This window comes from Bufo bufo, chromosome 1 (genome assembly GCF_905171765.1).
Source record: "Bufo bufo chromosome 1, aBufBuf1.1, whole genome shotgun sequence".
NCBI classification, from domain to species: domain Eukaryota; kingdom Metazoa; phylum Chordata; class Amphibia; order Anura; family Bufonidae; genus Bufo; species Bufo bufo.
This window is the reverse complement of record NC_053389.1, coordinates 192,977,049-193,265,406: the sequence shown is the minus strand read 5'-3', so window position 1 is coordinate 193,265,406 and position 288,358 is coordinate 192,977,049. Positions and strand designations below refer to the sequence as shown.

Below are 288,358 nucleotides of genomic sequence, written 5' to 3'. Positions count from 1 at the left end.
GATTCGCCATATTCGTTCCAAGATGGCGCGGCGTCTTCATGCTGAAAGACAAAGAAATCAAGAAACGCCCCCCCAGGAGCGCGAAAATGAGAAATACGCCCCCCAGAAGCAGGAAAATGTGACTACACCCCCTCGCTTCAGGAGCGGGAAAAATTGAGCCTGCCCACCATGAACTTTCTATTGTCCACCAAGGTGATAAAGTCTCCACCCCTTGGGCTGCACCCTCAGAACCTACTATTTGCCAGGAGAAGGAGGAGAACAAGATGGCCTATCCAAGACCAAGGTGGAATGCCACGTCCATCGCTGGGGAAGAAGTATACCCAGAATAACCCATGCAGATCCGGGTCTCTCAGCTAGTACAGAGACGCGGACCCTCAGCTCTTGCTGTCCGACAGGAGGCCGTGGATACCCCTGCTGCAGTGACGCTACCTGAGCTACCGGAGATGCCTGAGGAGAGTGAAGAAGTCCCGGTTCCTGACAGCGGTGTCCCAGATTTGGTCATCGAGTACCAGGAGGCCGTGGATCCCTCCGCCGTGTATAGCGCACCGGCAGAAGTTGAAGAACCTGTCCGGATGGAGGTGGATGTGATACCCGCTCCCGCAGAGGACGTGGCTGATGTCACGCCATCAGTGAAGGAGAAGCCTGTGTTTCAGATGGCGCCTGAACCCGGAGAGGACCAGCGGAGGACACTGGAACGGGCCATGTCATCAGGTAGGAGCTACCCCGCTCCCTGAGGCCCAGGCCCGGTCCATGTCCGCTCCACCGCCACGTCCAGAGACCCCATCACCGCCAATCAACCTGAGGCCTACCAAGCCACAGCCACCTACTGGTGCGGTGGAGGCGGCCAGGGATTCCACTCCACCGCCCAGCTACAGCCAGCTCAGCAGCCTCAATCCAGAGGTACCCCACGAGATCACCGCATTTGCCCAGACGGCGTGGGAGTACAAGTCAGCCGTAGAGGAATGGGTGAAGGAAGTACTTGACCACCCCCAGTCTGGAGATCCCGTCCTGACCAGGCGTACCGGAACCGTCCTATGATTCTCTGTTGAAAGAGGTGTGGGTTTTCTCCAGGATAACCACTCAGGAACTGAGGTATTTGTGGGCCGCAGATGAGTAAAGCGCCACTATTTGCCCCAGGAGAGGCACAATTTATACATTGGGGACCAGGTGGAATACACCCCCATGCGGTCCGTCCAAGGATTATTTGCAGCCGGCGTAACTCTGCTCCAGAAACCTCTCTCCCCTGCCATCACCCCAGAGACCTGGCAGGAAGATCCAGGCTCTGCAGCAAGGACAAGATGCCTGCAGGAGACCCCAGATGGCCAGCTGGTATTCAAAGAGAAAGCAGAACCAGCCCCTGCACCCTTGATTCCTGATTTGTCACCACCACCAACCCTGAGGGTAGGACAAATTAACAACTCTGTGTTAACCTTCAACCCTAAGGTGCAACCATGTTTTATACCCCCCTATGTGCTCCCATGGAAGCAGCCCCAGACAGCTGCTCCAGCACTCCCTGAGCCACTGAAGCCAGAAGTGTTACCCCTTCCTGCACCGGCTGTGGATCCCGGTCTGCAACAAGCGACGGCTACATTCTCCAGGTTGGCTGTACAACCAATACCCACAGTCACCGGTAGAGGTCGCTGGCGTACTACCATCAACACCACTCTTAGCCACCAGCAGAGGCAAGATGTTCCTCTCATGAGGTTCAGCAGCTCCAGCAGTGACGAGGAGCTGGACACCTATTTGTAAGGTGTCCCCATCAGAAGAAAAAATCAACAGTGACTTTGTTCTGGGAGCCACTCCGTGGGCTGATACCTGACGGGTGAGGACCTGTTGGCATGTTGTGTGCTATTTTAACCGTTTGTGTTCCAGGTTGCCATTGTTGTCCTCATCCAGATGGTCATGTCAGTAAGGACTCCCCCCATCAGCACTTAACCCCCTCAACTCCAAGTTGAACGTTTTATCCCCTTTCTCAGGTTACCTGATAGCCTGCTGCTATTAACATTCTAACCCTTTGGATTACAATTGACTCTTTTGCCCTGTGGATTGCAAAGGAACTTTTATTCAGTTTCCAGAGGATTCTGCAACTTCAAGCACTTCCAGGAATACGGACTCAATTTATTGTTGAGCCTATCCCTTGCACTTATAAGATTGCACTATTTTATAAAATGTTTTATTGCAACATAAAAGCTTGCACTTTATAACTTATGTCATTGTAACCAAATTACAAATGTTATGTAATGTTCAAGATATCCTGCCCATTGTGTGTGTTATCCTTCCAGGTGCCGCAATGTGAATTTATGCACTGTTCAGAATGATTGCACTTACCATTGCACTTAACAAAAAATGTAGCAACTTACTTAAGTGTGCCTTTTTACAGCTCTTGTTCTCTCCCCCCTTATACGGACTGTCATTATACGGACGCTATACACCAATGGCCTACACCCGGTGAAGTATACCCATAGGTACCCAGGGTAGGACCAAATGGTAAGTCCTGACAGGTCTAGTTATCACACAGGTACCCCTGCTGCATCGGGAATCGTTAGAAGCCCTAGGCTGCTCCTTCCCGCTTGTTAAATGTTCCGGATTGTTCCCATCCGGAGGTGTCTCATTTCCAGGAGCGTACGGGATTAAAGACCCTCCTCCTGTGACATTGCCAGAAGACATGGAGACGACGCATACCTCCCCTTCTGAGCCTTTTTGCCTAAGGTAAGGCGCCTCAAGCCTTAGAGCCACAACTTAGCTTCCTCAAAGACATCATAGTAATCGTGCTATAAGCCAAATTTCTTCAGGCTATGATGCAGGGAAGGGAAAACAGGATAAAGCCACCCTTCTATTTGCGGGCTTTGCATTACACAATGGTGGGATTACAGAGTAAAGACACCCCCATGCTTTCTTTGATGTTTAAAGGATCCAGAACATACAAAGTCAGTCAGTAATGTTTGCTTAGTGCAGTATTTAGGTTACCTGGTTATACCAAGATAAGGAAACTGTGTGTTGGACACCTTATGCTAGCGGGCAGGAACCTCGAGGAAACCGTTAAATTTTTTGTCTGTGTAATGTCTTATGTGTAAATTCATGCAGCACGTTGTATTAATTGGGTACCCAGAGCTTATTCCTCCACCGCCTATCTTGCACCGAGGACGGCTTCACTTAAAGTAAGCGGGTATGTAACATCCCAGAATATGTCACTAAACTCTGTCACCCAGCTTCATGATGTTAAGATGTGAATGTGTTAATATCCTGTGTAATGTCACTGTGCATTGCCATGTATTTGTCTGTATTTTATGTATTTGCTGTAATTTCCATGTACACCAGCAGGTGGCAGCAGTATGTAGCAGATAGTCAGTAGGAAAGTGTCATGGTCTTACCTTCTTTTGACATGTGCTGGCGGCCATCTTGGTTTCTGGGTTTCTTGTAGCCTTCCACCCTGCGGCTCCTCCTTCCCACTGGGAGGAGCTGGATGCCTAGCTCATATATATAGGAGGTCTGTGGCTTCAGTTCCTTGCTTGGTCCTCTTGTGTTCACATGCTTCTAAGACTGCTGCTGCTTCTGGTTCCTGATCATGGCTTCGTCTGACTACCCTGCTGGTTCCTGATCCTGGCTTCGTCTGACTACCCTGCTGGTTCCTGATCCTGGCTTCGTCTGACTACCCTTCTGGTTCCTGACCTCTGGCTTCGCAAAGACTCTGCTTGGTTTCACCATCCGTTTGGACTTTTGCTTTACAGCTTTATTTTCAATAAAGCCTTCTTATTTTCACTTATCTCTTGTTGTACGTCTGGTTCATGGTTCCGTGACATTAGGACCAAGCCATGAATTCTGACGGTACAGGGCCATCCTCGCTACCCACGCTGGTTGCCAGACTTGATCAGCAGGATCACCTGTTGGGTCGGTTCGCTGTGGCGTTGCAAACCCTGCTTGAACGCACGGCTCATTTCGCTCCCGTTGCCGATGGGTCGGTTGTCGCTCCTGGGCTCGCTCCTACTGCCGCTCCGGTTGTTGCGCCAGAGTCTACCCCGACACCTGTTGTTGCGCCTGCGGTGTTTCGGGGTATGACCGGTTCTGCCCCTCTTCCACAGCGCTTTGGGGGAGAGCCAACTCAGTGCCGAGGTTTCCTTAACCAGGTGGGCATTTATTTTGAGTTGCTGCCACATGCCTTTCCCACTGAGAGATCAAAGGTGGGCTTCTTGATCTCGCTGCTCTCGGACAAGGCCTTGGCCTGGGCCAGCCCTTTATGGGAGAACAACAATCCGGTGGTTGCCGAGTTTTCCGGTTTTGTTGCTTCTCTTCGGAAGGTATTCGATGTGCTGGCTCGTGCTGCCTCTGCTGCGAAGCTCCTTATGTCCATCAGACAGGGTTCACGATCCGTAGCTGAATACGCCATTGAGTTTCGTACCCTGGCAGCAGAGGTGGGCTGGAATAATGAGGCTCTGGTCGCTGCTTTCTCTCATGGTCTCTCGGATGCCTTGAAGGATGAGGTTGCAGCTAAGGACCTACCAGTTGAGCTCGAGTCTCTTATTTCTTTCCTGATTTTGATTGACACCAGACTCAGGGAGAGACCTTCCTTTAAGGAGAACCTGCGGAGGTCTTCTAACAGATTGGTGCCTACGTTTGCTGTCCCACCCGTGCCTCCCTCTCCTCCCACGCCTCCTGGGGATGACTTGCCTGGGGGTGAACCCATGCAGCTGGGGTTTGCTCGCCTGTCCGAGGGGGAGAGGGCACTCCGGAGACGCGAGGGCCGATGCATGTACTGTGGTCTCGGTGGGCATTTTCGGTTGGCATGTCCGAACCGTCCGGGAAAAAGCTCGTACCTGAGATCCTGTCGGGGGCAGATCTTGGGTGGAGTCTCCTCGTCCCCGGTTTCCCATGTTGACAAACCACTGATCACTGTTGTCCTCTCCTGGGTCGGGGGCTCGGTGACGACCCAGGCGTTGGTGGACTCTGGTGCTGGTGGTTTGTTCATTGATAGTGTGTTCGCTGCCGCCAATTCCATTCCTCTGCAGGCTCGAGGTTCCCCACTGGCTCTTGAGGCGATAGACGGCAGACCCCTTCTGCCGCCACACGTGACTCATGAGACCCTTCCAGTGGGGATAGCCATTGGTGCCGTTCACAGAGAGTCGGTCTGCCTCCAGGTTATTTCGTCTCCACACTACTCGGTGGTCTTGGGGTACCCCTGGCTCCAGAAGCATAATCCGACTTTCGATTGGAGATCGGTCGAGATCCTCTCGTGGTCACCGCAGTGTGGGGCTAGTTGCATCCATGGGTCTGTCAAGTTGCTGTGTACTTCCTCGGACTCTCTGTTGCCTCCTGAATACGAGGAGTACCGGGATGTATTCGATAAGGTGCGCGCGGTTGCCCTACCTCCGCACCGCCCATACGATTGTGCCATAGAGTTACAATCTGGTGCCGTTCCTCCTCGTGGCAAAGTCTATCCACTGTCGGTAGCGGAGAATGAGGCCATGGAGGAGTACGTGAGGGAGGCGCTTTCACGCGGACACATTCGCAAATCTTCGTCCCCGGCAGGGGCTGGATTTTTCTTTGTGAAAAAGAAGGGCGGTGAGTTGAGGCCTTGCATCGATTACAGGGGTCTCAATCGCATCACGATCAAGAACGCTTACCCGATACCCTTGATTTCCGAGCTGTTCGATCGCCTTAAAGGGGCCACGGTCTTTACCAAACTCGACCTGAGGGCGGCATATAACCTGGTAAGGATCAAGGCGGGCGATGATTGAAAGACCGCGTTTAACACCAGGACCGGTCATTACGAATCCTTGGTTATGCCCTTTGGGTTGTGCAATGCGCCCGCAGTCTTTCAGGAATTCATCAACGATGTTTTCCGTGACCTGTTGCAGCAGTGTGTGGTGGTCTATTTGGATGACATCTTGGTATATTCTGAATCCATGGAGGCCCACATTCTGGATGTCAGACGAGTGTTGCAACGGTTACGAGAGAACAAGCTGTTCGGTAAGCTTGAGAAATGCGAATTTCACCGATCCCAGGTAACCTTCTTAGGTTACATCATTTCCGCTGAGGGGTTCTCCATGGATCCTGAGAAGGTTTCGGCTGTCTTACAGTGGCCCCAGCCCAGTGGTCTTCATTCCCTGCAGCGCTTTTTGGGCTTCGCCAATTATTATCGGAAGTTCATCAGGGACTTTTCCATGCTGGCCAAGCCTCTCACGGATCTGACCAGGAAGGGCAGTAATTCCCAGGTCTGGCCGCTCGAGGCCATCCGAGCTTTTGAGGCCCTAAAGTCCGCCTTTGTGTCGGCTCCGATTCTGTCGCATCCCAACCCTGGGTTGCCCTTTGTCCTCGAGGTGGACGCGTCTGAGACGGGAGTAGGCGCCCTTCTGTCTCAGCGTAGAACACCAGAGGGTCCTCTGCTTCCTTGTGGGTTTTACTCCCGGAAACTGTCTTCCGCGGAGTGCAACTATCAGATTGGTGACAGGGAGTTATTGGCCATCGTGCAGGCCCTTAAAGAATGGAGGCACTTGCTCGAGGGTTCGGTGGTTCCGGTTCTCATCCTGACGGACCACAAGAATCTGACCTACCTTTCTGAGGCCAAGAGATTGACACCACGTCAGGCCAGATGGGCTCTGTTCTTGTCACGTTTTAATTACGTGGTCTCCTACCTACCCGGTTCCAAGAACATCAGGGCGGATGCCTTATCACGGCAGTACTCCGAGCTGTCCAGGGAGGAGTCGATTCCGACTTCGGTCATACCTCCGAATCAGATCCTGGTCGCCATTCGCACCAGCCTGACCTCTCCCCTGGGTGAGCAGATTTTGGCGGCTCAATCTGGTGCTCCCTCTGGGAGACCCAACGGCAGATGTTTTGTGCCTGAGGAGTTGCGCACTCGGTTGTTGCGAACCTACCATAACTCCAAGACCGCGGGGCATCCTGGAAAGAATCAGCTGTCCTGGGCTGTTTCACGTCTGTTCTGGTGGCCTTCCCTACGTTCCGACATCGCCGCATATGTAGCGGCATGCTCCGTTTGTGCCCAGAGTAAGTCCCCTCGGCACCTTCCGTTTGAGCCTTCTGCAACCCATAGCCACCGGGGAGCGCCCATGGTCACACCTGGGGATGGATTTCATTGTGGACCTCCCTGCATCCCGAGGCCATACGGTCATTCTCATGATTGTGGATCGGTTTTCCAAAATGTGCCACTGTGTTCCTCTCAAGAAGTTACCCTCTGCACAAGAGTTGGCCACGATTTTTGCCAGGGAGGTCTTCCGGTTGCACGGTTTGCCCAAGGAGATTGTGTCGGATCGGGGGAGTCAGTTTGTGTCCAGGTTCTGGCGCGCCTTTTGCTCCCAGTTGGGGATTCATCTCTCCTTCTCCTCGGCCTACCACCCTCAGTCCAATGGGGCCGCAGAACGATCCAATCAGGCCTTGGAGCAATTCCTTCGTTGCTATGTCTCCGATCACCAAGACAATTGGGTTGACCTCCTGCCTTGGGCTGAGTTTGCCAGGAACACGGCGGTGAACTCTTCCTCTGGGACGTCTCCCTTCATGGCCAATTATGGGTTCCAACCTGCCGTGTTACCGGAGGTATTCTCTCCCCAGGATATTCCGGCTGTGGAGGATCACCTTTCCGTCCTACGTGCTTCTTGGGTACAGATCCAGAAGTCCCTTGAGGTCTCTGCGCAGCGCCAGAGACTCCAGGCTGATCGCAGACGAGCGCCTGCTCCTTCCTACCAGGTCGGAGACCGTGTATGGTTGTCCACCCGCAACCTCAACCTTCGAGTGCCCACTCCCAAGCTGGCGCCTCGCTTTGTTGGTCCCTTCCGAGTGCTTCGCAGGGTAAACCCGGTAGCCTATGCCCTTGCGCTTCCTCCTGGCATGCGGATCTCCAACGTGTTTCATGTCTCCCTGTTGAAGCCACTGGTGTGTAATCGTTTCACTTCCTCGGTTCCTCGGCCTCGTCCGGTCCAAGTGGGCAATCGTGAGGAATATGAGGTGAGCAATATCCTGGACTCACGCCTGGTCCGCGGTCGGTTGCAGTTTTTGGTCCATTGGCGTGGTTATGGTCCAGAGGAGCGTTCCTGGGTTCCCTCCGCAGATGTCCATGCTCCTGCCTTGCTCCGAGCCTTCCACGCACGCTTCCCTCAGAAACCGTTTTGTGCTCCGCGGAGGAGGGGCCCTTGAGGGGGAGGTACTGTCATGGTCTTACCTTCTTGCTGTTCTCCTTCGTTTGACATGTGCTGGCGGCCATCTTGGTTTCTGGGTTTCTTGTAGCCTTCCACCCTGCGGCTCCTCCTTCCCACTGGGAGGAGCTGGATGCCTAGCTCATATATATAGGAGGTCTGTGGCTTCAGTTCCTTGCTTGGTCCTCTTGTGTTCACATGCTTCTAAGACTGCTGCTGCTTCTGGTTCCTGATCCTGGCTTCGTCTGACTACCCTGCTGGTTCCTGATCCTGGCTTCGTCTGACTACCCTGCTGGTTCCTGATCCTGGCTTCGTCTGACTACCCTTCTGGTTCCTGACCTCTGGCTTCGCAAAGACTCTGCTCGGTTTCACCATCCGTTTGGACTTTTGCTTTACAGCTTTATTTTCAATAAAGCCTTCTTATTTTCACTTATCTCTTGTTGTACGTCTGGTTCATGGTTCCGTGACAGAAAGTTAGTATACCTAGACTGGAATAGACCATTCCAGCCTAGCTTCCCCCCATCTGAGGAGGAGTGGAATGTTCCCACTCTTACTTCAGAGGGAGGACAGAAGGTTCTAGGCAGTGTATGCGCAGTGTGCACCAGCCCCCCTGTTGGGGTAGGCTGTGTGTGAATAGGAGCTCCCAGAGAAACAGGGATCCCAACAAAGGATTCAGGCTTAACCTAAAGCCCAAAGCAACATCCCCAGCCTGAGTTCCTTACCTCAGCTGGATGACAAAGAAAGCAGCCAACTTCAGAACTACTAGATCTCCAGGAAGAAACCACCATTCCCTGCGAGCAGTCCTGTAAGTACAGATTCCAAATACAAGGAGAAGATAAGTACCTCCATAGCTAGTCAGGCCCATACCAAGCAGAACCCAAGACAGAGCAGAAGACAGATACCTGCCAGATCTATAGGCGTATGTTCAGATGCAGAATATATAGATATAATTCCTGCCACATATTGCCAACACCTGCTGGGACCCCAAGACTATTGCTGTATAATTGTATGGATCTAAAGCTGCCACTTATAACATCAAGTAAAGACAAGTTGGACCCTATTATCTGTGTGGAATCCCATCATTCCTCAGTTACTCCTATTTGCAGCACTCTCAAATTTATTGCATGTGAGCCAGGATACAGGAGTCTAGCCGTACTAAGGTAGGAGACACCGTTGACATTACAATATCTACCACACAGAGATAATATCCCCCTCTGGCATTCCTCACCTAGTACGTGTGCTCATAACATCTTAAAGGGCCCTGTTACAGTACCTGCGCAAGCTGCAATTGGCGTCACGAACTCAAAACTATTAATATTGCGCCAGTGTGCATCTGTCCCAATCCGGCTTACTGCATATTCATAGTGAGAGGTTTATACACAACTAGAGTACAGCTGTAATTGAAACAAATCTGCATCAGTGCTGGAGGGTGGGGGTTGGTCAAGCTTTTGAGCTAATGTATAATATGGAATTATAGTTTTTGATGCACAGAATGGGTTTGTAAAAGATCAGAAATTTTGTGTGCAAAACTGCATGACAGCCACGTGTTACTGTACACTGAGCTCACTTCACATGGCTCTCTGATTCCCCAGCAGGGGGAGGGGCCTCACAGACACTGCAGGCTGCCAGACTGATGAGTCATACTCTTCACATGAACTAGCATGCAAGGACTGAGTTCTCAGTGTGATGTCATAAGGAGGCGTGGCCGGCTTTCACTCAAACTGCCTAAGCCCGCCCAGCCTTAGCTGCAGAAAACCAGGAAGTGAACAGCTAGCTGGCAGCAATTGAGGATAAAGTAACAAGATGAGAATACCCCTTTAAGACCCTTGTTTTTACCGGCATATGATAAAAGGAGATTTTCAGATCTTCTGAAGCCCACAGTTCTGTCCAGATAAATTCTTAGGATTCTAGGGATGTCCAAGGTATGCAACATTTCTTCTTCTGGAGATGATGGGGAAGGACAGAAGACTGGTAAAGATATTGTCTGGTTAGTATTCCTGAAAGACTGATCTTTTGGTACAAAGGTCGGAAGGAATCTTAGCAGGACCTTGTCCTGAAGAAGCAATATATATGGCTCAGAGGCCCCCAGGGCCTGAAGTTCTCCAATCCTTTTGGCCGAGGTAATGGCCAACAAAAAGGTGACCTGTAGGGATAAAAACCTAAGGTCATCACTTTCCAAAGGTTCAAATGGGGAAGAACATAACCTCTTCAGAACAATAGATAAATCCCACTCAGGGATTGGTCTCAAGATGCTAGGTTTAAGTCTCTCGGCTCCTTTAAGGAACTTCCTGATTAGGGGGTCTTGAGAAAGAGATCTACCAAGACAGGCAGATAAAGCAGAGATATGGACTCTGAGTGTAGATGGGCTTAGACCCTTGTCCAGACCATCTTGAAGAAACTGTAAAATAGCTGAAAGAGGAGGATCTTAGGCTACTACCTCTTTATCAGCACACCATTGAAGGAAGAGCTTGTTTATCTTGGAATACTTCTTATTTGTAGATTAGTGTGAAATTGTTCTCAAGATCTCCGCTGAAAACCCTCTAGCTTCTAGTAGGGACCTGTCAATCTCCAGGCTGTCAGACTGAGTCTCCTCAGATCTAGGCAGAAACCTGTGTCCTGATACACTAGGTCCTGCATTAGGGCAAGTCTCCAATATACACCCTGACTCATCTGCATGAGCTGGGTGAACCAAGACCTCTTTGGCCAGAATGGAATGATGGCAATCACTGAGGTCTGGTCTTGCTTGATTTTCATCAATACCCTTGGTATCATGGAATTTGGAGGGAATACATAAGCCAGCCTGAACCTCCATGGTATGGACAGAGCATCTATCGCTACAGGATTGTCCTCCTTGTAAAGGGAGCAGAACCTGTTCACCTTGGCATTTAGTCGACTTGCCATCAAGTCGATCTCTGGAGTTCCCTAGCGCTGGGTTATCTTGGTGAAGATGCCCTTGTTCAGCGACCACTCGCCTGGAACTGGAAGGCCTTGACTCAACTATGTTGAGAGCTCCCCTGATATGAACCGCCGTTAGGTGGTATAGGTAGGTCTCTGCCCAGGAAAGAATTAAACTCACTTCTCTGAGGAGTAGTTGGGATCTTGTGCCTCCCTGTCTGTTGATGTAGGCGACTACTGTCATATTGTCGGTACGAACTCTCACCTCCCTGTTGCGGATAAGAGGAGAAAAGTGACTGAGAGCTAGACGGACTGCTCTCAACTCTCTCATATTGGATGAGAGAAGTTACTCTTGAGGACTCCAAGTAGTACCTTGTATTGGATTCTCCTCCATATGGGCTTCCCAACCTAGAATGGAGGGAGCTGTGGTCAACGTGATCCAACGAAGTTGAATCAAAGACCTCCCATCTGATAGATTCTTCCACTACCTGAGTGAAGAACGGTGGACAGGGAGTGCGTCTTGTTCAAACCCCTGGAATTGCGATTCCAAACCGCTAACACTTCCTCTTGGAGGGGACGTAGATGCCACAAGGCCCAAGGAACTGCCTCTGCAGACGCTGACCTGTGGCCTAACATCTTCATAAGAGTTCTGATGGAAACTCGTCTGGGTACCAGAAAGAACTCTGCTGCTCTTAATACACGATCTTTCCGCTCCGGAGAAAAAGAAAGAGTCATGTGATCGGAATTGATCACAAAACCCAGAAATTTCCTTGTGGTGGAAGGAAGAATTTCTGACTTGTCCCAAATTATAAGCCAGCCTAGGCGTTGAATAGTTTGAAGAGCCATCTGAAGATGAGATTGCAAGACGTCTAGAGTGGCAGCTTTTAGAAGCCAGTCGTCTAAGTATGGGACGATTTCTAGTCCCTGAAGCCTGAGCTGGGTGACAACCGGAGCCACAATCTTGGTGAATGTGTGGGGGGCGGAGGAGATGCCAAAGGGCAGTACAGCAAACTGGTAGTGCTTCACCACACCTTTTATGGACTCAGCAACTCTCAGATACCTTTTGTGTGCTGGATCGATGGGAACATGAAGGTAAGCGTCCTTCAGATCTATGGTGACTATAAGGTCTCCGGGATTCATAATATTGATTACTGAGCGTATGGTCTCCATCCGGAAGCACTTTTGCCTGATAAAGCGATTCAGATGGCGTAGGTCGATAATCATACGCCAATCGCCCGACGGCTTTGGGACAAGAAAAATCGGGGAATAGACCCCTCGACCCCGTTCGCGAGGAGGGACCTCCTCTAGAGCTCTCTTTTGGACTTACTGGAGAACAGAGTCCTCCATGACTAGCTGCTTGTCGTGGGCAAGGGGTTTTGTCAGGATAAACTTCTCCTGAGGGGGGGAAATAAACGCGATCTTGTACTCGGATGTCACTACATCCAAAACCCAGGGATCCGGAATTTCTTGAAGCCAAAAATTCTTGAACAAAATTAAACGTGCTCCGACTGGATGAGGATTGGGGAATAGTGCCACGTGCAGTGGGACTGGAGGGGGTAGGGGAGGGTGACTTGTAGAAGGCTGATGAGAGTCATGGGTCAGCCTTGCAGTCTTTCCCGCGACCTCTACCGCGTGGCTCTCAGAGCGTATTTAGGACCTGGAAAAACTCTGATATCTTCCTCCTCTAGCTCTTCCTCGGCTTCGAAAGGCCTGTTGTGGAAGGGACTTCCCTTTTTTGTCAGCCAAGATCTCCATCAAGCGATCAAGCTCGGACCCAAACAATCTTCCGGGCTCATAGGGGAGACCACAAAGGTTTAACTTTGAGGTGTTGTTTGCCACCCATGGACTGAGCCAAAGGGGGTGTCTACTGGCCGAAGAAAGAGCCATTGTCTTGGCTGCTAGCTTAAGTTGTTGAGGTGCAGCATCGCATAGGAAGTCGATTCCAAGGAGGAGGTTCTTGAATTGGTCCAGGACATCATTTCTGGCAATACTAGATTCTAAATCGGATTGGATCCGAAGGACATGGGCGCAGATAAAATTTTCTACCTCACTAGATGCGATAGCAACTGATGCTGAGGCAGCTGCGGCGGCATAATTGCACCTAAGGGTGCATTCTGCTTGTCTGTCTAGGAGGTCCTGGAGATTACTGCCATCATCGGATGGCACAAGGGTCCTCTTAGAAAGTTTAGATATTGCCATATCGACTTTCGGAGGCGGTATCCAAAGATCAGACTCTTTTTCCTGCAAGGGAAACATTAACTTGAATCTCTTGGTGAGAACCGGACCCTTTTCAGGGTATTTCCACTCAGTTGTCATTAGTTTCCTTAGAGACTCGTCCACTTTAAAGGCCCTTGGCCCCCTGGAGGTGGACTCTGGAGCTTCCCCTTGCTCAACATCCTGGTCTCTTGACCTGATGGAGCGTAGTAGACGTTGAGTCTTTTCAGCCGGAAAAAGAAGAGGAAGAGGAATTATCCACGACCGAAACAACCTCTTCGGACATAGAGACAGGACCAGGAGAGGCATGTCTAGGTCTCTTACCAAAGACCATAAATTCCTTCATCCAGGAAAACATATCACGGACTGTAGGCTCCGTATTGGGAGGCATGGGCCGACACCCAGGGCAACGGTGGAATTCATACGAATCTGGCAATGGAGTGCCACAATTAGAGCACACAAGATGCTTTTGTTTTTGTGTAGATTTCCCATGTCCGGAACCTGGAGATGTCATACTTAAGACAGAGTATAGTACACTAGCAGTATACAGTAAGGATACAGAATAGCAAGCATACCGCAAGATGACCACCTGACTCTAAGCAACAATGCTGAGCTAGGCAGACTGGCTTTAAATAGCTAGAGGGCGGAGAAGATGACCTCTTACCTGGAAGTGAGGTCAGAAGGAATGATCCGTCTCTAAGAGCCCTATATCTAGAAATAAATATTTCTGGCACCTGCCTCCTGTCCTCAGACACGCAAAGAGGATAGGAGGTGAAGAAAATACAACCCTCATGGCCGTAAGTGCCGTGCGCCTGCCCGGAAATCGTCAGATGACGCATTTCCGGGTCGCGGCAGGAGCGCCGGCTGCCCGGAGCGTTGCAAGACGCTAGAAACTCCGGTGCGGCCGGCGCAAGAAGGACCGGAATGCCATCATGGCACCCACCGAAGGAGGAGATGCCCAGAGGGCATCCAGAGCAGGTACCATAAAAAAAAAGAACGGCAGTAAAATTAAAAAAATATATAAAAAGACTCTAGCTTGGGAGTCTGGCCTGTCCTAGGTTCACAGGACAGAAAAAAAAAAACTCCTGCCAGGGCAGGGAGTCCTATATAGGGGTGGGTTTAATTAATTAATTAATTAATTAATTAATTATACTTGGCAGTAATTTTCTTTTTTCAACAAAAATTCCGCCTGTCCTGACCGGCTTCACAGGGGAGGAATCCCCACTTGTGCTGCTGGTTAGGACAACAAGGAATGAGTTAGGTTTCCTACATGAGTTTGTGTATTAAATTTCTGTTACCATTTATGGTGTCATATTCAATACATTTCCTGATGGCTATGATATAGTCAAATGTAATAGAAATTTTTTTTGTTTTATTTTTACACTTTAGATTCCTGGCAACCGGCAATTCATTTGCTTCACTGCATTTTGAGTTCCTGCTGGGCGTCTCAACCATTTCCAGGATTGTTCGTCAAATGTGTCAAGTTATTTGGCAGCAACTCCAGGCCACGTTGATGCCAGAGCCCAAGGTAGATGATTGGCTGAGAATCGCTGAGGGCTTTGAACGTGATGCGCAGTTCCCAAACTGCATTTGGGCAATGGATGGCAAACGCATCCGTCTGAAGAAGCCGCCTCACTCAGGGTCGCAGTTCTACATCTGTAGTGTTTTTAGCTTTGGCTGACAGTACCTACAAGTTTATTATTGTTGATATTGAGGCCTAGAGGAGCATCGTAGATGCCCACATTTTCAGAGCTTCTAGAATGGGTGATTGGCTTCAAGCCAACCAACTTTCCCTCCCAGAGCCCAGACAGCTGCCAGGATCTGCAGGACCACCGGCTCCATTTGTAATAGTGGCTGATGAAGGGTTTGCTTTGACACCCTATGTCATGCGACTCTTCCCCAGATGCGACATGGATGACAGCAGACGTATATTCAACTATTGAAAAATACAAATGTGATAGCACTCTACATCCAGCAATTTGCCTCCATGCTGGATGAGGCATTGGTGTACATTTTGGCCAAAGCGTAGTAAGCCACTCACCACGTCAAGGTCGCCCCTATTTGAGTGGTCCCTAACACTAGTTCCTACCTGTTTATGGGCCATGACAGCCACACAAAATCCAGGGAATGCAGGTCAGCGTGCACGCCAAGCACACTCTCTGCTTTTAACCCCGTCCGGTGCCATTACAGCTTTCATCGGATCCAGGGATGCAAGTACCAACATGCACGCTGAGCCCACCATATACTTCTCTTGGAGCCAAATGGCTACTGGTAGGTTCTATATAAGCAGACTCAGTTTTATACTGACTTTAAAACCAGCCTCCAGGACAGATTGACTGGTCAGGTGTGCAATGACTCCAAGGAGATCGCCACGCCTCCAATATATACTCACTTGGTGAGTGGCTTACTACGCTTTGGCCAAAATGTACACCAATGCCTCATCCAGCATGGAGGCAAATTGCTGGATGTAGAGTGCTATCGCATTTGTATTTTTCGTTTGTATATGTATTTCGCCATAGTGATGTGCACCACATACAGGTTGTGCTGACCCAATTCCCCACATTTTTTCTTTGTAGTATATTTTGGAGGCGTGGCGATCTCCTTGGAGTCATTGCACACCTGACCAGTCAATCTGTCCTGGAGGCTGGTTTTAAAGTCAGTATAAAACTGAGTCTGCTTATATAGAACCTACCAGTAGCCATTTGGCTCCAGGAGAAGTATATGGTGGGCTCAGCGTGCATGTTGGTACTTGTATCCCTGGATCCGATGAAAACTGTAATGGCACCGGACGGGGTTAAAAGCAGAGTTTGCTTGGCGTGCATGCTGACCTGCTTTCCCTGGATTTTGTGTGGCTGTCATGGCCCATAAACAGGTAGGAACTAGTGTTAGGGACCACTCAAATAGAGGCGACCTTGACGTGGTGAGTGGCTTACTACGCTTTGGCCAAAATGTACACTAATGCCTCATCCAGCATGGAGGCAAATTGCTGGATGTAGAGTGCTATCACATTTGTATTTTTCGTTTGTATATGTATTTCGCCATAGTGATGTGCACCACATACAGGTTGTGCTGACCCAATTCCCCACATATTCAACTATTGACTGACAAGAGCCCATCAGTATGTTGAGTGTGCGTTTGAAATACTTACCAACAAATGGAGCGTATTCCTGTCATCCTTACAGATGTCACCAGACAATGCCACCCTGGTTATTCAAGCATGTGTGATCCTGCACAACTTTGTCAGGATTCATGATGCTCCTTCAGATCTTGGAGTGGACCAAAATCTGACAGCTACATCTGTTGGATATGAGCTGCCATAGACAACTTGGAATGGCTGTTTCGGGAAATGTATGCCGACTATTTCTTCAGCCCTGAGGGGGCATTGCCATGGCAAATGGATGCAGTTCATGGCAGATATTGATGAATGCTAGACTCTGGGCATCTTAGTTAAAAAATTAAAAAAAAGACCCATGTGCTAGATCAGGGATGGGCAAACTCAGCCCTCCAGCTGTTTTAAAACAACAAATCCCATCATTCCCTGCTGTAGGCTGGGGTATATAGTAGGCAGATAACATGGCCAATGTAATCATTTTATCTTGTGTGCCAGCATATTGGCCATAAGAACATTTGCCAATAAAGTGACCATATGTTTGAATGAAAAAAAAAAATTATATATATATATATATATACACACACCCTCTAATACCTCATTAAATGTAAGGGGTTGTTTGACATCTGCAAATAACAGTTTAATATCATAAACGTCATACCACCAGCCAGTTACTAATATATGGTTATTAAAAGGGGTATTCTCATCTTGGTAATCATGTTTCATCCTGTGTGTAAAACTGCAGAACAGCCACATGTTACTGTACACTGAGCTCACTTATCACAGCTCTCTGATTCCCCAGCATGGGGAGGGGCCTCACACACTGCAGGCTGCCAGACTGATGACTCAGTCTTCACATGAACTAGCACGTCAGAACTCAGTGTGATGTCATAAGGAGGCGTGGCCGGCCTTCACTCTAGCTGCCTAAGCCCGCCCAGCCTTAGCTGCAGAAAACCAGGAAGTGAACAGCAGAGTGACTGCATGTGAGGACGAATTAGCAAGATGAGAATACCCCTTTAACCATATGGTTTCCTTTGATGGCAGCCTTATTTTCTAATTCATATCATGCTCGTTTCCATTGGAAACGACCAGCCACCAACCCATCAGTGGTGGTAGTGCTTGAACACTAGACGAAGAAACGATGGCTCGTGCGCTCCCATGGTCCCGGCCACTAAAGACGCCTGCGCTTTATCGTCTAGTGTTAAGTCACTACCAGCACTGATGGATAGCAGGGTGTTTATACCTTTGAAATGAGCAATGTATAATGGTTTATAATAACCATACAGCATAGGAAGCAATATAGCTACTATCATTCTTAGTAATCTGCTTATATTAACTTTATCACATAGGAATTTAAAATTGTATACGTTATCCAGCCCCTTAATTTAGAAAAATGGGCTTATATATTACCAATTTGTCATTTTTGTTCTTTCTCAGGATGAGAAGTGTACGTAGCAAACCATGGATGTCCTTGAATTCACAGAAATGGCTCAATATATTATAATGTTTAAATGTACAAGTGTATGTGCTAATAAAAAGTATGTGTTTGTTATGACAAGTCTCATACAATGTTTTAATGTAATATACTTAGGTTGAATACAGTAGCCAATAAATGATTTAGTGTAAATAAGTTTTTATAATACAAACCGGATTCCAAAAAAGTTGGGACACTAAACAAATTGTGAATAAAAACTGAATGCAATGATGTGGATATGGCAAATGTCAATATTTTATTTGTAATAGAACGTAGATGACAGAGCAAACGTTTAATCCGAGTAAATGTATCATTTTAAAGGAAAAATACGTTGATTCCAATTTTCATGGTGTCAACAAATCCCAAAAAAGTTGGGACAAGTAGCAATAAGAGTCTGGAAAAAGTAAATTTGAGCATAACGAAGAGCTGGAAGACCAATTAACACTAATTAGGTCAATTGGCAACATGATTGGGTATAAAAAGAGCTTCTCAGAGTGGCAGTGTCTCTCAGAAGCCAAGATGGGTAGAGGATCACCATTTCCCACAATGTTGCGCAGAAAGATAGTGGAGCAATATCAGAAAGGTGTTACCCAGCGAAAAATTGCAAAGACTTTGCATCTATCATCATCAACTGTGCATAACATCATCCGAAGATTCAGAGAATCTGGAACAATCTCTGTGCGTAAGGGTCAAGGCCGTAAAACCATACTGGATGCCCGTGATCTCCGGGCCCTTAAACGACACTGCACCACAAACAGGAATGCTACTGTAAAGGAAATCACAGAATGGGCTCAGGAATACTTCCAGAAATTATTGTCAGTGAACACAATCCACCGTGCCATCCGCCGTTGCCAGCTGAAACTCTACAGTGCAAAGAAAAAGCCATTTCTAAGCAAGTCATTTCTGATCCACAAGCTCAGGCGTTTTCACTGGGCCAGGGATCATTTAAAATGGAGTGTGGCAAAATGGAAGACTGTTCTGTGGTCAGACGAGTCACGATTCGAAGTTCTTTTTGGAAATCTGGGACGCCATGTCATCCGGACCAAAGAGGACAAGGACAACCCAAGTTGTTATCAACGCTCAGTTCAGAAGCCTGCATCTCTGATGGTATGGGGTTGCATGAGTGTGTGTGGCATGGGCAGCTTTATAACTTAGAAAAATTTCTAAGTGTGAAAGTAGCCTGAACGGATCCGTCCAGACTTTACATTGAAAGTCAATGGGGGACGGATCCGTTTGAAGATTGAGCCATATTGTGTCATCTTCAAACGGATCCGTCCCCATTGACTTACATTGTAAGTCTGGACGGATCTGCTTGCCTCCGCACGGCCAGGCGGACACCCGAACGCTGCGTTCAGGTGTCCGCTTGCTGAGCGGAGGCTGAACGCCGCCAGACTGATGAATTCTGAGCGGATCCGCGTCCACTCAGAATGCATTAGGGCTGGACGGATGCGTTCGGGGCCGCTTGTGAGCCCCTTCAAACGGAGCTCACGAGCGGACACCCGAACGCAGGTGTGAAAGTAGCCTAAAACAAATAAAATAATAAATCAAACAGCTCCCTTGTAAAAGGGCCTTGTCCATGCCTTGGAGGCGCACCTGTTTCCCCTGGTGGGCCAAAACCACTGGACACTCATAATAAGGCCTTTCTTGACTGAGCAAAGGCTGGGAAAAAACAGCCTGACTTTGCCCTTGACTAGTTGAACTAGGGCCTGGTTGGGGGGGTATATCTCCAGCCAATGCCCGATGTTTCAGTTGGTCCACATATTTCACCAACTCCAGAGCATCCATCTTGGTGTCCATTATAGTTAAGACCAATGTCACCACATTAGCAAAGATTTTGCTCATCAGAATATTTTTTTATATATGGAGCAAAGGCTTATAGAAGGCACTCCTCCTTTGATTCATCTTTTTTTCTGAAGATACTCGAGCACATGCATCTCCAGGCTCGTTGTCTCCCATCCCTTCTCGCTCGTGGCCTCGGCTGGAGTGGCTCTGGGCTGGACGGCACATTCTTTGGTGGCTCGGGATTGGCAGCCTCTTCAATTAGCTCCTGGCGTTGGGACTCATGGGCCGGGATTCCTTGTCCCGCTGGGAGGTGGAGCCCTGCTGGCTCATCTGGGTTGGAGGAGGACTCGCCGGCAGCCTCTGGATGAAGGTTGTCCACAGTACTAAAAAGGAGAATGACAAACATTTAAATAGGGAATTACATTATGTGCATATACACATAGGTTCCAAATTACATTGCATGATACAATAATACAACACAATGTAACTTACCTACTTAGCTCCAGAACTGGAGCAAGAAACTACAACTGTGCAGTGTATAAGAGGGTTTTTTTCAGGGCACCGTCCCCATTGTGGCCCTTTAAGAGCATTTGTTCCCTGCAGGACTGGTCACGTGTTTTCACTTTGTTGACTGTAAAACAAAACATACAATTCACTTATTGCTCGCTTATTCAAGTACACAAAATGCACAAACTTATGACTAACTGCATCCCACATTATGGCACATAACTAGTTAATAGTGTTTAATTATAATGACAAGAAAAGATTCAAACTTGAAATGTGCTTACAGAGGGACAAGAGGCACGTCATAACCAGAAACCGACATCCAGAAATAACGCAGCCATCACTTAGTACAGGAGAGAACATGCAGTGAATAGAAAGCACATGGCTGCCATCAGACGCACTTTACAGATGGGTCACACTATGGTGGCACAAAATTCATTTAGGACATTATATGACAGTTGCTGGCTGAAACATACTCCGTCATGCTGATATATTTACCCTATGATGGTGGCCATTATATGGATATGGAATGCCGCTGATTGCCAATTTAAAATCACCTAGACATTCTGCTTTAGGCTACATTCACACTGCCGCTTCTGGGTCCGCTTGTGAGATCCGTTTCAAGGCTCTCACAATCGGCCCAAAACTGATCAGTTTAGCCCCAATGCATTCTGAATGGAAAAGGATCCGCTCAGAATGCATCAGTTTGCCTCCGTTCGGCCTCCATTCCGCTCTGGAGGCGGACACCAAAACGCTGCTTGTAGCGTTTTGATGTCCTCCTGACGATGCGGAGCCAAACGGATCCATCCTGACTTACAATGTCAATGGGGACGGATCCGTTTTCACTGACACAATATGGTGCAGTTGAAACCGGATCCGCCTCCCATTGACTTTCAGTGTAAGTCAAAACGGATCCGTTTGCATTATCATGAACAAAAAAATAAAACATTTTATTTATTTTTTTGTTCATGGTAATGCAAACGGATCCGTTCTGAATAGATACAAGCGTTTGCATTATAGGTGCGGATCCGTCTGTGCAGATACCAGACGGATCCGCACCTAACGCAGGTGTGAAAGTAACCTTATATGCAAACATTAAAGATCTGCAAAAGTTGGCTTACCAAGGCCTGCGTGTTTGCTTTTTGGGCATCCTTCCCTCTCGGAGGCGCAGATGGTACGAGTCACCTCCACCCATGACCAGTCTTTCCGTACCCAGTCACAGAAGTGATCAGACCGGGTATCCCAAACCTCTGGCCGTTCTTGTATTAAATAAGTCGCCTCCTCTATATCTAATCGGGGCATATTGGAAGCTCTGCTGTGACCTACTAAACACTGCACCTGTCTTCAAAACTATTTACAAACTGAAACCACAGCAGGGATCCGCAAAAAACATGAAATACAGAGGCATTGCGTGTTTTTTGCAGACCCATTGACTTGAATGGAGCCACAGACTGATTTGCGGACAATAGGACATGCACTTTTTTGCGGAGCGGCCAAGCGGACAGACACAGAATGTACACGGAGTGATTTCCGTTTTTTTTTGGACGGACCCGTTGAAGTGAATGGTTCCGCATACGGTCCGCAAAAAAACCAGAACGGAAATAAAATACGTTTGTGTGCATGAGCCCTTATCCTGCTACCTACCTCCCTTTCCTAGAGTGCTTGCTCAGTGAGCAGCAAACGCTTTTCCAAATTGTCAACATTTCTCACTGTTGAAACTCGCCCGGTTAGATACATGATATACGATTCAAAATTGGCAAAAAAATACAATCTAGTGCAGTGATAAGAATCTGACTTACTGTAGTCCCCACACCCTAATTACTCACCTGTGCAACACCCTGAAGAAGGAAGAGAAAATAATGTAATCACAGTATACTCTCAGCTGCTATGAAATAGTCACAGTGTATAAACTAGACTACACTGCTCTGTGGCTGCAGCACCAATAACTTGGCTTCTTAGACAGGCAGGGCTCTGGGCTCCTTGTGACATTTGGAGTTACTGCATATGTAGCATGTGGGAAACAGATCACAGGATGGGATGGAATGTATGAAAGTTATGTGGCAATGTGCAGAATTACTTTAAGGGTACTTTCACACCAGCGTTATTCTTTTCCAGTATTGAAATCCGGTAAAGGGTCTCAATATTGGAAAAAAAACGCATCAGTTTTGTCCTAATGCATTCTGAATGGAAAGCAATCCGTACAGGATGCATCAGGATGTCTTCCGTTCCGTCCCTTTTACGGTTTTGACCGGACAAAGTACCGCAGCATGCTGTGGTATTTTTTCCAGCCAAAATCCCAGAACAATACCGCACTTGCCGGATCCGGCATTAATTTCCATAGAGATTTTCCAGTCTGTGCATGGGTCGGGATATAGGAGAAGCTGGTTTCGCTTTTGATGTTTGAATTTTTTTTTATACCGTATCCATTATTCCGGATGAGACGGATCCGGTATTTCACCTTGCGCAATTACGTCACCAAAGGTCCTTTTGCAGGTCCTGAAAGAAGACGCAAGAAGAGGATGCCGGCTGCGCGATCAAGTGGAACAGGTAAGTAAATTTTTATTTATTTTTTAACCCCTCAATCTACATTTTACTTAGCATTCTGTATTAAGAATGCTATTATTTTCCCTTATAACCATGTTATAACCAAGGGAAAATGATACAGGGAATACACTTTAATGGGGTCCGGGGTTGCTTTCATTCCTATCATCTCCTAGCAGCCATGCGTGAAAATCGCACCGCATCCGCACTTGCTTGCGGATGCTTGCGATTTTCACACATCCCCATTCATTTCTATGGGGCCTGCGTTGCGTGAAAATCACTGCTCATCTGAACAGTCCTATTGAAGTGAATGGGTCCGGATTCAGTGCGGGTGCAATGCGTTCACCTCATGCATAGCACCCGCGTGGAATTCTAGTCCGTGTGAAAGAGGCCTAACTGAGCCATGCCACATGAATCACTCCCACAGTCAGTCATAGGCGATCACCCTGTTGGATAGTTGGTATGTTCTGCAGAGAGGATCAGATATGAGGGCACCACATCTGGCTGTGCTGTGTAGGCAATGCGTTTCGCTGTGTAGTAGTGGAGCTTTTGCTGGCACTGTCATGAGGCGCTGTTCTGGGGGCAGTATGGTTGTATTATGGGGGCACTGTGGCTGGTACTGTTATTACTGTACTGTACAGCATATCAAAGGTCATTGATCCCTCTAAATACCATTAACCCCTTCAGGACCCTGAGATTTTCCTTTTTTGCGTTTTCGTTTTTCACTCCCCGCCTTCCCATAGTCCTAACTTTTTTACTTTTCCATTCACATAGCCTTATGAGGGCTTATTTTTGGCGGGACAAGTTGTAATTTCTAATGGCACCATTTACGGTTGCATACCATGTAGTAGGGAGCGGGAAAAAATTCCATATGAGGTAGAATTGGGAAAAAAACGCAATTCTGATAAAGGTTTTTATTTATTTATTTTTACACTGTACACTATGTGGTAAAATTGACCTGTTATCTTCATTCTCCAGGTCAGTACAGTTACAACGATATCACACTTGTATAATTTTTCTTGCGTTTTAATACTGAAAAAAAAATTAAAACCTTCGAGAAAAAAATATAACCATATTCTGACCCCTATAACTTTTTTGTAGTTTTTTGCGGGACGATCTGTTCTTTTCAGTGATACCAATCTGAAGTGTGTGCGACTTTTTGATCACTTTTTATTAAAAAAAATTATTGGGTAGTTAAAGTGACAAAAAATGGCAAATTGGCTGTTTTTATTTTTTTTCCTGTTACGCCATTTGCCGCATGCCATTAATATTGTTATATTTTAATTGTATGGGCATTTTCGCACGTGGCGATGCCCATGATGTTTATTTTTTTTATTGGTTAAGTATTTTTATTTTACGGAAAGTGCGGTGATTTGAACTTTTAAGTCATCTTAAAAAAGTAACTGGCAATCATTAGATTGCCCATTGTGTTCATTGATGGCTATATAGCCATCATTAAAGGGGTATTCCCATCTTATTGATCATAGTTTATACAAATATTTTTGTGCCAGTAATCATCTTTCTAATTATGTTATTAAAAAATTCCTACCGTTCTTCATAAATTTACATGATTCCTCCCTCATTGTTTAGTTCAGTCTCCCATGGATACGGCCACCTTTCGCCTGCCGCATCCATGGGCCAAGCTTGCGCAGAAGAACTCTGGCGATCCAGTGGCTGGCCTCCATTGCAAGCGTGAACGAGCACGCTCCGGGCGGCCGCGCATGCGCAGATCTGTATTCCTTTGTGCTGCATCTAATTCTAAACGCGGCACAAAAGAATATAGATCAGCGCATGCGCGGCGGTCCGAACAGCTCTGTATGCAGCACGGCAGTAGGGGGAGAGAATGGTGGAGAATCAGCGGAGGAGGAGGGGAGCTGTCCAGGCTTTCAGCGTAGAGCAGCGCTGCCCGGATCTCCTCAGTGAATGGTGAGGAGATTGGGGCTGGGCTGCTGTGTATAACTGTGCCGGACCCCTCCCCTTCTTTCAATTTCAGGATGGCCGAGCGGAACCCCATGCCCCCATTGATGTCGGCCGTTAACTCCTAAGGGCTCATGCACACGACCGTATGGCTTTTTCAGTGTTTTTCATCCACTTGATCGCGCAGCCGGCATCATCTTCTTTCTTCTTCTTTCAGGGTCTGCAAAAGGACCTTTGATGTCGTAATCGCACTCACCACATAGTAAATGCTGTGACGTCAGCGCAGGTCCTTCTGCAAGAAGATAGAAGATCCTTCTATCTTTATTCAGCAGGACCTGCGCTGACGTCATCAAGTGGATAAGGTGAGTTAATTTTATTTATTTATTTTAACCCCTCAATTGACCTTCTGCTAAGCATTCTGTATTAAGAATGCTATTATTTTCCCTTATAACCATGTTATAAGGGAAAATAATACAGTGAATTTACTTTAATGGGGTCCGGAGTCGCTCAACCCGATCCTCTCCTAGCAACCATGCGTGAAGATCGCACCGCATCCGCACTTGCTTGCGGATGCTTGAGATTTTCACACAGCCCAATTCATTTCTATAGGGCCTGCGTTGCGTCAAAAACGCAGAATATAGAACATGCTGCGATTTTCACGCAACGCATGTGATGCATGAAAATCACTGCTCATCTGCACAGCCCCATTGAAGTGAATACTGTAAAACAAAACATGCAATGCAACAGCTCTCTGCAAACCAAAGTACGAAAATGGATAACAATTGCTAGTGCTATACTTATAAATTAGAGATGCTTGGCAAATCATTTTGTACAAAATTATTTGAGCCCGTCTGCCGCACGTCAAGGCGATCTCTGTAAGACGGGAACATAACACTAAATTCTACCTGTTATGTGCCATGACATAACAGGTAGAATTTAGTGTTAGGAACCCGTCTTACAGAGATCGCCTTCACGTGTGGCAGACGGGCTCAAATAATTTTGTACAAAATGATTTGCCAAGCATCTCTAATTTATAAGTATAGCACTAGCAATTATTATGCATTTTTGTACTTTATTTGGTTTGCAGAGAGCTATTGCATGTTTTGTTTTACAGTGTTGTTCTCAGCCATAGCAAAGTGTCCCTGCGCATTGGGATGTGCTTACTGACCCCCCTTTTTCTTTCCATTGAAGTGAATAGGTCCGGATTCAGTGCGGGTGCAATGCGTTCACCTAACGCATTGCAACCGCGCGGAAAACTCGCCCGTGTGAAAGGGGCCTTAGGGTGAATAGGAGAAGGAGCCCATGTACTAGGCCCCTAAGGGGGCTAATAGTTATAAAAAGAAAGTGAAAAAATAAATAAAACACCAATATATTAAAAGTTTAAATCAACCCCCTTTTCCCACTTTTACAGATAAAAATATATAAACAATAAAAAAATTTACTTATTAGGTATCACCACATCTGAAAATGTCTGAACTATTAAAATATTTAAAAAAATTCCTGTACAATGAACACTGTAACGAAAAAAAATAATTTAAACACGTGATTCTGCATTTTTTTGTCATCTTGTCCCCCAAAAAAATTTAATAAGTGATCAAAAAGATTTACATACCACAAAAATGCTACCAATAAAAAATACAGTTCATTTCGCAAAAAATAAGCCCTCATACACTTCTGTAGACCGAAATATAAAAAAGTTATGGCTGTCAGAATATGGCAATGCAAATAGTTTTTTTTAAAGGTTTTTATTTTTTTTAAAAGTAGTAAAGCCGCACTCGTATTGAGAACGATAGGTCATTTTTAGCGCACACTGAAAGCTGTACTGTCAAAACCCCAAAAACCATGACGGAATTCTGTTGTCGTTTTTTTCAATTTTGCCACATCAAGAATTTTTTTCCCGTTTCCAATACAAGATATAGTAAATTATATGAAGGCATTAAAAAATGCATCTTGTCTCACAAAAAGTAAGCCCTCATATAGCTGAACGGAAAAATAAAAAAGTTATGGTTATTGGAATGTGGGGAGGAAAAATCCAAAATGCAAAAATGAAAATAGGACTGCAGCTTACCTGACTGAAACCTATTTGTGATGTCATAGAAGCTCGGCTGTCTAAAGCCCCACTTGTGATGTCACAGCAGCGTACCTGATGGACATGCAGTTGTTAAGTCACAGCAGTTTACCAGTCTGAAATCCACTTGTGATGTCACTGCAGCTTACCTGATAAAAAGACACTTGTGATGTCACAAGTAGCTTACCTGACAGTAGCTTACCTGACTGAAACTCATTAGTGATGTCACAGCAGCTTACCTGTCTGAAACCCACTTGTGATGTCACAGCAGCTTAGATGGCTGAAACCTACTTGTCATGTCACAGGTTCTTACCTGACTGAAACCCACTTGTGATGTCACAGTAGTTGACTTGACTGAAACCCACTTATGATGTCACAGTAGCTGACCTGACTAAAACCCACTTGTGATGTCACCGTTGCTTACCTGACTGAAACCCACTTGTGATGTCACAGAAGCTGACCTGACTGAAACACACTTGTGATGTCACAGTAGCTCCCCTGACTAAAACCCACTTGTGATGTCACCGTTGCTTACCTGACTGAAACCCACTTGTGATGTCACAGCAGCTGACCTGACTGAAACCCACTTGTGATGTCACAGATTCTTACCTGACTGAAACCCACTTGTGATGTCACAGCAGCTGACCTGACTGAAACCCACTTGTGATGTCACAGAAGCTGACCTGACCGAAACACACTTGTGATGTCACAGTAGCTCCCCTGACTGAAATCCACTTATGATGTCACAGTAGATTACCTGACTGAAACCCACTTGTGATGTCACAGCAGCAGACCTGACTGAAACCCACTTGTGATGTCACAGTAGCTTACCTAACTGAAACCCACTTGTGATGTCACAGCAGCTGACCTGACTGAAACCCACTTGTGATGTCACAGCAGCTTACCTGACTGAAACCCACTTGTGATTTCACAGTAGCTTACCTGACTGAAACCCAATTGTGATGTCACAGCAGCTCCCCTGACTGAAACCCACTTGTGATGTCACAGCAGCTTACCTGACTGAAACCCACTTGTGATGTCACAGCAGCTGACCTGACTGAAACCCACTTGTGATTTCACAGTAGCTTACCTGACTGAAACCCAATTGTGATGTCACAGTAGCTCCCCTGACTGAAACACACTTGTGATGTCACAGTAGCTCCCCTGACTGAAGCCCACTTGTGATGTCACAGCAGCTTACCTGACTGAAACACACTTGTGATGTCACAGTAGATTACCTGACTGAAACTGACTGATTGTCACAATATCATAACTGATGGTAACAGAATTGAGATATCACAGCAGCTTAGGGTACTTTCACACTTGCGGCAGGACGGATCCGACAGTCTGTTCACCCTGTCGGATCCGTCCTTCCGCTATTTCGCCGTGCCGCCGGACCGCCGCTCCGTCCCCATTGACTATAATGGGGACGGAGGCGGAGCTCCGGCGCAGCACGGCAGTACACGGTGAAAGGCAGCCGGACTAAAGGTCCTGCATGTCCGACTTTTTAGTCTGGCGGCCTCTCACCGCGAACTGCCGTACTGCGCTGGAGCTCCGCCCCGTCCCCATTATAGTCAATGGGGACGGAGCAGCGGCACGGCAAAATAGCGGAAGGACGGATCCGACAGGGTTAACAGCCTGTCGAATCCGTCGTGCCGCAAGTGTGAAAGTACCCTTACCTGACGAAAATGTACTTGTGATGTCTGCATTACCGTAGCAATATTTACTGAAAGTATGGTAGTAATTTTGGTATTGCTGTAGTTTTATTCAGCAACAGTTTTGAGGTATTGTTCAGTCACAGTATGATTGTATTATTTACTCACTGTATGGTGGTATCATGTAATAACAGTATGATAATGTTATTTATTCACGGTATGGTGATATTATATAAAACAGGATGGTGGTGTTACCTAGTTACAGCATGGTGGTTTAACTGGGTCAGTGTATGGTGGTATTATTCAGTTACGGAATGGTGCTAATGTTTAGTCACTGTATTCATTATAATTTGGGGCTAGGTCTAATCTGTATATACAGATACTAGATTCTGGTATAGCAGTGTGAGAGTATGTGAGACAGTCCACACCACTGAGCCCCAGGGCCTGGCTGTGCACTGCATTGTGGAAATGTCACTGTGAGCGGCATTTACCTGTATTCATTGTGCCACTGATGATTATTTTACAGCATTATCAATGATAAATAATGGTTTTAGTGTTGATCTTCTCCTTTGTTAACACTGACCAATTATCATGTCGATGGCTGAAAAACACACAAAGCATTCCAATAATTTCATACTGTAAATGGATCTTTAACCGCTTGCCGCCACGCTAACGCCGAAAGGCATCATTTCTGCGGCGCTCCCAGGTCACACTAACGCCAATAGGCGTCATCTCGCGTGAGCCGAGATTTCCTGTGAACGCGCGCACACAGGCGCGCGCGCTCACAGGAACGGAAGGTAAGAGAGTTGATCTCCAGCCTGCCAGCGGCGATCGTTCGCTGGCAGGCTGGAGATGTGTTTTTTTTAACCCCTAACAGGTATATTAGACGCTGTTTTGATAACAGCGTCTAATATACCTGCTACCTGGTCCTCTGGTGGTCCCCTTTGTTTGGATCGACCACCAGAGGACACAGGCAGCTCAGTAAAGTAGCACCAAGCACCACTACACTACACTACACCCCCCCCCCCCCCGTCACTTATTAACCCCTTATTAGCCCCTGATCACCCCATATAGACTCCCTGATCACCCCCCTGTCATTGATTACCCCCCTGTCATTAATTACCCCCCTGTAAAGCTCCATTCAGACGTCCGCATGATTTTTATGGATCCACTGATAGATAGATCGGATCCGCAAAACGCATCCGGACGTCTGAATGAAGCCTTACAGGGGCGTGATCAATGACTGTGGTGATCACCCCATATAGACTCTCTGATCACCCCCCTGTCATTGATTACCCCCCTGTGAAGCTCCATTCAGACGTCCGCATGATTTTTACGGATCCACTGATAGATGGATCGGATCCGCAAAACGCATCCAGACGTCTGAATGAAGCCTTACAGGGGCGTGATCAATGACTGTGGTGATCACCCCATATAGACTCTCTGATCACCCCCCTGTCATTGATTACCCCCCTGTAAAGCTCCATTCAGACGTCCGCATGATTTTTACGGATCCACTGATAGATGGATCGGATCCGCAAAACGCATCCGGACGTCTGAATGAAGCCTTACAGGGGCATGATCAATGACTGTGGTGATCACCCCATATAGACTCCCTGATCACCCCCCTGTAAAGCTCCATTCAGATGTCCGCATGATTTTTACGGATGCACTGATAGATGGATCGGATCCGCAAAACGCATCCGGATGTCTGAATGAAGCCTTACAGGGGCATGATCAATGACTGTGGTGATCACCCCATATAGACTCCCTGATCACCCCCCTGTAAAGCTCCATTCAGATGTCTGCATGATTTTTACGGATGCACTGATAGATGGATCGGATCCGCAAAACGCATCCGGACGTCTGAATGAAGCCTTACAGGGGCATGATCAATGACTGTGGTGATCACCCCATATAGACTCCCTGATCACCCCCCTGTAAAGCTCCATTCAGATGTCCGCATGATTTTTACGGATGCACTGATAGATGGATCGGATCCGCAAAACGCATCCGGACGTCTGAATGAAGCCTTACAGGGGCATGATCAATGACTGTGGGGATCACCCCATTTAGACTCCCTGATCACCCCCCTGTAAAGCTCCATTCAGATGTCCGCATGATTTTTACGGATGCACTGATAGATGGATCGGATCCGCAAAACGCATCCGGACGTCTGAATGAAGCCTTACAGGGGCATGATCAATGACTGTGGTGATCACTCCATATAGACTCCCTGATCACCCCCCTGTCATTGATTACCCCCCTGTAAAGCTCCATTCAGATGTCCGCATGATTTTTACGGATGCACTGATAGATGGATCGGATCCGCAAAACGCATACGGACGTCTGAATGAAGCCTTACACGGGCGTGATCAATGACTGTGGTTATCACCCCATATAGACTCCCTGATCACCCCCCTGTCATTGATCACCACCCCTGTCATTGATCAACCCCCCTGTCATTGATCACCCCCTTGTCATTGATCACCCCTCTGTAAGGCTCCATTCAGACACTTTTTTGGCCCAAGTTAGCGGAATTATTATTTTTTTTTTCTTACAAAGTCTCATATTCCACTAACTTGTGTCAAAAAATAAAATCTCACATGAACTCACCATACCCCTCACGGAAACCAAATGCGTAAAATTTTTTAGACATTTATATTCCAGACTTCTTCTCACGCTTTAGGGCCCCTAGAATGCCAGGGCAGTATAAATACCCCACATATGACCCCATTTCGGAAAGAAGACACCCCCAGGTATTCCGTGAGGGGCATATTGAGTCCATGAAAGATTGAAATTTTTGTCCCAAGTTAGCGGAACGGGAGACTTTGTGAGAAAAAAATTAAAAATATCAATTTCCGCTAACTTGTGCCAAAAAAAAAAAATTTCTATGAACTCGCCATGCCCCTCATTGAATACCTTGGGGTGTCTTCTTTCCAAAATGGGGTCACATGTGGGGTATTTATACTGCCCTGGCATTCTAGGGGCCCCAAAGCGTGAGAAGAAGTCTGGTATCCAAATGTCTAAAAATGCCCTCCTAAAAGGAATTTGGGCACCTTTGCGCATCTAGGCTGCAAAAAAGTGTCACACATCTGGTATCGCCGTACTCAGGAGAAGTTGGGGAATGTGTTTTGGGGTGTCATTTTACATATACCCATGCTGGGTGAGAGAAATATCTTGGTCAAATGCCAACTTTGTATAAAAAAATGGGAAAAGTTGTCTTTTGCCAAGATATTTCTCTCACCCAGCAAGGGTATATGTAAAATGACACCCCAAAACACATTCCCCAACTTCTCCTGAATACGGCGATACCACATGTGTGACACTTTTTTGCAGCCTAGGTGGGCAAAGGGGCCCATATTCCAAAGAGCACCTTTAGGATTTCACAGGTCATTTACCTACTTACCACACATTAGGGCCCCTGGAAAATGCCAGGGCAGTATAACTACCCCACAAGTGACCCCATTTTGGAAAGAAGACACCCCAAGGTATTCCGTGAGGGGCATGGCGAGTTCCTAGAATTTTTTATTTTTTGTCACAAGTTAGTGGAAAATGCTGATTTTTTTTTTTTTTTTTTCATACAAAGTCTCATATTCCACTAACTTGTGACAAAAAATAAAAACTTCCATGAACTCACTATGCCCATCAGCGAATACCTTGGGGTCTCTTCTTTCCAAAATGGGGTCACTTGTGGGGTAGTTATACTGCCCTGGCATTCTAGGGGCCCAAATGTGTGGTAAGGAGTTTGAAATCAAATTCTGTAAAAAATGACCTGTGAAATCCGAAAGGTGCTCTTTGGAATATGGGCCCCTTTGCCCACCTAGGCTGCAAAAAAGTGTCACACATCTGGTATCCCCGTACTCAGGAGAAGGTGGGGAATGTGTTTTGGGGTGTCATTTTACATATACCCCTGCTGGGTGAGAGAAATATCTTGGCAAAAGACAACTTTTCCCATTTTTTTATACAAAGTTGGCATTTGACCAAGATATTTATCTCACCCAGCATGGGTATATGTAAAAAGACACCCCAAAACACATTCCTCAACTTCTCCTGAGTACGGCGATACCAGATGTGTGACACTTTTTTGCAGCCTAGGTGGGCAAAGGGGCCCATATTCCAAAGAGCACCTTTCGGATTTCACAGGTCATTTTTTACAGAATTTGATTTCAAACTCCTTACCACACATTTGGGCCCCTAGAATGCCAGGGCAGTATAACTACCCCACAAGTGACCCCATTTTGGAAAGAAGAGACCCCAAGGTATTTCGTAATGGGCATAGTGAGTTCATAGAAGTTTTTATTTTTTGTCACAAGTTAGTGGAATATGAGACTTTGTAAGAAAAAAAAAAAAAATCATCATTTTCCGCTAACTTGTGACAAAAAATAAAAAGTTCTATGAACTCACTATGCCCATCAGCGAATACCTTAGGATGTCTATTTTCCGAAATGGGGTCATTTGTGGGGTGTTTGTACTGTCTGGCCATTGTAGAACCTCAGGAAACATGACAGGTGCTCAGAAAGTCAGAGCTGCTTCAAAAAGCGGAAATTCACATTTTTGTACCATAGTTTGTAAACGCTATAACTTTTACCCAAACCATTTTTTTTTTACCCAAACATTTTTTTTTTATCAAAGACATGTAGAACTATAAATTTAGAGCAAAATTTCTATATGGATCTCGTTTTTTTTGCAAAATTTTACAACTGAAAGTGAAAAATGTCAGTTTTTTGCAAAAAAATCGTTAAATTTCGATTAATAACAAAAAAAGTTAAAATGTCAGCAGCAATGAAATACCACCAAATGAAAGCTCTATTAGTGAGAAGAAAAGGAGGTAAAATTCATTTGGGTGGTAAGTTGCATGACCGAGCAATAAACGGTGAAAGTAGTGTAGTGCCGATTTGTAAAAAAGGGCCTGGTCTTTAGGGGGGTATAAACCTGTGGTCCTTAAGTGGTTAAAGAGGACCTGTCACCACTCATGGCATGTCTGTTTTAGAAAATATTTGTTTTCTTTGTGAAACAATTCTACAGGGTGGGCCATTTATATGGATACACCTTAATAAAATGGGAATGGTTGGTGATATTAACTTCCTGTTTGTGGCACATTAGTATATGTGAGGGGGGAAACTTTTCAAGATGGGTGGTGACCATGGCGGCCATTTTGAATCCAACATTTGTTTTTTCAATAGGAAGAGGGTCATGTGACACATCAAACTTATTGGGAATTTCATAAGAAAAACAATGGTGTGCTGGTTTTATTCTTTCATGAGTTATTTACAAGTTTCTGACCACTTATAAAATGTGTTCAATGTGCTGCCCATTGTGTTGGATTATCAATGCAACCCTCTTCTCCCACTCTTCACACACTGATAGCAACACCGCAGGAGAAATGCTAGCACAGGCTTCCAGTATCCGTAGTTTCAGGTGCTGCACATCTCGTATCTTCACAGCACAGACAATTGCCTTCAGATGACCCCAAAGATAAAAGTCTAAGGAGGTCAGAACGGGAGACCTTGGGGGCCATTCAACTGGCCCACGACGACCAATCCACTTTCCAGGAAACTGTTCATCTAGGAATGCTCGGACCTGACACCCATAATGTGGTGGTGCACCATCTTGCTGGAAAAACTCAGGGAACGTGCCAGCTTCAGTGCATAAAGAGGGAAACGCATCATCATGTAGCAATTTCGCTTATCCAGTGGCCTTGAGGTTTCCATTGATGAAGAATGGCCCCACTATCTTTGTACCCCATATACCACACCATACCATCAATTTTTTTGTTCCAACAGTTTTGGAGAGATCTATCCAATGTGGGTTAGTGTCAGACCAATAGCTGTGGTTTTGTTTGTTAACTTCACCATTCACATAAAAGTTTGCCTCATCACTGAACAAAATCTTCTGCGTAAACTGAGGGTCCTGTTCCAATTTTTGTTTTGCCCATTCTGCAAATTCAGTGCGCCGATCTGGGTCATCCTCGTTGAGATGCTGCAGTAGTTGGAGTTTGTAAGGGTGCCATTTGTGAGTAGCTAATATCCGCCGAAGGGATGTTCGACTAATGCCACTCTCCAGTGACATGCGGCGAGTGCTACGCTGTGGGCTCTTGCTGAATGAAGCTAGGACAGCCACTGATGTTTCTTCATTAGAGACAGATTTCATGCGTCCACATTTTGGCAAATCCAACACTGAACCAGTTTCACGAAACTTAGCAAGCAGTTTGCTAACTGTAGCATGGGAGATGGGTGGTCTCGTAGGGTGTCTTGCATTGAAATCTGCTGCAATGACCCGGTTACTGCGTTCACCAGACATCAACACAATTTCTATCCGCTCCTCACGTGTTAACCTCGGCGACATGTCAATGGCTGTAAACAAAGAGAAACTTGTAAATAACTCATGAAAGAATAAAGTTACGTTAAAACCAAGCACACCATTGTTTTTCTTGTGAAATTCCCAATAAGTTTGATGTGTCACATGACCCTCTTCCTATTGAAAAAACAAAAGTTGGATTCAAAATGGCCGACTTCAAAATGGCTGCCATGGTCACCACCCATCTTGAAAAGTTTCCCCCCTCACATATACTAATGTGCCTTAAACACCAACCATTCCCATTTTATTAAGGTGTATCCATATAAATGGCCCACCCTGTAGAACATTGTGTGTTGTTCCTCTGTTATTCCTCCTGAAAATGTATGACTAAATTGATAAGTTGTAGGTGTTTCCCTACACACTGTCCAATCAGTGCCAGACTGTGTAAGAACAAAGGAAGCCATAACACCCAGTTGCTAATTTATTTATAAATATTCAGGAGGAATAACAGAGGAACGACACAACACAGAGTTAGGGCTTATGCACACAACTATATGTTTAATCCGCATTCGATACTCATTTTTTGCGAATCTGATGTGGGCCCATTCATTTTAATGGGGCCACAAAAGATGTGGCTAGAATACCATGTGCTGTTGGCATCAGCGTGTCTGTTCCGTGGCCCTACAAGAATGATAGAACATGTCCTATTCTTGTCCTTTTTGCAGACAAGAATAGGACATTTCTTCAGAATTTAAAAAAGAAATGGCGGCATGCACTTGGCCAGGATCCATGTTTTGTGGATCAGTGATTTGCAGACAGCAGAACACGCCAGTGTGCACGGGCTCTCATGAGAAAAGATGCTCCAGAATTGTTGTTTCATTGAGAATATAAGTATTTCCTCAAACAGATGTCAGGAGAAGTGATAGGATAATGGTAGAATATTTATTCATTGTACTTATAGCACCATGTGAATACAGCCCTGCCAACATCCGACGAGACGCCTGTTTGTCTGCATTAGTCACCTATAGTGCTATACAAAACCTCCACCGAGCCTTCAATCTGTCTGCAATAATTCAGTGTTATCTAATATTGCTATGTACGCCGTGCAGTTAATCGCAGCTTATAATCATCGCCTTCAAGGCCGCAGCAGTTAATCAGGTGGCTGACATTCACTTCTTCATCGTAACCATTTCCAGGCTGTACCCTCATATAATAAAATACAATAAAAGGCTCCATCCATGTAATGTGGGGGGCACAGGATAAGCTGGTGGTGGCAGAGGTCTCCCAGCACTATTCATCACTGAGATGTTCTGCCATTTGGGCCTCATGCACACAACGGTTTTTTTTGCGGTCCGCAAAACGTCTTTCCGTTTTTCCGTGATCCGTGACCGTTTTTTCTTCCGTGGGTCTTCCTTGATTTTTGGAGAATCCACGGACATGAAAAAAAAAGTTGTTTTGGTGTCCGCCTGGCCGTGCGGAGCCAAACGAATCCGTCCTGACTTACAATGCAAGTCAATGGGGACAGATCCGTTTGACGTTGACACAATATGGTGCAATTGCAAACGGATCTGTCCCCCATTGACTTTCAATTTAAAGTCAGGAGTCCCTATTAATATACCATCAGATCTGAGTTTTCTCCAATCCGATGGTATATTTTAACTTGAAGCGTCCCCATCACCATGGGAACGCCTCTATGTTAGAATATACCATCGGATTTGAGTTAGATCGTGAAACTCAGATCCGACAGTATATTCTAACACAGAAGCGTTCCCATGGTGATGGGGACGCTTCAGGTTAGAATATACTAAAATAACTGTGTACATGACTGCCCCCTGCTGCCTGGCAGGTGCTGCCAGGCAGCAGGGGCAGACCCCCCCCCTCCCTCCCCCCCTGTATTTAAATAATTGGTGGCCAGTGCGGCCGGCCCCCCCTCCCTCCCTCCCTTCCTTGTATTTAACACAATTGGTGGCCAGACCCCCCATCATTGGTGGCAGCGGAGAGTTCCGATCGGAGTCCCAGTTTAATCGCTGGGACTCCGATCGGTAACCATGGCAACCAGGACGCTACTGCAGTCCTGGCTGCCATGGTTACTTAGCAATTTTAGAAGCATTATACTTACCTGCGATGTCTGTGACCGGCCGGGCGCTCCTCCTACTGGTAAGTGAAAGGTCTGTGCTGTAAGGAATGCGCCGCACAGACCTTTCACTTACCAGTAGGAGGAGCGCCCGGCCGGTCACAGACATCACAGGTAAGTATAATGCTTCTAAAATTGCTAAGTAACCATGGCAGCCAGGACTGCAGTAGCATCTTGGCTGCCATGGTAACCAATTGGAGCCCCAGCGATTAAACTGGGACTCCGATCGGAACTCTCCGCTGCCACCAATGATGGGGGGTCGGTCATTTTAATTAGGGGGGGGAGGGAGGGAGCGGGGGCCGGCCGCACTGGCCACTAATGTGTTAAATACGAGGGAGGGGGGGGGGGGCGGCCGCACTGGCCACCAATGTGTTAAATACAAGGGAGGGAGGTAGGGGGGCCGGCCGCACTGGCCACCAATGTGTTAAATACAAGGGAGGGAGGGGGGCCGGCCGCACTGGCCACCAATGTGTTAAATACAAGGGAGGGGGGCTGGCCGCACTGGCCACCAATGAATTAAATACAGGGGAGGGAGGGGGGGCCGCACTGGCCACCAATGAGTTAAATACAGGGGGGGAGGGAGGGGGGGTCTGACCCCTGCTGCCTGGCAGCACCTGCCAGGCAGCAGGGGGCAGTCATGTACACAGTTCTTTTAGTATATTCTAACCTGAAGCATCCCCATCACCATGGGAACGCCTCTGTGTTAAAATATACTGTCGGATCTGAGTTTTCACAAAGCTAAAAAAAGCTAAAAAGCTTTTATGCAGACGGATCAGCGGATCCGTCCGTGTGAAAGTAGCCTACGGACAAGGATGACGGACGCGGATGGCAATCTTGTGTGCATCCGTGTTTTTTCACGGACCCATTCACTTGAATGGGTCCGTGAACCGTTGTCCGTCAAAAAAATAGGACAGGTCATATTTTTTTGACAGACAGGAAACACGGATCACGGATGCGGCTGCAAAACGGTGCATTTTCCGATTTTTCCACGGACCCATTGAAAGTCAATGGGTCCGTGAAAAAAAAACGGAAAACGGAACAACGGCCGCGGATGCACACAACGGTCGTGTGCATGATGCCTTACAGTAATATCTGCAGGTTCATGAAATATGAACCCATACAAGCTGGTAATAAATAGCTGCAATCCTCTGTATACCCTGCTGACCTGTGTGAACCCTGATCCGCCATCTCCAGCATTGTTGCCTCCGTTGACAGTATCTGCATGGAGAACCCTTGCCTTTCTCTGCTTCTTGTCGAGTTTACTTCCCATGTTCTACTTTTCTATGAAAAATGTGTCTTTTAAAGGGAGCCTGTCACAGGGAAATTCACTCTTAAAAGAGGCACATTGGGGCAGATCTACACTTTACACTGTCTAAGGCTACATTCACACGTCAGTATTTTTCTATAATCCGATTTTCTGTCCGTTTTTTGCGGATCCGTTGTTCCTGAAAATGTTTCCGTATGTCATCCGTATGTCATCCGTTTTTTGCGGATCCGCAAAAAACGGAAACATGTATAAATTTCAATTGTGCTCGGATCGGCTCATGCTGAGAGGGTACCCTACCTAAGCCTATACTCCACCCCCCCAACCTAGAAGCAGCAGAGTTATGCCGGAACTGCTTATCGAAGGGTAGCCTAAAGGGGGCTACCCCAATGATGAGACCTGAAAGAAGGGAGGGCTCCTGGGTGGGTTGAAATCGTTCGAACCGACAAGTGGGGGGAGGAGGGCCAGGTTTAAATAGTGAACGCCCCGCCTCCCCTCACACAAATACGGCACTCTTAATTGCCTACCACTTGTGCTCGGATCGGCTTATGCTGAGAGGGTACCCTACCTAAGCCTATACTCCACCCCCCCAACCTAGAAGCAGCAGAGTTATGCCGGAACTGCTTATCGAAGGGTAGCCTAAAGGGGCCAAAAGAACCATGCATAGGAGTTTGAAAACTAGATAACAGAAACTACAGACCAAAACTCGAAAGCCAATGATATTTCGTATAAGGATCCGGGATATTACGCATGGAACACGTGGAACTGCGACGACCCAAATGTTTGATGACATGTACTGGCACCTTATGCATGGACGCCGCTGCTGCCGTGCCCATGCGGAAGGAATGTCCTGTGATCCAGCGAGGACCGACCCCTGAACCTGTCAACTAACCTGAATGTACGTAAGAAAGGCCGCGGTGGTTAGCCGGGCATTGCCTAGTTCGAGTACGGGAGAACATGCCGCTTGGACTAAATACTACGCAGCCAAGCCTTCAAGGCCTGCCCGGACACCATCTGCTGTCCGTGGGAAAGTATCTGACCGCCACTGATTGCCCCGGCCGTGACGTCTTGGACGAGGCCAAGGTGAGGACATAGATGGACCCGCGCTGGATGAGCTGACCTTTCCGCAAGCACCCAGCCAGCGTATTGGTGCCCATGAGCTCGCCTGACCTGAGGAATCCATGGAAAGCCAGGTACAAGGCTGTTTCTACCAGAGCGCTAACCTGCGGCCCGAACGGTTTGCCCCTGCAGTTTGCCTGTCACGGTCTGAACAAGCTACCGGTAAATGGCTGACGCCCATGTCGTTTCACAACAGACATCTTGCGCAAACCCTTCAACGCCGCTTTGATCGGGTGGGCGGAGAAGAGTGACGGTAGGTCCGGATGTAGCCTGTACCAATGGTGCTGAATACCTGCCATGTATAGTTAACAATGCTATAGGACAGGTTTAATTGAGAGTGGCAAAAACCCCGACAAAGCCCAATAGGTGAGTGATAGGTCCCCGGCCAGCAGCCGGGTAGGTGTTCTCATATCTCTGAAACAGGCGCCAAGCTGTCTTGTAAGCCCTCAGAGTGTTACTGGCCAAGGAATTGGCCATCAGTCTCTTAGCTATGGTGAGATGGGAGACTAGTCCCAGCGCAGCTGGGCCTGGTGAGGAATTATTATTATTATTTTATTTATTTTTTACCTCCATGCGTGAGAGACTCTAATGGCGGAGTCCTGTGTGTAAACCTAAAGCGGAGAAGCCATGCGTGAGAGACTAATGGCGGAGTCATATGTGTAAAACTAAAACGGAGAAGCTCTGCGTGAGGGACTCTAATGGCGGAGTCATATGTGTAACCTAAAACGGAGAAGCTCTGCGTGAGGGACTCTAATGGCGGAGTCATATGTGTAACCTAAAACGGAGAAGCCATGCGTGCGAGACTCTAATGGCGGAGTCATATGTGTAACCTAAAACGGAGAAGCCATGCGTGAGAGACTCTAATGGCGGAGTCATATGTGTAAACCTAAAACGGAGTAGCCATGCGTGAGAGATTCTAATGGCGGAGTCATATGTGCCAACCTAAAACGGAGAAGCCAGGCGTGAGAGACTCTAATGGCGGAGTCATATGTGTAAACCTAAAACGGAGAAGCCATGCGTGAGAGACTAATGGCGGAGTCATATGTGTAACCTAAAACGGGGAAGCCATGCGTGAGACTCTAATGGCGGAGACATATGTGTGAACCTAAACGGAGAAGCCATGCGTGAGAGACTAATGGCGGAGTCATATGTGTAACCTAAAACGGAGAAGCCATGCGTGAGAGACTCTAATGGCGGAGTCATGTGTAAAACTAAAACGGAGAAGCTCTGCGTGAGGGACTCTAATGGCGGAGTCATATGTGTAAAACTAAAACGGAGAAGCCATGCGTGCGAGACTCTAATGGCGGAGTCATATGTGTAACCTAAAACGGAGAAGCCATGCGTGAGAGACTCTAATGGCGGAGTCATATGTGTAAATTTAAAACGGAGAAGCCAGGCGTGAGAGACTCTAATGGCGGAGTCATATGTGTAAACCTAAAACGGAGAAGCCATGCGTGAGAAACTCTAATGGCGGAGTCATATGTGTAACCTAAAACGGAGAAGCCATGCGTGAGAGATTCTAATGGCAGATCCGTATGTGTAAACCTAAAACGGAGAAGCCATGCATGAGAGACTCTAATGGCGGATCCGTATGTGTAAAACTAACACGGAGAAGCCATGCGTGAGAGACTCAAAAATGTATTTTTTTTATTTTTTATTTATTTATTTATTTTTTGACTATCAACCACTTAAGCAGCTCCCGTATGGGCACAGCTCTGAGTACGAGCATGAAGAGCATGGTATAACGCAGATCACCTGCACGGACTAACTAACATCCTGTGCCTAAATAACCCCCTTGGAACCTTATGTACGGCCGGCAGCAGGAAGCCAGCCACCGCCTATGATCTGCTCCCCCTGACCGAGCCTAGTACTCCTTCCCCTGATCCCTGCCTACCTAACAGCATGGCGGCCCGTGCCAGACTTTATTGAAGATGAGGAGCCTTACCCCCCAGCCGCGTGGGGAGCTCACGCTGCTCCCTGGCAGAATGCACCAGTGCGGGGGAGCCCCCCTCCTCAGCTAGGGCCGACCCACCGCCGGCTGGACACTCGTACCACGTGGGGAGCAGCGCCACTCCCTGGCAATGTGCACCGGATCAGAGGGAGCCCTTCCTTTACCGTGGGCCCCGGCCCCCGCTGGTTTGAAGAGTGTGCCGCGTGAGGAGCCGCACAGCTCCCTGGCATTGTGTGCCGGTGCGGGAGTGCCCCCCCTCACCTAGGGGCTGGTTATTGTGACTGGAACCCGCTGGGAGACTGAAGCCTAACTGGACATACCTGTGACCGTGAAGGCTGACCTCCCAGGCCGTGGCTGACCCACGTGCGTAGTCGTGACGCAACTACCCGTAGATGCCCACCCAGTGCCTGTAGTTAACGGGAGTGCGACCGAGTCTGTGGATGTGACCGACTACCCCCTGTAGTCGTGAGGGGACCCTACATCGAGAGTAGCGGTAACGGACCATCGCCTGTAGATGTGGTAGTATTACCTCATGAGTCTGTTGACATGAGACTAATGCCTGCAGTCGTGGCTGGTCTTAATAATGAGTCTGTAGTCGTAACGGATTTGTGCCTGCAGTCGTGGCAGGGCTTTAGAGCGGGTCTGTAGTCGTGACAGACTGATGCCTGCAGTCGTGGCAGGACTTTATAACGAGTCTGTAGTCGTGACAGACTGATGCCTGCAGTCGTGGCAGGGCTTTATAACGGGTCTGTAGTCGTGACAGACTGTTGCCTGCAGTCGTGGCAGGGCTTTAGAGCGGGTCTGTAGTCGTGACAGACTGATGCCTGCAGTCGTTGCAGGGCTTTATAAGGAGTCTGTAGTCGTGACAGACCTGGCAAAGCAACATTCCTATCTATACCATTATATATATATATATAAATAATTTTTTTTATTTTTTTTTTTTTACCCCCACCAAAGGCCACGACTGTAGGCGCCACCCTGTAAGAGATGCGCCAGAGGCCTGGACATAATAGTCCACCATCCCCCGTCCCCCAAGCCTATGCAGGAGAAAAGAGGGGGTTGGCCCCCGCATGCACCACCCCTGACTCACCTGGCGGCCATGACAGCCACGAACCCCACAGTATCGTAAGTTAGCCCACCACCTGTGGACCTGAATAACCAAGGACAGACGTGTGAGTGAGCGCACGCCGGCTGGGCGACCCTTCACTCATGCCACAGCTCCCTAGCTAACCACCGGATTATTGTGACTGCGCCCGAACCAACCCCCTGACTGACCGTATGGGCTTACGGGCGGCCCGGCTGCGTGCGCAAAGTGACGTGGCCAGCCCCCCTCCTTGAAGCCCTCTTTATATTTGATCCTTGAACATATTCCAAATTTATTTTAAAATTATTTTTTTTTTTTTTTTTTTTTTTTTTATACTCCTGCCTTAGTACCTAGCCACTGTGCCTGAGCAGAGGAGCCCTGCACCAGGACTGCAGTACCAGTATGGGCCTGTAGGTGTCGCCCTCTATCAGTCAGGACCTGCTGGAGCGCAGCAAGCCAGTGATTCCCTTCTAGGTTAGAATTAACCATTGAAATCCTAACTTGTTATACAGTGCACATGTCTGAGTATCTGCTTATCTTGTCTTGCCTGAGTTTGGCGCAGTAAAGAAGACGAGTTTATTCTGCAGCGGATTCCTAGCCTTGACTGAAAGTCACATGAGCATGTCCACCTTCACTGCCTCGCTAATTGTAATTACCAGGAGACCGTGCATCAGGATCGGCTGTGAGGGATTTGCGCTCCGCCATGTGGAACATTGCATCCCGTGCCCACCGCTATCGACTATTTGTACAGGGAAAGCCGCGGCGTATTAATCGCCTATAGGTTTCGGCTTCCGCCCCCTGATCCTGCAGCTGGACCTCCGCTTACTGATTGCAGCTAATGAATAGATCCCTGTGTGAGCGGACGGCGTTTTCCTCTACGGTGGAACGAATGTTTATGTTCTGATAAGGGAGTGAGTGATATATAACGCTGCGTCGTGGAGCCGACGGCCGGCGTGACCGATGCTCAGGGTATGCGAGCGGACCCGTCGCTGCTGAGCCACAGGTGAGGGGTGCCCGCCTGGGGGACGCTGCATGTGGGAGCGGGGGTGCTTAGCGCAGGGCCTGGAGCGGATCGGGGTGCCTGTCTCGGGGTGCCGGAAGCGATCAGGAGTGCGGGCAGTCTCCAGCGCAGCTGGGGACCGGCGGCACGCTCGGCAGCCCCACATGTTATACATAGCGAGACGGGTGTGCAAGTCACCCTGCCTACCTAATCACCGTAGCGACGAGCCCGACGCAGCCGATCCCCCGATCCCCCGATGACGCACGCCCTTCTCTGGCACCAACCCACAAGCCGATTCGAAATCGTTCGAACCGACAAGTGGGGGGAGGAGGGCCAGGTTTAAATAGTGAACGCCCCGCCTCCCCTCACACAAATACGGCACTCTTAATTGCCTACCACTAAGCAAATAAAGTTGTTTGGATTTCTTGAAAAAAAAAAAAAAAAAATTAAATGTAATTTCCAGGAACGGATTCCGTATAAAACGGATGACATACGGAATGACATCCGTATGTCTTCCGTTTTTTGCGGATCCATTGACTTTGTAGTGTACCCGGATCCGATTTTTCAGGAAAAGAATAGGACATGTTTTATATTTAAACGGACATACGGAACGGAACAACGGAAACGGACAGCACACATTGTGCTGTCCGTTTTTTTCCAGGACCCATTGAAAATGAATGGGTCCAGATCTGTTCCAGAAAAAACGGAACAGATCAGGAAAGAAAAAACGGACGTGTGAATGGACCCTAAGGGTCCATTCACACGTCCGTTTTGGTGTTCCGCATCCGTTCCGATTAAAAACGGAACGTTATGCGGATCCATTCATTTTCAATGGAATCCGCAAATATTCGGAGAGCACTCATGGTGCTCTCCGATTCCGTGATTCCGTTCCGTTCCGTGGGTTCCGTTATTCGGATCCTGGAAAAAAAATATACCCTGTCCTACTATTTGTCCGATTTTGCGTTCCGTCATGCCATTCTAGTCAATGGATCCATCAAAAAATCGGATGACATGCTAAAAGCATCCTCATGTCATCCAGATTTTCGGATCCGCAAAAAACAGGAACGTTTATCTGGAAAGGTAAAAATACTGACGTGTGAATGCACCCAAAGAATAAGTATCACATATACGTATCCGTCTTCATATTAGACAGATTTACTATTCTGTAGCATGGACTTTGTAAGTTTGGAGTATCGTTAATCCTCTGCCATAGTTACACCAAAATAATGTCAGTGCGCCAGTTCTGAACCCCTAGAACCCTTTTAAAGGCAAAGTATAAGACATCATTTCAGTGGAAGCAATAACTAGTCTCCGACTCTGCACATATAATAGCAGGGGCGTAGCTATAGGGGGTGCAGAGGTAGCAGTCGCTACCGGGCCCAGCAGCCTGAGGGGGCCCAAAGACCCTTGTGCTGCATAAGAAGACACTGTTATTATATAAAGTGCATGCAGTTCAAGTTGATCCTGAGGCAGCACAGAGCCAATGTGCTTCCTTGACCATGGCCACAAAGCGCTAAGAGAAAGGGGCCTCAAGCTGAACTTTTGGAACAGGGCCCATGAGCCTTTAGCTACGCCCCTGTATAATAGTAAAAGGAACCAACACAGTTCACACAAGACGTATTAAGCTATAAAATGTTCATAGATTAAAACAGTGGCAACAATCTTCCACACCTTACGTCACCAAAGGTGCTTTTGCAGGTCCTGAAAGAAGAAGCAAGAAGAGGATGCCGGCTGCGCGATCAAGTGGAACAGGTAAGTTAATTTATTTTTATTTTTTAAAGGTGTTGTCCGGATTCAGAGCTGAACCCGGACATACCCTTTTTTTCACCCAGGCCCTCTCATGCTCCGATGCGCTCCTGTGCCCTGCGCTAAATCGCTCAGGGCACGGGCTTTTTTGTTTTCAATAACACACTGCCGGGCGGTAACTTCCGCCCGGCAGTGTGTTCGGTGACGTCACCGGCTCTGAGGGGCGGGCTTTAGCTCTGCCCTAGCCGTTTTACTGGCTAGGGCAGAGCTAAATCCCGCCCATCAGTACCGGTGACGTCACCGGGGTTCCTGTCAGCCCCATGGAGAGACCGGGTACGTCACCGGAAACGCCTAAAAATGCCTTTGCCCTGTGCAATTTAGCGCAGGGCAAAGGAGAGCATCGGAGCATGAACTGCTCCGATGCTCAAGTCAGGGGGGCTGCCGGGGTGAAAATGGGGGTATGTCCGGGTTCAGCTCTGAACCTGGACAACCCCTTTAACACCTCAATCTACAGTTTACTAAGCATTCTGTATTAAGAATGCTATTATTTTCTCTTATAACCATGTTATAGAAGAATCTACAGAACAGCTAACCCAAACCTGAACTTCAGTGAAGAAGTCCGGGTTCGGGTCTGGGTACCACAGTCAGTTTTTTATCACGCGCGTGCAAAACGCATTGCACCCGCGCAAACAAACTGAACATCGGAATGCAATCGCAGTCAAAACTGACTGCAATTGCATACCAACTCGCACGATTTTCCCGCGACGCACCCGCATCCTATCCGGCCCTCACACGCGACGCCCGTGTGAACCCAGCCTTAGGGTACTTTCACACCAGAGTTGTTTGAATCCGGCAGGCAGTTCCGGCAATGAAACTGCCTGCCGGATGCGGCAAACAGTATGCAAACTGATATCCTTTTTTTTTTTTCCGGATCCAGTCAAATACCGTAAAAGGGACGTAACGGAAGACATCCTGATGCATACTGAACGGATTGCTTCCCATTCAGAATGCATTAGGACAAAACGTATGCGTTTATTCCCGATATTGAGACTCTTTACCGGATTTCAATACTGGAAAAAAAATAACGCTAGTGTGAAAGTACCCTTAAAGTAATTCTGCACATTGCCACATAACTTTCATACATTCCATCCCATCCTGTGATCTGTTTCCCACATGCTACATATGCAGTAACTCCAAATGTCACAAGGAGCCCAGAGCCCTGCCTGTCTAAGACCCCTTTCACACGGGCGAGTATTCCGCACGGGTGCAATGCGTGAGTTGAACGCATTGCACCCACACTGAATCCGGACCCATTCATTTCTATGGGGCTGTGCACACGAGCGGTGATTTTCACGCATCACTTGTGCGTTGCGTGAAAATCGCAGCATGCTCTATATTCAGTGTTTTTCACGCAACGCAAGCCCCATAGAAGTGAATGGGGCCGCGTGAAAATCGCAAGCAAGTGCGGATGCGGTGCGATTTTTACGCATGGTTGCTAGGTGATGATCGGGCTGGGGACCCGATCTGTATTATTTTCCTTTATAACATGGTTATAAGGGAAAATAATAGCATTCTGAATACAGAATGCAAAGTAAAATAGTGATGGAGGGGTTAAAAATAAAAAATAATTAACTCACCGAGTCCACTTGATCGTGTAGTTGCGGATCTCTGTCTTCTTCTGTAATGTTGAGCTGCTGGCTAAGGACCTGTGGTGACGTCACATCACATGATCCAATCACATGGTCCCTCACCGTGGTGATGAACCATGTTATTGGACCATGTGATGAGCACAGTGACGTCATCAAAGGTCCTATTCCTGTGCACAGCAAAGAAGAAGACAGAAGAGAAGCCGGGCTGCGCGATCAAGTGGATTAAGGTGAGTTAAATTTTATTTTTATTTTTTTAACCCCTCCAGCCCTATTGTACTATGCATTCTGTATTCAGAATGCTATTATTTTCCCTTATAACCATGTTATAAGGGAAAATAATACAATCTACAGAACACCGATCCAAGCCTGAACTTCTGTGAAGAAGTGCGGGTTCGGGTTTGGGTACCAAACATCCCGATTTTTCTCACGCGCGGGCAAAACGCATTACAATGTTTTGCACTCGCGCAGAAAAATCGCGCATTTTCCCGCAACGCACCCGCATCTTATCTGGGCAAAAAACATGATGCCCGTGTGAAAGAGGCCTAAGAAGCCAAGTTATTGGTGCTGCAGCCACAGAGCAGTGTAGTCTAGTTTATACACTGTGACTATTTCATAGCAGCTGAGAGTATACTGTGATTACATTATTTTCTCTTCCTTCTTCAGGGTGTTGCACAGGTGAGTAATTAGGGTGTTGCTATCCGTTCTGGTTTTGCGGACCGTATGCGGAACTATTCACTTGAACGGGTCCGTCAAAAAAACGGAAATCACTCTGTGTGCATTCCGTGTCTATGTACGCTTGGCCGCTCCGCAAAAAATGAGTGCATGTCCTATTCGCAAATCAGTCTGTAGCTCCATTCAAGTCAATGGGTCTGCAAAAAAAACACGGAATGCCACCGTATTTCATCCGTTTCTTTGGCCAGGCCCTCAATAGCCATGTGCTTTCAGTTTGTAAATAAAGTTTTGAAGACAGGTGCAGTGTTTAGTAGGCCACAGCAGAGCTTCCAATATGCCCCGATTAGATATAGATGAGGCGACTTATTTAATACAAGAACGGCCAGAGGTTTGGGATACCCGGTCTGATCACTACCGTGACTGGGTACGGAAAGACTGGTCATGGGTGGAGGTGACTCGCAATATCTTCGGCTTCAAGTGGGAAGGATGCCCAAAAAGCAAACACGCAGGCCTTGGTAAGCCAACTTTTGCAGATCTTTAATGTTTGTATATAAGGTTACTTTCACACCTGCGTATAATTTTATTTTTTTTGTTTATGATAATGCAAACGGATCCGTTTTGACTTGCATTGAAAGTCAATGGGAGGCGGATCCGTTTTCAATTGCACCATATTGTCAGTGAAAACGGATCCGTCCACGTTGACATTGTAAGTCAGGATGGATCCGTTTGGCTCCGCATCGTCAGGCGGACACAAACGCTACAAGCAGCGTTTTGGTGTCCGCCTCCAGAACGGAATGGAGGCTGAACGGAGGCAAACTGATGCATTCTGAGTGGATCCTTATCCATTCAGAATGCATTGAGGCAAAACTGATCCGTTTTGGGCCGCTTGTGAAAGCCCTGACATGGATCTCACAAGCGGACCCAGAAACGCCAGTGTGAATGTAGCCTAAAGCAGAATGTCTAGGTGATTTTAAATTGGCAATCAGCGGCATTCCATATCCATATAATGGCCACCATCATAGGGTTAATATCAGCATGTCGGAGTATGTTTCAGCCAGCAACTGTCATATAAATGTGATCGCACACTACATCCAGCACTCTGCCCTCCATGCTGGATGAGACATTGGTTTATATTTTGGCCAAAGCATAGTAAGCCACTCACCGCGTCAAGGTCGTCTCATGAGTGGTCCCTAACTCTTGTTCCTACCTGTTCATGGGCCATGACAGCCACATAAAATCCAGGGAATGCAGGTCAGCGTGCAAGCCAAGTACACTTTGCTTGTAACCCCGTCCTGTGCCATTACAGCTTTCATTGGATCCAGGGATGCAAGTACCAACATGCATGCTGAACCCACCATATACTTCTCCTGGAGCCAGATGGCTAATGGTAGGTTCTATACAAGCAGACTCAGTTTTAGGCCTCATGCACACGAACGTTTTTTTTCACGGTCCGCAAAAACAGGGTCCGTAGGTCCGTGATCCGTGACCGTTTTTTCGTCCGTGGGTCTTCCTTGATTTTTGGCGGATCCACGGACATGAAAAAAAAGTCATTTTGGTGTCCGCCTGGCCGTGCGGAGCCAAACGGATCCGTCCTGAATTACAATGCAAGTCAATGGGGACGGATCCGTTTGACGTTGACACAATATGGTGCCATTTCAAACGGATCCGTCCCCATTGACTTTCAATGTAAAGTCCGGAGTCCCTTTTATACCATCAGATCGGAGTTTTCTCCAATCCGATGGTATATTTTAACTTGAAGCGTCCCCATCACCATGGGAACGCCTCTATGTTAGAATATACTGTCGGATATGAGTTAGATCGTGAAACCTCATTTCCGACAGTATATTCTAACACAGAGGCGTTCCCATGGTGATGGGGACGCTTCTAGTTAGAATATACTACAAACTGTGTACATGACTGCCCCCTGCTGCCTAGCAGCATCCGATCTCTTACAGGGGGCCGTGATCAGCACAATTAACCCCTCAGGTGCCGCACCTGAAGGGGTTAATTGTACTATCATATCCCCCTGTAAGAGATCAGGGCTGCCAGGCAGCAGGGGGCAGACCCCCCCCCCCCCCCCTCCCCAGTTTGAATATCATTGGTGGCCAGTGCGCCCCCCCCCCCTTCCTCCATTGTAATAAATCGTTGGTGGCACAGTGTGCGCCCCCCCCTTCCTCCCTCTATTGTAATAATTCGTTGGTGGCACAGTGTGCCCCCCCCCCGCCTCCCCCCCCCCTTCCTCCCTCTATTGTAATAATTCGTTGGTGGCACAGTGTGCGCCCCCCCCCTTCCTCCCTCTATTGTAATAAATCGTTGGTGGCAATCATTGGCCCCCCTCCCTCTATAGCATTTTCAACATTGGTGGCCAGTGTGCGGCCTCCCATCTTGCGCCCCCCCCCCCCCCCCCCCCCGATCATTGGTGGCAGCGGGTTACTAGCAATAGTACAAGATTCATACTTACCTGGGAGCTGTGATGTTCGTGTCCGGCCGGGAGCTCCTCCTACTGGTAAGTGACGGTTCATTTAGCAATGCGCCGCACAGACCTGTCACTGTCACTTACCAGTAGGTGGAGCTCCCGGCCGGACACGAACATCGCAGCAGCAGGTAAGTATTAATCTTCTACTATTGTACTATTGCTAAGTAACCATGGCAACGAGGACTGTAGTAGCGTCCTGGTTGCCATGGTTACCGATCGGAGCCCCAGCGAATAAACTGGGACTCCGATCGGAACTCCGCTGCCACCAATGATGATGGGGGGAGGGGGGGGGAGATGGGAGGCTGCACACTGGCCACCAACGTTGTTAATGCTATAGAGGGGGGGGGGGGGCAATGGGGGGCGCACACTGTGCCACCAACGATTTATTACAATAGAGGGAGGAAGGGGGGGGGGCGCACACTGTGCCACCAACGAATTATTACAATAGAGGGAGGGGGGGGGGGGCGCACTGGCCACCAATGATATTCAAACTGGGGAGGGGGGGGGGAGGGTCTGCCCCCTGCTGCCTGGCAGCCCTGATCTCTTACAGGGGGATATGATAGTACAATTAACCCTTTCAGGTGCCGCACCTGAAGGGGTTAATTGTGCTGATCACGGCCCCCTGTAAGAGATCGGGTGCTGCCAGGCAGCAGGGGGCAGTCTTGTACACAGTTTGTAGTGTATTCTAACTAGAAGCGTCCCCATCACCATGGGAACGCTTCTGTGTTAGAATATACTGTCGGTTCTGAGTTTTCACGAAGTGAAAACTCAGCTTTGAAAAAGCTTTTATGCAGACGGATCTTCGGATCCGTCTGTATAAAAACTAAACTACGGCCACGGATCACGGACACGGATGCCAATCTTGTGTGCATCCGTGTTCTTTCACGGACCCATTGACTTGAATGGGTCCGTGAACCGTTGGCCGTGAAAAAAATAGGACAGGTCATATTTTTTTCACGGCCAGGAAACACGGATCACGGATGCGGCTGCAAAACGGTGCATTTTCCGATTTTTCCACGGACCCATTGAAAGTCAATGGGTACGCGAAAAAAAACGGAAAACGGCACAACGGCCACGGGTGCACACAACGGTCGTGTGCATGAGGCCTTATACTGACTTTAAAACCAGCCTCAAGGACAGATTAACTGGTCAGGTGTGCAATGACTCCAATGAGTCTGCTTGTATAGAACCTACCATTAGCCATCTGGCTCCAGGAGAAGTATATGGTGGGTTCAGCATGCATGTTGGTACTTGCATCCCTGGATCCGATGAAAGCTGTAATGGCACCGGACGGGGTTACAAGCAAAGTGTACTTGGCTTGCATGCTGACCTGCATTCCCTGGATTTTATGTGGCTGTCATGGCCCATGAACAGGTAGGAACAAGAGTTAGGGACCACTCATGAGACGACCTTGACGCGGTGAGTGGCTTACTATGCTTTGGCCAAAATATAAACCAATGTCTCATCCAGCATGGAGGGCAGAGTGCTGGATGTAGAGTGCGATCACATTTGCATTTTCCGTTTGTATATGTATTTCGCCATAGTGATCTGCACCTACAGGCAGGTTGTGCTGACCCAACCCCTTATTTTTTTCAACTGTCATATAATGTCCTAAATGAATTTTGTGCCACCATAGTGTGACCCATCTGTAAAGTGCGTCTGATGGCAGCCATGTGCTTTCTATTCACTGCATGTTCTCTCCTGTACTAAGTGATGGCTGCGTTATTTCTGGATGTCGGTTTCTGGTTATGACGTGCCTCTTGTCCCTCTGTAAGCACATTTCAAGTTTGAATCTTTTCTTGTCATTATAACTAAACACTATTAACTAGTTATGTGCCATAATGTGGGATACAGTTAGTCATAAGTTTGTGCATTTTGTGTACTTGAATAAGCGAGCAATAAGTGAATTATGTATTGTATGTTTTGTTTTACAGTCAACAAAGTGAAAACACGTGACCAGTCCTGCAGGGAACAAATGCTCTTAAAGGGCCACAATGGGGACGGTGCCCTGAAAAAAAACCCTCTTATACACTGCACAGTTGCAGTTTCTTGCTCCAGTTCTGGAGCTAAGTAGGTAAGTTACATTGTGTTTATTATTGTATCATGCAATGTAATTTGGAACCTAGTTGCATATGCACATAATGTAATTCCCTATTTGTGTGTATTTTCAGCCGAGGCCACGGGCGAGAAGGGATGGGAGACGAGTCTGGAGATGCATGTGCTCGAGTATCTTCAGAAAAAAGACGAATCAAAGGAGGAGGAGTGCCTTCTAAAAGCCTTTACTCCATATATAAAAAAATATTCTGATGAGCAAAATCTTTGCTAATGTGGTGACATTGGTCATCACTATAATGGACACCAAGATGGATCCTCTGGAGTTGGTGAAATGTGTTCAGTCAAGAAAAGCCTTATTTGTGTCCAGTGGTTTTGGCCCACCAGGGGAAACGGGTGCGCCTCCAAGGCATGGACAAGGCCATTTTACAAGGGAGCTGTTTGATTTATTATTTTGTTTGTATATTGTAATATTTTGTAGAAAAGGCTGAAGTAAAAGCCATATTTATTTTATTTTTCTTATATTATAAAAACTTATTTACACTAAATCCTTTATTGGCTACTGTATTTATTCAACATAAGTATATTACATTAAAACATTGTATGAGACTTGTCATAACAAACACATACTTTTTATTAGCACATACACTTGTACAATTAACCACTTGCCATCTGGGCCATTTGCCCCCTTCCTGACCAGGCCTAATTTAGCAAAACTGACATATCTCACTTTATGTGGTAATAACTTTGGAACGCCTTTACTTATCCAAGTCATTCAGAGACTGTTTTCTCGTGACACATTGTACTTCATGATAGTCATAAATTTGAGTCAATATATTTCACCTTTATATGAAAAAATCCCAAATTTACCAACAATTTTGAAAAATTCGCAATTTTCAAAATTTCAATTTCTCTGCTTTTAAGGCCTATTGCACACGACCGTATGGCTTTTTCAGTGTTTTGCGGTCCGTTTTTCACAGATCCGTTCCTTTTTTTTGTTTCCGTTTTTCCGTATGGCGTATACAGTAATTACATAGATAAAATTGGGCTGGGCATAACATTTTCAATAGATGGTTCAGCAAAGAACGGAAACGGAAGACATACAGATGCATTTCCGTATGTGTTCTGTTTTTTTTGCGGACCCATTGACTTGAATGGAGCCACTGACCGTGATTTGCGGGCAATAATAGGACATGTTCTATGTTAAAACGGAAAAACGGAAATATGGAAACTGAATGCATACGGAGTACATTCCGTTTTTTGGCGGAACCATTGAAATGAATGGTTCCGTATACGGAACGCAAAAAACGGCCAGTAAACGGGAAAAAAAAACAGCCGTGTGCAGGAGGCCTAAAACAAAGTGATACCTCATAAATTATTTATTACTTAACATTCCCCATATGTCTACTTTATGTTGGCATCATTTTGGAAATGTCATTTTATTTTTTTAGGACATTAGAGGCTTAGTTTAGAAGCAATTCTTCAAATTTTTAAGAAAATTGCCAAAACCCACTTTTTAAGGACCAGTTCAGGTCTGAAGTCACTTTGTGAGGCCTACATAGTGGATACCCCCATAAATGACCATTGTAGAAACTACACCCCTCAAGTTACTTAAAACCGATTTTACAAACTTTGTTAACCCTTTAGGCATTCCACAAGAATTAAAGGAAAATGGAGATCAAATTTTTAAATTTCCCTTTTTTGGCAGATTTTACATTTTAATCCAATTTTTTTCTTTAACACATCGATGGTTAACAGCCAAACAAAACAATATTTATTACCCAGATTCTGCGGTTTACAGAAACACCCCACATGTGGTCATAAACTGCTGTATGGGCACACGGCAGGGCGCAGAAGGAAAGGAACTCCACATGGTTTTTAGATGCCATGTCCCATTTGAAGCCCCCTGATGCACCCTTACAGTAGAAACTCCCAAGAAGTGATCCCATTTTGGAAACTAGGATAAGGTGACAGTTTAATTGCTACTATTTTTGGGTACATATGATTTTTTTATCATTCATTATAACACTTTATGGGGCAAGGTGACCAAAAAATCGGTTGTTTTAGCACAGTTTCTATTTATTTTTACAGCGTTCACATGAGGGGTTCAGTCAAGTGACATTTTTATAGAGCAGATTGTTACGGACGTGGCAATACCTAATATGTATACTTTTTCTTATTTATTAAAGTTTTCCACAATAATAGCATTTTTGAAACCAAAAAATGATGTTTTAATGTGTCCATGTTCTGAGAGCTATAGTTTTTTTTTTTTTTTTTTTTGAGAGATTTTCTTATGTAGGGGCTAATTTTTTGCGGAATGAGGTGACTGTTTTATTGGTACCATTTTTCGTTCCTCTGGGGGACATTTACTTCACTTTATTTTTCTTTTTTTTTTTTCACTGTTTTGATTTCTCCTGTAACTGGGGCTGACATAGTAGCCCCAGTTACAGGGGAAATACACCCCCCCCAGAGAGGCTGTACAACCTCAGAGCAGGGCTGATCGAGGTCTCTGAAAGACCTCACACAGCTCCTGCACTCTCCGGTCCTGGCGATCACATGACCGCCGGGCCGGAACAGGAAGCGCATAGTGCTTCCTGCTTTGTATACACAGCGCTCTAGAAGGCAGGGACACCTGGGCACTGTCCCTGCCTTCTCTCTGGGTTGCCCTGCTGTCACTGACAGCGGGCAACCCGATCAGCAGCTGCACGATTAGCGTGCAGCTGCAGTTTCTGAACGGACGTTCTGGAACGTCCATTCAGAAATAGAGATCCACCTCCCGGACGTTTATATCCTATTGGCAGACGGGAGGTGGTTAAACATTATAATATATTGAGCCATTTCTGGGAATTCAAGGACATCCATGGTTTGCTACGTACACTTCTCATCCTGACAATATGACCTGAAAAAGAACAAAAATGACAAATTAGTAATATATAAGCACACTTTTCTAAATTAAGGGGCTGGATAACGTATACAAGTTTAAATTCCTACGTGATAAAGTTAATATAAGCAGATTACCAAGACTGTTAGTAGCTATACTGCTTCCTATGCTGTATGGTTATTATAAACCATTATACATTGCTCATTTTAAAGGTATAAACACCCTGCTATCCATCAGTGCTGGTAGTGACTTAACACTAGACGACAAAGCGCAGGCGTCTTTAGTGGCCGGGACCATGGGAGCGCACGAGCCATCGTTCCTTCATCTAGTGTTCAAGCACTACCACCACTGATGGGTTGGTGGCTGGTTGTTTCCAATGAAAGCAAGCATATGATATGAATTAGAAAATAAGGCTGCCATCAAAGGAAATAATATGGTTAATAATATACACTGCTCAAAAAAATAAAGGGAACACAAAAATAACACATCCTAGATCTGAGTTAATTAAATATTCTTCTGAAATACTTTGTTCTTTACATAGTTGAATGTGCTGACAACAAAATCACACAAAAATAAAAAAATGGAAATCAAATTTTTCAACCCATGGAGGTCTGGATTTGGAGTCACACTCAATTAAAGTGGAAAAACACACTACAGGCTGATCCAACTTTGATGTAATGTCCTTAAAACAAGTCAAAATGAGGCTCAGTAGTGTGTGTGGCCTCCACGTGCCTGTATGACCTCCCTACAACGCCTGTGCATGCTCCTGATGAGGTGGCGGATGGTCTCCTGAGGGATCTCCTCCCAGACCTGGACTAAAGCATCTGCCAACTCCTGGACAGTCTGTGGTGCAACGTGACGACGGATAGAGCGAGAAATGATGTCCCAGATGTGCTCAATTGGATTCAGGTCTGGGGAACGGGCGGGCCAGTCCATAGCCTCAATGCCTTCATCTTGCAGGAACTGCTGACACACTCCAGCCACATGAGGTCTAGCATTGTCTTGCATTAGGAGGAACCCAGGGCCAACCGCACCAGCATATGGTCTCACAAGGGGTCTGAGGATCTCATCTCGGTACCTAATGGCAGTCAGGCTACCTCTGGCGAGCACATGGAGGGCTGTGCGGCCCTCCAAAGAAATGCCACCCCACACCATTACTGACCCAATGCCAAATCGGTCATGCTGGAGGATGTTGCAGGCAGCAGAACGTTCTCCACGGCGTCTCCAGACTCTGTCACGTCTGTCACATGTGCTCAGTGTGAACCTGCTTTCATCTGTGAAGAGCACAGGGCGCCAGTGGCGAATTTGCCAATCTTGGTGTTCTCTGGCAAATGGCAAACGTCCTGTGCGGTGTTTGGCAGTAAGCACAACCCCCACCTGTGGACGTCGGGCCCTCATATCACCCTCATGGAGTCTGTTTCTTACCGTTTGAGCAGACACATGCACATTTGTGGCCTGCTAGAGGTCATTTTGCAGGGCTCTGGCAGTGCTCCTCCTGTTCCTCCTTGCACAAAGGCGGAGGTAGCGGTCCTGCTGCTGGGTTGTTGCCCTCCTACGGCCTCCTCCACGTCTCCTGATGTACTGGCCTGTCTCCTGGTAGCGCCTCCATGCTCTGGACACTACGCTGACAGACACAGCAAACCTTCTTGCCACAGCTCGTATTGATGTGACATCCTGGATAAGCTGCACTACCTGAGCCACTTGTGTGGGTTGTAGACTGCGTCTCATGCTACCACTAGAGTGAAAGCACTGCCAGCATTCAAAAGTGACCAAAACATCAGCCAGGAAGCATAGGAACTGAGAAGTGGTCTGTGGTCACCACCTGCAGAACCACTCCTTTATTGGGGGTGTCTTGCTAATTGCCTATAATTTCCACCTGTTGTCTATCCCATTTGCACAACAGCATGTGAAATTGATTGTCACTCAGTGTTGCTTCCTAAGTGGACAGTTTGATTTCACAGAAGTGTGATTGATTTGGAGTTACATTGTGTTGTTTAAGTGTTCCCTTTATTTTTTGGAGCAGTGTATTAGTAACTGGCTGGTAGGACGTTTATATATTAAACTGTTATTTGCAGATGTCAAACAACTCCTTACATTTAATGAGGTATTAGAGGGTATGCATATATATATATATGTGTGTGTGTGTATATATATATTATAGGATAGGATTTGCTCCCCTATATACACTGCTCCAAAAAATAAAGGCAACGCAAAAATAACACATCCTAGATCTGAATTAATTAAATATTCTTCTGAAATACTTTGTTCTTTACATAGTTGAATGTGCTGACAACAAAATCACACAAAAATAAAAAAATGGAAATCAAATTTTTCAACCCATGGAGGTCTGGATTTGGAGTCACACTCAAAATTAAAGTGGAAAAACACACTACAGGCTGTCACGAGGGTGTCAAGACCCACGCCTGACTCCGTTATACCCGGGGTCAGGAAGTCACAGCGGTTGGCTGCGCGCTCTATGTAAGATAGGGCTGTTTCCTTATGGTAGCTTTCTGGGTTTGCTTTGCAACCCTTTTTGGCTCACTCAGGGATCCGTAGCTCCTTCTCCTCAGCTGTTCCTTGTCCAGCACTCCCAACCTCCTTATATTCCCCTCTCACACTTCTCTGGTTGCCAGATATAGAGCTTCCTGCCTGGAATTCTATACTGACCCTCTGGAGCTGTGTTGCTGCGTTCTCTGGTAGTTGGTCCAGAACGTTACCCTCCGGATCCCTGTTGGACCTTTGTGGTCTGCTGTGGTTGCCTGCAGCATACGGGTAGGTTACCCGACACTGCTAGAATGTAATGTATGTTTCCCTTTAAGCCAGTTAGGCCTGGTGCAGGCAATCTTTATTCCAGCCAGCAGAGGGAGCCCCCAGTTCAGTATAAATAGGCTAGGGCCTAGCCAGGAAGTGAGTTCAGAAGTTTCTAGAGCCTGAGGAAGCTGAGAGAGAGACAGAGGCAAGTCAGGAAAAGCAAGAGGTACTCAAGACAACAGAGGAGGTACTTGATAGAGATAAAACCAAGGATATACGCCAGAGCTAGGGCATTGGACCTTGGAGAAGAGTTTCTATGTCCCAGGATCAGTCAGGAATAGAGTGCAAGCTGCCTGTACTGCAAGTCCTGTGTTTAACACTCTAAAGTCACCTTGCTATATATCTATTGCCTGCATCAAATGTACTGCAACCAACTGTCTGCAAAGGAACTGCGCTTCCATCTATGTCCATGTATGATGACTACTAAAGTTTGAGTTCTGTTTTAACATCACGTGGTTCCTCAGTTATTCCTGCTATCAGCAAACGGCGTGCCACCGTTTAATTGGCACTGGCATCACGAACATTTCTCATCATCACCTGCCCTTGCAGAGAGTCAGCCGTCTCAGGTTAGTGTCTATTGCACTACAACACCCAGGAACATTTCTACACCTAACTTGAGTACGCTGCACCTCTCTTTTTGCGTCACGAACAGGATACGCACGCTTTCTAGTGCAAGAAGCGTGAACTTTGTGCCTTATACAGTTGCCCTGTGACCAAAGTGACAAGTTGCCTGTTTTATTAAAGTGGACTTTGTGGACTGAAAAACATACCCAAAGTGTGCCTAAAATCTCTAAAAAGCGCTGTGCAGTGTTGCGCTATCAAGAGGAAAGAAATCGCCACACCGAAGTGTGGTTTTATGGACTTTTTATCATCCTGCTTGCTGTCAGTGAATAGACAGCGGATTTTGCTAAAAGATGGCCACCGGCCGCCTGGAGTAAAGTTTCCCGCGCTGCTGAGGACCTTCGTGGGCGGATCCCTTCAAAGACACAGAAAATCCCGCCCCTCGTCATCATCGCACCGCCGCGGCCCGGTTTCTTCTACGTCATCGCGTACTCAGGACGTCCGGAATCTCTCGAGACTTGGACTGCGCAAACCCGGCGATACCGGTAAGAACTTATAACCGGAGGGAAGGGGATTGTTCCGGCTCCTGTAGTCACCAGCGGCCACATCGCAATAAGCTAACATGTCAGAACCGGGAGTTCCCGAGCAGCCGGCCCCGGGAGAGCTTGCGGCTCCTAATCATTCTATAGCCCCCAGCATGATGCCCTTTACCATGCCTTACTATTTCGGGGCCCCATGGTTTCCCCGCTATAAAGGAGAGACCCATACCCTAAGAGACTTTAAAGAAAAGTTGCTGGCATTATTCAAACTGTACCCCATAAATGCCGATCAGCAAATGGAAATCCTGCTAGCGCAACTGGAGGGAGCTGCCTGCAGGGAGGTATTATCCTGGCCTGCTACTGAGCGGAGTACTCTAGAACAGATATTCACCCGCCTCAGGGCCACTTTTGAAACCAGGACTGCCTCAGAGATAAAGATGCACTTCTTTGGCAAGAAACAGAAGTCCGGTGAGTCCCTCCGTGACTATGCCCTATCACTTCAGGAGGCTTTAGGGGCTGTAATTCAGATAGATCCCAAAGAGGCTGATAACCAGGACCAGACCCTGAGGGAACAATTTATCAACGGGGTGTCTAGTGAACAAATAAGGACCCAATTAAAGATGCTGTCCGCCCAGCACCCTAACAGTACCTTTCTGGACTTTAAAGAACTGGCTATAAAAATTCTGGGGTCAGCAGTATCTACGGAGTTGAGCACCCCACCTGAATCATCAGCCTGCAGGCCAAAACCGCTTATCACTAACCGAGCTGAGGCCGGCCAAGCTGTTCAAGTGTCAGCTACCGATACTATTGCCATGCTGACAGAGCAAGTAAATCACCTCACTAAAAGTCTAGAGAAAGTGTGCAGAAAAATAGAGGAATGGGAAAAACCCATAATGACAGAAGAAGAATTCCTGTCACCTCCTAGGCCGTTTCCACCTCCTTACCAAGAGACTCACCCCAGGGATCCTGGGAGGCGTAATAGAGGTCGCAAGCGGCCCGTGTGTACATACTGCAAAAAGCTGGGACACACAGAATCCACGTGCTGGCAGTTAAACGGGCAACCCCTGAGGCTGAGGACCACCCCTCGGGAGGTAGAACACTAGGTCCAGAGGATCCAAATTGGATGCCACGTTATGTAGGATCCCATCCTAAAATCAATATAGAGATCAACGTGGTCCCCTTTGAAGCCCTATTAGATACTGGGTCTCAGGTCACTACTATTCAGCTGCCCGCCTTTGAAAGATTCTGGGACACCAACCAATTGACCCAGCCGCCTGAATCCTGGGTGGAGATTATCGCCAGCAATGGCAAACCAGTAAAGATTCATGGATACTGGGAACCCACCCTGCAGGTGGGAGAAGTAACCTTACCGCAACAGGAGGTGATAGTAGTACAGGCCGGCGACAGAGGAGGACATCCTGTCATTCTAGGCACCAATGTCTTCAAAAACTGTTATTCAGAAGTACTTGCCGTATTACACCAGACTTTGCCCACTGCTTCCTCTGCATCCAAGAGGGTGATTCAAAAGACTATTACGGTGTTAAGTGCCCAGCAGAGGTTTGCTAATGGGAAAGGAGAAATTTGTACTGCCAGGATTAGTGATATTAAGCCTGTGACTTTGCCTCCTAATTCTCAAACTCTTTTATGGTGTCGTGCTGTCCTGGGAGTCCAAGGCCGAGATTATCCAGCCCTGGTAGAACCAATCCAGATGGAGGATTACCCTTATGTGAGAGCTGCCAAGTGCCTGGTGACCGTCTCCCAAGGTAAAGTACCTGTCCGTCTGATTAACCTGAGTGATCATCCTGTTGCGCTTACTAAGCATTGCCGTGTTGCCCAGCTGTCCCAGGTGTCCTTCCAAGACGTCATTCGTCTTCCAGTGACAGAAAAGCCGCCAGCTGCAGTCAGCGGACGTCCGTCGGTGACCCAGCCACAAGTGCCCTGGTGGGAAGAGCTCCATGTAGGGGACGAGACTACCCCCCAACAACAACAAGAAGGGATTATACAGCTTGTCAAAGAGTACCACCAGGCCTTCAGTAAGCATGCTACTGATTATGGAGAGGTGAGTGCCATACAACACACCATACCTACTGGCTCTCATCCTCCTATCAAGGAGAGATACAGACCTTTACCACCTACTTCATATCAGACTGTAAAAGAAATGATCCAAGAGATGAAAGACTCTAATGTAATCCGGGACAGCCGTAGTCCGTGGGCTGCACCCCTGGTCCTTGTAAAGAAGAAGGACGGTGGTATCCGTTTCTGTGTGGATTATAGGAAAATTAATCAAATAACCCACAAAGATGCATACCCACTGCCTCGCATTGAGGAGTCACTAACTGCTCTGGGCTCCTCTGCCTATTTCTCCACATTGGACTTGACCAGTGGCTACTGGCAAGTACCCATGGCCCCTGCAGATAGGGAAAAGACTGCTTTCACTACTCCCATGGGCCTGTTCGAATTCAATTGTATGCCGTTCGGGCTATGTAATGCCCCAGGAACTTTCCAGAGACTAATGGAACGGTGTTTGGGTCACAAAAACTTCGAAACAGTGCTGCTGTATCTAGATGACGTCATTGTGTACTCAAAAACATATGAAGACCATCTGAAACATTTGGCAGAAGTATTTGAAATCCTTATCAAATATGGCTTGAAGGTAAAGCCATCCAAGTGTCACCTGCTCAAACCTGCAGTAAGATACCTGGGGCATGTGGTCAGCGGAGAGGGCGTGCAACCTGACCCTGATAAGCTAGCGGCTGTCCGTAATTGGCCGGTTCCTATTACCGTCAAGGAAGTGAGGGGTTTCCTTGGTTTTGCCGGCTACTATAGACGTTTTATCCCCCATTTTGCTCAAATAGCTGATCCTATCCAGGAGCTCTTGAGGGGGCAACCCAAGAAAAGCCCTAGAACTCCGGTGCCCATTGAGTGGAATGAGGAAAGAGAGATAGCGTTCCAATTGCTAAAAAAGAAACTGACCGAGCCTCCTGTGTTAGGTTATCCAGATTATAGCAAGCCCTTTCATCTGTATACTGATGCTAGCAAACGAGGCCTGGGAGCTGTGTTAGCCCAGATCCAAGAGGGAAAAGAAAGAGTGATAGCATATGCAAGCCGCTCCCTGAAAGGAGCTGAGAAAAATGACCAGAATTATAGTTCCTTCAAACTAGAGTTCCTGGCATTAGTGTGGGCAGTGACGGAAAAATTCAAAGATTATCTAGCCGCCACCCCGTTCATTGCATTCACTGACAATAACCCTCTGGCACATCTAAATACAGCTAAATTAGGGGCCTTGGAGCAGAGATGGGCCTCTCGCCTCGCCAACTATGATTTCTCTGTAAAATATCGTGCTGGGCGTACTAATGATAATGCTGATGCTTTATCCAGGCTTCCCACAGAGACAGCTCCTGATGATGGGCGAGATGCTTGGGAAGATGTAGAGATGCCGGCTTTCTATAACAAATTTGCTCAACAGGATCAGGCTCGAGCTACCAATGACAGAGCTGCAGTTCCTTCACCCTCCAGTAGGCCTGATCCTAAAGAAGAAAGGTGGGTGAAACTACAGTCTGAAAGTAGAGTGCTGGGTGAGTTGTTGGACTTCATTACTAGTGGCAGAGCCCCTGAGAGGATTCGGCGTAAGAGTGCAGATCCTGAGCTCATCAAACTGTGGAGACAGCGCCACCAACTCTTCATACAAAAGGGCCTATTGCTACGGAGAAGCCTAGACCCAGTGTCCAACGAGAGAGTGCACCAGATTCTCATACCCCGACGAGATGCAGGTATGGTGTTGGAGATGTACCACAATCAATCCGGTCACTTTGGGGTCCAAAAGACTGAGGCTACTATCCGCCAGCGGTTTTACTGGGTGGGCATGAGAGAAGACATGGAGAAGTGGTGTCGGGAGTGTGTAGCCTGTGCCTTAAAACGAAGTGAGCACCATGATCAGAGGGCACCACTGAGACCCATTGTAAGTACTCGTCCTCTTGAACTTGTCGCCATCGACCATGTGAAACTGGAGCCTAGTCGCTCAGGGTATGCTTATGCCATGACTATTATTGACCATTTCACTAAGTTTGTTGTAGCGGTGCCTGTGAGAGACCAGACAGCCAAGACTACAGCCGAACTGTTCTGGAAGCACTTCCTCCTGCCCTACGGATGTCCAGAAAAGATCCTCACCGATCAAGGACCTGCTTTTGAGTCCCATCTGTTCCATGAACTGTGCCGCTTACACAACTGTAAGAAGATCTGGACAACGGCCTACCATCCTCAAGGTAATGGATTATGTGAAAAAATGAATCAGACCTTGATAGAGATGCTGAGGGCCGTGCCTCCTGAAGCCAGAGGAGATTGGCCTAATCTGTTGCCACAGCTCATGTTCACATACAATCATACCATACATTGTTCCACCGGGTATACCCCCTTTTATTTGATGTTTGGGCGCCAAGGGACATTGCCTGCTGATCATTCATTGGACATACACGTACCTGATTGCATTAACCCATTACCTAACACCGACTGGGTTGCTGAACATCAAAGGCGATTGAATACAGCCAAAGCCATTGTTCAGGAACGTATGGACTATGCTAGGGACCGACAGCAGAGAGACTATGATCAAGCAGCCCATGCAGAACCCTTGACAATAGGGGCCGTGGTATGGTTAAAGAATAACCGCCGTACCAGTAAACTGGACAGTAAATGGGAGCGAAGTCCCTATGTTGTCATTGCAATCCCAAATGTTGGAACTCACACTTATGAGATCACCCGGGAAGGCAAGGGATCCCAAATTGTACACCGAAACCGGTTAAAGCTCTGCCTGACACCAGAACCTAGTGCCGAGAGTTCTGGATCTGAATATCCTGTGTCAGAGTCAGCAATACAGCCCGAGGATCCTATGCAGGCTGTCAGTAATCTAAGATATGACGCTGATCCCATGCATTGGCTTCTGACACCGTGGCTGAACTTGTTGGTGCCCGCTCCAGCACCTACTGTATCTTCACCTCCAGAAGAGCCGGTTCGAGATGCCCCGGATCCAGTTCCCCCTGTAGTGGATATTGTTGTTCCTGTTGTTCCTGACCAAGGTCTCACTGATGGAGACCCTCCTGTTGTTTCTCTCTCTTCTACCTCGTTGCTAAGGGAAGAAGAGACCCCTATATTTAGAAGGTCTACCCGGATGACCAGGGGACGCCCGCCAGTCCGTTTAGGAGACTTTGACTATTCTGGTGGTGTCTCCTCCCAAACAGTTGCTACTGGTAATGCCTTGCTGGACATTTGTGCGCAAGAATGGACTCCCCCACGTGAGCCCTTGCCTGTGATACACCCACAAGAAACTCCTGGGTAGTTCTGTTATTATACTGTCACCAAAGACAATGGACTAACCTGGTTCACCCTAAGTCCGCTGTGCCAGGTCAGCGGCCGTGCCTAAGAAGCAAGAAGACGCCCCTTTCCCTTGTGTCATTGGTTCATTGAGTTACAAATGTTAAATAATTATTTATTGTATTTATAATGGAATGCATATGTTATGTACCATGTTATGCCGGTTCAGGAAGGTGTGTGAGTACGAGGCCTTACTCACGTTAAAGTCTGGGGGTGTGCAGCATACGGGTAGGTTACCCGACACTGCTAGAATGTAATGTATGTTTCCCTTTAAGCCAGTTAGGCCTGGTGCAGGCAATCTTTATTCCAGCCAGCAGAGGGAGCCCCCAGTTCAGTATAAATAGGCTAGGGCCTAGCCAGGAAGTGAGTTCAGAAGTTTCTAGAGCCTGAGGAAGCTGAGAGAGAGACAGGGGCATGTCAAGAAAAGCAAGAGGTACTCAAGACTACAGAGGAGGTACTTGATAGAGATAAAACCAAGGATATACGCCAGAGCTAGGGCATTGGACCTTGGAGAAGAGTTTCTATGTCCCAGGATCAGTCAGGAATAGAGTGCAAGCTGCCTGTACTGCAAGTCCTGTGTTTAGCACTCTAAAGTCACCTTGCTATATATCTATTGCCTGCATCAAATGTACTGCAACCAACTGTCTGCAAAGGAACTGCGCTTCCATCTATGTCCATGTATGATGACTACTAAAGTTTGAGTTCTGTTTTAACATCACGTGGTTCCTCAGTTATTCCTGCTATCAGCAAACGGCGTGCCACCGTTTAATTGGCACTGGCGTCACGAACATTTCTCATCATCACCTGCCCTTGCAGAGAGTCAGCCGTCTCAGGTTAGTGTCTATTGCACTACAACACCCAGGAACATTTCTACACCTAACTTGAGTACGCTGCACGCCCACCTGGGTGTATGTGTTTGTCTGTATTGTCTGTCCTCTCCCTGGTGTTTCCCTCTTAGTGTCAGTGGTGCGGACTAGCGATCCCACCGGCCCATTCACTATCTAGGGCTCATTCTAGGGAAAGCCAGGGTTTAGGCACGTGATCGCCGCACGGGTGAGGAACCCGTCTAGGGACGTCAGGGCAGTCAGGTGCCAGCCGCAAGGTGAGTCAGGGGTCACCACCTTTCCCTCTCCCTTGAGCAGGGCTTTCCCTTTTCCCTCCCTGTGCGTGATGCCGGTCATTACAGTATATCTGGCCCTTATTTTGTGTAGGTAAAAAAAAAATATATATTTTTTTTACCTACTTAGAATCCAGTATGGATCCAATTGCTGCTCTGTCCAAACACTTTCATGGCCTGTCTTTGGAGGTGGCAGGATTGAAGGCGTCGGTCCTCCAGCAGCAATTACAACTGACCGCAAGCCCAGCGGTTGCTACTGGTAACCAGGTTGTTTCGGAACCCAAGGTCCCTCTCCCTGACAGATTTTCTGGGGGAAGGGACAAGTTTTTGACATTACGTGAGGCCTGTAAATTATATTTTAAACTGCGCCCTTACTCCTCTGGTAATGAAGAACAGCGGGTGGGGGTTGTTATTTCCCTGCAGCAGGGGGACCCGCAGTCCTGGGCATTCTCTTTACCCTCTGATTCCCAGGCTCTTCGGTCAGTGGATGAGTTTTTCGGGGCCTTGGGTCTCATATATGACGACCCTGACCGAGTCGCACTGGCTGAATCAAGTTTACGGAGACTCCTACAAGGAGAGCGGCCGGTAGAGGAGTATTGCTCTGACTTCCGTAGGTGGGCTACGGATACCCAATGGAACGACCCGGCCCTCAGGAGTCAGTTCTGCTCTGGGTTATCCGAAAGGGTTAAGGATGCGCTTGCATTATATGAGACCCCCTTTTCCCTTGATGCGGTTATGTCCCTTTCTATCCGAATAGATAGACGCCTTAGGGACAGGTTGAAAAAAACGGAGCAATTGGTAACCCCTCCCAAGCAGCAGTTAGTCTGTACAGACTTAGACGAGCCTATGCAGCTAGGAGGAACTACTCGTCAGGTCCGTCCTCCTGAGGCTCGCCGTAGGCGTGGGTTTTTTTTTTTTTTTGTGGGGAGAGGGGTCATTTCATTAATGTCTGTCCTTCTTTCCTCAGAAACAAAAGACCGTCGGAAAACTACTAACCCCAGGCTGTGTGGAGGATGTCAGCCGGGGGGTATACGTTTCCTCCATACGAACATCGCAATTTGTATTGCCAGCAGTTATTGTTTTTGGTGTTAAGACGGAGACTATTTCTTTCTTTCTAGACAGTGGAGCAGGGGTAAATTAGATAGATGCCCATTTTGCCCGCACTATGGGTTTGTCTCTCTGTACGCTACAGAGACCTATTCCCATATTCGCTATTGATTCTGCTCCTCTGTCTCAGAGAAACCTCACCCACATTGTTCATAATTTACACCTTCGGGTAGAGGACCACCATAACGAGATGCTTTCATGTTATGTTCTGGAGGGGCTTCCCACTCCGGTAGTGCTGGGTCTTCCCTGGTTGGTAGCGCACAATCCAGTGGTGGATTGGCAGGCCAGGGAGATATCGGAGTGGAGTGAGCATTGCAGAGAAAATTGCTTAAATAGCAATTGCTTAGTCGCCTCCATAACTACCCTACCTACATTTATTTCGGACTTTGAGGACGTTTTTTCTGAAAAGGGTTGTCAGAAGTTACCACCTCACCGTCCTTATGATTGCCCGGTTAACCTTATTCCCGGCGCAAAATTACCCAAGACCAGGTTATATAATCTTTCGGGTCCAGAGAGACAAGCCATGAAAGATTATATCTCCGAGAGCTTGGCTAAGGGACACATCAGACCCTCTCCTTCACCCGTGGCTGCAGGGTTTTTCTTCGTTAAAAAGAAAGATGGGGGCCTGCGTCCTTGCCTAGATTTTCGCGAATTAAATCGGATAACCATCCGAGACCCATACCCTCTTCCTCTCATTCCCGACCTGTTTAACCAGATTGCGGGTGCTAGGTGGTTCTCCAAACTTGATCTTAGGGGGGCCTACAATCTGATTCGTATCAAGGAGGGGGATGAGTGGAAGACAGCTTTTAACACCCCTGAGGGGCATTATGAAAATCTAGTTATGCCTTTCGGTCTGACCAATGCTCCTGCCGTCTTTCAACATTTCATTAATGACATTTTTAGTCATCTAATCGGCAGGTTTGTGGTAATATACCTAGATGATATTTTAATTTATTCGTCTGATCTGAGAACACATGAGGTGCATGTCAGACAAGTACTGCAGGTCCTACGGACGAATGAATTATATGCTAAAATTGAAAAATGTGTCTTCGCCGTTCAGGAGATACAATTCCTAGGTTATTTTTTATCTGCGTCAGGTTTCCGTATGGATCCTAGGAAGGTCCAGGCAATTTTAGATTGGGATCTTCCTGAGAACCTCAAAGCTCTGCAACGGTTCTTGGGCTTCGCGAATTTCTATAGGAAATTCATTAAAAATTATTCAGTTATTGTAAAACCTCTTACTGACATGACTAGGAAGGGGACTGATTTTTCTAAATGGTCTGACGCCGCTAAAGTTGCTTTTTCCTCTCTAAAAGAGAGGTTTACCTCGGCACCTGTACTAGTCCAACCTGATGTCTCTCAGCCTTTTATTGTTGAAGTCGATGCGTCAGAGGTGGGAGTGGGGGCGGTGCTGTCTCAGGGTCCGTCTCCTGGCAAATGGCGTCCTTGTGCTTTCTTTTCTAAAAAACTATCTACAGCAGAAAAGAACTACGATATTGGCAATAGGGAACTATTAGCTATTAAACTAGCGTTTGAAGAATGGCGTCACTTTTTAGAGGGGGCAGTCCACCCCGTCACTGTGATTACGGACCACAAAAATCTTCTGTACCTCGAATCAGGTAAGCGTCTCACCCCTAGACAGGCTAGGTGGTCGCTATTTTTTACCAGGTTTAACTTTGTTATTACCTATCGTCCTGGGGCAAAGAATACCAAGGCTGATGCACTATCTCGTTGTTTCCCTGGAGGGGGTAATGTGAGTGATCCGGGACCCATTCTTCAAAGAGGAGTGGTTGTACACTCTGCTCTGGAGGGGAAGGTGTGAGAGGCCCAGGGGGACGCCCCGGTCTCTTGCCCCTCAGAGAAATTGTTTGTACCGTTGAACCTGCGTTTCGAACTATTAAAGGAACATCATAATTCGGCACTTGCTGGGCACCCGGGTAGTAAAGCAACCTTGGAGCTATTGTCTCGTCGTTTTTGGTGGCCAAGGTTGCGTCAGGAGGTATTGTATTTTGTGTCTTCTTGTTCTACCTGTGCGCGCGCAAAAGTTTCACATACACGTCCTGCAGGGTCTCTATTACCACTCGTCATTCCCAATAGACCATGGACACATCTGTCAATGGATTTTATCACTGACTTACCTTTGTCTGCGGGTAAAACAGTTATTTTGGTAGTAGTGGACAGGTTTAGCAAAATGGTACACTTCATTGCGTTATCCGCACTACCTAATGCTAAGACTCTTGCTCAGGTATTCGTCAGTAAAATCGTGAAGCTGCACGGGGTCCCTTCCGATGTTGTTTTGGATCGGGGTACCCAGTTTATTTCTAAATTTTGGAAAGCTTTTTGTTCCCGTTTGGGGGTACACTTGTCCTTTTCCTCAGCTTTCCATCTTCAGTCGAATGGACAGACTGAGCGTACCAACCAAAACCTGGAGACATATCTAAGATGTTTTGTGTCTGAAAACCAAGAGTTGTGGTCATCATATTTACCGTTAGCTGAGTTTTCCATAAATAATCGTCGTCAGGAATCCACTGGCAAGTCACCATTTCTTGGTGCATATGGTTTTCATCCCCAATTCTGTACTTTCAAAGAGGGGGGGTCTTCTGGGGTTCCCGAAGAGGAACGGTTTTCGTCATCTCTTTCATCGGTATGGCAGAAGGTGCAAGTTAACTTGAAAAATATGGGAGGTAAATACAAATGCATGGCTGATAAGAGACGGTAACCAGGTCCGGACCTAGGAGTGAATGACTATGTGTGGTTGTCTACTAGGAATATTAAATTAAAGGTTCCCTCTTGGAAACTGGGTCCTAGGTTCATTGGCCCTTACAAAATTGTAGCCATCATCAACCCCGTGGCTTTTCGCCTGGAGCTACCTCAGACTTTTAAAATCCATAACGTCTTTCATAAGTCGTTACTCAAAAAATATGTTCCACCTCTAGAACCGTCACCACTGCCACCCCCTCCTGTTGTTGTGGATGGTAATCTAGAATTTCAGATATCCAAAATTGTTAATTCTCGTCGGGTCCGCCGCTCTCTTCAATATCTGGTGCATTGGAGAGGGTACAGTCCCGAGGAAAGAATGTGGGTTCCTGCGTCTGAGGTAAACGCCGACAGGCTAGTTCGGGCTTTTCATGCTTCTCATCCTGAGAGACCTAGTCCTGAGTGTCCGGAGGCCCCTCGTAGAGAGGGGGGTACTGTCACGAGGGTGTCAAGACCCACGCCTGACTCCGTTATATCCGGAGTCAGGAAGTCACAGCGGTTGGCTGCGTGCTCTATGTAAGATAGGGCTGTTTCCTTATGGTAGCTTTCTGGGTTTGCTTTGCAACCATTTTTGGATCACTCAGGGATCCGTAGCTCCTTCTCCTCAGCTGTTCCTTGTCCAGCACTCCCAACCTCCTTATATTCCCCTCTCACACTTCTCTGGTTGCCAGATATAGAGCTTCCTGCCTGGACTTCTATACTGACCCTCTGGAGCTGTGTTGCTGCGTTCTCTGGTAGTTGGTCCAGAACGTTACCCTCCGGATCCCTGTTGGACCTTTGTGGTCTACTGTGGTCGCCCACCTGGGTGTATGTGTTTGTCTGTATTGTCTGTCCTCTCCCTGGTGTTTCCCTCTTAGTGTCAGTGGTGCGGACTAGCGATCCCACCGGCCCGTTCACTATCTAGAGCTCATTCTAGGGAAAGCCAGGGTTTAGGCACGTGATCGCCGCACGGGTGAGGAACCCGTCTAGGGACGTCAGGGCAGTCAGGTGCCAGCCGCAAGGTGAGTCAGGGGTCACCACCTTTCCCTCTCCCTTGGGCAGGGCTTTCCCTTTTCCCTCCCTGTGCGTGACGCCGGTCATTACACAGGCTGATCCAACTTTGATGTAATGTCCTTAAAACAAGTCAAAATGAGGCTCAGTAGTGTGTGTGGCCTCCACGTGCCTGTATGACCTCCCTACAACGCCTGTGCATGCTCCTGATGAGGTGGCGGATGGTCTCCTGAGGGATCTCCTCCCAGACCTGGACTTAAAGCATCTGCCAATTCCTGGACAGTCTGTGGTGCAACGTGACGTTGGTGGATAGAGCGAGACATGATGTCCCAGATGTGCTCAATTGGATTCAGGTCTGGGGAACGGGCGGGCCAGTCCATAGCATCAATGCCTTCGTCTTGCAGGAACTGCTGACACACTCCAGCCACATGAGGTCTAGCATTGTCTTGCATTAGGAGGAACCCAGGGCCAACCGCACCAGCATATGGTCTCACAAGGGGTCTGAGGATCTCATCTCGGTACTTAATGGCAGTCAGGCTACCTCTGGCAAGCACATGGAGGGCTGTGTGGCCCTCCAAAGAAATGCCACCCCACACCATTACTGACCCAATGCCAAACCGGTCATGCTGGAGGATGTTGCAGGCAGCAGAACGTTCTTCACGGCGTCTCTAGACTCTTTCACGTCTGTCACATGTGCTCAGTGTGAACCTGCTTTCATCTGTGAAGAGCACAGGGCGCCAGTGGTGAATTTGCCAATCTTGGTGTTCTCTGGCAAATGCCAAACGTCCTGCACGGTGTTGGGCTGTAAGCACAACCCCCACTTGTGGACGTCGGGCCCTAATATCACCCTCATGGAGTCTGTTTCTGACCGTTTGAGCAGACACATGCACATTTGTGGCCTGCTGGAGGTCATTTTGCAGGGCTCTGGCAGTGCTCCTCCTGTTCCTCCTTGCACAAAGGCGGAGGTAGCGGTCCTGCTGCTGGGTTGTTGCCCTCCTACGGCCTCCTCCACGTCTCCTGATGTACTGGCCTGGTAGCGCCTCCATGCTCTGGACACTACGCTGACAGACACAGCAAACCTTCTTGCCACAGCTCGCATTGATGTGCCATCCTGGATAAGCTGCACTACCTGAGCCACTTGTGTGGGTTGTAGACTCCGTCTCATGCTACCACTAGAGTGAAAGCACTGCCAGCATTCAAAAGTGACCAAAACATCAGCCAGGAAGCATAGGAACTGAGAAGTGGTCTGTGGTCACCACCTGCAGAACCACTCCTTTATTGGGGGTCTTGCTAATTGCCTATAATTTCCACCTGTTGTCTATCCCATTTGCACAACAGCATGTGAAATTGATTGTCACTCAGTGTTGCTTCCTAAGTGGACAGTTTGATTTCACAGAAGTGTGATTGACTTGGAGTTACATTGTGTTGTTTAAGTGTTCCCTTTATTTTTTTGAGCAGTGTATATTATATTCAAATATATGGTCACTTTATTGGCAAATGTTCTTATGGCCAATATACTGGCACACAAGATGAAATTATTACATTGAACATGTTATCTGCCTACTATATACCCCAGCCCGCAAGGCCACGTCCAGGGTCCTCATTGTCTTGCGAGTCCCTACACTATCTAGCACAGGGATGGGCAAACTCGGCCCTCCTGCGGTTTTAAAACTACAAATCCCATCATGCCCTGCTGTAGGCAGACTAGGAATGATGGGATTTGTAGTTTTAAAACAGCTGGAGGGCTGAGTTTGCCCATCCCTAATTTAGCACAAAAAAAAGCACCTAACTAAGATGCCCAGAGTCCAGCATTCATCAATATCTGCCATGAACTGCATCCATTTGCCATGGCAATGCCCCCTCAGGGCTAAAGAAATAGTCGGCATACATTTCCCGAACAGCCATTCCAAGTTGTCTATGGCACCTCATATCCAACAGATGTAGCTGTCAGATTTTGGTCCACTCCAAGAACTGAAGGAGCATCATGAATCCTGACAAAGTTTTGCAGGATCACACATGCTTGAATAACCAGGGTGGCATTGTCTGGTGACATCTGTAAGGATGACAGGAATACTCTCCATTTGTTGATAAGTATTTCAAATGCACACTCAACATACTGATGGGCTCTTGTCAGTCAATAGTTGAATATACGTCTGCTGTCATCCATGTCGCATCTGAGGAAGGGTCGCATGACATAGGGTGTCAAAGCATATCCTTCATCAGCCACTATTACAAACGGAGCCGGTGGTCCTGCAGATCCTGGCAGCTGTCTGGGCTCTGAGAGGGAAAGTTGGTTGGCTTGAAGCCAATCGCCCATTCTAGAAGCCCCGAAAATGTGGGCATCTACGATGCTCCTATAGGCCACAATATCAACAATAAGAAACTTGTAGGTACTGTCAGCCCAAGCTAAAAACACTACAAAAAAATATTGTTTATAATTGTAGAACTGCGACCCTGAGTGAGACGGCTTCTTCAGACGGATGTGTTTGCCATCCATTGCCCCAATGCAGTTTGGGAACTGCGCATCACGTTCAAAGCCCTCAGTGATTCTCAGCCAATCATCTACCTTGGGCTCTGGCATCAACGTGTCCTAGAGTTGCTGCCAAATAACTTGACACGTTTGACGAACAATCCTGGAAATGGTTGAGACGCCCAGCAGGAACTCAAAATGCAGTGAAGCAAATGAATTGCCGGTTGCCAGGAATCTAAAGTGTAAAAATAAAACAAGAAAAAAAAATTCTATTACATTTGACTATATCATAGCCATCAGGAAATGTATTGAATATGACACTATAAATGGTAACAGAAATTTAATACACAAACTCATGTAGGAAACCTACCTCATTCCCTGTCGTCCTAACCAGCAGCACAAGTGGGGATTCCTCCCCTGTGAAGCCGGTCAGGACAGGCGGAATTTTTGTTGAAAAAAGAAAATTACTGCCAAGTATAATTAATTAATTAAACCCACCCCTATATAGGACTCCCCGCCCTGGCAGGAGGTGCTTTTTTTTCTGTCCTGTGAACCTAGGACAGGCCAGACTCCCAAGCTGGAGTCTGTTTATATCTTTTTTTCAATTTTACTGCCGTTCTTTTCTTTAATGGTACCTGCTTTAGATGCCCTCTGGGCATCTCCTCCTGTGCTGGGTGCCATGACGGCATTCCGGTCCTTCTTGCGCCGGCAGCACAGAGTTTCTAGCGTCTTGCGACGCTCCTGCCGCGACCCGGAAATGCGTCATCTGACGATTTCCGGGCGGGCGCACGGCGCTTACGGCCACGAGGGTTGTATTTTCTTCACCTCCTGTCCTCTATGCGTGTCTGAGGACAGGAGGCAGGTGCCAGAAATATTTATATTTTTTTCTAGATATAGGGCTCTTCGAGACGGATCATTCCTTCTGACCTCACTTCCGGGTAAGAGGTCATCTTCTCCGCCCTCTAGCTATTTAAAGCCAGTCTGCCTAGCTCAGCATTGTTGCTTAGAGTCAGGTGGTCAGCTTGCGACATCTTGCGGTATCCTTGCTATTCTGTATCCTTACTGTATACTGCTAGTGTCCTATACTCTGTCTTAAGTATGACATCTCCAGGTTCCGGACATGGGAAATCTACACAAAAACAAAAGCATCTTGCGTGCTCTAATTGTGGAGCCTACAGTCCGTGATATGTTTTCCTGGATGAAGGAATTTATGGACACTTCTTTTACGGAGATTAAGAATGCGGTCTCTGGTAAGAGACCTAGTTTATTTACAAATGCCTATTCAGGCGTTGAACCTATCTTGCCCCAGGAGAAAATTAATACTTCACTTTTATTGTTTCCAATTAAAATCTAAACTAGTGCTCGATACCTTTAATTAAACTTAACTTATTGAACCAAAAACAAAAATGTTAAAAATACAGTCACCACTCCACTATGATATCTAGATGCAGTGAATAGATCAAGAGGCAGATCAGTGCACTTTCTCTCACCCCCGTCACTTAAATGGTAATATACTGCCAGTCAGCTTACAATGCCACTATACAGCTAATCTGAATTGTGGGAGCGCAAAGCCATAACCCACTACGACCTCAGCACACTGAGTATTGCATGTGCTGTCATGCCAATATAAATCCTATTATCAGTGGCCACTGTAAACGGACAAGGCTCAGCTTTGATGCCGTGTCTGACTGCTAATACATTCTAACACTGTTAAGTGAACTAGCTAGACTACTTATAGCTGTCTTGTAGTGGAGTGATTCACTGAATTAAAAACAGAGTCTGGGGGGCAGACTCTTATGAAGATGTTAGGCCACATGTCAGCGTCTGCAGAGGCAGTTCCTTGGGCTTTGTGGCATCTACGTCCCCTCCAAGAGGAAGTGTTAGCGGTTTGGAATCGCAATTCCAGGGGTTTGAACAAGACGCACTCCCTGTCCACCGAAGTCCGTTCTTTACTCAGGTAGTGGAAGAACCTATCAGATGGAAGGTCTTTAATTCAACTTCGTTGGATCACGTTGACCACGGATGCCTCCCTTCTAGGTTGGGGAGCCCATATAGAGGAGAATCCAGTATAATGTACTTGGAGTCCTCAAGAGTAACTTCTCTCATCCAATATGAGAGAGTTGAGAGCAGTCCGTCTAGCTCTCAGTCACTTTGCTCCTCTTATCCGCAACAGGGAGGTGAGAGTTCGTACCGACAATACGACAGTAGTCGCCTACATCAACAGACAGGGAGGCACAAGATCCCAACTACTCCTCAGAGAAGTGAGTTTAATTCTTTCCTGGGCAGAGACCAACCTATCCCACCTAACGGCTGTTTATAACAGGGGAGCTCTCAACATAGTTGCAGATCGCCTGTGTCGAGGCCTTCCAGTTCCAGGCAAGTGGTCGCTGAACAAGGGCATCTTCACCAAGCAAACCCAAGGTCGACTTGATGGCAACTTGACTAAACGCCAAGGTAAACAGGTTCTGCTCCCTTTACAAGGAGGACAATCCTGTAGCGATAGACGCTCTGTCCATACCATGGAGGTTTAGGCTGGCTTATGTATTCCCTCCAATTTCCATGATACCAAGGGTATTGATGAAAATCAAGCAAGATCAAACCTCAGTGATCGCCATCATTCCATTCTGGCCAAAGAGGTCTTGGTTCACCCAGCTCATGCAGATGAGTCAGGGTGTATATTGGAGACTTTCCCTAACGCAGGACCTAGTGTATCAGGACACAGGTTTCTGCCTAGATCTGAGGAGACTCAGTCTGACAGCCTGGAGATTGACAGGTCCCTACTAGAAGCTAGAGGGCTTTCAGCGGAGGTCTTGAGAACAATTTCACACTCCAGGACGGAGTCTACAAATAATAAGTATTTCAGGATAAACAAGATCTTCCTTCAATGGTGTGCTGATAAAGAGGTAGTAGCCTCAGATCCTCCTCTTTCAGCTATTTTACAGTTTCTTCAAGATGGTCTGGACAAGGTCTAAGCCCATCTACACTCAGAGTCCATATCTCTGCTTTATCTGCCTGTCTTGGTAGAGCTCTTTCTCAAGACCCCCTAATCAGGAAGTTCCTTAAAGGAGCTGAGAGACTTAAACCTAGCATCCTGAGACCAATCCCTGGGTGGGATTTATCTATTGTTCTGAAGAGGTTATGTTCTTCCCCATTTGAACCTTTGGAAAGTGTTGACCTTAGGTTTTTATCCCTAAAGGTCACCTTTTTGTTGGCCATTACCTCGGCCAAATGGATTGGAGAACTTCAGGCCCTGGGGGCCTCTGAGCCATATATATTGTTTCTTCAGGACAAGGTCCTGCTAAGATTCCTTCCGACCTTTGTACCAAAAGTTCAGTCTTTTCAGGAATACCAACCAGACAATATCTTTACCAGTCTTCTGTCCTTCCCCATCAACTCCAGAAGAAGAAATCTTGCATACCTTGGACATCCCTAGAATCCTAAGAATTTATCTGGACAGAACTGTGGGCTTCAGAAGATCTGAAAATCTCCTTTTATCATATGCCGGTAAAAACAAGAGTCTTAAAGCCTCTAAACTTTCTTTGAGCAGGTGGGTAAAGGAGGCTATCCGGGTAGCTTTCCTATCTCAGGATTTGGCTCCTCCATCCTTTGTGACTGCCCATTCCACCAGGGCAGTCTCCACTTCCTATGCCGAAAAGAAGCTGATTGCGCTAGACCTGTTCTGTGCTGCCGCTTCCTGGAGCTCCCAGAGCACCTTTATTAGACATTATCCTCTAGACTAGACAGTCTAAGGGAGTGGCATTTGGGCAGTCTATTCTAAGTGCTGCTCTCTCTTTAAAAAAAAAAAAAAAGGGGGGCCCTCCCAATTTGTGTGCTGTACTCCTTGCTAAGTCCCCACTTGTGCTTTTTAACGTAAATTTGTTTTCCCTTAGTCCTAACAGCAGCACACAAATTTCCCACCCTATCTGGGTTATTATTTCTTCTTGCTAAAAAGCACCTCCTGCCAGGGCGGGGATTCCTATATAGGGGTGGGTTTAATTAATTAATTATACTTGGCAGTAATTTTCTTTTTTCAACAAAAATTCCGCCTGTCCTGACCGGCTTCACAGGGGAGGAATCCCCACTTGTGCTGCTGTTAGGACTAAGGGAAAACAAATTTACTCTAAAAATTAACATATGTCACGATGAGCCGTTCCTCTGGGGAAATGCAGCGCCTCATATTTGTGTCCTGGTATGTGATGCCAAGACGCAGAGCCGCTAACAAAATGTCAAAGCTGCTCACAGATATATGACAAAACCCATGAAATATCTCAGGATGCTGTCGCGGATCCATGTACAGCGTGTGGAAGTGGACCTTCTTGCGCCGCTCAGAGACAATTGGGTGAACACAATGCCTCCTCCTCAGTACGCATAGTTGGCTGCCTTTCGAAATTCCAAGAAATAAGCCAGCACAGGAGGACCTTTTCCTCTGAATCGTCAGACATGATCCAAAAGATAGCAGTAGCCAGAAAACAATGCCAGCCAAGCACAGAATTCCAACAAAGCTCTCAATGCTAAAACAAGCTGAAGACAATGCTGTCAAGGCAATCACATGACCATCTTATATAGGGGTGTGAAAAATGGGCCGTGGCTAAAATTTGTAACTCTTTATTGCCTCATTCTTTCGTCCGTATACGAAACCATACGGATATGTTTTGTAGCATAACGGAACAAATGCGGAGACAAAACAGGAAAAAAACAAACCTCAGATACGGAACAACGGATCCATGAAAAACGGACCGCAAAACAACAACAGTCGTGTGCATAAGCCCTAAGGGCTCTTTCACACGAGCGGATGCCGTATGGGTAATCTGCTGCGTGAAAGAATGCCAAACCCCGCTCCGGACAGCAGAGACACAGAGCAGTAACATGATTGATAATGCTCTTTTCCTCTCTGTGACCTTTTTACTATAAAATCACGATGACAACTTTATCTCACTGTGATTTTGTAGTAAAAAGGTCACAGAGGCACAGAGCATTATCAATCATGTTACTGCTCCGTGTCTCTGCTGTCCACAGCGGGGCTTGGCATTCTTTAACGCAGCGGATTACCCACACGGCATCCACTCATGTGAAAGAGCCCTAACAGTTAGAAAGCTAGGTAGAGGGAAGAGTGCCATGGAGGCTAGCCCTATTCTGACACACCCCAACAAGTTTGCAAGGTTGGCAGATGAGGGGGATGTCAGTTCAGGGAGAGCACTGCTGCAGCCAGACACTTCCTCTGCTAATCAGGGGAATGTCAGCTCCAGTAAGCAGGGAACCAGGAGAGCAGGGCAGGCCAGACAGGTGCTGATACTAGGAGACTCAATTATTAGGGGTACAGATAGGGAAAATCTGTCACAAAGACCGGGATCGTCGAACGGTGTGTTGTCTTCCTGGCGCTCGAGTTCGACACATTGCAGATCGGGTTGACAGATTACTGGGAGGGGCTGGAGAAGATCCAGCAGTCATGGTCCATATCGAAACCAATGACAAAGTTAGAGGTAGTTGGAGCGTCCTTAAAAATGATTTTAGGGATTTAGGTCACAAGCTTAGGGCAAGGTCCTCAAAGGTAGTGTTTTCCGAAATACTACCTGTACCACGAGCCACACAAGAAATCAGCGGGAGATTAGGGAGCTTAACAAGTGGCTCAAGAACTGGTATAGGAAGGAGGGGTTTGGGTTCCTGGAGAACTGGGCCGACTTCTCTGTCGGCTACAGACTCTATCGTACGGATGGGCTGCACCTCAATGGGGAAAGGGCAGATGTGTTGGGGAGAAGATGGCTAGAAGGTTGGAGGAGTGTTTAAACTAGGGACTGGGGGGAGGGTAATTACGTTATAGGATGGGAAGATAGTGCAAATAGAGAACGGGGGCAAGGTAATGGGACTGGGGGAGGAATGGAAGGAAGGATTAGAACAATTCAGAAGGAAAGGTGTGGGGTTAAAAAATACATACATAAAATTTGAGATTTTCCTAGCTTGTGACGGAAAATATTGATTATATGAAGACAGGAGGCGAGTATCTTATGCATTAATCCTTCTTTATTAAAGCTCACAGCAGAAAGTACTGTTCAATTTTTTTGTAAATAAACAGAAAAGAAAAGAAAACTGTAGGGACTACACTTCCCAGCAGCCCTAGGTCGAAGCCACTCCCATCTTGGACTCTATAAAAGGGGCTGCCCTCACTCATCTCTTCCTCTTTCTTCGTGTAAGTCCCAGATATCGAAACCAAGTCTATCTCTGAACTTCGTCGTTATCTGATAAACTTCTTCGGCCAGCCGGCCTAACATCTCCGTATCGGAAAATGGCTGTGTCGACAGCAACTGGTCCCAACGGGGACCAACCAACAGAAACAATTCGACCATTTGGTCGTCCGGAAGGTTGAGCATCATTCGATCAACAGGTCGTCTTCATGCCGCTGTCGTGACCTGTTCAATAACCTGAAATAAAATGTAGAATCGTGAACAGGGTTGGGTAGGGAGGGAAGATACTCGCCTCCTGTCTTCATATAATCAATATTTTCCGTCACAAGCTAGGAAAATCTCAAATTATATATCAGACAGGAGGCTCATATCTTATGCAAGTTCAAAGCTTAACACATTAGTACCTTAACAAGGTTATAGTAATAAATAAATGTAATCATCCTAAGACTGACATGGATACATGGTCCTCCGGTCTGAAATAGAAGAGGCGAAAGACTGTCTCGGAAGACCAGTCGGCCGCCATTAAAAGGTCTGTGAGAGAGCCCCCTGTCATGACCACCTTAGTAGCCATGGCACCTCTGGAGGAGTGTGCCCCAAACAGGGTAATGTCTATTCCCGCCATTGCCATGGCTGATCTAACCCACCGCGCCAGAGTGGCGGGGGTGACCGGGTGATGTGGTCTTATGTAGGATATCAGAAGTTGAGATAGCCCCTGTGGTCGTAGCTCCGTAGTGCGAGTCTCGTAGGCCTGTAGGCATCTAACCACGCAGAGCCGTGGGTGTGCAGGGAAATAGGGATAAAACACTGACTGTAGGCCCGTCTTGGTTCTACGGACCACCGTGAATTTCACGCCCTGCGGTGAGAACTGGCGTCTGGAAATGTCCAATGCCCTAACGTCTGAGACGCGTTTGATGGATATTAGGCATAGGAGGACTGTTAGCTTAAACGACAATAATTTGAGGGGTAAGGTATCATTGTCCTCCCAGGTTGAGAACATGTCTAAAACCTTGGAGACATCCCAGGTAGATTGGTACTTAGGGCGAGGGGGTCGTTTGAATCTAATGCCTCGTAAGAGTCTACAAACCAACGGATGTCTGCCGATTGGGAGAGAATCTACCGGGTAGTGGTAAGCTGATATGGCTGACCTGTAGATATTTAGAGAGCTATACGATTTTCCGGATCCGAAAGAATCCGCCAAGTAGTTCACCATGACCGTCACAGGGGCATGTATGGGATCAACCTGCCGTTGATCACACCAACGTACCCAGAGCCTCCAGGCTGATCGATAAGCCGATCGAGTCCCGGGGGCCCAGGCCAGGGCGAGGAGATCTCTAGCCGAGTTTGAAAGGTCATCGTGTGCTCTTGGCACCCCGAAACCAACCACGCCAGGAGGATCAGAGTGCCCTCCTCCACCAGAGGATGTAGGCCTTTGGTCGGATGGGAGAGAATGTGTGGAAGCGGAGGCAGAAGCCTGGGGATATCCAAGGCTAGTTTCAGCAGGAGAGGGAACCATGGTTGCGCTGGCCACCATGGGGTGATCAAAACGACTGTCGCCCTCTGGTTCGCAATCTGCAGCAGTACCTTGGGGATCATGGAGAATGGGGGAAACGCGTAATGCGTCTCCCCGGTCCAGGAGTGTCGGAAAGCATCCACCGCTGCTGACCCTGGGTCCGGTCTCCAACTGAAGAATCGGGGTAGTTGGTGATTGAGGCGAGAAGCGAACAGATCTATGCCCAGGGGACCCCAAAGTAAGTTCAGCCTGACGAATATTGTGCGGTTCAAGCGCCAATCGTTGGAGTCGATGAGGTATCGGGAATTCCAGTCTGCTACAGAGTTGGAAGTGCCCGGAATGTACTCCGCCATGAGGGTGATGTTGCGAGACAGACAGAAGTGCCATATCTCTGAGGCAATATCTGCTAGAATTTTGGATCTGGTGCCTCCCAAGCGGTTGATGTATTGTACCGCTGCAATATTGTCCATGCGTAATAAGACGCAACAATTGGACCTTTCCGTCAGAAAACTCTGTACAGCAAATAAGGCCGCTGAAAGTTCCAGCGCGTTGATATGTAAAAGGGTTTCGTCCCTGGACCAGGTCCCTCCCGTCGAGGTCTCTCCCAAGCGAGCTCCCCAGCCTCGGCGACTCGCGTCCGATTCTATGATGATGTCCGGACGGGAGTTGAAAATCGTTTTGCCATTCCATTCGACGGCGTGTCGAAGCCACCATTGCAGTTCGACCTTGGCCTCTGTGGAGAGCAGTATCACGTCCGCGTATCGGAGACCCTGCCGCAGATGGAGAATCTTCAGTCTCTGGAGGGCTCTGTAATGGAGAGGGGCCGGAAAGATGGCTTGAATGGAGGCCGCCAGCAGGCCTACCAGACGTGCCAGGATGCGTAACGATAAGTGACCCTTGCGTAGTATCGCTCTGATCTCTTTGCGGATCAAAGCCAACTTTGCGCTGGGTAGGCGGAGAACAGCCTGGTTGGTGTCTACCAGGAAGCCTAGGAATTCCATCTCTTGCGCTGGAATAAGAACTGACTTTTCTTGATTGATCAAGAAGCCTAGACTCTGTAATAGGTTGATCGTCCAATCCATGTGACGATAAGCTAGAGTTTTGGAGCCTGCTATGACGAGAATATCGTCTAAGTAAATAATCAGCCGTACGCCCCTGCTCCTCAGTGATGCCACTACTGGTTTCAGGATTTTTGTGAAACACCATGGGGCGGATGATAGGCCGAACGGTAGGCATGAAAATTGCCAAGTGCGCCCCCACCATCTGAAACGGAGTAGGTGTTGGGAGTCCTGATGCATGGGGACGGTGAGATATGCGTCTTTCAGATCCACCTTTACCAGCCAGTCCCCCGGCTGGAGGAGGTCCCGGAGGCAATGAATCCCCTCCATCTTGAAATGTCGATAAGCGACATGTTGGTTTAAATCCCGCAGATTTATGACGGGGCGGTAGCCCCCTCCCTTCTTCTTGACTAAGAAGAGGTTGCTGATAAATCCTGGGGAGAAAGGGTCGACTTCGATCACTGCCCGTTTGGATATCAATTCCCGGAGTTCGTTGTCTATCAGAACAACGTTTTCTTCCGCAAATCGAATCGGGGTAGGTAGGATACCTAGGTTTGGTGGTGACATAAGCTCTATGTGGAACCCTGCAACTGTGTTCAATATCCATGTATCTGCCGTAATCGCAGACCAAGCGTGGATAAAAAACATCAGACGGCCCCCAACAGGTATGTGAGGTAGTGGAATGTCTGCGGTACTCATCGGAGTATGGGCGAGAGCGGGGGTATCCTCTGTGGCCGCGTCCTCTCCACGGTCTACCACGGGGTGGGAAAAAAGGTGCTGGTTGCGCCGTTGTGGTATATGGAGGGGGAGCCTGAGCATATTGTGATTGGGCCGGTCTGTGGAACGGTTTGCCGTTCTTATTGCGGCCGGTAGAACGACCCCTACTTCTACCGGCCCGGGGAAAAACTCTAGAATTTCCGGTTCTCTTAAGAGATGTCTGAGCCTTGTCGAGGCTGTTGAAAAGCCCCACAAACTTGTTTATGTCCTTGACTAGGGACTCCCCAAACAGCATCCCCTCGGCCGTGGGGCCTGGCTCTGTTTCGGCTAAATGTGCTAATTGCGGGTCAAGCCGCATAAGGATGGAACGTCTGCGTTCGATGGAGCAGGCGGTGTTGGCGCTGCCCACCAAGCAGATGGCCCTCTGGGCCCACCCACGTAGTTGGGTTAAGTCGACCGTCTGGTCGTTTGTCACAGCCTGTTCTGACAAGTTGAGGATCTTAGTTAGTGGTCCAAACAGGTCGAGAATCCGATCCTGTATGGACCTAAACGATCGGTCTATCCCCTTTTTGGGGAATTTTCCCGTCTTAATTAGATATTTGGAAAGAATGGGGTCAATGTCAGGTGTCATGACCACCTTCCTTGGGATATGTGGTCGAGGGCATTCCGCCCGTAATTTGTTACGGTTTGACCGCTCAAGGGACCTACGTGCCCAGAACTCTACATACTGGGACACGTGGGGTAACGGGGACCATTCTCCAGAACGGGGGTGGGAGATGGCATCTGGGTTGAACAGAGGTTCTCCCAGAGCGTCAGTTATTTCTTTGCCCTGGTTATCAGGGGTGGCGTCGTGTAGGATCGCCAATGCCCCAGCATCCTCTTCTTCGTCATATTCAGACTCGGAGACTCCGGAGCCGTCCGACTCGTCGGATGAATTATCGTCTGACTCTAAAACGTAAGAGTCTGGTTTGGCTCGTTTAGCGGAGCCGTGCCTCTTAGTTGACTCCCTGCGGCCCAGGGGTTGAAAAGAGTCTGCAGGATGCTTGGGGTGGCAGTCCGTGAGGGGAGCTGCTCTATGCATATTGTTTGCTTCCCCTGCCGGGGAGTCATGTGCCAGCAATGCATGTTTTCTCTTATGCAAGGATTTGCCGCCTTTCATGCGCGGCTCACCGTCTTGTGGCGGCGGTAACGGGGCAGGGATTGTGGCCTGTTGTGTATCGGTTTTTGCGCTAGCTGCAGCCAGTGCCGCTTGCACAGATTTATTTATAATGTCCTGCAATTGGACAGGGCTCAGAAGTTGAGCTGAGCCCAGAATCATCTCATCATCTTGGGTAATAATGGGGCCCCCTTCTGCCATAGTGATACAGAGATACTAATGTTCTTATGGGCACTGTCAGGTGAGAGTTGGAAATTCCTAGTAATAACTAACTGACTAACTGAAAAGGTAAGCAGCTCACTAGCTATCTAATCAGGCTCCTACCTCCGACCACTGGCGTTGACTGACTTGCGGTGGGAGGTGAAGCTAGTGAGCTGGATTATCCATTGGCTGTAGGCTGAGAGGGTCGGTCCGGAGGTCCGCCCCTCCGAGCCCTGCTTAGCCGTGATTGGGCTGCGTGTCCATCTGTCAGAGAAAGAGCGCGAAGGGAACGGGAGCGCGCGCGCACGTAGTAGGCGCGGCTCCTGTGAAGAAGAAGAAGCCGCGCCCAGTGAGTAGTCGACTGCCCGAGCGAGATGACGCTTAGCAAGATGGCGTCATCTCGCGAGAAGCGGGCTCCATGAGGGAACAGAAACGGCACCCCGGAGGGAAGAAAACGTCCGCACAGTCCGAGTACCAATGAAGGTTAGGACGCTGTAAGGGGGGGGGGGGGGGGGGGGGGGGGGGGGGCAGAGCGGTCGCCGGTGACAGCCTAGTAGGTAGTAGAGCGATGTCTACTAGAGTACAGTGTAAACCATAGTGTAAAAGAAAGGTAGTACTTATCTGTCCCGTGAGCAGAAAGAAAGAGGAAGAGATGAGTGAGGGCAGCCCCTTTTATAGAGTCCAAGATGGGAGTGGCTTCGACCTAGGGCTGCTGGGAAGTGTAGTCCCTACAGTTTTCTTTTCTTTTCTGTTTATTTACAAAAAAATTGAACAGTACTTTCTGCTGTGAGCTTTAATAAAGAAGGATTAATGCATAAGATATGAGCCTCCTGTCTGATATATAATCTCTTAATTGTATGTATACTAATGCCAGAAGCCTGACTAAAACTGGGGAACTGGAATTAGTGATGTGTGAGGAGGACTATGACATAGTGTGAATAACAGACATGGCTGGATGATAGCTATGACTGGGCAGTTAACGTACAGTCTGTTTAGAAAGGATCGCCAAAATTGAGAGGGGGAGGGGTCTGCCTTTATGTAAAGTCCTGTCTAAAGCCCACAGTCCGAGAAGATATAAGTGAGGGACATGAACATGTGGAGTCACTGTGGGTAGAAATACATGGAGGCAAAACAATAATAAAATACTAATAGGAGTTTCTTATAAACCACCTCATATACCAGAGTCCATAGAAAATCTACTACTAAACGAGATAGACGAGGCGGCAAATAATAATGAGGTTGTTATTATGGGGGACTTCACTTACCCAGATATAGACTGGGAAACTGAAACCTGTACATCTCATAAAGGAAACAGGTTCTTGGCAATAACCAAAGACAATTTCCTTTCCTAACTGGTTCAGGACCCGACTAGAGGGACAGCCATACTGGACTTAGTATTAACCAATAGACCTGACAGAACAACAGATGTGCAGGTTGGGGGACACCTGGGAAATAGTGACCATAAAGTAATAACCTTCCAGTTGTCATTCAAAAGAGTGTTTCTTTAGGGAGGAACAAAAATACCAAACTTCAAAAATTCAAAATTTAGCCAACTAAGAGAGGCCATAGGCCTAACTAACTGGGACAAAGTCCTCAAAAATAAAAATACAGCCACAAAATGGGATATTTTAAAAAGCATCTTAAAATCTAATTGTGAGAGGTACATACCTTATGGAAATAAAAGATTAATGAAGAAAAAAAACAATGTGGATAAATAGAACTGTAAAGAAAGCAATAAATGACAAAAAGAAAGCATTTAAATCACTAAAACAGGAGGGTAGCGAAGAAGCACTGAAAAACTATAAGGAAAAAAATTGAATATGTAAAAAACAAGTAAAAGCAGCCAAACTAGAGACCAAGAGATTAATTGCCAAAGAGATCAAAACTAACCCTAAAATGTTCTTCAATTATATAAATGGAAAAAAAGTATAAATCTGAAGGTGTCGGCCCTCTACAGAGTAATGAGGGGGAGTTGCAGAGAGCGATGAGGAGAAAGCAAAGCTATTAAATATATTTTTTTTCTCCACTGTATTCACTGAGAAAAATAAACTGTCAGATGAAATGTAGAATGTAAAAGTAAATTCCCTATTAAAAGTGCCCTGTCTGACCCAGGAAGAAGTACAGCATCGTCTTAAAAAGATTAAAATAGACAAATCGCCAGGACCAGATGGCATACACCCCTGTATCCTAAGAGAATTAAGTAATGTCATAGCCAGTTTTGTCCCAATGCATTCTGAATGGAAAGCAATCCGTTCAGTATGCATCAGGATGTTCAGCTCAGTCCCTTTTACAGTATTTGGCCAGAGAAAATACTGCAGCATGCTGCACTATTTTCTCCGACCAAAATTCCGGAACACTTATCGGATTGCCGGATCCGGCATTAATTTCCATTTGAAATGTATTAATGCCAGATCCGGTACCAAGTGTTACGGAAAAACGGATTTGGTTTCCCTGTCTGCGCATGCGCAGACCTTTAAATCTGTGACAAAGATAAATACCGGATCCGTTTTTTCCGGATGACACTGGAGAGACAGATCCAGTATTGCAATGCATTTTTCAGATGGATCAGGAAACAAATGATAACCATTTGCATACGGATTTCCGGATTCGGCAGACAGTTCCGGCAACGGAACTACCTGCCGGATTCTTCTAACGCTAGTGTGAAAGTACCCTTAGAGATGCTATCTTGGAGTAGCCTTAGTTTGCTGTTCAATAAAATTCCTAGGTCCTTTTCCATGTCCGTATTACCAAGTGTTTAACCATTTAGTATGTACGGGTGACTTGCATTTGTCAGTGTTGAACCTCATTTGCCACTTCTCCGCCCAAGCCCCCAATCTATCCAGATCCCTCGGTAGCAGTATACTGTCCTCTTCCGTGTTAATTACTTTACACAGTTTAGTGTCATCTGCAAAAATTGATATTTTACTGTGCAAGCCTTCTACAACATCATTAATAAATATATTGAAGAGAATAGGGCCCAATACTGACCCCTGAGGTACTCCACTAGTGACAGTGACCCAATCTGAGTGTGTACCGTTAATAACCACCCTCTGTTTTCTATCACTCAGCCAGTTACTTACCCACATACAGACGTTTTCTCCCAGTCCGAGCATTCTCATTTTATATACTAACCTTTTATGCAGTACAGTGTCAAATGCTTTGGAGAAGTCCAGATACACGACATCCATTGATTCGCCGCTGTCAAGTCTAGAACTTACCTCCTCATAGAAACTGATTAAATTAGTTTGACATGACCGATCCCTCATGAAGCCATGCTGATATGGCGTTATTTGCTTATTTGCTTATTTCATACTCGCGTTTTGGCTTTCCGTTTGTGAGATCCGCCATGGGCTCTCACAAGCGGTCCAAAATGGATCAGTTTTGCCCTTATGCATTCTGAATGGAAAAGGATCCGCTCAGAATGCATCAGTTTGCCTCCGTTCAGTCTCCATTCCGCTCTGGAGGCGGACACCAAAACGCTGCCTGCAGCGTTTTACTGTCCGCTTGACAAAACTGAGCCAAACGGATCCGTCCTGGCACACAATGTAAGTCAATGGGGATGGATCCGTTTACTCTGACACAATCTGGCAGAATAGAATCCGTCTTAGCTATGTTACAGATAATACAAACGGATCCGTTCATGACGGATGCATGCGGTTGTATTATTGTAACAGATCAGTTTTTGCAAATCCATGACGGATCCGCCCAAAACGTAAGTGTGAAAGTAGCCTTAGCTGTAGAAACCAGTGTCAGGCAGCTGCTGCCAAGGCCAATAAGATAATGGGTTGCATCAAAAGGGACATAGATGCCCGTGATGAGAACATAGTCCTACCACTTTACAAATCACTAGTCAGATCACACATGGAGTACTGTGTACAGTTCTGGGCTCCTGTGAACAAGGCAGACATAGCAGAGCTGGAGAGGGTTCAGAGGAGGGCAACTAAAGTAATAACTGACGCTATTAAAAAAAAAAAGTAATAACTGGAATGGGGCAACTACAGTACCCTGAAAGATTATCAAAATTAGGGATATTCAGTTTAGAAGAAAGACGACTGAGAGGAGATCTAATTACTATGTATAAATATATCAGGGGTCAGTACAGAGATCTATCCCATCATCTATTTATCCCCAGGACTGTGACTGTGACGAGGGGACATCCTCTGCATCTAGAGGTAAAAAGGTTTGTACACAAACATAGAAAAGGATTCTTTACGGTAATAGCAGTGAGACTACGGAACTCTCTGCCTGAGGAGGTGGTGATGGTGAGTACAATAAAGGAATTCAAGAGGGGCCTGGATGTATTTCTGGAGTGTAATAATATTACAGGCTATAGCTACTAGAGAGGGGTCATTGATCCAGGGAGTTATCTGATTGCCTGATTGGAGTCAGAAAGAATTTTTTTTCCCTTTAAGTGAGGAAAATTGGCTTCTACCTCACAGTTTTTTTTTGCCTTCCTCTGGATCAACTTGCAGGATAACTGGCTAAACTGGATGGACAGATCAATTTTTTCGGCCTTATAAACTATGTTACTGTGTTAAGGCTCTTTCACACTTGCGTTCTTGTGTTCCGGCATAGATTTCCGTCGTCGGGGCTCTATGCCGGAAAAATCCTGATCAGGATTATCCCCATGCATTCTGAATGGAGATAAATCCGTTCAGGATGCATCAGGATGTCTTCAGAACGTTTTTTGGCTGGAGAAAATACACCAGCATGCTGCGCTTTTTGCTCCGGTCAAAAATCCTGAAAACTTGCCGCAAGGCCGGATCCGGAATTAATGCTCATTGAAAGGCATTACCGGATCCGACGTTTAGCTTTTCTGAATGGTTACCATGGCTGCCAGGACGCTAAAGTCCTGGTTGCCATGGTAAAGTGTAGTGGGGAGCGGGGGAGCAGTATACTTACCGTCCGTGTGGCTCCCGGGGCGCTTCAGAGTGACGTCAGGGCGCCCCACGCTAATGGATGACGTGTCGCATGGATCACGTCATCCATGCGCATGGGGCGCCCTGACGTCATTCTGGAGCCCCCGGGAGCCGCACGGACGGTAAGTATACTGCTCCCCCGCTCCCCACTACTACTATGGCAACCAGGACTTTAATAGCGTCCTGGGTGCCATAGTAACACTGAACGCATTTTGAAGACGGATCCGTCTTCAAATGCTTTCAGTTCACTTGCGGTGTTACGGATCCGGCGGGCACCTCCGGCAAATGGAGTGCACGACGGATCCGGACAACGCAAGTGTGAAAGAGGCCTTACTCGTCGCATAGGTGAAAAGAAAACTTGTCTAAGGGCTCTTTCACACTTGCGTTGTCCGGATCCGGCGTGTACTCCATTTGCCGGAATTACACGCAAGTGAACTGAAAGCATTTGAAGACGGATCCGTCTTCAAAATGCGTTCAGTGTTACTATGGCACCCAGGACGCTATTAAAGTCCTGGCTGCCATAGTAGTAGTGGGGAGCGGGGGAGCAGTATACTTACAGTCCGTGCGGCTCTCGGGGCGCTCCAGAATGACGTCAGAGCGCCCCATGCGCATGGATGACGTGATCCATGCGACACGTCATCCATGAACGTGGGGCGCCCTGACGTCACTCTGGAGCGCCCGGGGAGCCGCACGGACGGTAAGTATACTGCTCCCCCGCTCCCCACTACACTTTACCATGGATGCCAGGACTTTAGAGTCCTGGTAGCCATGGTAACCATTCAGAAAAAGCTAAACGTCGGATCCGGCAATGCGCCGAAACGACGTTTAGCTTAAGGCCGGATCCGGATCAATGCCTTTCAATGGGCATTAATTCCGGATCCGGCCTTGCGGCAAGTGTTCAGGATTTTTGGCCGGAGCAAAAAGCTCAGCATGCTGCGGTATTTTCTCCGGCCAAAAAACGTTCCGGTCCGGAATTGAAGACATCCTGATGCATCCTGAACGGATTTCTCTCCATTCAGAATGCATTAGGATAAAACTGATCAGGATTCTTCCGGCATAGAGCCCCGACGACGGAACTCTATGCCGGAAGAAAAGAACTTAAGTGTGAAAGAGCCCTTAGGGTACTTTCACACTAGCGTTTTTCTTTTCCGGCATAGGCCTCTTTCACACTTGCGTTGTCCGGATCCGGCGTGTACTCCACTTGCCGGAATTACACGCCGGATCCGGAAAAACGCAAGTGTACTGAAAGCATTTGAAGACGGAACCGTCTTCCAAATGCGTTCAGTGTTACTATGGCACCCAGGACGCTATTAAAGTCCTGGTTGCCATAGTAGGAGCGGGGAGCGGGGGAGCGGTATACTTACAGTCCGTGCGGCTCCCGGGCGCTCCAGAATGACGTCAGAGCGCCCCATGCGCATGGATGACGTGATCCATGTGATCACATGATCCATGCGCTTGGGGCGCCCCTGACGTCACTCTGGAGCGCCCCGGGAGCCGCACGGACGGTAAGTACACTGCTCCCCCGCTCCCCGCTACACTTTACCATGGCTGCCAGGACTTTAGCGTCCCGGCAGCCATGGTAACCACTCTGAAAAAGCTAAATGTCGGCTCCGGCAATGCGCCGAAACGACGTTTAGCTTAAGGCCGGATCCGGATCAATGCCTTTCAATGGGCATTAATTCCGGATCCGGCCTTGCGGCAAGTGTTCCGGATTTTTTGGCCGGAGCAAAAAGCGCAGCATGCTGCGGTATTTTCTCCGGCCAAAAAACGTTCCGTTCCGGAACTGAAGACATCCTGATGCATCCTGAACGGATTTCTCTCCATTCAGAATGCATTAGGATAATCCTGATCAGGATTCTTCCGGCATAGAGCCCCGACGACGGAACTCTATGCCGGAAGACAAGAACGCAAGTGTGAAAGAGCCCATAGAGTTCCGTCACAGGGGCTCTTTACCGGAAAAGAACTGATCAGGCATATCCCCATGCATTCTGAATGGAGAGTAATCCGTTCAGGATACATCAGGATGTCTTCAGTTCAGTCATTTTGACTGATCAGGCAAAAGAGAAAACCGTAGCATGCTATGGTTTTATCTCCGGCGAAAAAAACTGAAGACTTGCCTGAATGCCGGATCCGGCATTTTTTTCCATAGGAATGTATTAGTGCGGCATTAAAAATACGGGAATCCCAGATCTGTCCTTCCGGTCTGCGCATGCGCAGACCTTTAAAAATTAGGAGAAAAAAAATACCGGATCCGTTTTGCCTGATACACCGGAAAAACTGATCCGATATTGCAATGCATTTTTCTTACTGATCAGGCATTTTTCAGACTGATCAGGATCCTGATCAGTCTGAAAAATGCCTGATCAGTCAGAAAAATGACATGCGTTTGCATACAGTTTGCCTGATCGGAACTGCCTGCCGGAATCAAACAACACAAGTGTAAAAGTACCCTTAGTGCCGGATCCGGCATTCAAAATACCGGAATGCCGGATCCGTCCTTCCGGCCTGCGCATGCGAGGACCAGTAAAAGTGTGAAAAAAGATACAAGACGGATCCGTCTGTCCGCATTACAAGCGGAGAGACGGATCCGTCCTTGCAATGCATTTGTGAGACGGATCCGCATCCCGATCCGTCTCACAAATGCTTTCAGTCAGCGGCAGATCGGCGGATCCGGCGGCCAGTTCCGACGATGGAACTGCCCGCCGGATCACACTGCCGCAAGTGTGAAAGTAGCCTTACTGCGCAGTGCACTTTTATTATATATCACAGTATAATATTGCACCCTATTAGAGGCTTTCCTCTAATAGGGTGCAATTTAGCAATTTAAAGTCATTCTTTACATTTTCCAGACCTTCATGGTCTGACAAAACAGTCTCTGTATGGCACATGACGTCAATGTGTGCTTGTTGGGTGCAGCCATTAGAATTTTTGCAGATGGAGCTCATACCAGCACTCACCACTAGGTGGCACAAAACTTTTGCACCTTAATAGTATAGTATAATAATGATACCATTTTTGAAACTGGACTTCCTACAAATATAAGTTCCATCAGATTAATGTTTGAGTTTCAGGTCAAGAATTGCATCCCCAGCTTATTACAGGCACGTTATAGGGGTTGTCCACAATTTTTTATTTTATTTTTAATTCCCCCTTTCCCAGTGGGACCTGTGAAGGGAACTATACTTACCTGCCCCCTGTCACTCGGTTCTTGATCAGTGGGTTCCGGGCTGTCTTGACTGCTCTTTTGGTCCCCTTATGTACACTTTCTGCAAAGACCCGGCATGATTGATGATATGGAGGTGGATTGGTGCTCATTTAAGGTGCCTTTCACAGGGCCCAATGCAAAATGAAAGTGAAATTCACTCTGTTAGCAGCACAGCCCTTATTTACACAGGGCGATGTGCTGCCAACAAATGACGATTTTTGGTGCCATATGAAATATGAGGTCACCCAGAAAACCAGCATTTGCTTGCTCATTTGTTAGCTAATTAGTGGGAACTTCACTTGGGCCAGTTATCAGGAACAAACATTTGTTCGGAAGTTTGTTCCTAATAATTGACCTAATCCTCAGCCAGCATAAAAGGGCCCTGGATCTGATAAGTGTTCTTACACCTTATGGTAGGTTTACAAGGGCCGAGGAGCAGCCAATTATTGGGAAGGAAGCTTTCCTTCCTGACAACTGGCTGCTCGTTCAGTGGGGATGAAGAGCTACATTTCCATGCAGCGATCACCTCCACAGTATAGGAACGAGTGATCGCTGCTGCTATCACCTGTCCTCATACAGCTGCATTGTTTCTGGGCCGCAGAGTGCTGTTCACACTGTACCACCTGCTTCCCAAAAACAATAAGTTACTTGCCTGCTCAAACGACTGTTTCGCCCAATGAACGTGCGTTTCGGTCATTCATCGGGTGATTGGCTGCACCTTTACATAAATTGTCAGGAAGGAGTGTTCGTAGGAATGTCCACCCCTGATAATCTGCCTGACAACTGGGCCGCGTAAACCCACCATTAGACAACTGAGTGCTCACTTGGCTTTGGCCTACAGCTATTCCTCCCAAGTCCCCATATACACATATGCTTACTCAGCAGAATTTGTGCTGCAGTATAAAGCATGATGAAGAGATAAGTGATCATTCTAGAGTTCTTGGACCAGTGTATCACTGTGATAGTCATGTATCCCTACCCGGAGGCATCTGGGTTAGTCTTTTGTGCCCAGACATTACATCTTCAGTGTAACAGCCTCTCCACTTGCTCTTATTAACGTGAATATAAAAGATTGCTAAGTGCTCAAAAGTTAAACCAGATGTGAACAAGCAATGCAAATGCGGAGTTTAACATTTCCCCTAAATGATCTTATGTATTACAGGAAAAAGTTTGCATCACTCTGGTCTGAATGGCATCCAAAACACCAACAACAAAAAAACAAAAAACTTCAAAATGTTTAAAAGGTAAAAGCTCTGGGGAGATTTCTTCTGTGTTCAGATTGAGTGCGATCCAAGTATGGAGAAAAGGTTGTTATTGCTGAGCAGAAATTCCTTCAGTTTGTGAAGTGGAAAAAGTTTAGGAAAACTTCTCGGCAGTATTAAAAATAGCCTGTCACACACATATTGTCTGAATTAGCCAGCACCCCTTGCGCTGCTCCCATAGGAGTGCATACCCCTCCCATTTCTCCTGTAAGACCCTCACCTAAAAACTCCCAATCACAAGACTAGTCCCAGCCCTCTCTGAGCAGTGCCACTACCCCTGCAGCCAGACACTAGGAACTGCAGACACGAGAGCTTTACAACTGAAAGGGGATTACTGTACAGTTCATGGTGCTGCGGAGAAACACAGAGGAGGAAGAATAACATCTCAGGCGCCCAGCCATCTACTAGAGCTTTGTGAGGCCCCCTTGTTTCTACATCCGTACAGAGGTAAGAGGCATCCATTCTTAACCACTTCCTTAGCAAGTGAGAAGGCTCCTGTAAAAAGTTTCCCCATTGTTTTCTATGGCAGGCGAGCCATGTCCTGTATGGGTATGAGACGCAGCTAGTTTATTCCCAAGTGCATAGAACCGCGTCAGTAGCAGTGTACAGAGAACCCAGTGCTTTAAGCCACAGAGCTTACATTCTACACTGAAATATCGCAAACTTGTACCGTAATTATATGACGCAGTGATTTCTACTTTAGTTTTTCTTAGTCGCCGGTTTCTTCCATTATGATGTGATATCGCTTCCCCGTTTATATTAGGTAACTATATTCATAATTATTATTCATTTCATTTACTTTAACGTATTAGGTAATCTCTCTATTAGCAATTTCAGAATACTCATAGCCATTACCCAAATGGCTCCTTTTAATTAAAGATGGTGATGATGATATCAGAATTTGTCTATACCCCCACCTACATATCTATTTGGCCTAAGAAATAGCGTACTGACCATACAGGCAGCCCACGGTATTTGGGCCCTTAAAGAGAGGGGATCCAGAACAGAACAATATGGCTGAATCTATTGATGGGTCAGGAGGACCTGTGCAGAACCTACAATAGTGACAAACATTGGAATGAGGAGTTAGTTTTAGTATCATGGACATAAGATGGGGGGGGGGGGGGTAAACAAGTCCAGGGGTGTAATAATATTAGGGTGCATTCACATGTGTCTGGCAGCCTCATCCCCCAGCATCCCTTACGTTAGTCTATAGGCTCCATAACCAGCCAACCACAACGGCGGAGAACTACACCGGTTTGATCGACATATGTGAACACACCCTTAGCAAACACCAGCAGGGAGCTTCATTTCAGTCTTTCAGGCTCCAAATGTTTCAGTAGTTACTCCGTTTTATCATTTGCATTGCAATGATGGAACTTCACAATAAATTTTAGGAGGTCTGTCAGATTGGTCAGATATAATCATGTTGTTACCATAGGCATATCTTCAAACATCTATGGCACGTCTGTGGCCTCCATAAGAGCCATTAGGACTGGATATAGCGCACTCACCAGTGATTCTGTCAGCAGTTAATACTGACACAAGCTGCAGGTTCCAGTAAAACCACAGTTTTGTGCTGCTCTCTCTGCCGTTTACTAGTATTAGCGTAAGATTTTAGTAGCAGGTAAAGAACGGACTTCCTTTCCACTGTCATTAAATGGACTGACATTTGGCAGGGATAAACATGCAAAGTGATGGCAGCCAAGAGTCTGAAGTCCACAATGTTACTGGCTGCTGCTCCACAGACATTTACAACCCACAATTCTGGCGTTGGTGAAGCTTGAAGTGAATTACTTCATGTAATGGCTCAGTCTCCAATGTTTTGAATCTGTTTTCTTGGTGACGGGTCAATAGTATTGGGAGGAATGGTGGGACTTTATTGACTACATCGGTTGAGTGACTCAGGCAGGGCACAGTTCTCTGCATTTTTAGGCTGGTATTGAGATGGCATTCTGTTTGCTGCTTTGGCTTTTGGAAATTGGAACATGGCAATAGTTAAAACAATTAACTATTGCCATGTACAGCTCCCTTACTCAATGAACACTACCTAGGACCATCTCCCTTTATGCTGGCATTGGGCATTGGGCAGTAAAGCGTGATATTTCCTCAGAAGAGCTGTGTCTGGATATGTAATGTAAGGAAACATAAAGTAACAGGTATAGGATATAACACTCATTCAATTCTAGGAAGGTCTAGTTTATACTAAAGAGATTGGCTCAGTAGGTAAGAGAATGGAGGCGGTAAAGTATCAGCTCATACTTAGAGCTGCAGATCATTTATGTAGTATAGGTAAGGGTATGTTCACACAATGGTTTTGACAGTGTCAAAACCCGCCACATATCCCATGGCAGGAACCATTGTGGTTTCTGCAGTGGGTTTTTACTTAGAATAGTGCGGTCCCGCTCTCGGTTTAGCTCCATTGAATGGAGTGAAAGAGCAAACAGGCTTCGGATGCGGCTTCCTGAGGTGTTTGGGTGGTAACTACTGCACCAAGTATTTTTGGTATGGTCTGGAAAACTGCACATGAAAAATCTTCAGCCACAAAATAGGAGGCGGTTTCAGATCGGATTCGGCGCAGTTTTCCACACTGAATCTGTGCTGAAACTCACACCAAAAGTCAGTCGTCTGAACCTGTCTTGGATTGTAGGTTCATCATAGATTAGCTGATTGTGGACGGTGAGGGTTAGCTTGCTGGGGGTGCCCACTGATATCACACAGCTGGTAACATAGGGAACCCAACCATCTATTGATTTCAATGGTAACCTATGGTAAAGCAGTAAATTACAGGGGACCCACAACTTAACATGTCCTGTTTTGTCATATAGAAAAGGGGGTGTCCAAATGAAATATCTTCTTTTCTTTGGTCTCTAAATATGGCGGTTCAGTGGTTAGCACTGTTGCTGCGCTATGGCGGTTCGCAGGTTCAAATCTGGCCAAAGGCAGCATATGCATGGAGTTTGCAGATTTGTGGGGTTTTCTCTGGGTGTTCTGCTTTCCTCACACATTCAAAACTATAATGACACCAAGAGATTGGCGGCCCTAGTGTGTGTGAGATGAGGGAAATTTGAGTCATGACATTCTCTGTGCAGCACTGTAGTATATGTTAGAACTATATAAAAGAATAATCAGTCTATCAATCTACTGAGTAGTCCATCTTGGTTTACATGGTCTTTCTGCAGAACGAATTGGTCATATATGGGAATTAAATGAATAGGTCTGTCTATTGACACGTCCTGTACGTACAAAGCAGACTGGTCAATTGATCCACAGGGATCCCAGTTACAGCTGTGGTCCTCAAGAACAACAATGGCCTCACCCCCATTGTGATGAGCTTTTGGCAAGAGGAAATGTCTCCAGCTTTCTGCTGGAAAATACCACTTCCACCATACTAGACGTCTGCATTTTGCAGCATTGTTAACTTATACGTTGTTTTGGTTGGAAGAAGAACTGACATGTTTTCAACTACATGGAACATCACTTTTTATGGGTATTGGTGCAGCTGAGTTTACAAGAAAACCACAAAACCAGCATCTAAGTTCAACAAGTAATAAAACTGTCACTTGGATGGAAATACAGACACAGAGGAGGGGGGACGATTGTTAATTGTTAAGATCCCATGTGCATAATTCTGGTCTGGAGATGGTGACATCATCTTATTTATCCAGCCTGCCCTATATACATTCTGAAGTCAAACTGCATCTTCCATCTTTTATGAGTTCTATGTATGTTTACCCAGAGACATTCATGTCCACTGAACTCCTTTTACTCTGGTCTTAATCTGACCCTGGTACAGATTATGAAATGTTCTGGATTTCTGGCTGGTCATAGAAAAGTATAAAGGTGTACTTGTAAGGAGAGGTAACTTCTATGAGGTTCCTCAAAGTCAAATGATTCCATACAATATGGTACTATTAATCAGAGTTGTATTATAATATTCTGCTCCTGGTTTTGGGTTGTAATGGTCTTCAAAATGCTCTCTACAAAGAGTACTAAGGAAATCAGAAGTCAACGTCAAGCAATGAACAGCACATGGGAAAGCAGCAGATGTGTACACAAGTCACACATGTTTGTCAAAGGTCACATTCTTTGCAGAGAACAGAAATAGCCAGACTTCATTCAAAGCCTGAGACTTTCGATTTGACTGCAGTTAAAGGGGCTTTAACATTTTCAAAAACCACAATATGCACAGTTGCATGGTGCCACTTATGTGCTTTACTTGATAAGTGTATGTGCCAACCAATCAGTAGCGGCATCACTTCTCCATACTGATGTCACCTTCACCTAGAGTTTGACTGCCACCGCAACGTGATGAGTTTGGCATGTCATTGCATTAGCTCAGTCAACAGGCTTCAGAGGATGGATTGTCTGTGTGAGAACATCAGGGGATTTGAAGGGTCAAAATGTGAGAAATTATATTTAGCAAAATACATGTTACACTGTTTTTGTTCTTTATATCCCAACATTGGGGAAACTTAAGTATACAGTGCATGCGCAGATAACAGACTCTACAGTACATGCACGGGATTACAGGGCCAGGCAAAGGCACAATGAACATGCCTGTCAATCAAGAGAATGGGGAAAACGGAGGAGCTGCGGTGCATGGAGGGTCAAGGATACACCCGCACCACACTCAAGCCCTAAGTGGTAAGATATCTCTGAAATGGCAATAATCATCAGAATCAACATTCCTGGCAGTTCCTGGCTTCCAATACTTTGGCACAGGTGCTAAACAGAAAGTGAATGTGTCCAACACATGTGCACATAAAGGTTACAGAATCCCTGACTGTTTATAGCATTTTTTTAAATTTCTGTCTAAATTGTCTAACTCCTTTAAATAGAGTCTGTACAGTGAACAACTGGTGGCCAACATTGACTTTCAAAGATATTGACTCTACAATATCAAAAGGTTCATTATGAAAGCAGATCTGTCATTAGACTATACTACACGAGTACAAGTCTGCGCAAATGAGCAATTAGAGAATGCAACGAACGCATAATTATTGCGGAATTGTTGAGAAATGGAGTTCTTTAAAGTTATGCAAATGGGGCCTAATTTAGAGTGAGCCCTTGCCACTTGGTACATCTCTGTGATCTTCACATGATTGACAAGACCAGCCTTCAAAAGAGTTGCTCCCCTCGCCCTGTAGTCCCACCTGCGCCATACAGTATACCCATGGCACATTTGCAGTAGTCTTCTGTGCAGCGGGGCCAGGACACTCTACTGCATATGCGCCGAGGGTGCGCAGGTGCATGATTACAGGGACATGCAAGACACCTCAGGGCGGTCTAGCTCTGCCGAGCGGTGGAGCTAAGGGGCAGCAAATGGAAAAGCACTGCATGTAGTGCACCTTAGACATCTACATCATTTTAAAGGGTTAAAGGGGTTGTCCGGTCATGGCCATGCCGCACCACCGCTGATCAGCTGTTCTGTGTAGCTGCAGCACTTCTCCCATTGAAGTGAATGGGAGTGACAAGCATTGTACACTGCAATATTGACAGTGCTGTGTAGCTCCCGTGCCGACTTCCGGCAACAGAGCTACACAGAGCAGCTGTGGGGTTGTCGGATCCCAGCCGATCATGGCTTATCCTAAGGATGGTTGGACAACCCCTTTAAATTTATCAATAATGCTGCAATAAGTCGGAGTGAGAGTTGGCATTTTACTCAGCTGGAGCAACCCTACCAGGCACTGCGCCTGATCTAATACTTCTGGTGACAAATGCTCTTTAAGCACATTCAGACCAGTAGAAATTTTGTTTGCTTTTCTTCTTATTTTCTTTGTTGGTCTTTTTTTTTAAGGAAAGTTTTGAGTTGCTCTAATGCTCAGCATCTTGTCCTCATGTAATGTGATGCTTTCATGCTGTTAAAATGGTTGTAATGTTATTATGCGTTACGCTTGCCAATTCAGCCATACAATAAAAAAGGAGATATGTAGGTTTCATGGCTGCATTACTGGAACTCGAGATGTGAGTTGAGAACTCAACCTGACCACACAGTTCAATTCATGTTACCCTTTTTAAATGGGATATAAGTAGCTAATCTTTGAGTTGGCGTGGCATTGGAGGCATTCATAAAGTATGTCAGGGAACACGGGACCATAAAAACAGAATATGATAGAGAGTCACGCACTACTTGGAAGAGCCTGAGCTAAAAAGAAATTGACTAGGTCATAGGGCTTTTAACATAGAAATGAGCATCATGAACTCTTTCTGTTCACAAATACAAGAATAGAATAGGAAGTGTTGGTGGGAATTACAGATGAATGTTGAGAGGAAGGTGTCCCACCCTGGGGGTCTTCCCTGCAGGAAAAGATGGTACATTGTGTTCTGTCTGGACTCAAAGCTCTTTCACCCAGAGATCAGCATCCGAAAAGCTATTCAATTAAGCAGTGTTTTGAGGCACTAGGGCATATGTTCCTCTTAAAGATACGCCTCAGGGCAAACCACTTGTTATGTCTAGTAAAGGGCCTAGGGAGTAGGAGCATGACACAGAAAGAGAAATAAAGAGGAAATCAAAGCAAGCTAAGATGATGATAACAAGAAGGTTGTTGTCCCTAGCATGTAGTCAGATTATTCAGCTCTTCAACTAAAGGCTAAATTGAGGGCAGAAAATAGGAAAGCTTTTGGCAATACAAGCCACAATCTCTTTTATCCCTTACTGCCTTATTAATCAAAAGTGGAGAACCACTTTAATGGCTTATGCCAAGATTGGGAAAAGGGGTAGGTCCCATGTTCTCCATTACTCTTATAAGCCAAGGGCAAAAGAGTAGAGGACCATTGTCTATGGTGAGTGACAAGAACATCCATGTCTTCCCTAGACTGATGTAAGAGATAACAACACACATTTGTACGGATTAAGGGATGTCATAGGATCCGCAAGACCGCCATTCCTTCAATTGTAGGGAGTACCAGCAATGAGACCTCCACCGATCAGAGGTGTATGGTGTATCTTATTAATGTGTTATGGATGTTTATTTGTAGAAATTCCATTAAAAATAATTAGAGGGAGTTTCTGGTACTTAGATATTGATGGCCTATCCTCAGGATAGGTTATCAATATTAGATCAGAGGAGGTCTGACACATGGCACCCCTACCAGTCAGCTGTTTTGGGCAGCCTCCAGCGCCAGAACCTGTAGAGTGGATGGAAGGTCCCATTCCCTGTGTAGTTTCTGACACTGGTGTACTGCAGCTCACCTCCTATTCATTTGACCGAACCTTGTGCTTTCAGCTCCGCCCACTGTATAGTTATCTAAACCTACAATAAGCATTGGTGCTATAGCCCATATCAAAATTCATCCACCAAAAAAGTAAACATATATTTCCTTTATTAAATTCAATTAAAATACAAGCAAATGGAAATTAGAGGAATCCACATGATCGTAGGAGAAGAAAGGGTTAAAACAAATAAACCAAATTTGCTTGTATTTTATTTGAATTTAATAAAGGAAATATATTTTTACATCTCTGGCGGATGAATTCTTGGTATTGGCTATAGCACCAATGCTTCTTGTAGGTTTAGATGAAATTTCTGGGTGTGCCCGATTATAGGTCTGGTTGATATAGGATTTACCACTGTATTGTGAGCAACACTGGCGGCTGCGCAAAACATCTGATTAGTGGGTGTACCGAGTGCAGGACCGCATCGATCTGATCTTGATGACTGTCATGAGAATAGGCCATCAATATCTAAGTATCAGAAAACTCCTTTAATGACGTTAAAAATAAAATGTCCAAAAAATCTTTTTTTTGTTTCATATATTTTATTGATTTTTAAACCAAATAATTATATCACAAATCTCCAATTCTCATATTCAAATGAAAACAAGTATATTTTAAGGCAGCATGGTGGCTCAGTGGTTCCACTGCTGGAGTCCTAGGTTCGAATCCGACCAAGGACAACATCTGCATTGAGTTTGTATGTTTTTCCCGTCGTTGCATGGGTTTCCTCCCACATTCCAAAGACATACTGCTTAGGTTGTGAGCACCATTGGAGGACAGCTTGATGCTAATGTCTGTAAAGTGCTGTGGAATATAGCAGCGATATATATAAGTACATACTGTAAATAAAACGAAAGAAACCATCCCATCAAGATCATCTTCCACTTTCTAGAAGCACTTGCCATAGCCTCATTTTTTTACATTTTGTCAAACCTAATTGCATCTAATGTTTCTCCACATTTAATGAAGACTTTCTAGCTCGACCGCAGTGCTCTTCCAGTTATTTGCACGATACACTTTACTAGCTTTATAAACATGCTGAATCAGAGCATTCGTCTTCTTGAAGACTTGATCTAAGTGCATCCCCAAAAGACAACTCTAAGGGGACATTGTAACATCTCTTCCCACTACCTTATCCATCCTTTTACTTACTTCCCCTCAAATCCCTCATCTCACAGTCCCACCACATATACTTTAATGTTCCTTTCTAACCACCTCCCCTAAAACATTTGTCCTCCTCAGTGTTATATATCCTTGCTATTTTACGTGGAGTTTAATAAGCTTTATGATACAGTTTTGACATTTGTTTACTACTTCTACTCAGCTTCTCACTTACATCATTGCATTTCTCCCTTGTCCAATTAATCTCTAAATCCTGCCCCCACTTCAGCATATTTTCTAAGTTATCATCCTGTGAATCATTAATGTCAGCTTCGCCATCATACCTGCATATATCATTTCTCAAGCCATGATTCTTTAGCCTCCCTCTTATTATAAACTTGTTTCACAAAGCCAAAAATCTGTGGTAGCCTAAAAAGTTCTCAAACCGAAACATCCCACTTTGACAAATAGCTTTCAAAATTTCCCAATTTCAAACATTTTGGCCTCATAATTCCCTTCTCTATCTACTAATTAAAATTCTCATTCTTTCATCCTGGTTTAATCAATCGATTTCCAAAAGTATTAATTACTGAAGACCCTACTGTCCTCAAAGTTCCTGTGAGCGCTTGTTTCCGATCTGCCCGTCTAAACGTACCGCAGATCACTCGATGAACAGCGCTCATTCATTGGGTAAAACAATCATTCATGTGTGCAGCTAAATTATCGTTTCTGGCCAGCAGATCGTACAGTGTGAACAGCCGCCTGATGCCCAGAACCAATGCAGCTGCATGAGGACGATCGATAGCGGTAGCCATCGCTCATCTTCATACTATGGAGGTGATTGGCAGCGCTTTACGTGCACTGAACGAGCAGTCAGTTGTCGGGAAGGAACGCTTCCTTCCTGACCATCGGCAGCTGGTCTCATCATGTAAATCCAGCATTACACAGCACAGTCCTCCTAACCACTGGTTCCTTTGCCAAAGCAAAAATAGCTGGTTAGAGGTTACTATTTAGTCGTTAACTCTAGTTTAGCAGTTGGGTGAGAATATAAGGCTTTTAAAGCATTTAAAAGTTTTGTGACAACTCCTACAGAGAACATGGATCCGTTGTAAGCAGGATCACATGTGCAGCATGTGGTTTCCATCAGACAGCGAGATCCTGAACACATCTGCCCGCCACCATGTCTCAGGCCTGTGTTGTGTACTTCCCATTAATGTAAGGGTTTTCCCCATGACCTCTCCATATCCTGTATGTCTGCTTAGTCACCACTTGTATACAAAGTGAAGATAAGTCTTCATGATCCAGCAGCATCAACCAACACTTCATCCATAGATAATATGTAGGCAGTTCACAGCAAACCACAGCTTGTATTCAGGGCAGAAAAGTAACATATTTGATGTGGTCAGCGCATTCATTCTGGTAAACTCTATGGCCATTTCCATTTTGTATGTGAAAATACGATGCATTTCGACTTCAGACCAGCATAACTTTGCCACCCTTCAGAGCAGTTGACTGGTTAAGCATGTGTAGGGGCCCTCTCATAAATGTATGCCCCCCCTTCCTGCATAATAAAGTCAATTATATATACTTGTAGCATCTTTTTTTACAGCTTTTGTCCGTGGGATGTGTGTGTTGCCGATCACCTTAATTTCAATTAGAAGGGGCTGAGCTTCAGTACCAGACACAGCCTATGGACAAGAGTGGCGCTCTTCATAGAAGAAAATAGCCATGTGTCTCTTATATCACACAGTCTCTTAAGTTATCAGGACATCCATTTAAGATGGTCGTTTTTGAATAGGTGGTGCTTTCTCAAAGCATTATGACAAAGTACAAGATGGACATCACCTGTGGGGAAGACATTCTTCATAGCATACTATTATACAGAAATATATAATGATTGTGTGGGCAGGGGCACATTGATCTAAAACTTTGTCATTTTTGATGGCGGATCTCTTTTTTTAAACATTGATTATGTGTTTGTAATTTAATACGGATTGTTGGTGGGACTGGTAAAAATCAGTGTCCTTTTCATAGTGCCATTGCCTTTCACCACTACACCCATACCAGCATGGAGCCCAGACTTTTTCTCTCTTCCATTTTTCAACTCTGTAAAGGACTAAACCAGGGGCGGACTGGGAACTTAAAGTGGCCCTGGAAAAAATGATAAAAGTGGCCCCATTTTCTAGTCGGGTACAAATTAATGGAAGGCAGGGCCAGCAATACCATATTGTGGCACATTATACCACCCCAACAGAGCCAAATACCACAGTCCATCACAAAATGATGCCAGCAGCACAAAATACGTCCCCAAAAACTTCCACTGGATGGCTGTGAGGAGGGCTCAGGCCGCCCCCTGGGCATCGGCCCACCCGGAAAGTTCCCTGTAAGGTCCATGGCCAATCCACCCCTGGACTAAAGGGTGTTGTGACCCTTGCTATTTTTACTGAATTTGAGTAATGAGGTGGCCAGCGGCAGCTTCATGACCAAAGGCATTGCACCTAGAGGTGTTACATTGTGTCCAAGAGTGGTGGGGGTCCCTATGTTAAATAATGAACCTTGACACCATATAACCTTCCCAAGGGATCTCAGAATCTAAGTTCTCTACCAGTATGTCTTTGGAGTGTGAGAGGAAACCCATGCAAACACAGAGAGAACATACAGATGCTGTCCTTGGTCAAATTCAAACCTAGAACCCAAGCGCTGCAAGGCACCTGTGCTAACCACTGAGCCACAGTTAACCTGCTCAGTATTCTCAGTATTGAGAATTGGTAAAATGACAATAAAATCTACATATATGGACCAGAACACCAAATTACGTTAAACTTGTATTTCCTATTCCAGGATTACTGGGGACCTTAAAGCATTTACTGGTTGTGTAGAACATTCAGCATTCTCTGTCTGAAAGGATTCTACCTTAAGCCACGCTGGCTGTCGCACACTTTGAGCTCCAAAGACCCTGAGGTGGGACCGTTAAACTCACATCTGGAATTTACATGAATCAATCCACTTTTTCAGTTTTTATTGCACACATGTGCTGCCAGCAGCGACTCCCTTGGCCAGTCTACATGGAGCCGCACGAGCGCTAGGTTGCGTGCATTGTGTCTCATTCACCTCAGGGCCACACAGATTTCCTGCTGCCTGTAGAGCCCCTGGGACCTCACTATTAGAGGTGCTCGGTGAGGCCTGTCCAGGTTCCTCCCATGTCTCGCTTTATTCTTTGTTACTGAGCTTCCAGAAAGTGCATGCACCTCAGACATTGCGCTGTTCACAAATGCAATTAGAGAGAAACTGGGAAGTTGACAGAAGATAAGAACCAAATGGCCCATGTTGTCTGCACTTTTTCCTCTTAAGTTCAAAATCTCTGACATTTTCTCACTCTTTCTTGAAGGGCAGAAGGTGATAATGAGATTTGGATGGTGGGAAGAAAAGCATGTTATTATTAGTTCTTTTGCCTATATAGCGCCAACTGTCCCACAACTACAATATGCCAGTTCTAAGGGCTGTATGAGACCTGCAGATAGTTGGCTAGATCATCACTAGAGATGAGCGAAGTATTGGAAAATTTGATTCGGCTGCTTCGCCGAATTTTATAAAAAAAATTTGCTTTGTGACAAATTACTTTGCACATTTCTTTGTAAGTAGTGGGTGCAATGACAGGGAGTGGCAATTTCACCCCTTTACGCACCTAGGCTGCAAAAAAGTGTCACACATGTGGTATCGCCGTACTCAGGAGAAGTAGGGCAATGTGTTTTGGTGTGTATTTTTACATATACCCATGCTGGGTGAGAGGAATATCTCTGTAAATTGACAACTTTGTATACATTTTTTTTTAAAAGTTGTCATTTACAGAGATATTTCTCTCACCCAGCATGGGTATATGTAAAAATACACCCCAAAACACATTGCCCTACTTCTCCTGAGTACGGCGATACCACATGTGTGACACTTTTTTGCAGCCTAGGTGCACAAAGGGGCCCAAATTCCAATGAGAATCTTTACGATTTCACAGGGCATTTTTTATGCATTTGGATTCCAAACTACTTCTCACGCTTTAGGTCCCCTAAAGTGCCAGGGCAGTATAAATACCCCACAAGTGACCCCATTTTGGAAAGAAGACACCCCAAGTTATTCCGTGAGGGGCATGGCGAGTTCCTAGAATATTTTTTTTTGGCACAAGTTAGCGGAAAATTATATATTTTTTATTTTTATTTTTTTATTTATTTTTTCTCTTACAAAGTCTCATATTCCACTAACTTGTAACAAAAAATAAAATGTTACATGAACTCGCCATGCCTCTCACGAAATACCTTGGGGTGTCTTCTTTCCAAAATGGGGTCACATGTGGGGTATTTATACTGCCCTGGCATTTTAGGGGCCCTAAAGCGTGAGAAGAAGTCTGGAATATAAATGTCTAAAAAAATTTACACATTTGGATTCCTTGAGGGGTATGGTGAGTTCATGTGAGATTATTTTTTTTGTCACAAGTTAGCGGAATATGAGACTTTGTAAGTAAAAACAAAAAAACAATAAAAAAAAAATCAATTTCCGCTAACTTAACTAAAATAAAAATCTTCTATGAACTCGCCATGCCCCTCAAAAGTGATCTTTTTATAGCGCCGCAGCGATTTTACAGTGTTTTTGCAGTGATCAGAAAAAAAAAATTTCTGTCACTGCGGTGGGGCGGACTGAACGCAAGTGTGCGCACAAGATCAGGCCTTATCGGGCGAACGCTGCGTTTTTTGTAGAGCCTATAGAACATGTCCTATTCTTGTCCGCAATTGCGGACAAGAAAAGGCATTTTCTATATAGTTCTGGTAATGTGCGGATCCGCAAAATGCGGAAAGCACATTGCCGGTGTCCGTGTTTTGCGGATCCGCGGTTTCCGTGTTTTGCGGATCCGCGGATCCGCAAAACACATACGGGCTCTGAATGGAGCCTTACAGGGGGGTGATCAATGACCGGGGGGGGGATCAGGGAGTCTATATGGGGTGATCACCCCCCTGTCATTGATCACCCCCCTGTAAGGCTCCATTCAGACGTCCGTATGTGTTTTGCGGATCCGATCCGTAGATCTGCGGATCCGCAAAACACATACGGACGTCTGAATGGAGCCTTACAGGGGGGTGATCAATGACAGGGGGGTGATCAGGGAGTCTAATATGGGGTGATCAGGGGTTAATAAGGGGTTAATAAGTGACAGGGGGGGTGTAGTGTAGTGGTGTTTGGTGCTACTTTACAGAGCTGCCTGTGTCCTCTGGTGGTCGATCCAAGCAAAAGGGACCACCAGAGGACCAGGTAGCAGGTATATTAGATGCTGTTATCAAAACAGCGTCTAATATACCTTTCAGGGGTTAAAAAAATCGGATCTACTCGCCGCTGGCAGGCTGTAGATCAGCTCGTTTACCTGCAGTTCCTGTGAACGCGCGATCCTGTGTGCGCGCGTTCACAGGAAATCTCGCGTCTCGCGAGATGACGCGTATATCCGTCTAGGAGGAATGAATCGACCGCCTCCGGAACGCAATCCTGCGTTAGGCGGTCCGGAGGCGGTTAAAGGGCTTCTGTCACCCCTAAAACTCATTTTTGGGCATATTAAAATCCTTATTGGACGACTATTCCCTATATAGGGCTCTTACCTTGTTCTGTGGCTTCGTTTCATAAAAAATCGAGCTTTTAAAATATGCAAATGACTTTGCTACCAGCAAGTGGGGCGGTTACTTGCTGGTAGCCGCCGCATCCTCCTTTTAAAAAAAACGCCCCCTCCTCCAGTTGATTGACAGGGCCAGCGAGCGCTCTCCTCCTCCGGCTGGCCCTGTCAGCATTTCAAATCCCGCGCCTGCGCCTTATGTGTCTTCATTCGGAGCAGGCGCTCTGAGAGAAGGACGCTCGCTTCCTCAGCACTTCCTCAGTGCGCCTGCGCCGATGAAGTCTTCTCTTTCGGGTTTAGAGGTGATGTCATCGGCGCAGGCGCACTGAAGGAGTGCTGAGGAAGCGAGCGTCCTTCTCTCAGAGCGCCTGCGCCGAATGAAGACACGTAAGGCGCAGGCGCGGGATTTAAAATGCTGACAGGGCCAGCCGGAGGAGCAGAGCGCTCGCTGGCCCTGTCAATCAACTGGAGGAGGGGGCGTTTTTTTAAAAGGAGGATGCGACGGCTACCAGCAAGTAGACGCCCTACTTGCTGGTAGCGAAGTCATTTGCATATTTTAAAAGCTCGATTTTTTTATGAAACGAAGCCACAGAACAAGGTAAGAGCCCTATATAGGGAATAGTCGTACAATAAGGATTTTAATATGCCCAAAAATGAAAAATGAGTTTTGGGGGGTGACAGAAGCCCTTTAAGGAACTATTACACAGGCAGATCATTGTCCAAACGAATAGCTGCATGAACAGCCAACTGGTCACTGCTTATGATCCTTTGTGTGGTTGTTCACTTACATAATTGTTGGCAGCAGCTCCCCTTACACAGTTTGATGTGCTGCCCAGAGTCCAAGTCAAGCATTTTTATCCCCACCTAAAAGATCGGGGCAACAAATGAATTTTACTACGTTCGATCCCATTTAATAGCTTTTGTAAAAAGCCCATCTTAAATAGATGCTCTGTCCAGATTACTGGAAGGAAGATGGAATGAAGCTTACAGGACATGTTCACCTTTAACCATTTTCTCACGTCATGAGATACAATTGATAGTGGTCAACGAGTTGTGACTGTCACCTAATGCAAGAATGAAGAGGTCGTATGGACATTATAATGTCATTGCTTTCAGAGGAGAAACATCAGCATATTTCACATCCTTTCTGGTAAGCTAAGCTTCTTGTCAGGCCAGGTGCAGATAATTTGTCTTAAAGTTTTTTTTTTCCATGACTAAAGTAAAAAATGAAAATCAGACATCATATAGTACATGGCAATATCTTTCTAACAAATCTAGAACCAGCCCTGTACCTCACATGGATCTAGAGATCTCCCCATTCATTGCTCTGCTAGATTTCTATCACACTGACAGCTCAAGGGGAGTGTCTTTTCTGCTGCAGCTCAGGGGGCGTGTACATGATCTCCCTATCACAACTCAGGAGGCAGATAAAAGATGGAACTGAGCATGTGCGGCCTTCTCAGTAAGCAGGTCACAGAAATAAGAAACAAACAGCAGGTGGCACTATACAGATACATTTTATTGAATTTTATTGAATATTTTATTCAGATCCAGGTGCTGATTTGAAAACTGTATAATATTCTTGTGAGACAACCCCTTTAACCTACTTGCGACCACATTTTGGAGCAATTTACATCAGAATCTAGGTGCATTCCCATGGGATAAGTTATCGTAAGTGAGGCCCAGATGGCTTTGGTTATTTACTATTGTTGACAAATGTATACACGAGCTGTGGCCATGTTGAATATGAAAACCAATGGATGCATGTGTGCTTTTTTGAGTGCAGTGTAGAAAATCTGGAAGGAATTTTCTAACATTTTCCAAAAACATCCTAAAACCTGTAAGAAAGGAACAGAACAATTTGTGGTTTACTTGCCATTACAATTGTCCTCCAGTCCAATAACACTACTCGCTGATGGTCTGTAATCAGCTTGTGTGCAAACTAGACGGTCTAGACCTCCACAACTAGATGGTCTAGACCTCAACAACTCTGCGTCCATAGTGTTATACCATCATGTGCCCACATTGTCCAATCACATTACTTCACTATGGACAAATGCCACTGGGGACTGCAGTGTTCTGACAAAACGGGCATGTGGACATCACTGAGGGCTATTGTATAGCCAGAGAGATGGCCAAAGATGGACACCTTGGGAAGGTTCAAAAATGACAGATGTGGTTGTGTGTGGTGTCCTGTGTTAGCCTACTTACTGGATTTTTGATGAACAAAGAGGGATTTGTATCAAAAGAAGGGCTGTCCCTCTAAATAGATGAAATGTATGATGTTGGGTTCTCACCCACCGAGATAGATTATAATATGTTATTTTAGTGAAATCAGTGGCTGTGCTATAGGGGGTGCAGAGGTAGCTTTCACATCTCGGCCCCTCTATCACAGAAGAAGATGGCAGTATTATAAAGGACACATGGTAGGTGGGGGCCCTCCCTGTTACAGTTTTCTCATTGGGGCCCATGAGCTTTACGTTTTACCTCTAAGTGGAATGTTACGGTATAGGCATTAGATTGAATATACTGTTACACAAGTGTGAAAAAGGCTTAGTGTACTTTCACACCAGCGTTATTCTTTTCCGGTATTGAAATTCGGTAAAGGGCCTCAATACCGGAAAAAAATGCATCAGTTTTGTCCTAATGCATTCTGAATGGAAAGCAATCCGTTCAGTATGCATCAGGATGTCTTCCGTTACGTCCCTTTTACGGTATTTGACCAGACAAAATACTGCAGCATGCTGTGGTATTTTTTCCGGCCAAGATTCCGAAACAATACCTAACTTGCCGGATCCGGAATTAATTTCCATAGAGATGAAATAATGCCGGATCCAGTACCAAGTGTTCTTTAAATTGCTGCATCGCCGGGATACGGTTTTCCGGTCTGCGCATGCGCCGGGATATAGGAGGAGCGATTTTTGGTTTTGATATTTAAAAAAATTTAAATCCCAGATCCGTTATTCCGGATGATACCTGAGGAGACGGATCCGGTATTTCACTGGATCCGTCTAATGGATCCGGAAAACAAGGATTTCCTTTTGTATACCATTTGCCGGATTCTAATAACGCTAGTGTGAAAGTACTCTTAAACAGTGCAATAAAGAAACAAAAGTTGGGGCCTACCATATAAGAAAGGGTTATTTAGCCTTGAGAGCCAGAACAGAAGGATTACGCCCCCTCCCCACGTGCGCCTTGCAGCAGGGATTCTCTCCAATCTTCTGGCATTTCATCCAGAAGAACTAACATCTGGGTTGCATTAAGTTGGGCTGTTTAGGCAGCGCTTGCTTAACTTCTTTCTAATAATATCCCTAAGAAGGCCCTCCGGTGTACAAACAATTGATGGAAAACAGTGCAACATGCTTAAAATAGGAAAAGAATGTTTAATAGCATCGCTCGGGATAACGCTGGCTTTATGAGACAAGAACTTGCTGTCTCCTTGTCCAAGTGGAATTTATGAACAAAGGAAAAAGGGAGGAAATAAATCTAAAAAACATTTCATAAGAAATAGCAATTATTATTATTATTATTATTTATTAAAAGATTTATTCCACATTATGTGGCTCCATCCTCGGGGAGGTACTGTTTCTCACTGAAGAGTTACTTTGGTGATTGGAGATTACTTAGGCAATACTTCATGGGAAAAATGTATGCAAATTAATTTATACCACCCAAAACGGAGACACCCATCAGTACACAGCACTGTTTCTGGGTTCTTGCCCCTCATCAGTACAGAGCAGCACTGAAGTAGTTAACCTCTTCACATAACGAGAGGCACATAATGGGGTTACTTACTATTAATCTGAGGTACTTGGTTTTATCAGTTTGGACCTCCATGTGCCTCACATTAATAGTAAATAACCCCATCAAGTACCTCACATTAACCTGTTTCCCATTATGCGAGGAGGGCCTTGATGGGGTTACTATTAGGCCTAGGCATACAGCGTGTCCGCGATACACGGGCACCAGCCGCGTGCACCCACATCACGGATGCGGACCCATTCACTGGAGATGCGGTACGGAACAGAAGCACGGATCCATTCAAGTTGAATGGGTCTCGATCCGTCCCGGCCGCTGCACGGATGTTGCCCGTGCATTGTGGAATGGAAATTGCAGTCCCCAATGCACGGAACGGCCGTCTGCATGAGGCCTTAATGTGAGGCATATGAATGAACCGCCACATACCTCACATTAATAGTAAGTAGCCCCATTATGTACCTCACGTTAACCCCATGTTGTCCATTATGTTAGGAGGTGCAGTACATGTTGGGATTACTTACTATTAATGTGAGGAACATGGTTTTATCAGTTTGGACCTCCATGTGCCTCACATTAATAGTACATGATCCCATCATGTACCTCACATTAACCCCATATTGTCCATTATGTTAGGAGATACATAAAGGGGTTACTATTAATGTGAGGCACATGGTGTTATTCATTTTAATAGTGACAGCATCCTTAACCCCATGTTGCCCATTATATGAGGTACATAATGGGGTCACTGTTGTGAGGCACATGGTGGTACTACAATAATAAGACCATGTGCCTCACATTAATACAGACATACAGCATGAAGCACATACCGGTCTCCTGCAGCAAGATCCTCCTGGATGTTGTAGGATAAAGAACCTGTGATGATGTCATTGCCATGTGACCAGTAACAAATGGATGTTACTGGTCACATGATGATGACATCATCACAGGTCCTTTAATTTAAAAGCATCCAGCACCACGAGGACCATGGTACGCCCCCCTTCCCCGACAGTCCCCCATCGGGCCACTTGGCATCTCAACTACAACCTCATGGCATCTCGGTATCGAACTGAACTGGGTATCAAAGTATCGAAAAAGTATTGAGACTTTGATACCGGTTATGAACGATCTTTCTTTGAACGTCAAACGTTTTATTTGAAAACGTGCATTGCCGCCTTAAAATCAGTAGCATATGGGCAGTTTTAAATCTTAACTGATTCTGATATATACAGAATGACTTCAACTTTCACATCTGCGTTTTTGCTGGATCCATCATGGGTTCAGCAAAAACGCATCCGGTATATAATACAACCGTCTGCATCCGTTCAGAACAGATCCAGTTGTATTATATTATATTATATCCAGTCGCTAAATCCATTGTAAGTCAATGGGTGCTGGATCCATTTTTTTTTTGTCCAAAAAACGTCTCCGTCTCCATTGACTTACATTGTGTTTCCTGACAGATCCGTTTTGATCAGTATCCCATTACACACTCGAAAACGCAGCTTGCTGTGCTTTGGTGTGCGTCATGGGAACGGAATGCATTTTGGAGCACTCTGTTCTGTTCAGTTTTGTCCCCATTGACAATAAATGGGGACAAAACAGAACATTTTCCTCCGGTTTTGAGATCCCATGACGGATCTCAATAGCGGAAAGGAAAATGCTGATGTGAAAGTAGCCTAACAGAGTAGCCCCTGCTGACTTTATTATTCAGTGGTCTAAGATTTAAAGAGGACCTTTCACCTGTATAAACTATGTTAACTGAGTATGCTGCCATATAGAGCGGCGCCCGGGGATCTCACTGCACTTACTATTATCCCGGGCGCCGCTCCGTTCTCCCGTTATAGGCAACGGTACCTTTGCTTTTTAAGTTATAGTAGGCGGGTCTTCCCTTGTCCTGTGGGCGTCTCCTTCTCCTAGGCTGCAGCGCTGGCCAATCGCAGCGCACAGCTCACAGCCTGGGAGAAAAAAACCTCCCAGGCTGTGAGCTGTGCGCTGCGATTGGCCAGCGCTGCAGCCTAGGAGAAGGAGACGCCCACAGGACAAGGGAAGACCCGCCTACTATAACTTACAGAGCAAAGGTACCGGAGGACATAACGGGAGAACGGAGCGGCGCCCGGGGATAATAGTAAGTGCAGTGAGATCCCCGGGCGCCGCTCTATATGGCAGCATACTCAGTTAACATAGTTTATACATGTGAAAGGTCCTCTTTAAAGAGGTCGTTGGGGCTACAGATGTTTATGACCTGTCCTCTGAGTAGCTCAATATCAAGTCAGTGGGTGTCCAACTCTTGGCACCCCTACCGATCAGATGTTTGAAGGGGCCACAGTGCTCATGTGAGCGCTGCTTCTTCTTCGTTTACATGCACGCTGTCTCCATTGTACTGGCATTGCAGTGGAATTATTCCTTGCAACAGCTGTGATTACACTGCATCACCAGTACAATGTATACAGCACACAGGTAAACATGGAAGAGGACATAGTGGCTTCTTCAAACATCTGATCGGTGGGTATGCCAAGAGTTAGACCCCCACCGATCTGATATTGATGACCTATCCTGAGAATTCGCCATCAAACTTTGTAGCTTGGACAACCTTTTTTACTATAAATGTCTGGGCCCCATCCAAAATCTTTAGCAGGACCTACCACCAAGGCTGGGCTGTTTGGGGGGAAGTTTCCTAAAAGTATTCTAAGGACAGTCCACTTCTAATATTCATGACTCTCCTCGCACACGTCTCCCTGGACTTAATGGCAGCACCTTCATTTTACTTAGTAATAAAACAAGGTAATAGATTGTGAAAATACACAGCGCCTTCCCTGGAAGAGTCTGTCTAAAAAGAAATAATGAAATAAAGAACTCAGGCGAGACGCTGCTGTAAAACGCTCCCAGACAAATTTATTGGCTCCTGGTAAAAACAAAATAAAAGACTTGCCTGGTTTTACTGTATCTTCTACATTGGGGACACAAGTCTGACATTCTATATTTCACTAGAAAGAAAAGATTAAAAGCCAGAGAAGTCATACGCAATGGAAACTAGTGATGCTAGGCAACAATATGACACACATGGGGCCCCATACCACAAACTGGATAGGGGCCACACTTAGTTATTACAACCGGCAACGGCTAGAGATTTCAGGAATTAGAGAGGTACTATTGGTCTACATTAATGGTCTCCTCCTTGTGGCTCTCTAGTTCTTGCAAAACCTCAACTGCTGCTGCTTATTAGGACATGCTGGGGGTTGTAGTTGAAGAAGAACTAGAGGGCCACAGGCTGGAGATCACATATCTATGTTTTTTTCGATGGTACTTTCCTCTATCTTTCTGTTCCTAGCATCTTTTGCTACTTCTCCATAGTCTCTTGATGGTTCTGGATACCCTCAGGTTTTATATAAATAAATTATTGTATAACTATAAAGTTCCACAAGTTTCTAGTATGCTTTACGTGTCAGTTCCTCATAAAACGTTGGTCTTAATCTATTTTCCGGGCACACTGGCATCGGGTACACCTTAATTATAATTATTTTTCAAAATGTTTTCATTAAGTTTCCAAATATCGTAAAGAATATAAAAAATAAACAGTACAATAAGTAGTACTGACATAATCACATATTTGCTGTTATTTGCAGTAATTGCAAATTGGTGAGTCAAAAATGCAAATAAACCATCAAATAGAGACTGGCCTGATTGGTAGGAAATAATAAAGAATCAAAGAAAGGGGTGAATGGGAAAGGAAAGGGGGGGGGGGGGGTAAGGAGGGAAACAGAAGGAGGGAGGGAGAATGAATGTGCACAGACCATCCTGTAAAGACCACCATTTAGAAAAATGGTGCTAGATCAGCAGATTAGGGAAGAGAGTGTGTTACATCCTAGGGTTGGGAATATATTAGGGAATTGGCAGTGTCCCCGCTATAGTTTGGTTTAGGTACCAGTTTGTGTATTGGAAACTGGTACGTAATTTTGCCCTGGTTCTGGTGGGAAGGATCTCAATAAATGATTCCCATAAAGTTAAAAACTTTTTGGCATTAGTCTCTTTCTGTTGAGTAGTTTTCACCCAGTCCATTCGAAATAAATTAGATAGTTTTTGTAAAAACAATAGGAAATGTTGGGTCTGGGGGAGAGCCAGTCGTGCAGGATAGTCTTACATTCCACACTGGGGAGAATAAATAATAGTTTTTTTGCTTCTGGGGTACAAGGGTAAGTTCGGGAGATGGCCAAATATCGCCCTTGAGGGTGTGAGAGGAACAAAGTTTGCCAAGTGGGCAAGGGCTTAATTATTAAGAGGTGCACTCCTCTCAATAATTGTGAGGAGTCAGTGCAGTTCTGTGCTCCAAACTTTGTGACTTTTTGAGACTAGTTTTCTGGCATAAAGGGGTTAGTAAATGTCCGCCTTTGTGTTTTAATTCCTTACCATTTTCAACATCTCCTCCGCCTGTAGATGGAAACATTCTTGTAATTTCTTCTCAAATACTCTTCCTTTTCGCTTTAGTCCTTGGAATCCATTAGTTTTTTATGCATTTTTAGCACAAAAACATTGCTAGTGTGAAATTTATTCCATCCACACGAGAGGTTTCCGTCCAGATGCCGTCCGATTTTACAACAGACAGAATCTGGACTTGTTCATTTCAATGGGTATATGCATGTGAGCATTTTTCACTGACCAACTGTCAGTTCAGAAAATATTGCAGCATGTTCTATCTTCATCAATTTTTCACGCAAGACTGTTCAATGGGTCAGTGAAAAAGACAGCATACGGACGGCATCCGTGTGTGTGCCATTTTTCCCCTGATGGTTTTCAGTAGATTCTATGTGTTATGCTTCAGTTTTTCTTGGCATGCCTGAAAAATACATGAAATTCTGACATCTGTGTGGAAAAAATGCAAGAACTTAACAGATTTTCAGAAAACACTGAAGCAAACAGAAAAATCTGAGGGAAAAATGCCAGTTTTTCGTTGATTGAGTTTAAAAGCCAATTTAAAGGGCTTGTCCCACAAAAATATTCTCCTGTTTTTAAACAAGCACCTGAATCTGAATACTTTTGTAATTGCATGTAATTATAAATTTTGCATAGACACTGAGTTATTCAATAAAATTTATCTATATAGCGCCACCTGCTGATTGTTTTTTTTCTTATTTCTTTGACCTGCTGACTGAGAAGGCCGCACATGCTCAGTTTCATCCTTCACCTGACTCCTGAGCTGTGATAGGGAGAGCGTGGGCACGCCCCCTTAGCTGTAGCAGAAAAGACACTCCCCTTGATCTGTCAGCTTGATATAAATCTAGCAGAACAATGAATGGGGAGATCTCAGGATCCATGTGAGGTACAGGACTGGTTCTAGCTTTGTTAGAAAGAGATTGTCATGTACTATATGAGGATTTAGATTTTTTACATTAGTCATGGGATAACCCTTTCAAGCCTATTTTTCATTAATCTCTGATTTCAGAACAGTTTAAAGGACTTGAACTACTTTCTTTCTATGGTGACTTTATATTTAGATAAGTCATAAATAGATAGATACAGATTTTATACACAGCAGGAAATTTTCAGATAAATAATCATGACTGCCGTTTGTTTAAAAATGTACCGGAAACTAAGTTCATTTGTCTTAATGCTTATCTTTTCCACAGGGGCATTTTCTTCTGGGAGTTTCCCTGTCCTGCGTATGGTTCTGTAGAAAAAAGCTATGGATAGAGTCAGTCTATGATAGGCTGACCATACGTCCCATTTTTCCAGGACATGGTTTCTAGGTCCTCTTTCTGGAACCTAAAAACATTATTTAACTGGGATTTATAAATTACCAAAAATCCAAAAATGTTCAGGATTCTCAAGGGGGGGGGGGGGGGGGCACTCTAGGGTTCCATTACTAATGAACGCTTCCAGCCCCAAGTGGCCTCCTTTTTGAAAACCAAAATAAAGAAGTATAACTCGAAGGGGTTATACCATGATTGATGCAAAAATGAAAATCAGACATAATATAGTCAGACATATAGACATAGCGTATAGACAATGAGGGTCATTTATTTACGTTTTAGATCCCTATAGCTGGCGGTGGATCCGCCGGAGTTATGAAGAGACGCAGGCCTCTTCCTAACTTCAGCGAATCCAGCACCGGTCTAAATGTAAGACAGCTTCCTTGCTGTCTTACATTTAGACCAGTTTCTATGCCTAAAACAGGTGTAGAAAATGATGAATGAGATGGGCCCCTTCCCCGCTCACACAACGCCCACTTTTTAGACGTGAGCGGGGAAAAGTCGAAGATTGCGGCACAAATAACCTTTGAACCGCAATCTGCACCATAAATACGCCTAATATAGGCTTATTTTTGGATAGTAAATGATCCCTAATACCAAAGCTAGAACCATTCCTGTCCCTCACATGGATCCAGAGATGTCCTCATTCATTGCTCCAATTGCTCTACTAGGTTTATTTTAAGCTGGCAGCTCAGGGTGTGTGTTCTTTCTGCTGCAATTCTCCTCCTGTACTTGCTACAGTTTCAAGCTTCAACAGTAGATAGGGCTAGTGGAAGTTTAAGGATGGAACTGAGCATGTGCGACCATTCTAGTAGGTCGATATGCACATTACTATACAGATTAAACACCAGGGGTCGCCATTATTATGAAGTAAAAAGAATATCACGCAACTGGAGCATTTTTGTAACAAAAAGTTAATTACCAAAGTTATTGATTTTTCATGCTAAATTATAGTAACCTGTTACCTGCAGCCTCAATGGCTGCAGTAACCATCTCTGTCCACAGTCGATAGAGATGTATAGTTCTGGAGCCGATTTCCAGCACCAGAGCTACTGTTGATCGTAGGGCTATGGAGTGTTGGACCACCCGCTGATCAGATATTGATGGCCCATCCTTAGGATATGCCATCACTAGTAAAATCCTGGACAACGCCTTTAAGACAAGTCAGCCAGACAAGGGGCATAGTTATTGGGTGTGCAGAGATAGCTACCACACCTGGCCATGGTGCCTCAGGGTGCCTAAACGTGCCTCTGCCTTATTAGAAACCAATATTATAAATGGCACATAGTAGGTCGGAGGGCTTCTTGCATAGAAACATAGAAGATGGATGGCAGAAAAAGACCACCTGGTCCAACTAGTCTTCCCTTATCCTAATTCTTTTTATCTTAGGATAGACTTGTGTATCCCAGGCATGTTTAAATGTTTCCCAACCACATCTGTGGTAGGTTTGTTCTAAGCTTCAACCACTCTTTCAGTAAAATAATATTTTTACATTGGGCCCTGAGAGGTTCAAGATACACCACCAAACCATATAGTCGGGGGGGATGGGGGTGGTTCTGCTGCTGTGAACCCCAGAGATTTGCATGCCTATGAAGAAGAGACCATGAGGGTTTCTGTAATCCTCTGTAATGGCCACTTCTTCTTTGATAGACAGGTTTAACTTTTCTTCTTTGATGGCCAGGTCTAGCATTTCTTCTTTGATGGCCAGGTCTAGCACTGGCCTGCTCCGATTTTTGCCTGGGTACCAAAGGGAAGACCATCACTGACCACACTATCATGTGGCGTCAGACTGACAGGTAATAAAAGTGCATTGTTTAGACCATAGCTTTAGTCCTGTCACTGTGTACATAACCAGCAGCTACAAACAGTGAACTAGCACACCTGGCTCTACTACATCTACACCTCTGTGAGCTGCTTTCCGAATAGGTAGGATTGCTGTGGGTTCTGCTCTGTAAATCCTGTTAGCGTAAATATCACTCAGAAGTAAAGACCTAGATCCTGCAGGCTTGGATTTATAGGCATTAATATAACATATATTACAGCGGCTGCAGGCACTGCTACTAATCCCATAATCCACATCTGAATGGAAATGGTTTTTGTCTTTCCAAGTTACTACTGACAGAGCGCCAGCCTGCATTGGCACAGATAACATCGCTCCCAGCCGCCCCTCCCTGCTCTCAGGGTTAGCCCTAAACAGCTGACAGGGGGATAGGCCGGGGAAATATGCGCAGCGCAGGAAGCGCTGCTCTGGCTTGGGAAGTGACTGCAGTCCGTCATGTCACAACGCCATTGTTCTACCATAATCTCTGCTTGTAGGTGTCAGCAGTTGTTCGGGGGAAAGATTTTTTTTTCTGCCTCTGGTTGGCCAGTGGCTCTGGTTCTTGTTCCAGTGGGATGCTTGGCTGATAACATATCCATATTCTAAGCACGTACATGGAGAACAGTTGTATGTTCTGTGTTGTCTTTACAGCAAATTATGCCAATGATTCAGCTTCTGGGACAGAGCGAAATACTGGTGCACTCATCTGCTGGGTGAAATAATTTAAAGGAAAATGCTGGTTTATAATTTATTATGGAATTTCAAGCATTTGTAAGTATTTCCTTCTTATGATAATATAATAATTATTGGAATTGCTGGAAGCCGATTCCCTGTCGTTGTCCTGCACAAGGAATTTGCTTGAAGTTCCCGCCACTTCCTGCAAAGGCAGTGTCTATGATGTTGCTTGTCGTAGACTTCCTTAATATAGTCCCCCCCATGCCAATTTATTAACCTAACCCCTTTGCCACAATGAAAATGCTCATTGCCCATGGCCCTTCCGCTGTCCCCCTCTTGCTCCTACCAGGTGCCGCCTCAGCTGGCCTCATTGGTGGTGCACCCCCGAGTCCACAATGGAGCTACACAGACGTGTGTCAATTATTTGGAGGCAGGTTTTTTCCATGCCAGTCCCTTTATAGCGTACCACTATTACTGGTGTATGCAACTAAGAACGGAAAAAGGCTTGGATTATTCAATTCGAACTCATCGATGGAAAAAGCCATGCACATGCACTCATTTACATTTCACCCGTGGAGGCTGCTAGCTACAGGACCAGCCTTATGTTGCATCTTCCCTGCGCGGTACTTCGCTTTTTTGACGAATAAAAGACACACAGAGCAGTAAGAGTGGGATCATTTAATACAAAACAAGGATACTGATGGGCACATATGAATATCTCTGTAGGGTAAATCCTGGCGACAGAATCCCTTTAATATTGCATAGATTGTAGTGGGAAGCTGGAAAAAATTCTAAATGGGAAAAAACTGAATTCCGCCACAGTTTTATGGGTTTTTTTCTACAGTGTTCGCTATACGGTAAAACTAACTTGTGCTTTTCATTCTCCAGGTCAGTATGATTACGGCAATATCACATATGTATAGTTTTTCTTGCGTTTTAATACAAAAAAAACTTAAAAAGGATTAATAGATAATTTTTTTCTTTTCATTGCCATATTCTGACCTCCATAACTTTTTTATAGTTATGTCTACAGAGATATGTGTGAGGGCTAATTTTTTGCGACTTGTAGTTTTTGGTATTAGGGTCCATTCACACATCCGTAAGAGTTTTGCGAATATGCAAAACACTGACACCGGCCATGTGCACATGGCCGGCACTATAATAGAAAATGCCTATTCTTGTCCGCTATTGCGGACAAGAATAGGACATGTTCTATTTTTTGGTGGAGCCGCAGCCCGGAAGTTCGGGGCCGTGCAACGGAAGTGCTGATTGGGACAGCACACTGTGTGCTGTCCACATCTTTTCCATCCCCATTGAAAATGAATGCGGAAAGGATCCAGACTATTCATACGGATGTCTGAATGGAGCCTTAATGTAATGATAAGAAGCTTAGTACAAGCTCAGGCTCATTACTGACATGGAATGCCTTCCTCCACCGGGGGGAGGTGTTGCTGCCCATGATGCGCGTGCTTCCAGCTTTCCAGCTTCTCAGATGCTGTGGTCAAATGTGCATTTGAGGGGTTAAATGTCTGCGATCAGCATTACTGCCGATCGCGGACATTAGCCACGGGTGTCCGCTGTTTGAAACAGCAGGCACCCATTAGCTATGACCCTAGCTCTGCTCCATCTTTAAAGACCCGACATCCGCCGTACACGTACGGCAGATGCTGTGTAGGAGATTCATGCTTACTGGGTTTAGTTGTGTATAGTCAATTGCTACCATGATATCTGAGAGGTCTTTACCCTAGAGTGCTGCACTTCCAGGGCCTCAACGGCTTCCCCGCACTGAGATCAAGGGAGCCATTCGGCTGCTTTGGTGGCCTCGAGCCCTCTGAAGGATCCGACACCTGTCACAGCTATTTTCCTATGAAACATAAGGAATTATACAGGAGCACTTCTTTAGGGAGAGATTTGCATAACCCTATTCCTTGTGTGATTTAACTTGCAGGACAGTCCCGCAAAAATCAGGTATGTTGTGAAGTATGCACCCCACTACTCCCACTGTAAATGTGTCTTTTAGTGTCAACCTGTGACTTTTAAGTCTCTTACAGTTTTAGTCATGAGGATGCAGTTATTTTTATAAATGAGTAATCCTCAATGGTCAGTAGGAAACTCCCGTTCTTTCCTTGTTCTTTTTATCCATTGTTCCACAGGGCAGTTTCGGGCTGAACAATACGAGGCTGGCGGCGGTGTGTGTGAATTTACGGATGACTCATACTTCCATACTTACTACTTTCCTTCCTTGTCGTCATATCTTCTTCTTTATTCTCCAGCAGTTCCCTGCGGCTAATTTATAGTTTGTAATGTATAAAATTATCAGTGCTCAAAGGAAAACTAGATGAATAATATTTGTCCTCCGGACAGGTCATCAATATCAGATCAGGGGGGGGTCCAACAACCCTGTTTCAGAAACTATACAGTGGACAAAGTTGTAACCAGAAGGTTCCATCCACTGTGTCGTTTCCAACATCAGCGTACTGCCCCTCAGCTACTATTCACAGCTTCAGAACCGCGGCATGACCACTATACAATGGATGGAGAGTTCTGCTTCCAGCTCCGTCCACTGCATGGTTTCTGGTGTTGGCAGTTGTCTGAAACAGCTGATGAGATATTCAGATTCCTCAACCGAACAGATATCCTAAGGAATAAACGCATCACTATCTAAAGGCAGGTTTAGACAGACCGATGGATCGTTCCTTCCTGACAATCAGCTGCTCGTTCAGTGAAGGAGACTGCTCCATTTACATGCACCGATCTCCTCAACAGTATGAGGACGAGGGATTGCTATAGCGATCCCTCATTCTCATACAGAATCATTGTTTTTATCGGGCGTTTGTATCGGGCGTTTTTAATGGGTGGAAACAAGCAAACGCCCATTTAGGCGCGTTCCCGCTGAAGTCTATGGGCGGGAACGCGCGACAATACGCCCCAAAGAAGCTCCTGTACTTCTTGAGGCGTAGGGCGTTTTACAGCGCGTTCGTACGCACTGTAAAACGCTCAGGTGAGAACCATGCCCATAGGGAAACATTGGCTTTTGCCTGTTGAGCGTAGGAACGCGCTGTAAAACGCTCAGGTCTGAACCCAGCCTTAATTTTCAATTTTCACGTAGGAACACGCTGTAAAATGCTCAGGTCTGAACCCAGCCTTAATTTTCAGATTCCAGCAGTATTTACTGGTCCAGTGTCTTCTTGAGTTTCCAGATTCCAGCAGTATTTACTGGTCCAGTGTCTTCTTGAGTTTCCAGATTGGCAGCTATCTTTGTAGCATGTTATCCTTTTCTTTTCTCTGCAGTACGCGCTCTCTCTTGCGTTGTTACCTTTATTCACGCAGTCCAGCGATCCTTAAGGCGCGTCTACATGCGCCAAGCTGAAGCCGATTCCCAGGAAGGAAGTGTTCCTTCCCGACAGTCGGCTGCTCGTTCAGTGAAGGAGACCGCTGCAATTACATGCAGCGATCTCCTTCATGGTATGAGAACGGAGGAATAACAGTATCACCCAATGAACGAGCGTTTTTCTCTTTAATCGAGTGATCAGCAGCACATTTAGACAGGCAGATTGTTGGGAACAAGCGTTCGCAGGAACGTTCGTTCTCGGTAATCTGCCCAAATATCAGCCTGTGTAAATCCACTTTTACAAGTCCCATGATTCCCTCTGAATAGTGACTGAAGATTGAGTCAATGGGCGTAAATACCATCAGAATGCTTCTTTAACAGCCCCAGCTCCTTCACCCCCCCCCCCTCCTTCTGAGCATTTACTTTATTGGTGTGAGAATAAAGCTAGCCATATACCAGCTAGCTGTTGGCCGAACACTCATTTGATTAGCGCATCTAATGTCGATGGTTAGCTTGACTACCAGGTTGCAGTGAAAAAAGAAACAACTTAACGTTACACTAATTCACCCACCACATCAAACACCAAAATTGATTCAGACCCTAGATCAGACATCTAAATTCCATCAAACTTCAGAAAGGGTCCAAAATTCATTCAGACCCCAGTTTATTCCGACTTCAGACCAGAACAAACCCCTAAGTACTTATTACTTCTCTTGTCTTCTTCCCTTCCAGGCGCCACCAAACTCTGGCCAGCTTGTATGTGCTCATCCTATAAAAGGTCTAATAGCTCTGGCCTCGTTAGCAGATTACTGCATTTCAGGTTCTTGCACACATCACTGGATAATCACCAACAGGGAAATGTTTGCTTCTTGTTTTATCTAATTCTAGGTTTTATGTTCCTTGGTTTGAAGTTTTGACAAATGCAATACCACCCCCTCTATTAATAGTGTCAGAATGGCCCACCAGAGAAAATGACTCTTGAAGGCAACCCCTATATAATCAATAAAGTTTAATCGGTTTTAAATCAAAGAAACAGACCCTGGTGGCAACTGATTGGCTCCAAAGGTAGCCCAAATATTTTTTTTCTCTAGGATCATTGGGGCTTATTATGGCATCAGTGCTTAGGCCTACACAGGATCATCTGGTATTCTGGTGGACCAGTCCAACCCTGTAGGGCCAGGGGGCCTTGATGCACTCACCAAGTCCAGAGGGCCATCCCTTAAGAAATGAGTGGGATGGCTTGTCTATTCTACACTTGCCAAAATATGCTCTAGCAGTATTCCAGTCAGTACAAAACTGCTTTTTTGGACCACTCTCCTGCCTCTGTGGACGCGCACCCTCTGCTGGCATACACACACACAAAGTTGCCCTCACCTGCTGATGTGCATGGTTGCACACCTGAACAACAAATGAAGTTGTCATAGCTGCTATAAGGGAGGTGCTTTGTGATATCTTCGCTCCTGGATGCTGAGGGGCCCATTGTAACACGTGCAGTGTTCACTATATGCAAATTTTCATGGGGGCTGCCATACTGATTTTCTAGTGGCTGCCACTTTGGTTTGCACTTGGACAGTCCAGTTACTTAGCATTGTGGTGAATTGGTTGGATTGCAATGCCAAAGCCAAAAAGGAGGCATACTAGTCTCCAGACAGACACCAGTGCTTGCGGCTGAACCAGAACGCTGGGCTGGATTGTGCTTTCAGAGCCTGGGCCCACTGAAGGTCCTCCTGGTACTCTGCTCGGCCAGTCCAACCCTGATTTTTAAAAGGGCTTTCCAAGATTTTGATACTAATGACCTATCCTCACGATAGGTCATCAGTATCTGATTGGTGGGGGTCCGACACCCCAGACCCTGCAGATCAGCTGTTTGAGAAGGCACTGGTGATTCTGTGAGTGTCACAGCCATCTCACAGCTTACCAAGCACAGCGCCATACATTATTTAGCGGCTGTGCTTGGTATTGCGCTCAGTCCCATTCACTTCAATGAGCTGCGCCTAGGCCATGTGATTGATGAACGTGACATCACACAGCCTAGGAGAAGCTGGCGAAAGCCGATGACAGCTGATCAGCAGGGGTCTCGGGTGTCGGATTCCCACCGATCAGATACTGATGACCTATCCAGAGGATAGATCATCAGTATCAAAATCTCAGAAAACCCCTTTAACCTTCTCCTCCCCAACTGAGACAATTTACCTCCCCTGTAGAATAGTCATGTCAATCCAAAGTTACTGGGATGAATCTGCATTTTTTCTTTAAAGCTGGCCTATAAAATACTGTCCTAAGCTGCTGCAGATATTTTTACAAAGCCTCATACACACAACCCTACTTTTCTTCCGTTTTTAAAATAGATGGCACACTGACCCGATCTGACAATCTCAGCGCAGGTCCTATTCTTTCTGCAGATTTTGTATTGATGGAAGTGAGAAAAAAAAAATACAGAAATTACACAGAAGCTATCCATTTTTCAAGGATTTGTTTTTTTAACAGACCAAAATGGATGTGGCTGTGTGCTTGAGGACTAAGGAAAGCATGCCGGTTACAATGTAGTTAATTTGAAGGTCATCCCACGCTTCTCAAAGAGGTCCTGCAGCAGCTGAGTTTAGTATAATGCAGATCTGCAGCAGGACATAAACATTCCACCTGATGCAGAACTCATATTCTAATTTACAGCAGAGCGTACATTATCCCAGAAATGTGTGCATGTATGATGCATGTTTGGTCTAGTGACCCCTGTATGTTTTCAGTATAATTTCTCATGTGATAAGTATAGAGGTTTTGTTACGTAGTCGGTTTGTGAATGTTTGGTTTTGTATGATTTAGAGGAGCAGCTCCGTCAATTTTTCCTTACCTCCTAAGTAACATAATTTAGTTCATGTTGGGGAGCGGAAAAGGGAGTGTCGTAAAAAGCAATATTTATAGATAGGGCTGAAACAGGATGCCGAGGGCCTGGCAGTGGTGACCTCACTCCTCAACGGCAACGTCTTAGTGTTCTATATAGAATGCTAAGTCTGACCTCACAGCGTGTACATGGCTTATATATATATATATATATATATATATATATATATATATATCCGCACATATTCACATCTAATCCTACACATTAGAATACCCCAAATGTAATAACCTATTTACATTTCCAGCTCCTCATTAGTTAAACATATATGTTTTAACCAAGAGGGAAAAAAAATAATAAGAAAGGATAAAAGAAAATTACTAAGTGAAAATTAAAATGAAGGTAAAAGGAGTCAGTCCCAATTTTTCCCTCTTGTACTCCCTGCATCCAAATCACAAGCTGATGCAGACTGGCAATCTGCCTTCACATTACAGTACATACTGTGGGCATCGGCCTTACAGTATGTTAGGATCCCGGAATTTACTATGGAGGGATCCGCATGGGATTTTGATCATTACAAGTCAGTATGTGAGGGTTTTGGCGGGAGATTTTCCCGCCAAAATTGGTCAGGGTGGCTAAATTTAGCCAGTGTTGCTGGGTGGAGGTCAAGGGTCTGGGATTGGCTAGTTAGGGCACCTATGAAGGGTGGTTGCTGGGCAGATTATTTGTTGATGCCCAGCAACAGTTAGGGCATTGGGTGTTGATTTGTGGGGAGGCGGTTTGTTTGTATATATATTGCGGTGGCTGTCAGTGATTTAGCTGCCCGCCGCCCATTTTTACGGTATTGTCATGACTGCTTTATTAGAAGGAGGGGTAATGTCACTCACTGAAATGGTGAGCGGACGAGTTATTCGGGTATTTAGGCCGAGCTTATGGCTGGTCTAATCTGTGGTATTAAGCTAGATGGTCCGAGCTTATGGCTGGGCCATTATGTGGTTATTGAGTTATATTGGTACATGGTTTTAATGTTTATCTGGTTTAAGCTGTTCTTTAATAAAGCTGGTCGTGGCCAAAATCTTCCACCATATAATGTGTCCACGTGTCTTATTTATTTTGTTTCGGTTTGGGCGATTGGTAAGGGGTTCTGCTGTATGCAGGGTGGTGTATGATCTATAATCCCATGTACCGCACATGCGCCTGTGATGTCTCCAGGACACGAGATTCAGATGTAGCGCAGATGCATAACTACCCCCATAGCAGTCATAGTGCCTGCTATGGAATCTGAACCAACTAGGGCCTGGGCAATCAGGCCTGAGAAGGCAGCCAGCACTATTGCTTATTTATATACATGCACCACCAACCGCAGCAGCAGGGGGCCTGGGCCCAACAGACCCTACAGTCTGACTTGGAAGCTAACGAAAACACTTGAAAGCCCTTCCTTGGGCACGGACGCCTTTGGACCACAAAAGATAGGACATGTCCTATGTTTTGTCATATATTGCGGCTCGTGGACCCATTCCCTTGTGGATAGGGTATAAATTGTTATGGGTCCTACTAGTTCTACTACTAGTTTGATATTTTTAGTGTGCACGGCTACAGTATGTCACTGACACCTTTTTATGGAAATGCTATGTGTCATGGTAATTCCTGCCACAAAATGGCACACCTTCATTAAACACAGCCAGTCACTGAGAAGTGTCTGTCATAACGCTCTCGCCACATCGCATTCCCATATGAAAGTGTCCATGTAGGTAGCCTAATGAAGCTAGATCCCTCTGTCCGCAAACACAGCTCGGCAGCTACATTCTGGGATGAGTTGCTAGAGGATAATTCCTGGAGATCCCATCAAAGCTGTTAGGGATATGTTTGACAACAAGGTTGTGGACTGTTACCAATAGCAACCAGAAGAATTATGAATGCGACTAAAATACAGGCTGTACTGATAGATCAGTACAAGGTTTGTAATACATCGGCACTAGTGCTGATTAATCACATCTCCATCTCGACAAACTAATACTTTGTGGAATGGGGGCGAAAATAGTTCCCAATTTTCTGTCCTTTGTGACCAAGCAGGAGCTGAGAGGCTTTGCTTGCTTCACTCCAAACTTGTTTGAAGCAGTTCCTGCTTAACAAGGTCGGCTGGGTTGTGAAGGGCCTAATGTAATAATGTAAGCAACCTCCACACTTCTCTATGGTCAAGAACTTTCATCCCCTGATCAGCACTCTAGGGGCATTTATTGTGGCAGAACAACACCCTCTCCATAACTTTATTCTGGCTTCAGATACGTTTGCTCATAGACTGTCTGTGATATAAGACTGATGATTATGGCTTATAGCCGATGAAAACTACAAAAGTCAGTATTTCAGAAAATTTAAATATTGTGAAAAAGTTCAATATTGTAGACTGAAGGTGTCACACTCTAATCAGCTAAACAGAAAAAAACTTCTGCAAATGTTTCCTAAGCCTTTAAATGATCCCTCAGTCTGGTTCAGTAGGCCACACAATCATGGGGAAGACTGGTGACTTGACAGTTGTCCAGAAGACAGTCACTGACACCCTCCACAAGGAGGGTAAAGCCACAAAAGGTCATTGCTAAAGGAGCTGGCTGTTCACAGAGTGCTGAATCCAAGCATATTAATGGAAAGTTGAGTGAAAGGAAGGAAAAAGTGTGGTAGAAAAAGGTGCACAAGCAACAGGGATAACCACAGCCCTGAAAGGATTGTCAAGAAAAGGCCATTCAAGAATTTGAGGGAGATTCAAGAGGAGTGAACTGCTGCTGAAGTCAGTGCTTCAGGAGCCACCACACACAGACATATCCAAGACATGGGCTACAACTGTTGCATTCCTTGTGTCAAGCCACTTATGACTAGAGTTGAGCGAACACCTGGATGTTCGGGTTCGAGAAGTTCGGCCGAACTTCCCGTAAATGTTCGGGTTCGGGATCCGAACCCGAACCGAACTTCGTCCCGAACCCGAACCCCATTGAAGTCAATGGGGACGCGAACTTTTGGGCACTAAAAAGGCTGTAAAACAGCCCAGGAAAGAGCTAGAGGGCTGCAAAAGGCAGCAACATGTAGGTAAATCCCCTGCAAACAAATGTGGATAGGGAAATGAATTAAAATTAAAATTAAAAAAATAAAAATGAACCAATATCAATTGGACAGAGGTCCCATAGCAGAGAATCTGGCTTCACGTCAGCAGAGAATCAGTCTCTTCATGCCATAGCAAAGAATCTGGCTTCCTGTCAGCAGAGAATCAGTCTCTTCATGCCATAGCAGAGAATCTGGCTTCATGTCAGCGCAGAATCAATCTTCATGTCATAGCAGAGAATCAGGCTTCACGTCACCCACCACTGGAACAGGCCACTGTCACACATTTTGGCCCCGGCACCCAGACAGAGGAGAGCGGTCCCGTAACAGAGAATCTGGCCTTATGTCAGCGCAGAATCTGTATTCGTGTCATAGCAGAGAATCAGGCTTCACGTCACCCACCACTGGAACAGGCCACTGTCACACATTTAGGCCCAGGCACCCAGGCAGAGGAGAGAGGTCCCGTAACAGAGAATCTGGCCTTATGTCAGCGCAGAATCTGTATTCATGTCATAGCAGAGAATCAGGCTTCACGTCACCCACCACTGGAACAGGCCACTGTCACACATTTAGGCCCAGGCACCCAGGCAGAGGAGAGAGGTCCCGTAACAGAGAATCTGGCCCTTTGTCAGCGCAGAATCTGTATTCATGTCATAGCAGAGAATCAGGCTTCACGTCACCCACCACTGGAACAGGCCACTGTCACACATTTAGGCCCCGGCACCCAGACAGAGGAGAGCGGTCCCGTAACAGAGAATCTGGCCTTATGTCAGCGCAGAATCTGTATTCATGTCATAGCAGAGAATCAGGCTTCACGTCACCCACCACTGGAACAGGCTACTGTCACACATTTAGGCCCCGGCACCCAGACAGAGGAGAGGTTCATTCAACTTTGGGTTGCCCCGCAATATAATGGTAAAATGAAATTAAAAATAGTATTGAATGAGGAAGTGCCCTGGAGTAGAATAATATATTGTTAAGGGGAGGTAGTTAATATCTAATCTGCACAAGGGATGGACAGGTCCTGTGGGATCCATGCCTGGTTCATTTTTATGAACGTCAGCTTGTCCACATTGGCTGTAGACAGGCGGCTGCGTTTGTCTATAATGACGCCCCCTGCCGTGCTGAATACACGTTCAGACAAAACGCTGGCCGCCGGGCAGGCCAGCACCTCCAAGGCATAAAAGGCTAGCTCTGGCCACGTGGACAATTTGGAGACCCAGAAGTTGAATGGGGCCGAACCATCAGTCAGTACGTGGAGGGGTGTGCACAGGTACTGTTCCACCATGTTAGTGAAATGTTGCCTCCTGCTAACACGTTCCGTATCAGGTGGTGGTGCACTTAGCTGTGGCGTGTTGACAAAACTTTTCCACATCTCTGCCATGCTAACCCTGCCCTCAGAGGAGCTGGGCGTGACACAGCTGCGTTGGCGACCTCTTGCTCCTCCTCTGCCTTCGCCTTGGGCTTCCACTGGTTCCCCTGTGACATTTGGGAATGCTCTCAGTAGCGCGTCTACCAACGTGCGCTTGTACTCGCGCATCTTCCTATCACGCTCCAGTGTAGGAAGTAAGGTGGGCACATTGTCTTTGTACCGGGGATCCAGCAGGGTGGCAACCCAGTAGTCCGCACACGTTAAAATGTGGGCAACTCTGCTGTCGTTGCGCAGGCACTGCAGCATGTAGTCGCTCATGTGTGCCAGGCTGCCCAGAGGTAAGGACAAGCTGTCCTCTGTGGGAGGCGTATCGTCATCGTCCTGTGTTTCCCCCCAGCCACGCACCAGTGATGGGCCCGAGCTGCTTTGGGTGCCACGCCGCTGTGAACATGCTTCATCCTCATCCTCCTCCACCTCCTCCTCATCCTCGTCCTCCTCGTCCTCCAGTAGTGGGCCCTGTCTGGCCACATTTGTACCTGGCCTCTGGTGTTGCAAAAAACCTCCCTCTGAGTCACTTCGAAGAGACTGGCCTGAAAGTGCTAAAAATGACCCCTCTTCCTCCTGGGCCACCTCCTCTTCCATCATCGCCCTAAGTGTTTTCTCAAGGAGACATAGAAGTGGTATTGTAACGCTGATAACGGCGTCATCGCCACTGGCCATGGAGTACTCGAAACAGCGCAACAGGGCACACAGGTCTCGCATGGAGGCCCAGTCATTGGTGGTGAAGTGGGTCTGATCCGCAGTGCGACTGACCCGTGCGTGCTGCAGCTGAAACTCCACTATGGCCTGCTGCTGCTCGCACAGTCTGTCCAGCATATGCAAGGTGGAGTTCTACCTGGTGGGCACGTCGCATATGAGGCGGTGAGCGGGAAGGCCGAAGTTACGCTGTAGCGCAGACAGGCGAGCAGCGGCAGGGTGTGAACGCCGGAAGCGCGAACAGACGGCCCGCACTTTATGCAGCAGCTCTGACATGTCGGGGTAGTTGCGAATGAACTTCTGCACCACCAAATTCAGCACATGCGCCAGGCAAGGGATGTGCGTCAAACCGGCTAGTCCCAGAGCTGCAATGAGATTTCGCCCATTATTGCACACCACCAGGCCGGGCTTGAGGCTCACCGGCAGCAACCACTCGTCGGTCTGTTGTTCTATACCCCGCCACAACCCTGTGCGGTGTGGGGCCTGTCCCCCAAACATATGAGTTTCAGAATGGCCTGCTGACGTTTACCCCGTGCTGTGCTGAAGTTGGTGGTGAAGGTGTGTGGCTGACTGGATGAGCAGGTGGAAGAAGAGGAGGAGGAAGCTGAGTAGGAGGAGGAGGAGACAGGAGGCAAAGAATGTTGCCCTGCGATCCTTGGCGGCGGAAGGACTTGCGCCAAACAGCTCTCCGCCTGGGGCCCAGCCGCCACTACATTTACCCAGTGTGCAGTTAGGGAGATATAGCGTCCCTGGCCGTGCTTACTGGTCCACGTATCTGTGGTTAGGTGGACGTTGCGCAGTGCACACTTGATTTTATCGGACACTTGTTTGTGCAGGGAAGGCACGGCTCTCTTGGAGAAGTAGTGGCGGCTGGGAACAACATACTGTGGGACAGCAAGTGACATGAGCTGTTTGAAGCTGTGTGTGTCCACCAGCCTAAATGACAGCATTTCATAGGCCAGTAGTTTAGAGGCCAGGGATCGAGGGTGGCTAGGTGAGAATTTACGCTTTCACTCAAATGTTTGTGAGATGGAGAGCTGAACGCTGCCGTGTGACATGGTTGAGATGCTTGGTGACGCAGGTGGTGGTGTTGGTGGTACATCCCATGTTTGCTGGGCGGCAGGTGCCAACGTTCCTCCAGAGGCGGAGGAAGAGGCCGAGGCGGCGGCAGCAGCAGCAGAAGAGGCCGAGGCGGCAGCAGCAGAAGAGGTAGCAGGGGGAGCCTGAGTGACTTCCTTGTTTTTAAGGTGTTTACTCCACTGCAGTTCATGCTTTGCATGCAGGTGCCTGGTCATGCAGGTTGTGCTAAGGTTCAGAACGTTAATGCCTCGCTTCAGGCTCTGATGGCACAGCGTGCAAACCACTCGGGTCTTGTCGTCAGCACATTGTTTGAAGAAGTGCCATGCCAGGGAACTCCTTGAAGCTGCCTTTGGGGTGCTCGGTCCCAGATGGCGGCGGTCAGTAGCAGGCGGAGTCTCTTGGCGGCGGGTGTTCTGATTTTGCCCACTGCTCCCTCTTTTGCTACTCTGTTGGCTCGGTCTCACCACTGCCTCTTCCTCCGAACTGTGAAAGTCAGTGGCACGACCTTCATTCCATGTGGGGTCTAGGACCTCATCGTCCCCTGCATCGTCTTCCACCCAGTCTTGATCCCTGACCTCCTGTTCAGTCTGCACACTGCAGAAAGACGCAGCAGTTGGCACCTGTGTTTCGTCATCATCAGAGACGTGCTGAGGTGGTATTCCCATGTCCTCATCATCAGGAAAAATAAGTGGTTGTGCGTTAGTGCATTCTATCTCTTCCACCCCTGGGGAAGGGCTAGGTGGATGCCCTTGGGAAACCCTGGCAGCAGAGTCTTCAAACAGCATAAGAGACTGCTGCATAACTTGAGGCTCAGACAGTTTCCCTGATATGCATGGGGGTGATGTGACAGACCGATGGGCTTGGTTTTCATGCGCCATCTGTGCGCTTTCTGCAGAAGACTGGGTGGGAGATAATGTGAACGTGCTGGATCCACTGTCGGCCACCCAATTGACTAATGCCTGTACCTGCTCAGGCCTTACCATCCTTAGAACGGCATTGGGCCCCACCAAATATCGCTGTAAATTCTGCTGGCTACTGGGACCTGAGGTAGTTGGTTCACTAGGACGTGTGGCTGTGGCAGAACGGCCACGTCCTCTCCCAGCACCAGAGGGTCCACTAACACCACCACGACCATGTCCACGTCCGCGTCCCTTATTAGATGTTTTCCTCATTGTTCCCGTTCACCACAATTTTGAGAATGGCAAATTTGGGAATGCTTTTTCAACCCAGAACAAAAAGTCTGCTTTTACGGTCACTACAAATAACTTGACCAGCTAAAACTGTGCAGATTTGGTTGAATAGAGATGTGAGACCTGTTTTTTTTTTGCGCTGTGTGACAGTTATAGGTTTAATCACAGAATGACACTTCTATCAGCACGCTAGCGTGTGTCTTAGGTTTTTCTGTATGACACTATCAATACCTTCAATGTAAGATTTTCTTTTTGGGATAGATTTCAAGTAGGCCTCAAATACCACAAACTAGTTATTTTGAGAATGGCAAATTTGGGAATGCTTTTTCAACCCAGAACAAAAAGTCTGCTTTTACGGTCACTACAAATAACTTGACCAGATAAAACTGTGCAGATTTGGTTGAATAGAGATGTGAGACCTGTTTTTTTTTGCGCTGTGTGACAGTTATAGGTTTAATCACAGAATGACACTTCTATCAGCACGCTAGCGTGTGTCTTAGGTTTTTCTGAATGACACTATTAATACCTTCAATGTAAGATTTTCTTTTTGGGATAGATTTCAAGTAGGCCTCAAATACCACAAACTAGTTATTTTCAGAATGGCAAATTTGGGAATGCTTTTTCAACCCAGAACAAAAAGTCTGCTTTTACGGTCACTACAAATAACTTGACCAGCTAAAACTGTGCAGATTTGGTTGAATAGAAATGTCAGGTCTATTTTTTAGGCGCTGGGTGACAGGCTCAACTTGCCCCTGATGTAATATATGGCCAAAAAATAACCACACTGTTGATGGTTAAATGCACTTGGGTGACACAGGCTCAGCCTGCAGCTGATGTAGTATATGGCCAAAAAATAATCAGACTGTTGATGTTTAAATGCACTTGGATACACAGGCTCAGCCTGCAGCTGATGTAGTATATGGCCAAAAAATAACCAGACTGTTGATGGTTAAATGCACTTCGGTGACACAGGCTCAGCCTGCAGCTGATGTAGGATATAGCACAAAATAACCACACTATCGATGGTTAAATACACTTGGTGATAGCTCGTGCTGGCGCACCACAAGTCACAAAATGGCCGCCGATCACCCCAGAAAAAAAGTGATCTAAAAACGCTCTGGGCAGCCTCAAAAAAGTGAGCAAGTCAATAATAGCACTTCAATGATCCACAGCTGCAGATCGATCACAGAATGAAGTCTTTTGGAGGAGTTAATCTGCCTAATCTCGCCCTAACGTCGCAGCTGCAACCTCTCCCTATACTGATCATAGCAGAGTGACGTGCGGCGCTACGTGACTCCAGCTTAAATAGAGGCTGGGTCACATGGTGCACTGGCCAATCACAGCCATGCCAATAGTAGGCATGGCTGTGATGGCCTCTTGGGCCAAGTAGCATGACGCTTGTTGATTGGCTGCTTTGCAGCCTTTCAAAAAACGCCAAGAAAGCGCCGAACACCGAACCCGAACCCGGACTTTTACGAAAAAGATCGGGTTCGGGTCCGTGTCACGGACACCCCAAAATTCGGTACGAACCCGAACTATACAGTTCGGGTTCGCTCATCCCTACTTATGACCCAAAGACAATTCCTGTTTTTAGATGAAAGTTAATTTTACATTTCATTTGGAAATCAAGGTCCCAGAATCTAGAGGACGAGTGGAGAGGCAAACAATCTAAGATGCTGGAGGTCCAGTGTGAAGTTTTCACAGTCAGTGATGGTTTGAGTAGCCATATCATCTGCTGGTGTTGGTCCACTGTGCTATATCAAGTCCTCCTGTCCATTGTGTCTGTGGCCCATGTAGCATCTCTCAAAAGACAGGAAGTCTTCACATATTAAGGGCCCAGTGTGAAAACTGCAGGATTACGGTATATACATATTTTAAAATATAGATAGTGACATTGAAAAAAAAATAAAAATATGTTTAACATAAAAACATGATCTAAACTATAGGTCACTTTCTGATAACACATTCCCTTTAAAGGGATTGTCCTATCTGGGACCCAATTTTATCTAAAAAATGGGACCTCTTTGCACGCTACCATGAATTTAGAGCAGGCCGCACATGGGTGGCTCTCTCTATTCACTGCTATCTGACATTCAAAAAAAGCCAAGTAAGGGTACTTTCACACTTGAGTTTAAGTTTTCTGGTATTGAGTTCCGTCATAGGGGCTCAATACCGGAAAAAAACGCTTACGTTTTTTCCCCATTCATTGTCAATGGGGACAAACTTGAACTGAACGGAATGCTCCAAAATGCATTCCGTTCCATTTAGTTGCGGATGGGGACGGATCCTTTTTCTCTGACACAATCTGCAACAATAGAAAACGGATCTAGCCCCCATTGACTTTCAATGGAGTTCATGATAGATCCGTCTTGGCAATGTTAAAGATATGTTAAAGATAATACAACCGGATCCGTTCATAACAGATGCAGATGGTTGTATTATCAGTAACAGAAGTGTTTTTGCTGGACCCTTCCGGATCCAGCAAAAATGCTAGTGTGAGAGTAGCACACTCATAGTAGTGAATTGAGAGAGCTGTGCATGTGAGGGGTCCTGTTCTTTAGATAGGCCCAGTTCCCACTTCTGGGATCTCCTATTATCGGTGGATTAACCCCTCATATGCGTATATGGGAGGTTTGCGCTCCCTCTCCTTAGCCATCGAGTTCCCGCGCCATTCCAAGGCCTTGGCGCACAGCATGTACGGAGGCCCATGAGGCCCAGCCCCCAGGATGGCTCTCATAGGCAAACTGTCAGTGTATTAGGCCTCATGCACATGACCGTTGTGTGTTTTGCGGTCCGCAAACCGCGGAGCTGCAGAACACGGTTGGCGTCTGTGTGCATTCTGCAATTTGCGGAACGGCACGGACAGCCTTTAATATAACTGCCTATTCTTGTCCGCAAAGCGCGGACAAGAATAGGACAGGTTATATTTTTTTTTTGCGGACCGTGGAACGGAGCAACGGATGTGCTGTCCGCATCTTTTGCGGCCCAATTGAAGTGATTGGGTCCGCATCCGAGCCGCCAAAACTGCGGCTCGCATGCGGACCAAAACAACGGCCGTGTGCATGAGGCCTTACAGTGTGTAATAAACTGATAGTCAATGCAGTATAATACAGATGTATTGTGCTGCATTGAAACAGGGATCAGACCCTGTAATGTTGAAGTCCCATAGTGGGACAAAAATCAAAAATAATAAAAGTAAAAAAAAAGTGTTTTTAACAATAATTTTTTAGAGTTTCAATAAAAAAAGCCCCTTTCCCATACAAAGAGACATATAAAATTGCAAAAAATAGAATAAAAATAAAAAACAGACATATTAGGTATCATCGCATGTGTAACAACCTGCTCTATACAAATATCACATGATACACCCCGTCTGGTCAACACCGTAATTTTATTTTTTAAAAACACTGTGCTAAAAAAGCCATTTTTTGTCACCTTACATCACAAAAAGTGTAATACCAAGCGATCAAAAAGTCATACGCACCCCAAAATCATACCAATCAAACCTTAATCAAGCGAAAAATGAGCCCCTACACAAGACAGTCGCCTAAAAAATTAAAAATAAATATAGCTTTCAGAATATGGAGACACTAAAAAATAATTTGGTATTGTCGTGTACGTAACAACCCGCTCTATAAAAATACCACATGATCTAACCTGTCAGATGAACATTGTAAGTAACAAAAAATAAAAACGGTGTCAATTTTTTGTTACCTTGCCTCACAAAAAGTGTAATATAGAGCAACCAAAAATCATAACATCAAACAAAACTGCCACCTTATCCTGTAGTTTCCAAAATAGGGTAATTTTTTGGGAGTTTCTACTCTAGGGGTGCATCAGGGGGTCTTCAAATGTGTCATGGCAGCTTAAAATTATCCCAGTAAAATCTGCCCTCCAAAAACCATATGGCGTTCCTTTCTTTCTGCACCTTGCCGTGTGCCTGTACAGCAGTTTACGACCACATATGGGGTGTTTCTGTAAACTACAGAATCAGGGCAGTAAATATTGAGTTTTGTTTGGCTGTTAACCTTTGCTTTGTTAGCGGAATAAAAAGGATTAAAATGGAAAATCTGCAAAAAAAGTGAAATTCTGAAATTTCATCTCCATTTTCCTTTAACTCTTGTGGAACACCTAAAGGGTTAAGAAAGTTTGTAAAATCAGTTTTGAGTACCTTGAGGGGTGTAGTTTCTAAAATAGGGCCATTTATGGGTGGTTTCTATTATGTAAGCCTCACAAAGTGACTTCAGACCTGAACTAGTCCTTAAAAAGTGGGCTTTGGAAATTTTCTGAAAAATTTCAAGATTTGCTTCTAAACTTCTAAGCCTTCTAACGTCCCAAAAAAAGAAAATGTCACTTACAAAATGATCCAAACATGAAGTAGACATATGGGAAATGTAAATTAATAACTATTTTAGGAGGTATCACGATCTGTTTTAAAAGCGGAGAAATAGAAATTTAGAAAATTGCAACTTTTTCTAAATTTGGGGAAAATTTTGTCTTTTTTCTATAAATAAAAATGAAATATTTTGACTCAAATTTTCCACTGTCATGAAGTACAATATGTGACGAGAAAACAATCTTAGAATGGCCTGGATAAGTAAAAGCGTTTTAAAGTTATCACCACATAAAGTGACACATGTCAGATTTGCAAAAATGGCCTGGTCCTTAAGGTGAAAAATGGCAGGGTCCTTAAGGGGTTAATCATTGCTGCAACTACAATTATTTCTATTTATTATACACGATAATGATGTGATAGCTGGAATCTGATTGGTAAATTCCACCATTCTCAAATTTGTCCAAAATATATTGACTCTATGCACGCCGTCTAGGGAAGATGTTTAGAACTTGCATCTTGATTGATGGCAGGATACATGATGAGTTGGCACAATTCTGTACGGTACAGTGCATACACTGTATATACAATGCTTCACTTCCTCATGTCACCCTGACACGTCCTCTTCTGAAAAGCAATGCTGGCTCAGCATTTGCTATAATCATTATTGATAGTGGGTTCGAAGTTAGCTAAGTTTTAATCTGCTCTCTTCCTCCTCTGATAAATTTCATGACCTTTGTGGTCACCATTTGCAAAACTGCTCCTCGGATCATTTGTAAGCACTAAATTAAAGGCGATTAGTCCTGTGGAGCACAGGGAAGGTTCCTCATTGTGTTGATTCTGTATGATTGGTAGTATGTTTAGAAGGATTATACCAAAAAGTGTTTGACATCAAAGCTATCTGTGCCCCTCTCCCAATACAAATATTAATATCATAACAATACCAGGCATTAAAAGGCATTTACCATTAACAGGAGAAGATTATCAAATTTTCATATAGAAGTGAGTTGTGTTACGACACTCTTCTACCCCGCTACTATCTCCTAAGAGCCTTTACCTTGTCATCTGATATGATTTTACATTATGTCATTCACAAATGTGCATAAACTATGTTAAATACAATTATTGTTGTAATTTTCCATGTTTACCAGCAGGTGGCAGCAATGCGTTGGTAAGGAGTTAGCTTCAGTTTAGTATATCGAAGCTGGAATGGTGTGGACTATTCCCACAGCCTACACCCTGGGTGGAGAAGAAAGTTAGTGAGGAGTGTAGCCCACCCCCTGCTAGGGGTAGGGTGTGTGTGTTAGGAGCTCCCGGTTTAGGGAACCAAGCCAGGATCTTGTCTCGGCTGAGACATTGATCACAATCTCTAGCCTGAGCCCTGCAGTCTCAGCTGGATGAAGCAAGCAGACAACCTCCAGCTCCAGGAAGAAAGCATTCCCTGAGAATACAACTGTGAGTAAAGTTCAGAGACCCAGGAGAAGCCATATTCCTCCTCAACAAGTCAGTCCCCATAAAGCAGAAAATATAAAGAAGTGCAGAAGCCAAATTCCTGCCACAGTTTTAGAGCTACAAAGCAGACGTCCTTTCCTGCAAGCTCCAGGTTTATAGAGCAGAAGATTCATTCCTGCCAACCATTGCTGAAAACCTGCTGGGACCTAAGACCAAAGCTGTACCTTGCTTGGATGAAAGTTATCTTCAGTAAAGACAAGTTTGAACTTTACCAAAGGTCTGGATCATAATTTCTGCTACAAAATCCCTTTATTACTCCTACTATCACTACACTCCATTTATTGCCAGGAGTCTAGCCGTACCCAGGTAGGAGACACCGTTGACACCATTATCACTACCATACAGAGACATTACACCACTCTGGCATTTCTAACCTGGGGCGTGAGTTATAACACCTTTGAAGGGCCCTGTGATAGTACCCTGCATATGCTGCAATTGGCGTCACGACAGATACAGAACATTTTAACGACCCGTTCCTGGCCACTGCACATTCGCATCCGCGACATGCCTAATCCGGCAAAATGCCAGCTGTTGGCCAGACAAAAACAATTGCATGCAATGGTTTTTATCTGGCCGAAACCCAGAATGTATGCCGGTAAGCGGATGGATCCCCAATGGAGATCCGGCAGTGAACTGTAGAATCCAGCAATGCCAGATCCGGTGAAATCCAGCAAGCTACTCTCTGCCGGAACAGCCCGTCGGATCTGCTGTGGTATATGTGAGCGTACCCTAAAAAAAAATTGCTTCTTGTCATTGCACAAGTCATCAATACCTGATCGGTGGGGGTCCAAGCACCACAACCTCCTCGTAGTATACAGTGTATATCGGGTTTATTTGCTATTACAGCCCAGGCACATTTATTTGAATGGGACTACGCTGCACGCAGACCATGTGACCCATGAGTGTGACCTCACTGGCCTAGGTAGAGGTTACATCGCATACCATAGCACCGCTGCCTCTTCTAGCAGCTGATCGGATCGGGAGCCAGGAGTCAAACCTCAACCAATCTGATATTAAGGACCTATGCTGAATATAGTTTATTAGTATTTTACAGAAAACCCCTTTAATCAGAGAGCTATTTGCACTAAATATACACTTAGTTTATGGGCTCTGCTTAATATATACGGCTGGGGCATAATGCCTTGTAGGGCTAATCCTGCATTGTGCAAAAAAGCAACTTTTATTAGATATGCATATTAGGGCTTAAAGGGGTTGTCCGAGTTATTTTTTTGTTCTTTCTATGTTCCTAACTAAGCAAATGTAACAGCTTTCCAATTAACTCACTTTATCTCCGGTGGCTGGTTTCTCAGATTTCACTGAGGGTCACATGACCTGTGATGTCAGCTTCTCTCTCTGCTCTGAGTTCACTGTGCTGGCCACGCCCCCCTTCACGTCTACTCTCTGATAGGATTCTTAACCCCTTCAGCTGCACACACTGGGTAGCTCTGCAGGCAGTGAGGAGACAATACTGGGCACTGGATCTGACATACTAGAGAGAGCATTGCACAAGAAGGTAGGGGGAAGATCCTGTGTGTATTAGCAGTGTCATTATACAAGTGGGACTTGTAGTCCTACACTTACAAGTTGCTGTTGATTCTCCCAGCACTCAGGGCAGCTCTTGTATCCACTCCCTTAGCAGTGTCATTATACAGCTGGGACTTGTAGTCCTACACATACAACATGCTGCAGAGTCTCCCAGCAGGCAGACATGTCACTCAGGGCAGCTCTTGTATCCACTCCCTTAGCAGTGCAGGGGGAGGGGCAGAGATTGTTTTTATTGCATGTAAACAAAGGGCCAGAAAAGAACCAGGGAAATGAGGAAATATATATATTTTTTTTTTGCATAAAACTTGCTTAGCTCAGTTATATATCAGATTCTCAGTGCTATATTATTTTTTTTCATAACTCGGACAACCCCTTTAAGTGCACCGAGGGGAGGGCCTTACGGCTAAGCCTTGTTGTGCCCTCCCCCTCCTCATGATTGACAGGGGCAAGCATCAGCAGCATTATACCTGGCCCTGTAATCCTTCACCTTGCACATCTGCAATAGTAACTCTACTGTACATGCGCACAGGAGAGTAAATATACTGCAGATGATTGGACCTGTTAGGATGGTACAACAAGGCTTTGCTGAGAAGCTAAGGTGCACTGAGGAGCCAAACCCTGCCTTTCAGTGCACTTAAGCGCTCATTTGCATACTTTATAAAAGTTTACTTTCTCCACAACGCTGCATCATAGAAACAAATGGAAGGTATGGATTTACTCAGCAGGATTAACCATAGTAGACGTTATGTTGGATTTAAGAGGATTGATCCTGCTAACAGATGCTCTTTAATGCCTCATGCAGACGTCCGTGTCAGTTTTGGATGAGTGGTAACACGGACCGTGTTCAATCCGTGTTTTCTCCCGTGACAGATCCGTGTTGGGTCCGTGGGTCCGTTTTTTGCTGTCCGTGTTGCATCCGTGTTTTACTGACACTGAACAGCTGAAAAATAATTTTCAAAGCATCTCTTCTTAATGATCCGTGAAATACGGATGCAACATGGATAACATCTGTGTTGCATCTGTGTTTTTCACGGACCCATAGACTATAATTGGCGTGAGGGATCCGGGAACACGGACCAAGATAGGACATGCATCCGTGCTGAAAACACGGACCCACGGACCGTGCTAAAACACTTGTGTGAATACACACATTCAAATGAATGGGAACATGTGCTGTCCGCGGAGAACACGTACAGTACACGTACGTGAAACACTGATGTGTGAATACACACATTCAAATGAATGGGGACGTGTCCTGTCTGTGGAGAACACGTACAGCACACGTCCGTGAAACACTGATGTGTGAATGGGGCTTAAATGTGTGCCTCTCACGAGTGTCATGCAGTGGCATCTCTCACCATAGTTTTTTGGAATAGTGCAGTCTACTAAAACAGTTTTTTGCAGTATACCTGAAGTATTCTGCTCAGGTGGAGGCCAAAACGACATTCATTTGTGCACCCAGTCTTAGGCCTCATGCACACGACCGTTGTTTTGGTCCGCATCCGAGCCGTCGTTTTTGCGGCTCGGATGCGGACCCATTCACTTCAGTGGGGCCGCAAAAGATGCGGACAGCACTCCGTGTGCTGTCCGCATCTGTTGCTCCGTTCCGTAGCCCCGCAAAAATAAAATAACATGTCCTATTATTGTCCGTTTTGCGGACAATAATAGGCATTTCTAGAATGGGCCCGCAATTTGCAAAACGGAACGGGCGGCTTCAGTTTTTTGCGGATCAGCGGTTTGGGGACCGCAAAAAACGGAACGGTCGTGTGCATGAGGCCCTAGTCTGTAGCAGTTCCTAAGGGCTCTTTCACACGAGCGGATCCCGCGCTGGTAATCTGCTGCGTGAGAGAGAGCCAAGCCCTGTTCCAGACAGCAGAGACACGGAGCATTAACATGATTGATAATGCTCGTTGCCCCTCTGCGATCTTTTTACTATAAAATCACGGCGACAACTTTATCTCACTGTGATTTTGTAGTAAAAAGATCACAGAGAGGCAACGAGCATTATCAGTCATGTTAGGGCTCTTTCACACCTGCGTTGTTGTCTTCCGGCATAGAGTTCCGTCGTCGGGGCTCTATGCCGGAAGAATCCTGATCAGGATTATCCTAATGCATTCTGAATGGAGAGAAATCCGTTCAGGATGCATCAGGATGTCTTCAGTTCCGGAACGGAACGTTTTTTGGCCGGAGAAAATACCGCAGCATGCTGCGCTTTTTGCTCCGGCCAAAAATCCGGAACACTTGCCGCAAGGCCGGATCCGGAATTAATGCCCATTGAAAGGCATTGATCCGGATCCGGCCTTAAGCTAAACGTCGTTTCGGCGCATTGCCGCATCCGACATTTAGCTTTTTCAGAGTGGTTACCATGGCTGCCGGGACGCTAAAGTCCTGGCAGCCATGGTAAAGTGTAGTGGGGAGCGGGGAGCAGTGTACTTACCGTCCGTGCGGCTCCCCGGGCGCTCCAGAGTGACGTCAGGGCGCCCCAAGCGCATGGATCATGTGATCACATGGATCACGTCATCCATGCGCATGGGGCGCTCTGACGTCATTCTGGAGCGCCCGGGGAGCCGCACGGACTGTAAGTATACCGCTCCCCCGCTCCCCGCTCCTACTATGGCAGCCAGGACTTTAATAGCGTCCTGGGTGCCATAGTAACACTGAAAGCATTTGGAAGACGGTTCCGTCTTCAAATGCTTTCAGTACACTTGCGTTTTTCCGGATCCGGAGTGTAATTCCGGCAAGTGGAGTACACGCCGGATCCGGACAACGCAAGTGTGAAAGAGGCCTTACTGCTCAGTGTCTCTGCTGTCCGGAACAGGGCTTGGCTCTCTCTCACGCTGTGGATTACCCGCACGGGATCCGCTCGTGTGAAAGAGCCCTAAGGCCTTATTCAAATGTCAGTGTTTCCACAGACAGGACACGGATTCACTGAATTCAGTAGGTACATTCACGTTTTTTCCATGGCCTGTGGATCCATGGAAGAAAGAACAGAAGCACGCACTACTTTGTTCTGTTTTCCAGACCGAACACACCCATTCACCCAACATCTATGAGTCTATGAGAACCACTCCCAGCACACGCATGTCATTCATGTTTGGTCTATTTATCACAGACATTGGTGGAATACGCTCTGGAAAGTGGGATGGGATAACTTCTTTTTTTTTTTTTTAACAAAAGTGAGGAATGGATGACAAACAAATGTAAAAAAATAGACACGTGGACCAAAAACTGATGAGGCACGGAGTATTTTCTCACACACAGAAAAAGGACCTGGATGTGTGAATAAGGCCGCAGCTGAGAAGTTACAGGTCTGCAGCTTCTGGATGTAGAATGTTTCCATCCACTGACAGCAAGCTAAAATTTTAAAATCGCAGCTCATGGTGATTAGGGGTCTGATTCATAATGCAGTTGTGTGCATGGGTCCTTTATGTGTATAGTGCAGCGCTTGTGCTTTATGTATACTGTTTGGAAGCCTTATGTACAGTATGCTATAATGTGGGTGCTGTATAGGGAAGCCGGGTGTCCACTACAGAACACCTTCATACAAGGCACCATGCATTTGTGGATATTTAATGAATGTCAGATAACTGCAAGTCCTACCACTGGGACCCACTTCTATCTTCAGAACGGGGTTCTGAAGTGAAGGGAGAGCAAGCCACGCATGCGCGGAAACCCTGAGGTATTTCCAAAAATAGCCAAGCTGGCTCAGCAATTTCGGAAGTTGAATAGTGATGAATGGATAGGTGGCCGGATCCTAGAGTGTGTACCCACACTCATCTAAGGCTACTTTCACATTAATACCATTCAAAGTGAATAGGTGCCGGATCCGTTTTTTTGGGGGTCTGATCCATCTTGCTCCGCATCCCATGGCGGACAGAAAAACACTGCTTGCAGTGGTTTTCTGTCCAGTATCAGAACGCAACCAAACCGGACGGAATGCATTCTGGTGCATTCAGTTCAGTCTAGTTTTGTCCCCATTCATTGTGAATGAAAACTGAAGCGTTTTTCTCCGGTATTGAGATATCCATGGATCTCAATACCGGAAAGGAAAAACGCAGATGTGAAAGTAGCCTACCATATGTGGCATCAATGCGGAGTGGACGTGCCTAGGGCTCAAGAAAATAGTGCACAATAGGGTAGTACGTCCTAGTTTATGGATAGGACAGAAATGCTTTGCGATTAGAGGCTCACCTTTAGGGTTGTGCTATGGTAGACACAACTCTACTGAAGTCATATCAAACAAGACACGATTCCCTTTTGGGTGTGCAGCCGCAGGATGAGGATCCAATGTAGAAGGATGTCCGGTCCCTCTTCACTGGTCGTTGCATGAAGGAAAAGAGAGATTCTGCTTTTCGGCGCTCCAAAACCCAGTCACGGCAAACTTGAGTGTCAAACTTCTTTTATTCCAATTAAAAGGTTATCATTAAAAAAACAACGCGTTTCGGAGAATTAAGATCCCGTTCCTCAGGTTGGATAACATATGTGGCATAACCTAGTGATCTGCCATAAATGTCCCAGAGGCGACGACCCCTTTAACCAAGCTCTTCTTGTGCATTTTTATTCGGACACGTGTTTTGTTATAGGTTCTTGTGCTTGTGTTGTATTAGTTTCGTTTTAAGGGCCTCTTCTGTATATTAACATTGAATATAACTGACAGTGGAATTTCCCATTTAGTTGCAGTTGTAAATTCCGGATAACTTTTCTAATACACTGTCCACCTCGTACACATCAATGGCGGACGTACTGTTGCATTTACGAGACTGATCAGCACATATTATCGTAGTGCATCCTGTATGTACCGGTTGAATCGCTGTGGCTGACTGAACCTATAGCTGTATCTGTAACTGGAGATGTTGGCTGAGATTCACAATGGAAATGCTTCCAGCAATGTTTACACTGAAGGAACATCACCAAGAGGTTTGCGGTGCAGGAAGGAAGGATGAGACGATGCTTGAATGTTTGCTGTTATATATTCAGAACATACAGTGCCACCCTTCCTAGCTCCCTGGATTCATGACCATTTGACATTTTTAACATACTGTATAATGCTAACTCTCCAGCAGCGCAGTTTGCTTCATCCCTGCATGAATCTGAACCATTTTCTAACGGGCAGCTGTGTTATGTGTCCGCCATTTTGACCACAAGTCCAGAGCTTACTCTCCTGTCTCCCCTGTGTGACTGACTTCTCTCCTGACAGCTTTCAGATTCCTTCTTTCCCTACCAAGCCCCGTCCACCTTGTTTCTCTGCATGGCCACCCATACACGGAATGCTCAAAGTATCACTTTTCCCTTATTTTAGAGACTAGGGGGACATTTACTAGCCGTTATACGCCACAATAGTGGCGTATTAAAGTCGCAGATTTTGCAGCAAAATGGCGTTCGACAAAATCGGCGACTTAAAAATGCCACTTCTCCCTGCTCACGCCACTTTTCTGAAAAGGAGGCGTGGCATGGGCGGACAAGCTGGCAGGCTTGGATTTTATCATTTTCCAATGGAGGTTTTTGCTGTGGAAAATGACTTCAATCTACCAAGGGAGCTGGTATAGATCTAAGTCTGTCGCACAGCCTGCTGGAGGAATCGCCACATTTATGTAGAGGCCTGTGGCGCTACATAACTTTGCCATTTCCTCCAGCAGCACAGAGGGACTTGAGGGACTTGAGACAGTCTTTTTTTTTTTCAATATTTTTAAAATGGTGAGGAAAAAGTGGCGCTTAGAGAGAGAGGGCAGGCCCCATCGCAGCCCTCTGAGTTTACTATAACGTACGCCGGAAACTGGAGTAAGTTATAGCTCAAGTCTATGCCAGGTCCTAGCTGGACTTTTTAGTTTTTTGTAATTCAAAAAATTCATATCCAAATCATTATTACTTTTATTCCTTTTAACCCAACCCAACGAGGCGTCTCTCTAAAAGAGGAAGGAGTCAAGGCAAAGAAAATTTTAATTTTCAAGCACCCCATATCCTAGTCCAGTTTTCCTCTATATTTCTTTGTTTATAGAGAACCTTTTCATATCTTTTGATCTTGTTAACCAAGTTTAGCCATATACCGTAATCACATTTGGAGTATCCCGTGAAAACCAGACCCGTGTAATCAAGAGTCTTGCCAAAAACATTACTTTTATCAAAAGAATCTTTTTATGTTTATGACAGTTTACCTTGGAAAGATCCCCCAATATCCAGCATTCCACCATAAAAGGGATCACTACTTGCAATTTTTGAGTAATAAAATCATCGATTGCACCCCAGTACTCTTTTAGTTCTGTACAAAGCCAGAACATATGCATAAAGTCAGCCCCAGGTGAATCACACCGTGGACAATTAGATGTATTTCTTAAACCACATTTATTAAGCCATATTGTTGTAACGTAAACTCTGTGTAAAATATTGAATTGAACTAAAACATGATTAATATTATGGGACACTAGCCTTAAGTTAGACAATATGTTCTCCCAATCATCTACTTGTATAATTGAACAGTCAGCATCCCAAGCCCTTTGTCCAGGAGAGCGTGTGTTATTAAAGAGTGCTTTAATAATGTATAAAGTTGAGCAACCTTAACATTGTGAACTACATTCCCCATTAATTCATTTAAAGGCGTAGAAGTGTCTATATCTAACAAAGACTTTTCTTTAACACTATACAGTGCTGAACGTAACTGAAAATACCTAAACCAGGATGAATTAATGATGTTCTCTCTTTGTGCAAACACTACAAATTAAAGTATTTCTCCATTCCTCACTACTTGTGCAACATAAAAAATTATTTTTTTGCCAATACTGATCCCCTACCAATTCATCTAAAACTTGTAAATAATAATTATTCCAAAGGGGCGTGCAACCTAATGATCCCTTTATTCCCAACCAACCTCTAATAGTACACCAGGACTTACTAAACAATTTCCAGCGTCTCTATAATCCTGATATTTGGCCAGATTCCAATAAGGTAAACATGTTTTCGTAGCAAGATCTGCTCACCAGGGTCCTACATATTGGACTTTTCTTCCATTCACAGTATAACCATAACTGTGCCGCTATAAAATAACCCTTAAAATATGGAAGGTTCAACCCTGCCTTTTATATCGGCCTAGGGTACTTTAACACTTGCGTTGTTGGATTCCGGCAGGCAGTTCCGTCGCCAGAACTGCCTGCCGGATCCGGCAATCTGTATGCAAAGGGATACCATTTGTAGACGGATGCGGATCCGTCTCACAAATGCATTGCAATTACCGGATCCGTCTCTCTGGTTGTTATCCGGAAAAATGGATCCGGTATTTATCTTTTTCACATTTTTAAAGGTCTGCGCATGCGCAGACCGCAAAGCCGGATCCGTTTTTCCACAAACACTTGGGGCCGGATCCGGCATTAATGCATTTCAATGGAAAATAATGCCGGATCCAGCATTCCGGCAAGTTTTCCTGAATTTTGGACGGAGAAAATACCGCAGCATGGTGCGTTATTTTCTCCGTCCAAAAACCGTACAGTGACTGAACTGAAGACATCCTGATGCACCCTGAACGGATTGCTCTCCATTCAGAATGCATTAGGATAAAACTGATCAGTATTTTCCGGTATTGAGCCCCTAGGACGGAACTCAATACCGGAAAAGTTTAATGCAAGTGTGAGAGTACCCTTATAAAGATATTCCACTTTGAGTAGTACACGCTTTCTTCCCCAGATTAGATCATTAATAATTCTCTCAGTTAGTTTAAAAAATTTGTCCTCAATCCATATTGGGGAATTCCTAAGAATACATAAGAACTTGGGTAGAATCACCATCTTAATTAAGGATATTCTATCAGATCTGGATAAAGGGAGTCTAAGCCATGTCGCAATTTTAGATCTCATTTTACTTCAGATTACACTGCGTGCAGAATTATTAGGCAAATGAGTATTTTGACCACATCATCCTCTTTATGCATGTTGTCTTACTCCAAGCTGTATAGGCTCGAAAGCCTACTACCAATTAAGCATATTAGGTGATGTGCATCTCTGTAATGAGAAGGGGTGTGGACTAATGACATCAACACCCTATATTAGGTGTGCATAATTATTAGGCAACTTCCTTTCCTTTGGCAAAATGGGTCAAAAGAAGGACTTGACAGGCTCAGAAAAGTCAAAAATAGTGAGATATCTTGCAGAGGGATGCAGCACTCTTAAAATTGCAAAGCTTCTGAAGCGTGATCATCGAACAATCAAGCGTTTCATTCAAAATAGTCAACAGGGTCGCAAGAAGCGTGTGGAAAAACCAAGGCGCAAAATAACTGCCCATGAACTGAGAAAAGTCAAGCGTGCAGCTGCCAAGATGCCACTTGCCACCAGTTTGGCCATATTTCAGAGCTGCAACATCACTGCAGTGCCCAAAAGCACAAGGTGTGCAATACTCAGAGACATGGCCAAGGTAAGAAAGGCTGAAAGACGACCACCACTGAACAAGACACACAAGCTGAAACGTCAAGACTGGGCCAAGAAATATCTCAAGACTGATTTTTCTAAGGTTTTATGGACTGATGAAATGAGAGTGAGTCTTGATGGGCCAGATGGATGGGCCCGTGGCTGGATTGGTAAAGGGCAGAGAGCTCCAGTCCGACTCAGACGCCAGCAAGGTGGAGGTGGAGTACTGGTTTGGGCTGGTATCATCAAAGATGAGCTTGTGGGGCCTTTTCGGGTTGAGGATGGAGTCAAGCTCAACTCCCAGTCCTACTGCCAGTTTCTGGAAGACACTTTCTTCAAGCAGTGGTACAGGAAGAAGTCTGCATCCTTCAAGAAAAACATGATTTTCATGCAGGACAATGCTCCATCACACGCGTCCAAGTACTCCACAGCGTGGCTGGCAAGAAAGGGTATAAAAGAAGAAAATCTAATGACATGGCCTCCTTCTTCACCTGATCTGAACCCCATTGAGAACCTGTGGTCCATCATCAAATGTGATATTTACAAGGAGGGAAAACAGTACACCTCTCTGAACAGTGTCTGGGAGGCTGTGGTTGCTGCTGCACGCAATGTTGATGGTGAACAGATCAAAACCCTGACAGAATCCATGGATGGCAGGCTTTTGAGTGTCCTTGCAAAGAAAGGTGGCTATATTGGTCACTGATTTGTTTTTGTTTTGTTTTTGAATGTCAGAAATGTATATTTGTGAATGTTGAGATGTTATATTGGTTTTACTGGTAAAAATAAATAATTGAAATGGGTATATATTTGTTTTTTGTTATTGTTGCCTAATAATTATGCACAGTAATATACAAAAACGGTTTGGCAGCACTACTGTCCCACATGAGGGAAAGCCATTCAGGAAAATACCTTGAAGGTAGTGGTGCACGCAGATGGGGACCCTGGCTGATGATCCCAACGTCAGAATATATATACAAGAAATCCGCAGCACTCGTCAATGTGATAAATCCAAGGTGGTTTATTCCATATACAGCAAGATGGTGCGACGTTTCGACCTAACCCGGTCTTTCTCAAGCAACAAAATGAATTTAGTCTGTGTGTGCTTTATACCGTACAAAGTGGGTGGAGCTATCGCTTCCCCAGGTGAGGTGATATACCCAATTATATCCAAATACATATACATCGTCATAATAATGAGGATTGTTTCCAATCCAGTATGGTGAACAATCTTAGTGACATATAAACATATACACTTCTATATAATAATAACATTGTCTCCTACCCTAAGGTGCTCCTGAATATGGAGTACTTACAGATAGAGCTGGAAGCTAATCAGAAACGCATTAATATGCTAGAGAACCAGCTAGACACTCTATTATCTGCAGCTGAAATATCAACGATTAAAGTTAAACTGGACATTGATTTGACAAAATACCGCAGTAATATAGAAACTACCAAACGACAAAAATGGCATCGAGACCTGGATGATTATATGAGAGGAGATGTTTACAGGAAGCAAACCATGGGACGGCAGAGGAATCAAACTATGCAATTTAAACCAAAACCTCGACGCAAGCCGCATAATGAAAGAACAGAAAGGGATATGACGGCCACAGAGTCATCAGAGGATTGCAGCGATGAATTTCCTTTTTTAGGACAAGGATCCGACCGGAGAAGGCGAGACGACAAAGGAGGGGAGGAACAAAACATAGGCGATGGAGGAAGTACCGTAATGACCAGATCCAAGAAACCCCCTGTGGGCCAGACCCGGACGGGACATTTGAACAAAATGAAAGAACAGGCCACGAGCAGACCGAAATAGATATGCTTGTGGTAAATATATCTTCGTTCACCTTTACCGAATCCGAATTGACTCTGCTCAATAAGGGCTTATCCTATTGCCCTACTATGTTTATAGACTGGTTTGAATACGAGGTTGATTTGTATATGTTTTTTAGACGTTTAAGGCTCAAAGGTTTTTTTTTCTGAAAAGGATGGTAATATCACTAATGAGGGGAGGGGTGATAGGGATCACATTATGACCCTTAAAGAGTTTAATCTCTCATTAAAAAGTAGGTTCCAACCCCCGCCAAATATAGATGTTATTGAGGCCTATATAGCATTGGTCAAGAAAGGTATGCAAAAATTAAGAGAACAATCTCAGATTAGATTTAAATCTAATCTAACCAGGACAGAAAGAGAAACACTTAACAAACTTAGCAATAGGGATGAAATAACCATTAAGCCCGCCGATAAAGGCGGAGCTATCGTCATCATGGATACGGTGAAGTATGAACAGGAGATACAGAGACAACTGGATGATGCCTCGGTGTATCGCCTCGTCGACCATGACCCTAAATTTGAGATTTCTCGCAAGATTAGGCTCCTGGTCGATGACGCATACGCCGAGGATATGGCATCATTGACAACTCATTACATGACTACCTTATCGTAGAGCATCCCGTGACACCGGTTCTGTACACCCTGCCGAAGATTCATAAGGACAGAGTTGATCCACCAGGACGCCCTATAGTGTCTGGGATCAACTCTGTCCTTTCACGATCGGCCATTTTTTTGGATGGAGTACTCCAAAAATATGCTATTGATGCAATGTCCTATGTGAAGGACACCACCCATTTCTTACTTAAGTTAAGGGAGTTGACATTTCAGCCAGGGGACACACTGGTCTCATTTGATGTGGTCAGTCTTTACACCAGTATTGACCATGACAAAGGACTTGAAGCAGTTGGGTATGCCTTACGCAACTCAGAGTATACACCTGTCATGGTGAATTTTATTCTGGCGTTGCTAGAGATCATACTAACGTGCAATTATTTTAAGTTTAAAGATCGATTCTTTGTGCAAAACAGGGGGACCGCGATGGGGTCTAATGCTGCACCGGTGTATGCTAATATCTACATGTCCTATGTAGAGAGCTCGTCTGTGTATCCATCCAGCTTCTTCAGTAAAGTGAGGGGCTGGATGAGATACATAGACGATATCTTTCTTATATGGACAGGCACTGAATCTGAATTGGAGGCATTTAATGAACATTTGAATAACATCCATCCAGCATTGAAATTTACTAGAGTCAGTTCCAAAACCCAATTACAATTTCTGGACACACTGGTGTGTGTACAGGGGGATGTATTGGGTACGGACATCCACATAAAGAATACTGATAAGAACAATATCTTGCAATATGACAGCTCACATCCACGAGCAATGATAAAATCGCTCCCCTATAGTCAATTCCTGCGAGTACGCAGAATAGTTAGTGATGAAGAAAGGGTGGAGGTCAGATTGCAAGAGATGAACCAAAAATTTATCAGGAGAGGCTATCCGCCACAATTGACGAACAAACATCAGGATAGGGCTCGTAGGATGGAGAGGGAAATGTTGCTCAAGAAAAATGAAAATAAAACACAGATACAAGCCAGAATCCCCTTTGTATCTAGGTACACAGCAATAAGCAGACAGGTTGCCACGGTGATCAGAAAAAACTGGACATTGCTTACTCAGGCATTTCCAGATACCCCAGAATTCAAAAATCCCCCCCTGTTTTCATATAGGAGAGGCCCCAATGTCAGGGATAAATTGGTACACGCAGACAAACCCCTGAATGCACAACAACATAAACAAACAGGATGTTACCCATGCCTAGGCTGTTGCCACTGTAATAACATGGCAAAAGGTAAAACATTTGTACATCCGCACACAGGGAAAAGATATGAGATCAGGCAGTTCTATACCTGTAATTCAACTCATGTTGTGTATATCCTTCAGTGCCCATGTGGGCTCCTCTATGTGGGGGAGACCACACAGGAGGTCAAAAAGAGGATTACACAGCACAAGTCCAAAATCCGCAAGGAAGCCCTGGACCTTCCAGTACCGGAGCATTTCCACAAATTGGGACACAGTGTGTCACAATTAAGGTTCCAGGTAATAGATGGAATACCACCACTTAAGAGGGGGGGAGATCGAGAAACCCTTCTAAAACAATTGGAACTTAAGTGGATATATAGGTTAAATACACGGGAACCAAGGGGACTCAACAGGGACTTCAACTTGGGGGTCTTTCTGTAAGGGATCCCTGTTTCTTTCACACAGTATAGATGAACAAACTCTTTTTTGTTTTTAGTAACTAAGTTTTGTGCCCAACAAAGGTTATTGTTGTGAGGGTTTTATGTATGGGTTTCACTTAACACTTCTTTTTATATATTTATTCTTGTCCCCCCATAGGATGGACCTCACCGGGACTATCCCTGATCCGCAAATTTTCCCATGCTGACCCCGTTTAACTCAGCCTGATATCTGACAATGTATGGTGCTTGGGTTTGGCAGGCGGTGGTAGGTGCATGACGTTGGTCCATGGCCACTGAACATATAATGATGCATGAATGGACAGCCGCGGTGGGCCACCTGGACTGTTATCACTTTGCGGTGATCGGTCCGTGTGGTGCCCTTAGCGACTGAAAATAACCTTGAAAAGTGTATACATGTCTCATCTGATGTCACGGATGGGGACATGTGCACTTTCATAAGGAGAAGTATGCATGGGTATGGGGTATCCTCAGGAAGGAGGGAGAACCGAGTGAAATCGGTATTCCACCTAGAGGAACCACATATGACATTTAGGGACTTGAACCCGTGATTTAATTGAGTTATTTTAAATGTTACTGCCTGAGGACCGATGACATTGACCTTTCCACCCACCGCCATTCACCCTTTCACTATTTATATAATGAGGAGGTAGTATGTGGGGTAACGCGGATGATCCAGCAGTTTGTTGTGTCAATAGCCGCGTCCCCATGGCAACTACCTGCGTCATGACTCGGGACATCTGGTGCGATGCCGGGAAGCACTTTTGCCTGTGGATATCGACAACAGATGACGCGATACTTGAAAAGAATTCTTCTATTGGCTGATGGTAGGCGGGCACGCATGCGCAGTGCGACTTCCGGGACGCTGAGTTCAGCGCGCTGTAAGAACATTGCGGACATGGGTTAGAACCCCGGGGACGTCACCTTTGGGTAGGAGACAATGTTATTATTATATAGAAGTGTATATGTTTATATGTCACTAAGATTGTTCACCATACTGGATTGAAAACAATCCTCATTATTATGACGATGTATATGTATTTGGATATAATTGGGTATATCACCTCACCTGGGGAAGCGATAGCTCCACCCACTTTGTACGGTATAAAGCACACACAGACTAAATTCATTTTGTTGCTTGAGAAAGACCGGGCTAGGTCGAAACGTCGCACCATCTTGCTGTATATGGAATAAACCACCTTGGATTTATCACATTGACGAGTGCTGCGGATTTCTTGTATATATATGCACAGTAATAGTCACCTGCACACACAGATATCCCCCTAAAATAGCTAAAACTAAAAACAAACTAAAAACTACTTCCAAAAATATTCAGCTTTGATATTAATAAGTTTTTTGGGTTCATTGAGAACATGGTTGTTGTTCAATAATAAAATTAATCCTCAAAAATACAACTTGCCTAATAATTCTGCACTCCCTGTAGGTTGCAAGTAATCTTCAATCTTAGGAGATATCATCATATCCAAATATTCAAAGGAATCAGAGATCTTCAACATATTCAGGCGCCCCTCTTTGGGAAGCTCAAGTCTATCTACAGGCATAAGAGTGTTTTTTGACCAATTAATATCAAGACCTGAAACTTCACCAAAGGAATTAACTATTTGTATAATTCTTGGGAGTGTGATATTAGAATTATGTATAAAAAATAATACATCATCTGCATATAGAGAGATGCGATCCTCTCTTCCCAATATTCCAAACCCTTCAATCCCAGAGTCTTTCCTTACCCTAGCTGCAAGAGGCTTGATATATGTGGAATAATAATGGGGAGAGTGGGCATCCTTGACAGGTACCTCTAGTCAATACAATGCTATTTGTCAAGCTGCCATTAATATTCAAACTCGCCTTAGGGGACTTGTACAAAAGCTTAATCATATTTATGAACCTGACACCAAATCCCATTTTTTCCAAAACCTTCCAAAGGAATCTCCACTCCACCCTATCAAAGGCCTTAGAGGCAACAAAAGACAGGATGAAGCGAGAAACCCCCCGGAAGATTGTATATTCGCAAACAGGCGATGCAAATTATACTGCATACCCTTATTGGGAATAAAGCCATTCTGGTCAGAATGTATAATTGATGTAATAACCTTAGCAAGCCTTGTGGCCAGAACCCTTGAAAGAAGCTTCACATCGGTATTCAATAAAGAAATCGGCCTGTATGACTCCATATCTAAGGGAACCTTACCTTTTTTAAATATTAATGTTATTACGGCTTCTGTCATTGATTCCCGGAAGGATACCATCCTCCAATGATTCCGTGAATACCCTCAATAAACACTAGAGAATGACCTCCCTATATTTACGATAGAATTCAAGTTTCCCGAACAGTCCTTTATTGCAGCCTCTAACTCCTGCAGGGAGAATTCAAGATCAAGAGATTGTCTTTGAATATCCGTAAGAACTGGTAAAGAGATGGAATCCAAATATGCATCCATCATTTCATCTGGAATATTCTTATCTGATTAATATAAATTAGCAAAATGTTTAACAAAGATTCCTTTTATAGAATCCTGATCTTCTATAATTATTCCTTCAGATGAACAAATACTTGCTATCTCTTTTTTTTGGTCCTGATTCGAGATCACCCTAGCCAACAATTTCCCTGGGCGGCCCGATTCGTCAAAATATTTTTGTCCATTGAAAAAAAGCGTCTGCTGGGCCTTATCCAGGAGAAAATCGGAATACGCCTGGCTTGCGTTCTCCATAATTCCCCTATTTTCTTCTGTTTTATTCCTGGAAAATTCCTTCATAGAGCCTGCCGCTGCTTCTTTTAAATCCCTCTCTTTCATACCATACCCCTTTCTTAAATTGGAAATATTACAAACAAAGAAGCCCCTCATAAAGGCTTTGAAGGCATCCCATACGAATTGAGTTTTTGCTGAATTATAATTGCTATCCCAAAAACGGACAATCTCCTGTTCCATCATTTTATGATTATCCATTATAGGAATCCAATGGGGATTTAATCTAAATGGGGGTCTTACCCAATATTTATTATCCACCATGGCTACTTCAAGGGTAAATGGTACATGGTCCGATAGAGCCCTGGCCTCATATTTTATCCGTTTTATACATCTAAGATAGTTTTTATTTATCAGAGCCAAGTCTAACCTAGAAATGGAGTTTCCGGATTTGCTTACACAAGAATACACTCTTTTCCCCTTCCCTAAACAACCCCATACATCAAAGAAGCCTGATTCCTGACAGAATCGTGCCAAGGGGGACCCCTGTACATGAATACAGTTGTCCTTCCCCCATGGAAATCCTATCAGTCCCTAGATTAATAACACAGTTAAAGTCCCCATTAACCAACGAGGGACATTCAGGCCATTGATCCATGAAAGTTAGCAAACAATTAAGTACATGGAAAGAGAAGGGTGGGGGAATATAAATAAAGGCCAAAATACATAATATTCCAGTGAGCTTTCCATAAAGAAACACAAATCTACCTTGCTTGTCGATAGAGGATGCCCGGCAGACAAAATCAATCCGCTTATGAACTAAAACTGTCCCTCCTCTAGAATAACTAGAGAAAGTAAAGTGGAAGGTCTGCACGGCCCATCCCCTACCGATCCGCCTGGCTGTCTCCTCGGTGAAGTGAGTCTCCACTAGGCAAACAGTCGCTGGTGAGTGTCTCTGTACCAAATCAAAAACCGCCTGTATTTTTAGTTTATCCCCCAGACTCTGAACATTCCAAGTTAGAATTTAAGTCGACATCGCAATCAGTCAATAGATTACCCCCCCAAAAAAAGCTATTCAACCTCCCCGCCCCACACCCCCTCCTCCAAAGAGACGCACCACAATCCATCCCATACACCCCCCAAACCTCTTGATCCGCCACATTACTGCACCAGATCTCTTAACCAAGACTACTCCTCCCCCTCTCCGCCATCCCGGCCACAATCATCGGTGAAAAAAAAGTCCCGGTCTGCCCCGGGTGTCGGCTATCACGGGGGTGCCACTGCCAGGCCCAGAAGCAATGAGCGCTTCCATCAATACAGATGGAAGCGCTCATTACTGAAGCGCTGACGCCCACATACTGCAGCGGGGCACGGGAGCGGAGCGCATAGTTCCCTGCCCCGCTGCCACTGCCTGAGGCCTATACGGTAGTGAAATCCTGGCGTGTCATCGCACGCACCTGTGCCGGGACTCAGCAGCACAGAGCCAGGACTCTGCGAGCAAGCGCAGGTGAGTATTCAGCTTTTAGGTTTCTTTTTCTTTTCTTTCTTTTTTCTTTTATGTGCCAACTTTGGGGGACATAAGGGGAGAAAATATGGTGGCATACTGTGTGGGGGCAAATTTATTTATTTTATTTTATGTGCAAACTTTGGGGGGCATGAGGGGGTGCACACAGAAGGACATGTGGGAGAAAAATATGGTGGGATACTGTGTGGGGGCAAATTATTATGGAGGGATTAATATGTGGGGGCAATAATTATGGGAGGGATTACTATGTGGGGAGCAAATTACTATATGGCAATGTGGGGGAAACTACTGTGTGGGGGGCAGTATGGGGGAAACTACTGTGTGGGGGTAGTGTGGGGGAAACTACTGTGTGGGGGGCAGTGTGGGGGAAACTACTGCATGGGGGCAGTGTGGGGGAAACTACTGTGTGGGGGGCAGTGTGGGGTAAACTACTGTGTGGGGGGCAGTGTGGGGGAAACTACTGCATGGGGGCAGTGTGGGGGAAACTACTGTGTGGGGGGCAGTGTGGGGTAAACTACTGTGTGGGGGGCAGTGTGTGGGAAACTACTGTGTGGGGGGGCAGTGTGGGGGAAATTACTGTGTGGGGCAGTGTGGGGGAAACTACTGTGTGGGGGGCAGTGTGGGGGAAACTACTGTGGGGGGGAACTACTGTATGGGGCAGTGTGGGGGAAACTACTGTGTGGGGGCAGTGTGGGGGAAACTACTGTGTGGGGGGCAGTGTGGGGGAAACTACTGTGTGGGGGACAGTGTGGGGAAAACTACTGTGTGGGGGGCAGTGTGGGGGAAACTACTGTGTGGGGGTAGTGTGGGGGAAACTACTGTGTGGGGGGCAGTGTGGGGGAAACTACTGTATGGGGGCAGTGTGGGGGAAACTACTGTGTGGGGGCAGTGTGGGGGAAACTACTGTGTGGGGGGCAGTGTGGGGGAAACTACTGTGTGGGGGGCAGTGTGGGGGAAATTACTGTGTGGGGGGCAGTGTGGGGGAAACTACTGTGGGGGGGAAACTACTGTATGGGGGCAGTGTGGGGGAAACTACTGTATGGGGGCAGTGTGGGGGAAACTACTGTGTGGGGGCAGTGTGGGGGAAACTACTGTGTGGGGGAAACTACTGTATGGGGGCAGTGTGGGGGAAACTACTGTATGGGGGCAGTGTGGGGGAAACTACTGTGTGGGGGCAGTGTGGGGGAAACTACTGTGTGGGGGCAGTGTGGGGGAAATTACTGTGTGGGGCAGTGTGGGGGAAACTACTGTGTGGGGGGCAGTGTGGGGGAAACTACTGTGGAGGGGAAACTACTGTATGGGGGCAGTGTGGGGGAAACTACTGTGTGGGGGCAGTGTGGGGGAAACTACTGTGTGGGGGGCAGTGTGGGGGAAACTACTGTGTGGGGGCAGTGTGGAGGAAACTACTGTGTGTGGGGCAGTGTGGGGGAAACTACTGTGTGGGGGGCAGTGTGGGGGAAACTACTGTGTGGGGGGCAGTGTGGGGGAAACTACTGTATGGGGAAAGTGTGGGGGACACTACCGTGTAGGGTCAGTTTGGGGGAAATTACTGTGTGGGGGAAACTACTGTGTGGAGGGCAGTGTGGTGGAAATTACTGTATGGGGGCAGTGTGAGGGAAACTACTGTATGGGGGCAGTGTGGGGGTAATTACTGTATGGGGCAGTGTGAGGCAAACTACTGTATGGGGGCAGAGTGAGGGAAACTACTGTATGGGGGCAGTGTGGAGGAAATGACTGTATGGGGCAGTGTGAGGGAAACTACTGTGTGGGGGCAGTGTGAGGGAAACTACTGTGTGGGGGCAGTGTGAGGGAAACTACTGTATGGGGGCAGTGTGGGGGTAATTACTGTATGAGGGCAGTGTGGGGGAAATTACTGTGTAGGGGAGATTACTATATGGGGCAGTGTGGTGGAAATTACTGTGTGGGGCAAATTACTATATGGGGGAAGTGTGGGGGACACTATTGTCTGGGGGAAACTACTGTGTGGGGGGAACTACTGTGTGGGGGAAACTACTGTGTGGGGGCAGTGTGGGGGAAACTACTGTGTATGGGGCAGTGTGGGGGAAACTACTGTGTGGGGGAAACTACTGTGTAGGGGAAGTGTGGGGGAACTACTGTGTGGGGGCAGTGTGTGTGGGAAACTACTGTGTGGGGGAAACTACTGTGTTGGGGCAGTGTGGGGGAACTACTGTGTGGGGGCAGTGTGGGGGAAACTACTGTGTGGGGGCAGTGTGGGGGAAATTACTGTATGGGGGCAGTGTGGAGGAAATTACTGTATGGGGGCAGTGTGGGGAAAACTACTGTGTGGGGGCAGTGTGGGGGAAACTACTGTGTGGGGGCAGTGTGGGGGAAACTATTGTGTGGGGAAAATTACTGTGTGCGGCAAATTACTGTATGGGGGCAGTGTGGTGGAAATTACTGTGTGGGGGCAGTGTGGGGGAAACTACTGTGTGGGGGTAGTCTGGGGGAAACTACTGTGTGGGGGGCAGTGTGGGGGAAACTACTGTATGGGGCAGTGTGGGGGAAACTACTGTGTGGGGGGCAGTGTGGGGGAAACTACTGTGTGGGGGCAGTGTGGGGGAAACTACTGTGTGGGGGGCAGTGTGGGGGAAATTACTGTGGGGGGGCAGTGTGGGGGAAACTACTGTGGGGGGGGAACTACTGTATGGGGGCAGTGTGGGGGAAACTACTGTGTGGGGGGCAGTGTGGGGGAAACTACTGTGTGGGTGCAGTGTGGGGGAAACTACTGTATGGGGGCAGTGTGGGGGAAACTACTGTGTGGGGGCAGTGTGGGGGAAACTACTGTGTGGGGGGCAGTGTGGGGGAAACTACTGTGTGGGGGGCAGTGTGGGGGAAATTACTGTGTGGGGCAGTGTGGGGGAAACTACTGTGTGGGGGGCAGTGTGGGGGAAACTACTGTGGAGGGGAAACTACTGTATGGGGGCAGTGTGGGGGAAACTACTGTGTGGGGGCAGTGTGGGGGAAACTACTGTGTGGGGGCAGTGTGGGGGAAACTACTGTGTGGGGGCAGTGTGGGGGAAACTACTGTGTGGGGGGCAGTGAGGGGGAAACTACTGTGTGGGGGGCAGTGTGGGGGAAACTACTGTGTGGGGGGCAGTGTGGGGGAAACTACTGTATGGGGAAAGTGTGGGGGACACTACCGTGTAGGGTCAGTTTGGGGGAAATTACTGTGTGGGGGAAACTACTGTGTGGAGGGCAGTGTGGTGGAAATTACTGTATGGGGGCAGTGTGAGGGAAACTACTGTATGGGGGCAGTGTGGGGGTAATTACTGTATGGGGCAGTGTGAGGCAAACTACTGTATGGGGGCAGAGTGAGGGAAACTACTGTATGGGGGCAGTGTGGAGGAAATGACTGTATGGGGCAGTGTGAGGGAAACTACTGTGTGGGGGCAGTGTGAGGGAAACTACTGTATGGGGGCAGTGTGGGGGTAATTACTGTATGAGGGCAGTGTGGGGGAAATTACTGTGTAGGGGAGATTACTATATGGGGCAGTGTGGTGGAAATTACTGTGTGGGGCAAATTACTATTTGGGGGAAGTGTGGGGGACACTATTGTCTGGGGGAAACTACTGTGTAGGGGGAACTACTGTGTGGGGGAAACTACTGTGTGGGGGCAGTGTGGGGGAAACTACTGTGTATGGGGCAGTGTGGGGGAAACTACTGTGTGGGGGAAACTACTGTGTAGGGGAAGTGTGGGGGAACTACTGTGTGGGGGGCAGTGTGTGGGGGAAACTACTGTGTGGGGGAAACTACTGTGTAGGGGCAGTGTGGGGGAACTACTGTGTGGGGGCAGTGTGGGTGAAACTACTGTGTGGGGGCAGTGTGGGGGAAATTACTGTATGGGGGCAGTGTAGAGGAAATTACTGTATGGGGGGCAGTGTGGGGGAAACTACTGTGTGGGGGCAGTGTGGGGGAAACTACTGTGTGGGGGCAGTGTGGGGGAAACTATTGTGTGGGGAAAATTACTGTGTGCGGCAAATTACTGTATGGGGGCAGTGTGGTGGAAATTACTGTGTGGGGCAGTGTGGGGGAAACTACTGTGTGGGGGTAGTCTGGGGGAAACTACTGTGTGGGGGCAGTGTGGGGGAAACTACTGTGTGGGGGCAGTGTGGGGGAAACTACTGTGTGGGGGGAAGTGTGGGGGAAAACTACTGTGTGGGGGCAGTGTGGGGGAAACTAATGTGTGGGGCAAATTACTGTATGGGGCAGTGTGGTGGAAATTACTGTGTGCGGGCAAATTACTGTATGGGGCAAAATACGGTATGGGGGCAAATTACTGTGGGGGGCAAATTACTGTATGGGGCAGTGTAGGGGAAACTACTGTGTGGGGGCAGTGTGGGGGAAACTACTGTGTGGGGGCAGTGTGGGGGAAACTATTGTGTGGGGAAAATTACTGTGTGCGTCAAATTACTGTATGGGGGCAGTGTGGTGGAAATTACTGTGTGGGGGCAGTGTGGGGGAAACTACTGTGTGGGGGTAGTGTGGGGGAAACTACTGTGTGGGGGCAGTGTGGGGGAAACTACTGTGTGGGGGGGCAGTGTGGGGGAAACTACTGTGTGGGGGAAACTACTGTGTGGGGGCAGTGTGGGGGAAACTAATGTGTGGGGCAAATTACTGTATGGGGCAGTGTGGGGGGAGATTACTGTATGGGGGCAGTGTGGTGGAAATTACTGTGTGGGGCAAAATACGGTATGGGGGCAGTGTGGGGAAATTACTGTGGGGGGCAAATTACTGTATGGGGCAGTGTGGGGGAGATTACTGTATGGGGGCAGTGCGGTAAAAATAACTGTATGGGGCAAATTACTGTATGGGGCAGTGTGGGGGAAATTACTATGGGGGGCAGTGTGGGGTAAATTACTATGGGGGGCAGTGTGGGGGAAATTACTATGGGGGGCAGTGTTGGGGAAATTACTATAGGGGCAGTGTTGGGGAAATTACTATATGGGGGCAGTGTGGGGGGGGGCGTTGCTATTGAGGAGGCACTGTAGGGGCAATTCTATTATTTCTGGGGACACTATACAGGGATTATTACCTGGAGCACAATAGAGGGTGTTATTATTACTGGGGACACTCTAGGGGACATTATAGCTGCTGTAGACACTATAGGGACATTTGGGGTCATTTATCAAACTGGTGTAAAGTAGAACTATCTTAGTTGCCCATAGCAGTCAATCAGATTCCATCTTTCATTTTTGACAGCTCTTTTGGAAATCCAGTTCTACTTTACACCAGTTTGATAAATGACCCCAATTATGTCTATTAGGGTCACTATTTTCTCAGCAGTATAGTAACTGGGGCATTGGGGGTAACAACGGGCACAGTATTGGGGGTGGCAGCAGAATGACACTGTGGTGACACCAGGATGGGGAGCTTGATGGAAAAATTACGTGTCTGTGTTACAAACTCTGTAGAGACGAGATGCGGCTTAAAGAATTTCTCATGGCGGTCTAACGGAGAAGAGGAAAGAGAAGGTCTACATGACAGGAGATGTCCCTGGATGTAAGAGGTATGTGGTCAAGTATTGGTCGGTGCCAGAGAAAGGACCCGCCTCAGGTGCCAAACACCCTAGGCACGCCACTGCCTCTACCGATCTAATCGTTTTTCCCGACCCTGTGGATATGGGATATCTTGATGTAACTGGAATACGCATTTAACAATCTAATAAAAATTCAGTACAACCGGTTAGGGCTGTAATACACTGGCCGAGGATCAGCCAGATAATTGCAAATAAGCGTTCGCAGGAATGCTCGTTAGCGATGATTTGCAGGTGTAAAGGTGCCTTCAGTTACCCGATGAACGAGTGAAACGCTCATTAATCGGGTAATTGCATCTTTAATTCAGTCACAAAAATCATTGTTTACCGGCGGCAGATTGTGCCGTCTAAACAGCCTCTGCTGCCAGCAAATGATGATTCTGTATGTGGACAAGCTATGACATTAGCAATCACTCCTCTCCGTACCGTGGAGGAGATTGCTGCATGTAAATACAGTGGTTTCCTTCACTGAGGAGCAGGCGATTGTTGGGAAGGAACATTTCCTTCCCGACAATCTTCTGCTAAATCTAGCAGTGTAAAACAGCCCTAAGTAAATTCACAACTTGTCAAATAGCCAACAATCTGCAAAGAAACCATAGCAGGAGATGTTTTTGTTTTGTATCATACTTTTTCTTGGCTTATGCAGATCAAGATTCTGTGGATTTAGTTATGACATTGGGAATTGTGCAATATCTCATAAATGGAACATTTTCATTAAGTTCCTCTTCTGGAGAAGAATACTGGGTGCATAGAGATCATGTTGTTTTCACATCTTTCTTCCTTTCTTCTTGCTTCATATTTATCATGCAGCTGCAAATATTTTTAAGAATGTAAGACGACTTTTTATCACCTCACCTCCGCCATACGGACGTTTACAGGGTCCCCACAGATCTCCACTTCCTGTTCCGACTTGATACACAGGTGATGCCTGCTCAACCAATCACTAAGAGACAGGGAACTTAAAGTGGCCCTATTTTGTAGTCGGGTCCAAACTGATGGAAGGCAGGGCCAGCAATACCATATTGTGTCACATTAAACCACCCCAACACCCAACAGAGCCAAATACCACAGTCTATCATAAAATACTGCCAGGAAAAACAAAATACATCCCCAAAAACTTCTGCTGGCCAGCTGTGAGGAGGGCTCAGATGGCCCCCTGGGCATCGGCCCACCGGGAAATTTCACTGTAAGGTCTATGGCCAATCCACCCCTGCTGGCAGAGGCAGGTCACCTCTTCAACCATTGATTGGCTGAGACGTCATCTCCAAACATTTCCTGTTTGTCAAGCCAGAACCAGGAAGCAGAGACCAGTGGAGTCACAGTAAGCATCGGAATGACAGTGGTGAGGGAATAGTAAGATGGGTAATTTTTTTTTTAACCCATTCCCCTTTTTTTTTTTATAAAAAAAATGAAAACTATCCCATCAGACAGCCCATTGGAAAGGAATATCCCTGCAAACAGCAACTACTTGTACCTTCCTCTTGCTTTATTTTGTTATGAGACATTTGTTTTATGTCCCACTTCATCACCTTGCTGAGCTTAGATTAGGTGTATAGTATGTTTGAGCACCACTGGCAAGGGGGGCCCTTTGGGCCCCTCTGGCTAAGGTGCCCGGTCACAACTGCGACCCCTATATCTACGCCAGTGTGGGCAGTAGTGTGTATATATATATACACTCACCTAAAGAATTATTAGGAACACCATACTAATACGGTGTTGGACCCCCTTTTGCCTTCAGAACTGCCTTAATTCTACGTGGCATTGATTCCACAAGGTGCTGATAGCATTCTTTAGAAATGTTGGCCCATATTGATAGGATAGCATCTTGCAGTTGATGGAGATTTGAGGGATGCACATCCAGGGCATGAAGCTCCCGTTCCACCACATCCCAAAGATGCTCTATTGGGTTGAGATCTGGTGACTGTGGGGGCCATTTTAGTACAGTGAACTCATTGTCATGATCAAGAAACCAATTTGAAATGATTCGAGCTTTGTGACATGGTGCATTATCCTGCTGGAAGTAGCCATCAGAGGATGGATACATGTTCTCATTCTGTTTACGCCAAATTCGGACTCTACCATTTGAATGTCTCAACAGAAATCGAGACTCATCAGATGAAGCAACATTTTTCCAGTCTTCAACAGTCCAATTTTGGTGAGCTCGTGCAAATTGTAGCCTCTTTTTCCTATTTGTAGTGGAGATGAGTGGTACCCGGTGGGGTCTTCTGCTGTTGTAGCCCATCCGCCTCAAGGTTGTGTGTGTTGTGGCTTCACAAATGCTTTGCTGCATACCTCGGTTGTAACGAGTGGTTATTTCAGTCAACGTTGCTCTTCTATCAGCTTGAATCAGTCGGCCCATTCTCCTCTGACCTCTAGCATCCACAAGGCATTTTCGCCCACAGGACTGCCTCATACTGGATGTTTTTCCCTTTTCACACCATTCTTTGTAAACCCTAATAATGGTTGTGCGTGAAAATCCCAGTAACTGAGCAGATTGTGAAATACTCAGACCGGCCCGTCTGGCACCAACAACCATGCCACGCTCAAAATTGCTTAAATCACCTTTCTTTCGCATTCTGACATTCAGTTTGGAGTTCAGGAGATTGTCTTGACCACGACCACCCCCTAAATGTATTGAAGCAACTGCCATGTGATTGGTTGACTAGATAATTGCATTAATGAGAAATAGAACAGGTGTTCCTAATAATTCTTTAGGTGAGTGTATATATATATATATATATATATATATATATATATATATATATATAAAAAGAATTAGAGCACTACTACTCATATCCAGATATTTAGGACACTGATACTGAGACAGATACTTATTTCTAGGTTTAATGGTTCTTGCTGCTTTCTTGTCAGAACTGCATACCTCCCAACTTTTGAAAAGCCTAAGCCTAATAGCAGTAATGCAAGTTTTTTTTTCACTAACTCCGCCCAGCATCTGACTCCCTTTTGTGCCCCCATACAGTAATTATTCCCCCTTACTGCTCCTTTAAAGTAGTTATGCCTCCTTAGTGCCTCCTCACAGTAAGAATGCCCTGTTAGTGAACCCACAGTTATTCCCCTTAGTTCCCCCACACATTAGTTATGCCCGCTTAGTACCGCCACACAGTAGTTATGTGCCCTTTGTGCTCCCTTACAGCAGATGTGCCCTCTTAGTGCCTCTACACAGTAAAATGCCCCCACACATTAAAACAACCCCTTAGTGCCCGCTTACAAGAATGTTTCCCCATTAGTGTTAATAAAATAAAATAAAAAGTAATACTCACCTAGCCCCGTTTCCCCAATAAACTGAGCACATCAAGCTCTCCCTAGCAGGAAGGCGTGATGCAGTGACGTTATTGCGCCTGTTGAGCTTAACAGGACATACTGATTTCCCAGCCAGGGAATGATCCTAAGGCCTCATGCACACGACCGTTGTGTACATCCGTGGCCGTTGTGCCGTTTTCAATGGGTCCGTGGAAAAATCGGAAAATGCATCGTTTTCAGCCGCATCCGTGATCCGTGTCTCCTGTCCGTCAAAAAAATAGGACCTGTCCTATTTTTTTGACGGACAACGGTTCACGGACCCATTCAAGTCAATGGGTCCGTGAAAAAACACGGATGCACACAAGATTGGCATCCGCGTCCGTGTTCCGTGGCCGTAGTCTACTTTCACACAGACGGATCCGCAGATCCGTCTGCATAAAAGCTTTTTCAGAGCTGAGTTTTCACTTCGTGAAAACTCAGATCCGACAGTATATTCTAACACAGAGGCGTTCCCATAGTGATGGGGACGCTTCTAGTTAGAATATACCTTGAACTGTGTACATGAATCTACAGTACTACAGGGGAGGGAGGGGGGGCCCACTGGCCACCAATGAATGAACAGTAATACAGGGGAGGGAGTGGGGGCCCACTGGCCACCAATGAATGGACAGTAATACAGGGGAGGGAGGGGGGCCCACTGGCCACCAATGAATGGACAGTAATACAGTATTACTGTCTATTCATTGGACGCTACTGCAGTTCTGGTTGCCATGGTTACTTAGAAATTTTTAGAAGCATTATACTTACCTGCGAGCTGCGATGACTGTGACTGGCCGGGCACTCCACCTACTGGTAAGTAAAAGGTCTGTGCGGCGCATTGCTTATAGCACAGACCTGTCACTTACCAGTAGGAGGAGCGCCCGGCCGGTCACAGACATCGCAGCTCGCAGGTAAGTATAATGCTTCTAAAAATTGTTAAGTAACCATGGCAACCAGGACTGCAGTAGCGTCCTGGTTGCCATGGTTACCAATCGGAGCCCCAGCGATTAAACTGGGACTCCGATCGGAACTCTCCGCTGCCACCAATGATGGGGGGTCGGTCATTTTAATTAGGGGGGGGGGGGGGGGGGGGGCCGTCCGCACTGGACACCAATGTCTTAAATACAAGGGAGGGAGGGGGGCCGGCCGCACTGGCCACCAATGAGTTAAATACAGGGGAGGAAGGGGGGGCCGCACTGGCCACCAAAGAGTTAAATACAGGGGGGGAGGGAGGGAGGGGGGGGGGGGGCAGGCAGCAGGGGGCAGTCATGTACACAGTTCTTTTAGTATATTCTAACCTGAAGCGTCCCCATCACCATGGGAACGCCTCTGTGTTAGAATATACTGTCGGATCTGAGTTTCACGATCTAACTCAAATCCGATGGTATATTCTAACATAGAGGCATTCCCATGGTATAAAAGGAACTCCTGACTTTACATTGAAAGTCAATGGGGGACGGATCCGTTTGCAATTGCACCATATTTTGTCAACGTCAAACGGATCCGTCCCCATTGACTTGCATTGTAATTCATTTCACCAAAACGACTTTTTTTTCATGTCCGTGGATCCTCCAAAAATCAAGGAAGACCCACGGACGAAAAAACGGTCACGGACCTACGGACCCCATGTTTGCAGACCTTAAAAAAAAACGGTCGTGTGCATGAGGCCTTAGTCTGTGCACTGCCTAGTCTCCAGCTTGGCAAGCGTGATGACATCACTGCACCGTGCCTGCTGCAGGGCAAAGCATCGGCAGGAGTATGGTGACGGCTCCCTGTTTCATTTTATTCAATTGTGCCCAACAGATACTGTTGAAATCAGCACATATCTCAGCTGTCCCGGGACCGCGGGACAGCCGCTGAAATCTGGGACTGTCCCACCAGATCTGGAATGGTTGGGAAGTATTGAACTGTGCAATATATTTTTCAATATTCAAAGACAAATCTCTGAGAAAAGTATAGTGTATATATGACAGTTCAGACTGTTTTGGTTTTAGAACAGTCATTAGTATTATAACAACCTATCATCTGCAACCTTTAAATATAGCCCAGATGTTTTACATAGCACCAAACCCATCCCATCCCAACAACAGTATTGATAATTCTTCTCCACTGTTTCTTTACAGTTCCCCCTCCCCCATGATTTTCCTTGAGACAGTAAAAATTGATTGAAGAAAGTAAACAGAATTTCTACCTATAAAATGAGTTACTTGGTTGCTAAGCAACAGGATATATTCCAGGGTGGTTTTGAATTTTACACGGTCCTATTTAACGTAACTTTAGAAAGGAACTGAGATTAAATGAGTGAACACTGAGAGTCCAACCTCAGGGTCTAAGACTGCAACAGAGCTTCTTGCACTTAAAGTTTTTTTTTAATTATAATACTAGACGTGGGTAAGGGGAGCATAGCAAGCTGCCACCCCCTCCCCCTACTTCTAGGGAACAGGGGAAGTCTCAGCAGTCGTACCGCCCAATCAGAATGCAGAATACTAGCATTATCAGAATACCCCTTTAATGTTCAAACATGAGATTATAGTGCAGCACCGCAGTGCAGTATTTGCAAGTGATTTGTTATGATATGTTATGTATTGTGTTATGTAATGTATACCAAGCGTGACATGGTATGGTTGTCAAGGACAAGATTAATCAACCTGTTCCTCCCATCCTGGCAGGAGTGGGCAGCTTCTGCTCCCTGTCTAGAGGAAGGAGTTCTGGTCTAGTGTATGAAGGGGAAGGAACCAAGTCCTTGTGCACCTTCTCCTTAGACCTCAGAATCCAGAGACTTAGCAGTTCTCCGAGAGAGTTAGTACTTCTGCTACAGAAAGAGAGAGAAAGATCAGCAAGAACTTAGAATTTGCATGGCTAAAAAGCGTAGGAGTCAGCAAGGTAAACTGTGATTTCAGCTATTACAGACTTTGCTGCTTGTGAGGCATTACAGATTAGGACACCCATCACACTTAAACACATCCTGGACAGACGTGCCTCTAAAACCTGTATCCCGCAGTGGACACTACAGCCACAATTGCCAGATTACAGTTGCTAGCCAGAGATTCTAGAAGAGATTTTAGCAAGATAGGATACCAAGAGAACTATTATCTGCCACTTTGCTAGCCTCCATACTTCATCATCTGGGAAAAGGATTTGCACTGTTTAAAGATTATTGATGAATGAACTACAACTCCTATTTTGCACTCAGGTAAAAATAAACATTTATTCTACCTCTGGCCTGGTCTCCTGACTCCTACCATAGCATATGCTGACCATTGCACTACTACACCACTTGCCAGGCACCCATACAACCACCAACATCAAGGGCACTCCCAAACTACCATCAGGCAGGAGCTCTAGCTACAGGGAGGTTACAGAAAAGTTACACTTTCCTCTGTATCTGACCTAAGGAGCAATGGCCTGAGGGAAATTAATGTGGCAAATTCTATAGGCAGAGCAACTACCACTTCCATCCTCAGCTCTGGCTCCTCAAGCTCGCTAAAATAGTTGGACAAAGACATTGCTGGATTATAAGTAGGCCAAATAGGTAACCACTACCTGAGGAGTGAAGGGGTTATTTCACAAAACTTTTTTTACTCACTTATCTGCATATCTGGAGGGCTTTCTTCCTTTTTCTCTGGGTGTACAGCAGCTCACAGGGGACAGTCAATCACCTGCTTCTCCCAGGATGCATTGCAATTAGATCTAGTTAACCCCTTTATCCCCTGCATACAAAATAGCTCCTCACATATAGCCCCAGAGATACATATGGTAAGTAATTCTCCACTGTCTAGAGAGAGATAGTTCTATGAATTTAGAAGTAGGCGTGTGTGAATGGAATGTGTCTGGATGGCTGGATCAGATCACTACGCCAACACTGAGGGGAGCATGTTAGTCCACTTCTGAATGCAGGAGATGGTGGACTAGACACATGGACAGCAGTGGGCGCTACCAAATAGAATGGCATATATATTGCAGTAATACTTCATTTGAATCCCTAATTATTGCATAATAATACTTTTTATGGGAAAAGGGGCCTTCACCGTATTCACCGCAATCAAACATCTGAACCTTCTCGTCCTGGTTGCTGCATATGCCCTGAATTATCATGACGCAAAAGTGTTTTGCAAATTGTAGTCCAGGCTTGGATATAATTGCTTGCAGCCAGTCATTCTTCTGCCAATTAAAATGGTCATTTTCCGGCAGCTCTCTGCCACTTATAATCATTAGTCTTCCGGATTCCTGCGCCATACTGTGGTCACTGTGAAATGTTTATACAGATGTGGGACCCTCCCAGCACCACTGAGCTATTGACACTGGACTAAGAAATGCGCTCAGTGTCATTAGACACTCTGTCACCTAGCAACCGGAGATTGTGATGTCAAGGAAATTCCAAGTAGCAGAAGTGATTTACTGTATTTGTTCGGCCATTTTTTACCTTTTTTTTTTTTCTGTGAAAGTCTTGACCACCATTTGGCATTAAATAATAATTTTAAAACACCAGGAGCAGGTTTTATAAAAAAAAAAAAAAATGGGCCCCTGAGCAACAATCAAAGTAGCCTCCCACTTGATGTTTTTATTTTATTTATTTCTTTAAGTTTAGTTTGAATCAGTTAATTGTAAATTACTTGGTGGTCTAAAGCGAGGACGTTTTTAAAAAAAAAAAATATATTTTTCTTGTCGGTCCTGGGCAGTATCAACGGTAAATTCAAGTTGCTCCTTTGTTTCCCATCCTCAAGGGACAGTTGTCCAATTTGCCATCCCCTAAAACCAGACCTAGTGAGATGCACTCATTTAGAGGGCCCGTTCTATGACTAAATTACCTCCCAAATGACTATTAGGAACAAAAAAGATAGAGTGTACTATAAACATAATAGGGCACCCATACCAGCTTAGTCACTGAAAAGCTTTGAGAGGGTCCACTTTTAGTCAATTCTCGCTTCAACTGGGCCAAGGAGAATCACATGCATCTTTTTTGATTGGCCGAGAGGGCTCAGTGAGGGCTCAGTGAGGCCCCTTTATTGCAGCTTACAATTGCACCCATCTGTTAACCTTTTTAAGGGCATCTTGTAAATTTCAGGAATTTGTCGAAGTGATGGATGATGCCCTTTTAAAGCACCTGTCCTAGTGTCAGACTCTCCTTATCAAGATCACAGTAAACCTTTCTTTTTTGGGCTTAAATACATTTCTTGGTAGTGTGATCTATGACTAAATGCAGGAATTTGCAGCAAGTGATAGACGGTAGGGGATGAGCTTAGTTCTCGAGCTCCAGGCTTCATGTCTTTATTGATAAATTGCACTGATTTTACAGTAGTGCTATTCTAGGACTGTGCTTATCTGACACATTAACTGGCAAAGACTGGAGTTTTTATTAAAAGGATATCATTTATATTGGAGAAAAATGCAATCCTCGTAGAAAACTTTAATAAAGAGGAGAAAATTTTATATTTTTAAAGGTCATCCAAATTGTCAGAAGTAGAAGTAAGATTGGGACAATTACATTTAAGGATGAGGGGTTGGGTTTCACTGGAGAAGTGAAGCCAATGGTGAGCATCTGAGCAAGATCATATTGGTTTTGACTGTAGATTGAAATCTATTCTTAATACGCCATCACTGTGGATGAATATATGATGCATCAATAGGATAGGTATGTGGTGGGCTTTGATTATTTACAGGTAAAACTCGAAAAATTAGAATATCGTGCAAAGTTCATTTATTTCAGAATTGAAAGATTAGCCAACATGTCCTACTAGGACATGTCTGAGCCCGAGCCCGATCACCGCGCCAAGGTTTCTCAAGTAGTAGATAGACTCATTACATGCAAAGCAAGATATTTCAAGCCTTTATTTGTTATAATTTGGATAATTATGGCTTACAGCTTATGAAACCCCAAAGTCACAATTTTGAGGTACCCTTTTCTCAGGGGGATTGGATTAATTAGCTGACTAGAGTGTGACACTTTGAGCCTAGAATATTGAACCTTTTCACAAAATTAAATTTTAAGCTGCATTAAGGCAATTCCTTTTAATTTGCATTACTGAAATAAATGGACTTTTGCACAATATTCTAATTTTTCGAGTTTCACCTATAGATCCAAAAGTATGAAATTTTTAGTCAGAGGAGTAACTTGAAAATTCTAGACCCAAATGAAAAATGAGTAACAGGATCTGCATGTATCATATTTTATTTATAATATGAGTAAGGACTGCTTAGTCTGAAACGCGTTGATGGAGTAATTATGACTGACTCCTCATTTATGCTGTTGATTGCCAGTTGTAATGAAGAAAAGTTTTAAAGGCACTTCAGTGCTGGTTTAAGTTCCTCTTGTTCCTCCATTTAAAATTCCTGGTGTCATCTTATGTAATCGGGGTGAGGGGTGGACACTAAGGCCTAGGTGCAACTGATACTTCTGCACCCCCCTACAGCTATGCCACTGGCTTAGTTGTGCTCATGGGGGCAGTGTAGGTGTTGAGGGAAGTGGCATATTCAGGTGTATATATATATCTATATATATATATATATATATATATACACTGCTCAAAAAAATAAAGGGAACACTTAAACAACACAATGTAACTCCAAGTCAATCGCACTTCTGTGAAATCAAACTGTCCACTTAGGAAGCAACACTGAGTGACAATCAATTTCACATGCTGTTGTGCAAATGGGATAGACAACAGGTGGAAATTATAGGCAATTAGCAAGACACCACCAATAAAGGAATGGTTCTGCAGATGGTGACTACAGACCACTTCTCAGTTCCTATGCTTCCTGGCTGATGTTTTGGTCACTTTTGAATGCTGCCGGTGCTTTCACTCTAGTAGTAGCATGAGACGGAGTCTACAACCCACACAAGTGGCTCAGGTAGTGCAGCTTATCCAGGATGGCACATCAATGCGAGCTGTGGCAAGGTGGTTTGCTGTGTCTGTCAGCGTAGTGTCCAGAGCATGGAGGCGCTACCAGGAGACAGGCCAGTACATCAGGAGACGTGGAGGAGGCCGTAGGAGGGCAACAACCCAGCAGCAGGAACGCTACCTCCACCTTTGTGCTAGGAGGAGCAGGAGGAGCACTGCCAGAGCCCTGCAAAATGACCGCCAGCAGGCCACAAATGTGCATGTGTCTGCTCAAACGGTCAGAAACAGACTCCATGAGGGTGATATGAGGGCCCGACGTCCACAAGTGAGGGTTGTGCTTACAGCCCAACACCGTGCAGGACGTTTGGCATTTGTCAGAGAACACCAAGATTGGCAAATTCGCCACTGGCGCCCTGTGCACTTCATAGATGAAAGAAGGTTCACACTGAGCACATGTGACAGACGTGACAGAGTCTGGAGACGCCGTGGAGAACGTTCTGCTGCCTGCAACATCCTCCAGCATGACCGGTTTGGCATTGGGTCAGTAATGGTGTGGGGTGGCATTTCTTTGGAGGGCCGCACAGCCCTCCATGTGCTCGCCAGAGGTAGCCTGACTGCCATTAGGTACCGAGATGAAATCCTCAGACCCCTTGTGAGACCATATGCTGGTGCGGTTGGCCCTGGGTTCCTCCTAATGGAAGACAACGCTAGACCTCATGTGGCTGGAGTGTGTCAGCAGTTCCTGCAAGACGAAGGCATTGATGCTATGGACTGGCCCGCCCGTTCCCCAGACCTGAATCCAATTGAGCACATCTGGGACATCATGTCTTGCTCTATCCACCAACGTCACGTTGCACCACAGACTGTCCAGGAGTTGGCAGATGCTTTAGTCCAGGTCTGGGAGGAGATCCCTCAGGAGACCGTCCGCCACCTCATCAGGAGCATGCACAGGCATTGTAGGGAGGTCATACAGGCACGTGGAGGCCACACACACTACTGAGCCTCATTTTGACTTGTTTTAAGGACATTACATCAAAGTTGGATCAGCCTGTAGTGTGTTTTTACACTTTAATTTTGAGTGTGACTCCAAATCCAGACCTCCATGGGTTGAAAAATTTGATTTCCATTTTTTTATTTTTGTGTGATTTTGTTGTCAGCACATTCAGCTATGTAAAGAACAAAGTATTTCAGAAGAATATTTAATTAACTCAGATCTAGGATGTGTTATTTTTGTGTTCCCTTTATTTTTTTGAGCAGTGTATATATATATATATATATATATATATATATATATGTATATATAATGTATATGTATATATAGGCCCTTCTCCTGGGCCCGTCCAGTTGGGATGTGTTGCACATATAGAGATGTATGTGTGCCCCCTGGGCAGCATGCATCTCTATGTATGTAAGCCATGATTCAGGGGTATGGGTACATATATATCTATAGATGTGGCCCAGACATCTATGGATGTATATATGCCCCTATAATATAGGAGGGCTTATTCCTGCCCCTAGGTGAATATAATGTCCGTTCATATATGCTTATAGATGTGCCCCAAGCATCTATGGGCATATATGGCCGGAATCCCGCCGAAATACGCCTGCTGGGTGGGTGGAGGAGACCAACAGTTGGACAATTATGTCCAGCGTCGGCCTCTACAAAGGACAGAGGATCAATAAGATCCTCTGCCCTTTGTCACCATCTCCGGCCGCGCCGGAGATGGTGCGCCTAACAGAGACATGGGAACAAAGAGTTCCCATGCCCCTGTGAGTGGCTGACCTCCGGCGCTGTAATTACAGCGCCAGAGGTAGGCGTCCGCTTCACAGGCGGGAGGATCAAAGGATCCCCCCCCTGGAAGCGCGCTCCGAGATCCTCGGGCCGGCGCGGTGACGTCATATCACCGCGCCGGCCCACGTGTTGAGGCCGGCGGTGCGCATGCGCACGGCGGCAATAGGAGGACTGCGAGCGGGCGCCGCCAAGTTTAAATAGACCGGCAGCGCTCCGCTCAGCAGTCAAGAAGACCACCATCAGGAAGAAGCATCCTCTGGACCAACTAGACCCCCTGGACAACGAGCATTATACTGCTAAGTATCCCCTGCTATATACTCCCCTGCTCTATATACCCCCCTGCTCTATATATACTCCCCTGCTCTATATATACTCCCCTGCTCTATATATACTCCCCTGCTCTATATATACTCCCCTGCTCTATATATACTCCTCTGCTCTATATATACTCCCCTGCTCTATATACTCCCCTGCTATATATACTCCCCTGCTATATCCCCAGATTCCCCTGATCCCTGATTCCCCTATTCCCCTGCACTGTGTACCCCTATAGCCCTGCTCCCCTTGGTTTCCCCTCATACACCCTTACCCCTGTACCCTTGGTAATCATACCTAATCCCCCTGTGTTCCCCCAGCATCCCTCATATACCCCGCTACCCTGGTATAACCCCTGATACCCCTTCCGGCTGCCCTGTTTACCCCCGCTGCTGTATTTAACCCTTGTAATTTCCCTGTAGGGATAGTATATGGTTAGGATTGGGTGGACTCCAGATAAAGTGTATGTATGTGTATTATAGTTAGATACTGGGGAGGAATTGGGACTGTGTTAGCGTAGACAGAACCGTATTAGTGTGTTATAGTCTGTGTACTTACATTGCTGTGTGTTGCCATAACTATATATACCTATCCCCTTGATATAGATATATATAGTTATAAACATAAATATTCCTTTGTAGTAGTAAGGCACCACAGCAATAGTTGTAGTATATTGTTGTCCTGTATTATTAGTGTATTACTTATGTTATGTTCTGTAAGGATTAATAAATACTATAATATTAATACCTATTGTGTAACGTGTGGTTACTAGCGGTAGTTAGTAAGGCGCATGCAGCTAGTTTAGTGATTAGCGTAAGGCAATCAGTAGCGATTTGTTGTTAAGTAAGGCATAAATAGGCGGGGTCATCAATAGACGACTTCCCTCTATTTATGAATATTAATTATTGAGATTTGCATAAATATCAATAATTAATAGCCCCTTTTACAGTAGGCCACATATGTGTGATCTTTCCTGATTAATAATAGAAAATGGTTAGAGCTGGCCTGTTTTAGGGAATGGTGGGGGTCCTGGTGTTTGAATTCCCACTAGGGAATTTATATTTATTTATTTTATGCACTTATATAGCGCTACTATATTCCGCAGCGCTTTACAGACATTAGCATCCAACTGTCCCCAGCGGGGCTCACCCTATACTTTTGATCGGCCATAAACCATCCTTTGAAAAACCACTTTAAATTAACCTATCACTAGGTTTGTAGGCTTGTTGTTACAGAACAGGAGCAGAATGGTGTGTAGGTTTATGAGAAGAGAACCAGTATAAATCCAACATGCCTGATCCTTCTTTCCGTCAAAATCTGCCACTCGGGAAGAGTCTGGACACCCTCATACATGACATAGTTGGCTTGTCTCACTATAACCATCAGGTTTGGCTGACTTTTATCGAATGTCTGTGTCTCTATGGGCACCTTAAAGTGGCTGTCCAGGCAAAAGATATTGATAATTTATTTTCAGGATAGGTCATCAAGATCAGATTGGCGGGGCTCAGACTCCCAGCACCCCTGTTGATCAGCAGTTTAAAGGGTCTGCTGTGTCTGCATCTTCTTCGATGTTTACCTGCCCATGGTGTCCCCTGTAGCAGTGGTACAGTGTAATTACAGCTGTTCATCCCATTCAAGTAAATTGGTAAGGAAGCTGTAATTACTCTGCACCGCCACTACAAGGGACATAGCGTGCAGGTAAACATTGAAAGGGATGCAGCAATTGCTTGAGCACCATGGCCCCTTCAAACAGCTGTTCGACAAGGGTATCAGGAGTCAGATCCCCACCGATCTGATATCGATGATCTTTCCTGAGAATAACCCCTTTAAGCGGTTGTTCACAGGAGTTAAATTTTATGCATATTGTAGCACATATTCTTTGCCGAAATCCGTGGGTAAACCTCTGCAAATCAGTGTCCCACTGTTTTCAATGGGAATCAGTGTTACTGTTCATATGACAGGTGTCCACATGCAGGCTCGGACTGGCCCATCGGGGAGGCAGGGGATTCCTCGGTGGGCCCCTAGTCTCCTGCGCCCAGAGATAAGACGGAGGAGTAATTATTTCTCTTTTTTCTCAGGAGAGATAATTATTGTAGCCACTAGGTGGCAGTATCGCACAGTGATGCAGCCTCCTACTGGTGTAAGTTTTACAGGAGGTCCCGCAGTATCTTCTAAACTTCCTGGGCTGCTGGCAGTGAAGGAGGAGAGAACATGTCTGGCCATCCTCCTACCCTCCCTGCGGTCAGAAAACTGGCTGCTGGAGAGAAGAACTCCTCTGCGGTGCTGGGCTGATTTCTCAGGTGTTTGACAGTAGTGAGCTGTTGGAGACTGTAAGGGGGAAATAGGGGATTTGTTTATAGCAGACACAGATCTGTGTATGTGTGCTGCTCTCTGCAGAGTTCAGAGTGGCATTGGGGGGACTCTGCCCTAGGTCCCCCCAATGCCTCTGCTTTAGGTGCACCCCCATTAGTGCCACAGTTCACATGCCCCCACTCTAAATGCACCCCTAATATTGCCTCTTCTCCAGTTGCCCCCCTAATACCTCTGCTGCAGGGTCACCACTATTGCCCTGCCTCAGGCGACCCTAATGCCTCTGCTTTAGGTGCACCCCCATAAATGCCCCAGCTCCAGATGCCCCCACTCTAAATGCACCACTAATATTGCCTCTTCTCCAGTTACCCCTGCTCCAGGATCCCCACTATTACCCTGCCTTAAGTGACCCTAATGCCTCTGTTTCAGTTATGACCCTCCGTTTGTGCCCTTTGCTCACGTTGCTCCTCTAGCACCTTTCCCCCTTTTTGATGGTGTGGCAGGCCACACATATGCCCTGCTGCTCCATTAATTCTCTTTGAGACCACTGGAAATAGCCAGCGCTGTACTCTGCCATCTCCAGCGACCCCATAGAGAATTTATGGAGAGGACCTGAGACCTGCCACTCAGTCAAGATGGGGGATCAGTGGGGGCTCCAGCGTTCAGACCCCCACGGATCACTTAGTTCTCCCCAATCCTGTGGATAGAGGATAACTAGAAAAGTGGACACAGTGCCTGTAACAGGCGAGCATTTCTATTTTAGTTTGACACATATTTTTGGCCAGATTTTTTATTTTTATTAAATTTTTATTTTTTACACCCAAAGAAAACCTTCAAGGATAGGGAATGTGAAAAGGTCCAACAGCTATGACACGAAAGGTGATAAGTGTTTGATTGGTGGGGGTCTGACTGCTGGGACCCCCATGATCAAGGTAACGTGTACATAGATTGGTGGTAATGTAATTGAATGTCTCAGGACCCCTTTTTTCATGATCAGTCAGACCCCAGCAATCTGATATTTATCACCTATCCTGTAGATAGGCAATAGGTCATTATGGTAGGACAACCCTTTTAATTATAATGTAGATTATGTATAATATGAGGAGGTTAAGATTTGGTAAATTTCATGCCAGACATTTATGCTTAAAGGGGTTAAATGTCATTTATCATGCAGCTAATACAAGGCACTTACTAATGTATTGTGATTGTCCATATTGCCTCCTTTCCATCACATTATACACAGCACATATCCGTGGTTATTACCATCGTGTAATCCAGCAGCGTTGGCCGTACATACACACTATAGCGAAAGGCCGGAAGTGCGCATAGGCCAACACCTTTGCCTATAGTGTGCAAGCGCGGCCACCACTGCTGGATTGCAGAGTGGTCAAAACCATGGATACGTACAGTGTATAATGTGATGGAAAGGAGCCAATATGGACAATCACAATACATTAGTAAGTGCCTTGTATTAACTTTCTCTACATGATAAATGCCAATTGCTGAAGTGAGAAAACACCTTTGACGCCTTTAAGTGTGCTACACTCAATAGGGTTAGGCATAAATGTCTTGGTGTGTGCATTGCGTGTTTCCTATGTGTGACTGGTGTGTGCTATATATGATCTATGTATCAGTGGTGTATGTGACATATGCCTCAGTGACATGTGAGCCATGTATAAGTGTCTTGTGTCCCACATCTGTCCAATGAGTGATTGGTGTGCGCTGCATGTGTCTTGTTTCTGACTGACTTAAGTGCAGGATATCCATATATGTGTAAATTCTGCCACATGAATATTTGCCATCATACTTCATCTTTAATATTTCTGTTATCACTGTAAGGGCTCATGAACACGACCGTTGGATTTTTGCAGTCTACAAATTGCGGATCCGCCAAACATGGATCCATGACATGACAAATTACAAATCCACAGCAGATATCCTAGGGATTTCTGCTGAGGGTTCTGCAGCAAAAGCACGTCTGATTTATAGTTTGCAGTGTGAACTTGACCTAAGAACTTTCTAATCAAGTTGTGTTCTATGTATCCATAATTAATGCAATGAAATGTGTGTAAAATATGCAGATCTCCACAAACAATGTGGAGATCTTCCTGTGTCACCTGCAATCTATACCTATTGTTGGTAAGGAATAGTGATGTGCGGCATAGGCAATATTTGTTTTCGCAATATTTCACAAATTTTTTGCATAGTATTCACAATAAATTTGCAAATTCTAGAATCCGTGATCTCCAGTCATTATTTTCGCGATTGCGCAAATCGGCACTAATGATGTATTTTTGCGCAATACATGCAACTTCACATTTTATCAGGTCTAACTACATATTACTGATTGCTGCACTAAGTATTGTTGTGACATCACAGCACTATGTCTGTAGCATGTATGTATGGACAGCAGAGAAACAGTAATTCCTATCACACTACCTAACACCCTGCACTGGAACCAGCTACACTATATCAGGATACAACCTACACTGACTATCTCCCACTAACTATCTGTATTATATATATGAGCTAACTAACTATCTAATGTAATTGGATAAGGAATAGGATCCAGATGAAAGCACAGAGCACAGCAATAACACTACTCTCTCTCTCAGAACTGCAAAAAAACAGCAGAAAATGGCTGCTGGGGAGGTTCTTATATAGTAAGGGGAAGGCAGCTTTCCTATTGGTTGCTAGGGATGCTGCTAAGCTCTTACAAAGATATTGCAGCCTTCTTATTGGCCCACAAGCAAGAAGGGAGGTTACCGATGAAAAAAAAATCTAGAATATTCGCGATTACGAATATATAGCACTATATTCTACTTCTTCGCAAATTCTTGAAGTGCCGATATTCGCAATAAATATTCGCAATTAGAATATTTGCGATCAACACTAGTAAGGAAGTCTTTGCATATTTAGGCCTCAGCTTAGCAACCAGGACACTTGTGGGTGCATATGTATTTCTTCCCCTCCACTATTCTCTGTGGCTTATTTTTAAACTGTAAGAATTTCTCACATCCAGATGTGTTTTACATTTATGAGTCATATGGCCTATAGAGGAATGAAGATCGGGGATTGCTGAGTCTTTTCTTGGGAAATCTCTACAAGTTGGTAAAAAAAAAGAAGGAAATCTTGGCTTCAAAATTTGAAAAAATAACGGACATCACATCATACTGGCAAAGGCAGAAAGCAAGATCAAGATTCCACACAGCTGGGCAATGTCCGCTTAATGTTTTCTTTCAGAGAGTGAGTAGCTTGTATATTAAATGTGAAACCATCAGCATGGGGTCATGGTGCTTGCATAGTCTTTTGGGCTGCCAGGTCTGTTCTAGGAGATTGATTTGGGGGCTCACCAGGTTTATTTCTCAAATTCTATTTTGAGCTTCCAAACTCATTTTGAAATAATAATTGTACACAGGACAATAGATTCTTAATAATGTAGGGTTACACCTATGGAAACCTGTGGGATGACCACTAAGTAAGGCCAGACATAGACAGTAAAACATGCCCAAATCCATAAGTTGCTTGGACTTGCTTTCCTTTACCAACCAGCACAATAATATTCAAGAATATCTGCCAGGTCTTCTATCTGAGGACATCATAGAAAGAGATGCTGAGCTTGGGGATAAACAGTATATCTTTGTTTTATCTGAATAAGTATTTCCATTTAAAAAGCAGCTTCTGCTTCTTTGTAGTGATGAGCGGCAGAGGCCTTCTCATTGGCCCACAAGCTAGAAGCAGGGAGGGATCATGTGTACTGTTTAAAAAAAATAATTTGAATATTCGAAATTACGAATATTAATCACTATATTCTAAATATTCTCGAATTCTTGAAGTGCCGATATTCGCGATAAAAATTTGCAATTTGAATATTCGTAATCAACACTATTTCTTTGGCCACACATAGAGAAAATCTTTATGTCTTGCTTTCCCATAGAGAAAACCTGAGAGTCCTGCTTCTGCCTACCTATAGAGAAAACCTACGAGTCTTCCTCTCCTGCCTACTCATAAAGAAAACTTGTGAATACCCTGACCTGCCCACTCTTAGAGTCCTGCTTCCCCTGCCCTGCAAGGCTCTGTCCTAAGACCCCTGCTCTTCTCAATCTACACCTTCAGCCTAGGACAGCTCATAGAGTCCCATGGCTTTCAGTATCACTGTTATGCTGACGATACACAAATGTACCGCTCTGGTCCAGACATCACAACCTTACTATCCAGAATCCCACAATACCTGTCTTCTATATCCGTCTTCTTCTCCTCTTGCTTTCTAAAACTTAACATGGATAAAACAGAATTTATCATCTTTCCCCCATCTTGCTCAAACCTCCCCCCCTCCAACAGACCTATCTATCAGGATCAAAGGCTGCACACTCTCCCCGGTCATCCAAGTCCGCTGCCTTGGAGTAACCTTGGATTCTAACCTATCCTTCAAACTGCACATCAAGCCCTTTCCACCACCTGCCGCCTCCAACTCAAAAATATCTCCCGCATCCGCGCATTCCTCAACCAGGAGTCTGCAAAAATGCTTGAACATGCCCTCATTATCTCCCGCCTAGACTACTGTAACATCCTCCTATGTGGCCTTCTATCTATCCTCAACTCTGCTGCCTGACTAATCCACCTCATCCTGTTACTCCTCTGCCAATCCTTTCACTGGCTCCCCATTGCCCAGTGAATTCAGTTTAAAATTCTAACAAATGCTAACAAGGCCGTCCACAACCTGTTGCCTCCATACATCTCTGAGCTACTCTCCCTATACATCCCCACACATAATCTCTGATCCTCACAAGACCTCCTTCTCTCCTTTCCTGTTCCCACAATCGCCTCCAAGATTTCTCCCGTGCATCCGCCATACTCTGGAACTCGCTACCCCAACATATCAGACTCTCACCTACAGTGGAATCCTTCAAACGAAACCTGAAAACCCACCTCTTCAGACAAGCAGTGACCCTGCTGCCTATATACCACCATGACCAGCTTTACCCTGACGTACTGTGTCCTTCCTCCATACCTTGTAGATTGTAAGCCCTCGTGGACAGGGCCCTCTCTCCTTCTGTACCAATTTGTAACTTGTCTTGTTTATGCTTATTGCAATTGTTTGTATTATGTATGTGTACCCCTTTTCATGGCATGAATGGCACTTTAACCCTGCCATATTTCACCTTAAAGGGAGTCTTTCACCTTAAATCACCATTATAGAACACTAACATCAGGATGTCCGTTACATTCCCCATATTAGAATGCTACCTTCCATATTGCTGTCCATCGCCGATTTTCTCAGAAAAACACTTTTATTCTATATGTTAATTAGCTTCTGAAGGTGCCCAGGGGCGGCGTTCATGCGGCCGTTGCCCAGGCCCCTCGTCGATTTTCATACGAAACCCCTCCCCTTTCACCCCTCGGCCCACCCTAGGTTCTTCTGATTACGTCCTCCTCTTAGTGAGAAATCCAGCGCCAGTGCCATTCAACAGATTCGCCGCACCTGCGCACTTCATTCCCCATTATGGGCATTGAGAAGCCCATCGTACATGTATGGTTCTGGTCCTTAAGTCACGTCCACCAGTGCCGTACATGTACGGCGTGGGTCCTCTACGGGTTAATAATAAATAATAATAATAACCTGTGGTCTGCTTCCCCTGCCCACATATAGAGAAATTCTGTGGTCTGCTTCCTCTTTTTAATCATAGAGAAAGTCGATGAGTCCTGCTTCCCTGCCTACTCATAAAAAACCTGTGTGCACTGCTTTCCCAGTCTACTGTGGGATTCACAGCTCCCCTTGTATACAAACTCATACATTAAACGTTATCAATCACTGTGGGTGGGGGAAGTAGGACTCACAGACTTTCTCTATGAGTCCTGGCAGCAGTTAAGCAGCTTTTTACATGAAAATACTGAATCAAAGAGAAATCTATAAATCCCTCAGCTCAAGTATCTATTTCTATCTTTTATTTTAATCTAATTTTATCACAAAGGCTACAGCACTCTGGAATAATACAGAACTGTGGACATACAGTGCTCTAGGCCTCTTTATTTTAGACACTCTTGGAGGTTCTTGCTCACGGACCTCTTATCAATGCAATCTTCTTAAAGGTGGATAAAAGTGAAGGTGGAGGTATGCCTATTTGAAGTGGTTGTGTTATCACAAACAAACCCTTTAAATTGAAAGTGCCCAACACTGAGGAGATTTAGCTGTCCATGCATTTCTTCTCCATTGGCCACTGCTAGAGAAATGTAGTATTAGGCAAGTTTCACACTAGTGCTTGAGATCCAGCCGGCTGTTTCGGCTGATCTTTTTGCATTGCTGGAAGTTTGTAAGTCTCCGTCCAGCCCCATTAACTATAATCTCCGCCGGTCACTATTATAGTTAACAGCCAGCCAGATCGCAAGAGCTAGTGTGAAACTAGCCTAGTAGTGTATTACATGAGTCCACAAGAGCAAGAACTACTGCTTATTAACAGCTCTTTACTCAAGCTCATATAGGGGTCCCTGCAAGATATATGTACAGGGATTATTCGGATGCCACAATCCCTTAAACTTGCATACCAGAACCCAGTAAGACCGTTGTAATGGATGAAATGTGTACACAAGGAACATCTTTCATTGACTTCATCTGCAAACCGCTAGATCTGTTTAGCTAACCTAAAGTCTTAAGGTCCACTTCCAAGAAGGTCAGGAGGCCTCTGGAGGTCACATCATTGTTTCAACCTTAAGACGTGGGGTTTCAGTGTCTGGAATCTCACTTGTCCCACAGATGTGCTGCAGATATCTACATGGTCACGTACATACAGTTAGTTGTGGATTGTTCTACTCATTCCAACACATTAATATCTCATCTCTCCAATGAAAACAGAACCTTGCAGACTATTCAGGGAATGTGTGTCAGAATATGCGGGAATAAATGTTTATATGGAGGCAAGCACGTCATCCACAGGTGGGATATGTCTGGCCTGGCGTTGTAAAGAATCCATTGCTCATCTTGACATTGTAGCGGCTGGTTTTCATTCCCTGGATAATATCTCCATGGAGTTACAGCAGTTTATATTGGCATTTATAATGTGGCAATGGAGAGATGGGTCTGACAGCCAGTTTGTAAAACTAATACCAGATTATAACAATGAACGTTAATAACGTTATTCGTCTTTTCCTGGGTAAATAAAATAAACACATTCCATGATGAATTAACCAGAACATTAACAGGGAAAGAATGCACACAATTGAATAGGACTTGACATCTTTCTGACAAGAGTCCCTGGCGGATACCTTTCTAATAAACAGTTATGCTGAGAATGCAAAAGAGAACATTTCGGTTCCATTTTTCAAGCAACCATTATAATACTATAATGAACCTGGTTCTGAGATACTCAAGGAATTAAACTAGATTGCATATTTCACCTATAGGACCATACTTTCTGAAGACTTAAAGGGGTTGTCCACTTCTTTACCACTAATGGCCTTTCCTCAGAATAGGCCATTAATATATTATCAGCGTGGGTCCAACATCCTGCCGTTGATTAACAATGCTGCCGCTCAGCACTACTGTTCAGCTACTTAGTTCTGATTATTGTGTAGCTGATGGAGCTTGTAACTTCTGCCCTGCTCCTGGTCACTTCAATGGGAGCAGCATTGCATTAATCAGCTCCGTACACTGCACAATGGATGAATTTGTGTAGTTCTAGCACCAACATCTGATGCCATAGCTACTCTGAAACATCTGATTGGTGAAGGTGTGGGTTGCCAGACTTCCACCTATGAATATTGATGGCCTATCCTGAGGATAGGCCATCAGTGGTAGAGTAGTTGTCAAATCATTTAAGAGTATCATTTCCGAAGACTTTTCTCCTTGCACATAATTGTCACCGGCCCTGCCGTTTTGGCGGGACTGGCAGACGCTCTAATGTACTGTTTATGGGGAGCTTATTACCTGCCCCATACAGATAATATCAGAGAAGCACGATTTTTTTGTGGTCAAGAGATAAGTTGACACCATGAGTTTCTTTGACAGCAGCTTCCTTTCTTTTCCAATTGTGTATGGGAGAGGTAAGAGAGTTAGCTGTTGGCTGAACAAATGTTTGGTCAACAGTTGTTGAAGGAGTACGGACATCTTTACATTGTTGGTACTCTTATGGCCCAAAGTTGTAGCTGTAGAAGTTCACAACTAGCAATCACACCTTGACCCTGATACCTGAGAATGTTGAGGTAGCCCCTCAGCCACATAAGGGTCTATTCACATTTCATTTGCAGTGTAAGTCAAACCTATCCTCAGGGCCTCAATGACCCAACGCATGTTAAAAAATGTGTCCTTTTGGCAGAAGTCTGGGAGAAATACATTGCTAGACCATTTTCTAACTGTATTAAATATATAGTGGACTACTCTATTCTGTACAGAGGGATCGCACTAAAAAAAGGTTTACTGCACAGTGTGCACTTATTTGTGTCATGGAAGCCTTTAGATGAAGTATGGCTTTTATACACATGTGTTGGTGGCTTCTCTTGGAGTTTTCTGTCAGGAATATTTCCTGATGCTTAACATCTAGGTGCACTGCAAACAGTGTGTATGGAGTGTGTATAGACTTTACGTAGATACCAGTATTGTAAATGGCACATGGTATGTGGAGGCTTGTTACAGATTTTGCATGAGAAGAAAATGGATGAATAAAAAAATTGATACTCTATCATATTGAAAATAGTGTAATATACTCACCTCTGCTCCCTGCCACAACCTTCATTTTTATTGTCAACCTTCGAATTTACTTTCAACGCAATGCTGTGTTTCTCTCATAATGACATCATGCGACTGTACACGCTGATCCCTGGTCAAAGTCTCTAATATGGATGGTATGTAGAGGTCATGATGTTCCATGCTCTTCTCAACGCTGGAGGAGTGGTCAGTCAGATCTCATTTTGCCTGCCAGGGGTTTGGTGTCAGACAAAAATGTATTTATGACCAAGTGATGTACATGTGTGGCACTTGTTCCCAGACTGTAATCCTGAGTGCCGTACATGTCCTGCATGGGATTAAGGACTCGGCTCCTGCAGTCCCATTTTGACAGTTGGGAACCCAAGGAAAAGACAGAAGCGGTCTATTATTGTTTGGTGGAAAAGTAAAAAAAAGTCAGTGCAACCTAGAGATCTTTTAATGACTTTCTGGGGGACATAATTTATAAATGTGAGTCAATTTATGTTGTATATCTGGACTTCTCCAAAGCATTTGACACTGTATCACATAAAAGGTTAGTATATAAAATGAGAATGCTCGGACTGGGAGAAAACATCTGTATGTGGGTAAGTAACTGGCTCAGTGATAGAAAACAGAGGGTGGTTATTAACGGTACACACTCAGATTGGGTCACTGTCACTAGTGGAGTACCTCAGGGTTCAGTATTGGGCCCTATTCTCTTCAATATATTTATTAATGATCTTGTAGAAGGCTTGCACAGTAAAATATCAATGTTTGCAGATGACACTAAACTGTGTAAAGTAATTAACACGGAAGAGGACAGTATACTACTACAGAGGGATCTGGATAGATTGGAGGCTTGGGCAGATAAGTGGCAGATGAGGTTTAACACTGACAAATGTAAGGTTATGGACATGGGAAGGAATAATGCAAGTCACCCGTACATACTAAATGGTAAAACACTTGGTAACACTGACATGGAAAAGGATCTAGGAATTTTAGTGAGCAGCAAACTAAGCTGCAAAAAACTGTGTCAGGCAGCTGCTGCCAAGGCCAATAAGATATTGGGTTGCATCAAAAGGGGCATAGATAACTGTGATGAGAACATAGTCCTGCCACTTTACAAATCACTAGTCCAGGGGGGCACAACCTGCAGCCCGCGGGCCACATGCGGCCACCAGAGCTATGGTTTGCGGCCCCAGTCGTGCTGGGCAGAAACACAGCTGATCCTGCGATCAGCTGTGTTTCTGCCCAGAGCGACACACAGTGGATGGATCACAGGTTTTGCTCCTGCACCGTAGCAGGACCAGAAAGGGTCCCCGGCTATTAGTGAAAGCGGCAAGCCGAGGAGAAGACAGAAGCGCTTTATCAGCGCTTCTGCCTTCTCCTCTATGAGCCCTCTGCAGTGTGGTCCCGGCATTCACGTGATCGCTGGGTGTGTCAGGGGTAAAGGAGCGCAGATCTGCAGGGTCAGTAGACCCTGATCAGCTCTGTCCTGGTACAAAGCCCCCCCAGCAGGCTGGTTTCAATGTAACTGGGGCTTCTTTGGATGCTCCAGTTACAGTGGAAATAGTACAAAAAAATTCACTTATCGTCTCCCAAAAGTCTTTCAGTGACCTCTTGGGGACAAATTATGTGGTAAAAATATATATATATAAAAAAAAAAACTAAAAAAATTATTTAAAAAAATTTGAATACTAAATAAAAAATATAATAAAATATAAATAAAAGAAAAGAGAAATAAAATATTATGTGGCACAAAAAAATTGAAAACAGTCTTTTTATGACCTCTTGAGGGACATATTATGTGGCAAAAATCTATATAAAAAAAATAAGTAATAAACCAATACAATAAAATATTATTAAATACCAAATAAAAGTAAAAAATAAAAAGGAAAAAGTGTAAAAATTTTTAAAGTGACGATGTCCCCCAAGGTCTTTTTATGACCTCTTGGCGGACATATTATGTAGCAGAAATATATAAAAAATGTTGTTAAAAAAAAGATTCAAAAAAAGAAAATATATCAAATAAAAAACACCCACACCAACCAAAACCGTCACCATTACCGCCCCATTCACATGAAACTATACATATTATATAATAAAACGGCCTACACAAAATAGGTAACTAATTATAATAATTTATTTTGGTGTCAGTTTGCATATTTAAAAAATAAGGAGCTATAGTTTGAGAAAAAAAAATACTTTTTAAAAACATTTTGTACAGTTTCCCCAAATAAAAATTGTTGCAAAAATGATTTTGGTAGTCCAACAAATAAGATAGTTACAACCGTTTGAACCACCACGTGCGCTAAATCACTAAAAAGTGTCCGGTCATTAAGGCCTGGGAAAAAGTGTTCATAGGAACGCTGATATCTTATATCTGGCCGGTATAATCGTGCAGCTGATCAGTCGATAAACAAGCAATTGTGTAGTAAAAATGAAGGCGGAATGACTGTGGCAGCGATCACTCCTCCCCAGTCACTTTGCACTGGCTTGTGTAATAGGCAGATGAGTGCCGATCAACATTTTTTTATTTGCGGCCCCTTGAAACAGAGCAATGTGACAATGCGGCCCCAGACCAAAAAAGGTTGTGCACCCCTGCACTAGTCAGACCCAGGGCCGTCTTTAATGATGATTGGACCCTGGGTAAAAATTTACTTGGGCCCCCTGGATTCCGCCTTCCCACACCTTAGCAGGCAATCACGCCCTCCACCACAACACACACACAAAAAATCCACACATCTGGTAGAGTCCAGTGAATGACTGTAAATGCTTCCAGTTCTGAAGACTCCAGCGGCTCAGGATCAGTGCTTTGGGCAGCTGGGCTCAGGCTGGAAGTGGGCACCGCTCTGCAGGAAGGAGACCAGGGCTCGGCTCACCCTAGTGTTACAGTGCACCCCAGCACCCCACAGTATGCAGTATAGCACCCTATAGTATACAGCACCACACAGTATGCAGTATACAGCACCCCACAGTATACAACACCTCACAGTATACAGTAGAGCAGTATAGCACCTCACCGTATACAGCACCCCAAACTATACACGATACAGCACCTCACACTATACAGCCCCCCACACTATACAGTATAGCACTCCACACTATACAGCACCCAAAGTATACAGCCCCCCCCCCACAGTATACAGTACAGCAGTATAGCACTCCACAATACACAGTACCCACAGTATACAGTATACAGCCCCCCACACTATACAGGCCCCCCACACTATACAGGCCCCCACAGTATACAGCCCCCCACACTATACAGGCCCCCCACACTATACAGGCCCCCCACACTATACAGGTCCCCCCACAGTATACAGGCCCCCACAGAGTATACAGGCCCCCACAGTATACAGGCCCCCACAGTATACAGGCCCCCCACACTATAAAGCCCCCCCCACAGTATACAGGTCCCTCCACAGTATACAGGCCCCACCGAGTATACAGGCCCCCACAGTATACAGGCCCCCCACACTATACAGCCCCCCCACAGTATACAGGCCCCCCACAGTATACAGACCCCCCCACAGTATACAGGTCCCCCACAGTATATAGGCCCCCACAGAGTATACAGGCCCCCACAGTATACAGACCCCCCACACTATACAGCCCCCCACAGTATACAGGCCCCCAACAGTATACAGCCCCCTACAGTATACAGCACCCCACTATACAGTAGTTTACAGTATATTAGCATAACAGTCCCTGTCACCTTTTTCTGATGTAATCTTCACACAAAAAAGCTCCACAGTTAAGGCAAACTTCTCCTGCAACACTCCTGATAGGACCTTGATGACCTCATAGCCATGTGACCAGTAATATTGCTAGGTTACTGGTCACATGGTGATGATGTCATCTAAGGTCCTAGATCACAGCTAAGGTCCTAGATCACAGCTGACAGCCTGACACCTGGGGCAGTGGCTAGCGGCACTCAAGAGGCAGCTGCCTTGGGCCCCCCAGGAGCAACTGGGCCCGGGGCAGCTGCCCCTTTTGCCCCTTGGTAAAGACGGCCCTGGTCAGACCCCACATGGAGTACTGTGTACAGTTCTGGGCTCCTGTGAACAAGGCAGACATAGCAGAGCTGGAGAGGGTCCAGAGGAGGGCAACTAAAGTAATAACTGGAATGGGTGGATTACAGTACCCAGAAAGATCATCAAAATTAGGGTTATTCAGTTTAGAAAAAAGACGACTGAGGGGAGATCTAATAACTATGTATAAATATATCAGGGGTCAGTACAGAGATCTCTCCCATCATCTATTTATCCCCAGGACTGTGACTGTGACAAGGGGACATCCTCTGAGTCTGGAGGAAAGAAGGTTTGTACACAAACATAGAAGAGGATTCTTTACGGTAAGAGCAGTGAGACTATGGAACTCTCTGCCTGAGGAGGTGGTGATGGTGAGTACAATAAAGGAATTCAAGAGGGGCCTGGATGTATTTCTGCAGCGTAATAATATTACAGGCTATAGTTATTAGATTTCTGGAGAGGTCACGGAGTTAGGGTACCATTCACATGACTGTAATGTTTTGCGGTCCGCAAATTGCGGATCTGCAAAACATGGATACCCACATACCGGCCGTGTGCATCCCGCCACTATATAGAAAATGCCTATTCTTGTCCGCAATTGCGACCCATAATATACATGCTCTGTATCCATAATATATTTAGCAAAACAGCCGACACAAAATAGGGAACCCATTATCATAACACCTTATTTTGGGGTCAGTTTGCATATTTAAAAAAATAAAAAATTATAGATTGAAAACAAAACTATTTTTTTCCCCAAAAAAAAAAAAAATCTCTAAAAAAACATATAAACAAAAAGCCTTAGGTGTCACATAAAATGTTTCAAAAATGATTTTGATAGTCCAACAAATAAAAAAGTTAGGACCATTAAACCACTAGGTGTGCTGAATCACGAAAAAGTGTCTGGTCATTATAGCCTTTTCATGCCCGGTCGTTAAAGGGTTACAAAAAGGTTTTGTTTTTTTCTAGAAAAGGCGCAATTCTTATCCATGGACTGCTTTTGCTATTACAATTCAGTCCCATTCACTTCAGTGGAGCTGAACTGCAACATAATGAGCGACATCGTATGGAGTACATCAACTTCTCTGGAATTAATCACTTGCTGTCATATGCATAATGTGCTTCCTTCATTTACAAAGGGACAGTGACACCAAATACCAAGGCCCACCAAAAATGCAAGCTGCGAATATTATTTAAGCCTCATTCACACGTCCGTGCTCAAATCCGTGAGAAGGTGGTCAGTGATGCATCCGTGTGTCCGTTTTTTGCTGTCTGTGTTGCATCTGTGTTTCACTGACACTGAACAGCTGAAAAATAATTTTCAAAGCATCTCTTCTTAATGATCCGTGAAACACGGATGCAACACGGATTGCATCCGTGGTTTTCACGGACCCATAGACTATAATGGACGTGATGGATCCGTGAATACGGACAAAATAGAGCGTGCATCCATGCTGAAAACACGGACCCACGGACCGTGCTAAATCACTGATGTCTGAATACACACATTAAAATGAATAGGGACGTGTGCTGTCCGTGGAGAACACGTACAGCACACGTCCGTGAAACACTGACGTGTGAATGAGGCTTTATTCTGTGTATAGAAATTTAAAGGTTCTTAGAGACTAGGTTACCTAAAAAAAGGCCTGATGACAGTGAACAATAGCAGAAGCACAGCACATAGAGATGTGGCGCACTAGCAGTTAGTGTCCCTTTAATATAGGCTTTAGGTTTAGTGCCATTGAAAGGAAATCCATCTGTAATGGGGTCATTAGGAAGACTCCCGACACCCCACTAATTATCACAATAACACTGCAGCCTCTGATACATAATTCAGGAATCTTTGGCGCGACTGCATCTGACACTATTTAGAGGGGCTTCATTATGCTACTTTGGGAGTTGCAGGGACAGATGAGATCATTATCTATATAGCTTCCCATATTGCATCTGTCACCTTCCATCTGTCTTTGATCTAGGATGGGTCATGTGTCTTTAAAATTGCAACCTCTCAATGGAGTAAAGGCAGCAGGCGGATGACCCTATAGCTGTGCAAGATTATTTTTTTTTTTCTGCTTTTTCAGTCAAAAGTACAAGTTGCTGCATTGCAGTGCAGGGTGACATCCCAGCCCCACACTCAGCTCTTCTGCTCCACTTTCTTTTGAGTATTTTCCCCCCACATTTCTATATATATATGAATGTGTTAGCGCCTCGCTTGCTGCCTGATCTCTTCCCATCTCTCCCAGTTATCCGCTCTAACCCACACTCTCTCCTCGCTGAATATATGTTCCACTGCTGTATCTACTTTGATGCCTCTCCAATTCCCTCCTCTCACATCCCTGACCCTCTCTGTGCCTTGACTACCAATATTTCCCCCTTTTAGCTCTGCTGTCCTTTCCCCCCCCCCCATCTCCCATGTCCTCTTACCACCGTGCCTTGGAAGGAGCAGGATCACAAGCTGTCAGCACTGGAAGGCTTTTTTTTTTGGGGGGGGGACGGTGGGAATCAGGCAAGACTCGATTCTCTGGCGTAAGACAGATTCCTGCAGTTCTGAGATCTCATAATCAGAATTCTTTTCTAATTATTAATAATGGAATTCATGAGCCTAATGATGAGATGCATCCTGAAAGTGCCTTTGGAATATACACAGCTCCCTGAAGATTTAGCTGCTGAGGACTGGAGGATCTGAGAGCAAACTCCAAGAGAGAAGAGGTGGAAAGTGGTTATTTGCTGAGAATGCAGAACAGACAATGAAAAAGCTCCTCTGACGACAAGACAACCCAAGATGCATATTGTTACTGCAACCATTGCCTGCAGTTCGCCTCCTCTGCATCCCGTCTCCTTGTGTTAGTCCCTTATAGGCTCTCTATTCTTTAAAATCTTTCATTCATTACAACTGTAAATTTTTTGCATCGGCTGGAAACTGTCTTAAAGGACCCCACTCATTCAGAGAAGAACTTGATTTATTTAGAAGAGTCCTAGAATCTTGAGAAGCCAAGGGCTAGCCTCTAGCCATCTCTCTCCATAGACGTATATATGGTAGCAGTATGTCAGTTTATTTTTACATCTAAGTAGACCTGCAATGTTCCAGGGATAACCTTGATGATCCCAGCTTGAGGAGCACCGCTTTTACTTCAATGGCTTGCTATGCCAGCTTGTCCCTCAGGAGCTGACAGGGGACTTTTCGGACATCTCTGCGGAAACTGAGTGCATACCACTTTAAGAGGCGATGTTCATTTGCTAGTACCTGCAAGAGGAGGACCATACTTTAAAAATAGGCACCCCACCAAGATCCTGTTACACATGAGGACACATGATCCACACATGGTGGACTTCATCCAGCTGGATCAAGTGCTTCATCATGAATTGCTAAACAGTGGAAGCTAGGGGAAACATGACCTTCTCACCTCCTTCTATCCACCATGCTTGCTTCTTGACCTCTCTTGTTATCTGACTTTCTTCACAGCTTTAGTTCTGCTTTGGAAATTCCCCCATGGTTTTGTTCTTTGTCACCCTCTTTTGTCTTTATTAACCTCTTCATCTATATTGTTGACCAAGAGTGACCTCCTACAGCTTTGTGTATTTCATCATCACCATCAATAATCATGTTGTTTTGTATAAGTAGGTTTAGTTCATTTATCGGTTTTAGCATTAATGTGAAAATATGAACCAAATGTTTTTTTTCTTGTGGGTATGTACTAATGGGATCTTTCTTAGTGTGCCACCTACATGTAATAACAGTCTCTAGTACAGTAGAGTATTATAGGCATAAAGTCTAATTTCTCTAACTACTTACATCTTATCTCCTGAGACATCCCAGATCTCCATATTTTGTAGTTCATAGAATGCATATGTAGAAAGGTATTTGCATGTGAATCATTTTGGATAATGTTGGTCTATAGTGTCTAGAGCCATTTTGGGTCACAAGCCAGGTTGTCACGTCAGATGTTTCAGTTATAGCATGAATTATTTTATCACGCCTTATACTGTTCACTAGGATATTGATTTGCAGGAAAATAGTTAAGTGTTCTGGTTTCTTCATCTGCGTTTGGTCCTTGAGGGTTGATGTTAGATCCTCCTTACAGGAACTCTGCAAGCGGCTAGAATATCTTTCCATACTTCCTGCCATAACATTCTTGTTGTCTTTTGGATATACATGGTGATATCCCACCGAGAACCACAATCATTAATTGTTAGAGAAATTCTGAAGGGACATTTTATCTGCTTCTATGTAGCATAGGGGGATATTGAATGCTAATTTGTATTCTGTTGACATTTTCTGTTCCATGCTTGTCCTTTTCAGGACCTCAACCTTACTAAAGAGTTTATAAATAATTGTGGATAGGTTCTTGTGCTCGGTTAGGAATCAGCTTTCTCAGCTTTAAGTCATTTGTGCTGACATTTTAACTGGAACCGCTTGGAAATTAAGAGATCAAGTAATAGATATCTGCCCTTCTTTGTTTGCTGTTAATAGACATCTGGTTATCTCTTCCTGACTGTCCATTGAACGAGTGCCATTGATCTAAAGGGGTCATATTCAATGTGGATGTCTCTGCTTCCATGTGACCTATAGGGAAACAAGAAATCAGCAGTACAGTGGAAAGTTGTTAGAATACAAACTCTGATCTCTTTGAAGGTTTGTGTTCCTCTGAAGGTCTCAGCCATGTGCGACCCTTGGATAGAGATGCATAACCTTTCCCCCATATGGTGAAATTGGCTAAACTTCCATTGTAATTTTTGGCACTGCTTTGCTGTTTCACTAAATATTTTTCTACTTTTTTGTTGCTTTTGTATCTAATACTTGTGAGAGATAACATGAAAGAAGGCCCAGGGGTATGTGGAAACCGAACCTCTAATTAGTGTGAGCTGTCAACCACCAAGCGGAGGTGGCATTGCAAACTACTGTAGGAGATCAAAGGCAGTAATGATTAGAATTTGATCATACTAAATAGAGCAATGTTATTTCTCCTCTTTCTACGGCAACCTAAATATATTCAGTTTTCCAATATGTATAATTTATGGCTCTCTTCTCTTAAAGCGTAAGCTTTCTGGTGCAGTCAGTTATGTGGAGCACTGACTCCTATATGTTCTCTGTACACTGCTTGTTGGGTCTTTTTTTTAAAGACTTCTTTTTAATAAAATCATGTTCAAGAGCAAACATATTCTTATAAGAACTCTTGGTCTGGACTTGTAGAAAACATGGAAATAAGTGTTTCTATATAGGATTCTAATTACAAGCTCATCTACTGTGGACTGTAAAGTGGACAGAGACTGAAGTCACTTTTCTCAAGTAGGATTTAGGCCTAAAGCAGAGACAATGCAAACATCTAGTAGTGATGACCCAAGCTACAGTCAGAGCTCTCCACCTCGGGGTCGCAGGGCTCGATGGAAAGGAGTTTATCGAGGCCGTTGGGGGGTTGCGGACAGCTGTTCCTTCAGTGGGGTACAGTCTAATCCAGAAGAGCAAAACTCAGGGGAGACCAAAAAGGAAAACCGAGTTATTGTCCTGTATCTGGATCTATCTTTTCTTTTGCTTCTAGAACTCAAGAAAATGAGTATGACACGTGGGTGCCTACTCTGCATCAAAATCACTATGTTCATCTTTAACCTCATCTTCTGGGTAAGTAGACTTTTCAGAAGTATTATACTATTAATAAATATTAATGAGTCTGGAAATATAAGCCATTAAGATGCCGTCTTGTGTGAAGTCTTAAATGTGTTGTTCCCATCATACACATTTTATTTCTTTCTGCAACTCCATCTCTTTTGGGGCTAACCCTGATGTCAGGAGAAAGAAGGATCGGGCATGTTGGATTTTAACATGCCTGCAGCCTGATCCTTTGTTTCCACAGGAGATAGGTCAGAGGTGTCTGTCAGGTTATTCCCCTCACCTCATTGAAAACACATGCACCCTTGGGTGAGCCCAGCATGTATGTGTGTGGCATAGTAGGAAGAAATCTTAAGGTGGTGTGGCTTCCTTTGCTTCTCTAATGATGGCAACATGTGACACAACTGGAAAATATATAAAATTCTGTCCAATGTGTTGTCCAAGTAGAAGCAAACCCTAGATAGATTTTCATGTGCAATGCTGTTCATATATAACCCCCAACAATCCACAGTTCTATTATGCAAGTTAAGAGGAAGTTCTATACCATGTCTATGCAAAGCAATAATTGTTCAATTTATTTAAGGGTTTTTACAGGGGAATTTTTTTAACAGGGGCAGAATGAGTTAAATATAATCATTCACCCTCACTGATACTCCACTGCTGCCATTTTGATGCTGCTCTGTTCCTCCCTTCTGTCCAATTACTGGTCTCCATCTCAACACACAGGAAAAGGGCTGGACTGCCCGTTCTGCCAATTACTGACTGAGCCAGGTCAACGCTACGGTCAATGATTGGCCAAGTGGGCAGTCCAATCCAATTACTGTGTGTCAAGACCAGGAAGTGGAGGGCAGTGGGGAGCGGAGTAGCATCGGAACTGCAGCAGCGGGGATTGTTGAGGGTGAGTAATGAATATTTTTTATTTTGAACCCATACTATCCGTGTTTTAAAAAATAATAATTCCCTTGAAAAATCCCTTGAATACGTTATTCCCATATGTACACTTGTGGCACGACCCTGTCTCGCTGCTGTGAGTGGGGAGGTGGTTGCGCATGTGCAACTCCCTCCTTTCTTTCTACAGGAGTTCCAAAAATAGCAGAGTAAGGCTGGTTTCACATATGCGGCAAGAGATCTGGCAGGCTGTTCCAGCAGAGCAGTTTTTTGTCCGGCTGAATCTCGGCATATTTGCTGGGTATCGGCCGGATCTCCTCCAGACTCCATTATAGTTAATGGGCCCAGCGGGCATTCCGGTACTGTCTGGCAGTGCTGGATCCAGAAAGCTTCCGCCAGAGAACAGCCTGCCGGATCTCCTGCCGCACATGTGAACTAGCCTAAGCATGCTTGGCTATTTTTGGAGTTTCAAAAGTTAATAACTTAATTATAACTATATGCCCCAAATATTGCCTACAAAAGCTGCAACTTAGGTTGCAAAATACAAGGCTCCATACAGCTACACCAACATAACAGCAAAAAATGTCTAATTTTCTGAATGCAGGGAAGCAAAAACTTTCCATACAGCATAAATGCTAGATAAGTGGGGGTCCCACCTCTAGGACCTTTACCTATTGGAAAAATCTGCTGCTCCCCATAGAACTCAATGGAGTCCCCATAGAATACAGTGGCAAAATGGCCACTTTAGCTTGCAGGCCTCTCAATTGAAGCCTCTGGGATTAAGGCCTCAGGCACACAACTGTGTTTGTATTTCGGTCTGCAAAAAATGGATCAGCAAAATACGGATGCCTTCCATGTGCATTCCCTATTTTTCTCACTCCCATCAATAGAAAGGGCTATTATCATCCACACTACAGACCAGAATAGGTCATGTTCTATCATTTGCGGAACAACCACAGAGATCTATAAAAAATGAAGATGTCTGCATGGCCCCTTCAAAATGAATGGGTCAGTGTGCTATCTTTAAAATGTTCAGTGTAGACCTTGAATGAAAAATACGGTAGGGCCTTGCTAAGCAGATTAAGAAGGTGTGAAACTAATCACAATCAAGTACAGTTTTACGTAAAAAACACCTATGAGAAGATTTTTCTTTAAAAAAAACTAATTTAATTCAGGTAGAGGCTTAAATTCAATGCAAAGAACAGAAGCACAAAAGAAATTGGTTAATTATAATCCTCTGCCCACGGTTGTGTCCTAGCACATGGCGATCCACATTTTCAAACAAGATTGGTCTCGCTGCTGTATTATCTTTTTAGTTAACATGCACAGAACATAATTGTCATGAGGTGGGCGGACATAATTGCCCGAAAATTTTATTTGTTGATAAAAATGTTTATTTAACAAAAAAAAAAATCAAGACAAATTCTGATTCCTGTAGCTCATTTATTTTTAATACCTACCTATATTTCCAATACAATACACAGCTGATAGATCAGGTCAGGGGGGTAACAAGTACCCATAGGGCCCCATAGCAGTACTCAGAATTAGGTCTCACTCCACCATAACCACCACTGGTGGACATGAGAAGCTAGGAATGTTGTAATCCATACAGCTATCATGTTGCCCTCTTCTGCAGCCCCCTGTTCACACTTCTTTCCATTTTCCTGCACACATTGGTCACCCCAGCTACTGAGCCACATTGTCTGCTACTCTGATTCCCTTGCTCTACACATACTGTATACTAAGGGGAACAGTTGGTTTACCTTTGGGCATGTGGCCATGAAAGTGGTCCCCTTCAGCTACTGGGTCCTATAGCTGCTGCTAGGCCTAATCCCTTTGCAGCTACACCTTTAAACTGAATTTGTCATCCGAAAACGACCTATTGTTTAAATCACGTTTTTTAACATATTTTTTAATAATTTTTTATATTTTACATTTTTCATGTCACTATCTATATTTAAACAAAAAACATAAAATCCTGCAGTTTTCCCACTGGCCACTAAGCCTAATAATTGGCACCATTTCTGGGTCTGTACAGATCACTTTATTGCAGTTATCTGCTTATCTGTCATTCTAATCCTGCCTGCAATGATATTACTTCTGTGTATAGATAAGACAGGATCCACCATTCACAATTAGTGATTGTCAGAGCTTATCTATTCTTACCTTGCACAATGACCTCTGCACAGGTCACAGAGCATGCCTAGAAAACTCTACCATAGAAGTCAATGAGGTCCCCTCCTGACCATTGTGTCTATAAAACATTAGGCTGCCGTAAAGCAATTTTTTATTGCTGTTAAGTGAAGAGTTGGTCGGCACTCCTAGTCAATGTGATGGTGCTCAGTGGTAAATATTTCAATACGCCAAAGTATAGCAAGACCACGGCACTCCAATAGTTAATTCATATAGATATTAGTAATTTATTGGTTCCATCCACAGTAGTAAATAGACAACGTTTTGGTCCAACCTAGACCTTGTTCACGGCCTTGATATAGGGCATGACATCAAGGCCCTATATGACATCAAGGCTGTGAACAAGGTCTAGGTTAGACCGAAACATTGGCCATTGTCTAATTACTACTGTGGATGGAACCAATAAACCACTAATATCTATTTAACTTAACTATTGGAGTGTCGTGGTCTTGCTATAAATGCTGTTAAGAACAGCTCAGGCAAGATGGCCGCCCCCATAATCATGTTCAAGAAACAGAATAAAAAAAATCTGCAATCAGAAAATAGAAAGAGATTAGAAAAAGAATATGTGCAATCAATATGAAAACATTTTTGGTGACACATTTCCTTTTAGAGTGTAAAATGTACGCACATTTTCAGAAATTATACAGTAATGATGATTATTCATCTTATTTATATGAAATTGGAAAATACATTTTATATGACACACGGCATGAGAAAATACCCTCCGTCCTGAAATGCCTAAGCATTCTGGGATGACTTATGCATTCACCATTCTGGGATTTATATAGCAGTAAGCTGGTGCTGAACTATACCACCTCCTACATTGTCATCCAAACTTAAACGCCCACTTTAACCGGCTTAGGGGGGGGAGAAAGTTGGGCGAAAGCCACTGAAAGTACATCAAGTCAGAGGAGCAAAACACGTCGGTTCCATTTGATGATTTGGAAGATGGAGAGAAGATCCACCTTTTAACATTGGCAATATAATCTGAACTCTTTACAGCATTTCTTCTTGAACTTTTATTACACATTTTATTTTCCTCAGTGTACTATATTATTTCTTGTTACCTGGAATCCATCAACAGGCTTCTTAGGTTAGATTTACATCTGCACATCTGAATCTTCCGGTCCATAGGATCATGAAAATACTGTAGAATTCAAACAGTGATGGATCCATCAAATGATGGACATCGGTGGTGCCTGATGGGTTTCTCTCATGGCGTCCATTATGTTATCGGTATAAAACAATGCCGCAGGCTATGCTATTTTTTTCCCCCTATCTTCACTTTATGACAGACTGTGCTATAGAGGCTCCTCATGAAACCTCCGACACGGATGTGAACCTAGCCTTAGCTGCTGATGACTAAAATTCTTATCAATGTTATATATCTCTCTGTTTAGTACTTTGAGTGCACAAGGGTGCTGTGAAGGAGTTGTAGGAGTAATTGGCTCATTAAACCCTTTAATTCCATCCATGACTACTTGGCTTATAGGCACACAAATACATGTTACTGTAGAAAAAGTAAAGACTTAGGCAATATTAACCAAGATCTATATATATTTATGTGTAAATGAGCATAAGTAGGGGCATAGCTATAGGGGATACAGAAATAGCAGTCACACTCGAGCCCTGGTGCCCAAGAGAGTCCAAGTGTTCCCCTGCCACATAAGCAGCCATCGGTAGTCTAAATGCCATTTGGTAGGTGGCGGGCTGTTACAGATATTCATACGGAGCCGAGGAGCTTTAATTTAAAGCTGCAAGCACAAGTTATTAAATTTGAGGCACACATTCCATAAGAAGATCTGTCTTCTCTGCTACATAGCATTCAATATGGAAATGCCATCTCTATTGCTTGTTGTGCATGAGACCATATTTTTTCCCTAAAAACTCATCTGGATCATGTAGCAATTTGAATGTAGGTCCTTCCTAATTAGAATACTAGATGCCACGTATCCTGGCGATAAAGCCAATGTTCAGTTTCTTTTAATTACCACCTCTTTTTAAGAGGAGGGTTATATTGAACTATGCACATAAAAAAAAAACTTTAAAAAAAATGGGTTGCTTCTAGAGTTAAAGTCGCAAAAGGAAAATGGCCTAAAAGCCTCTAGTAATGACTTTTTCCTTGAAATAATCACCAGGCAGTCATTATAAAATATTGGAAATGGCGCAGGAAGCCTGATTAGAATTACTGTTCATACCGCTGGAAGCTCGATAGGTGTTTAAGTTTACTGTGCATTCGCCCAAGCATGAAATTCACAGCAATACCCTTCCAGCTCTCTGCATACATTTTGCTGAATATTATTTTCATGATTGCCACTGGTCTTTGGGACATAAATCGGCACAAGGCTGCTGTGCCTGCAGCAGATAGTGTATATATATATATATATATATATATATATATATATATATATATTATATTCTAGAGGTGTAGTATATATATATTTATCCTAGGTGCTCCTTCTGAGATTACGTTTCTTTTCCTTCAGCTTGGAGGATGTGGGATCCTTGGAGTTGGAGTCTGGTTGGCTGTTACCCAGGGAAAGTTTGCCACCCTGTCCATTTCTTTCCCGTCACTTTCAGCTGCCAGCCTCTTCATGGTGACAGGATCAGTGATAATGGTGGTGGGCTTCATTGGGTGCCTTGGTGCCGTGACAGAACACAGATGTCTTCTCCTCACAGTAAGTGTTGAATGGTCCTTCTTTGCAGTCCTTTGTATTCACACACTGTTGCATTTGTTGATGTGTTTTACCATTTCGTACTGTTAGGCTACATGCATACGACAGTGAAAAGCGGACATGTGATGAACATTTTTTTTTTTAACAGCCATCACCCATTTCAAGACCAATGGTAGTCTATGGGGTATTCACACGGCAGTTTTTTTGATGGCCAGTGAATAACGGATGTCAAAAAATAGAACGTGTTCTATCTTGTCCATTTTTCACTGACCAACTGCCCCCCTACAAATGAATGGGTCCGTTTTTTAACGTCTGTTTCTTAGAAAGGCATCAGTGAAAAAAAAATCAGTTAAAAATGGATGGTTTATTAGTTTTTAACAGACGTTTTTTTTTCAATGTAGTGTGCATGTAGCCTCAGGGTCAATTCAGACGTCCGTAGTATTTTGCGGTCCACAACAGGACATGCTCTATTTTTTTGCGGTGCCGAGGACCGGAAGTGCGGATGCGGACAGCACACTGTGTGCTGTCTGCATCTTTTCCGGCCCCATTGAAAATGAATGGGTCTGCACCAGTTCCACATAATTGCAGAACGAATCCGGACCATTTATACGGACATGTAAATGGACCCTTAGTCACACATATGTATGTAAATGTTTCTGGCGGTAAACTATTTCCGAACTTCTGTCAGCTCACCCATGAAGGGTAGATTCACACCTCCATTTAACTGATCCAGCAGGGTGATCCGGCAGAGAACAGCCTGCTGGGGTTCACCGGATCTGGCTTAGCTGGATACTGCCGTTCACCACTGGATCCCATTGACTATAATGGGATCTGGCAGGGATCCGGCCACTTTCCGGCATGAGTGCCAAGTTTCAAGTTTCAAAAATGGTACATCCGTATCTATCCGGTAAACTCTGGAACAGCCTACCAGATCAGTTAAACAGAAGTGTGAACCTACCATAACAAACAGTCTCAATCAGCCTCACCTCAAGTCTAAAATGACTGGTAACAGGGAACTACAAAAAAGTAGTCATACCCCTTGAACTTTTCCACATTTTTTCACGTTACCACCCACAAACTGTAGGGAGAACCTGTCAGTGCAATCTGCAGGCAGCAGGTTATAAAGCAGGAGGAGCGCAGCAGATTGACATCTAGTTTTGTGGAAAAAGATTCCTTAAAATGTGGGCAGTGCCACTCAATGATTGACAGCTAAGTCTACATGAGTATACAGAGAAGGCCACCCACATGACTCCTAACTGGCTAAGCATTTTCATGGTGACAGGTTTGCTTTAAGTTTTGTCAATGGATGCCAAGTATGGCCTAAATTATATAAACAGTAATAAAGTCACAACATAAGTACCATCTAGTTTTCATGCTAGACTACTATATACTACCCAAGTAACAGTGGTACATAATAATCATATAATACCACCATACAATTCCCAGATAATACCACCCTTCAGCACCCAAGTGATAATTTATAGTACCTAAATAAAAGAACCATAAAGTGGCCAGTCACTTGGTTTCTGTGTCTGTCGATGCCACAGTGGTGGGACTTAGGGTTCATGTTCTCATGTGCAAGAACAGTACCGTATATGGGTCCCTTGCTGTCCTACAACTTGTGTGCCAAGAGCAAGGTAATAGAGATGATTGCCCTATCTTCCAGACATTTCCCCAGGGAGCCAATTTTGATGATATTTGTGAACCAAGGAATACATCTTGTACATTTAGTATACAGTAAGAACAACTTGATGGTGGTGTTGAGCCCACCTCAACAGGTACAGGTTCCACATATGGTTTGTCCACCCCAGGTGATGGGTCAATGTCGCAGCTCTTGTAGATCATCTTGAGATGAATCATGATGACCACTTGATGGCAGAAGCCCTGGAACATGGCCCCTTTACCGTCCCTGTAATCCAGCCTTAGGTGTCCATACATGAGGTGACTGTGTCCACTGTAGATGACTATAGCTGCAATAATGTCACTTTTTATATATGTATGTCTCCCTTTGTCTCCTGTCAGTTCTTTGTGGTGTTACTGATCATCTTCCTCCTTGAAATAATCAGCATGGTGCTATTCTTCACATACAATGACAATGTAAGTGCTCAACTTTAATTTCATAATGATCTCTGAACATGATTTCATTAGACTCATACTAAAAGAAAATGACATTTTATGACCCCTGAAAACCTGTATGTGAACAACCTCATTCAGCCATCAAATTTACAAAATGTGACATGGCAGATAATTTAGTGAAAACGACTTTTTAAAAGATGCCAATATTTTTCATATATCAGTGAATCAGGAGCTGCTCAAAACCTCTGTACTCCTATAGGAACACACAGGAATGGCTTTTGGTTTTGAGTACAGTAAATTCCTTTAATCTGGCATCAGAAGGGCTGTACAGAATTAGAAAAACATTGCTGCTTTCTTCCAAAAACAACGCCACACCTGTCCATAGGTTGTGGCTGGTATTGCAGGTCAGCTGCTTTGAAGTGAATAGGGCTGAGCGGCAATGCCATGTGGACAAATGTGGGACAGTTCCTGGAGGATGGCAGACATGTTTTTCTAATCCTTTAAAACCCCTTTAAATGGGCCTGATAGTTCGATTTCAAATATTCTGAATTATTGAATGCAAGTGTATTGAATTTACTTCTCAGTTTTTAGATTATTTCCCCATTCTGTGCTGGAAGCAGGCAAGAAACTGCGCCATTTTTGGACTATATGTTTTTACCTAGACATCATGGGTGCCAATACACATAGGGGGAGATTTATCAAACTGGTGTAAAGTAGAACTGGCTTAGTTGCCCATAGCAACCAGATTCCACCTTTCATTTTTCACAGCTTCTTTGGAAAATGAAAGGTGGAATCTGATTGGTTGGTATGGGCAACTAAGCCAATTCTAGTTTACACCAGTTTGATAAATCTCCCTCAAAGTTTTTGACCAGGTTTTGATTTTTGCCCCAAAAAGACCCAAAACAATTTTTTGGTAGTGTTTTTAACAGTTTTTTGAGCACAGACAGTAGTGATTGCTCGTCCCTCTATTGCTGCATGCAAATGTAGGTAAATGAGAAAGCAATAATTGGGAATGAAAACTTCATCATTCCTAATCATTGCCCTGTATATCAGCCCATGTGAATGGGCCATACACATTCAGTAGCTATCTGTGGGGGCATTTCTGATGGTGGCCCTACTATACAGGGGCGGTCATCAGTTCCATTGAACCCTTATGTGGGCCGATAGATAAGCCCGTAAACAGCACATACGAGTTGCAATGATAGAGAGGACCTTTAAGGGTTCTTTAACATGACAAAGTATTCTTCCCAGTAACAAGCACTGATTGACTGCATGTCAATCGGCACTCGTTACCTGCATTTAAATGCAGCATTTATGGGGACGAATGGTTGGTAATACAATCACTTGTCCCCTTGCAGGTATCATTTGTTTGCAGCACACCATCTAAGTCTTCTTACTTGTTGTACAGTTCCACAGATATGCACAAGAGGACCTAAAGAAAGGACTATCACTCTATCAGACGGATGGTAATCTTGGTTTGACCAATGCGTGGGACATCGTACAGACAGAGGTATACCTTATCTTCTACCATTGCGTCCCTTCTATAAATTGTATGCAGATAACTCCTAAGTGCCCTCTAGTGGGGCTCATAGTAGCCAGAATTTTATCACGCAAAGGGGTTGTCCAACTTATTTCAAAATCTTCTTAATGTGTTAAAATAGGAATAAAATATTCATACACTAACAAATCAATCCAGCTGTTCCCAGGCTGCAGCAGTGAAGTAGCCATATACAGCTTGTGACCGCTGCAACCAATCACTCGGCTCAGTATGCTTGTGCCTGTGCCATATACCACTCAGGCCTATTTGGCTAATCCCTGTTTTCAGTGATCCATTGGTCACTGCTACAGGGTTAATACTAGGTTCACTACCAAAGGGTTAATACTATGTTCAGTGTCAGAGTTACTAGGATGCTTACAGTGATACTGATTCTGATTCATGTACTATGTAACCCAAAAAGGCTATGTATGGGTAGAAACACTTAACTGGCAGTTTCTTAGTTACACTTGCTGGGTAATGGGCTGGTCCTATTTTCACCTGCTAGTAAGCAAGCTAGAATGAAAACCTGTTTGGTGTGAGCTGCTGCTTTGCAGACCTAGGCGGATCCTTCTTCAGGATTACACCATTTCTGTCATAGAAAGCTGCTGGGAACTACCTCTAAGACAAAGAAGCATTGACTTATTCCAGTTGGTTGAAGACCATGAAGGCCATGCTTGGACTGAGTCAATAAAGGTAACACATCTATAGCTTTAGACTTTACTGCCTGTGGTTTGGGTTATATTGCGTCTGGCACCCTCCACACTACTGAGTTGGAATGGTCATCCAATCTAAGACTGCACCCTGCATGTGGGCCAGGCAAAGAAATATTGAGGAATTGCACTGCTAAGGTAATTTGGGAAGATTGCTAGTGTCTATAGAGAGAGACTCAGGGAGGACCACCATCATAGCCATCTCATATACACAGCTTTTAGGGAAAAGCCTACTTTGTGAAATAAGTCAGGACCGTGCCTGCTACATATACTTGTACTGTGACCCCTATCATCTATTCAGTAAAGGAGAGACTTTATTTTGCTATAATCAAATCGGCATCATCTGTGGTCTCTATACCTGATCCTCATCATCTACCTTCTGTTCTCCTCCCTTACAACCCACTGCTTATTTCTTCTTAACATCAAGGGCACCCCAGCTACCACCAAGCAGGAGACTCTAAAAGTTCAGGGTGTGCCCTGCGAGGGAGAAAGTTTGCACCCCTCTGTTCACTGCTCGTGCGGCCCAGGAGATCGCTGAGTCCGGGATTAACCACTTTGAGGACTACAACCTTCCATTAAAATCTGAGAGTACAAATGCAGCCAGCCAGTCGCAGGGGCAACACGTGAGGTGCACGGTGGACCGATGAGGGGCCAAATAGTATAACACACAGTTCATCAGTTTACTCACGGTTAGCAGAAAGCCTCCCTGGGCTGGCAGCACAGTGTTGAGGTGGACAGCACGAAATCCTCCGGGGCATGCTCTGTGGTAGGAAGCATCAGCCAAGATGGTGGTTGAGGTGCCCTTGATGTTAGGGGTGCTTAGGGTGCTTGTTGCGGCTGAGTCCCTTGATGGTTTTTGTCGTGACGCCAGTACCGTTAATGGTGGTACAACCATAGGTAGTAATAATGAGGTAGACAGTGATAAAGAGGCAAATCACAACTTTTACTTTGGATGTCTTTTGGTTGCAGCAGTACAATTATGCAGTCTCTAGATGGTACAGAGTTAATTCTGCAAATCCACTGTTTTAGGCTTGTCAGGTTTCTTGGGTTTTGGAGCAGTGGGTTAGGTGTACCTGGTTCTCTTAGATGCTTTGGATCCTATTCCTTGTCTTTCCCTACAAGCTAAATATTTTTTGACAGGAAAACTCAACTGTCCCTTAGAAGTTTGGTGTGGCTGCCTGAAGCTAATAAACCTCCACCATGCAAAGGTGTCTGTGGCCCTCAATAATGGCTCTTATCACCGATGAATTCCTAGGAATGCTTGTTTCTTTTCCAGGGAGGCAAACTCTTCTCCTACTGGTCAGGGATGCAAGTCTACAGAAGGAAAACACTCTTCTGCGCCTCACATCTGAGTATCACCTACTAGCGAAGTTGGCTCCACTCACTAATCTGTGTTGCAAAGTCTTCACTCTACATTTTCTTCCCACTAATTTGATCTGACTACCTCAGATCTGCTCTCTTCTGAACTACATCCTGGTCTCAACTCATCTGCCTTGACTAATCTGTCCCACTAGGCCTGACCTAGGTATATACACTCACCTAAAGAATTATTAGGAACTCCATACTAATACGGTGATGGACCCCCTTTTGCCTTCAGAACTGCCTTAATTCTACGTGGCATTGATTCAACAAGGTGCTGATAGCATTCTTTAGAAATGTTGGCCCATATTGATAGGATAGCATCTTGCAGTTGATGGAGATTTGAGGGATGCACATCCAGGGCACGAAGCTCCCGTTCCACCACATCCCAAAGATGCTCTATTGGGTTGAGATCTGGTGACAGTGAGGGCCATTTTAGTACAGTGAACTCATTTTCATGTTCAAGAAACCAATTTGAAATGATTCGAGCTTTGTGACATGGTGCATTATCCTGCTGGAAGTAGCCATCAGAGGATGGATACATGTTCTCATTCTGTTTACGCCAAATTCGGACTCTACCATTTGAATGTCTCAACAGAAATCGAGACTCATCAGACCAGGCAACATTTTCCAGTCTTCAACAGTCCAATTTTGGTGAGCTCGTGCAAATTGTAGCCTCTTTTTCCTATTTGTAGAGGAGATGAGTGGTACCCGGTGGGGTCTTCTGCTGTTGTAGCCTATCCGCCTCAAGGTTGTGCGTGTTGTGGCTTCACAAATGCTTTGCTGCATACCTCGGTTGTAACGAGTGGTTATTTCAGTCAACGTTGCTCTTCTATCAGCTTGAATCAGTCGGCCCATTCTCCTCTGACCTCTAGCATCCACAAGGCATTTTTGCCCACAGGACTGCCGCATACTGGATGTTTTTCCCTTTTCACACCATTCTTTGTAAACCCTAGAAATGGTTGTGCGTGAAAATCCCAGTAACTGAGCAGATTGTGAAATACTCAGACCGGCCCGTCTGGCACCAACAACCATCCCACGCTCAAAATTGCTTAAATCACCTTTCTTTCCCATTTGACATTCAGTTTGGAGTTCAGGAGATTGTCTTGACCAGGACCACACCCCGAAATGCATTGAAGCAACTGCCATCTGATTGGTTAACTAGATAATTGCATTAATGAGAAATAGAACAGGTGTTCCTAATAATTCTTTAGGTGACTGTATATGACCTGAACTCTATCCCCATCTAGTGGTGGGATGTATAAATTGCACCCAATAGGCCTGTTAACAGGGATTTTGCAGATACACAAATGCAAAGTTATACATGACAACCTAGTACTCTTAATAATATAAAAAGTGCTTTTAAGCAGTGCCCACACACGTAGTGGGACGTAGTGGGACGCTGCACAAAATCTCACAAAAGTCCCTTTTCTAGCGGAAGAAGACATTTGGCAAAAATTAGCCAGTTTCATACAGCTTTAGGGCATGGAAAAATGGAACTCTGAGTCAACTTACTTTGGATCTGTTGCTTGGACGTAGAATCTAACCTGGTCTTGGTGTTGTACTATCTCCAAAAGAAAAATGAAAAAGGACAAATCTCCTGCAATTTGCCACTGCAAATCTTTAATAAGTCTCAAGGCAAATATGAAATATGGATGCCTTGAAAAAACTATTCACTGAGGTTCCCAGTACATCGGTGCTGACTAAATCTATATATAATAAAAACAATCAGTCTGAGCATTGCTGTACGCGATGACAAACTCAAACTTGTGCACTTTACTTGATCCCATTATTCACAAATCACAAAGCGCTCTTGTCATATAACTTGTGGTTAACAAATCCCACAATCTGGCTAATCCCCACTGAACTGGACTAAGATGTATCGCAGCTTGTGGTGTTGTCTGTAATCAGAGTGGACGAGAGGGTGAAATGTATAATACAGAAATAAATTGAAGACGTGAATAAGGCTGATATTCTGTCTAAATGCTGTATCGGTGTACATAGTTTGCTGCAGTGATATGTTTCAGAGCCGTCCTCCTGAGTGTTTTGCATTATGTCTGCCGTTTTAGATAGAATTCGAATAGTACTATAAAAATAACATAATACATGCATGAAACATTTATAAAAAAAAACATTCACATTATGAAAAATCAAAGCCTAACATAGAGTACATTGAATATCCTATAATAGAGGGAACAACAGCTTCTCCATCAGTATTGCAAACCATTAATCAGAGGGCCGTGCAAGATCACCACTGTCCGCCCCTCAATGGCCAATACCAGCACTATTCCCCATTCATCCTGTATCTTACATATGCAGCTGCTGTCTGCCCTCCTTTCAAATACCCCAGGGATGGGTAATGCCACTGGGACTTGCAGAGCTAGAAACTAAGGCAGGAAGGTAGACATGTGAAATATACTCTTTTCCGAATTTATCTGCAGTTCAAGGATGCGTACATCCGTCACAAGTAGACATAAAATGCACCACGTCTGTGAGTGTGAACATACACCGAGCAAAGGGAGCCCAAAGCAAAAATCAAAATAGGCCTCCTCCCATACCCCCATTTCTGAAGGCATAAAGGGCTTGGTGACCCTAAAACTATTTATTTGCTCCCGTTGTGGGATCCATAAAGTTAGGGTCAAGCTTGGGACAGCCCCTATGTATTTATAGTACATAATAGTGGCAAATAGAGCCTTAGCAACATACAGCGTCTAAATAGCACCACAGTATAGTACCCAAATAAGAGTACTATATACAGCACATACAGAACCAACATACTGTGCCTAAAAAATGCCTAAATTGCAGTTCTATACAGAACACATACAATACCAGAATACAATTCCTAATTAATACCACCAAAATAATTCTATATAGAGCACATACGATACTAGAATACAGTTCCTAAATAATACCACCATACAGTGCCCACATAACAGTGTTATATAGAGCACATACGATACCAGAATACAACTCCTGAGTAATACCACCATGCAGTGCCCACATAACAGTGTTATATAGAGCACATATAATATCAGCATACAGTTCCTAAATAGTGCCAGCATACAGTGCCCTAATAACAGTGTTATATAGAGCACATACGATACCAGAATACAATTCCTGAGTAATACCACATACAGTGCCCACATAACAGTGTTATATAGAGCACATACGATACCAGAATACAATTCCTGAGTAATACCACATACAGTGCCCACATAACAGTGTTATATAGAGCACATACGATACCAGAATACAATTCCTGAGTAATACCACATACAGTGCCCACATAACAGTGTTATATAGAGCACATACGATACCAGAATACAATTCCTGAGTAATACCACATACAGTGCCCACATAACAGTGTTATATAGAGCACATACGATACCAGAATACAATTCCTGAGTAATACCACCATACATTGCCCATATAACAATGCTATATAGAGCACATATAATATCAGCATACAGTTCCTAAATAGTGGCAGCATACAGTGCCCTAATAACAGTGCTATATAGAGCACATACAATACGGGCATATATTGTCTAATAATACCAGCATACAGGGGGAGGTTTATCAAAACTGGTGCAAAGGAGAACTGACTTACTTGTCCATAGCAACCAATCGGATTCCACCTTTCATTTCTCCAATCTCATATGGAAAATTAAAGGATCAATCTGATTGACTGCTATGGGCAAGTAAGGGTGGGTTCACATCTGCTTTCTGGATTCCGTTATGGCTTTCCGTTATAACCAATAACGGAATCCATAAGACGGAAGGATGGATCCGTTATGCTGCCCATAGACTTGTATTATGAAGTGATGCAAAACGGAAGCCTTTAAAAGGCATTCCGTCATAATAGAAGTCTATGGGAATCATAACGGATCCATCCCGTTTCTGTTATGCAGAACAGAGAAAAAAGTCCTGTCAACAGGACTTTGTTTTCCGTCTTGCATTACGGAAACCAGACGGATCCGTTATGATTCCCATAGACTTCTATTAAGACGGATCAAAACGGAATGCCTCCGTTTTGACTATCGTCTTATGGATTCCGTTATTTTCCGTTATAACCATGATGCAATGTGAACCAGATGTGAATGCAGATGTGAACCCACCCTAACTCAGTTTTACTTTGCACCAGTTTTGATAAATCTCCCTTACAGTGCCCAAATAACAATGCTATATAGAGCACATACTGTACAATATCAGGAAACAATGCCTAAATAATACCACCATACATTACTCATACAACAATGCTATATAGAGCACATACAATATCAGCATACAGTGCCTATATAATACTACCATACATTGCCAAAATAACAATGCTATATAGAGCACATACAATATCAGCATACTATGCCTAAATAATACAACATTCAATTAATGGCTATATAGAGCCAATGTAAGGCTACTTTCACACTTGCGGTAGCCTTTTCCGACAGGCTGTTCCATTGGGGAACAGCCTGCCAGATCCGTGCTAGTCCACCATGCCGGACAAAAACTACAACATGCTGCGTTTTTTTCTGGCGGCCCCTCCGCTTGTTTGCCGTGCTGCTGCCTTCTGCATGTCATCTTTCCTGAATTTTGCACATACTCAGTTACTGGACCAGCTTTATGACTGTTTCCTTTGATATCACAGTTCCGATGCTGCGGAGTGAAGAATTACACTGACTGGCTGGAAATGCGGAATAGTTCACTTGTGCCCCACTCCTGCTGTATGGAACACAGCGCCTCCTGCCAAAGCAACCCCAGCACCTGGTGGACAGAAGTGAGTGGTCTTTGCTTTTTATAAAACAGGTCATTAAGTAGAGTTCTAATGGATGACGACTCCAGTCACCTGTGGCAAGGACCTATCGCGTTGCTGCTGTTATGGGGTCACTATATGAGTCCTGTACATTGTCGTACAAATGGTCGTGACAGTACATGAAGCAGTAAAGGTTGTGCGGTTAAATGTGGTCTCTCAGAAGTGAGTACTAGATGGCAGTCACTTACCCTTACCCCAACCTTACAGAGTCTGGCCTCATGCACACGACCGTTGTTGTGGTCCGCATCCGAGCCGCATTTTTTGCGGCTCGGGTGCGGACCCATTCACTTCAATGGGGCCGCAAAAGATGCGGACAGCGCCCCGCAAAAAAAATATAGCATGTCCTATTCTTGTCCGTTTTGCGGACAAGAATAGGCATTTCTACAATGGGCCGTCTGTTCCGTTCTGCAAATTGCAGAAGGCACACGGGCGGCTTCCGTTTTTTGCAGATCCGCGGTTTGCGGACTGCAAAAAAATGGAATGGTCGTGTGCATGAGGCCTCTGTATGAGAAACAAAAGGGGCATGTTATTCCAAAACAGCTCCACTCTTGTGGGCTGTGTCTGGTATTGCAGGCAACCTCACTTAGGCCTCATGCATACAATCATATTTTTCATCCACATACTATCTACATTTTATGCGGCTAGCACGCTGACCCATTCAGTTCTATTAGGCCGTGCACACATTCATATTTTTTGCAGATCCATGTGGCCGTTCGCAAGCTGTAGAACATGTCCTATTCTGATCTGTATTGAGGATGAGAATAGTCCTTTCTATTGATGGGAGTGAGAAAAGTGCAGAATGCACAGGGAAGGTATCCGTATTTGTGGATCTGTTGTTTGTAGGCAGCAATACGGACACAGCCGTGTACATGAAGTCTAATTTAGATAGGGATGAACTGCAGTCCCTGACACAGCCATTGCACAAGAGTGGCGCTGTTTCTGGATGAGTAAAAAAAGATCAGTATTTCTAATCTCATACAACCTCATTCTCCCACAATGTAAAATGTGTTGCTCATCATCTTCAAGTGTTTGCTTCTTGTCATTACATATTTAGTGTCTCTGCCTCCGTACATCCAGCTCTGTCTCCTGGGACCCGTCCCTAAGCCATTACACTAACAGCATTTGACCTAGTTTCCAAATACCAGGTCTACAGTGCTCCAGTGACGTATGGTGGCTGTCTTATCTCACTCATGTCATATTTGCTGCCTCTCCATCTAGTTACTGGGAAATACTTTGAACCAGAACACAGAATTTTCCCATTTCCTCTCAATATTTCATATATTGTGTCACTCCCTTAAAGGGGTTTTCCCACGAAAAATATTCTCCAGTTTTCAAACCAGCACCTGGAGCTGAATAGAGCTGTATAGCGCCACCTGCTGTTTTCTTTTTTTTCTAATTTCTCTGTCCGGGTCACTGAGATGGAAGCACATGCTCAGTTCCATCATTCAACTGCCAACAGCTCTGCAGTATAAGGGCTCATGCACACGGCAGTTGTGCAGCCGTTCCATGCATTTGGGACCGCAATTTGCAGTCCCCAATGCACGGGCAACGTCCGTGCGGCGGCCGGGACAGATCGAGACCCATTCCACTTGAATGGGTCCGTGATCTATCCGCACCGCAAAAAAAAATATAAAAGTAAATGGGTCCGCATCCGTGATGAGGGGTGCACACGGCCGGTGCCCCGTGTATTGCGGAACCACCATATGCGGGCCACAATACGGCCGCGGCCGCACAACGGCCGTGTGAATGAGCCCTAAAGGACACGTCCCCTAAGCTTGAAATAAATCTAGCAGAGCAATTGGAGCAATGAATGGAGATATTTCTGGATTCAGGGCTGATTCTAAGTATTTTTTTTTTAGAAAAAGACTAGAAAGAGACTGTCGTGTACTATATAATATCAAATTTTCATTTATTGAATTAATCATGGGATAACCCCTGTATGCACTAAATGGCAGAATGGATGTTAGAAAATTGGGCGAATGGGAGGCAATTGAATAAAGGGGATCATTTACTAATCTGAAAAATGCCTAAATTAGGCGCCTAAAACGCTGGTCTTAATAAATGTGTCCCAAAGAGTTTGGATCCCTTTTTAGACTACCTGATGCATCACTGCAGGTACTTAAGTGTTGTAAACAGAATGCCATCAGCTGCAGCAGAAAGGACACACCCCTCAGAAAGGACATGACCGCTAAGCTGGCAGCTTGAAATAAATCTAGCAGAACAATTGGAGCAAAGACTGATTAGATCTCTGGATCCATGTGAGGTACAGGGTTGGTGCTATCTTTATTAGAAAGAGGTGGTCACGTACTAGATTATGTATGATTTTTATTTTTTATATATTATTCATGGGATAACCCCTTTAACTGGAGGAGCCTATCGTGTCGTTTATTTTTATCATGAATATAACGCAAGACCTTAAGAATTGACACAGAGAGGAAAGTAGAACCTCCTGGTTCATGACTTGCCTGTGTTGACAACTCATAGGAGATTCATCAATTTGGTGTAAAGGAAAACTGGCTTAGTTGCCCATAGCATCCAATCAGATTCCTCCTTTCATTTTACAGAGCTTCTTTGGAAAATGTAAGGTGGGATCTGATTGTTTGCTATGGGGAAATAAGCCCATAGTTTACCTTTACGCCAGTCTTGATAAATTCCGCCAATAATTGCTAGTGGTGGTGGAATTATCATCACCTATTAGAAAATCTTGGCATAGCAGTGACATCTTCCTTGACTTTTTCCTAGAAAGCCAGAGGCAGATGTTCAGTCGAGTTATTTATGTAGAGATGACGGGTCGAGATTCATGGATTATTCCTCAGGCTTATGTTACTCCTCAGTTGCCCTAGATCCACATATAAATCATTCCCGCTAACCTGGCCGTGGACATGTTAGATACGGCAGATTGGTGAAGCTCCAGCGCAGTCATTGATCAGAGTAATTAGCCATAAATCTCTCCGGGTGGCAGAATTTGACCCTTTCAGAAAATATTACATTTCATTCATATTTGATATGAATCTAGTGAAGGTATAAAGTATAGATGAACCTCCTCACCTTCCTAAATAACTCATCCACTGACCAAAACACATCAAGCATCTTCATATTTAAAGAGAGCTCTGCTGCAAGCCCAGATTGAAGGAAACCTCTAACCATTCCTGAACATGCGCTGGAATATTACCGAAAACTAAAGCTAGACCAGCACCTTCACACAATATGAAAAAAGGGGTTCAGGTGCACCCTACCATGGCGGAAATGTAAAGGGAAACAAGGACTACAAGTAGCAGCACACTGCATGTGTCTTTGCGCCTGGAGCAAACACTGGAAACATGAATAAATGTGTCTGCTATACTTAGGATATGAGAATTAGAAGCTCCTTGTGCACGTTTTTGATCGAGGTGCTTCAGCAACAAGGTGGCGTCCAACAGGTGGGACCTATGCTAACAGACTTGCCTGTCCTGGGCTTTTGGCCTACTAGATTTCAGGGCAATGTAAAATCCGGCTGCATCACACTGTGATTAAAGGGGTTATCCAACCCCTATAATGACCCCCCTAATGCGCAGGCCCCTCATATAGGTTATACTTACCCCGCTCCCTGGCACCCGTGACGCTCCTCATCCCCATATGGCCGCCACTGCATCTCTCTGTCGTATGGAACAAAACATCCAGTTATGGGAGCAGCCAATAGCAGGCCGCGACAGGGATGAGCCTCCCTAGCATCGCGGGTGACGCTAGGGAGGCTCGTCCACATGTGCCGGGGAGCAGGGTAAGTATAATCTATATTAGGGGTCTGGTCATTGGGGGGGGGGGGGGCATTATTCTTTAAGGGTATGACTAAATGATGACATTTGTCGCATGACAAGTCGTGCAACAAAAGGGTACAACTACAGCAACATTTATGTCACAGTAATGTCGCGTGACATTGTTTGTAATGATAGTCAATGGTGTCCCACAGCGACTGCAACTTGGATGGGTTTTTGTGTGACTGTCGCGTCGCAGTCACAGCATGTCGCAGTGCAACACCATCGACTATCATTACCAGAAATATTGCGCGACATTGCTGTGACAAATGTCGTTGTGTAGCCCTAGCCTAAAATTCCTAGGAAGATGGGCTGAGGTGCAATATCAAGCACAGCCGCTATGTAATGTGTGGCGCTGTGCTTGGTAAGCTAGGAAGAGCTTGGGTGGCTTCTTCAAACAGCTGATTGGCAGGCAGAGGCAGACTGGCCATAGACCCTACAGGGAAATTTCCTGGTGGGCCAATACCTAGGAAGGCCACGCAAGCCCTCCTCACGGCCGCCAGTCAGGTACATAAGGGTCTTATTCTCTCTTATGCAGATGGCCAGCAGCTGCAGGTGCTCTCCTGAATTCAACTGTATCTCTGTCCTCAGGACGGTAATACAGTTGAACACGGTGGCAGTATTTTGTGCTGAACCGTGATATTTGGTTCAGCTGGTGCGGTATATTGCTCTACAGTATGATATCGCTGGCCTGTCCACTTCTGTTGGCTCTGCCTAATTATGTTGCCCGTCTTCTGACAGTTTGGACCTACCTACAACATAGGGCCACTTTTATGTTGTTTTCTTCCAGGGCCACCTTTAGTTCCCAGTCCTCCCCTGTCAGCAGGGGTGCCAGGAGTCAGACGCCCACCGATCTGATATTGAGGACCTATTCTGATACGTCATCAATATCAATTTCCTGGATAACCCCTTTCATTGTTCCTTTAGAAGATATTGTGACAAGTTTTTAAGTTATAACTAGCTGATTCCTGGGGGTCCGACCGCTGGGACCCCCGCCAGTCACAAATACAGGGGTTGTGTTCCTCTGTCCTGATGGAGAGGCAGGTCGTGTATGCGTATTGCTGATCCATTCATTCTCTATGTACAGCGGCCAGACCTCCAGCTTTCGGCAAGTTATTCCAAAACTTTTCACAACCCCTTTAATTTTTTTCTGAGCATTGTACATATCACAATAATTAATCTAAATTTAAAGGTAACAAAATGTAATATTCTAAAAATACAGGCACACAACCACATCAGACGGGCACACACATGCACACTAACTATATAGAGGCATGCTCATTTATGCACACTCACTGCATACTTACATACCTGTTTGTGTACTTACTGTATGCAAGCATACACACTCATCACATACAGTTAAAGATACTAGCATCACTTTGTGCAGATATATATACACTCTTATGCTAATAGGGCCCCCTGCCCTCTAATGACTACTGCCCTAGGCACCCACTGTGGGTGGCTAGTGGCACATAAAGCCCTGGGACCTAGTAAGCATTGTAATGGAGACCCCCTTTAAACTATGTCCCTCTGAACAACACAGTGCAGACGGACGCTACTAACTGAACAGAAGTGAAGAAGAAGCTCAGGAGTCTTAGAAGACACGCTGATAGTGCCTGGATATTTTGTACGTATTTTTTATATTGTGCTTGTTCACACAGGACGCAGTCAATGTCATTGGCAAACGCCATAAAACAGTTTGCCAAGTTCAGCTTAATATACGTTTGGCAGGTGCTCCAGACTCTACTGATCAATGACTGGTTCTTTTGTGTACATTATATGAGTCTTCTACAAGCCAAAGATCCTGTTTCTCACAATGTATTTTATTACTCAAAATATAAGTGGGAGAAGACAAGGTGACATTGTGTATTCCTTATGTCTCAGGATGATGGAAGAGATGAAATACATAGTAGGGGCGTATATAGAGGCATGAGGCCCTCATAACAAAAAAAGAAACAAAGTACGTAAGCCTCCTCCACATGGACTGGTTCGTGCCTTCATTACTCATCATCTCCAGGCGTAAATATGTCATCTCGTATCTATCTACGTATCATACTGCTAATAACTATTAGTTGAAAACAATAAAAAATTCCAAAATGCAACACAGTTTTGTCCATAAATGAAAACAACTTCTGTTGTCCGTATGTAAGATGACCACCATTAATCTCACTCAGCTTTCACGTTGTCACATACCTGTGATTTCCCAGCTGCCAAAAAGCATTTGGACTCACTGAAATCCAGGTAGTGTGCCCTCTAGTGGCCTCATTTGCTTGTTTGACTTGCTAGCAATCTGAGAAATTCACTGGCTTAGGCAAAAAGTCAGCCCTTAAGGCACCTTTTTACACGCGCCAATTACACAATGTCACACAATTGGGCCAATTAATCCAATGGGACATAACATAGCCCTTTATTTACTGTGGGTAAAGCCATAGAGCTCTTGCCATGGGGACATCATCACTGGTCATCATCCCTCCAATAAGTTGGGAAATGTTATTGTGTCATTGAAGTGCTTATTATCTCACCCAATTATCTCGGCCAGATTCTCACCTCAACAAACTATACATTCAATTTTCACAATCTATGGCCAGCAAAATATGGGCATCAGAGCGGTGAACAGAGAGCACCGGCGGTGGCCTGGTGACACATGGCCTCAATTAGAGCCAGTAACCATTTTCAATCTGATGTATCTGTGGATTGATTCCCCCTCTTATTCCTGAGGGACTTCCTCATGTTCTTTCTGATAAATACATCGCTACGTGTGCAGAGTACAAATTATTTTTTTCACCAGTCGTGAAGTGGTTTTTATTGTTTTCCATTTCTGTCCTTCAGTTTGATAGGTTTTAGTCATGAAACCTGAGACCTCTGTAGCATTTACTCAGAAATCAAAAATTTACCTGTACATAAAAGTGCTTCCGTTACCTGCTTTTGGGATAACGTTAAAAATTCTGTTTGGCTATATCTGCTTTTTGTTATAGTTAGGTGACTGACAACCAATATGGCTGGAGTTATAAACTCTATGTAAATTGACCACCAGCTTTCTCATTAAATCTACCCTATTATATAGCGAAACTCTCAGAGCTACTTTAAACAATTTCAAGGGCATAGTCATAGGGGAACATAAGTGGTAAATGTAATTGACCCCTAGGGGGGCTGAAAGGCTCCTCTACAACATAAGAAGACTCCAATGGCACATGGTAGGTAGAGATGCAGTTACTGATATAGCATAGGAGGCAATGAACTTCAAGTTATGCCTCTAAGTAATATTTTATAAAATTACAAGTATAAAATCTTCTAACACGATAAAACCTCCTAGTTGAATTTCTTGGCAAATTGGTCCACAAAGAAATAGGATTTGCATAAAAAGAGGTGTGCCTTTGTTGTCCTGGGCCTTCCCCTGAGGAACCAGGGCATGGCTTAAAATTCAAATGTTAGGAGCTATTTAATAAAAATTCTAACAGATTCATAAGTAGATATAGACCTGAGGTGTAGAATACATGGACAGACTTTAATCTGCCACAAACAGCAACCTGTGTTCAATGAACGGGTCTGAATTAAAAAATCCCCCCTTCCCTCATTCTGACTGGGAGAATTTCCCAACATTACAATTTCCTAATACAGTTTATAAAGAGTCAAAAAATGATCCCCAACCTTGAGAGGAAAAGCAAAAGCAGCTAGTGACTCTATTCACCCCTTTTCTCCTCTTTACCCTTAGGCCTCTTTCACACGGGCGTTGCGGGAAAATGTGCGGGTGCGTTGCGGGAACACCCGCGATTTTTCTGTGCGAGTGCAAAACATTGTACCCAAAACATTTGGTACCCAAACCCGAACTTCTTCACAGAAGTTCGGGCTTGGGATCGGTGTTCTGTAAGATTGTATTATTTCCCCTTATAACATAGTTATAAGGGAAAATAATAGCATTCTGAATACAGAATGCATAGTAAACTAGCACTGGAGGGGTTAAAAAAAATAAATAATAATTTAACTCGCCTTAGTCCACTTGATCGCGGCCCGGCATCTCCTTCTGTCTCCTTTGTTGAATAGGACCTGTGGTGAGCATTAATTACAGGAACAGGACCTTTGATGACGTCACTCATGGTACGTCACCATGGTAAAAGATCATGTGGCGTACCATGTGATGACCGGAGTGACGTCATCAAAGGTCCTGTTCCTGTATTTAATGCTCACCACAGGTCCTATTCGACAAAGGAGACAGAAGGAGATGCCGGCTACGCGATCAAGTGGACTAAAGTGAGATAAATTGTTATTATTATTATTTTAACCCCTCCAGCGCTGTTTTACTATGCATTCTGTATTCAGAATGCTATTATTTTCCCTTATAACCATGTTACAAGGGAAAATAATAATGATCGGGTCTACATCCCGATCGTCTCCTAGCAACCGTGCGTGAAAATCGCACCGCATCCGCACTTGCTTGCGGATGCTTGCGATTTTCACGCAACCCCATTCACTTCTATGGGGCCTGCGTTGCGTGAAAAACGCTGAATATAGAGCATGCTGCGATTTTCACGCAACGCACAAGTGATGCGTGAAAATCACTGCTCGTGTGCACAGCCCCATAGAAATGAATGGGTCGGTATTCAGTGCGGGTGCAATGCGTTCACCTCACGCATCGCATCCACGCGGAATACTCGCCCGTGTGAAAGGGGCCTTAGACTTCTATGTACCCCCGTTCAGTGCTTTTCTTGGAAAGCATTAATATATTTACCGATGAACACCCGTGGAGTATGTGCGGGTGAGCTGGCAGGAATGCTGTTTTCTAATGCTCAGAACTGCCATCATTACAGACATAGTAACAAGAACTGTCTGGAAGTATCTGTAGGCTGTGTAGGTTTTAATGCATTGAAGCCATATCTCATGACTCCGACCCATGAAGCTTTGTAGATGCAATGGGACACATTTATCAAATTAAATTAAAAGGGTTGTCCCACAAAAAATATTCTACATTTTTGAAACCTGGATCTTAATTCTTTTGTAATTGCATGTAATTAAAAATTTTGTATAGCCACTGAATTATTCACTGAAATCTATCTGTACAGCTCCACCTGCTGTTTGCTCTTTTTCTAATTTCTCTGTCCTGCTCGCTGAGATGGAAGCACATGCTCAGTCCAATCCTTCAACTGCCAACAGCTGCAGTAGAAAGGACACGCCCCCTGAGCTGTCAGCTTGAAATAAATCTAGCAGAGCAATTGGAGATATCTCTGGATCCCTGTGAGGTACAGGGCTGGTTAGAAAGTTAAGTTTGTTAGAAAGAGGTTGTCATGTATTGTATAATACCAGATTGTCATTTTTTGAATTAAGTATGGGATAACCCCTGTAGGCACTAAAGTGGCAGAATGTGTGTTAGAAAATGTTGCAAATGGGAGGCAGCTGAACAAAGAGTTTGGATCCCTTTATAGACTCCTGGCCCCATATGTGTTGTAAGAAGACATAGTGAAGGATTATTTTTTTTAAAGGTACAGTTGACAGATATATAAAAAAAAAAATAATAATTTCAGAATTTCATTCTTAATTGCCGATCATGCATTATTCCAGCATTTACTATACAGTCTGTAGTCAAATTGCACTGCCAAAAGAGAACACCGGCTGTCTGCATGCTTGTGCTGCATAATATAAAGCCATGAACAATATGGCGGCTTATTTATGCCAACTAATTTATTTTTATGTTCCGTCCCTACTTATTGAGAAAATTGGGATCTAGCTGAGTGTGTACAGTATATGGCTTGCATATATTAGGTCTGGAGAGCCTGAACTGTTCTGCGGCGTCTCAGTCTGACTGAGGACATGGTTAATTCTAGATTTAGTAGGAAGGGATGTTGTGAGCAGTCCATCTCGCCCTGCCATTTTCTGCTACCCACGTCTGTTCTATAATGTGTCTGCCTGCTGCAGCTGATTACACCCAGTTCTTATTCTCCCACGCTCGTCCCATTTCGCTCAACCCACCCCTCCCCCTGACTCAGTGTATGTCTCAGATTAATTTGGGTTTCAAAGTCTTTGAAAACAGTCACCGTGGCCCCGCAGCAGTTGACACTGAAGTACAGCATGGGTCATTTCTCCATTATATGCTCATTCAACCAGTAGATAACATAACATGAATTATCTATGTGTTTTAATGCCTCACTATTTTCAAGATCGCTGCTTGAAACCAATATTTATTTACTTTTAGAGGGTAAAAACATGTACACCCCCTCATAAATCTCAAAGCTGAGGGTTTGCTACAATGGTATCTGGTCTAAGTAATCCTCTGTGATTTAAAGGGGTTGTCCAGGCCTATCCTAAAAGTTGCCCATGTAAACTAACCTGTGTAAGGAAGAATCTCTTTTCTATACATACCACCTGTCTCACTGCAGATTCTTCTGTCCTCAGTCCAGTCACGTGATCTCCACCTCCACAATTTTCCTTCTTCCGGTGAAGTTCCATCCGCAAGATGTCTTCTGTTCTCTTGGCCCCAGCATTCAAAAAAGTGTCATCACTGACTGTAGTCATATGCTGCTCGGAAGACTAAGCGGGTTGTCCTTTTTGTCTCATGCTCAGCACAATCTTAGGACCTTAGCTTACTGCTGCCCGGAAGACTTCTATGAGAAGGCTGTCATCTGGGCTCCAAGAGTACAGTACATACATACACACCTTTAACAGATAGATACATAGATAGATAGATAGATAGATAGATAGATAGATAGATAGATAGATAAAAGCCATCAATGTCCAAGATGTAAAAATGAAAAAAAAAGTTGTTTTATTCACCCAAAGTGGCTCAAATGTTGAGCTGGAACATCAGAAATAAAATGCCAGTTAGCTCATGTCAGCCAAAAGAAAGAGTGACCTATCTGTAGACTTGTTCAAGGCAATTATCACGGTCGGCGTGGCTATCACATACATGACACAGAGGGAGGGAACGAGGAAGGCCCTGCCCAAGTGAGAGGGAAGATGGTGACCCCTGACTCACCTGGCGGCTGGCACCTGGCTGCCCTGACGTCCCTAGACGGGTTCCTCACCCGTACGCCGATCACGTGCCTAAAGCCCTGGCTTTCCCTGAGCTGACCCCCCGGTAGTGAACAGGGCGATGGGAACACTAGTCCGCACCACTAACTCTAAGGGAAAACACCAAGGGGAGGACAGACAACACAGACTCAACATATATTCCCAGATGGGCGACAACAGGAAACAACAATAAGCCCAACAGGGATCCGGAGGGTAGCACACAGGAACGACAACCAGGATTAACCACTCCAGTGGGTCAGTATAGATGTCCAGGCAGGAAGCTCTATAACTGGCAACTAGAGAAGTGTGAGGGGAGAATATAAGGAGGTAGGGAGTGGCAGACAAGAAACAGCTGAGGAGGAGAAGCTACGGATCCCTGAGAGAGACAAAAAGGATAGCAAGGCAAACACAGAAAACAATCACTAAAAGACAACGTGATCTTTAGATATAGAGCGCGCAGCCACCCGCTGCGACTTCCTGACCCCGGGTATAACGGAGTCAGACGTGGCTCTTGATACCCTCGTGACAGCAATGCACGATGGGAAAAAAATGTGCTGTTTTATAATTATGGTGTATTCTTATGAGGCAGATAAGACCTGGATCCCTCCAAGCAGTTTCTCGTATATGACTTCAAGTAACTGAGTATTAGCTACCCAACTAAACGGATCATAAGTGCTTTACTTTGAAACACATTTCAATCTTTAATGGCAACACATTTCATATTGTTTCAGCCCTGCTATGAGAAAGTGAAGCGATGGGTCGGGAATAACATTTCCTCTGTTGGGATCTTCGGCATCTGTATTCTTGTTGTGCAGGTGAGTGAGGCTACCAAGGACTTTTTATGACCATTCTTTTTGGACATATGTTGTGAAATAAACTTGGTTTCTTCTGGTCTCTGCAGGTATTTGGTTTGATCTTCTCCATGTTGATGTACTGCCAAGTTATCAAGGCGGAAAAGTATTATGAATAATCCCAGATGTTGTGAAGGAGTTCTCAAGATGAGCCCCATGCTGTTCTTCCATATGCTAGTATGACTGCCCATATACTTCCAACTGGATGAAGGACTATCGTCAAGCTTACTTGGAACTGCAAGGCTGAATTCAGCATCTTCTCTCTCCGCCAGGGCCAGTGTCTGTTCTACCTTAACTTCCTTCGACACTGAACCATGAATGAAATTCTTGCCCTTGAGCAGCTCAACTTAATCATGTAACAATGAGTACATCATATCAGCTTTCATAATCCAGCTCCAATATGTACATAGAGCTTCTGAACTCTGCAAGGAGGAATAAGGGCTTGTCTTCTTCTTTTTTTTAAAGCACCAAAGGCATTAAATGGAACCTTCCTCCCCCCACAGATATGAGGATTGTGGTTTGAAAAAATTCCCAGTATGATCTGAACGGCATCTAAACGGCATTGCCACCCTTAGTGAAGTTATATAGAAATAGCACAATGCTTTCAGTCTTAAATTTAGTGATGCAGTGATAAACACCAGAGACCCGTGACTAGACTCAGCTGACTGCAGAGAAGGACACAGATGTTTAGAATACTTTGCAGTGGGTATTTTTTTATATGCCAGTATATATCCATGAGATGCTCAATTTAAGGACTAAGCAGATGGTCATTACCATAGCAGCTTCAACATTATCGTTACCATGTGTAACGGGATCATCGGGGGTAAAATTCTGAGATATGGACTTTTAAACTGTATTCATGTTACATTATTCTGTATTTATAAAGTGACAACTTGCTCTACAGCTCTACATACCGGCATGAATCGAGGCCTACATTGCCTAACCAAACTACAAACTATATTATTTTATACTATATTGGATGTATACAGAAGTTCTAAACACCTATGGCTGTGTTCATGTAACCCTATGTTGGGTACAATGTGTATTAAAATGGCATTCGGATGCTATGATTGGTTAGGTGACATACCTTTGTCTTGCATTAAGGGGTTATAGGATTACAGTATGTACTGGCTATGGTCATTGGTCATTGACTGATCGATTTTGTTGTTCATGGGATTTGGATGTCCACTAGGATTGATAAAATGGTGACAGTTAAAGCAAGTGGTTTATCATAGCTTTATGAATATACAGCATTAAAGATAACAGCATTCATATATCTGAGAATGTACCATACATAGCAACAAATCACGTCTGCTTTAGACATTGGGAGCATATATGGTTGCCAAAGGCCCTCAGCTCATGTTGGCTAGTCCTTTTTGTCCATAAACAATGTCCTCATAAGAACACATTTTCAGTGTGGGACTAGGGTTCCTTGGGCTTACCATAGGAGAAAATTATGACTACCCATCCTACATCTATACCAAACATGAGCCGGTTCATTATCATTGTACAAGCAGGATATGCAATCTAATGGGTGAGTTGTCCCATGGCAAGTGATAGGGTCCACCTTTATGTCAACGGTTGTTTTATTCTCGACAGCCTATTAGATTTAGGCTCACTAGAGGATTGTCTGATCCTCTGGTGAACCAATATATAGTGAATTTGGAGAGTCTTTTACTTTTTTCACATTTAGTTATGTTGCAGCCTTGTGCACTCATTACCCCATAATGACAAACAGAAAACAGAATGTTAGAAATTCTTGCAAATTTCTTGGAAAGGAAAAACTTAAATATCGCATTGAAATAAGTATTGAGACCCTTTATTCAGTACTTAGTTAAAGTACCTTTGACAGTGATTACAGCCTCCAGTCTTCTTGGGTATGATACCACAAGGTTTCCACACCTGTATTTGGGGATTTTCTGCCATTCTTCTCTGCAGATCCTCTCAAGCTCTGTCAGGTTAAATGAAGGCAGTCGGTGGACAGCCATTTTCAGACCTCTCCAAAGATGTTTGATTGGGTTCAAGTCATGGCTCTGGCTGGGCCACTCAAGGACATTCACAGAGTTGTCCATAAGCCACTCCTATGTTGTCTTGTTCTTAGGGTTATTGTCTTGTTGGAACGTGAAACTTCAGTCTGAGGTCCAGAGCACGCTGGATCAGGTTTTCATTTAGAATATCTCTGTACTTTGCTCCATTCAGCTTTCTCTCAAAACTAACCAGTCTCCCTGTCCCAGCTGCAGAAATACACCCCCACAGAATGATGCTGCCACCACCATGTTTCACTATAGGTATGGTTTTAGGCAGGTGATAAGCAGTACCTGGTTTTCTACAGACATGACAGTTAAAGTTGAGGCCAAAAAGTTCAATCTTGATTTCATCAGAACACAAAATTATGCGAGTCCTTTAAGTGCTTTTTGCAAAATTCAGGCAGGATTTAATGTGTTCCGTCTTACCAAGGCCCTTCTCCCCCAATTACTTCGTTTGATAGGCAGCCAGCTCTAGGAAGAGTCCTGGTTGTTCCAAACTTCTTCCATTTAAAAATTATGGAGGCCACTGTGTTGTTGTGAAATTTCATTGCATTTTTTCACCAGATCTGTGCCTCCACACAATCATGTTACTGAGCTCTACAGTCAGTTCTTCCCTCCTCTTGGCTTGGTTTTTGCTCAGAAATGCATTGTCTGCTGTGAGCCCTTATATAGACATTGGTTTGTCTTTCCAAATCATGTCCAATTAACTGAATTTACCACAGGTGGACTCCAATCAAAGTGTAGAAACAGAGGCCCCAGAGCTACATTTCAAGTTTCATAGCAAAGGGTCTAAATACTTATGACCATGCAAAATTTTTGTGTTTCCTTTTTAATAAATTAGCAAAAATTTCTAAAATTCTGTTTTTAATTTCACATCATGGGGTACTGAGTTCAGAATGATGAGGCAACACTTGATGGGGGAAAACACGATTTTTAAAAAAAAATTTTAGCACAAGCTCACAACATAACAAATGCAAAAAAGTGAAAGGTTCTGAAGACTTTTTGAATGCATTGTATTCATAGTTCAACAAGAGCTGGGCAACATTAACAGAGTGTATGGCCTTGGCCTCAAACCCTGACTTCAGAGGTCACACATTGGGCACATAGAACTTATAACCCCATAAACACTTACAGAGGCGAACGGAGAACTTAATGTGGCCCTGGAAAAAAACTAAAAGTGGTCCCATGTTGTAGGTGGATCCATATTGACAGAAGGCAGGGACAACAGAAGTAACTAAATACCACAGTGCATGATTAAAAAAAATCCTCTGCAAAACCAAATACCACAGTGCAGCACAAAAAACTGTCACCCATGCCAAAGTATGAAACGGCACCCCCCCCCCCACACACACACACACACACACACACTGATCAACTGTTTTTAATGTGGGCAGGTACTTACTTATATTTTTAATTACACCCTATAGATCTACAACCCCTGCCCCCTGCTGGATGGATAGTAACATTACAATGAGCACAAGCTGGTTACATTTTATTGCTTTTTATTTTTTAATAGTATTTAGACGGTGCCTTTGTGCCATCTTATGTACCCAGTGTATATATTCTGTACCACATTAGTTGGATGTTCCTTTGAAGTGTAAATAATAGTGGTAACTCAGCAGAAAGTATGTCTATTATCCAGATCTGTGTTATATGCCAATAAAACTTGTATTGTACTTATTGTCTGTAGATTGTCTGTAGATTCCTGGCATGCTTGGTGTGGTAACCTAGAGAAGGCTCTCAATAGGACCTCTTGCAAGGCTAATCTTTTAAAAAAAATTGTGATATTATCATCTCCTGTACAAGTAATAATTATATTACATATCAATGCTATCTGCCACAGTGCCCCCATACAAGGGAAGTGTGAGGTCTAACCTGCCTGAACAGTGATAAAGCTTCTTATGTAGGCATCATGTGTAGCTTCTCAGAGCAAATGATTATAGATCTATTTAGGGGTGCACTTTATAGTTGGAAAACCCACCCCTAACAAGATAAAAATCCAATTTAAATGAATGAGTGTCTGTGCACCTCTCTTATTATCTCCAAGTGGCAACTCTGTGGGCCACCCTCAGCATTATTTCTTTCAGCTGCAAGCCAGGAAACACTCATCACTCGCCAGCCTCCCTCTTTTACAGACCACCAGTTTGCTCCTTAGTGGCTGACTAGGCCCAGACCTCTGGCCAGTCTCACGGCAGATCTCACTACACACCATTGTCATGGTAGAATTTTTGTATGATCCCTAAACAAGATATCTAACCATGTTATCTGCAATACTCCAAATCCTAACATTTAGTCTAGGGGTAAAAGAATGAGAAGACATGATTCATGGTGGTATTTGAGTCTTCCTCCAACTCTTCAAACTGCAAATGGCAGAAGACTTTCTCTTTATTAGCAAAGCCCTGGGTGTCACCCTTACAACCTAAAAATACAGGGTGGGCCATTTATATGGATACACCTTAATAAAATGGGAATGGTTGGTGATATTAACTTCCTGTTTGTGGCACATTAGTATATGTGAGGGGGGAAACTTTCTCAAGATGGGTGGTGACCATGGCAGCCATTTTGAAGTCGGCCATTTTGAATCCAACTTTTGTTTTTTCAATAGGAAGAGGGTCATGTGACACATCAAACTTATTGGGAATTTCACAAGAAAAACAATGGTGTGCTTGGTTTTAACGTAACTTTATTCTTTCATGAGTTATTTACAAGTTTTTTCTTTGTTTACAGCCATTGACATGTCGCCGAGGTTAACACGTGAGGAGCGGATAGAAATTGTGTTGATGTCTGGTGAACGCAGTAACCGGGTCATTGCAGCAGATTTCAATGCAAGACACCCTACAAGACCACCCATCTCCCATGCTACAGTTAGCAAACTGCTTGCTAAGTTTCGTGAAACTGGTTCAGTGTTGGATTTGCCAAAATGTGGACGCATGAAATCTTTCTCTAATGAAGAAACATTAGTGGCTGTCCTAGCTTCATTCAGCAAGAGCCCACAGCGTAGCACTCGCCGCATGTCACTGGAGAGTGGCATTAGTCGAACATCCCTTCGGCGGATATTAGCTACTCACAAATGGCACCCTTACAAACTCCAGCTACTGCAGCATCTCAATGAGGATGACCCAGATCGGCGCACTGAATTTGCAGAATGGGCAAAACAAAAATTGGAACAGGACCCTCAGTTTACGCAGAAGATTTTGTTCAGTGATGAGGCAAACTTTTATGTGAATGGTGAAGTTAACAAACAAAACCACCGCTATTGGTCTGACACTAACCCACATTGGATAGATCCCTCCAAGACTGTTGGAACAAAAAAATTGATGGTATGGTGTGGTATATGGGGTACAAAGATAGTGGGGCCATTCTTCATCAATGGAAACCTCAAGGCCACTGGATATGCAAAATTGCTACATGATGATGTGTTTCCCCCTTTATGCACTAAAGCTGGCACGTTCCCTGAGTTTTTCCAGCAAGATGGTGCACCACCACATTATGGGTGTCAGGTCCGAGCATTCCTAGATGAACAGTTTCCTGGAAAGTGGATTGGTCGTCGTGGGCCAGTTGAATGGCCCCCAAGGTCTCCCGATCTGACCCCCTTAGACTTTTATCTTTGGGGTCCCTTGAAGGTAATTGTCTATGCTGTGAAGATACGAGATGTGCATCACCTGAAACTACGGATACTGGAAGCCTGTGCTAGCATTTCTCCTGCGGTGTTGCTATCAGTGTGTGAAGAGTGGGAGAAGAGGGTTGCATTGACAATCCAACACAATGGGCAGCACATTGAACACATTTTATAAGTGGTCAGAAACTTGTAAATAACTCATGAAAGAATAAAGTTACGTTAAAACCAAGCACACCATTGTTTTTCTTTGAAATTCCTAATAAGTTTAATGTGTCACATGACCCTCTTCCTATTGAAAAAACAAAAGTTGGATTCAAAATGGCCGACTTCAAAATGGCCGCCATGGTCACCACCTATCTTGAAAAATTTCCCCCCTTACATATACTAATGTGCCACAAACAGGAAGTTAATATCACCAACCATTCCCATTTTATTAAGGTGTATCGATATAAATGGCCCACCCTGTATAAATGAGCCAATAGAATTGTGACATGTTTTAGCAAAGAGTTTTAGCAAAGCTATTAGGATACTCCAGGCAGAGCTTTTATACCATATATTGCACCCTAGGTATAGCCAAGATTTAATTATGCAAAAAAAAAGAAAAAAAGAATGCGGCACTTACCAGGAATACTTTGCAGCTTCATTCAAATAAAAAGATCAGCGTCATGCGGGTAAAGCACAGCTAGAGGGCAACAGCCGTTTCGTGCTTGTTGCGCTTTTTCAAGCCTTGAAAAAGCGCAGCAAGCGCAAAACGGCTGTTGCCCTCTAGCTGTGCTTTACCCGCATGACGCTGATCTTTTTATGTGAATAAAGCTGCAAAGAGTATTCCTGGTGAGTGCCGCATTCTTTTTTTCTTTCTTTTTGCAAATACCACATGTCTTCATGCTGAGCACCACCGTTACTCACATTTGACCAGTGCAGCACCAAATTAAATTCCACACCTACAGCAGTGCCGACCATACTCTCTACACTTTACCAAGATTTAATTATGTTAAAATAATCTAACTATATCACATTGACTGCGCACATTGTTTCAGCCCGGACTGATATTACTGGAGCTGGTTTCTTGGGGCCTACAGTTTGTTATCTGAGCTTCCCAGCCTCCCCAGGTACACCATATGGTTTCAGCCACAGTAAAAAACGTCCTGCTAGCAGTAGATATTTACATTCTGTGACATTTCAGTGACACCTAGTGACAGCAATTATCATTGAAGGTATAGAATCAATGCATTGTATTACACACAGATGTAGTTTAAAGGGAACATGTCACCATGAAAATGTATTGTAATCTGCAGGCACCATGTTGTAGAGCAGGAGGTGCTGAGCAGATTGATATATAGATCATATATAGGTCTGTAACCCTGCATCTTATAATCAGTATGCACGAGTTGCAAATGTAATAAAACTGTGTAGAGGAATTGCTACTCATGCAATGGTCTGTTATATCTGTATACATACTAATGCACATTGCATCATCTGTCCAAAAACTGCAGCAAGTGAGTTGTTAAACGTCACTTCTAGTAAATGAATTACACACAAATTTAGGGTAATAATGTTATTTCATGATCTGATTACAGCATTTGTGGAGGAAAATAATCCCAGTACAGGCCGAGGAGATGCCCGGCATCTAGGAAGACTCTATAGTCTTGCTAATAACACCAAATCCTATAAAATACATTAATGGCTGGATCAATAGACACTGTCAGGTTTGAACATTCACTTAGAAACCTGCCGAGGTTTCCATGTTCTGTACATTACAGAGGAGATCAATGATAGAAGGCTGCAGCATGAAGTGTTAACCCCTTGGCTGTCAGAGGGAATGGGAAACTGGGAGATAAATAAGAACCAATACCATCAGAACATTTATTTTTCTCTAAGGGCTTTTATATTATACCAAGCAATTACAGATAACACATGGTTAAAATGATTGGGAGACGAAGATATTTATTACACTGGATAGATCTAGACGTTTTATGTTGTTATCAGGCCCATGTTGAGTTTTCTTACAGTTTGTCTCACATAATATTGACAATTTCAATGAAATGGGGTTAAAGGGGTTGTAGGAGATTGGATTTTTTTTCTTTCACGCTATTAGTTTAAAAATATCAAACACAGCCCATGGACAACAGTAATGCTGGTTCTTGAAAAAAATAAAAATCTTATTTTTCCAATCTAATACAGCCTCCTTGAGTTAAAACAGTTGGGAATCAAGTTGGTCATATACTGTTATCGCAGGGGAATTCTCTGTTGTTAGATTCCACAAATGGTATATCACAAGAGTGCTACAGTCAGTAAAGCAGTTGTGACACCACAAGTGGGTCTCAGGTAAGCTTCTGTGACATCACACATTAGTCTCAGGTAAGCTTCTGTGACATCACTCATTAGTCTCAGGTAAGCTTCTGTGACATCACTCATTAGTCTCAGGTAAGCTTCTGTGACATCACACATTAGTCTCAGGTAAGCTTCTGTGACATCACACATTAGTCTCAGGTAAGCTTCTGTGACATCACTCATTAGTCTCAGGTAAGCTTCTGTGACATCACACATTAGTCTCAGGTAAGCTTCTGTGACATCACTCATTAGTCTCAGGTAAGCTTCTGTGACATCACACATTAGTCTCAGGTAAGCTTCTGTGACATCACACATTAGTCTCAGGTAAGCTTCTGTGACATCACACATTAGTCTCAGGTAAGCTTCTGTGACATCACACATTAGTCTCAGGTAAGCTTCTGTGACCTCACACATTAGTCTCAGGTAAGCTTCTGTGACATCACACATTAGTCTCAGGTAAGCTTCTGTGACATCACTCATTAGTCTCAGGTAAGCTTCTGTGACATCACACATTAGTCTCAGGTAAGCTTCTGTGACATCACACATTAGTCTCAGGTAAGCTTCTGTGACATCACACATTAGTCTCAGGTAAGCTTCTGTGACATCACACATTAGTCTCAGGTAAGCTGTGACATCACACATTAGTCTCAGGTAAGCTTCTGTGACATCACACATTAGTCTTAGGTAAGCTTCTGTGACATCACACATTAGTCTCAGGTAAACTTCTGTGACATCACACATTAGTCTCAGGTAAGCTTCTGTGACATCACACATTAGTCTCAGGTAAACTTCTGTGACATCACACATTAGTCTCAGGTAAGCTTCTGTGACATCACACATTAGTCTCAGGTAAGCTTCTGTGATATCACGAGTGGGTCTTGAGTAAGTTTCTGGTGAAGAGATAATCCCAGCAACAGTTTCTTCTGAAGAATATGCTTTTATTTCATCCGCAAATGATATGATTACAGGACACGTTTCGGCCCGTCCAGCCTTTCTCAACCACATAATGTCAGAATAACCAGGGACAACATATATAGGTGCTCAATATAACACACCTTATTCCAGTGAACAACGGGCATTTTTTATGGATTTATTACATTTGGTTACATGAGAACTATTTTCTTTTTGGTGACCAATTCTATTTACAGTGCCGCGGGACCGCAATGGGCTTGAATGTGGCCAAACCCAACGCAAATGCATATATGTCATCTTTAGAAACTAAATATATCTACACACATGAGGATTTTCAGAGATATGTATACATTTGGAAGAGATTTATTGATGACATTTTTGCGTGTGGGGGGGCCACTCGAGTCCCTCGTGGGGTTCTGTGATCACTTGAATAGCGTTTGGGAGGAGTTACAGTTCACTATGGTGTATGATCAACATTCCATCAACTACTTAGACACCATGATTATCAAAAAAGATGGATGTCTATATTCGGATTTGTACAGAAAAGAGACCGACAGAAACAGCATTCTGCATTATCAGAGTGCTCACACCCCTTCCTTGAAAAAGGCTATCCCCAAGTCACAGTATTTACGGGTCAAAAGGATAGTCACTGATTCAGCAAGTTTTAAGAAAGGATGAAATTACATCCAGATTTTTAGACAGGGGCTATCCAGAGGGAATATTGACAGCAGCCAGAAGTGAGACTTTATCACAATCAGGGGATGAGATGTATCAAAAGAGAGATAGGAATACAAACCGGATAGCTTTTATACATAAATTTCATCCTTTTTACCCATCATTTTGATAATATTATACGTAGACACTGGCATATTTTGCAGAAAGCATACCCCACAGTTGAAGAATTTAAGAATCCCCCATTAATCTGTAATAAACGCGGTCCGAGTTTGAGGGACTGATTGGTACATGCGGACATTGGTAATATTAAGAGACAACACACACAGAGAGCCCTCACACAACAAAAACCAGAAACATTCCCATGTTTACACTGCACCCAGTGTTCCAATGTGATAAAGGGACAATGTTTTCATCATCCACATACAGGAAAATCGTACAGGATCAATGGCTTCTATACCTGCGATACCTCTAACGTAATCTATATAATTAAGTGCCCCATGTGGCCTTCTTTATGTAGGGGAAACCATGCAATCTGTTAAAGATCGTATTAGTAAACATAAGTCGACAATACGGAAAAATAATCTGTTATTACCCATACCATATCATTTCCACAACTACAATCACTCCATATCACAGTTGAAATACCAGAGCAGTTGAGCAGATACATCAACCGAGAAGGGGTGACGATATATAAAAAAAAGCGTTATTAAGGAGGGAGTCCTTCTGGATACATACATTAGACACCTTACAACCAAGAGGTCTTAATAGGGACTATGAAATTATGTTTTTTTAATTACATGATGTATTTTTTCTTTCAGATAGCCACATTGTAACGGACCGTTTCAGCAGACAAGGGGTTAAAATCCGTTCAGGCGATGTGCCCCTTTCTGAGAGACAGGCACAGCTACTGCAGGACACCAACCTCCCGAACTGGATACAAAATAGCACTCCAAACTGGAACCTCACGAATAGCTGCTAGCAGACGAACAGGAAAAGCATACAATCCTGGCAATCAGTCTCTACCAGCATACAGCGGATCCCCCCAATAACGAGACAAGGCTCCGTGTTGAGGGTCAAGCAGTGATCTGACTGTACTTCACGTACAGCCTCTTTTATTCATAAACCACAAACATAGTACTGCCCACAGGGGTTTGAAATACAACCAATCAGTAATTTACAACACATACAATGTAAGTACAGCCCATCTGGTGTACACGCCCCTAGGGGACCAGAATGAAGACTGTGACATAGGACAGATAAACAGCACTTAGGACACACAGACACAACACATCCCCACAATGCATCATGGTTTCCTCCTCTCTGCCCTCGAGACACCCGAGGCATAATCCAATTATCTCTCAAGACAAAGAGAAGTCACCAATACACATGTGAGGACAACAGAACAGACATCACCATTTTAAACACACAATGGGACAATGGCACAATAGAAACACACCCGCATATTCCTCCCAAGCTGACAAGTTACACTTATTATAAATTGTTACAACTTTGTGAGTTTACATTGGCCATACATATAACTTACATTAATTCAAACAGTATAACGTGGGGACAAACCTATCCAAAATTCACTTGAACAGGTTCAGGGGTTTAAAAGTTAGTATATGGCCCATAATCCAGGGGCAAGAGGCCAGCAGCCAGTCCTCTCCAAAACCCAGTGGCGAGGTTGGTTTCCCCACACATCTCCCCCCCCCCAGGGAAGACTAACCAGATACCTGACCTCACGCCGGTCGGTACCTGAGTTAGTCTGGCAGCCCACCCACAACCAAATACTGGACCTGTTGAATTTAGTAGCCTGTCTCTGTCCAGTGAGTCCACCAAGGTTATGTTGGAAGCTGGTACTCCCGGTCTCTGTGTTGCTCCCTGGCTTGGAGTGGAGGTTGCTTTGTGGGCAGGGATCAGCGGTACTCTGCCCTGGTGCCAGTGCTACCACGGAAGAAGCCTGGTTGGAGCCTGGTTGTTGGAGGGGGAGACCGACTGTCTCTACCCCCTGTGCTGTAAGTGCAGAGACCACGGTCCCATCTGCACTGTTGTGGGGCTTACTGTCTCCCCCTGGTGCGTTAAGCTGCCGCTGGGGAGAGGGGGTAACGAGCTCCTCTCCCATACATACTTCCAGCCGCTGGGGAGGGCGACCGACCGTCTCCGCTCCCAATACAGTGTCCTGTTGCTGGGGAAAGGAGACTGGGCTCTCTATTCCCTGCTGGACACTCTGCCGCTGGGGAATGGAGACTGGGCTCCCAATACCCAAAAAATCACTCTGTTGCTGGGGGGCAGGAACAACTACCTCTGCCCCCTGTAACTCAGCCTGCCGCTGGGGAGGGAGGACGCTGCTCTCCTCTCCCTGTATTTCACACTGCCTTCCCGGCATATCACTCTGCTGCTGGGGGGCAGGAACAACTACCTCTGCCCCCTGTAACTCAGCCTGCCGCTGGGGAGGGAGGACGCTGCTCTCCTCTCCCTGCATTTCACACTGCCTTCCCGGCATATCACTCTGCTGCTGGGGGGCAGGAACTACTACCTCTGCCCCCTGTAACTCAGCCTGCCGCTGGGGAGGGAGGACGCTGCTCTCCTCTCCCTGCACTTCACACTGCCGCTGGGGAATGGAGACTGGGCTCCCAATTCCCTGCAGGACCGGTGGAGAGACCTCGGTCCCATCTCTACCGGCCACCTGGGGTCCTTCCCAGTAACACTCTACAATATCTGCCCAGCTGAATGGGTCTGGATCTGGGTCTGTCACCTTAGCGTCCTGCTGAGCCTTCTCAATGGAGTGGAAGAGATCTCGGTAGTCCTGCTCCAGTTCCCACTCCAGGGTTGCTAGGTGAGCCAGGTCTTGCTCTACCTCATGGGGGTCATCCCACTCATGCCTAGCCTCCCTCTCATAGAAAATGTCCTGAAGTCTGGACTGTGCAGGGCTCCCGAAGTCAGGCTCTGCAAAGGACTCCCATAACAAGCCAGGACCATCAAACGCCTCTCCCTCTGGCTTGTCATGTTCGGCTGTCCAGGGTATATACTGTGCCATATACCACCAAAGCGCCTGGTAGGCATCCTCCAGCCATAGCTCCTGCCATACCCGGTGCTCTAGTTCCTTCACCCATTCCTCCAGGGGCTGCTCTCCCAGGAAGGGCATCCGCAGGGCCACTTGCTTCTGCAACCGCTGCTCTTCACTGGGGAGACTCTCACCCCGCTGGTATTGTAGATTATCCAGGGCCTGGTACCAGATGCCTTTCCTTAATGCATCCCGGCCATCCAGGTCCTCCTCCTCGTATAACACTGCTGGTTCCATCCTGTTGCTTTTAGGGTCGCTGTACTGGGACATGCGTTGCCTTTAAATTGTAGAATCCAAAGAAATGGTGTCTCCTGTAGCTGTCCTTCTGGCTGTGGGAACGATCCTGCTGCTTGCCACCAATGTAACGGACCGTTTCAGCAGACAAGGGGTAAAAATCCGTTCAGGCGATGTGCCCCTTTCAGAGAGACAGGCACAGCTACTGCAGGACACCAACCTCCCGAACTGGATACAAAATAGCACTCCAAACTGGAACCTCACGAATAGCTGCTAGCAGACGAACAGGAAAAGCATACAATCCTGGCAATCAGTCTCTACTAGCATACAGCGGATCCCCCCAATAACAAGACAAGGCTCCGTGTTGAGGGTCAAGCAGTGATCTGACTGTACTTCACGTACAGCCTCTTTTATTCATAAACCACAAACGTAGTACTGCCCACAGGGGTTTGAAATACAACCAATCAGTAATTTACAACACATACAATGTAAGTACAGCCCATCTGGTGTACACGCCCCTAGGGGACCAGAATGAAGACTGTGACATAGGACAGATAAACAGCACTTAAGACACACAGACACAACACATCCCCACAATGCATCATGGTTTCCTCCTCTCTGCCCTCGAGACACCCGAGGCGTAATCCAATTATCTCTCAAGACAAAGAGAAGTCACCAATACACATGTGAGGACAACAGAACAGACATCACCATTTAAACACACAATGGGACAATGGCACAATAGAAACACACCCAGCATTTTCCTCCCAAGCTGACAAGTTACACTTATTATAAATTGTTACAACTTTGTGAGTTTACATTGGCCATACATATAACTTACATTAATTCAAACAGTATAACGTGGGGACAAACCTATCCAAAATTCACTTGAATAGGTTCAGGGGTTTAAAAGTTAGTATATGGCCCATAATCCAGGGGCAAGAGGCCAGCAGCCAGTCCTCTCCAAAACCCAGTGGCGAGTTGGTTTCGCCACACACATCATAATGATCCACATTATCAAGGATAAAAATCCTCATATATGTGGTAGATTTGATTTAATTTATTTTTTCATACATGTTTATTTGATTCATTGATGATGTCATTATCAAGTGTGTTATATTGAGCACCTATATATGTTGTCCCTGGTTATTCTGACATTATGTGGTTGAGAAAGGCTGGGCGGGCCGAAATGCGTCCTGTAATCATATAATTTGCGGATGAAATAAAAGCATATTCTTCAGAAGAAAGTGTTGCTGAGATTATCTCTTCATCAGTGTCATGGATGGTGTACAGGAAACAAGACAATACCATATAAACAATGTCTCTCTGGATCCACAACTAAGGAACAAAGGGAGACCCCTGCAATAGACCTGCCGCTCTCCCTCACTGCTCAGCCTATGCGAACACCCCAAAGGTGGATGGCCGCATATCCACGTTCCTCGGCTATCTATTACCTGAAGACCCTACAATAGTGAAGGGACACGACCACCGGCTCCCTACACTGACACGGAGGGAGTCAGGGTCACCTGGATCCAGAAAAGACAAAATCATAAATACATAAACAGCACTTATCTTGCAAACGAATGACGACTGACGACTGGGAACAGGGAACTGGGAACTGGGAACAGCATGCACACACACTCCAGGAAGTTGTATCAGCCGCACACTACTGCATTATGGGGAGGAACTTAAAGGGTAGCGATCAGTCTAACTGCATGACAGCTGAGATAGACTAACGAGATGAGAAACTAAACCAAAACAAAGAAATTCAAGGAGGAGGATCTGAGAAGCTCCTGTGAGCGCTTCTCAGCTGTCTGGCTGTGACAGTACCCCTCCCTCTAGGAGTGGACTCCGGACACTCAGGGCCCACCTTCTCAGGATGGGACCTATGGAAAGCCCTGATGAGACGAGAGGCCTTAATGTCCGTCACTGGGACCCACATCCTCTCCTCAGGACCATAACCCTCCCAATGAACGAGGTACTGGAGGGAACCGCGGACAAGACGAGAATCCACAATCCTAGAGACCTGAAATTCAAGATTTCCATCAACCATAATCGGAGGAGGAGGCAAAGGCGAGGGTACAATAGGTTGAACATAAGGTTTCAATAAGGACTTATGAAAAACATTATGGATCTTCCAAGTCTGAGGAAGATCAAGACGGTAGGCAACAGGATTGATGACAGACAGGATCTTGTAAGGCCCAATAAACCTAGGACCCAACTTCCAGGAGGGAACCTTCAATTTGATATTCTTGGTAGACAACCACACCAGATCACCAACATTCAGGTCCGGACCAGGCACACGTCTCTTATCCGCCACACGCTTATATCTCTCACTCATGCTCTTTAGATTATCCTGAATCTTTTGCCAAATAGATGACAAAGACGAGGAGAATCTGTCCTCATCAGGCAAACCAGAAGAGCCCTCTCCCGAGAAAGTCCCAAACTGCGGATGGAACCCATATGCACCAAAAAGTGGTGACTTATCAGAGGACTCCTGACGACGGTTATTTAAAGCAAACTCAGCAAGGGACAAAAAAGAACACCAATCCTCCTGATTCTCCGCCACAAAACAGCGCAGATATGTCTCCAGATTCTGATTGACGCGCTCTGTCTGGCCATTCGACTGCGGATGGAAAGCAGAAGAGAATGACAACCGAACCCCCAAGCGAGAACAGAAGGCCTTCCAGAATCTGGAAACAAACTGCGTGCCCCTATCAGAGACTATGTCAGAAGGAATCCCATGCAATTTGACAATGTGGTCAATAAATGCCTGCGCCAGCGTCTTAGCATTGGGCAAACCAGGAAAAGGGATAAAATGCACCATTTTGCTAAAACGGTCCACCACCACCAGAATCACAGACTTCCCTGAGGAACGAGGCAAGTCCGTTATGAAGTCCATGGACAGATGTGTCCAAGGACGGGAAGGAATGGGCAAAGGAAGGAGAGGACCTGATGGCCGTGAATGAGGGACCTTGGCACGAGCGCAAGTCTCACAAGCTGCCACAAAACCCTCAACCGACTTACGAAGCGCAGGCCACCAGAATCTCCGAGCGATGAGATCCAGTGTGGCTCTTGCCCCCGGGTGCCCAGCAAGGACCGTGTCGTGGTGTTCTTTAAAAATCTTGTGTCTCAAAGCGAGAGGCACAAACAACCTCCCAGGAGGACAAAGATCAGGAGCTTCTGACTGGGCTGCCTGCACCTCTGCCTCCAATTCAGGAAAAAGAGCAGAGACCACCACACCTTCAGCCAAAATGGGACCCGGGTCTTCAAAATTCCCACCTCCCGGAAAACAACGTGAGAGGGCATCTGCCTTCACATTCTTAACCCCAGGGCGGAACGTAACAACAAAATTAAACCTTGAAAAGAACAAAGACCATCTGGCCTGTCTTGGGTTCAGACGCTTGGCTGACTCCAAGTAGGCCAGATTTTTATGGTCAGTAAACACGGTAATAGGGTGTCTGGCTCCCTCTAGCCAATGGCGCCATTCCTCAAAAGCCAACTTGATGGCCAACAATTCCCTATCTCCCACATCATAATTTCTCTCTGCTGAGGAGAGTTTCTTTGAGAAAAAGGCACACGGTTGCCATTTGGCAGGAGAGGAACCCTGAGACAAGACCGCACCCACCCCTACCTCAGAAGCATCAACCTCAACTATGAAGGGTAACGAAATATCAGGTTGTACTAGGATGGGAGCGGAAGCAAAACTCTCCTTGATATTAGAAAAGGCCTTATGCGCCTCTACCGACCAGGAAGAAAAATCTACCCCCTTTCTGGTCATATCAGTGAGTGGTTTAACAACAGAGGAATAATTCAAAATAAATTTCCTGTAATAATTGGCAAAGCCCAAAAAACGCATCAGCGCCTTCTGATTCTCAGGAAGCTCCCACTCAAGCACAGCGCGGACCTTCTCGGGGTCCATGCGAAAACCAGAAGCGGAGACAAGAAACCCCAGAAATTGGATTTCTGGAACCGCAAACACACATTTTTCCAGTTTCGCGTATAATATATTCTCCCGCAGGATGAGCAAGACCTGACGTACGTGTTCCTTATGAGTCTTGAAATCAGGAGAAAAAATCAAAATGTCATCCAAATACACTAATACAAATTTTCCCATTAAATGATAAAAAATGCTGTTGACGAAATGCTGAAAAACGGCTGGGGCATTCATCAAACCAAAAGGCATAACCAAATTCTCAAAATGGCCCTCAGGGGTATTGAAAGCCGTCTTCCATTCGTCTCCTTCTCTGACCCTAACCAGGTTGTATGCCCCTCTTAGGTCTAATTTGGAAAAGACTTTAGCCCCAACAACCTGGTTAAACAGGTCCGGGATCAGAGGAAGCGGATAAGGATCACGAATAGTGATACTGTTCAGCTCCCTGAAATCCAGACAAGGTCTTAAAGAACCATCTTTTTTCTTAACAAAGAAAAAACCAGCGGCAACAGGTGACTTCGAGGGTCGTATGTGTCCTTTTCTCAGACTCTCAGAGATATAAGCCCGCATAGCGACCCTCTCAGGTTGGGAGAGATTGTATAAACGAGATTTAGGCAGCTTGGCGCCTGGGATGAGATTAGTAGGGCAATCATACTCCCTGTGCGGAGGCAAACCCTGAACTCCACTCTCAGAGAAGACATCCAAAAATTCAGAGAGGAAAGGTGGTACAGTCTTAGTAGAAACCTCAGAAACAGATGTTATGAGGCAATTCTCTCTGCAAAAGTTACTCCAACCATTTATTTGCCTCGCTTGCCAATCAATGGTGGGGTTATGTTTAGTGAGCCAGGGTAGCCCCAACACTAGAGGAGTAGGCAAACCGCTAAGGACGAAACATGACACATCCTCAACATGAGCATCACTCACAATTAAACGGATATTGTGAACTATGCCCTTTAATGATTTCTGAGAAAGTGGAGCTGAATCAATAGCAAAAACAGGAATATCCTTTCCCAAAGTGCATACCTGGAAACCATGAGTTATTGCAAATTGATTATAAATGACAGCTGCTCCACTATCCACAAAAATCTCACAAAAAATGCTCCTGCTCTCTAGCACCACCCTAGCAGGCAGGACAAAACGGGAACTACAAGCAAACGGAAAACCTTCAATTTCCGCCTCAACCCTGCCAATAGTAACAGACGGAACATTTTTAAAAGATTTTTTCCTTTTTGTCTCTTTATTACTCCCAGAAAACTGCCTGAATCTCCTAGAGGGACAAACATTTGCCAGATGATTTATACCTCCACAACAAAAACAAACCCTCCCCTGCGGGCTGAATCTTCTATTGTCAGAGGCAATCAACCCCAGCTGCATGGACTCCTGCTCAGAAGGGGCTGACAGCGACTGAGACCCCTGTGCACAGAATGAGACCGCTGCACTGTCCCGGGACTGAGTATGACAGGAAGGAGAGATCTCTCCTCTCTCTCTAAGACGCCTGTCAATACGAACAGCCTGAGACATAGCAGAATCCAAGGAGGTAGGTCTTTCATGAAAGGCAAATGCATCTTTCAATCCCTCTGAAAGACCATAGCAAAATTGACTTCGGAGTGCAGCATCATTCCAACCCGTATCTGCTGCCCATCTCCGAAATTCTGAACAGTATATCTCTGCGGATTGTTTACCCTGGCATAACAGACGTAGTCTAGACTCAGCCAGAGCAATACGATCCGGATCATCATATATCTGACCCAGGGCTAAAAAGAATTCATCCACTGAACGAAGGGGCCGTGCCCCCTCCGGCAGCGAAAAGGCCCAGGACTGAGCGTTACCCCTGAGCAGCGATATAATGATCCCCACCCTCCGTTCTTCATCACCAGAAGAATTGGGAAGAAGGCGAAAATGGAGTTTGCAAGCCTCTCTAAAACGCACAAAATTCTCACTACCCCCGGAAAACGTATCCGGGAGCGAGATCTTAGGCTCAGCACAAACTCCATGAACGCAAGCTGAACCGGTCACTTGAAACTGAGAAAAAGTCTTACGGAGATCAGCTACCTCCAAAGAAAGACCCTGAAAGCGTTCAGCCAAAAGTGAAACCGGATCCATGCTTGAGACGGTTTTGGCGGCTGATAATGTCACGGATGGTGTACAGGAAACAAGACAATACCATATAGACAATGTCTCTCTGGATCCACAACTAAGGAACAAAGGGAGACCCCTGCAATAGACCTGCCGCTCTCCCTCACTGCTCAGCCTATGCGAACACCCCAAAGGTGGATGGCCGCATATCCACGTTCCTCGGCTATCTATTACCTGAAGACCCTACAATAGTGAAGGGACACGACCACCGGCTCCCTACACTGACACGGAGGGAGTCAGGGTCACCTGGATCCAGAAAAGACAAAATCATAAATATATAAACAGCACTTATCTTGCAAACGAATGACGACTGACGACTGGGAACAGGGAACTGGGAACTGGGAACAGCATGCACACACACTCCAGGAAGTTGTATCAGCCGCACACTACTGCATTATGGGGAGGAACTTAAAGGGTAGCGATCAGTCTAACTGCATGACAGCTGAGATAGACTAACGAGATGAGAAACTAAACCAAAACAAAGAAATTCAAGGAGGAGGATCTGAGAAGCTCCTGTGAGCGCTTCTCAGCTGTCTGGCTGTGACAATCAGGTGTATGGGGATTGACTCTTCCCACGCAACACATTCAGGTATCGTGAGCTGTCGTTTTGATTTCTTGAGTAAGTTTCTGTGACATCATGAGTGGGTCTTGGGTAAGTTTCTGTGACATCATGAGTGGGTCTTGGGTAAGCTTCTGTGACATCAAAAGTGGGTTAAAGCAAAAAGTATAAAATCCTATCATCTGATGTCCCTGCTAGAGAAGGACAGAGAGCATGGAAATGATTACAAGAATATCATGACCATAAAATCATTATAACGCACCGGAGGTGGAATGAATATCCATAGCCCTCAAATAAAACAACCAAAATTCAGCTGTTCATTTAGTCCATTTGGACTAGGGGTATTCAGTTTATAGATCCACCAGGTCTCCCTTTGCAGGATGCGTCTGCGCCGTCGTACGCAAATCTGCTCCTGGGCTGGTGGGAGGAGACCATTGTTTTTGGTGACCCACCTATACCAATGTTGTGTTATGTCACGCTTCATTGATGATATTTTTGTCATCTGGAGCGGCACCGAGAGGGAATTTATGGAGTTTGTGGATTGTCTAAACATAAACACGGTAAATCTGAGATTCATATCAGTGATTGAAAGAGATTGTTTACCCTTTTTAGACATTTCCATTCAGAAAGGAACAACAGGACACATTGAAACTAGTATCTATCGTAAGCCAACATCAACTAATTACCTGCTGAGATGGGAAAGCAACCACCCTGTACCACTTAAACGTGGTATTCCCACGGGACAATGCTTGCGTTTTAGACGTAATTGCTCGGAAGAGAGAGAATTCATCCATTAGGCAGGTGATTTACGGAGTAGGTTCCATGAACGAGGAAACCTGGATGGGGTCCTGCGTATGGCATTTCAGAGGGAGCTTGGCCAGGAACGTCCAAACTTATTACACTCAACCAACCGTCCAAAGAGAGAAACCTCAGACGCCATTAGAGTGATAGGTACTTTCGACACTGCCTCCACTCAGATCCGCAGGACTATTTCAGGAGACACTTTTGATGGATCCAGATCTGGGGTATGCCTTGAGCTCCTACAGACAGGCAAATCCTTTACTAACAGATAGAAAGGATTGACCTACTACATAAATGGCTTTATCAATTGTCACACCACAGGAGTCATTTATTTGATTACCTGTGAGTGCGGATCACAATATGTCGACAAAACACGGAGAGAGTTCCGCCGTCGCATCGGGGAACATCTCAACGACATACAAAATAAAAGGGACACATCTGTTGTGAGACACGTTAATGAATGTCATCAGAGTCAGGTGAATGTGCTTCAATTTAAAGGAATCAAACTCGTCACCAGGTCACCCAGAGGAGGTGAGTGGGACAGACACATCCTGCAAAGGGAGACCTGGTGGATCTATCAACTGAATACCCCTAGTCCAAATGGACTAAATGAACAGCTGAATTTTGGTTGTTTTATTTGAGGGCTATGGATATTCATTCCACCTCCGGTGCGTTATAATGATTTTATGACACCGGTCATGATATTCTTGTAATCATCTCCATGCTCTCTGTCCTTCTCTAGCAGGGACATCAGATGATAGGATTTTATACTGGTCCATCATTAGTCTGTAACCTAATCTAATATTATCCCATGCTTATACTTGGCCCGGTCTGATTATGTTAATATCTTTAAAGTGGTGTCGTTTGACTCATGGTTTCAATTTAGATTGAGGTTTATGTCACTATATTATATCTTTTTGGTATATTTGCCTCCAGCCTATACTTTATCCATCATTAAAAGTACTGCCTTATTGTCACTCTATTGTATTGCTAATCAGGATTTTGCCAGCCTCAAATGTCCCTAGCTTGCCATAATAAATAGACAATGACACTCTGGTCTGAGCAATTATCTAACATTGTATTGATGTGCAGATTGAAGCGCTAGTTACACAGCGCTCTCTGCACATCGCCGAAGCTGCGCCCCCATGAGTGCTTTCCCCGGCTGCCTGTATACTCCGATGACGTCACTGGGACTCTTGGCGGGGAGGAGGGGTTCGCGCCTTCCGTGTGCGCTTTCATATGCCGAGTGGTGAGACGCGCTGGCACACACTGCACGTGCAGAGGACAGGCCATATGCTGTCCTCCAGCTGATAGAAGACATATTATTCAGATGTTTAAGATCTACAGGACTGTAGCCAACGTCCCTGGATCTGACCAGAAGAGGAGACAGATAAGGCTACTTTCACACTGGCGTTTTGGTTTCCGTTTGTGAGATCCGTTCAGGGATCTCACAAGCGGCCCAAAACGGATCAGTTTTGCCCTTAATGCATTCTGAATGGATAAGGATCCACTCAGAATGCATCAGTTTGGCTCCGTTCCGCCTCCATTCCGCTTTGGAGGCGGACACCAAAACGCTGCTTGCAGCGTTTTGGTGTTTGTCTGACAAAACTGAGCCAAACGGAGCCAGTTCTACTTTACACCAGTTTGATAAATGACCCCAAATGTCCCTATAGTGTCCATAGCAGTTAAACACCCCCCCACGCTGCCACCATATAGTAACTTACCCCCAGGGCCGGCCTTAGGTGTTCAGGCGCCCTGTGCGAGCTAACCTTGTGGCGCCCCCCCCTCCAAAAAAAACAAAAAAAAACACTGCTTGTTGCTGGCATCATGGCATAGGCTGCTGACTATCCAACCAAGTAGTTACCAGCCCGCACACCCCAAAGGCCGGTGTAATGTTATACTTCCCTACTTCGTGAGATTTCCCTACCTTCGTCACTTCCGGTCGCAGCGGACATGACGTGAGGAGGTGTGCAGCGCCGCGCAAGCGCACAACGACAGGTTAGGGAAATTTCACAGCAGAGTGCGCATGCGCCGGGAGCCTTGCCGGCGGTTAGGGTAGGGAAAAACTATGGGTCAGTGCGCAGGCGCAGTGATCGGATGGATGTTCTCAGCTGGACACCGGCCGACACTGCGCATGCACCGGGAGCCTCACCAGCGGTTAGGGAAGGGAAAAATTACGTACGGGCCAGTGCTTTTTCCCTACCCTAACCGCTGGTGAGGCTCCCAGCGCATGCGCAGTGTCGGCCGGTGTCCAGCTGAGAACATCCACCGATCACCGCACCTGTGCACTGGCCCATAGTGCGCCCCCCCCAATACCCCAGTATAATAAACATTGGTGGCGCAGTGGGCCCCCCCAATATAACAAACATTGGTGGCACAGTGCGCCCCCCAATATAATAAACATTGGCACAGTGCGCCCCCCCGATATAATAAACATTGGTGGTGCAGTGCTCCCCCCCAACACCCCAGTATAATAAACATTGGTGGTGCAGTGCGCCCCCCCCCAATATAACAAACATTGGCGGTGCAGTGCGCCCCCCCAACACCCCAGTATAATAAACATTGGTGGCGCAGTGCGCCCCCCCAATATAATAAACATTGGTGGTGCAGTGCGCCCCCCTCAATATAATAAACATTGGTGGCGCAGTGCACCCCCCAATATAATAAACATTGGCACAGTGCACCCCCCAATATAATAAACATTGGTGGTGCAGTGCGCCCCCCAACACCCCAGTATGATAAACATTGGTGGCGCAGTGCGCCCCCCCAACACCCCAGTATAATAAACATTGGTGGTGCAGTGCGCCCCCCCAACACCCCAGTATAATAAACATTGGTGGCGCAGTGCGCCCCCCCCCAATATAATAAACATTGGTGGCGCAGTGCGCCCCCCCAACACCCCAGTATAATAAACATTGGTGGTGCAGTGCGCCCCCCCAACACCCCAGTATAATAAACATTGGTGGCGCAGTGCGCCCCCCCCCATATAATAAACGTGGGTGGCGCAGTGCGCCCCCCCAACACCCCAGTATGATAAACATTGGTGGCGCAGTGCGCCCCCCCAACCCCCCAGAATAATAAACATTGGTGGTGCAGTGCGCCCCCCCTCAATATAATAAACATTGGTGGTGCAGTGCGCCCCCCCTCAATATAATAAACATTGGTGGTGCAGTGGGCAGTGCCAATGAGGGTTAAAAAATAAAAAAATAATTAACTCATCTCCTCCAATTGATCTTCTCCTGTTCTTTCTTCATGACCTGTCAAAGGACCTGTGGTGACATCACTGTTCTCATCACATGATACATCACATGATCCATCACCATGGTAATGGACCATGTGATGAGCTCAGTGACATCACCCCAGGTCCTGAAGAAAGAACAGGAGACCGGCAGCTACGCGATCAACTGGAGGAGGTGAGTTAATTTTTTAAATTATTTTTTAACCCTCATTGGCACTTCCCACTGTGCCACCAATGTTTCTTATACTGGGGTGTTGGGGGGGGTGGGCGCACTGTGCGACCAATGTTTCTTATAAAGTTATACAAATACAGGAGGCGGGTGCCCCAAATAGTAATTTGCCTCAGCACAGCCAGCCCCAATATAGTAATCTGCCCCCACACATCCAGCCCCAATATAGTAATCTGTCCTCCGATGTACAGTGGTCCCTCAAGATACAATATTGATTGGTTCCAGGACAACAATTGTATGTTGAAACCATTGTAAGTTGAGTAATCGGTTCCAAAGCCCCAAAATGTCATCTAAGATAAGAGAAAATCAAGATTTAAGAAAAATAAGCTGATAACTAAGACAGATGAAACAAGTCCTTACATATAACAGTCAGAAATAGCTGCTAACTAGCAACTAATACCGCTATTTTACTAGAGAAGTGGCCTTGATTGGTTGGATCTGAGTCTGAGGCATCGTATGTTGGTTTCAACTTACGATGGGTCAGAAAATACCATTTTATATTGAAAATATTGTATCCTGAGGCCATTGTATCTTGAGGGATTATTGTACTGTCCCTTCACTAATATGTCCTCCTGTGCCGCCGCCGCCCCCACCCCCCCATAATGTCCCCCAAAATTGGCCCATAAAATAAAAAAACGAAACTAAATACTCTCCTATGTCCAGGTGCGTGATGGCAGGCGCGCACACGTCACAGTGCTGTGTCTCGGTACAGGCGCGCAATGGCGTCATCAGGCCTGCCTGCGCTGGGATTTCACTACCGCATAGGCCTCACGCCTACTAGGCTTGAAGTCTATGGTGGTGATTGGCGGCAGGGCAGGGAACTATGTTCTCCACCGCAGTATGTGGGGGTTCGGGTCGGCATTGGGCCACAGACTTGATACTGTGCATGGTACAATGAAATCTCAAGACCATGAAGGCATTCTGGAGCAAAATGTGTTGCCCAATGTCAGAAAGTTTGGTATCAGTCGCAGGTCATGGGTCCTCCAACAGGATAACAACTCAAAAAAACTGCAAAAAAAACCCAAGAATGGCTAAAAGCAAAGCAGTGGAATATTCTTAAGTGGCCTTCTATGAACCCTGATCTATATCCTATGAAACATCTGTTGAAGGACCTGAATCATGCATTCAGGAGAAGGCACCCATCTAACCTAGAGGCTCATTAGGATATAATAAAAGTGCTTTTTTTACAAAAACGTCTGGAGGGACAAATGTTAGAAACATACTGTTATGTATCGCTAATGTCAGTCAGCTACATAACAGTATTTCTGGTGGTAGAAGCCCTTTAAGTTATGGAGTCCTTGCAATGAACAGTAGTAACACTTGTGGCCTGACACAAACAGAGACCCTATCTAACTAACTACAGGCCTGGTCTCAATCTCTAGGCGCCAACTCTGTAATAAAGGAACGGGCACAATCTTACTGACCCGGGTCTGCTCTGCATCCGCTGGTGACTCTGAACAGAACCTCCTTCCTCTGGACAGAATCAGGATCTTGGACACGATCAGCTTCACTTAGCTGCAGCTCTGGTCACTGAGGGATGCTCTCACACCTGGATGCCGTCAGATTCACCTCCCTCTAAGATGGCTGCTCTCTCCTTCTCTTCTCTCCAGACTCTGTGTAAACCCCACCTCTCTCATGAATATGGAGATATATGTGCAGTCTGTAGCTGTGTTTAGGAAACAGCGGCATCTTGTGGCCAAACAGCAGAATGTAAGTCCAGAACATTTAATTTAATCACACAAACAGTGTTCATACAAGGAGAGCTGTTTCCCCATCTCACAGCTCCTGGTCCCCGCACCGCTGCTGCTGCTTCTACTGATGGGGGGGGGGGGAGCAGCCAATGGCAGGCGGGGATGGGGACAAACCTAATCAATTCTGTCCACGTGTGCATATAAATTAAGTTAAACCCTTCCCGACCGCCCCACATAAATTTACTTTGGCAGTCTCCTTGCTATAGTTCCCTATGGGAACTATTAAAAAGTGTAAAAAAAAATAAAGAAAAAAACTTTTTAAAAAATCTAAAAAATTCTAAATATATATATATATATATATATATATATATATATATATATTATATATATATATATTCAAATCACCCCTCTTCCCCCAAAATCAAAATAAAAACACATAGTTGAAAAAATTAACGTCATGGGCATCGCCACTTCCGAAAATGCCCAAACTATTAAAATATAAAAATAGTTATCCTATACGGCACAATACGTAACAGAAAAAAATTTGACAAAAAATTATCAAAAAGTCATACACACCCCAGAATGGTATCAATTAAAAGTACAGATCCTCCAGCTCTCTACACATAAAAATAAAACAAAAGTTATACGGGTCAAAATACTGCAATGCAAAAGAAAAAAATTGTTTTATTAAAACGCAAAAAATATACATATGTGGTATTGTTGTAATCGTACTGACCCGAAGAATAAATGTAACAGGTCAGTTTTACTGCATAGAAAACGATGTAAAAAAAAACCCATAAAACATAAAACAGTGGCAGAATGGTGTTTTTTTTAATAATTCCACCCCATTTGGAGTTTTTTCCCACTTCCCACCACATTGTATGCAACAGTAAATGGTGCCATTAGAAAGTGCTTCTTGTCCTGCAAAAAAAAAAAAAAAGCCCTCATACAACTATGTGAATGAAAAAATAAAAAAAGTTATGACTTTGAGAGGGCTGAGAGTAAAAAATGAAAAAAATGGAAAATCACCAGGTCTTGAAAGGGTTCTGGGAGGACTGTATAGTGAAGTGATTTAGGAGTTAACATGTTATCTTTAAGAACTCACAGGTTAAGCTGTGCAGCTTGCGGTTAGCACTGCAATAAGGATTCTGATGTATTCATGATACGGAGGGTTACCCTGCCCTCCAGCCGCTGAATGACAGTTTTCTCCATATTAATGTGCATGTAGAGAAACATGGCAATCAGCGGCTGCAGGTTAGAGGAGGGTCAGTTTAAACCTGCATATCATGAATAATGATGAGCGGCAGGAGCAATATTCGAATTCGCGAATATTCGTCATATATTTGCGAATTTGAGAATTTGCGATTATTTTCTTGAATCTGAAAATCGGCAATGTAATATTCGCGTAATGCGCACGCAATACAGGCGTGGGTCACTTTTGCTACATTTTCCAAACTGCTAGAAGTTTCCTGAGACTGGAGAAAATGGTTGGCACGGCAGAACATTAGAAATGGTTTTATATGCAGATAGAGTGCTCCAATATATTCGCATTGCGCTAATCGCCACTAATGATGCAAATATTTTGGCGCAATACGTGCAACTTCACATTTTATCATGTCTGACTACATATTACTGATTGGTGCACTAAGTATTGTTGTGACATCACAGCACTATGTCTGTAGCATGTATGTATGGACAGCAGAGCCTATCAGCTACACTATATCAGGATATAACGTACACTTACTATCTCCCACTAACTATCTGTATTATATATACAGTACAGACCAAAAGTTTGGACACACCTTCTCATTCAAAGAGTTTTCTTTATTTTCATGACCATGAAGGCATCAAAACTATGAATTAACACATGCCTTCAAGACTGTTGGAAGACCATTTCAAGGGACTACCTCTTGAAGCTCATCAAGAGAATGCCAAGAGTGTGCAAAGCAGTAATCAAAGCAAAAGGTGGCTACTTTGAAGAACCTGGAATATGACATATTTTCAGTTGTTTCACACTTGTTTGTTATGTATATAATTCCACATGTGTTAATTCATAGTTTTGATGCCTTCAGTGTGAATCTACAATTTTCATAGTCATGAAAATAAAGAAAACTCTTTGAATGAGAAGGTGTGTCCAAACTTTTGGTCTGTACTGTATATATAAGCTATCTAACTATCTATCTAATGTAGTGTGGAAAGCACAGAACACAGCAATGACACTGATGTTTCTCTCAGAACTGCAAAAAACTGTAGAAAATGGCTGCTGTTCTTATATAGTAAGAGGTAGGCAGCTTTCCTATTGGTTGCTAGGGATGTTGCTAAGCTCAGACAAAGACATTGCAGCCTTCTCATTGGCCCACAAGCAAGAAGCAGGGAGGGATCATGGGTTCAGATGAAAAAAAATCTAGAATATTCGGAAATACGAATATACAGTATATCACTATATTCTAAATATTCACGAATTCTCGAAGTGCCGATATTCGCGATTAATAATCGCGATTCGAATATTCGCGCCCAACACTAATCATGAATACATTGGACTCCACGCTGGACTTCTCACTGGACACGCACTGTGAACTTTAACTTGTGAGTACTGAAAAATGACTTCATATGAACTCCTAAGTAACAGACTGCTGAAATCATTTTCATTTTTGTAACACCTCATGTTCCGCTTGTGGGATAAGATGTATTTATTTAATGGCACCATTTAATTTACCATATCATGAAATGAAAAATGGAGGAAAAAATTATTTCTGGGGTGAAAGTAAAAAACAATGCATGTTTTTTTTTTTTACAGCATTCACTGTGTGCTCAATATGCCATGATGGCCTATTAAGATTCTGTGGGTCAGTGAGATTATGGCAATATCAAGTGTATATACAGTAATTTTTTATTATGTTTTACTACCTTTTAAAAAATAAAACCCTTTGGAAAATGTTTCTTTACTTATTCTTTACCTATTCATAACCTTTTTTATATCCATCTGAAAAGCTGTGTGAGGGCCTGTTTGAGTTTAAGAAGCAAAATTGTTGATGCCTTAGTAAGGCTTTCTAGACTTGGAACTAGGGGTGGACTATGAACTTAAAATTGCCCTATAAAAAATAGCTGTGAGCCGCCCCAGGTTTTAGGCAAGTCCAAATTAAAAGAAGGTGGACCAACACAAGCCACAAGTAGACGGGGCCAGAAATACTATAGTGCAGCACAAAATACCGCCCCAGCAAAACCAAATACCAGAGTGCAGCACAAAATACTGCCCTATCACCATACTGAGGATGGTGATACTGTTTAATTCAGGAGGGCACCTGCGGCCATTGGTCATTTGCATATGTATCTGATCCTCCTAGCATTAATTAATTATGCTGAGAGCATCAGATCATTAGGTACCTGGCCTGTGGCCATGAGGAGGGCTTGGCCAGCCCCCTGGGCATTGGCCCACGGGGAGATTTCCATGTAGGATCTATGGCCAGTCCATCCTTGCCTGCAACAGATTCATCACATGGGCTCAGCCTGGATAAATGTGGTTCAGGGATAGACACTTTTGTCTAAACCTATGCAAATTATTGGTTGGCTTAATTTAAGACAGAATTTTAACCCAGAATTATGGTGCATTTTTGGCGCTAAATGTCACATATTAGGACACATCCCATGCAAAGCCACACACCCTTGCTGAGCTATGTGTAGAGGATTTCTGAAGAACTAGGTGAGATCTGCTGTGCTAGATTTCAGGTGCACTGACATAATAGTAAATGTGGGCCACTGTCATTGATGTGTGTCCTACTGGTTAGATTCCAGTTTCATGGGGCAGGTCTTAGCTCTTCTCATCCTTCTGCAGGACAGGTAATCCAATAAACATTACCTTTGATTTTTACTGTAAATCCCCTTTAAATGTTTGCAGTCGATTAGCAGAGATTAAATATTCACATTTCTGGCCCGGTTTAGATCCTTCTTAACACAGAGAATGAGTCTTAATATCTTCTCAGTGAAACCTTAATTAGAGGAGTACACATTGCTAAACTGTTGCAGTTTATGGTCATTAACGCACTTTGCTTTAACAAACCTCTCTCTCTCCAACCACAAATAATTCATTAATGCAAGCAGTGCACAAATCCGTGCAAACAGCAGCTCATCTGAACAGAACCAGAGGCGCTTCTGCTGCTTCATAGCTTTCTCTAATAGGGCAACGAGATCTGCTACCTGCAATCTGGTGACAGGAAAGAAATTGATGCATCATTAAATTTGCATTGGCTGCATCTCCCTGACATACAAAGACACCGGTTCAGCACTGCGGGGAGATGTGTAGCTGTTAAACTACTGGATGTGGAAGCATAATGGGTCTGATTTTTTTTTTCCCGCATTCAGTTTACTTAATGATTCAGAACCGACAGCTAATGGCTGCGGTCCTATTATGTGGGAAGTGCCTAATATTAACATGTGATGTCATTGAGAATGTGTATGGTAAAAAAAAAGCCCTATAAGCCAGTATGAATGTCTGTTTTCTAGATTATTGGATAATTATAAAAAAAAAATAATGGGGCAGATTTACTAATCCTGTAGATGGCATGAAGTTAGACAGGCTGCCTAGACCTGTACCAGATTTATCACACAGGCTCAGGCTGGATGATAAATGTGGGGCAGGGATAGACACTTTTTTCTTACTCTATACCAATTTTGAGACCGAATTTCAAGCCAGGATTGTGGCACAGTGTTTGCACAAAATGTTAGCATCTTAGGCCATGCCCCCTTTCCCACACCCTTTTATACTAAGCCATGCTGACTTTTTGGACTAAGCAAAGAAACATTCTCTAAATCTAGATGCGCCATTCACCAAACCTAGGTGCACTCATGTAAATGTGGGCCACAGAATTACTTATAACAATAGAGAGCCTTGAGGACGACAACCCCTCAAAAAAAGCTAGTACAAACATTTTACACTATAGATCCGGTTTGTTTGTATTATGGGTGCAAACAGTGGCGTAACTAGAAATGACTGGGCCCCACAGCAAATTTTTGATTGAGCCCCCCTCAAGAAACTTCTTCGCAACCACCTCCTCCTGTGAAACCCCCACTCTTGTGGCTAGTCAAGATAACTCTCTCAGACCAAACCCAGTAGCTGCTCCATCCGTTTCCTACAGTGTCACTCAGTGTCGGACTGGGGTACCTAGGGCCCACCAGTAAAATTTATTTTGGGGGCCCACCGTATGGATACGTTCAAATATAATAAATAATATTAAAAAGAACATAGGCTGGTTGAGGTGCTGTACATTGAATATATGTATGTAGTGCAGTAAATCTAATGTGTTCTGTGCCACTTGTGCAGGGGATGGGAGACTAGGGACCCACCTTGCTCAGGGGTCCACCAGGGGATTCTCCTGTACCCCTCTGGGCCAGTCCGAGCCTGGTGTCACTGTATATATCGTCATTGTATAATACTGTTATGGGGGCCTTGACATTAAAATCTTTTAGTCCTCCTCCTGGATGGGCCCCTTCTGAGTTTGGGCCCCAAAGCAGCCGCTTCCCCTGCTTCCCCTATCGCTACGCCCCTGGGTGCAACAACCAGACCACTAGGGTTCTACTAAACCAAACTCAATAGGATTGTATAACAATGTATTTTCACTTCAGAAGAACCATGGGGAGATGGATGTGAGTTTATCTATACTAATGCTCAAATTATATAATTATTTGGTTCATTAGTCATGCTTTGACTATAGGGGAAGTTACTCTATAATTTTCTTCTATCATCTATCCTACTGTCTTGACCCGGTATTCTGGATAGATGACATGGCTGGTAGAAGAATTCAAACACAATGGGGTTGCTGCACCTACTCAAAGTCCAGACTCTGCTCTTCCAGAGAATATGAAATTGCCTTGAGAAGTCATTCTCCATTTAAGAATACTGGTTCAATATGTCTACCAGGTGTTAAGACCTATTCCAAGGCACTGATTATCTTTTCCACTCTTGATTATATCTTCAGCCAGCTCCAGTCTAAGCCACATCTCAGTGGATCGATCTTGTCTGCCATTATGAACAATAAAGTGTTCAACCTCCTTGCAGAAGCAATCTTTGCCAAATCTGAGGTGGACCTTAGGTGTTGAAGTGTATGTCTTTCTCAATTTCTTGTGTGATCTTCCAGCATGGTTCACTTGTTTGAATGAGAATAGTTGGAACTGCTTCAGATTTTTGGACCTGCTTTGTGGGCTAGAACCGCAAGGTTGACTATCTCCTGGATAGATATGGATTTTATGTCATAAGATGAGGGGCTCTTGCATAATTTGCATATTCATACATGTCAAACTGTATAAAGCTGTATCATCTTTGGTTCATCAAAACCTGGTGGTCACATGTTTTCTCCCATCATAAAGCGCCCTGAATTATACCAATGCTGTAGGCAGAAAATAACCTAATATGAGAAATATCCTACATGAATGAGCTTACTCATCGGCAACAAAGGGACAGAATGTGATTATGGAAGTGACATCTTTAAATGGTTGTGTGCTAGCTTCCTTCTTCCAAAATCAGCAGCCATGTTCTATACCTGGATAACTCAATTAAGAATGAAACTATGGCCATCTTAATAGAACTTAATTCCTAGACAGTTATGTTACAACACAATCCTCAAAAGTGTATGTCTTGCCTCATTCCTGTGATACAGATTTTGGTGAAGGGTTTAAAAGCCAATTGTTCTGCACAGTTGAGCTGTTCACATTTACAAACATACTATGAAGAATTGCTTTATGGTGACCTTAAGAATCAATGGCAAGATAAAGAACACAAGGCTCAATGTACCATGAAGACATAAAATGCTATTTTTACAATACTAACACCACACACTGAGGTATTCGCAGCACAGTAATTCAATCAGATTGTCCCTTCAGCTTGCTTTTCACACAGAAGTCCTTAATCAAAAGCTAGATGCAGTAGATGATGTTGCATGCTGGGAAAACTTACCTGTTAATTTTCTAACTATAATATTGTAGGGGAGCTAAGGTAAGGTTGCGAAAAGACATAAACCTATCTAGTTCAACCTATTACCCTGCAGTGTCATCCTGAGGAGAGCCAATGTGGTCTGGATAATCAGCCTTTCACTGGTCTTTGAGAATACCTAGAAATTCTGCATTTGTGGGAAGAAGTACAAGAATACACAAGGTATGTAACTGTTGAGGAACGGTTGAGACATATGCATATATATCCATGCATGCCTGCAAACATGTGCGGGCATGTATGGTATATATGTGCATACATTAGACATAGCAGCATGGGACGATGTGCGCAGATGTGCCTAGCATCTGCGCACGTCTGCCCATGGTGATCCCTAGGGGCTCATGCTGGCCCCTGTGGGAAATATGTGCCCCCCTGATAATGTAGGGGCTTGTGCCCCCTGATAATGTAGGGGCTTGTGATGTGCCCCCTGATAATGTAGGGGCTTGTGATGTGCCCCTGATAATGTAGGGGCTTGTGATGTGCCCCTGATAATGTAGGGGCTTGTGATGTGCCCCTGATAATATGTGGCCCCTTATATAATCCCCCTTAGAAGTATGATTAATGTATACATGTGTATGGATGTGCCCCAAGCATCGATACACATGTATATTCATATTATGCCCCCTTGTCATATCCCCATACCATATAAATCCCCCCCCCCTTACATGGACACAGATGCATCAATGTAGATGTGCCCCAAGCATTTACATTGATGTAATCTGGGTGAAGGCGCCAGGATGACCGGACAAGGTCCGGTCATTCTGGTGACCTCAAAAGGGTTCAAATTCAATAGAATTTGAATCCTTTTGTTCTAATTATCTGCAGTCCTGCTGGAGATAATTAAGCATAATAGAGAGAGAGGAGATACCTCCGCTCACTCTATTATGTGCATTCTGGCATCGCAATTACCATTGTGATGTCCGGAATGCTGGGAGCTACAGGCGGGAGATCAAAGGATCTCCCGCCTGTCAGCAAGTGCACGCGGCCCTGCGGCGCGCGTGCAGGGACGCGCGGGCAGGCGCGGTGACGTCATCTCACCGCGCTGGCCCACGTGTCCTGCACTGTGTAGTGCGCGCGCGCGCCCCCTGGTGGCGCGGGAGTGCGGCCCGCCGGGGGATAAATATCCGGCGGCCCCGGCACTCTGGCAGTCAGGAGAGGCCCCCCCCCACCTTGAGGAGCGCATCGGCGCTCAGGACAACGCGGCCCCGCCGGCCCAAGGAAAGACCGGACCCCCCCTTCCTCCCTGATACAGCGCGGTCCTCCCCAAGAGAGCGCAGGCAGCCACCCGGGCTGCGCTGCGCTGCACAGAGGACCCCTGCTGCCCCCCCAGAAGGAGGAGAGCGTGATCAGCGCTCGAGACAGCGCGGCAGTCTCCCCCCTGCTGGAGAGAATCACCCTGGACGAACGAGCAACAAAACATTAAGTATCGCCCCCTTACTAACCCCTATCCCACCAACGATATCCTAACCCTACTACCCCTTGGGACCCCTGGTATACCCAGTCCCCCCCCTCTGGTTAACCCCTACCATCCACCAACGCTGGTATCCCTAACCCTTCTATACCCCACTGTGCAACCCTACACCCCTGGTCCCTATCTCAACCCTATTATGGACCATGGTCCCTGTGTGTCCTAGTCCCTGATACCCCTGATCCCTTACACCCCAAACCCCTATCTCACCAACTATCCCCTTATTAACCCTTTATCCCTCCCCTGGTTACCCCTGGAATATAGCCCGGATTAACCCCTGGTTCCCTGTGTGCCTGCTCTCCCCTGGTACACCCCCCATAGACCCCTGAACCCTGGTGGCCCTGGTTCCCTGCCTTGGTTCCTCTGTAGAGCATGCTTCTGCTCTGCAAACAAATCCTTATAACCCTTCGCCATACCCCGTAGGGACAGTGTATAGTCAGGTGGGGTGGATTGTTAATATACTTGTATGTGTGAATTGTCTAGTTAGTTGATGGGTGGAATTGGGAACGTGTAGTGTAGTTTAGGACTGTATATTTAGTGCTGTATTGTAGTTTACTGCGTGCGTAGTGTATTGTAGTGTACTGCGTACGTAGTGTATTGCTTGGTGTAATAAATACTGTTATATTTGTACCCTTTTGTGTAGCGTGTACTTGTTAGCGGTAGCGAGTTAGTAAGGCGCATGCAGTTAGCATAAGTGATTAGTGTAAAGCATAGCAAAGGTATTGTTATTATTATATAAAGGCATAAATGGGCGGAGTTATCACTAGATGGCTCCTCCCATTTATGAATATTAATTATCAATATTTGCATAAATATCGGTGATTAATATTCCCCCTTTACATTGGCGAGCCAGGCCCACTGCGTGGATTTTGCGTTTGTTTTTGGTCTTAAGGCTGAGGGTCGCTGGTACTGTGAATTAGCGGGCAGGAGAGACGCGGTCAGCAGAGTGTCTGAGCGTCTAGTACCCGATAATTCGTACAGGAGAAGCGATACTTCCCTTAGAGTTCCAGAAATAAAACAAAATCTTTTGCAGAGAATCTATAATTGTTCTGTGTACTAATATTTTTGTATTTGCTTTACACGGTCACCGTCGCTGGGGTAAGAAGACACGGAAAAGTACAGCACCAACAAGCATCGCTCAAGTGATTGCAAGGGAGAAGAAGACACGTCACTGAAAGAGATCCATCTTCGTGGGAGCGGCGTACAAGTCAGGCTGGTCGGGAAGAGGCGGTCCGGGAAAATGGACTTCTTCCAAGCAGCTGCGAGGTACGCCGCCAAGAAGAAGATGGACACTCATCAAACGGTGAGTACGGACTTCCCCACACTGCAACACTTGAGCAAACACAGCACATTTAACCCCATCCTCCCCACTACATACAAGTCAGCAGAAATGCTGTGGTCCGATTTGTTGGCACAGGCTTGTAGTTATGACAAGCTTTGTGTTAACAAACGGACGGTTTTGAACAAGACCACCAAACGACTTCGGATGCTAGCCAAACTCGTTCATACGTTTGAGGCTAGCATCTGTAAGCCAAAGGAAGTGGCGCTGGTGTCTCAGTCAACGGAGACAATTCCTCCGGCAATTCACTGCCAGTGCTGTGCCAGTAATTCGGACCAGGTTTCGGCATTGCAGGCACAGCTGGCAGAGAATGTGCAGTCTACTGTTGACCGAGATGCGCAGGTGGCCAAGATAGAGTCACAGTTAGTAGAGCTGCAGAGGCAGAAGGAGGAAATTGAGGCTAAGTTGACTCAGTCTTATACTGAGGTCAAGGCCTTCAAGGAGCGGACTGCCTCTACTGACGTGACGGTAGCCAAATTGAAGGCTCAGGTTGCTGTAAGGTCCCAGATAATGACTGGCATGCAACATGTCATCACCAAGTTGGTGCCGGCCCTTTCTTTTTCCGTAAAGCCAGGGTCGGAATCTCCCAAAATGTTGCCCTGTGCAGGGCCACAAGGGGGGAGAGTAGTCTGTGACCGGTCTGATCATCAGGTCAAGCCGGTCCAGACTAACAGAGATTTGTCCCTGACTTTGGGAAAAAGAACTGTGTTGAAGAGTGCGTCCCTGAGGATGGTACAATTCAGGAGAAGGGAGCATGACTGCAGTGTAGATGGACCTGGGCCATGCAGAGCAAACATCAGATGTTTTGCATGTGGTGGCCTAGGTCACATAGCGAGACACTGCAAAACACACAGGACAGGAAACCAAGTCACGTGTTTCAGGTGTGGGAACAAAGGACACATTGCAAGGAATTGCCCTTGTGCAAGTAATTGCAATGTGTCCAACAGTATCAGCCAGGTAACAAATTGTGCAGTGGGGTCTAGTCAGCTTGGCCATAAAGGGGTTACCTCTCGGCAGCATCACCAGCTGCTGAGGGGTCAGAGTGGCCAAGCTAGGCTAGGCAACATTTGACACCCCTGTACTATTTGTTACACCGTTTGTTCCCTGTGTATGTCCATGTTGTGTGTTTTTGTTATCTGTTTGTAAGTTCTTCTTGATGTTGATGGTGGTAGTCCTTGTCTACGGGTGTGTTCTACCATGCTGATTTATGTAGTGTTGTAAGTCCCGTCTGCTGTCTTTGTTTCATTCTGTGTCCCCTTGGTGTGGAACAGTGTTATACTGTGGATCGAGAACGTTTGGTTTGCGAGCAGATAATATCACACAGGAAATCCTGCTGGTCGGGAGAAGGCATAAGGACCTTCTCCATGCAGCACACAAAGGATGATGTGATATTATTCTGGGCAACCAGGGTCTCAGATCGATACAGATAGCGCTGTTGTGCTCCAGGTTTTCGGTAGGGCTGTGTTGCGCTGGGGCGGACAGACAACATTGGTGTAATGTTGTGCTGCGCACTTAATTCTAGTCCGGTCAGGCAGCACAGCTCTGATAGGGATTGGACGCAGAGTGTTTGGCAGCAGAGTGTGGACCGTGTTCTTGTGTTGTGGGGTCCTGGGGAACCAGGGCATGACTATGCCATTGGTTCTGCGGGCCTCCACAAGACGGGATCACAGGGGGAAATCAGCCTGGGTACACATGAGTGGACAGGGATGCGGTGCCATCAATAACAAGATGGTGCTTTGTCCACAGAACTCCAGTTATCCTAACCTAGTAGGGTGGCCATCCTTATCTGTTGGTGCAGAGGGATGTGCAGCAGAGGACTCAATCCTCTGAAGGTAGGGTGTTCAGACACCAGTGTTGGGATAACGAGGGGTCCTGTGAGATAAAGGGCAGCCCAATACCTTTCTCTACCCATGGGTCAAAGGTATTGGGGCTGGGAATTTTCACATTAATTGCACTGTTAGGGGAGAATCTCCCCTGGGAGCGCCTGGTATTTTCTTCTGCCATAGGTGTGATTTTTATATGGAGCGGAAGAAAAACCTAGGAGATGCCACAGAAGAGGCCAGCTATTCCCCCTGACACTGTTGTGAAGCTCCAGAGGATCCCACTGGATTTTGGCAACTAAGCGACCTCTGCCTAGAGGTGTTCTAGAGAAGACTGTGCCACAATCCAGCGGGAGCATTATTTAAGGCTCTGGAGGAAGACTTGGGAGACGTTCGGGTGGAAGAACTTATTCAATTGTTTCATCCAGTGAAACTTCTTCTGGTTCTGGTCATCGTAATCTGAGGGTCAAGGGACTTACTGACCAAATACACCAGAACCAGACAGAACTTTACAGAACTATCCGGAGGAGGAGGCTCAGGACATAACTCAAACATTGTTCCTGTAGCCAAATATTGTATGGACACACTTTGTTTCCTATGAGGGTTCGGGACGTATAACTTGTACTACCCTGAAACCCCATAGCACATTGTATTTATTGATTGATTATGTTGGTTGATTGTGTACCCATAGACACTTTAGGTACAAATGTGTGACAGCCTATACCCAGGGAAACTCGCCCAACGCATTGCGGTGAGTTATTTGGCTGTACACATTTGCATCCTATAGTAGTTTCCCATTGACACAGGGGTCTGCGACCTACCTGTGTCTTTGGAGGTGTAGAGATATGCCAGGTTGCATTAGTCTCTATGGGTACACACATTTAATGGAATTTGGTGGTGTTGGGAGGGATGTGGCATGTATTTTGTGTGAATGGGGATAAGGTTAGGTCACGATAGGGACAGGCATCATTCATTTGCCACCTTGAACCCTGGAACGGTGAGGTTCTTAAGGGAAGGGCTGGAGGTGTAGTGTGGCGGAGGTGTTCTCCGCAGTAGAATTTAGGTACCATGACATCACTGCTTAAGAGTTTTACCTGCCTTGTAAAGACCTATTAATCTGTCCACGGGAGAACCGCACCCATCAAGATGGAAACAGACGTTGGATAGAAGAAAGTTGGGCAAAGACTGTAAGGGTGAACCCGCTCCAGAATTGGGGGGGGGGGGGGCGAAGATACCTGAAGATCGGCAGAATGACCGAGAGACTGTGGGGGTGTGGTCACTCCAAAGTGGGGGTGGCCAACACCAAGAGACTGTTATAGAAAGGTAAAGACTGTAAGGGTGAACCCACTCCAGAATTGGGGGGGGCGAAGATACCTGAAGATCGGCAGAATTACCGAGAGACTGTGGGGGTGTGGTCACTCCAAAGTTGGGGGTGGCCGACACCAAGAGACTGTTATAGAAAGGCCAGTTAAAGACTGTAAGGGTGAACCCACTCCAGAATTGGGGGGGGGGGGGCGAAGATACCTGAAGATCAGCAGAATAACCGAGAGACTGTGGGTGTGTGGTCAAGAAGAAGACGGTGTATCCTGTGGACGGAGGAGGAGGTTACGGTGAAGGGCAGGTCGGAGGAAGCTGGATGAGGGATGTCTAAGTACCTAAAGATCAGTGTGCACTACAGTTCTTCCTGAACTTCCACCAAAGATGGGGTTGAAGGGGGGCAAATATATCTCAACCCGTTCCCCCATTATATTGTCGTATTATATTCCGACAACAGGGGGATTGTTGAGGAACGGTTGAGACATATGCATATATATCCATGCATGCCTGCAAACACGTGCGGGCATGTATGGTATATATGTGCATACATTAGACATAGCAGCATGGGACGATGTGCGCAGATGTGCCTAGCATCTGCGCACGTCTGCCCATGGTGATCCCCAGGGGCTCATGCTGGCCCCTGTGGGAAATATGTGCCCCCCTGATAATGTAGGGGCTTGTGCCCCCTGATAATGTAGGGGCTTGTGATGTGCCCCCTGATAATGTAGGGGCTTGTGATGTGCCCCTGATAATGTAGGGGCTTGTGATGTGCCCCTGATAATGTAGGGGCTTGTGATGTGCCCCTGATAATATGTGGCCCCTTATATAATCCCCCTTAGAAGTATGATTAATGTATACATGTGTATGGATGTGCCCCAAGCATCGATACACATGTATATTCATATTATGCCCCCTTGTCATATCCCCATACCATATAAATCCCCCCCCCCCCTACATGGACACAGATGCATCAATGTAGATGTGCCCCAAGCATTTACATTGATGTAATCTGGGTGAAGGCGCCAGGATGACCGGACAAGGTCCGGTCATTCTGGTGACCTCAAAAGGATTCAAATTCAATAGAATTTGAATCCTTTTGTTCTAATTATCTGCAGTCCTGCTGGAGATAATTAAGCATAATAGAGAGAGAGGAGATACCTCCGCTCACTCTATTATGTGCATTCTGGCATCGCAATTACCATTGCGATGTCCGGAATGCTGGGAGCTACAGGCGGGAGATCAAAGGATCTCCCGCCTGTCAGCAAGTGCACGCGGCAGGGACGCGCGGTGACGTCATCTCACCGCGCCGGCCCACGTGTCCTGCACTGTGTAGTGCGCGCGCGCGCCCCCTGGTGGCGCGGGAGTGCGGGCCGCCGGGGGATAAATATCCGGCGGCCCCGGCACTCTGGCAGTCAGGAGAGGCCCCCCCCCACCTTGAGGAGCGCATCAGCGCTCAGGACAACGCGGCCCCGCCGGCCCAAGGAAAGACCGGACCCCCCCTTCCTCCCTGATACAGCGGAAGGAGGAGGAGAGCGTGATCGGCGCTTGAGACAGCGCGGCAGTCTCCCCCCTGCTGGAGAGAATCACCCTGGACGAACGAGCAACAAAACATTAAGTATCGCCCCCTTACTAACCCCTATCCCACCAACGATATCCTAACCCTACTACCCCTTGGGACCCCTGGTATACCCAGTCCCCCCCCTCTGGTTAACCCCTACCATCCACCAACGCTGGTATCCCTAAACCTTCTATACCCCACTGTGCAACCCTACACCCCTGGTCCCTATCTCAACCCTATTATGGACCATGGTCCCTGTGTGTCCTGGTCCCTGATACCCCTGATCCCTTACACCCCAAACCCCTATCTCACCAACTATCCCCTTATTAACCCTTTATCCCTCCCCTGGTTACCCCTGGAATATAGCCCGGATTAACCCCTGGTTCCCTGTGTGCCTGCTCTCCCCTGGTACACCCCCCATAGACCCCTGAACCCTGGTGGCCCTGGTTCCCTGCCTTGGTTCCTCTGTAGAGCATGCTTCTGCTCTGCAAACAAATCCTTATAACCCTTCGCCATACCCCGTAGGGACAGTGTATAGTCAGGTGGGGTGGATTGTTAATATACTTGTATGTGTGAATTGTCTAGTTAGTTGATGGGTGGAATTGAGAACGTGTAGTGTAGTTTAGGACTGTATATTTAGTGCTGTATTGTAGTGTACTGCGTGCGTAGTGTATTGTAGTGTACTGCGTACGTAGTGTATTGCTTGGTGTAATAAATACTGTTATATTTGTACCCTTTTGTGTAGCGTGTACTTGTTAGCGGTAGCGAGTTAGTAAGGCGCATGCAGTTAGCATAAGTGATTAGTGTAAAGCATAGCAAAGGTATTGTTATTATTATATAAAGGCATAAATGGGCGGAGTTATCACTAGATGGCTCCTCCCATTTATGAATATTAATTATCAATATTTGCATAAATATTGGTGATTAATATTCCCCCTTTACAGTAACACTGAGGTATTATTAAAGGGAGTCTGTCAGCAATTTTATCAATGCAAAACTGCTGACAGACATAGGTAGAGGCTGGAGACTAGAGATGGCCCGAATAGTTCGCCGGCGATTAGTTCCCGGCGAACTTAGCTTGTTTGCGTTCGCCGCGGCGGGCGAACATATGCGATGTTCGGTCCGCCCCCTATACATCATCATTGAGTAAACTTTGACCCTGTACCTCACAGTCAGCAGACACATTCCAGCCAATCAGCAGCAGACCTTCCCTCCCAGACCCTCCTACCTCCTGGACAGCATCCATTTTAGATCAATTCGGAATCTGCATTCTCAGTGAGAGGAGGGACAATGCTGCTGCTGCTGCTGATTCAATAGGGAAAGCGTTAGCTAGGGCAGTGTTCTGTGTCCACAGACTCATCTGCTGTAAGGACAGCGTCCTGACAGCACCCCAAAAAGCCCTTTTCAGGGCTGGTACATCAGTCTGCTTCTTTTTTTTAATTTTTTATATATATATATATATATATATATATTGCAGTTGCCTGCCCGTGTGTGAGAGGCTGCAGGCTCAGTCACAGACAGTACTGTGTGCACACCATTCATACAGGGTGTGACAGAAAATACCTTGCAGATTAAAAAAATTCTATTTAATCTTTTTCTGTGATATAATCACAGTTGCAAGCCCGTGTGTGTCAGGCCCACACAGACTGTATTGTGGCCACTGGCTAGGCCTCCACTTATACCGTTACAGGGTGTCACTCACCCAAATACCTTTCAGATAAAAAACATTCTATTTTATATTTTTCTGTGATATGATCAAATTTGCAAGCTCGTGTGTGTCAGGCCCACACAGACTGTATTGTGGCCACTGGCTAGTGGCTAGGCCTCCACTTATACCGTTACAGGGTGTCACTCACTCACAAATACCTTGCAGATAAAAAAATTTCGATTTAATATTTTTCTGTGATATAATCACATTTGCAAGCCAGTGTGTGTCAGGCCCACACAGACTGTATTGTGGCCACTGGCTAGTGGCTAGGCCTCCACTTATACTGTTACAGGGTGTCATTTACTCACAAATACCTCGCAGATAAAAAAAAATTCTATTTAATATTTTTCTGTGATATAATCACATTTGCAAGCCCGTGTGTGTCAGGCCCACACAGACTGTATTGTGGCCACTGGCTAGGCCTCCACTTATACCGTTACAGGGTGTCACTCACTCAAATACCTTTCAGATAAAAAACATTCTATTTTATATTTTTCTGTGATATAATCACATTTGCAAGCCAGTGTGTGTCAGGCCCACACAGACTGTATTGTGGCCACTGGCTAGTGGCTAGGCCTCCACTCATACCGTTACAGGGTGTCATTTACTCACAAATACCTCGCAGATAAAAAAAAATTCTATTTAATATTTTTCTGTGATATAATTTGAGATTTTCCTAACTTATGACGGAAAATATTGATTATATGAAGACAGGAGGCGAGTATCTTATGCATTAATCCTTCTTTATTAATGCTCACAGCAGAGAAAAGGTATTGCTCAATTTTAACGTAATCAATAGAAAAGAAAAGAAACTGCAGGGACTACACTTCCCAGCAGCCCTTGGTCTTAGCCACTCCCATCCTAGACTCTATAAAAGGACTGCTCACACTTCTCTCTTCCTTTTTCTTTGTGTAAGTCCCAGATATCGAAACCAAGTCTATCTCTGAACTTCGTCGTCATCTGACAACTCTTCGGCCAGCCGGCCTAACATCTCCGTCTGTGTCGACAGCAACTGGTCCCAACGGGGACAAACCAAGAACCAATTCGACCATTGGTCGTCCGGAAGGTTGAGCATCATTCGATTAACCGATCGTTTGCATGCCGGTGCCGTGACCTTGTTCAATAACCTGAAATACAATATAGAATCGTGAAAAGGGTTGGGTAGGGAGGGAAGATACTCGCCTCCTGTCTTCATATAATCAATATTTTCCGTCATAAGTTAGGAAAATCTCAAATTATATATCAGACAGGAGGCTCATATCTTATGCAAGTTCAAAGCTAAACAGTAGCATCTTAACAAGATTATAATAATAAATAAATAAATGTAATCATCCTAAGACTGACATGGAGACATGATCCTCCGGTCTGAAATAGAAGAGACGAAAGACTGTCTCGGAAGACCAGTCGGCCGCTATTAGAAGGTCTGCGAGAGAGCCCCCTGTCGTGACCACCTTAGTAGCCATGGCACCTCTGGAGGAGTGTGCCCCAAACAGGGTAATGTCTATGCCCGCCATTGCCATGGCCGATCTAACCCACCGCGCCAGAGTGGCGGGGGTGACCGGGTGATGTGGTTTTACGTAGGATATCAGAAGTTGAGACAGCCCTTGGGGTCGTAGTTCTGTAGTGCGAGCCTCGTATGCCTGTAGGCATCTAACCACGCAGAGCCGTGGGTGTGCAGGAAAATAGGGATAAAACACCGACTGTAGGCCCGTCTTAGTTCTACGGACCACCGTGAATCTCACGCCCTGCGGTGAGAACTGGCGTCTGGAAATGTCCAATGCCCTGACGTCTGAGACGCGTTTGATGGATATTAGGCATAGGAGGACTGTTAGCTTAAACGACAATAATTTGAGGGGTAAAGTATCATTGTCCTCCCAGCCTGAGAACATGTCTAAAACTCTGGAGACATCCCAGGTAGACTGATACTTAGGGCGAGGGGGTCGTTTGAATCTAATGCCTCGTAAGAGTCTACAAATCAATGGATGTCTGCCGATTGGGAGAGAATTTACAGGGTAGTGGTAAGCTGATATGGCTGACCTGTAAATATTTAGCGAACTATATGATTTGCCGGATCCGAAAGAATCTGCCAAGTAGTTCACTATGACAGTCACAGGGGCATGTATGGGATCAACCTGCCGTTGATCGCACCAACGTACCCAGAGTCTCCAGGCTGATCGATATGCCGATCGAGTCCCGGGGGCCCAGCCCAGGGCGAGGAGATCTCTAGCCGAGTTTGAAAGGTCATCGTGTGTTCCTGGCACCCCGAAACCAACCATGCCAGGAGAATCAGTGTGCCCTCCTCTACCAGAGGATGCAAACCTTTGGTCGGGTGGGAGAGTATGTGTGGGAGCGAAGGTAGAAGCCTGGGGTAGTCCGAAGCTAGTTCCAGCAGGAGAGGAAACCATGGTTGTGTTGGCCACCATGGGGTGATCAATACGACCGTTGCCCTCTGGTTCGCAATCTGCAGCAGTACCTTGGGGATCATGGAGAATGGGGGAAACGCATAATGCGTCTCCCCCGTCCAGGATTGTCGGAACGCGTCCACCGCTGCTGACCCTGGGTCCGGCCTCCAACTGAAGAAACGAGGTAGTTGGTGATTGAGGCGAGAAGCGAACAGATCTATGCCCAGGGGACCCCAAAGTAAGTTCAGTTTGACGAAGGTTGGGCGGTGCAAGCGCCAATCGCTGGAGTCGATGAGATAGCGGGAATTCCAGTCTGCTACAGAGTTGGAAATGCCCGGAATGTACTCCGCCATGAGGGTGATGTTGCGAGACAGACAGAAGTGCCAAACCTCTGAGGCAATATCTGCCAGAATCTTGGATCTGGTGCCTCCCAAGCGGTTGATGTATTGTACCGCTGCAATATTGTCCATGCGTAGTAAGACGCAACAATTGGATCTTTCCGCCAGAAAGCTCTGTACCGCAAATAAGGCCGCTAAAAGTTCCAGCGCGTTGATGTGTAGGAGGGTTTCGTCCCTGGACCAGGTCCCTCCTGTCGACGTCTGTCCCAAGCGTGCTCCCCAGCCTCGGCGACTCGCGTCCGACTCTATGGTGATGTCCGGGTGGGAATTGAAAATCGTTTTGCCATTCCACTCGACGGCGTGTCGAAGCCACCATTGTAGTTCGACTTTGGCCTCTGAAGAGAGCAATATCACGTCCGCGTACCGGAGACCCTGACGCAGATGGAGGATCTTCAGTCTCTGGAGGGCTCTGTAATGGAGAGGGGCCGGAAAGATGGCTTGAATGGAGGCCGCCAGTAGGCCTACCAGACGTGCCAGGATGCGTAACGATAAGTAGCCCTTGCGTAGTATCGCTCTGATCTCTTTGCGGATCAGAGCCAACTTTGCGTTGGGCAGGCGGAGAACAGCCTGGTTGGTGTCTACCAGGAATCCTAGGAATTCCATCTCTTGCGCCGGAATAAGAACCGACTTTTCTTGATTGATCAAGAAGCCTAGGCTCTGTAATAGATTGATCGTCCAATCCATGTGACGATAAGCTAGAGTTTTGGAGCATGCTATGACGAGAATATCGTCTAAGTAAATAATCAGCCGTACGCCCCTGCTCCTCAGTGATGCCACTACTGGTTTCAAGATTTTTGTAAAACACCATGGGGCGGATGATAGGCCGAACGGTAGGCATGAAAACTGCCAAGTGCGTCCCCACCATCTGAAACGGAGTAGGTGTTGGGAGTCCTGATGTATGGGGACGGTGAGGTATGCGTCTTTCAGGTCCACCTTTACCAGCCAGTCCCCGGGCTGGAGGAGATCGCGGAGGCAATGTATCCCCTCCATCTTGAAATGTCGATAGGTGACATGTTGGTTTAAATCCCGTAGATTTATGACGGGGCGGTAGCCCCCTCCTTTCTTCTTGACTAAGAAGAGGTTGCTGATAAAGCCTGGGGAGGAAGGGTCGACTTCGATCACAGCTCGTTTGGATATCAATTCTCGGAGTTCGTTGTCTATCAGAGCAACGTTTTCTTCCGTAAATCGAATCGGGGTTGGTAGGATACCTAGATTTGGTGGTGACATGAGTTCTATGTGGAAACCTGCAACTGTGTTTAATATCCATGTATCTGCCGTAATCGCAGACCAAGCGTGGATAAAAAACATTAGACGTCCCCCAACAGGTGTGTGAGGTAGTGGAGTGTATGCGGTACTCACCGGAGTAGGGGGCGGGATCGAGGGTATCCTCTGTGGCCGCGTCCTCTCCACGGTCTACCACGGGGTGGGAAAAACGGTGCAGGTTGCGCCGTTGTGGTGTATGGAGGGGGAGCCTGAGCATATTGTGGTTGGGTCGGTCTGTGGAACGGTTTGCCGTTGCTATTGCGGCCGGTAGAACGACCCCTACTTCTACCGGCCCGGGGAAAAACTCTAGAATTCCCGGTTCTTTTAAGTGACGACTGAACCTTGTCGAGGCTGTTGAAAAGCCCCACAAACTTGTTGATGTCCTTGACTAGGGACTCCCCGAACAGCATCCCCTCGGCCGCGGGGCCTGGCTCTGTTTCGGCTAAATGTGCTAATTGTGGGTCGAGCCGCATTAGGATGGAACGTCTGCGTTCGGTGGAGCAGGCGGTGTTGGCGCTGCCCACCAAGCAGATGGCCCTTTGGGCCCATCCACGTAGTTGGGTCAAGTCGATCGTCTGGTCGTTTGTCACAGCCTGTTCTGACAAGTTGAGGATCTTAGTTAGTGGTCCAAATAGGTCGAGGATCCGATCCTGTATGGACTTAAACGAACGGTCTATCCCTTTTTTGGGGAATTTTCCCGTCTTCATTAAATATTTGGAAAGGATAGGATCAATGTCTGGTGTCATGACCACTTTCCTTGGAATATGCGGTCGAGGGCATTCCGCCCGTAATTTGTTACGGTTTGACCGGTCAAGTGACCTACGTGCCCAGAACTCCACGTATTGGGACACGTGGGGTAACGGAGACCACTCTCCAGAACGGGGGTGGGAGATGGCATCTGGGTTGAACAAAGGTTCTCCCAGAGCATCCATAATTTCTTTGCCCTGATTATCAGGGGTGGCGTCGTGTAGTATCGCCAATGCCCCAGCATCCTCTTCTCCGTCATATTCAGACTCGGGGATTCCGGATCCGTCCGAATCATCGGATGAATCCTCGTCTGACTCTATAACATAAGAGTCTGGTTTGGCCCGTTTAGCGGAGCCGTGCCTCTTAGTTGACTCCCTGAGGCCCAGGGGTTGAAGAGAGTCTGTAGGATACTTGGGGTGGCAGTCCGTGAGGGGAGCTGCTCTATGCATATTGTTTGCTTCCCCTGCCGGGGAGTCATGAGTCAGCAAAGCATGCTTCCTTTTGTGCAAGGATTTGCCGCCTTTCATGCGCGGTTCATCGTCTTGTGGTGGCGGTAACGGGACAGGGATAATGGCCTGCTGCGTATCGGGTTTTGTGATAGCAGCAGCCAATGCCGCTTGTACTGATCTATTAATAATGTCCTGCAATTGGACAGGGCTCAAAAGTTGAGCTGAATCCAGCATCAACTCATCATCGTGGGTAGGTATGGGACCCCCTTCTGCCATAGTGATACCGGGTGTCAGGTGAGGGGGTATTTAGATATGAATCTTAAGATATCTAACTCTAATAAGCTTGTGATGGTTTGGAATAATTCCTATATCGCTAACCGAAACGATAATCAGCTCCCTAGCTATCTTGATCAGGCTCCTACCTCCGACCACCGGCGTTGACTGGCCTGCGGTGGGAGGTGGAGTAGTGAGATGGATTTCTATAGGTTGTTGGTTGAGAGGGGGCGGTCCGGAGGTCCGTCCTTCCCGTCCGTCTGAAAAAGGGCGCGAAGGGAGCGGCAACGCGCGCGCACGTAGTAGGCGCGGCTCCTGAGAAGAGGAAGCCGCGCCCGCGTACATCAGTCGAATACTTGAGCGAGGTGACGCTTAGCAAGATGGCGTCATCTCGCGAGAATGCGGGTTCCGTGAAGGGATACAAGATCGGAACACCAGGGGGAAGAATAGTGTCCGCACGGTCCAGGAATCCAACGAAGGTTAGGATAACTGTAATGGGGGGAATGAACGGTCTGCTGGTGACCGTATCCGCCCTAAATTTGTGTCTATTAGCATACAGTATAAACAATAGAGGGATAGTAGTACTTATCTGTCCATGCCGTGAGCAGAAAGAAAGAGGGAGAGAGAAGTGTGAGCAGTCCTTTTATAGAGTCTAGGATGGGAGTGGCTAAGACCAAGGGCTGCTGGGAAGTGTAGTCCCTGCAGTTTCTTTTCTTTTCTATTGATTACGTTAAAATTGAGCAATACCTTTTCTCTGCTGTGAGCATTAATAAAGAAGGATTAATGCATAAGATATGAGCCTCCTGTCTGATATATAATCACATTTGCAAGCCAGTGTGTGTCAGGCCCACACAGACTGTATTGTGGTCACTGGCTAGTGGCTAGGCTTCCACTTATACCGTTACAGGGTGTCACTCACTCACAAATCCCTCGCAGATAAAAAAAAAATTATATTTAATTTTTTCCTGTGATATAATCACAGTTGCAAGCCAGTGTGTGTCAGGCCCACACAGACTGTACTGTGCCCACTGCCCACCACTTATATAGGGTGGCACAGTACCTTGCACGCATAGTAACACTTATCTAATAAAAAATGACAGGCAGAGGCAGGCCACCCCACAGGGGCCGTCGTGGTCGTGGTACTGTGATTTCCACTGGAATAATGCCCAGTGTTCAGAGGCCACGTACTCTGAACCCAAAAAATTCGGAGAAAAAAGTTGACTGGCTTACACAGGACTCCCAATCTTCAACAGCTTCCGCTAAGAACCTTGACGCACCATCCTCCTCCAGCTCAGCTTTGGTCACCTGCTCTCAAGTTACCACTCTCCTGCCCGCCGCCACCACCACCACTACCACCACAGCCACCACAGCCGCTTCACTTGATCCCTCAGAGGAGTTATTTACACATCATTTGGATGAAATTAGTGATGCGCAACCATTATTGCCAGAGGATGGAGATAACAGGGATATGTCTCAGTCAGGCAGCATTACACACATGGACGTACAGTGTGATGATGATGATGATGTTGTACCCACTGCTGCTTCCTTTGCTGAGGTGTCAGATACAAGTGAAGTGGTTGATGATGACGATGTGTCCGTGGATGCTACGTGGGTGCCTGCTTGAAGAGAAGAAGAAGAGGGGGAAAGTTCAGAAGGGGAGACAGAGAGAAGGAGGAGACGAGTTGGAAGCAGGGGGAGGTCGTCGCAAGGAGCTAGTGGCACAGTCAGACAGCATGTATCGGCACCCGGGGTCAGCCAGACAGCACGCCAATCAACGCATGCTGTTGCCACCACCAGAATGCCGTCATTGCAAAGCTCAGCAGTGTGGCATTTTTTTTGTGTGTCTGCCTCTGACAACAGCGATGCCATTTGCAACCTGTGCCAAAAGAAACTGAGTCGTGAGAAATCCAACACCCACCTAGGTACAACTGCTTTGCGAAGGCACATGATCGCACATCACAAACGCCTATGGGATCAACACATGATGACGAGTAGAAGCAGCACACAAGCTCAAAGCCACCATCCTCCTCCTGGTCCAGCATCTTCAGCCACGTCAACCACTGCTGACCTCCTTGCCCCCTCTCATCCACCCGCCACTCTGCCTCTCACCTTCAGCAGTTCCATCTCATCTGCCCACAGTCAGGTGTCTGTAAAGGAAATGTTTGAGCGTAGGAAGCCAATGTCACAGAGTCACCCCCTTGCCCGGCGTCTGACAGCTGGCTTGACGGAACTCTTAGCCCGCCAGCTTTTACCATACCAGCTGGTGGAGTCTGAAGCCTTCAAAAAATTTGTCGCTATTGGGACACCACAGTGGAAGGTACCCGGACAAATTTTTTTTTCAAAAAAGGCAATCCCAAACCTCTACTGAGTGATTGAAAAGGAAGTCATGGCATCTCTGGTATACAGTGTTGGGGCAAGGGTCCATCTGACCACTGATACCTGGTCTGCAAAGCACGGTCAGGGCAGGTATATCACCTACACTGCGCATTGGGTCAACCTGCTGACGGCTGCCAAGCATGGAATGCGTGGCTCTGCAGCGGAGTTGGTGACACCGCCACGACTTGCAGGCAGGCCTACTGCCACCTCCTCTACTCCTCCTACTCCATCCTCTTCCATAACCTCCTCGGCTGAGTCCTCTTCTGCTGCGGCGTCTGGCTGCACATCAACTGAATCCCCCCAGCTCCCCAGGGGCTATTCCACATCCCGGATACGACAGTGTAACGCTGTCTTGGGGTTGACTTGCCTGAAAGCAGAGAGCCACACCGGACCAGCACTCCTGTCCGCCCTGAACGCACAGGTAGATCAGTGGCTGACCCCGCACCAACTGGAGATCGGCAAAGTGGTGTGTGACAATGGAAGCAATTTGTTGGCGGCATTGAATTTGGGCAAGTTGTCACATGTGCCGTGCATGGCACATGTGTTGAATCTCATCGTACAACGCTTTGTGTCTAAGTACCCAGGCTTACAGGACGTCCTCAAGCAGGCCAGGAAGGTGTATGGCCATTTCAGGCGTTCCTACACGGCCATGGTGTACTTTTCAGACATTCAGTGCCGAAACAACATGCCAGTGAGGCGCTTGATTTGCGACAGCCCGACACGTTGGAATTCAACACTCCTAATGTTCGACCGCCTGCTCCAACAAGAAAAAGCCGTCAACGAGTATTTGTATGACCGGGGTGCTAGGACAGCCTCTGCGGAGCTGGGAATTTTTTTGCCACGTTACTGGACGCTCATGCGCAATGCCTGTAGGCTCATGCGTCCTTTTGAGGAGGTGACAAACCTAGTCAGTCGCACCGAAGGCACTATCAGCGACCTCATCCCATTTCTTTTCTTCCTGGAGCGTGCCCTGCGAAGAGTGCTGGATCAGGCTGTAGATGAGCGTGAAGAGGAAGAGTTGTGGTCACCATCACCACCAGAAACAGCCTTGTCATCATCGCTTGCCGGACCTGCGGCAACGCTGCAAGAGGAGTATGAGGAAGAGGAGTCAGAGGAGGAATGTGGCTTTGAGGAGGAGGAAGACCAACCACAGCAGGCATCCCAGGGTGCTCGTTGTGGTCACCTATCTGGGACCCGTGGTGTTGTACGTGGCTGGGGTGAAAAACAGACTGTCAAAGACATCAGTGAGGACGAGGAACGGGAAATGAGTAGCTCGGCATCCAACCTTGTGCAAATGGGGTCTTTCATGCTGTCATGTCTGTTGAGGGACCCTCGTATAAAAAGGATGAAGGAGAACGACCTGTACTGGGTGGCCACGCTACTAGACCCCTGGTATAAGCAGAAAGTGGCGGAAATGTTACCAAATTACCGAAAGTCAGAAAGAATGCAGCAGTTCAAAACAAAACAAAAAAATATGCTTTACACAGCTTATAAGGGGGATGTCACAGCACAACGGGAATCTAACAGGGGAAGAGGTGAAAGTAATCCTCCTCCTACCACGACCACGGCGGCAAGGACAGGACGCTTTACAGATGTGTTGTTGATGGAGGACATGCAGAGCTTTTTCAGTCCTACACATCGCCACAGCCCTTCGGGATCCAGCCTTAGAGAACGACTCGACCGTCAGGTAGCAGACTACCTCGCCTTAACTGCAGATATCGACACTCTGAGGAGCGATGAACCTCTTGACTACTGGGTGTGCAGGCTTGACCTGTGGCCTGAGCTATCCCAGTTTGCGATAGAACTTCTGGCCTGCCCCGCTTCAAGTGTCCTGTCAGAAAGGACCTTCAGTGCAGCAGGAGGCATTGTCACTGACAAAAGAAGTCGCCTCGGTCAAAAAAGTGTTGATTACCTCACCTTCATTAAGATGAATGAGGCATGGATCCCGAAGGGACTGACAGTGGGGGATACGTTTGACTAACAAAAGGCCTGATGACATGCCTTGGCCTCAAAATGGTCCCCACGCTGCTGTATTTAATGTCTGCATACCGGATGACTTTCGTGAATTCTCCGCCACCAACTACGATTCAAGCCGCAATGTTTTAGTCACCTTTCTGCCTTGAAAACAGCAATTTTTCCAGCCGCTGCTACAACAGCGGCTGCAACAATTACATTATTTTTCAGGCATGTGTACATGCCTAATTTCTCTGGCCTCTGGTGCTGCACTGTGGCTGCAAAAACAAAACAAAAAAAAAGGCACATACAAGTGTCAATTCCCCTTCGTGATCGTTACCTTGTTGTGGTGAAAGTGCTTGCGTATAACAATGAAGCGATCATCACCTCTGAGTGTGTTGGCAATGTTGCCACACCCCAGATGATAAGGCCGTTGCTTCATTATGATCAGACCAAAAGCAATCGGCTGGATAATTTTTCATAGAAAAAACATAAATTTATATATTTTTTTAAAGTTGTATGGGTGGGTTTTTAACACATAAAATAAAAAAATCATAATAAAGTCTCTTAATAGTTTATTAGAAATAATGCAGACAATTTAAAAAATCCCCATCAATTCCAATACAAAGCAAGTACAAAGCTCAGAACTAAATTATTGCAGGATGTCGTAATGGTTTGTTAATTCGACAATGGTTAATCAATTCGACACACGTCCCCGGATAGGGGATGTAACAGGGATTAAACTGATAGGAATAGTACTAGTTAAGACACCAATTATATAGGGTGTCACAGCACATTGCTCCGTGCACGCGCAGTGCCCCAACTTGGGAGTAAGAGGACCGACCAAGCTGCTTTTTCCATCTCCCGGTTCCTAAAATCAATTCAGTTTGGTGTATCAGAGTTTGGTCTGTCACTGTGAAGGCAGTCGAAGGTACCCGGCCTAAATTTTTTTTCACAAAAGGCAATCCCACCCTGATATGGGACGTAACAGGGATTAAACTGATGAGAATAGTACTACAGAAAATACCACTCATATCGGGTGTGACAGTAAATTGCACGGCGCAGACGCAGTGAGCGTGGCGTGGATTCAAACAAAGGGGAGGGAGCCAGCGTTTTTTTAACCATCTCCCCGTTCGAAAAATCAGTTTAATAAATGTATCCCAGATTGGGGACCATACAGGGATTAAACTGATGAGAATAGTACTACAGAAAATACCACTCACGGGTGTGACAGTAAATTGCACGGCGCAGACGCAGTGACCGTGGCGTGGATTCAAACAAAGGGGAGGGAGCCAGCGTTTTTTTAACCATCTCCCTGTTCGAAAAATCTATTCAATTCACCTTTCGGGGACCCTTGGTGTTGTACGTGGCTGGGTGGAGGAAGAAACCTTCAATGACATCGACGGGACATGGCTAGCTTGATATCCAACCTTGTGCAAATGGGAAGTTTGCGGTTGGGCAAATGAACTGTTTGCGGTTGTTTGCGGTGCATTAAAAGGGGAGTTTGGTCTGTCAATGTCTGTGAAGCGGGCGTAACCCTTACACTACCCTTTTCGATACAACATCATACCTGATCGTATACACACACTGGATGTTTTAAACCACGTTGTTAAAAAATAAAAAATTGGATTGTTAGGTGATTTATGCCCTTTATGGATTAAAATCCAACTCTGCGTCAACTATGTAATTTTCCATGGGAGTTTTGCCATGGATCCCCCTCCGGCATGCCACAGTCCAGGTGTTAGTCCCCTTGAAACAACTTTTCCATCACTACTGTGGCTAGAAAGAGTCCCTGTGGGTTTTAAAATTCGCCTGCCTACTGAAGTCTATGGCAGTTCGCCCGGTTCGCCCGTTCGCGAACATTTGCAGAAATTTGCGTTCGCCGATCGCGAACGGAAAATTTTATGTTCGCGACATCTCTACTGGAGACAGGAGGTAATACACGTACCTGTTCTTGTGTTTAATCAATTAGGGGTGCCTTAAGAATGAGCATTGAATGCCACAGGTGGCACTCACACAAGTGCACTAGGGTTGGCCCCAGCAAGGGCACACTGGGAACATAAAGTGGCCTTCAGAATCAAATATTACAGTGAAGTACATAATACCGCTGACTTCACAGCAGTATTCAGATGTACCACCACCCTGAGGATGACAATGCAGTTGAATTTAGGAGGGCACCTGCAGCTAGTAACTGATACTCCTAGTATTAATTAATACTGACAGCAGCATTAAGGAGGGATCAAGATTTTACTGTCTTAATGCCAAAATAGATCCCAAAAGTTCCAGGCTGTCTATAGCAGTTTACACTGTTTCACATACAACATCTGTACACTGTAGCTATGTATGAGGTGTATGGATTGCACAGTTCTACAGGAACCGCAGTCAGCTCAGTGCTGGCAGGAGCACATATAACTGCTCCTGCCTGTGCCCGCTCTACTCAGCTAAAAGCTGTGTGTGCCACAATGGTACAGGAGACCGATGTGCTATGCCAGGCTTTAGCAGGGCAAAGTGGTAACAGGCAAAAGCGGCGTTGTGCTATGTGAATCTCCTGCCTGTGCCGCCCCGCTCTGCTAAAGGCTGACGTAGCACATCGGCGTAGGTTCTCCTGTGCCAATGTGCTATTCAGAGCCTTTAGCTAAGCAGAGAGGGCATTGTCAGAGGTAGCGATGTGTGGTACCTGAAACAGCCAGCAGGCTGACCCTGGCCAATCTGTATCCGATATTGAAGACCTAAGTCCTCAAAACCCATTTAACTGTTTGGACTGCAGCAATATTACATTATATATATATATATATATATATATATATATATACACACTCACCTAAAGAATTATTAGGAACACCTGTTCTATTTCTCATTAATGCAATTATCTAGTCAACCAATCACATGGCAGTTGCTTCAATGCATTTAGGGGTGTGCTCCTGGTCAAGACAATCTCCTGAACTCCAAACTGAATGTCAGAATGGGAAAGAAAGGTGATTTAAACAATTTTGAGCGTGGCATGGTTGTTGGTGCCAGATGGGCCGGTCTGAGTATTTCACAATCTGCTCAGTTACTGGGATTTTCACGCATAACCATTTCTAGGGTTTACAAAGAATGATGTGAAAAGGGAAAAACATCCAGTATGCGGCAGTACTGTGGGCAAAAATGCCTTGTGGATGCTAGAGGTCAGAGGAGAATGGGCCGACTGATTCAAGCTGATAGAAGAGCAACGTTGACTGAAATAACCACTCGTTACAACCGAGGTATGCAGCAAAGCATTTGTGAATAGGGATGAGCGAACCCGAACTGTATAGTTCGGGTTCGTACCGAATTTTGGGGTGTCCGTGACACGGACCCGAACCCGAACATTTTCGTAAAAGTCCGGGTTCGGTGTTCGGCGCTTTCTTGGCGCTTTTTGAAAGGCTGCAAAGCAGCCAATCAACAAGCGTCATACTACTTGCCCCAAGAGGCCATCACAGCCTTGCCTACTATTGGCATGGCTGTGATTGGCCAGTGCACCATGTGACCCAGCCTCTATTTAAGCTGGAGTCACGTAGCGCCGCACGTCACTCTGCTATGATCAGTATAGGGAGAGGTTGCAGCTGCGACGTTAGGGCGAGATTAGGCAGATTAACTCCTCTAAAAGACTTCATTCTGTGATCGATCTGCAGCTGTGGATCCATGGGCGTCCGCAGGGAGGGGCAAGGGGGGGCAAGTGCCCCCCCCTGGCCCGCCGCAAACTAACCCTACTACCTACTAGTACTACTATTTTGTTGCGGTCGGCGGGCGGCCGCCGGCTGACTAACAGCGCTGAGTGAAAGTGCACGCCCGGCCTGAAAAAGTGAAGAGGGGGCGGGGCCCGCGGCCTCTCTGAGCTCCGCTGCCTGTCTAGACTCTGCAGTGGCTGCTGGAGCGTGCCGCAGGCTCGCAGCTGCCGCACAGGCACGTCTTCACGTGACGTTGCCACTGAGCCTGAGCTCCGCCCCCAGAGAGAAGGAGCGACGAGCGAGCGTGGCGCATCAAGGGTCAAGGGCCTGCCTGTCACAGTCACTCCCTGAGCCAAGTTCGGTTCCAACTTCCAAGTTTCCTATTCCAGCAGTCACAATAGTAATGTTATTACAGGTATTTATATTTGGTACAAAGAAAAAGAAAGATAACAACAAGTGGATGGATCATGGTGGATCCCATGTCTGCCACTGGCCCATGAGATGGTCTGGAGTGGGAGAAATGTCCCGGGGGGGGGGGGGGGGGGGTGACAGAAGGAGAGATGTGCTGCTTCCATATGGCACTGGCCCATGGAGGGGAGAAATGTGCCATGGGGCTGGGGGGGGTGGGAAGAAGTGTGCTGCCATGATGGGGGGGGGGGGGGGAGAAATAATGTGACGCGAAGGGGGTGATGTAAAAAGAAGGGGGTGACGTGACATGGAGGGGGAGAAATGTGACATTAAGGCCGGGGCCCGGGGGGGCATCATTGGGGGCACTTTTTACTGGCACATTATTAGATTGCACTATGGGGTCACTTCTTACTGGCACATTATTGGGGGGCACTATGGGGGCACTTCTTGCCAACACATTATTGGTGGGCACTATAGGGGCATCTACTGAGGGCGAGGCTACAAAGAAGTGGTATGTTATATGGAGCGCTCTGTAGAGTAGTATTTTATACTGGGACACATTATGGTGGGTACTATGGGGAAGGGGGAGAGGAATACTATGGGGTCATCTACGGGGGCACTAAGAAGGGGTATTTTATGCTTGCAAATTATGGGGGACACTGAGGGCATCTACTGGGGCACTATATAGGGGCATTTTATACTGGTACATTATGGGGGCACTAGGAGGAGGGGGGAGAGGAGCACTATGCAGCATTTACTGGGGGCACTATATAGGGGTATTTTATACTGGTACATTATGGGGGCACTATGGGAACATTAGCTCAACTGGGGGCATTACAAGGGGGTATTTTTTGCACTGTCACATTATAAGAAGAATTAGTTATACTGGGGGGGCATTATGATGGGCTTTATTACTCCCCCATGGTATGACCCCCTAGTAGCAGCACCAGCCTCTCCCTGCTCTGCTATCCCTCTGCCCCTTCTCCAAATCCTTATTATGAAATCTTTCTCATTAGGATAAAACACAACATCAGCTCCGCCGAGCCCCCGGCCAAGTGTGGAAGTGGCGTCCGAGATCCCCAAGGGTCAAGTCAAGTAACTGTAAGTTTTCATGTAAAATATATTTATGTTATACACATATAGCATACACTGTGCCACACAATATACAGTTTCTTCTGTATGAACGGCCACAAATTAAATCTCCAAACTGATTGATGAACCAGATGTGTGGGCCAGCCACGATTAAACCTATTATTGTTTTTATTGATGAGAGTACTCCCTGAGTGTTAGGTGTGGGGTGACCAGGCGGTATATGAAGGGGCAATACTGGTATTATATGGACAGCAGATATGGCATCCTCTGGGCAGTACTGTCTATGGTTAATTCATCCTTCACAAGCACGCTGACTGCCACCTGCTTGGCTATCGGTGAGTGACAGTCAGTCAGTGTCAGTGTGACTACTGAGTCACTCCCTGACCCTGAGTGTTAGGTATGGGGTGAGTCACTGATAGCCAAGCAGCAGGCAGTGAAGTGCCATGAGAGCCAGGCCAAGCAGGTGGCAGTCAGGGTGCTGTTGAAGGATGACCATAGACCGTACTGCCCAGAGGATGCCATCTTTGCTGTCCATATACCAGGCAGTATTGCCCCTTCAATCATATACCGCCTGCCCGCCTGGTCAGGGTGACCAGGCAGGCGGTATATGAAGGGGTAATACTGGTGGTAGGCCTGGTATTCTGCAGACCATCTGCTTGTAAGTTACATATGACAAAAGCCTGGAAGCGTTCAGGTACAGAACACAACATTTCATTTGTTGGCTACAAAATGCAAATTAACATATTGCTGAATGCTGAGACTATAACAAAGGGTGCAAAAATAATATAGAATTAATAGACATTCAAGTGAAATAAGAAGAATTGGTCTTTCCTTTTGTGGTGGCTTCCTATTTTAAAGTTTAGTCCCTGTACACAAACGGGGTTCCGTTCCACCCTCTTATATCTGCAGTTAGGCTTCATACACGTGCCCGTTTCAATGTCAATAAAATTATGCCCCCCCCTGGAAAAATTTCTGCGGACGCCCATGTGTGGATCATTGAAGTGCTATTACTGACTTGCTCACTTTTTTGAGGCTGCCCAGATCGTTTTTAGATCACTTTTTTTCTGGGGTGATCGGCGGCCATTTTGTGACTTGTGGTGCGCCAGCACGAGCTATCACCAAGTGTATTTAACCATCGATAGTGTGGTTATTTTGTGCTATATCCTACATCAGCTGCAGGCTGAGCCTGTGTCACCGAAGTGCATTTAACCATCAACAGTCTGGTTATTTTTTGGCCATATACTACATCAGCTGCAGGCTGAGCCTGTTTCACCCAAGTGCATTTAACCATCAACAGTCTGATTATTTTTTGGCCATATACTACATCAGCTGCAGGCTGAGCCTGTGTCACCGAAGTGCATTTAACCATCAACAGTCTGGTTATTTTTTGGCCATATATTACATCAGGGGCAAGTTGAGCCTGTCACCCAGCGCCTAAAAAATAGACCTGACATTTCTATTCAACCAAATCTGCACAGTTTTAGCTGGTCAAGTTATTTGTAGTGACCGTCAAAGCAGACTTTTTGTTCTGGGTTGAAAAAGCATTCCCAAATTTGCCATTCTGAAAATAACTAGTTTGTGGTATTTCAGGCCTACTTGAAATCTATCCCAAAAAGAAAATCTTCCATTAAAGTTATTGATAGTATCATTCAGAAAAACCTAAGACACACGCTAGCGTGCTGATAGAAGTGTCATTCTGTGATTAAACCTATAACTGTCACACAGCGCAAAAAAAAACAGCTCTCACATCTCTATTCAACCAAATCTGCACAGTTTTAGCTGGTCAAGTTATTTGTAGTGACCGTCAAAGCAGACTTTTTGTTCTGGGTTGAAAAAGCATTCCCAAATTTGCCATTCTGAAAATAACTAGTTTGTGGTATTTCAGGCCTACTTGAAATCTATCCAAAAAATAAAATCTTCCATTAAAGTTATTGATAGTATCATTCAGAAAAACCTAAGACACACGCTAGCGTGCTGATAGAAGTGTCATTCTGTGATTAAACCTATAACTGTCACACAGCGCAAAAAAAAACAGGTCTCACATCTCTATTCAACCAAATCTGCACAGTTTTACCTGGTCAAGTTATTTGTAGTGACCGTCAAAGCAGACTTTTTGTTCTGGGTTGAAAAAGCATTCCCAAATTTGCCATTCTGAAAATAACTAGTTTGTGGTATTTCAGGCCTACTTTAAATCTATCCCAAAAAGAAAATCTTCCATTAAAGTTATTGATAGTATCATTCAGAAAAACCTAAGACACACGCTAGCGTGCTGATAGAAGTGTCATTCTGTGATTAAAGCTATAACTGTCACACAGCGCAAAAAAAAACAGGTCTCACATCTCTATTCAACCAAATCTGCACAGTTTTAGCTGGTCAAGTTATTTGTAGTGACCGTCAAAGCAGACTTTTTGTTCTGGGTTGAAAAAGCATTCCCAAATTTGCCATTCTGAAAATAACTAGTTTGTGGTATTTCAGGCCTACTTGAAATCTATCCCAAAAAGAAAATCTTCCATTAAAGTTATTGATAGTATCATTCAGAAAAACCTAAGACACACGCTAGCGTGCTGATAGAAGTGTCATTCTGTGATTAAACCTATAACTGTCACACAGCGCAAAAAAAAACAGGTCTCACATCTCTATTCAACCAAATCTGCACAGTTTTAGCTGGTCAAGTTATTTGTAGTGACCGTAAAAGCAGACTTTTTGTTCTGGGTTGAAAAAGCATTCCCAAATTTGCCATTCTGAAAATAACTAGTTTGTGGTATTTCAGGCCTACTTGAAATCTATCCCAAAAAGAAAATCTTCCATTAAAGTTATTGATAGTATCATTCAGAAAAACCTAAGACACACGCTAGCGTGCTGATAGAAGTGTCATTCTGTGATTAAAGCTATAACTGTCACACAGCGCAAAAAAAAAACAGGTCTCACATCTCTATTCAACCAAATCTGCACAGTTTTAGCTGGTCAAGTTATTTGTAGTGACCGTCAAAGCAGACTTTTTGTTCTGGGTTGAAAAAGCATTCCCAAATTTGCCATTCTGAAAATAACTAGTTTGTGGTATTTCAGGCCTACTTGAAATCTATCCCAAAAAGAAAATCTTCCATTAAAGTTATTGATAGTATCATTCAGAAAAACCTAAGACACACGCTAGCGTGCTGATAGAAGTGTCATTCTGTGATTAAAGCTATAACTGTCACACAGCGCAAAAAAAAAACAGGTCTCACATCTCTATTCAACCAAATCTGCACAGTTTTAGCTGGTCAAGTTATTTGTAGTGACCGTCAAAGCAGACTTTTTGTTCTGGGTTGAAAAAGCATTCCCAAATTTGCCATTCTGAAAATAACTAGTTTGTGGTATTTCAGGCCTACTTGAAATCTATCCCAAAAAGAAAATCTTCTATTAAAGTTATTGATAGTATCATTCAGAAAAACCTAAGACACACGCTAGCGTGCTGATAGAAGTGTCATTCTGTGATTAAAGCTATAACTGTCACACAGCGCAAAAAAAAAAAACAGGTCTCACATCTCTATTCAACCAAATCTGCACAGTTTTAGCTGGTCAAGTTATTTGTAGTGACCGTCAAAGCAGACTTTTTGTTCTGGGTTGAAAAAGCATTCCCAAATTTGCCATTCTGAAAATAACTAGTTTGTGGTATTTCAGGCCTACTTGAAATCTATCCCAAAAAGAAAATCTTCCATTAAAGTTATTGATAGTATCATTCAGAAAAACCTAAGACACACGCTAGCGTGCTGATAGAAGTGTCATTCTGTGATTAAACCTATAACTGTCACACAGCGCAAAAAAAAACAGGTCTCACATCTCTATTCAACCAAATCTGCACAGTTTTAGCTGGTCAAGTTATTTGTAGTGACCGTCAAAGCAGACTTTTTGTTCTGGGTTGAAAAAGCATTCCCAAATTTGCCATTCTGAAAATAACTAGTTTGTGGTATTTCAGGCCTACTTGAAATCTATCCCAAAAAGAAAATCTTCCATTAAAGTTATTGATAGTATCATTCAGAAAAACCTAAGACACACGCTAGCGTGCTGATAGAAGTGTCATTCTGTGATTAAAGCTATAACTGTCACACAGCGCAAAAAAAAAACAGGTCTCACATCTCTATTCAACCAAATCTGCACAGTTTTAGCTGGTCAAGTTATTTGTAGTGACCGTCAAAGCAGACTTTTTGTTCTGGGTTGAAAAAGCATTCCCAAATTTGCCATTCTGAAAATAACTAGTTTGTGGTATTTCAGGCCTACTTGAAATCTATCCCAAAAAGAAAATCTTACATTGAAGTTATTGATAGTATCATTCAGAAAAACCTAAGACACACGCTAGCGTGCTGATAGAAGTGTCATTCTGTGATTAAAGCTATAACTGTCACACAGCGCAAAAAAAAAACAGGTCTCACATCTCTATTCAACCAAATCTGCACAGTTTTAGCTGGTCAAGTTATTTGTAGTGACCGTAAAAGCAGACTTTTTGTTCTGGGTTAAAAAAGAATTCCCAAATTTGCCATTCTCAAAATTGTGGTGAACGGGAACAATGAGGAAAACATCTAATAAGGGACGCGGACGCGGATGTGGACATGGTCGTGGTGGTGTTAGTGGACCCTCTGGTGCTGGGAGAGGACGTGGCCGTTCTGCCACAGACACACGTCCTAGTGAACCAACTACCTCAGGTCCCAGTAGCCAGCAGAATTTACAGCGATATTTGGTGGGGCCCAATGCCGTTCTAAGGATGGTAAGCCCTGAGCAGGTACAGGCATTAGTCAATTGGGTGGCCGACAGTGGATCCAGCACGTTCACATTATCTCCCACCCAGTCTTCTGCAGAAAGCGCACAGATGGCGCATGAAAACCAAGCCCATCGGTCTGTCACATCACCCCCATGCATATCAGGGAAACTGTCTGAGCCTCAAGTTATGCAGCAGTCTCTTATGCTGTTTGAAGACTCTGCTGCCAGGGTTTCCCAAGGGCATCCACCTAGCCCTTCCCCAGGGGTGGAAGAGATAGAATGCACTAACGCACAACCACTTATTTTTCCTGATGATGAGGACATGGGAATACCACCTCAGCACGTCTCTGATGATGACGAAACACAGGTGCCAACTGCTGCGTCTTTCTGCAGTGTGCAGACTGAACAGGAGGTCAGGGATCAAGACTGGGTGGAAGACGATGCAGGGGACGATGAGGTCCTAGACCCCACATGGAATGAAGGTCGTGCCACTGACTTTCACAGTTCGGAGGAAGAGGCAGTGGTGAGACCGAGCCAACAGCGTAGCAAAAGAGGGAGCAGTGGGAAAAATCAGAACACCCGCCGCCAAGAGACTCCGCCTGCTACTGACCGCCGCCATCTGGGACCGAGCACCCCAAAGGCAGCTTCAAGGAGTTCCCTGGCATGGCACTTCTTCAAACAATGTGCTGACGACAAGACCCGAGTGGTTTGCACGCTGTGCCATCAGAGCCTGAAGCGAGGCATTAACGTTCTGAACCTTAGCACAACCTGCATGACCAGGCACCTGCATGCAAAGCATGAACTGCAGTGGAGTAAACACCTTAAAAACAAGGAAGTCACTCAGGCTCCCCCTGCTACATCTTCTGCTGCTGCCGCCTCGGCCTCTTCTGCTGCTGCTGCCGCCGCCTCGGCCTCTTCCTCCGCCTCTGGAGGAACGTTGGCACCTGCCGCCCAGCAAACATGGGATGTACCACCAACACCACCACCTGCGTCACCAAGCATCTCAACCATGTCACACGGCAGCGTTCAGCTCTCCATCTCACAAACATTTGAGAGAAAGCGTAAATTCTCACCTAGCCACCCTCGATCCCTGGCCCTGAATGCCAACATTTCTAAACTACTGGCCTATGAAATGCTGTCATTTAGGCTGGTGGACACACACAGCTCCAAACAGCTCATGTCACTTGCTGTCCCACAGTATGTTGTTCCCAGCCGCCACTACTTCTCTAAGACAGCCGTGCCTTCCCTGCACAAACAAGTGTCCGATAAAATCAAGTGTGCACTGCGCAACGCCATCTGTGGCAAGGTCCACCTAACCACAGATACGTGGACCAGTAAGCATGGCCAGGGACGCTATATCTCCCTAACTGCACACTGGGTAAATGTAGTGGCGGCTGGGCCCCAGGCGGAGAGCTATTTGGCGCACGTCCTTCCGCCGCCAAGGATCGCAGGGCAACATTCTTTGCCTCCTGTCTCCTCCTCCTCCTACTCAGCTTCCTCCTCCTCTTCTTCCACCTGCTCATCCAGTCAGCCACACACCTTCACCACCAACTTCAGCACAGCACGGGGTAAACGTCAGCAGGCCATTCTGAAACTCATATGTTTGGGGGACAGGCCCCACACCGCACAGGAGTTGTGGCGGGGTATAGAACAACAGACCGACGAGTGGTTGCTGCCGGTGAGCCTCAAGCCCGGCCTGGTGGTGTGCGATAATGGGCGAAATCTCGTTGCAGCTCTGGGACTAGCCGGTTTGACGCACATCCCTTGCCTGGCGCATGTTCTGAATTTGGTGGTGCAGAAGTTCATTCGCAACTACCCCGACATGTCAGAGCTGCTGCATAAAGTGCGGGCCGTTTGTTCGCGCTTCCGGCGTTCACACCCTGCCGCTGCTCGCCTGTCTGCGCTACAGCGTAACTTTGGCCTTCCCGCTCACCGCCTCATATGCGACGTGCCCACCAGGTGGAACTCCACCTTGCATATGCTGGACAGACTGTGCGAGCAGCAGCAGGCCATAGTGGAGTTTCAGCTGCAGCACGCACGGGTCAGTCGCACTGCGGATCAGACCCACTTCACCACCAATGACTGGGCCTCCATGCGAGACCTGTGTGCCCTGTTGCGCTGTTTCGAGTACTCCACCAACATGGCCAGTGGCGATGACGCCGTTATCAGCGTTACAATACCACTTCTATGTCTCCTTGAGAAAACACTTAGGGCGATGATGGAAGAGGAGGTGGCCCAGGAGGAAGAGGAGGAAGAGGGGTCATTTTTAGCACTTTCAGGCCAGTCTCTTCAAAGTGACTCAGAGGGAGGTTTTTTGCAACACCAGAGGCCAGGTACAAATGTGGCCAGACAGGGCCCACTACTGGAGGACGAGGAGGACGAGGATGAGGAGGAGGTGGAGGAGGATGAGGATGAAGCATGTTCACAGCGGGGTGGCACCCAAAGCAGCTCGGGCCCATCACTGGTGCGTGGCTGGGGGGAAACACAGGACGATGACGATACGCCTCCCACAGAGGACAGCTTGTCCTTACCTCTGGGCAGCCTGGCACACATGAGCGACTACATGCTGCAGTGCCTGCGCAACGACAGCAGAGTTGCCCACATTTTAACGTGTGCAGACTACTGGGTTGCCACCCTGCTGGATCCCCGGTACAAAGACAATGTGCCCACCTTACTTCCTACACTGGAGCGTGATAGGAAGATGCGCGAGTACAAGCGCACGTTGGTAGACGCGCTACTGAGAGCATTCCCAAATGTCACAGGGGAACCAGTGGAAGCCCAAGGCGAAGGCAGAGGAGGAGCAAGAGGTCGCCAACACAGCTGTGTCACGGCCAGCTCCTCTGAGGGCAGGGTTAGCATGGCAGAGATGTGGAAAAGTTTTGTCACCACGCCACAGCAAACTGCACCATCTCCTGATACGGAACGTGTTAGCAGGAGGCAACATTTCACTAACATGGTGGAACAGTACCTGTGCACACCCCTCCACATACTGACTGATGGTTCGGCCCCATTCAACTTCTGGGTCTCCAAATTGTCCACGTGGCCAGAGCTAGCCTTTTATGCCTTGGAGGTGCTGGCCTGCCCGGCGGCCAGCGTTTTGTCTGAACGTGTATTCAGCACGGCAGGGGGCGTCATTACAGACAAACGCAGCCGCCTCTCTACAGCCAATGTGGACAAGCTGACGTTCATAAAAATGAACCAGGCATAGATCCCACAGGACCTGTCCATCCCTTGTGCAGATTAGATATTAACTACCTCCCCTTAACAATATATTATTCTACTCCAGGGCACCTCCTCATTCAATACTATTTTTAATTTCATTTTACCATTATATTGTGGGGCAACCCAAAGTTGAATGAACCTCTCCTCTGTCTGGGTGCCGGGGCCTAAATGTGTGACAGTGGCCTGTTCCAGTGGTGGGTGACGTGAAGCCTGATTCTCTGCTATGACATGAATACAGATTCTGCGCTGACATAAGGCCAGATTCTCTGTTACGGGACCTCTCTCCTCTGCCTGGGTGCCTGGGCCTAAATGTGTGACAGTGGCCTGTTCCAGTGGTGGCTGACGTGAAGCCTGATTCTCTGCTATGACATGAAGACAGATTCTGCGCTGACATAGGGCCAGATTCTCTGTTACGGGACCTCTCTCCTCTGTCTGGGTGCCTGGGCCAAAATGTGTGACAGTGGCCTGTTCCAGTGGTGTGTGACGTGAAGCCTGATTCTCTGCTATGACATGAATACAGATTCTGCGCTGACATAAGGCCAGATTCTCTGTTACGGGACCTCTCTCCTCTGCCTGGGTGCCTGGGCCTAAATGTGTGACAGTGGCCTGTTCCAGTGGTGGGTGACGTGAAGCCTGATTCTCTGCTATGACATGAATACAGATTCTGCGCTGACATAAGGCCAGATTCTCTGTTACGGGACCTCTCTCCTCTGCCTGGGTGCCTGGGCCTAAATGTGTGACAGTGGCCTGTTCCAGTGGTGGGTGACGTGAAGCCTGATTCTCTGCTATGACATGAATACAGATTCTGCGCTGACATAAGGCCAGATTCTCTGTTACGGGACCTCTCTCCTCTGCCTGGGTGCCTGGGCCTAAATGTGTGACAGTGCCCTGTTCCACTGGTGGGTGACGTGAAGCCTGATTCTCTGCTATGACATTAAGACAGATTCTGTGCTGACATAAGGCCAGATTCTCTGTTACGGGACCTCTCTCCCCTGCCTGGGTGCCTGGGCCTAAATGTGTGACAGTGGCCTGTTCCAGTGGTGGGTGACGTGAAGCCTGATTCTCTGCTATGACATGAATACAGATTCTGCGCTGACATAAGGCCAGATTCTCTGTTA

The 288,358-nt window shown here is 45.5% G+C and overlaps 1 protein-coding gene and 1 long non-coding RNA gene across 3 annotated transcripts; one reads left to right on the top strand and one right to left on the bottom strand.

Moving 5' to 3' along the window:
* Positions 1 to 54,562: 54,562 nt before the first annotated feature.
* On the bottom strand, positions 54,563 to 91,408 carry LOC121002433. Its single transcript, XR_005779293.1, has 3 exons — positions 91,275 to 91,408; positions 72,444 to 72,582; positions 54,563 to 54,649 (listed from the first exon to the last, which is right to left on the bottom strand). It is a non-coding gene; the product is annotated as an uncharacterized LOC121002433 (long non-coding RNA).
* Positions 91,409 to 92,819: 1,411 nt separating this feature from the next.
* LOC121002419 (tetraspanin-4-like) lies at positions 92,820 to 223,076 on the top strand. Of its 2 annotated transcripts, XM_040433885.1 has the most exons (8): positions 92,820 to 93,001; positions 194,639 to 194,718; positions 200,277 to 200,468; positions 202,488 to 202,562; positions 203,950 to 204,051; positions 210,790 to 210,918; positions 222,476 to 222,559; positions 222,646 to 223,076. In XM_040433885.1, the coding sequence occupies exons 2-8, from the start codon at positions 194,650 to 194,652 to the stop codon at positions 222,712 to 222,714; spliced, it is 720 nt and encodes a 239-aa protein (XP_040289819.1). In that variant the 5' UTR covers positions 92,820 to 93,001; positions 194,639 to 194,649; the 3' UTR covers positions 222,715 to 223,076. The 2 variants fall into 2 exon arrangements, with proteins under 2 accessions (XP_040289819.1, XP_040289812.1); XM_040433878.1 differs by lacking the exon at positions 92,820 to 93,001 and having other exon boundaries at positions 194,401 to 194,718.
* The last annotated feature ends 65,282 nt before the right edge of the window (positions 223,077 to 288,358 follow it).

What these genes read in the sequence shown, in the direction of transcription:
- LOC121002419 (XM_040433878.1), top strand. Translation starts at nt 194,416, where the DNA reads ATGCAAACATCTAGTAGTGATGACCCAAGCTACAGTCAGAGCTCTCCA. An exon ending in TCTTCACATACAATGACAAT is followed by an intron (nt 202,563 to 203,949) that starts GTAAGTGCTCAA and finishes CTTGTTGTACAG; the next exon opens with TTCCACAGATATGCACAAGA. An exon ending in CCAGCACCTGGTGGACAGAA is followed by an intron (nt 210,919 to 222,475) that starts GTGAGTGGTCTT and finishes ATATTGTTTCAG; the next exon opens with CCCTGCTATGAGAAAGTGAA.